The sequence below is a fragment of the Cavia porcellus genome, unplaced genomic scaffold, assembly GCF_034190915.1.
Source record: "Cavia porcellus strain 051 isolate PalLab524CR breed Dunkin Hartley unplaced genomic scaffold, mCavPor4.1 scaffold_11, whole genome shotgun sequence".
In the NCBI taxonomy this organism is placed as follows: domain Eukaryota; kingdom Metazoa; phylum Chordata; class Mammalia; order Rodentia; family Caviidae; genus Cavia; species Cavia porcellus.
Genome location: NW_026947494.1, coordinates 66452372 through 66665691, shown reverse-complemented (window position 1 = coordinate 66665691; position 213320 = coordinate 66452372). Strand labels below are relative to the sequence as shown.

At 40.8% G+C, this 213320-nt stretch overlaps 1 protein-coding gene across 1 annotated transcript; it reads left to right on the top strand.

Annotated features, from left to right (window-relative positions):
- The first annotated feature begins 2664 nt into the window (after positions 1–2664).
- On the top strand, positions 2665–202099 carry Arsb (arylsulfatase B). The gene is made up of 8 exons (XM_003464404.5): positions 2665–3103; positions 17965–18151; positions 24723–24913; positions 30288–30495; positions 108444–108687; positions 136016–136086; positions 197933–198055; positions 199189–202099. Exons 1-8 carry the CDS (start codon positions 2831–2833, stop codon positions 199452–199454), a joined length of 1563 nt encoding a protein of 520 aa, XP_003464452.1. The 5' UTR covers positions 2665–2830; the 3' UTR covers positions 199455–202099.
- The last annotated feature ends 11221 nt before the right edge of the window (positions 202100–213320 follow it).

Below are 213320 nucleotides of genomic sequence, written 5' to 3'. Positions count from 1 at the left end.
CAAATAAAATTCTGTTCCTTCTAAATTATCCAGTTTGTGATATTGTTATGGCCACACAAAATGGACCAAGATAATAGATAGCCCATAATAGTCTTCAGGACTCATTCTTTATGGTGTACATCATTGGTATGTTTGGACAAATGTATCCACCATTACAGTATTATGAAGAATAGTTTCATTGCCCTGAAATCCTCTGAGCTCCATTTATTTATCCTCCCATCCCTAATCTTTTTTACTCTCTCTATAGTTTTGTCATTTCCAGAATGCCATATAGTTGGAATCAACAGTATGCAAACTTTTCAGACTGGCTTCTTTCACTTTCACTTAGCAATATGTATTTAAGATTCTTCCACATATTTTCATGTCTTGATAGCTTCTTTCTTTCTTTAGCACCAAATAATGTTCCACCATCTGGACGTATCACAGTTTATTCACCTAAATGAAGATTATCTTGGTTGCTTCCAGAGTACTCAGTTTTGCAACTGAGTACAGCTGCTGTAAACATGTCTGTGCAGGTTTTTTAGGTAGATAACAACATACGCAGTTGCTAGGTCACAGTAAAAGTTTGGTTAGTTTTCTAAGGAATGTCCAAATGTCTTTAATATAGCAACTTTTAATAGCTGGAAGATAATGAAAACTGTTGAAATCCACACACATGTGGAAAGAGGGAGAAAGGAGAATTGGAGATACTGTGAGCTTATGGTTTACTACACACATAGATAGAGGTGTATATATGAACACTTACGAATGAGTGTACGGATACATAATCCAGTTCCTATGATTATCCGATGAACACAGTGGCAATAAACACATCTAAATCAAGTACATATCTTGGTTTCTAAATGCCATCTTACACTAAAATGAATCCGTTTTCCTTGAAGAAAATACATGATGAACCTAGAAAATCTCACTTTTTGTCCCAAAAAAGAAATATTTCAAGATCAAAAAAGGACGTGCCAAAATGACACAAAAGCCAAACTGACAGTGCTCCCACAGCCCAATCTGAAAATTCAAACACTGAAATAATGAAAGGAATGTAGCATATCAGAATATTACCATTTGACAGCCATTCTGATTAAAGCAAGAAGCAAACTAGTAAGCCAAAGTTTGAGGAATAACAAGATATTTACATATTCTTAAAGTATCTCTCCATAAATGCTAGTTACAAGGGGGAAATAGTCACATTTCTGTGGGGAAATGACTCCTTTAGGGAAGTATCCCATTAGGGAACAAGTCAACATCACACGCCCATGAGTCTGAAGTGAGAAGTGCAACACACTGGCCCAGGAGGCTCCACACACAGGTGACTTTAACCATGAGACAGTAGAAAAGTCCCTCTGAGAGATTTTACAGAATGATTGTCCTGAATCACACAGCATGAACGTCTAAACACATAGCTGAAAACTAAAATTAATCTTCCATTTGGACTATTCCAGAGAACCAATAGTATAAACTCATATTTGAAAATGTAAGACATGAGCTGATTGGCACACATTTCATTTCAGGATCAGTTGGCCGAAGGAGGAAGTGCATGTGCAGCTAGGCAGCAATTATTTGAGCAATCTGATTTCATAAAGGATACACAAGAACAGTTAGGAAAGGAAAGGACCACAGTGGAAATTCTGTCTCCTCCAAGATCTTTAAATAAAAATCGAAACCTTGATACAGTCACAAACATTTTCAAAATTATTTTTTTAATTTAGCTGACGCTAACATAAACTTTTTCCTGTTGAATTTAATCAAAGATGAAAGGCAGATGTAACATAAACCAATGTACAAATTTAAAAGTCTTAGGAAACAAATTTAAGTATATAAGGGAAACATTTCATGTATTAAACCATAATTTCCATTTTAAAAAAAGGTAAAATCATGTCTCTCACACAGATGTGGAAATGAATATGTAAGATTTTAATTCAATAAGGGTCCTTGTCACCTGCTAAAACCAGTGGAAAGCACAGAACTGGATTAAATGTGCCAGTGGAGGTCAAATTTTTTCCCTTTTAATGGTGCTGAAGGGGGAGGGTTGTCACTCTACTTCAGAGCTCATCTGTATATAGTAACAAGATTTATTTTTGTGACTACCATCATCTGCATTTTACAAAGATGTGAAATATCTCCTCTGAAATCAGCATCAGTCTCAAGCCTATGTTCCTTAAGTGATGTAAACATTTTCCCTAGGCCTGGAGCTGCAATTTGTCTTTAGACATGGAGTAAGCAAAGTCTGCTGGTAATGGGAACGTGCTGGTCACCAGGCTAACTTCTCCAAGCATGTGGACAAAGAATCCACATAAACATTTCAGGCAAATTTCATACCGCACTTTTTTGGTTTACTGCTGGGGGAGAAGCCAGCCCTCAATGGGCCCGTGCAGGGACATGATGACCAGCTTCCCATTGACGATTCACCTCTCTGGAACTTCCCCCGCCCCCAAGTAAAACTGCACCCTCAAGATGGTTTCGAGGCCGCCTATAGGTACAGCAGCGGGCCTTGTTTCTACTAAACAAGAGGCATTAGGGACCAGGCGAGCAACAGGGCTGCTATCAGAACTTGGAAGATGGTGATGACTGTGAATATGTGGTGTAAACTGTGAGGGGTATCAAAGTGAACCATCTCTTTTAGAATGCCGGGGTGTGCGACTCGCCGCCAGGACAGCGGCCTTGAGGGGAACTATTGGGGTTCCAGGGAGCCGAGTCCGTTCCGCTCAGAGGCGCTGGGGGCGGGCTGCGGCCAGGCTGGGGGTGGAGCCGAGGCGGGGTGGGGATACTCCCACCCTGTTCCCGTTCTCTCCGCGACAGAGGCTGTGGCGGCGCATACCCGAGACTGGCGCGCGACATGGGGCGGCCCCGAGGCGCCGGCCCGCTGCTCCAGCCGCTTCTCTTGCTGCTGCTCGCGCCGCCGAGCTCAGGCGCCGGGCAGGACCAGCCACCGCACTTGGTCCTCGTGCTGGCTGACGACTTGGGCTGGAACGACGTGGGCTTCCATGGGTCGCGCCTCCGCACGCCGCACCTAGATGCGCTGGCGGCCGGCGGGGTGCGGCTGGACAATTACTACACGCAGCCGCTCTGCACGCCGTCGCGGAGCCAGCTGCTCACCGGCCGCTACCAGGTGCGCTACCCGCCGGCCTCTGCACACGCGCGGCCCAGGCTTTGCGCTTGCGCAGCTGTGCGGGTTACAGAGTGCGCAGGCGCGGAAGGGGAGGCGGTGGGTGCGCTGTGCGCGAAGATACCCGGCGGCGACTCTGCGGCGAGGGCCGGGGTTAGACACCGGCCTAATTGCCTGTGGAGGCGGAGCTCGTGCGGAACACCAGTGGCATCTTCATGGGCGTTTTAAAGGGTCCCCTTTACAGACCTCGCTGTCTTTGGGAGAGGAAATGCACAGTAGAGAGCGCATATGTATAAATGGCTAGAAATGAATGAAAAGGCGGTCTAGGTTTTCGTTTTTTTTTTTTTTTTTTAACTAAGAGTTGGCGGGGCATGGTGGTGCATTTCTGTAATCCCAGCACTCAGAGAGCCTGAGGCAGGAGCGTCGCCGCTGAGTTCGAGACCCATTCTCAAACCATTCACGACTGGGGCTTGAACCCAAACGTTCTCTACCACTGAGTTACTCCACCAGGATCCCAAACCGCCTTTAAATTTTTATTTATTTTTTTAAAATTTGAGACAGTGGCTTGTTAAATTGCCCAAGTTTTCCTCGAATTTGCGATCCTTAATTCTTAGCCTCCACATCGCGGGAATTACAGACATGCTCCTACTGAAGTAGTTATCTTTAACCTCGTTGGAGGTAAGGTAATAGCTTGGGTATGCAGGAGGACGTGAAGAATCACGCGGCTAGAAAGTGGTGATGTTGATCCTTGTGTTTTTCCCTGATCCACTAATTATGTCAGGCTTATAAAATTGAACTTTCCCCCCCTTCAACCCGAGTAAGATTGACCTGTTTATTAAGGTGCTGCACTATCTTATTAAATACAGTCGTGCATGCTGCCACTGTTGATATTGTGTGTTGAGGAGAGAGAGAGAGAGAGAGAGAGAGTGTTAGTTAGTTGTCTGTTCTGTAAACATTTCAAGATTACTGTGCCCGTTGGGGCTACCCTTGAAGCCTGTCCTTCCTGCCATGTGTTTATATGGCCTTTCAAATCAAGCTTATTCTCGTGTCTGAAGACTTCATAAAGAGAAAGCATTTGCACTCCCTGGCTTCCTACCGCGTCCAGCTCCTTACATCCCACACTGGACTCTAGGAGTAGAGGCTGTGGAGCAGCACAGTGACTGAAGAGGGGGCGGTCTGTTGGGGTCCGTGTGTGTGCTGTGGTGGTCAAGAGAGCTGAACTCACACAGCGAAAGAATGGAAGGGCAATTCATTCACTCTCCAGCTTCCTTCAGACCCGGACAGGCACATACCTCACACTTGAGCAACGAGTTCACAGACCTGGCACCAGTCACCAATAGTCAGGCTTGGAGTGGTCCTTGAGTATTTTGAGTAGCTTGTGGATAAGAACTAAAGAAGGCTTCATGCTAGGTGCTCCAGAACCGTAGAGACCTCTCAGTGCGGCCTACTCGGCCAGGCTGGCCCATCCATTCTCCTTGTCGTGTTTTCACCCATGTTATTATGTCCACTGTCCTGGGCCATTTGTAAACTTTAGCTCAGCTAATGCTTCCCACAATCTTGTGAAGTAGGTACTACTATTAGCATCATTATTACATAACAAGGAAACCATGGCCAGAAAATGTTAAGAAACTTGCCCAAGGTCAAAGGGCAAGTGACCCCAGTAGTGGGCAGTGAACTCCAAAGTTGGTACCTAGAACTATTATGCCATTATGGCCTACACAGAATCACTAAAAATACTGCAAAACTAGCTTTGCATTTACTACAAAGTCCCCTTATCTTTAGACATTTAGGTCATTCCTAAACATCTCAATTAAAAAAAATGAAGCTATCAAAAGTTAGAAATTTTCTACCTTAAATGTAAAATAGAAACACATCTTATTTTTAGTCATTTGTTGTGCATAATTCGATGTTGTCAAATGAAATATATTGGTTATTTCAGAGCTCAAAATAATTGCTTCAAAGTTGTGTCTGTGGACTTGGTGATCATATTCCAGATTAATCTTTAGAGGAGCCTTTTCCATAACTGTCTCCTTAGAAAAGTGGCAAACCTATATGAAATGCTCCCATGAAATCCTGAATTTTAGTTGTTTTACTTAGAAAAGTCTGGAGTAAAGAGTGCAGGTTAAGAATGATGAGATGTAGGTATTAGTCTTGATTGCATTGATCTCTTACGGCTCTGGACATCATTTCCACATAAGCAAAAGTTGGGCTCTTATATAGGACATATAATAACACATATAACAATAATATGTAATAAATTTGGAAATTGGATTAACCTCTAGGTTCTTTCCAGGTCTACATTTCTTTGATTCTGAGACTCTTGTTTCCTTAGAGCAACTTTGTACGCAATTTAGCAGATGCCAGATAGCACACCCACAAACCCATCTGATAGTAGAGTTGCCCCATTTTATGTGCCTTTCCAGTTGTGTGAACTGCTTGTTTTGCTGCTAGGAATTTACTGAAACAGGAAGGTGAATTCAGGTTTAAGATATTTAATTATTAATGCTCACAAATGAAAAGGTTTTCAACCTTAGTACTTTGATGAAAAGTGCACAAAGCCTGAGTTTGGTAGAGGGCAATGAGAGACTGATCAAACAGATGAGGGAAGCAATTCTAACTGGTGGAACTAGATCACAGATCCTTCCACCCTTGGACTAGTGTTCTTCTGAAAGACCTGGGACTCATTTAATACTTATTTTACAAATTTATGCTGTTTTTAAAGTAGAAAATACACACATACTGTGTTACCTAGGCATCCAGTTCTCATCTTTGGTAGGCACACAATGCTCTCTGAATTGTGTATCTCCCTCCAAAATTACTTTATGCTTATACATACATATGTAGGTATTCTCTTTTCTTTTTATATGAATGTTAACAGTCTCTTCACATAGTTTGCATCTGTGTTTTTTGTTTTGTTGTGTAGCATTTGAGGTCCTTCTATATTATTTTTTATTGTAGCATTTAAGTGACTAAATCATGATTTCTTTAGTCACATAATAATGGACATATAAGGTTGTTTACAGTCTTTTGACAAAGTGAGGCCCATGCATTGTGAATATGCATTTTGCACATATTTGAACACATTTGTAGGACTCATTCTTGGAAAAGGAATTTTCTGGGTTTAAGAGAAGGTGGTATTTGCAATTTTGATAAATACTGTAAAATTCAACTTCATGAGATTGCATCAGTGTACAGTCCTATCAGCAATATGTGACAGTCATTTAAAAGTTAATGATCCATATGCTATGAAATTCTTTATTTTCAAAGTATAAGAGCCTGTGGTTGCCATATACTCACAAGGTGGTGCAAACAATTTCATCATCCCCAAAAGAAACAGTAATCGTTAGCAGTTACTACCCCATTTCCCCATTCTGCTGAGCCTTGGGAATCACTAACCTCTTTTCTGTCTTTCAGATTTGCCTATATTGGACATTCCCTATAAAAGCAATCATACAGTAGATGTCCTTTCATATATGTATCATGAAATGTTCTTCCCCCATACATGACTTATTGTAGGGATATACTATGTTTATACATTCATGGTTGATAGACATTAGGTTGCTTTTAGCTATTATGAATGATGCTCATGGTTCCATATACAAATTTTTGTCTGAAAGTGTTTATTTTTTAGTTTTCTTAGGTTACTATATAGGGATGGAATGTTGGATCATATAGCAACTCTAATGTTTAGCTTTTTGAGACACAGCCACACTTTTCTAGCAGCTACATCAGTTTACATTTCCACTGGCAATGTAATATGAGTTTCAGTTTCTCTGCATTTTGCCATTACTTGCTATTTTCTGGTTTTTGTTATAGCCTTCTGGTCGTCTTAGTGAAAATGAAGTGTTACCTCATTGTAATTTTGACATACATTTCCTAATGACATGATGTTGCACTTCTTGCGTATTATATGGGCCACTTTTATATCTTTGGAGAAATATCCAGTTGGGATCTGAACCTGTTGTTAAATTTTATTGTCTTTTATTCTTGAATTGTAAGAGTTCTTTACGTACTTTGGATGCTCATCCTTAAAGATATATATGATTTATAAATAATTGCTCCCATTTTATGGGTTGATTTCTTGATAGTGTCCTTTGATACACAATTTAAGTTTTATATATTGATGTAGTATAATGTATCTGGTTTTTTTTCTGCTTTTAGTTGTTTGTGCTTTTGGTGTCATCTAAGAAATGTTTAATCTAAAAGTAGAGATTTGTCTCTGTTTTCGTCTAGGAGTTTTAGTTTTAGCTCTTATACTTAAGTCTTTGATCCATTTTGAGCTTATTTTTGTATATGATTTAAGGCATGTAGATGTGTCTGGCTGTCTGGTTGCCCCAGTACCACTTGTTGAAAAGACTGTCCTTTCCTTGTTGAATGTTCTTTGCATCTTTGTGAGGAATCAATTGACCAGAGATATATGGGTCTATTTCTGGACTCAGAATTCTGTTCCGCTTATCTGTATATGCTCTCTGTCTATCATTATGTCAGACCACACTATCTTCACTGCTGTAACTTTATACTGGGTCTCAAAATCAGAAAGTGTAAATATTCTTAACTTGTTCTTTTTCAAGATTGGTTTGGTTGTCCTCTTGCTTTTCCACGTGAAGTTTTATGAGTGGCCTTTCCATTTCTACAAAAAAAAAAAAAAAAAGCAAGTGGACTTTTGGTAGGAAATATACTGATCTGTTGATCCATTTGAAAGTATTACAACCTTAAACATGTCTTTCAACCCTTGAACATGTGGTATCTTTCTGTTTATTTAGGTCTTTAATTTTTCAGCAATAGTTTATAGATTTAGGCATATAAATTTTGCACTTCATTGGTTAAATTTATTTCTAAGTATTATTCTTATTATTGTACTCAGGGGTCCTCTATCCCTGAGCTACATCTACAGCCCTTTGTACTTTTGTTTTGAGCCAGTCTCCCTAAGTTGCTAGTGCTGCCAGGAGTACTCCTTCTTCAGTCTCCTGAGTAGCTAGCAGTACAGGCCTGAGCCACCGAGCCAGAGGCATTTTAATATTTTTTTATGCTATTGTAAATGGAAGTTTTTCTAAATTTTGTTTTCTGTTACTTAGTGCTATGGTATAGAAATGCAAGTGCTATCTGTATGTTAATCATTCTGCAACCATGCTGAATTTAGTAGGTCTGATTGTATGCATGTGTGTGTGCCGTGTGCATGTGTATTTTGTAATCTTTAGGGTTTCCTATATTTGCAGATCATGTTATCTGTAATGAGAAATAGTTTTCTTTCTTGCTTTCAAATGTGAATGTCTTTTATTTCATTTTTTTTAAGTGCTCAGGCTAGAACCTGCCATTTAATATGGGAGGGGCAATAGCGGACAGACATGTCTTGTTCAGACTTTCTGTTTGTCACCATTAAGTATGATATGTTGCTCACTCATTTTTTTAAGAAACACATTGGGAACAGTTAGCTGTTAACACATTGGGAACAAGTTGTGCCACGGAGCTTGTAGTCTGCCTCTGGTAGAAGTGCCTGCGAGGGGAGTGAAAGAAATCTGTAGAGGTCTTGACTGAATTAGGTGATTTAAGTGCCATGACGGGCAACCTGGGGAGAAAGGGAAGAAGGTAAAGTGAGAGTGGAAGGAGTGATAGAATGACTGCAGTCAGCTTGTGCTGAGAATAGGAGAGGGAATTGGGGCTGGAGTCCAGTGAGGTGAGTGAGAGAAGCATGCTGGGAGATTAGAAGGGAGGCTGAGTCTCCCTGGCCCTAAGACTGCCATTCTGCCTTCCACGTTCCTTGTTCCTCCTTTCATAGTAGGCACCAGAGCAGTGTCTAATCTAGCAAGTTCTAAATTAGTGTATTTTGTAAAACCACAGTAAAATGCATTGGCCTCCTTACTTTGCAGGTGGCCTTAAGAAAATGCTTCAAACACTTCAAATATAAAGATCTTTCCACCCTGAGTCCCATAGACGTTCCATTTGTTAGTTTCTTGGTGAGCCTTAGAGACTTTTTTAGGCACGGATGGAAATAGATTTTATATTCATTTCTGCCTTGCTCAAAAATCTCAACGTGAAAAATACTGACTTAAAAATACTATGGCTTTTTAAATAGAATATGTATACTGCTTTTTGTTTAATAGGGAACTTGAACATATTAATTTTTCATAGTGTAACAAATTGGCTTTATTCAGCACAAAAGATTCATTGTTTGCCTGCGTTCCAGTAAGCACTGTAATAGAACTGTTTTTTCTGCTGCCTGGCTTTGCCTAGAGGAGGAGGTGTGGGGTCTGTGCTTTGAGCATGTGGCCCATCCCGAAGGAGCGTTTCCTGCAAGAGCACAGCATCCTGATTAAATCTCTGGAGTTGGCCTCCCTTGCTTGCTTTTTAAGAAATCAGGAAGGGGACTGGGGTTTTTCTCAGCAGCTAAGTAAGTTGTGAGTTTGATCCCTGGTACAAAAAAAAAAAAAAAAAGTCAGGAAGGTTAAAAAGTAACTAAAGTGGTGGCCTGAGGGAGCTGGGAAAGGTAGGTGATTCCAGGCCGCTCTCCACCAAGCCAGAGCTCCATAACCTTGACTGGCTGCAGTTAGAGGTGTCTCCAAGGCCTCACCCCTCAGTAGCCCAAGTCACATTTTTCTCAATCACACTGATAAGGGGGTGAGACCTGACTTTTCATTCATTGGTCAGTCACTGAAGAGTAGGAATGGGAGGAAGGGGGGGGGGCAGGGTGTGGGGGAGTGACCCCAGGACAAGGCACTGCCAGTCTGTTCCAGTAGGGGGAGAAATAGCTGCATGGGTTCCATCAGCTCCGGAGTGACCTCCTTGAAAACTAGAGGTCTGGGGTGAGTGGCTCTGATGCATCCTTTGTTTGCTAAAGCCGGTCTGCCTCAGGCTCCCCACAGCCAAGTCACATTTTCTCAGAAGAAAAGGGGAGTCTGGAGAGCTTACTCATCAATACTGAAGATATTGTAAAGAAATAGCACTAAGTTTTGTACGGTTTTACCTCCTAGTGATATAGGGGAAACTCCAGACCTACTGTATGTTCGGTAAGAGTTTGTGTTCTCTAAAATCAAAGAATGAATTCAAGCAACAGTGGAGGTTAAGAGCACAACATATTTATTGAGAGAAAGAAATGTGTCTGAGAGAGAGAGACAGAAGGGGTCCCGAGTGGGTTGCCAAGGACCCTGCCTTTTCTAGGGATTTTTGTAGGGCAAAACCATAGGATGAGGCAAGTACAAGGTGGGGAAAAATGGGAACTCGCAAGGCACAAGGTGGGACAGAACTGTGATTAACTAACAAGATTGTGAGTGTAATTACTCAGGTAAAATTGATTACATTGGGATCAAATGGGAAGCGAGTCATGTAGCAAGGGAGCATGCTTAAAGAGCAGTGACTTTTTGTAGAGGATTGGGATGATGACTCCTGGCTGCCTCAAGGTGATTCATACCTATTTAGAATATCAATTCCTGGGGTTTATACTTAGGGTGTGGTTGTATGTCTAGCTAGAGGTGTCTGCCTCCTCTAAGGTTACAAGATACCTGGTCTTCTGCACTGGCTCCTTTGAGGGCCTACCCCTGTCTGACTGCCTATAATATTTCTAACTCAGCTGCCTGTGACAATAGAACATTGGAAATGAAGAATTAAGAAAATACATTTGGGCTAGGGGGAATATGACTAGTTGACTTACAGAATATTTTTGTTGATTAATTTAATAGATTTTCTATTTCAGGAATTATTTTGATGTAAAAGTTGTTACCCTCTGGCCATGTTTTATTTGTGTGTGTATGTGTGTGTGTATTGGGGGTAGTGCTACTGAAGATTGAACTAGGGCCTGTGTACTAAGCTACCTCCCCAGCTCTTTTATTTTATTTTACATTTTGTAACAGAGTCTTGTTAAATCATAGTTGCCCGTGTTGAGCCCATACTTGCAATCCTCCTGCCTCAGCCTTGCAGAATACTGAGATTACAGGCCTGCACCATCACACCTGGCAATTTCTGTTTCCTTGTTCATATACCTTACCAAAAATTCTTTGTCTTCAGCTTTCTTCCTGTTTTTTTCTTTTTCATTTTTCCTGTTAATTGTGTTGGCATTATAATAGAAGCAGTCACTTCAGTCATTTCTGCCTTGTTTATTCTTTTTACAAACAACATCCCTTTGTAGAATTAGTCAGAGATCTGTACTCTTTACAACTAATCAACACCAAAATAAATAGACCCTAAAGCTGTCAGTGATGCAGGCCAGTTCTGCGATCCAAGTACCAAGGCCCAGGCCAGATGGCCAAGCTGGGCTCCTAACACACATAATGTGTGTTCTGTAGCTCTTGGCCTTGGTGGCACGGGCAGCTGACCATTTGTTTGAAGGTTTCAGGGAGAGGTAGCAATTTTCCAGGACTCATTTATTCTGTGGGGCATCTCCAGGGTAGACCCTAATGTGACATAAGTGGCACTTGGCTGTGGTTACAATTCAGAGTGGACTTGCAGGGGACAACCTAGAAATTCTCAACTTAGGAATGGCCCCCACCAAGTCTGCAGTTGTGCTCCAGACATGCAGCCTCTGTGTATGTGAGGCAGAGGGGCAGCACTGCCCATTTTTTTGAATTTTCAAGTACTCTAATGTCCAGGCCCAGTGAGGGCCTGAGCTCATCTGCATGGGTCAGGTAGATTGGATGGACCCTTCCTTTCCTCAGCTGGTTGTTAGCGCATTCCTGCTGAGACAAAGAGAAATGGCGTTGAATTCCGTATACATAGTACACACAACCCCTGCAATTTCTTATGAGGGTGACTGAAGTATTGTGCTCTGAGACTATTACATAGATAACCAGAGGACCCCCCCTGGAACTCAGGAACGGAACTGGAGGAGGTTCATGTGGGAGCTGTCACACTCCTCTTCTGCAGATGCTGAATTCCTCTTCAGGATCACAAGACTCTACAGCAAGGATGTCTTAGATCACAGAGGACAGAAAAAGTGTTGGGACCAAATAAATCAACTGTCCCAGAAATTTTCATCAGTTATCTCATGGAGACAGCTCAGAAACAGGGCAGGTCCTCTCTGGGTTTGTACATCCTTGCCTGTGAGGTGAATCCTTGGTGGGCAAGGAGATGTTTGTGAAAGAGGACTTAGTTAATGAAGGAGGGGAGAGGCAGCCACACAGGATGGACGTACCCGTGTGGAGTCTCATGCATAGGACCACTCCATTCACAGCTGTGCTCTGCTTACAGAAACAGGAATTAATGAAAATTACTAGATTCTCCTGGTTTTATAGAGCCCTTTTCTTTTTCCCTTTTGATGCCTCCGGTGACCTGTTACCATGCTGTCCACAAGGGCGATATGACTCTGTAGTTTGTGCTAAGCTGAAGTGCTGGATCGGAACCAGCTTGTCATTTGCCTTTTTACTACTTCCCAACACAATACAGCCTCCTGACTTTGGGTAGCATTTGAGTAGACCAAAACATGTTTTTGGCTGTCATCCAGAGTTTGGCTTCTGCTTCCCAATAATGCCATAAAAATGCTCTGTCAAATAAATTCTTAGAAACTAAAAATAAATTCCCTGCTCCATATGATTGTAGCTAATGAAGGCAGCTTCAGCTGACCACCTGGAGGGGTGCCCACGTCCTAGGAAAACTGAACTGTGGAGCATCTATTTCTTGGCAGTGCTTTCTAGCGGTCAGAGTTAATTCTCTGCATGTGATGGATGCGCGTTCCACTTAAGAAAATCTGCAACTAGCATTTGTCTCACTGGGCCTTTTGGATTCCATAAAATACTATCATTACATAGCCTTCTCACTTACCAGTTAGTATATATGAAGAAGTTTTGAGCCTAGCATCAACTTTCTTTTTGATTAAACTTACAGTACTAATGATGGAAAGAATCCTCTGTGTGTGTGTGAGCAATATTTCCTTTCCCTTGTATATTATAATCTGTTTTATTGCTTAGGGTCCCAGGAAAGAGACAGTGTATTCAAGTTAAGACAATTTAGAGAGGATTTATTTATAGAAAACCAATCCAGGAGTTAACCTCATTACTGTCCAGAGGAGTTTACATTTGTAAACCTAGGGAAAAGTTATAGGAATTCTAGTGAGTAAATTCCAGTCTACCACTTTCAGTGCAACCCATGGCAAGAATAAAAAGACAAAGTCATATCTGCAATTGTGGAGAGCTAAGGGACTCCTAAGTCCAGTTGGAACAATGACAAACCAGAACAAAGATCCCAACCCATGGCCGACCCTAGGTTTTATTAATTTGTGAAGGGGGGAGTGGCTTGGGATTGAATGACTGAGAATGGCAAGAACTCTGAGTACTGTGAGCTGGGTTAGGTCGGAGACATAATGGCACCTCTGCAATGTGCAGAGAGAGGTACGCAGAAAAAGTATTGGGTTAGGTTGACAACAGGTAGCCTATGAGTTTTGGAGTAATCTGCATACACAGTCTGAGGGAGTAGCTTGTGTTCTGGGTCAACTGCGTCAGCTCTGATATCTAACTTTTCTTGGCCTGGGATATCAACCACCCCTTTCTCAAGGCTCAATCCTAGGGAGATACAGACAGGGCAATGCTTCAAAAACTGCACATGAGCTCCTCTAGACCCATTTGCATTGCTTAGAGCCAGTGGAGGAGGTAGAGTACTTTCCTAGTCAGCTCTGTGTATACCAATACAAGAAAGTAGGGCAGAGGTGAGCCAAAATGGAGACAAATTGTCTCTTTCAAGAGAAGCTGCCCAGCTGTCCTATGCATTTATTTATAAAGGATTTATTTTAAAGGTGTGCAGGTGTGGGGAAACAAACGAGCTCTGTGTAAGCCAGTGGGGCTGTTACCATCGTTATACCAAAAGAGAGGAAGAAAGGGGAAGGCGGTTACCAGAATCTAGAAGGGGTAACAGGAAAGGTTGCCTTCAGAGTGGCCTTCCATAGAGAGATGAGTGGCCAGGCCGAGGCAACAGAGGCAACCTGGCAGCCCAGTGCCCCTCACTTTCTTGGGTCCCCTCTGCTCCAGCCAGGGCTCCTGCTGGTTCTGTCATCTTGAGAATCCAGAAGCGCAGGGCAGGCCTGACAGAGTGGAGCATGCATGCAGACATAGGTGCCCAGTCATTGTTGCTCAGAGAAGCATACAATCTCAGTAGAAAAGCTGCAACCCGTGTTCACTTTTAGACAGCCATATTGATTGATGTGTGATTGACTTACAATAAATGACACACGCTTCAAGTGCAGTATACAACTTGGTAAGTTTGGATGTATATTTGTACCTGTGAAACCATCATCATCAAGATAGTGGTGGATTTATCACTCTCAAAATAAACCCGGTTTATTAACATTTAAGGTATTCCTTAAGGTTCTCTAGGACAGTGTGGAAAGATGAAATCAAGCCACAGTGAGAGTGATTCCAAAAGTTTTTGACTCTGGAAAGATACAAAAAAAGATACAAAAAATAAAATCCAAAACTATGTCAGAAAGTTAATTGTGGCTTTTAATAAACATAAAAAAGAACATGAATTTGAAATTCTTTTGGAGGGGCTTCGTTTATATCTGGTTATTGTCAAATATTTAAAGCAAAAGCAAAGCAAAATTCTGTGGGTCTTCTGATCTCAATATCTGAATCTGAGAAAATCAGTGATAAGTATTTAGTACTGACAGAATTATAGGTTAGCAGGATAGGTGTGCATTTTATGAGGTGGTATAGTACATTCCAAGGGGCCTATCGGTAAAAGGGAGAGGCTTGTTAGTAACACTGCTTACAGCTGCTATGTGATACTGTTGTTTACTGTATACCTTGCATTTTATGTTGTTAGCCTTTTTACCTGCCTGGGGAGGGAGCTGATGCCTTCTTTTACAGATGAGGAGCTGGAGCCTAATTATGGTACTAATTTACTGAAGTAAGTCACTGAAGTTACTGCCAAATGTTTTAAAGCCAACAAGTAACAGAGTCAGGATCAGATTTAACTCCCCAAGCTCTGTATTATTCTACTTCAAATTACAAAATAAGTGAGTCACTCACAAACACATTTTTAATCATGTCTATGTGACAAATTGCTTGCTGTCCATGGGCAGCAGCTGTGGACACTAGAGCACCTGACCTTGTGTGTCCTGAAAGTCAGGCGCTCCTGGGGTGGGGAGCTGGTATCTGGATCAGAACAAGGAACCTGGCACAAGTCTTAAGGGAAGACAAGCCGGCCCCCCAGGAAGTCTCCCCCCCCCGGGGGGGGGGGCACCTGGTTGGAGTGAAGAGGCATCTGTTATCTGAGAGTGGTTCCTCTGTTGAGCTTCAAAGGACTTCACATGAGTTCAGGTCTTGCAGTCCCTTATGCCTGGATTGCTCTTAGCCCAGTATCTCAGGCTCATGCCCTCCTTTGCTCATCTTGATACAGGGGAACGAAACTTTCAACCTGCTATATATCTGGTGTGAGTTCATGTTCTCTAAAATCAAAGAATGAATTTTAGGAACAACGGAGGTTAAAAGCAGAATATATTTATGAGAGAAAGAAAGCTTCTGTCTGAGTGAGAGGTCCTGAGTGGGTTGCCAAAGACTTTGTCTTTTCTAGGAACTTTTGTAGAACAAGACCACAAATTGAAGCAGGTCTAAGGTGGGGAAAACATGAGAACTCACAAGATGGGCATGAGATGGGACAGAACTATGGTCAACCAGTAGGGTTAATTGTTCAGGTAAAATTGATTAGACCAGGGACAAATGGCAAAATGAGTCATGTCATGCAAGTGGGCATGTCTAGAGAGCAATGGACTCTCTTTGTAGGGGCTTGGGATGGTGACTCCTGGCTTCCTCAGGATGTTGGAGACATTTAGAATATCGATTCCTGATGCTTATCCTTAGGAAGTATGTGGGTGCATTTGATTTATCTTTTATCTTGAGGTCTGGTCCATAAGGAGGTAGGTGTCTGTTTCTTCCATAGTTGTAAGATATCTGGCTTTCTGTACTGGCTCCTTCAAGGACCCAGCCCTGTCTTACTGCCTATAATATTTTTATTTAACTCAGTTGCCTGTAACAATCCAACTACTTAGGCATCTTGTCCTCAAGATTATCTCAAGTAACACTGCCACTGCAGAACAGGAGCTGCTGTCCAGTTTTGCAGTCTAGGATGTCTGCACTTGCTTAAGAAGCGTGAGGACCTAAGCAGTATACATTGAATTATACCATTCAGAATCCATCTTATCAGAAATTAAATTTTATTCCATGAAAAATAACAATAATAAAGTCACTACATGTTACCACACATAGTGAAAAATAGCTATACTTTCCAAAGCAAAATAAGTGAGAAGGGCAGCATTGTTTTGTACTTTTTGATCATCTTTTCTGTTAATAAAAAGAATGTTATCCTCCTCCTGCTATTCATTCTTGCACTATATTTTAGTATATTTTTGGTAAAAACTGATGAAAAAAATCTGGGCTCACACAGATTTGTAGTTTCCCTTTTAATGGAAAAGGGAGGAATATGTTAATAGCTATTTTATGTACAGTTTGAAATTTGCAATGATTCAGTTTAAGAATTTTTATCTTTACAAAACAAAATCACGCCCATATAAATCATACGCACTGTTTTAACTTTCAGTACAGTATTCAATAGGTTACAAGTTCAGTATTTTATTGTAAATAAGTTTTGTTGCTAGACATGCTTGTAATGCTACCACTGTGGGAAGCTAAGAAGGAAGAATGGAAAGTTTGAGCCCATCCTGGGTAACTGCGCAAGAGCCTGTCTTGAAAAAAAAAAAAATGCTGAGGTTGTAGCTCTGGTTGAGTGCTTGCCTAGCCCTGTAAAAGATCCCGAGTTTAATCCCTGGTACCAGAAAAATGGAAAAAAATCAAAAACAAAAAACTAGTATTTGTGTTTAGGTGGTTTTGTGTTAGGTGGTTTTGCCCCAAGGCAGGCTAATGTGTTCTGACTACGGCGAGGTCGTGGGGAGCTGTGATGTTTGGTAGATTAGGTGTGTTAGCTTTTTTTTTTTTTTTAGACCCAGTCTTGCTATATAGTTCGAGCTGACTTTAAACTCACTATATAGCCCCAAGCTGGACTAGAATTCATGGTGATTCTCCTGTCTCAGCCTCCCAAGTGCTGGGATTACAGGTGTGTGCCACCAAGTGCAATTTAGGTGTATTAAATGCCTGTTTTACTTATGAAATTTTCAGCTCGTGATGAGTTTATCGGACACATAACCCCAGTGGAAGTTGAGGAATTCAATTGTTGTACACATTCCATTTTAATGTTACTCTAAAATCCAACAGGTGGTTATTTCTTAAAGGTTAGCAGCAGTGTGGACCTGTTCAACTGTGTGTGAGGCTCCCCAAGCAGAGGGCTGGGCCACTTTTTTAAAGGAAAAGTTGATCACTGTCTTTTGAGATTTCGGTTTATGCAAAGTAGAATAAGAAACATGACATAGGTTTCATTATACTGTTCAATAACACTTAAAAATGGCTTCTTCAAAGAGTGCCATTCTAATCAAACACTCATAGAGGGGACATATCTCAGTGACATAAGCACCTTCCTGCCAAGTGTAAGGTCCTGAGTTCAATTTATAGTACCAGGAAAACAAAAAAACAAAACAGCACAAAACAAAAAGATCAACTCGTGCAAAGGAATTGGAACACTTTTTCCTTGGAAGATCCAAAATTTATGTTATTGCTACTTTTTTTGTTTTAGGTAGGGAAAAGTTAATGGTTTCTGACATGGTGCTTTGATAAACATTGGTTGAAAATATCTCATGTTTATTGGGATATTTCATCTTTTCAAATCCTGTTTGTGTTAACTACTGAGTTAGTGAGGAAATATACTTAAACCAGTAGAGGAGCACAGTTAAACATCCAAATCAACAGATGTGTCCAGTAAGTCAGACAACTACTAGGTGTGCTAGTCTTACTTACAGTGTCTCAATGTCATTCATCCATAGTTTGTTTTTCTCTTTAAAGATCCACACAGGTTTACAGCATCAGATAATCTGGCCCTGTCAGCCCAGCTGTGTTCCTCTGGATGAAAAGCTCCTGCCCCAGCTCCTCAAGGAAGCAGGCTATGCTACCCACATGGTTGGAAAGTGGCACCTGGGAATGTATCGGAAAGAATGCCTTCCCACCCGACGGGGATTTGACACCTACTTTGGTAATGGACGTGCATGTGTTTCTCATAGCTCAGATTCACTGTGCCTTCTCTAAAACACACCCAGTGTAATCAGATGAAATAATGGGAAACTTGAACGTGTAACAAATTGCTGAGCTCAGCCGAGAGGCCACGTTCTAATGCTGCTTCTTGACATTGCTGAGTTGAGCTGGATGGACGTGAGCCTGTATAGCAGCTTGGTCTCTTTGCCACAGTCCTGGACTCCCATGGACTTTAAGGGTCTTCCATGTGCCTCTCCTGGGGGCTTTTTACCTGGAGAGGATATGGCCTCCGGTTTGTACTTAATTACAGGTAAAATCTAATACAAGCACACAATATTTCCTTCATGAAAGTCTCCAGGATTCCCCCGGGGCTATATTCAAAGTTTTGCTTTACTCCCCTCCGGGGAGGGTGGTGGAAGGTTGTTTTTTGTTGATACCCTTCTCCCATCTGTGAGGTATATTTTTGAAATCACTGTATCAGGATCAATTATAATAATTGGATCAAAACCAATACTAACAAAATGAGGATAACAAATAACAAATGTTAATAGGAAAATAAGAATATAATAAATATTTTATGAACTTGATAGCCCTATAAAAATAAATGCAAAACCTAAAGTTTGTTTTAAAATAATGCCCTTTAAGCTTGTTACAAACTGCCTTATTTAGTAACCTATTTATCTTGCCAGTAGCTCTATATTTTTCTGTCAAATCCTTTTTATATTGAGCTATCTTTCTAACTAGCTATTTAGCTACCCTCCTACCTTCCCATCTGCTGCCTGGTTTATTTACAGCCTGTCATAGCCAAAGGGGAACACATATTGAGTATAAAAATTTTAACTACAATAACAAGATCAGGGAGAATAGAACACTTAGATTAACGGCATCAAATTATTAAAAATATTTGTGGCCCTAGGTAGGCTTCATAGTCAAGTCCAAGATATAAGATTTCTAAAGTCTATCGTGAGCTGGAGAAAAAAAAACCAAACCAAGAGTCACGTTATTTACAGGAAGATGGGAACCAGATGTTCAGGAAGAGTAAGTAAGGCATTTGCTGGCTCTTAGGCCTAAGAGAAAGTTCTCTGGGAGAACATAGACAACATCCTTCAAAACATCATTTTAGTAAGAAAGTGGTAGTTTTCTTATAGAAGTTTCTTCAGGTATTCTTTTCTATTCACACAAAGGCCAGTGCATGTAAGTGAAATTCAGTGAGAGAGACGTAGATGGAGGCCACACCCACGCAAGCAGAACAACTGGCAGTGCGAGGCCATCTTGGATCCATGTACAATCAAAATCCAAGGACCTCAGACAGGAGAACATGTGTGCCGGTACCATCAGGTTCTCTGACCGGCATTGCTAATCAACCCTGGCATTCCAGATGAACCCAGATGTGTCCTCAGTCTCCTCAAGTAGCTGCTAAAAATCAGACTTAAGTGTAGATCACGTTGTCATCTGGAAATTCTAATGGAACAACTTGTTCTTCCTTTGAGGTTTTTCGACCAGGCCTTTGCTAAAGTAAGTTGATGTTTTAATTGCTATTAAAAACTAAGTTATGTACTTTAAAATGCAGTTGAAAAAAGATAAACATGATAGATAACTTTTGATGGGAAGTAAGTCTGACTAGACTAGATGAACAAGCACCCACATATCCTATGAGAGGTGACAAGCTTCCTGGAGTATGGTGACACATAGCATGTGTCATCATCACAACTGATGTTCTGCTAAAAACAGTAAGAAAATAGGGGCAGTGTTGTTTGTACAACCCAGTGAATGCCCTAAGTAATCAAGGAATTATATACTTTAGACTTGTGTGGTATATGAACTGTGTCTCAATACAGCGATTAAAACAGTCAGGGATTGATTATTATTTTTTAAAAATTTTATTTAGGGAGAAAAAAAAACAGAAAAAGGGTACAAGTTATACAGAATTTAAAAAAAAATGAACAGTAGGAAATCACCAGTTAATAGATTACATATTGTCATCTTAGAAATAGTTGTTCAAGTTACAAAATTAAAGCATATAAAGTGGACATTCAAACAGTGAGACTGCAAACAGTTCTGTTCAATGATCCAACAAAAACTCAGTAATATGGTTATCTATCTTATACACTTAAATATACATGCAGTTATATCCTTTTGAGCACTTTGTTTTCCTCTATTTTTTACAATGACAATTACACATTTTGGGTTTTATTACTCCCATAGTTCCTACTACTTTTTTTTTTGTAGAGAATAAAACCAAATGTGACATAACAAAACAGTCAGTCAAATCAAAAGGATGGTACATAATGTAATAACGTAGTACATAATGTAAAAACAGTATACAAGGTGATCAACAATGGTTACCATAATGCCTCTTGCTATCTTAAAAAGAATTGCCTATATCATCAGTTATAATAAAATTGAACAAAACCATAAAGAACAAAACCAATAAAACCAAAACATTGGAGACCTTACAGGACTTCAAAAGAAGATAATAGTCAAACCAGAATGGGCATCATAGTGAACCTTAGTGTCTTCATAGTTGTTGCCTATACTCTCAAACTTGGTACCATCAAGCAAAACAGAATAGAGTAAAACCAGTCAAAACAAGATGGTGAGAGCAATACAGGGTTTCAAATCAAGTTAATAGGAAATCAAAGTAGGTTACTATAATATATCCTGCTATTTTTTATTTTTTCCCTTAATTAAAAAGATAAAAAAGTAAATAATAAAAAAGGAGATTGAGATAAAAGAGGACATAACAACAAAACAGCACAGGTCAGAACATAACCATTTAAGCAAAATAGTGTTTCATCACAAGATATCCCGACTTATGTGGTTACCATAGTGTCTCTTTCCTTGAAATCTTTGAGTATAACTTCATATACTGTAGCATCAAACATATCAAGACAATGTAAAACTATTCAAGAGAATGACAGTATTACAGGGTATTTAGAACCAACTAACAGAAAATGAACAATGGTTTCTGTATAATCTCCTTGTCTATAAAAGTTTTTGTTTATATTATCACATATAATAAAATCCAGTAAGATACAATCTGTTAAGACCGATGGAGACAATCAAAGCTTGATGGGACTTCAAAACAAGATGATATAAATCAGCACTAGCTATTATGATGTCTTGTTTTCTCCAAAATAGCTGTTCCTACCATCCTACCTTCTCTGCCTCGTTTCTGTTGAGCTCTTTTTCTGTCATTAGTTGTCAGTTTGTCTCCTTCATTTTGCTTTCTGCTCCATTCATTGTGGCCTCTCTGCCGCTGTCTCTGGTATTTCTGGAAAATCTTGGTATTTTTCTCTTTTAGAATATCCTGCAGTGTTCCCTGTAGAGTTGAATTGGTGGTTGCAAATTCCCCTAGTTCCTCTTCATCCTGGAAGCACCTTGTTTTTCTATCAATTTCTAGGGACAGTTGTGCAGCATACATCAATCTTGGCTGGAGGTTATTGTCTTTCAAAGCTTGAATTATTTCCCCCCATGCTCTTCGTGATTTGATGGTTTGTGCTGAGAAGTCTGCTGTAATTCTGATGGGTGTTCCCTTGTAAGTGATCTGTTTCTTGTCTCTGACGGCTTTTAATATTCTGTTCTTATATTGGATTTCTGGAATTTTAATTATTATATGCCTGGGTATAGCTCTGTTTGGGTTATAGGTGGCTGGGGTCCTGTATGCCTCATAGATTTGAGTATCTTTACCTTTTCCCATATTAGGGAAGTTCTCTTTGACTATTTCTGTGAATAGCCTTTGCAGTTCATTTGTTTGTATCCCTGCTTCTTCCTTTACATTCTTAATTCTTAAGCTGTAGATCCTCTTATCATCTTCTAGCCTTTGTATTGTTACTGCTTGTTTCCTCATTTTTAAGAAGTTTTTCCTTTCATGCTCCCACATAAATCTGTCCTCCAGTTCAGATAATCTATCCTTTGTTTCTTTCAAGCTATTATGCCAGCTTTTCAATAGATCTTCCTGCTAATCTCTTTGAGCCTTCTTCATGTATTCTACATTTTCTCTTATTTTCTCCATCAAACAACTTTCCCCTTTTTTTCTGTTCTTCCATTCCACCATCTGTTTTTTCTTGGGAGGTGCTTAGCGTTTCTTTAACTATTCTACTTATATCTTGCTTTACTTGGTTAAATACTTCACTTTTGAACTCATCTATGAGGTCCCGGAGATACTGCTTTATGTGTATTGGTGGTATTGCATGTTTTCTGTCCTCATTCTCCTTTGCATTTACCTTTCCTGGATCAGTGTTCTCAGGATTGGGGACTGAGGATCCTTTCTTGTTGCTCCCTCTTCCCATAATTTTTGTTCCTTTCATACAATCATATATAGGAGGCTCAGGTTCTTTCTTGGTGGGTTACAGTTTGTTTGAATCGTGCAGACTAGGTGTTCCTATCCACTGCAGTATACTAGGGAGACACAGACCTGGGCAACCTATGCTGGGCCCACCCCTCCAAGTCAGTCAACCTGCTGAAGGCTTCACTGCATTAGGGTGCACTGCCAGGCGCAGGGACCTGGTTTGGGCTAGCCTACTGGGTCTTAGTCCATGGCGTCACCCAAGTCAAGCGCTTTCCACCAAGGGATTGAATTATTTTTTAAAAAGTATTTTCTAATTTTTCTCCAAAGTGCATAGGCTGTTCTCATCTGTAGGCTCAGCTTCAGAGTTCAAATTTGTGAATAACTGTTAGGATGAAAGCTTTATAGGATCATCAGAGAGTTGCTTTAGGATCTGTTTGGCCAAATACAAATAATTCTTGTCATGGTCACTTTCTCATTGCTAGGACAAAATACCCAATACCCACACCTCAAAAAAGGAGATATTTACATTGGCTTCCAGTTTTAGCTCATAGTTGGCCAGCACAAGGCAGTAAGACTGGGAGGGTAGGGACCAGGGAGGCAGAGGCACCCTTCTGGCTGCGTGCCCGGTGATTGCCTCTTCTGACCAGAGTCACCTCCTGACAGTGAGTGAGCAGTGATTCCCTGTGATTCAAGGACTTTCTGGAAGCCCACCAGAATGCACAAGGCTCTTCGGGACATCTAGATAGAAACCATAATAGCTTTACTTCTGGAATTCTTCTTGTGATGGTTCAATTCTAATAGTTCTCATATTATCTAATAAAGTATATCCTACACATAAATTCTCCCAAAAGATAGAAGACATGTACATTTGTAGGTAAGGAACTTGAGGTTGTTTCCTCAAGCTCTTAATACTTAGTAGTTGTTAAAAGCCCAAACTGGACTTATGGTGTTCTAGTAAGGGTAAAAGATGTCATTCTTCAACCCTTTTCTGAAGCGGTAAGTTGAGAGAGAGAGAGTGATAGGCTGGAAGAGCTGTGTTGGTTTCAAGTTGTAAGGTAAGGATTTTTGCTCTGCAAACTTGTGCAGGGGCTCAGGTGCAAAGCTTGTGTAGGAATCTGGGGAGGTACAGTTTAGTTCCAGACAAGGGTGTGGGGTCCTGGGTGGTCTGCTTGTCTGATGCACCTGCTGCAGTTAGTTGCAGTTCAGTAATGCTCTGGCCTCTGTAACTCTAAAGAAAAGTTAGTGATTTGCAAGGTCCTGTTTTTAGAAATCACTAAACGTGTAGATAGTCATGATAATACTGGGGGTGGAGGAAAGCAAAAGATATCTTTTGCCAGAGAACAGTTTTAACCCATTAGCCAGCTTCAGTCAGAAGTGTCATCTATGGGAAAGCTTGTGGAAGCTGCACGATCTGTAAAACTGTCTCAAACCAAACAAATGAGACAGAAACAAAATCTCATTAGCACTCACTTTCCATTTCCCTGTACCCCTTCCAGCCTTCAGCAATCTCAGCTCTTTCTGTTTCTGTACATTTACCTGTTTCGGACATTTATGTCAATGGAATGATAATACCCAGCATGGTCTATTTTAATATTTTAGGAAAATATAGAACATGTTTATGTCTCAATTGTGGACCAGGTTAATTGAGGCCTTTTAAACTGGGAGCAAAATCAGGATCCCTACCAGTAGATTCAGCACTATGGTTTAGTTTGGTCTTATAGCTGCCTAGCTCTATCCAGAGCTCCTCTGGAATGGTTTGTATCTTCCACCAGTGGGTGTCAGCATCTGACCAGAGACGACTCCTCCACTCCCTTAGCTGTAAATAACGTGGCAGCCACTCCCATGCTCAGTACCAACAAGCAATATTATTTGAATCTTGTGAACATTTACAGTACCACCTCGCTGTATAAGCCTGCAGCTAATCACATTAACCATATATTATTTTTACCATTTAGATAGCTTTAAAGGATTTTGATGTTCTTTACTGAATTTGAACTTTTTTTTCAACATATTTAAGTGGACTCGCCCATTTTAAGAGTTACATGATAGAGCCTACATTCTTAAAGATTCTCAATAGGAGTGCATTTGAATTCGTATGCTATAACATTTTAATGACTTCTCTACCACTTATAGAGATGTTAAGAATGTTGCTCTGATGAGTCTTGTTGCTTGATTAGCCTTGTCAGGGGTAATCAATTACATTAGGCAATTAAACAAACATTAGTTTGTTTAACAAGTTTTGTGCCATGCTGACAATTTTTGCCTTTAATTCTTGTTGTAGGATATCTCCTAGGTAGTGAAGATTACTTCTCCCATGAGCACTGTGTGTTCATTAAGGCTTTGAACGTCACACGATGTGCTCTTGATTTTCGAGATGGTGAAGAAGTTGCAACAGAATATAAAAACATGTATTCAGCAAACATATTCGCCAACAGGGCTATATCCCTCATAGCTAACCATCCTCCAGAGAAGGTAAGTCTTGCTTCCTTAATGACACCAAAATTTTGTTTAGATAGAAAAGACCACTGATATTTAGGGGAAAGTCTAATAAATTCTGAGGGGGCATTCATTTTTCACATTTTATTAGAGTGCATGAGAATCAGCCTGAGATGCTTGTTAGAAATGAAAATTCCTGGAGCCCACCTCTGAGAGCATGACTTGTTAGGACTGGGAGAAATCATGTGTTAGCATTTTAAAGGAAGTCTTAAAAGGTGATTCTGGTGAGTGGTTCAGGTCACACTCTGTAGAATCCCACATCTATAATGTTTCAGTAGAAATAGACTTGCATTATTTTGATGTGTTATGTGCACATGCATTAAGTAATTAGTAAAATGATCTTTTCCTTTTAACAATTGATTTATGTCAAAGATAAGGCTTTATTATGGTAAACTTCCTGTTAAGGGATGCTTAGTTTTGGATTCAGGGCAACTCCTCTGTCTTTCACCCCCTCCCTTAAGATTACTTTGAATATGCTAGCTCTTTTATATTCCCATATTAATTTTACAATCAGCTAGTTAGTTTCTGCAAAGGAATAAAATAAAAAGGTGCCCGTTTCCATCTGGGGTTCATGGAAGCTGTGTGTCAGCTTGTGGAGAATGGTCATCTTGATGGTCTGGTCTGCCAGTGTTAGTGAGCCTGTTTTCCACTCTCTGATTCCAGAGTTTATGCCCTTAATCAGCCTTTCTACTTCTCAGCTGATATCTAGGACCAAGGAGTCTTTTTTTTTTTTGTACTGGAAATTAAACTCAGGATCTTGTTCTTTCCAAGCAGTGCTTGCACTGTTGAGTTACATCTCTGGCCCCTGGGATCAGGGATTCTGAGTCCCATCTTGTGGTTGAATTGAATGCCTCTATTCCTGATCATGTATTAGAATTATTTGAGAAACTTGTAAGAAATGCTGATACCAAATATTGAGGTCCATTGGTCTAAGGTGGGATCCAGTCATTAGTATTTTAACCTCCCTCACCCCTACCTCCAATGAGTGATTCTGATGTTGGTCCACTATGGGTACCTTGGCAGGTAAGGGCATTCTGTGATGTATTGTCCTGGGCACTGCCCCAAACACAGAGATAAGCACATGCCAGTGATGATTTGGTAAAGTTTCACAATCTAACAGTACTTTAATGAGGCCACATATACTCTGTCTACAGTAAAAATTCATTCTAAGAAGGAATGGTGGAGTACTCACCTGGAACTGAGTACTCCATAAGATTAAGTGAATAAGACGAGGCAGCTGGGGTGAACCAGTTCTTTGTGAGTGAGCTGTCTTAATGGAGTGATAGGGAAAGCACTGATACCAGAGTAAACAGGGCGCCCTAGAAATTTGCAGAGCACAGAAGGAGTATGGTTAGTATAGTGCCTCTTGCAGGTAGCATTACAGAAATCACCAGATGAGAGCATGGACACTTTCCTAGCATCTGAAAGAATCTGAGGTAGGGTCCGTTATTCCTGATAACCTTGGGCTCTTGGCTGGGAATTGCTTGTGTGCCAGTGGGAATTGGTAGTGCCCCTGGCTGTCTTTCTTCTGACCTTTTAAAATTAACGATATGATATTCATCTCCCAGTGCAGTAGCAGCTTATAATGCTGCCTATAAGTCAATGTTTGATATAAGATTAACATTATATCTTTCCAGCCTAGCTTATAGGTCTGAATAAGTCCTCTAAAGACATTGATGTACTTATTAGGGTTATCTGAAAATTTTCCTAACTCTAGTTTAATTTGCTTTAAGTCATTGAAAGAAAGAGACCATGAATGGGGGTGATCTCATAAGGATTATAATTCTACCTGAAGCATAAATAAGAATTATCTCTTGTAAAGAAAGTTTCAACATAAAGCAGTTCTGACTACTTTTCCTCTTTCTTACAGTATAATTTTAGTTGTAAAAGAACATCATAATACTTTTTTCTGTATTCCATTTTGGTTTTAGGGTGTAAGTAGACCACACACATGTGCAAAGAAATATCAGATGGCTCTTTTTTTTTTTTTTTAACATGGAAGGGTCAAACATCTTCCAGTGCTTAAGAAAGCATTCCAAAGATGTAAGAGGCTTTGGCATTGAGTCGCCCATGTTTGTAACGTAAAAGGCAAGGCATAGGGGTATGAGACATTAACATTGAGCTGTCTGTGTACAAAGGAAATAATTAGGTGTCCCTTTCTTATTCCTATTTGATAAATCTCCTCAAGGCATCCCTCAGGTTGATTCCACTCCAGGGCAAGTGGATGACCTCTGGAAAGAATAGAAGATAAATTTGGCCAGCCTATCCACCTTTGAACTGGCATGCAATCTTATCTTCCCAGGTAGCATGTGAACTTTGTTTCCATAGCCTAGTTGTAAAGAAGGAAGCATAACTTTATAATAAACTATTGCTTTTGTTTATTGTGAAGAAGTGAGTTAGAGCACTTCTCTGGCTGTTTTGTGAAGGAGATTCCCTGGAAATAGTTAAGGATAACAAATAAATTTGAGGAGCTCTGCCCTGGGGCCTCAGGCAAAGTCTCCAAGGCATTTGTGTCTGCTATCTAATTGCTTAGGCAATCTTTCCTAGCAGTGGGATATGCCTAGGCTTTACTTGAAGCTCATAAGTTAAACATATTTATCATGTATAAATTACATTTGATCTGATAATAAAAGCACATCAGTCTTTATTGCACATGGAAAAGATTGATGGATATCTCTTTTTCTCTTAGTTAACATACGTGAGGCACAAATACAAATCATTCCCTACTAGTTTCTTTCTCAGCCTAATTTCTGAGAGAGGTGGTCTAACTGCCTGAAAAGTTTAGGGAACATCTTTAGTTGACTAGCAAAGAAATATAAGTAGATAGACAACTGGAGATTTTCTGTTGTCAGAGCCAATTTCCACTGAGGAAATTTCGGATGTCCACCAGAGAGTCCCTCTGGCCATGAACCCTGAGTTGTTCTCATTTTCTGTTGGCCCATATAACTAGAGGTCAGTCTCCAGAAAGGAATCCACCTGTCTATCTGGTCAACATTCCACTGGCCACTGGCTTCACTGGGGATTCACCAAACAGATGCTGGGGAAACTTGTGCTCTGCTTTTAAGCGTGGCAGCTGCTATTAGGGCATTTAGTTAGCTGGCAGAGTAACCATGTTTGTCAAAGTTCTACAAGTGATAGTTAAGAGCTGGAGCAAGATCATTTTCTAAGAGTGCTCTATGAATTTACAATAAAGGTTTTGAAGTCCACAACTTGAAAGATTGGAAAGCCTCCTTAGTCTAAATGTGTTTAAGTCCAAGTCCCATAAGTGCGCTGTTTTGGGGGATAGCTCCTGGTTTCACCCAGAAGTCATTCTTTCCACTGTGTCTCAGGTTCAGTCTCTAGAGGAGACCATTGTCCAAAACAGTAAGCTGGACATGGTTTTTATGTGTGTTCTCCTGGACGAGCAAAATTCCAGTGTCTCATTGACCCAGAGATGGGGTATGTGTCCCTCATTTAAGATGACGTTCCTGTCTTCTGCATTAGCAAGCACTCATTTTCTATGAATTTAACTTGGTAGAAGAAACAGGTTGGAGCAGTCTAGAGTTCTTTCTAATTTTACATGCCTCTAAAAAGGAAAGTACAAAGTGGGACAAATTGGTAGAAGTAAAGACAAAGAAAGAAACTGAAGCAGAACAGGCTTGACATTTCCTCTCGAGTGTACAGGAGGATCAGAGCCATTCTGTCCCAGTGAAACCTGTCCCTTAAGTCATTTTTTTGGTACCAGGGATTGAACTCATTACCTCACGCTTGCCAAGTAGGCACTTATGCCACTGAGCTAAATCCCTGGCCCCTCTAAGTCTTAAAGAACAGCCACCAGCTTAGTGCTATTTAAATGGTGAAAGGAGTTCTGTGTTTTATTATAGGCATGTATATTTTCTAAGTCTGAGCTAGATATTAAAGACCCATTTTATAGAAGTTTATATTAAAAGTCTATCACAAGTATTCTAACATTATTTTCTCTAGTACTGTTGTCTAAATAAAGTCAAGAAAGGAGTACCAATAATTTAGTAACTAGTTTAACTGTAGCATATATGAATAAAATCTTACAAATATCCCATTTTAACTTAGATTTATCATTATTTTAACAAAACTATATAGAGACAAAGCAATTATAAACAGTGGGAAAAGAGGAAAAGACAAATCATCAGCAATTACAAGCAAAGAAAAAGCAAAATTTGAAACATAAAAATTTGTTACCTAAACGAGTCCCAGTCCAGAATCTATGAAACAAAAGCACTCTCACCTCCATCCAATGACCTCAGTGGAAGACCTCCAAATGATATAGGAGAGTGAAACTCCCAACCTACTCTATGTCCAGTACAACTTTCTCTAAAATCAAAGAATTAATTTTAGGAACAATTATAATTAAGAGCAGAATATGTTTATTGAGAGAAAGAAAGCTTCTATCTGAGAGAGGGGCAGAAGGGGTCCTGAGTGGGTTGCCCCAGATCCATTTGTATTGTAATTCTCCATTTCTTTTACTGTCATATATGGCTGCAAATCTACCAAGTTTGACTAACCCATTCAATTGATGGCCATTTGGTTGCTCCACCTTTGGCTGTTAGGAAAAACATTGCGGTAAACACTCATGCAAGCTTCCATGTGGGTGTGCTTTCATTTCTGTAGGAATGGAAATGCTGGGTCATATACTAACTACATTAAACCATTTGTCGAACTGCCACATTATTTTTTTAGTGGCTATATCATTTTACATTCTTACTCAAAATGTTTGAGGGTTCCAATTTCTCCATATCTTCATCAACTTTATTGGTATTTTCCATTTTAGAAATTGTAACCACCAGGGCTGGGGATTTAGCTCAGCGGCATAAGCACCTGCCTTGCAAGCAGGCGGTTATGAGTTCGATTCCCGGTACTGATAAAAAAAGAAAAAGACCAAAAAAAAAAAAAAAAAAAAAAAAAAAAAAGAAATTGTAACCATCTTGGTAGGTATGCAGCTATATGTCAGTGTAGTTTTTATTTATTTATTTTTAGCATTTTTCAAAGCATTTTTGGATATTCTTTCCGTGTGGTTATAGCCATTTGTATATGTTCTTTGGAGAACTAGCTACTCAAATCCTCTGCCCACTTTGTAGTTAATTGCCTTTGATTATTAAGTTATAAGAGTTATTATGTCATCTGAATGAATCCTGTATCATATACATGATGCACAGATATTTCCAATGCACTCTGTAGGTTGTCTTGATGCTATTTTTATTAATTAATACTGGAGTATCTCATTCTTCTATGTTTATTGTTTTCACTTAAATACCTTAAACACCTCAATGGAATTACATATGTGTTCCTGGGTTGAGTTTGTCTCGTAACTGATGTGGGTTAACTCTCTTTTCAGCCTTTGTTTCTCTACCTGGCTCTCCAGTCTGTCCACGAGCCCCTTCAGGTCCCGGAGGAATACTTGAAACCCTATGACTTCATTCGTGATAAGAACAGGCGTCTTTATGCAGGGATGGTGTCCCTCATGGATGAAGCAGTAGGAAATGTCACTGCAGCCTTAGAAAGTCACGGGCTGTGGAACAACACGGTGTTCATTTTCTCCACAGGTGAGTCCGTCAATAGGCAGCTCACCTCTTGGCAAAGCCGAAGATGTGGTTCGATAAGTAGAATGAAGACAAATTGCAGCAGTTAGCGTTTCCTTATTAAAATAAATGCCAACTGCAGTAGCAGAGACGTGATCATAATGGATAGAAAATGTGTCTCAGGAAAAATAATAGAGGACTTTTCCTCTTTTCCTTCAGATAGTGAAATATTCTTGGAGCGCCCTCAAAGTGTATGCTTGCTAGCCGAGTGAGTGACAGTGGACGGGCTCATGGGGTGGCAGCGGCTGGGGTGTCCCTGGGTGCGGTGGCTGGCTTGTCCCCTGTGCTCTCTGCAATCCAGCATCTTTCCTGGCTGTGATTTTGCGACCTGAAGGGGACAGAGTGTGGCCTATGAAGACAGATAAGAAACAGAGCCAGTTAAACCTAGGTTTGGTTTTGGTGTATTAAAATAGTCTTCTGACCATAAAAATCATATATGTTGATTACATGAAAGACAGAACAGAAGAGAAAAAAGAAAAATCCTAATGTCAGCACCCAGAGATGACCTGAAAACCATTTTCACTCTAGCAATACCTTTCTGATTCCTAACCGGTTGTATATATAATTTTACTCCCTTCCTTAGACGTAGATTTGTTTTGCCTTTTTTTTTTTTTTAGTTTTAAAGAAAGAAAAGAAAAAGATAAACATAACAGTGAAACTGAGTTTCAAAACAGGTTACTAGGACAGATACAATAATTGATACATTGTATATTGTTCTTTGTAGTTGTTCATAGTACAAGACATAGGCATGATATCTTGTCCAAGAATATCAGCAAAAACTTTATTTTTAAGAAACTAAGTTACCTATATAACTATCTTAATTATCTTGTGTATACATGTATTTTTTCCATTTTGCTTTCTTGCTATCCTCTTTCCCCCATCACAGTTTGTCTTTCTTTTGAGCAGTGTCTTCCCAATTTACAATATCTGTTGTACATTTTGTGTCTTATTTACTTGTTCAGTTTCTCACACTAGTGAGACAATATGATGTGTAGATACATGGATCTGATTTATTTCACTTATGAGTATGATCTTGAGTTGCATCCATTTACCTATAAAAGTCTCCATTTTATCCTTCTTTATGGCTGAGTAATACTCCATTATGTTAAAAAAAAACCCTACATCTTTTTATCCATTCTTTGGTTTATGGGCATCTGCATTGTTTCCAAGATTTAGTTATTACAAACAGTGCTGCTGTGAACATGAGTGCACATATATCACTGTGGTATTTTCATTCTTCTGGGAAGATACCCAGAAGGGGAATTGTTGGGTCGAATAGAACCTCCAATCATAGTTTTTTGAGAATCTCCACACTGATTTCCATAATGGTTTCAGCAGTCTATACTCCCACCAACAATGGAGAAGGGTTCCTTATTCCCCACAGCCCTGCCAGCATTTGTTATTGGTTGATTTCTTGATAATCACCATTCTTTGTGGGGTGAGGTGAAATATCGGTGTTGTTTTAATTTGTATCTCTTGAATAACCAATGATATTGAACATTTTTTCATATATTTATTTGCCATTTGTATTTTTTCATCTGAGAAGTGCATATTCAACTGAGATGCCCATTTTTGGACTGGGTCTTTGAATTTGAGGAGTCTAAGTTTTTTTAGTTCTTTATATATTCTAGATGTAATTCCTTTGTCTGTGGGACAACTGGATATAATTTTTTCCCACTCTGTGGATCATCTTTTCACTCTGTCGGTAATTTCTTTTGTTGTGCAGAAGCTTTTTAATAAGGTGAGGTCCCATTTGTTGATTCTTTGGACTATTTCCCTAGCAGTCTGCGTTTTGTTCATTAACTCTCTACCTATACCTCTGTCTTTGATATTTCTGCCTGTTTTCTCTACCAGTAAATTTAGTTTTTCTGTCTTAATATGTACATCTTTGATCCATTTTGACATCAGTTTAGTGCTTAATGATAGACATGGGCCTAGGTTTAGTCTTTAGTATGTGCAGAATCAGATTTTCCTGTACTAGTGAACGTGTTTGGCTCCTCTGTCAAACATAAAGTGGCTGAATGTATTGGGAGATGTGACTGTATCTTCTGTTCTGTTCCAGTGATCCTCAGATCTGTTTTTTTTGTTTGTTTGTTTTGTTTTGTTTTTTTACCAATATCATGCTGATTTTATCACAATAGGTTTCTAAAATTTCATCCTGAAGTGCCATGAGTGTGGACCTTTGTTTATTCCTCATGCTGCATACTCAGTAAACACTTTCTATTCGAAAATGCAGAATCCTTTTAAATGGGAAATTTTCTTGTGTTTCAGAATCATTTGCTTCTCTGTTCTTTCTCCTGCCCTCTCTTTACAGGACTCCTGCTGATGGAATGTGAGATTAATCCTCTAATATTCTTAGTTTTTTCTTCCTCTTTTTTTTCTACTGTTTCAGTAGTTCTTTTACTGTTTGGAAATTGTCCTTATTAGTATTTTGAAAACTTTCTATTGAATTTGTTTCAACCACCATGTTGTTTAGTTATCAAGAATTCATTTTTTGACAGTTCCTTTTTTTATAAAGTTTGATTTTTGTGTGTATTTTTCTAAAACCTATGCTTTAACAATTTCAGGTGTGTGTATATATATGTTTACGTATATATACATATTTATACGCAGTCATGTGTATACATATTCAAGTTTGCTTGTATTCCCAATATCATCTTTCTCTTCAGAGTTTTTTTCTCAGTGTATTTGTATCTTTGCTTTAGTTTGTCTTCCATAGGGATGAATTTCTGAAATCTCTAGTGATTCTTGGCTCTGACCTGAAAATTTGATTGGACGCTTTGAGCGTCTGTCAGGTATTATCATCAGGTGAGTTTTATTGTGAAAGGGCTGTAAGAGTGAGAGGACTTGGAGGCATTAATCTTGGTTTCTAATCACGGTTTTTGGGTGTCTGTGTTTTGAGGGTTATTTTGCTTTGCTTTGTTTTTGAAATCAGGCAGGATTATTGAATCTAGCATTTACCAAGTGCCTACTATGTACAGGATATGTTTCTAAGTTGGTTCCTTCAGCCAGGTCTCATCCTGTGTCACTTTGTGAGGGCAGCTATGAACACTAAAGCACAGAGAGGTCATGTCACTTTATTGACATCACACAGTTAGTGTTGGCATCTCTGACCATACCGCCGTGTGTCCTGCCTCAGAGAAGAGGTCCTGATGTTCCTGTTGGCCTCTCGGGAGAGCAGAGCTTTCCCCACCGTGGGATGCAGGATTGGGCTTGCTTGGACCCAGCAGGCAGGGGTAGTTTCAACCTGAGCAGTCTTGTGCACTTGCTTTAGTGCCAGCCACACATTATAATTTTCTCTGCTGTGAAAATGGTCAACTAGAAGATAAAGACTGGGTCCCCCCACCAATGTATTCTTCAGACAAGTGAGAGACATCTTACACTTAAATTCTTGTAAGATCTTCCTTGTGATAATTTTTCTCAACTTCTTTTTCTTTTCTTTTTTTATTTTCTGCTGATGAGACTTGAATCAGGTCCTTGCATTGAACTACATCCTAGCCAATTTTTATTTTTGAGACAAAGTTTTACTAAAGTTATCCAGGTTGGCCTCCAGGTTGTAGCCCTCTTGCCTCAGCCTCCTGAGTAGCTGAAATTACAGGCAGGCACCACCATGCCTGACTCAATTTATCTTACTTGAGAATCCTGGTATAGTACTTTGTTCATGCTGGTATTGAATCCATTTTTACTTTAATTAGAAAATTCTAATTAAAGAATTCTCTAAAAAAAGAATCAGTAAGAAAGGAGACAAGACATTTAGTGCTGACTTAGTAGTTGTTCCTGGGAAATAACTCTACAGATGTAAGAACTGGAAGGCATAAGTTTATAAAACAAGTCTTTGTTGCAGAGCTCTCAGTTATATAATTTCAGGACAAAGGATTTCCTGAAATGAATGTACATGTGGATTAATAAAGTACCTTCACGTCCTCAGAAATGGAGATGGTAGCAGTGGAAGACTGCTAAATATCTCAAAGTAGCTCTTATAACAACAGAGATATTATCAAGAATGCATGGGAGAAGTAGAATAAAATATTTTCATGATACATGAGTTTAAAAAATACTGGAAGATCAATATTTCTTTTGTTATATAATTTCAAATATGTATGCACAACTATTTTAAAACAAGGAGTTGACTATTTCATAAATATCTGAGGCCTTTATTCAGGTTGGCAGAAATAATATTTGAAGCTTCTTATTGAAAAATGTTTTTTAAAATTTTATTTAAAGAAAGAAAGAATATTTTAAAAAACAAATACAAAACGGAGAAAAAAGTAGAATACAAGATTCAAAAAGAGTAACATTGTAAAATCGCTAGTTGATATATTACATATTGTCATCTTAACAATAGTTGTTAAAGTTACAAAATCAAAGGATAAACAGTGGCTAAGCCCTCAAACATTGACAGTGAAATCTCTTCTGTTCAATGATCTGATCAAAATTTAGTAATATGGTCATCTATCTTATACAATATACATACTGTTATATGTTTTAGAGCACTTTCCTTCCCTTTCACTTTTACAATATCTATTATAGTTTTTGGGTCCCATTATTCTGTCAGTTCTTATTATCTTTTACACTAGAGAGACAATGTGATATTTACTAATGTGAGTCTTGTTTATTTGACTAATGAGGATATTCTCAAATTGCCTCCATTTACCTATAAAGGCCTCAAGATCATCCTTTTTATTAGCTGAATAGTATTCCATTGTATAAAATACCACATTTTTTCATCCACTTTGCAGTTGATGGACATTTTGGTTGTTTCCAAGATTTAGCTATCACAAATTGTGCTGCTGTGAACATGGGTGCACATATATCACTGTGACATGACCTTTTCAGTTTTTCTGGAGAAATACCCAGGAGGGGAGTAGCTGGATTGAATGGAACTTCCGATCCTGGTTTCTTGAGGAATCTCCATACTGATTTCCACAGTGTTTGTACCAGTCTGCACTCTCACCAACAGTGGAGAGGTGTCCTTTTTCCCCGCATCCTAGCCAATATTTGCTATCAGTTGTTTTCTTGATGGCAGCCATTCTTTCCGGGATGAGATGAAATCCCAATGCTGTTGTAATTTGCATTTCTCGAATGACCAGTGATGGTGAACATTTCTTCTTGTATTTACTTGCCATTTGTATATCTTGATCTGAGAACTGTGTGTCCATCTCTGATACCCATTTTTGGAAGGGGTCTTTGAATTTGGGGGCCTTGGTGTCTTTCAATTTTTATATGTCCTGGATAGAAGTCCTTTGTCTGAGGGATTGTTGGCTAAAGGTCTTTCCCATTCTGTGGGTTTTCTTTCCATTTTGTTGGTGATTTCTTTTGAAGTGCAAAAAACTTTTTAGTAAAATGAAATCCCAGTTGTTGATTCTTTGAAGTATTTCTCATGCGGTTTGTATTTTATTCATGAGTATTCTCCTTACCCCTAGGTCTCTATTTTTACCTACCTTGTCCTCCAGTAGATTTAGTGTTTCTGTTTTAATATTTAGGTCCTTGATCCATTTTTACTTTAATTAGTGTATGGTGATATAGGCATGGGTCTATTTTTAGTCTTTGGCATGTGGAAAGCCATTTTTCCAACACTGTATTTATTAAGGAGTCTTTTTTCCAGTGAACTTGTTTAGCCCCTTTGTCAAATATCAGGTGGCTGAGTGTCTTTCTTGTTGTGTTTGCATCTTCTAATCTGTTCCATTGATCCTCAGGTCTGTTTCTTTGTCAGTACCATGCTGATTTTATCACTGTAGCTTTGTAGTATAATTTCAAGTCAGGAATTGAGACGCCTCCTGTCTTGCCTTTGTTGCCTAGAATTGTCTTTACTATTCTAGATTTCTTCTCTTTCCAGATGAATTTTAGGAATATTTTCTCTAGATCTGTAAGGTATGCTAATGGTATTTTGATGGGGATGGCATTGAATCTGTCTAACAGTTTTGGGAGTATGGCCATTTTCACAATGTTGGTTCTTCCTAACCAAAAGCAAGGAATATCCTTCCATTTTCTAATATCCTCTTCAATCTCCTTTTTTAGAGTAGTATAGTTTTCAGCATATAGGTCTTTTACATTCTTGGTTAGGTTGATTCCTAGGTATTTCATTTTTTAAGATGCTATTGTGAAAGGCGATATTTCCATAATTTCTCTCTCATGGAGTTTTTTTGATTGTGTATAGAAGTGCTATTGATTTTTGAGTGTTGACTTTGTATCCAGCCATGCTACTGAATTTATTACCTCTAGCAATCTTTTAATGGAGTTTTTGGGGTCTTCTATGTAGAGTATCATGTCATCTGCAAATAAGGATAATTTTACTTCTTGATTTCCTGTGTTTATTCCTTTTATTTCGCCGACTCTGATTGCTCTGCATAATATTTCCAGAACTATATTGAATAGGAGTGATGACAGTGGACATCCTTGTCTTGTTCCTGATTTTAGAGTGAAGTCTTGTAGTTTTTGTCCATTTAGTATAATGTTGGCTGTTGGTTTGTCATAAATGGCCTTTATAAGATTGCAGTACATACTGTCTATTCTGAGTTTCTGTAGGGTTTTTATCATGAAAAGGTGTTGGACTTTATCAAAGCTTTTCTGCGTCTATTGAGATGATCATGTTGATTTTTATTTTTGGCTCTGTTGATGTGGTGTATTACATTTATTGATTTCCATATGTTGAAGCATCCCTGCATTCCTGGAATAATTCCCACTTGGTCATGATGTATAATCTTGATGATTTGCTGCATTTTATTTGCTGATATTTTATTGAGAATCTTTGCATCAATGTTCATTAGTGAGACTGGTTTATAGTTCTCCCTTTTGGTTGGGTCTTTCTCTGGTTTTGGTATCAGAGTGATACTTGCCTCCAAGAATGAGTTAGGGAGAACTGCTTCTCCTTCAGTTTCATTGAAGAGTTTAAAGAGTACTGGTGTTAAATCTTCTCTAAATTTCTTATAGAATTCAGCCGTGAATCCATCAGGACCTGGGCTTTTCTTTGTTAATAAGTTTTTGATCATGTTTTCAATTTCAGTAGTTGACATTGGGTTATTTGAAATTGCTATATCTTTTTGATTGAGCTTTGGTAGTTCATATGTTCTTAAAAATCTGTCCATTTCCTCTGTGTTTTCCACCCTATGTGAATAGGGATTTTCAAAGTAGGTGTTCATGATCTTTTGAGTTTCCATGGGATCTGTAGTAATTGAAAAAATGTTTTAACAACATTGTTTATGGTATATTAGCAGATGTATTAATTGCAGGCCATTTTTGACTTGCGGGGCTAAAGCTCACTTGCTTATGTGTATCAGTTTTGTAATACTGCTGAGTTAAGTTGGCTAGGCTTTTATGTAGTTTTGTTGTTGTTGTTTTTCGGAAGTGAAATAGGGTTAGTGGCTTCCTTTTCTGTTCAGGTTTTGTTGTCTTAGTTCACTTGGTATAATACTTGGGATGGCTTTTCTATCTTTTTCTGTGCTCTGAAATAGTTTATAGAATGTCTGAATGATCTCTCTAAGAGAGGGAAACTTATTTGGAGGAGTTTTAAAGATTATCTCCAAAGTTAAAATTTTTTGCTTATTTATATCTGATTAGAGATCATTAAACTTTTAAAAACTTACTTTTGTTTGAAATGCAGCAAGCCCTTTGATCTGCATGATAATATTCTTCTTCACCCCAGGAAGTTTTCTATATTCATATTTTAGCTTATTACTTTTGTTCTGCTTGATTTGTTTCTCAAAAAAAATCTTTAATAGGCTGAATCACTAATTCATCCTTTTCTATATCCTTTCAAAATCTTCTGCCCTTCTCAGCCTTCAGACACTCCTGTGCAGGACCAGTTAGACATTTGTGCAACTTTAATTCTCTTCAAGGTCTCCAATATACAGTGATACCTCAGTTCATGGATTAAATTCTTTCTATGATTCTGGTTGCAAATCTAATGGTTGGGAACCGGATCAAATTTCCATATTAGGTCAACATTGAACCTAACTATTGAATTTGATATGGTTCATGACCAGTTTGGTTTTCGAGCAGAATTGTGAGGAAAATTGAGTTATGAGCTGAGGTGCCACTATACGTAGATCATTGTGATTTTTTTTCAGTTTCTTGGTAGGTCCTCATTTCTTTCTTTGCCTCAGCCAGGTCCTTTTTCCTATGGCTTCCCAGTATTAGTAATGAGCATTGGTCATTAAATCCTGACTACACACCCAAATCTTACACCCTCGTTTACCTTATGCATTCTCACTATAACCCATGGTGTGAGCATTAAAACACAAAGTAACCTTCTGAGATGGTTCCTGATCCCCATTTCATCAAAACCTGAAAAAATGAAGTGGCTCGCCACACAGGTCATGCATGGCAGTGTTGGGATTCAAATCTAGGTCTGTCTGAGGTCTCTATCTGATGACTCTCACCCCGTCCTTTTGCACCTCCTTTCCCTTTTTATCTCATCCCATTGTCCATTGTCTTTTTCTGTTCCCAGATCCAGCCTTTTCCTATCAGAACTTTTCTAAAATCTTTATTCTCATGCTGTACCATTACCAGTTATATGCTTTCTCCTTGAGAATCAATCAAAAGAGATGAAGAATAGATCTACATGAAGTTCATAGGCCTCTCCAGGCTGCAGGTTGCTGCTGCCTGGTTGATTCCTCTTTGGATCTGAAGCTTGAGCTGGGGCTGACGGGCAAACTTGGCAGATTCCCCGTGGTTTCAGGCTTCAAGCAGTGTGCATCCCAGCTAAGTGTGCTTGGCCTGATTCCATTGTCTGTTCTTGTAGCTGTCTGACTCTTTGATGGGCTAATGGAACCCAGTATGCAATGACCTGACTTCCTACATCCCTTCAGGGCTTGATCTTTGGAGATATCCTCAAACCACCATGCACCCCGCTGCTGGCCTTATCTCTGCCCATTATTCTCTAGTACTGAGCTCTGCTTCTCCAGGCAGGATGGAAGTTAGCACCATCCTCTCCTAAGCTGATACCTGTCCCTGTTCTGCTGGCTGGGTGCTTTCTGTCCCAGGGCCAGCCAGCACCAGACAGCTCCCTGCTTCCTCTGCCTGGTTTCTTAGGGCTCATGATGCTGGCATTGATGAATTGTCTGTCATAGTTTCTTACGTTTGATGGGTTTCCTTCTTGTTCTGGTTGTTCTTGCAGCAGAATATTGGTTCAGCAAAAGCAGTATTCATGGCAACTTGGAAGATACTATTTTAATCTGTACTCCTAGTGCCAGGATGTATCTTTCTAGTTGCTAAATTCTAGAAATCTGTACCAAAATCTGTTCCTGAATGAAATGAGTTAAAATAAGAGCCAGTTCTTGAGCAACTAGGTCAAGAGTTAAGCCTAGGAAATCTAGTGCTGAAACCCTAAAGAGAAAAAACAGTGTTTGATCTCAACATCTTATGTCCTGTTACACATTGATATTAACTCACCTGAATAACTATTTTTGTTATGGGGTTGTGGGGTGCTGTGGACCCCTGTAGGCCTTCTTCCTAGGTTCTTCCTGTGCTGAACAAAGAATTGGTCAAGACACATTCAGGAGGCAATGAGGGCTTACATTGACTAAAGATGGAGAAGGAAACGTGCTCAGAAGAATGAATGTGGGCCAATTAAAGCAGGAAAAGAAGTATAATCTGGGAGTGAGAGCGTGTGGGGCGGGGGAGGAGGGAAAAGGAGCAGCATCCAGGAGGTTAATGGCTGATGTCTTTCCCATCTGCCACTCCTAACATCATGTGCAGGCTGTCCTAACAAAAGCTTGCTTGATATCACTCCAGAAGACTTGAAGGTGGCATTTTCCTGGTCTCAGTTGCAGGGCTTGGACGTGTATGTCCTGTATCTCTGTGATTCCTAGGTCACGCTCACTTGCCCAGATGTCTGGCCACACTTATCTCCTGCTTCTCTTTCACTTATGTTTATTTATTTTATTTAAAGAAAGACTAAACAAAACAGTAAACGGGTAGATATAATACTTTCAAAGAAAAAAATAAACAGTAATAAGTCACTAGTTGATGTTTGCGTATTGTCCTCTTACAAATAATTGTTCAAGATACAAAAGTGGAACATAAAAGTGGGAATTCAAACAGCGAGATTGCAAATAGTTCTATTCAACTATCCAACAAAAACTTAGTAATAGGGTTATCAATCCTATACACTTAAACATACATGAAGTTATCCATATCTTCATTTATGTTGAGATTAAACAAACCAAAGAAGACTAAAATCACTCTGGACAAAGAATAATAGTATTGCTAGATTTCATATCATGACACTCCGGGATCAGCACTGGGTACTGTAGTGCTTTTTTCCTTCAGAGTATTTGTTCATTTCATCATGTGTCATAAGATCAGTTCTCATAAACTGTTTATAGATTCTACACATGGATGAGTCTTAACATGTAGTTTTATCCTTTATATATTAGATGGAGAAACAAAACAAAGTAAGGACAGAACAAAACATATTCCTGTAGATACATAAAATGAAAAAGGCATATAAAACCACTGTACAAGGAGTTCTGCCATGGTTACTGTGTTGTCTCTTGTTATCTTCAATAGAATTGGCTGTATCATCAGGTATAGTATAATTGAATATATCAGTACATAACAGTATTGATAGAAACACAACTTTGTAGATAGTGTAAAACTACAAAAACAGATAGTAATCAAACCAGAAGGGGTATTGAAACTTGTCATTCATACCCATTGATTCACAACGTAGTGAATCTTGTCATTTTCAGTACTCTCTGACGTGATACTATCAATTATAACAGTTTTGAATAAAGTCTGTCGATAACAAACAACAATCAAACAAACCAGATTTAACTAAGGTCAGTATAACAGTATAATTTATGCAGGGCTCCCTCCAGACTAAGTTAATAGGAAATTAAAGATGATTACTGTGCTATATCCTGATATTTTGGGGATAGCTGTCTGTGCCCTCAGATCTAGTGCATGTAGACAGACTGGGGCAGAGTAAGTTCTATCTAAGCAGAGTCGTGTGAGTAATATGGGTTTTGATTCCCGATACACTATTAACAATATCTTCTGCTGTCTTTTTTAAGACTATTCCTCCCCTTTCACTCCCCTAGGGAATACTGTGCATTTTTGGGTCTCACAAACACTCTTGGTTTCAAATTGAAGGGGCAACCTGTTATTTACTTACGTGGTTCTGAACCTTCTCCCTCCTGAATGTGATCTCTAGTTATATTCCTTTACCTATTAAAGCCTGTCTTTTCCACCTATCTTCAAATACTAGTCTAGTTGCCCCTATTACTCTCTGGTTCTCTGTCACACAGAGCATTGTTTTCTCATATTTGATTTTCAGTCCATATACTCTTTTTCAGGATAATTATATTTCCTATAAAGAGCATCTTGATGGACCCTACCTCCTGATCTACTCTTCCTGTGATTCTCTCTTTTTTTTTAATTTAGTGTATCAAGGCCATCTGTATTAGAGATTATAGCCAATCTTCTCTGCTTCATTTCTGTTGTGCTCTTTTTTCGTCATTAGTTGTCTGTTTGTCTTTTTCATTTCACTTTCTGCTCCATTCATTGGGGCTCTCAGCCACTGTTCCTGGAATCCTGGTACTTTTCTCTCTCTTTAGAATGTCCCGCAGTATTCTCTGTAGAGTTGGATTGGTGGTTGTGAATTCCCCCAGTTCCTCTTTGTCTTGGAAGCATCTTGTTTCTCTATTAATTTCTAGAGATAGTTTTTCAGGGTACATCAATCTGGGCTGGAGGTTACTTTCTTTCAGGGCTTGGAATACTTCACTCCAGGCTCTTCTCGATTTGATGGTTTGTGTCGAGAAGTCTGCTGTAATTCTGATGGGCTTTCCCTGTAAGTAATCTGTTTCTTGTCTCTGACAGCTTTTAATATTCTGTTCTTATATTGGATTTCTGGGATCTTGATTATTATATGCTTGGGTGTAGTTCTGTTTTGGTTGTAGGTGGCTGGAGTTCTGTATGCCTCATACATCTGAATATCATTTCCTTTTCCTATGTTTGGGAAGTTTTCCTTAATTTTTCTGTGAAAAGTGTTTGTAGTTCCTTTGTTTGTATCCCTGCTTCTTCATTCACATTCTTTATTCTCATGTTATAGATCCTCTTGTCATTTTCTAGCCTTTGTATTGTTATTGCTTGTTTCCTTGTCATTTTTAAGAAATTTTTCCTTTCATAATCCCACCTTGCAAACCTGTCCTCCAGTTTGGATAATCTATCCTTAGTTTCTTTCAAGCAGTTTTGCCAGCTTTCAATGGAGTTTTTAATTTCCTGATAATCTCTTTGAACCTGCTTCATGTATTCTATGTTTTCTTTATATTCTTTATCAAACGATTCTGCCTTTTTTTGTGTTCCTCTATTCTTCCATCTGTGTCTTCTTGAGAGGTGCTTAGCATTTCTTTTACTTATATAGTTTTTATTTGAGGAGAAAAAACAGAAAAATGTTACAAGTTATACAGAATTTCAGAAAAAATAAACAGTAGGAAATCACTAGTTAATAGATTACATATTGTCATCTTAGAAATAGTTGTTCACGTTACAAAATTAAAGCATATAAAGTGAACATTCAAAATAGTGAGACTGCAAACAGTTCTGTTCAATGATCCAACAAAACTCAGTAATATGGTTATCTATCTTATATACTTAAATATATAGTTATATCCTTTAGAGCACTTTGTTTTCCTCTGTTTTTTAAAATGACAATTACGCATTTTCGGGTTTATTACTCCCACAGTTCTTATTACTTTTTTTTTGAAGACAATAAAACTAAATGTGACATAACAAAACAGAGTCAGTCAAATCAAAAGGATGGACATAATATATAATGTAAAAGCAGAATACAAGGTGATCAACAATGGTTACCATAATGCCTCTTGCTATCTTAAAAAGAATTGCCTATCTCATCAGTTATAATAAAATTGAACAAAACCAATAAAACCAAAATACTGGAGACATTATAAGACTTCAAAAGAAGATAATAGTCAAACCAGAATGGGCATCATAGTGAACCTTATTGTCTTCACAGTTGTTGCCTATACTCTCAAACTTGGTACCATCAAGCAAAACAGAATAGAGTAAAATCAGTCCAAACAAGATGGTGAGAGCAATACAGGGTTTCAAATCACGTTAATAGGAAATCAAAGTGGGTTACTATAATATATCCTGTTATTTTTTATTTATTTTTTCCCTTAATTAAAAAGATAAAAATAAAAAAAGTAAATAAAAATAAGGAGATTGAGATAAAAGAGGACATAACAACAAAACATCACAGGTCAGAACATAACCATTTAAGCAAAATAGTGTTTCATCACAAGATATCTCGACATAAAAGTAGTTACCATAGTGTCTCTTTCCTTGAAATCTTTGAGTATAAGCTGTAGCATCAAACATATCAAGACAATATAAAACCATTCAAGAGAATGACAGTATTACAGGGTATTTAGATAACAGAAAATGAACAATGGTTTCTGTATAATCTCCTTGTCTGTAAAACTTTTTGTTTATATTATCACATATAATAAAATCCAGTAAGATACAATCTGCTAAGACCGATGAAGACAGAAGAACCAAAGCTTGATGGGACTTCAAAACAAGATAATATAAATCAGCACTAGCTATTATGATGTCTTGTTTTCTCCAAAATGGCTGTTCCTACCATCCAACCTTCTCTGCCTCATTTCTGTTGAGCTCTTTTTCTGTCATTAGTTGTTAGTTTGTCTCCTTCATTTTGCTTTGTGCTCCATTCATTGTGGCCTCTCTGCCGCTGTTTCTGGAATCTTGGTATTTTTCCTTTTTTAGAATGTCCTGCAGTATTCTCTGTAGAGTTGAATTGGTGGTTGCAAATTCCCCTAATTCCTCTTCATCCTGGAAGCACCTTGTTTTTCTATCAATTTCTAGGGAGAGTTGTGCAGGATATATCAATCTTGGCTGGAGGTTATTGTCTTTCAAAGCTTGAATTATTTCTCCCCACACTCTTCGTGATTTGATGGTTTGTGCTGAGAAGTCTGCTGTAATTCTGATGGGTGTTCCCTTGTAAGTGATCTGTTTCTTGTCTCTGACGGCTTTTAATATTCTGTTCTTATATTGGATTTCTGGAATTTTGATTATTATATACCTGGATGTAGCTCTGTTTGGGTTATAGGTGGCTGGGGTCCTGTATGCCTCATACATCTGAGTATCTTTACCTTTTGCTAAATTAAGGAAATTCTCCTTGATTATTTCTGTGAATAGCCTTTGCAGTTCATTTGTTTGTGTCCCTACTTCTTCCTTAAATTCTTAATTCTTAAGTTATACATCCTCTTAAAGCATTTCTTTTATTAATCTATTTGTATCTTGCTTTACTTGGTTAACTGTTTCTCTTTTGAACTCGTCTATGAGGTCCCAAAGATAGCTCTTTATGTCCACTGGTTCCATGCCTGATATTGTATGTTTGCTGTCCTCAATCTCCTTTGTATTTACCTTTCCTGGATCAATGTTCTCAGGGCCGGGGTCTGGGTACTTTTTCTTATTGCTTCTTCTCATATTTTTTGTTTCTTCCATACAGGTATATATAGAAGGCCCCAGTTTCTTTGTTGGTTATAATTCTTCTGAAGCGCACTGGCTAAATGGTCCTGCCCACTGCAGGGTGCTATTGAGGTGCATATAGGGGCAGTGTCTGCTGGCCCCTCTCCTCCAGGGCATTCAACCTGCTGAGGCCTTCACTACATTAGTGTACACCGGGCACAGAGAACTGATTTGGGATAACCTATTGGATGTCAGCCAAGGGTGTGACCCAGGCCAAGCACACCCCACCAATCCCATTTGGGAAGGGAGCAACTGACTGAAGTCACTGCTTATTGTTCTTGCCAGTCTGCCTAGTCCCAGAATGTTGTCTGTTGGAGCCCTTTTTGCTGTACGGTGGTTTTATTCGCGGCACTCACTGCAGGTTGATGCAGGTTCACTGCCAGCACATCTCTCTGTTTGGCTCGCCTACCCCTAACCTCAGTGTGACTGTGTTTCCAGTGATTCGAAGCGGTGGGATTTCAGATGGCTCCGTAAGTCGCACCCACCTGAGTATGGGCACTGCAGGGGGGGCACCGAGCCTTTCGCTGTTCCAATAGTAGCACCGGGATTGTATGTTTGATTGGTTCTTCTCATCTTAGTTTCTTTCTGGATTGAGAATATTCATCTCCCTCTGTGCGGGACTCCCCACGCTGTATTATTTTGAAATATAAGTTGACTATCTCGGGGCGCCTCTGTAGCCTGCTATCTATCTACCATCTTTACCTGTTCACTTATGTTTAGCTTAGAGTTTGACTCTAAGGAGAAACTTACTTTGCATGTCTTTCCCCAGAAACTTTCATGTTTATTGACAGTTCATTGCCTGAGGTTGGCCTTTTTTGGAAAAAGTTCTTTTTCTAATCTGAGTGTGGGCAGTATCTCCTTCCTTGCTTGCTGTTTCCATTGTGTGAACGCAGCAGCTAGCCACCACTGTATGCCACCTGAGACTGTTAAGGCTGGGAGGAGTGCCCAACTGCAGTCCCCCGGCCAGCGTGTGCGCCCCGTATGGTGGAACTGCACACTGCAGAATGCTGAACTTCATACTGGGAATTCACCCAGTTATAAAACCCAGTTTCTCAGACTGTCACAAGCCAGCTGAATCAGAATGCCCGTGGTCAGGACACAGGGCCCTTGCCATCTACCTCATGTAGTCACCCTGGAATGATGGAGTTTTCAGTGTTCTTTCTGCTCATCCCATCTCTCCACTTGTTCTGTTCCTGCAACAAGTATTTCCAGAATGCAGATCCTCTTGAGGACTCTTGTGATGGCCTGTGGATTCCTCTTGCTCTCCCCCCCCCGGGGGGGGGAGGTACAACAGTGTAGAGAGGGGAGCCATGCTGAGTTATGGAAAGGTAGTGCCGGCTAGGGTGAGAGACAGTCCTGCGCAGTCATAGTTTAGAAATGAAGAGTCAGAGCTGCACAGGCTGAGTCACAGACTGAGGCTGGCCTGGAGCCTAGGCCTCCTTGTCTCACTCCTGACCAGGCACCCTCTCCTGCCCACAGTGTTGAGTCTTGATGGTGATCAGAAGGTCAGTACTGGTCTGTTGGCACCAGAGTACAGCGGTGGGCTGCCTGACAGGCAGAAAGCCGACTCTCTGTAGCACTCTTGGAATTATTTCCCACCTGGGAGAATGTGGCTGCTGAATTCTGACTGAAATGAGCTGTCTGAGTGAGCATGGGTTTTAGCACAAGTATGTCTTTTTGATCCATATGCAGCCATCTTTCAGAACTTGGTGAGGAGTAGCATACAAGAAAGCTGTTTTCCTCAATTAAAAATGGAGATATACTATACAGTAGATTTTTTTTTTTTTTGAGACAAGGGCCATTATGTAGCCCAGGGTGACCTCAAATTCACAGCAATCCTCCTCTTTCGGCCTCTCAAATGGTGAGATTACAGGCATAAGCCAGCATGCCCAACCCTATAGGAGATTTTCTTTTAAGGAAAAAAAATGAGAGGGTTAAATTTTAGCTATTTTAGCTACTTTGTAATAAAAATAGTTGTATTCTTCCCCATTTTACTCTCTACATGTAGGGCTCTTTTCGAGGGAAGGTAAGTGCTGTGGAATACGTGTGTCACAAGGCATGTGCCCTACAAAATGAGAGTGCTCCAAGGCTGGCTTTGGTCGGGTTCTGTTGCTCATGCCTCTCCACTTTAGGTCTGTACAGAGACTGCTGTGACTTTGGGGCTGCATTTGAGGCCCTATTTTAGGTGTCTGGGGAGACTGTCTCTGTCCTGGGCCTGAGAATGTATAGCTCTGGTAAGAGACCACCCTACTGTGCTTGGCCACAGATAGGTTGCTGTCATCTGCTTTCAGGAGCCTGAGATTCCCCCCACTAGGGCTGAAAACAATAATAAAAATGCATTTGGAAAAATCCCCAGTCGCTTTTCTTGCTGACTTTGGCAGTGAGGTACAAAGCATCTGTGAAACGTTGTGTACAGAAATTCTGCCTTCCAGGCACGTTCCCATGTCACAGGACCATCCTTAACCTTTTAGAGCTCTTCTTTCATGTTTTCTTAATGAGAAAATATTTCAGAGATATTGGTACCACGGTTTATTCCTTTCTGATGTTTTTCACTCTTAATTAACTGTAATCTCTGTGATCTCTTATATTTTTCTTTCACAGTATCGGCTACATCGAATCAACCTCTCCTTGTATGACTTTAGAGTACAGTACAGTGTCATTTCTTTATTAACTTTATCATTTCTTTCTGAGAGTAAATTTTTGTGTAGATTTTTTTAAACAATTGTTTTTAAAAAGGCTAACAAACCTTAAAAATGATAACTACTGGTGTGGAGACCACCAAAAAGTGTTCTGATCTGGTAAGTTATTCAGACACACACATTAGTTGAAGTATAAAGAAGTGTGAGGTCAGAGAGCAGTGCTGAGTCTGGACTGAGGACACTGACCGCATGGTGCCACTTTAATATCTGGCTGGTGTGTTAGAGTGTCCATCTCAAGTCCCTCCAAAAGGCAGTAGGATGGATGACAAAGTCCAGTGAAGACTCAGTCCCCCAAATGCTTTGTACACCATCTATCCAGGTCCACCCGGCATCCTGAAACCTGGAGGGAGTGGCCTGCCTGGTGTCCATGGAGGGTCATGATTATCAAGCTGTCACCAAGGTGTTATCCTGACCCCTCAGCATTTTCTTATGTGTAACAAGAACTTGTCCTTAACAAGCATGACAATAGGCACTCAACAAGACTAGTTCTGGGAGAGCTGATGCTTCTAAGAAGTGGTCTTTCTTAGGAAGCACCTACTCGTGAGGTGTGGTGGTACTCAGTGTGAGGTGAAAGTCTCAGACTCCCCAGGTTGGGAGAAGGGCGCAGCTCCCCCTTCAGAGGCTCTGTGACCCATCACCTGCATGGACTGGTGTTTAGTCCCTGAACCTCCAGCTGACGGAGAGAAACGTTACTGGTGGGAGTGTGGGTTGAAGCAGGAAAGCAGAGGACACTTCGAGCATATTTGCTGGCACAGTGGCTAGCAGAGCACTTGGAGACTGTGTAGGAGGAGGAGCGTGTGTGCAGCGAAGACCCAAGGCGAGTCTGAAGAGTTTGATTCTAGCTCGCTTAGGTGAGGACAGTGGGCAGAGGCTTCAGAGAGCAGGTAGTTATGAGTTAAGCCTGCTTAGCTGAATGCCACAATGTTGGGAGGCCAGTGGACAAAGAGAAAGGGACATTTGGGGCATGAATAGTGGCTTGAGCAGAGACCCAGGCAAAGGAAAGCCCTGGCTGATCTGGGCATGGTGATGAGGCCTGACCCACCTTTTCTGGTTGTTCAGCTGTTCATGTTGCCTAGATATATGGGGTGGGGTAAGTAAATTAACTGGCTAATAACCTCATGTTTCTATTCTTGATCTTTTGAAAAAGGAATTTAAAATTCTTAAAAGATCATTTCTATTCTTTTAAACACAAATGGCAAAGGCCAATAGAATTGCTCAAGGGACCTTACTTAGAGCTTGAGGCATATTGAGGTTCCGTTAGCTCATTAGGTAGGTCGGGCCTATGTTGATGCTGTGCACATCCTGGCTGGCAGATCTTAGCAGAGCTGAGCATTGTTCCCCTGAGGGATGTAGGGTGCACAAGCAGCAGTGTACTGATCTGGGTCTGAATTCTGTATTTCTGTCAAGAAAGCTGAGGGAACCAGCAGCTTTGGACTCCTGAATAATGGCACAGCACATAGGGTCTGCTTGTACATCCAGAGCCTTCATTTTCCTTTCTGTCCTGCTGGGCCTAAGCAGGACATTATCTCAGCTTCCTTGTGCCTTCTGGCTCCCTGAGCTCTCCAGAGCCTTGCCCTAGGCAGCCTCTTCATTGTCAGCAAGTTTGGGGCTGAAATCCTTAGGCAGTTTAAGTAGCAGGTTCTGCTTTTCCTAGGCACAGGCAGAACCCTCCCTTCACAGCTGTCTCTGGGCTGTCTGCTGCCCTCGGGAAGGCCCTGTGAGACCTTTCAGAGCTAGAGTAGCATCAGAGGCAGGATGGTGAATAAGAACCTCTTTCTTTAGCGTTGCGTTAACTTCTGTGTTTGCTGACATGTGTCAGAGTGACCTTGTGAGATTCTCATTTAGAATCCCAAATCTGTCGAGTGTCATAAAAGCATCCCATTGTCACCTACTCAGCAGAATGGAGATGGCGATGCACAGGACTGAGTCAGCCTGACCCTAACAGGACCCTGGCTTTCCTTATTCCAGCGGTGGCTGCTGAGCCCTGGAAATGTAGCTAAACTGAGTTGTGATTTACTGTATGTGTAAAACTTCAAAGATATGGTTTTAAAATTTCAAAGATGTGGTTTAAGGAAGAATAGAAACTACTATTTCAATATTTTTATATAAATTACATATTGATATACTTTTTTCATCTTTTTTATTTAAAGGGGAAAAAACAGTATAAGGGTACAAGTAATACAGAATTACAAAAAAAATGGTAAGAAATCACTAGTTAATAGATTACATATTGTCATCTTAGAAATAGTTGTTCAAGTTACATGATTAAAGCATACAAAGTGGACATTCAAACAGTGAGACTGCAAACAGTTGTGTTCAATGATCCAACAAAACTCAGTAATATGGTCTCTATCTTAACACCCCTAAACACACTTGCTGTTGTATCCTTTAGAGCACTTTTTTTCCCTCTCTTTTTTACAACAAAGTTTACACAATTTGGGTTTATTACTCCCTTAGTTCTTATTCCTTTTTTTTTTTTTTGGGAAGAGAATAAAACCAAATATGACAAACCAAAGCAGTCAGTCAAAACAAAGGGTATACATAGCACTTGATGTAAAAACAGAATACAAGGTTATCAACAATGGATACCATAATGCCTCTTGCTTCCTTAAAATGAATTGTCTATATCATTAGGTATAATAAAATTGAACAAAACAGTACAGAGCAAGACCAATAAAACCTAAACATTGGAAACATTATAGGATTTCAAAAGAAGATAATAGTCAAACCAGAATGGACATGATAGTGAATCTTATTGCCTTCAAAGTAGTTGCCTATACCCTCAAAATTGATACTATCGAACAGAATGGAACAGAGTCTAATCAGCCAAAACAAGATAGTAGGAGTAATACAGAGCTTCAAATAAAGTTAATAGGAAATCAAAAAAGTTACTATAATATATCCTGCTAATTTTTTTGATTTTTTTCCCTTAATTAAAAAAATAATAAAAAATAATTTTTTTTTATGAATAAGGAGAAGATTGAGATAAAAGAGGACATAACAATACAGGTCAAAGCATGACAATTTCAGCAACCTAGTGCTTCACCACAAGATAACCTGACTTAATAGTAGTTACCATAGTGTCTCTTTCTCTGAAATATTTGAATATAACTTCGTATACTATAGCATTAAACATATCAAGACAGTGTGAAGCCATTCAAGTGGATGAAAGTAGTACAGGGTATTTAGAACCAGCTAATGGAAAAGGAAGAATGGTTTCTATATTATCTCTTTGCCTATAAAAATTTTTATTTATACTATCACATAAAATAAAATCCAGTAAGATACAACATGATAAAACCAATGGAGACAGAAGAGCAACAGTTTGGTGGGATTTCAAAACACGATGATATTAAATCAGCACTAGCTATTATGATAGAAAACAATAGTTTTCTTTACAATAGCTGTTCATATCACCACAGGCAATAATATCAAACAGCCCAGAATAAAGCCATTCCAATTAATGAGTGAAAACTTTATAAGGTTTCAAAGCCACATAATGTAATGTGGAATCATGATTACCACATACTTTTATATAGTTGAATCATTTCTTACAATTGGGAAACTATTCAGTATTCATACATGTGAGTTTGATTTATTTGACTTATGAATATGGTCTCAAGCTGCATCCATTTATTTATAAATATCTCAATGTGATCCTTCTTTATAGCTGAGTAGTACTCCATTGTATAAAAATACCACAACTTTTTTATACATTCTTCAGTTGATAGATACTTGGGTTGTTTCCAAGATCTGGCTGTTACAAATTGTGCTGCTATAAACATAGGTGCACATACATCACTGTGGCATGATGCTTTCAGCTCTTCTGGGAATATGCCTAGAAGTGGAATAAATGGGACTTCCAATCCCAGCTTTTTGAGAAATCTCCAGACTGACCTCCACAATGGTTGCACCAGTCTACACTCCCACCAACAGTGCAGGAGAGTTCCTTTTTCCCAGCAGCCTCTCCAGCATTTGTTGTTGGTAGTTTTCTTGACCCTGGCCATTCTTTCAGGATGAGATGGAATCTCAGTGTGGTTTTAATTTGCATTTCTCTAATCACTAATGATGGTGAACATTTTTTTATGTATTTATTTGCCATTTGTATTTCTTCATCTGAGAAGTGTGTATTAATCTCAAATGCCCATTTTTGGGTTGGATCTTTGAATTTTGGGGGTCTGATTTTTTTAAATTCTTTATATGTTTTAGACAAGAAGTCCTTTGTCTGAGCGACAGTTGACTTTTTCCCAGTTTGTGGGTTTTCTTTTCACTATGCTGGAAGTTTCTTTTGACATGCAGAAACTTTTTAATAAGACGTGATCCCAGCTATTGATTCTGGGAAGTATTTCCCATGCGGTTTGATTCCTATGCATGAGTTCTCTACCTACCCCTATGTCTTCAAGATTTTTACCCAATTTGTTTTCCAACAGATTTAGTGTTTCTGTTTTAATATTCAGATTTTTGATCCATTTAGATTTTAATTTAGTACATGGTAACAGGCATGGCTCCAGTTTTAGTTTTTGGCATATGGAGAGCCAGTTTTTCCAGCACCATTTATTAAAAAGACTGTCATTCTTCCAGTGAACCTGTTTGACCCCTTTATCAAAGATAAGGTGGTTGAGTGTGTTTGTAGTTGTGGTTGTATCTTCTAATCTATTCCACTAATCTTGATCTGTTTTTATTCCAGTACTATGGTGATTTTACTACAGTTGCTTTGTAGTATAACTTCAAGTCAGGGACTGTGATGCCTCCTGCCTTGCCTTTGTTGCTTAGAACTGTCTTTGCTATTCTAGGTCTCTTCTCGCTCCAGATGAATTTTAGGAGTGGTTTCTCTAGATTTATGAGGTATGCTGATGGTATTTTTTATTGAGATTGCATTGAATCTGTATAAGAGTTTTGGGAGAATGGCCATTTTCACAATATTTATTCTTCCTATCCATGAGCAAGGGATGTGTTTCCATTTTCTGAGAGCATCTTCAATTTCTTTTTTCCATGTATTATAATTTTTCCTGTATAGGTCTTTCACTTCTTTTGTAAGAATAATTCCTAAATATTTCATTTTTTTGGTTGCTAGTGTGAAGGGTGTGGCTTCTCTTATTTCTCTCTCTGTGATTTTGTTAGTGTATAAGAATGCTATTTATTTTTGAGTATTGATTTTGTATCCAGCTACATTACTAAATTTATTTATTATATCTAAGAGTCTTTCAATGGAGTTTAGGGGGTCTTCTATGTAGAGCATCATGTCATCTGCAAACTGGTAATTTAACTTCTTCTTTTCGTATCTTTACCCCCTTTTTTTTCTCTCTCTTGTCTAATAGCTCTGGCTAGTATTTCCAGTACTATATTAAATAGGAGTGGTGATAAAGGCCATCTTTGTCTTATGCCTGATTTTAAAGTGAAGGCCTTCAATTTTTGCTATTTAGTATGATACTTGCTGTTGGTTTGTTGTAGATGGCCTTTATTATATTGAGGTAAAGATCATCTATTCCAATTTTCTGTAAAGTTCTTATCATGAGTGAATGTTGGACCTTATCAAAAGCTTTTTCTGCATCTATATAAATGATCATGTGATTCTTACTTTTGGCTTTATTGATATGTTGGATTACATTTATTGATTTATGTATGTTGAACCATCCCTGCATGCCTGGGATGAATCCGCCTTGGTCATGGTATATAATCTTCTTGATGATTTGCTACATCTTATTTGCCAGTATTTTATTGATTATTTTTACATCTCTGTTCATTAGGGAGATTGGTCTATAGTTCTCTTTTTTAGTTGGGCCTTTCTCAGATTTTGGTACTAGAGTAATATTTGCTTCAGGAATGACTTAGGAAGGATTGCTTCCCTTTCAATTTCATTGAAGAGTTTTAGGAATGTCGGCATTAGGTCTTCTTTGTATTTCTTGTAGAATTCTGCATTGAATCCGTCTGGGCCTGGGCTCTTCTTTGTAGGTAAGGGCTTAAGTACATTTTCAATTTCATTAATAGAAATTGGGTTATTCAGCAGTTTTATATCCTCTTGACCTAGCTTTGGTACTTCATATGTTTCTAGGAATCTGTCGACTTCTTCTGTGTTATCAAATCTCTAAGAATAGAGGTTTTCAAAATGGGTGTTGATGATCTTCTGTATTTCTATAGAGTCTGTAGTGATTTCACCTTTTTCATTTCTTATTGCATGAATTTGAGCTTTTTCTTTTCTTTTTTTAATAAGGTTGGCTAGGGGCTTATCATTTTTATTTATTCTTTCAAAGAACCAACTCTTTGATTCATTGATTCTTTGATTCATTTCCTTTCATTGACTCTTTGGATTGTTTTCTTAGTCTCTGTTGCATTGATTTCTGCTCTGATTTTTATAATTTCTTCTCTTCTTTTAGCTTTGGGCTTGACTTGCTCTTTTCTAGCTGCTTGAGGTGTAGTATCAGGTTATTTATTCGTATTCGTTCTGTTTTCCTGATGTAGGTACTCAGTGCAATAAATTTTCCTCTGAGGACGGCTTTCATTGCATCCCATAGATTCCAGTAAGTTGTATCTGTATCTTCATTTTCTTGTAGGTATTGTTTAATTCCTTCTTTAATTTCCCACTGATTACTCAAGAGTGTGTTATTCAGTTTCCATGTGTTTGTGGGATTTTTTGCAGTATCTTTTATCATTAATTTCTAATTTCAAAGCACTATGATCCAATAACATGCAAGGGATCATTTCAACTATTTTGCATTTATTTAAATATGTTCTATGAGCTAATATATGGGCTGTTTTAGAGAATGACGCATGCACTGCTGAGAAGAATGTGTATTCTCATGTTGTTGGATGGAATACACTGTATATGTCTATCAAGTCCATTTGTTCACATGTGTGATTCAGTTCTGTTATTTCTTTGCTGATTTTCTGTCTGGTTGATCTGTCTCTTGGTGTCAATGATGTGTTAAGTTCTCCTGTTACAATTGTGTTACTGATAATTTGATTTTTCATTTCTGTTAATACTTGTTTTATATAACTGGGTGCTCTGGAATTTGGTGCATGTATATTTAAGATAGTTATCTCTTCTTCTTGAAGTTTTCCTCTAACGAGTATGTAGTGACCTTCTTTGTCTCTTCTGATCATTATTGTTTTAAAGTTTACATTGTCTGCAAACAGAATGGCTATTCCTGCTTTTTTGGGGGTTCCTGTTGCGTGAAGTATTGTTTTCCATCCTTTGAGTTTCAGTCTGTGAGTATCCTTCTGGGTTAGATGGGTTTCTTGTAGATAGCATATGGTTGGATTTTGTTTCTTGATCCACTCTGCCAGTCTGTTTCTTTTAATTGGTACATTGAGACCATTTACATTAATGGTTATAACTGTTATATGTTGATTTATTGTTGACATGTTATCTTTCTGCTGTTGCATCTTTATCTTCTGTTCTGTTATTATCTGCTTTGCTTAGTGGTTTTTTCCTAAGTGTATCTAAACTGTCTTTCAATATTTTTTGCAGGGTTGGCTTCGTGATCATGAAATTCTTCAGCTGTTCTTTGTCATGGAAGTATTTTATTTCACCATTGATTTTGAAGGACAGTTTTGCAGGGTACAGCAGTCTAGGTTGGAAATCATTTTCCTTTAGGATCTGGAATACTTCACTCCATGCTGTTCTTGACTTTATTGTTTGTGCTGAGAAGTCTGCTGTGATTCTGATAGGTTTTCTGTTATAAGTAATCTGTCTTTTTCTTTCTGACAGCTTTTAATAATCTATTCTTGTGTTGGATTTCTGGGATGTTGATTATTATATACCTGGTTGTAGTTTTTTTTTTTTTTTGGTTATGTCTATTTGGAGTTCTATATGCTTCACTGAACCTGAAGTGGGTTTCCGATCTCATGCTTGGGAAACTTTCAGCTATTACTTCTCTAAATATCCTCTTGACATCCTTTATGTCATCCTCTTCTTTTTCATTAATCCCTATCAATCTTATGTTGTTTTTCTTTGCGTCATCTTGCAGTTGTTGAATTGTTATTTCCTGATTCTTTGTTATTTTTAAAAGATCTTTCCTTTCCTGTTCACTAGCTGCAATCTTGTCTTCAAGGTCTGAAATTCTATCTTCACTTTCATTAAGGCAGCTTTTACAGCTTTCAGTGGAATTTTTGATTTCCTGTGTATCTCTGTGCATCTGCTTTATGTATTGTTTGTTTCTTATGTTGTTCATCTAGGGATTGTATCATTTTGTTTACTTCATCCAGTTTTTTAACTCTGTTTTCTGTAGATATGTTCAGCATCTCTTTCATTTCTTTTTTTACCTGGGAGATTATTTCTAGTTTGAATTCCTTTAAAGCTTCCCGGAGTTGCTTGTTTATTTCAGTTGCTATTATGTCCGATATTTGAGGTGTATGGTGTATATTTTCTTCTATATACTGATACAGTATTTATATGAGTTACATATTGATATACTGTTTTTTAGATTATATATTGACATACTACATTGAAGAAAATATCTTAATAAAATTAATCTTAATGGTTTCTTCTTACCTTTTTAAAGTAAAGATGTTTTTTTGTTGTTGGTACCAGGAATCAAACTCACAACCTCGTGCTTGCCAAGCAGGCTCTGTGCCCCTGAGCTAAATCCCTGGTCCAAGAAAAAAATTGAAATTTTAAGTTACATATGTTATTCACATTGTCTTTCTATTGCATAGGGCTGCTTTAGATTGTAGACTTGTAGTTGCAATAATTTATACTTTTTAGTTGTTCTCTGGGGCCTCTTGGACTGTTCAGTGGAACTTTCCCTTGCAAGGAGCAAGCTGCAGTGGGACTCCCACAGGCAAGGCTGTGACTGCCGGGACATCTCCTTGGAGGCAGACATGGAGACTGGCTTAGCAGGCTCATCAGCTGGCTGAGGTGCAGTGCTGAGAAGGGATACCTTCATAGAAATGAGGGTTTTGCCTGCTGTTGACCCCAGTAAGAGATCCAGTTCAGTTGCATGAAGCTGGAGTTGGAATGTTTAAAGCAATTCCTTTCTCCTCCAAGAGCACACCACTAGGGGCCCTCAGCCTGTAGGACAGCCTTGGAGCCAGAGCCTTTTATGATTATTTTATCAGCTGGGGAGGGTTTTTTTTTTTTTGACTGCTCCAAAGAACACCCAAACTATTTCACTTGTTTGCTGTGATCACTTTTCTCCGTCTGTCCCAGAAGAAAAAATATTGAAACACATAATAAATAGGAATATGGCACTCTGTGCCAGTATAATACGCAGTGCCCATGTTGTGTAGCATGTTCTTTCTGATATTTTAATCATTATTATCTGTATAGTTTGAACACACTATGACAGTTAATGCATCCAAGTGAAACCAATCATTTATTCATTCATTTATTTTTCTTTTTGTGACATGACCTCACTAAATTGTCCAGGCTGGGTTCAAGTAACTCTCCTGCCTCTACGTTCTTGTAGCTGGGCTGCAAGACACATGCCACCTGCCTGGCTTTCTTTTCTTAGATTATAATATAAAAATCTTTTGAACAGGCCCACTATTAGTATTGTATTTCTCCATAAAATGGAAACAATCTTCATTCTTTCTCTCTTTCCTTACTCTTACTTCTTCCTTTTTCTGATAGAGGAAAAAATATATGCCAAAAAAAGAGAGAAAAGACTGCTTTTTTAAAAAGGTCTTTTAAAAAATACCTTTTAAACCATGTAGACATGTTTTTACTTTCTCTGTTGAAATGATTATCCCCTTTTTATAAAATAGAGAAATAGTTATGGTGGGGTTGTTTGCTGAAAAGCCTAAAGGAGGAGTCAGCGAATGGTTTGGGGATTCAGCCCCTTGCGCTCTGGGTGTGGTTTGCAGCCCCACCCTCCTCCACAAACACTGAAGTGTCTTTTGTTCTCCACAGGACAGCTGTTCTGAAAATGAGGAGTGTGTTCCTTTTTAGGTATATTTTTTTTTTCTTAAATTCTTTACTGTGTTTGTTTAGTAACAGAGTTATTTTAAAATACATAAAAGTAAATAGAAAAAAGAGATGAAGAAAAATTGATTGGTCCTAGAGCTTTTGTTTCCTCCCAACAGTAATAGAAAAGATTGAGGTATCACACTTGCTTCTCAAGGCTGTTGCTATGAGTGGAAAGATTTTTCGTCCTCACATCTGCAAAGCTTTGCCAGCTGTATTCTTGAGGAATTAAATCAGTTTTATTGTCATATGTGACCAAGTAGCACTGGCATTTATTTTGTCTGCAGGAATTTATTTACGTTTTTCTTGGATGGCTGTTCCTCTGTGGATAATATTTTCCAAGTCTTGAAGCACTGGTTGATTGTGGAGCTCAAGTGACATCGCTCATGGCACTGTGTGCAGAAACCATGGTTCTATAGGGGAGTGTGCAGGCTGGGTAACCAGCTGGCAGAGACCCTGCTGAGAACTGGAAATGAGGAAGAAGTTATGGGTCATGATAATAACCTGCTCAAAGTCTGAAGTTTCAGAGAGGAGCAGACATAAACAGCCTCTTCCTTCTTTGCAGACGTTCAGCCTGTGAGCCAAAGAGTGTTTCCGTAGCATTCAGGACTTGAGAAATGTAGAGGACTTTGAGAGTGTATTTTTACCAGATGTAAAAATAATATTCAGTCTATCTTTCTCCCTGGTGGATATGTATGTAATACGTGAACAGAAAGTGAGAAACACATTTGGAAATGACAGATGATTTTAAATTTTGGGGACAGCACTTTGCTTTTAGGGCTATAGGGCATTATGTCAACCCCAGCACCTCATATTTCCCTAAGCAAGGCGTACTCCACCCCTTGCTTTCCTGGACTTTTCTTGGCTTTGGACATACATTGCTCCTCGGGAGGACTTAGTGCTGACATAGATTTTATGTTAACACAAAAAACACATGAGGAATTTAGCTGCATTTTAAGTTTATGAGGCTGCCCAGGTCAGATGACTGAGAGAACAGTGTAATGTGCCAAAATGAGATTCCAGATGCAGTCAATATAGAATTCCCTGGGAGATCTTGTGAGTAGCAGGCACAACAATTAGGCATGCTGGGAATGGGGAGGAGGTGGAAGCCAGGTGAGGGCAAATGAGAAATTTGCCACAAATGAGAAATTGACCTGTTATAGGACTGGCTCCAGGAACATTATTTATAATGCCACCCCAGAAATGCAGAGTGTTTGGGATCTGTTTGGAGAGACCTTGAAGCACAACAGTTCCAGTGGAGTGGGGCAGGTCCTTGTGTCACCCACCACATGCTAACTGGTGACTGGGGGTACATTTATTTTCTAAATGTCAGCTCTTTTATTTAGAAACTATGAATAAAGCTTAATCACAAGACTATTGTGAAGATCAAATAAGAGACCTCATATAAAGGCCCCAACACTAAGCCTGGCGTAAGTGAGAATTTCATAAATTCAACTGTTATTATCATCACTTTGGCTTTTGCTGTTTTGCATGCATGGCTAGGACGCCATGACTGTAATCTCAGGGCAGAGTGTTATAGTATGGACACTGAATGAGTGTGTGTGTATGTTCCCAAGATCCCAGTTATCCAGTGCTTGGACTCTAGGTGAGAGCTGCATGTTTGTGTGGTTTGAAAGTTTGATTTCTAGGCTCCATCCACTGCCTATATAATAACTCAAGAACTGTGATCCTTTCAGGGGTAAGTGAAGGTTTCATTTTTTCAGCTGTGTAGTAAATCTTCTCTCGATGTTTCTTCTGCAAGGCTCCAGCCTAAGCACCCAGAAGCAAATCTAGTGAGGCCTGGTGCCCTTGGGCATTTGGACTGGACTGGAGCGCCACTGGGAGCTTGATCCTGGCTGGCTGCTGGATTGCCAGCATCTCCATATCCAGGAGCTACCAGCATATCACAGATTCACTGGCATTTGTGGTAAGCAGACATCTGATAGAATAAGGACTGCATTGTCTCTGCAGTGTGCCCTATATGACTGCCCTGCAGTGTCAGCTGTTCCAGGTCACCGACATGGGAGACCAACACTGACTATATAGAATCGCAGCAGCCCTTCCCCTGGACATAGTGAGCTCCATCCGCTCAGCTCTGCTCTTGTTCCCAGATTGGACCATGGGGTTCCTGGAGATAATGGTTTATATCTAGATGCCCTCCACTCAAAGCCTTAGGTAGTCATCAGTAGGGCCTTTGGGAGGTCATGGGAGTCTAAAACTTTAGCTTTAGGTGCTATTAGGCTGTAGCCTGATGGGCAGAGGTAGTTGCTGGAAATGCGACATGGAAGGGTGCATTTCCTTCTCAGGATCCCCCCGAGTCTCTGCTTCCTTTTCTCCATGCTGTGAGCAGCTCTCCTGTGCCATACCCCTCAGCCATACCATCCTGCCTTGGAGCCAGCACACAGGTCCAGGGCTGGCAGGGAGCCCGGCAAAATAAACCTCTCCTTTCCCAAGTTCCTGGGGTGGAGTGTTTTGTCCCAACAAAGAGAAAAGGAGCAAGATACTAGCTTCCTGCATTGAAACTGTCTTATCTTTAGGAAATGACACAGGAAAAACCACAAAGCTTACTTGATTCTATTCTTCCCCTCTGAGTGCCTCTGTAGAATGGCAGCATTTTATGTTGGTGTCAAGCAAAAGAGAAGGAATTAATTAGGGTAACCTCCATCAGCAGGGGAGGGAAACACAAACAGAATGCTTAGGCACTTTATGCTTCTGTGAAATCCCAATTAGTCCCCTCTTATGGTTATAGTTTTTAATCACATTTTGAACTGAGGGAAATGTTTTTTGCTAATTAGATAATTATTTAGTCATGACCTTTTAATAATTTCTTTGAATCTAAAAATGTCTGGAGAAGAATTACTAATTTAATAAATCCCTGCTGTTCAGTAACTTTTTAAGAAAATCTGACATTAAGACAATGCTTGTGGCATGGTGACGCACACATGTAATCCCAGCTACTGGGGAAGCTGAAGCAGGAGGTTTGGAGTCTGACACCAGCCCATGCCATTTAGTGAGACCAAGTCTCAAAACAAAGAGGCTTGGGTTTAGCTCAGTGGCCCAACTTTTGTCTAGCATGAGCAAGGCCCTGCGTTCAATCCCAGTTGCAGGGGAAAAACAGAAAAGAGGGCCAGGAAAAGAGGGCTCAGCGGTGTAAGCACTTGCCTGATAAACATGAGTTCGTGAGTTTGATCCCCAGTACAAAAAACAAAACAAAACAAAGCCAGAAAAGAGAAAGAAAAACTCTTTTTTTAAAAAAAATTTTTTGTTTAAAAGGAAAAAGAGAAAAAACAAAACAAAACAAAGTGGTGTAAGGGTACAATTAATACAGACTACAAAAAAAAAAAAAAAAGTAAGAAATCACCAGTTAATAGATTACACATTATCATCTTAGAGATAGTTGCTCAAGTCACAGTATCAAAGCATACAAAGTGGACATTCAAACAGTGAGACTGCAAACAGTTGTGTTCAATGATCCAACCAAAAACATTAATGTGGTCATCTATTTAACACCCCTAAACACACTTGCAGTTGTATCCTTTAGAGCACTTTTTTTCCCCTCTCTTTTTTACAACAAAATTTTGGGTTTTATCACTCCTTAGTTCTTATTACTTGAAAGAAAAACTCTTAAAATTTTATAATTTCATAGTAAACCATATAAGAGATGCCATGATTGTTGAAAGTTCTAATATTTAAGTTTGCTTAAATGTGTTTGCATGTGTGTGTATGCTCATAAAACTGAGATTTTTGACATTTGAAAAATGGATGGCACTAATTATTGTAAGGTGTTAATAATGGAAGAAAAAGGTTGTGGGATATGTAGATATTCTATGTACTGTCTTTGTGAGTTTTGCTACATGTAAAACTATTCTAAAATGATGAGTTTATTTTTTAAGGTGCATGAGAGGCACTAAAAGTAAAATTAAGTATATTCCTCTAAAAATCAAATTAGGTGTATTCCCCTAAAAATCAAATTAGGTATATTCTTAAACCAGCTGAGTGGCAGCAGCCTCATTTCCATGAAGTGAAATTACTTCATAACAACACTGATATACTTTCTAAGGCTTTTGCCTACATCTAACAGAAGTACGTATTACAAATGGTAGTTCTTTTTACTTCGTTACTAGGAATTGAACCCATTCCCTTCACTGTGAGTTACATCCTCAGCCCTTTTTAATTAATGAGTGAATTTTAAAATATGTCTCCCAATTATTAAGTTGCCCAGGCTGGGTTTGAACTCACTGTCCCCCTCGGCTTTGCAGAGTGCTGGGATTACATGTCCAGCAGAGCTGTAGTTTTGATATCTAATTATACTATCTGTCAGAAGTCCCTGCTGTGCTAATGTGAGAATGATTGCATGTGTAATGGTTAGTTGAGGTACAGAAGATACCATTCCTAAAAGAAACAAGAAGTCTGTTTCCTAATGAAGGTATTCTCTTCAGCTGAGTCACATTTGGAGCTGAAAAATCTGACTCATGCTGCTGATGGGCCAACAAGGGACAGTATGGTAGCAGTTTGAGTTGTCTTTCTTGTAGTTCCTTATTACTAATTCGGGTCAAATAGGCTTGAAGAGCATCCATTTTCTTTCAATTTTCTTTGAAACTGTGGTTTAATTTGCCATCTTAAACACAATTCAGAAGAAGAGTATTTCAGGTGGCCACATAAACTATCATGAGTTCTGGGGGAACAAAGTAGGTGGACAGTGTAGATGATGGAGGAGCGCTGAGGGTGATTACAGATGTGGCTCAGAGTTTCTTTGTGCTTCTCTGCTAAGCACTGTTCAGCTTACGTTCGGCTTTTCCTGACAACAATAGTGTGATGGTCAGAAAAGTGACAGACTCCAAAAATTAAAAGGAAGTGCTTTATTAACTGAGCTGAGCGGTGATACTGTCTCAGAAAGCAGCCAGGGAAGTGTGCCCTGAGCAAGGGGCTGCAGGGAGTTATAAAGTAGCAAACTATAAGGGGAGAGCCCAGGGTCTTAGGATCAGTTTGTCTCCATAAAAGGTAATTTGGTTTAGTTTTACAGGAACCAGGGAGGCAGAACAAGCAGTTACAAGAACCAGGGAGGCAGGGAGGGGGTTACATGGTGGGTGAGCTGCCAGATTGCAACTTAAATGGCTATTACACAAGTTTTACAGAAAGAGAACAAGTTATAAAAGTACATTAAGTGAGAAGTACAGTATATTCTGAGTTCTCAAGCTTATAACCTTCCCCACTGCTTTTGGTCATTGAGTCAAATCTTTGACTTTGTTGCAGAATCATATATAGGTAACGGGTTATATCCTTCTTATTTAAGTATAAACATTTTAACAGCTTGGTGGTCCTGGATGTGATTCAAGAGGTCAACTTTATAATACATGGCCCAATGGTTAAGGCAAGTAGGAAGAGAACAATTGGTCTTATCAGAGGAGAGAGCAGGGGTGGTCAGCTAGCATTGAAACCAATTCTGGTCAGTGTGTCTTTGTTGCTCTCACTCATGGTTCGTTTTCTAAGCTTTTTCATGCTATCTCGTATGACTCCAGTGTGATTGGTGTAGAAACAGCGGGCCTCTCCTAAGGCTATGCAGAGACCACCTTCTTTCATAAATAACAAATCTAGGCCTCTGTGATTTTGGAGAACCATTTCAGCTAAAGAGCCTAGTGACTCTTCTAGGATAGACACTGACTATTCTAAGCCGCCAGGTCTTTATGTATGAGTGCGCTCAACTTGACGTAATTTTTGTCATTAATTATTAAACTTTCAGTCCCTAAAGCTGTAGCCCCAGAGAGACCCAACCCCATAAGGATTGGGATCAAAATAGGAGCTGCTCAAAGCGACTGAGAGAGGTCTGATCCTAGATTTCAATGTTCTCGTCCACTTGTGCCCGAATACCAATAAACCTGGGGAAACACATGGACTAGAATGCACAAGTCAGTTTTCATAGTGAAGATGTCTAACATAACACATTGGGCCAAACCTAAAGTACAGGTGAACCATGATCCTTTTGGGGCCTTTAAGTGTTGACCTGGTGAATATGAAACAGTAGGTTATTACAATTGGATTGAGGCACAGATCACTTTAGGAGCTAGAGTTAAGGTCATAGGCAGCAGATTGAATATAAGTTTCATTTCCTTGAACATTTCCTAGAGTTAGGATAGGTTTTTGTCCCTACCATCAAGCGGAGTTAGAATCCAAGGTGGTAGAGTTCCGGATCCGGTAAGAGGTGTTTGAGCTCATGGAGGACTGTAAAGCCATCCCTATGTAAAAGGGAGGTTGCAGACCTAAACATAGCCAGCGTCCTGGGTAAGATTGGGATTGCTGTGATTGAGGTATTGAAACATTATGTCTAAGGGGCAATATAGGTCAGAGATGGGCTGATGAGGTCATGGTGAGAGAAAGTTTGGGTTGGTTGTAGGCGGATTAGAATTCTTTCTAGTTGGGGGAGCAAGAGGGGCCAGTGGTCTGACAGCTAGCCTGGTAGGGTGATCGGTGACCCGATTTGGTTAATATGGAAGATTGTCCCAGGGTCATATCTGGACACATATAGTCGAATGCCCCAAGTTTTTCCTCTGACTCAGGAGTAGTGATGAACCTGCTTGCAATTAACTGTGAGGGGGTTACACTTTGAGGAACATTCTGGCTTTGAGGACCTTTCAAGGCTTATAAAAGGATCATTATCATTCCGAGGGGAAATGAACTCACATCCCCAGGGACTAAGGTAAAATTGATTGTGTCCCTCCCAGATTCTGTTGTTTTGGGGATTCTCTAGGGCAAACATGAAATTCTATACTTTGCATATGTTGTCTCCCTCCTTGGGTATGACAGTTAAAAAAGGATACCAGAGTAGTCTTTATCTGAGCCCATAACCTCACACAGGTCTGTAACAAGAATAGCATGGGGAGTGTTTATTTTTAGTTATAAATTCACCTGTTAAGGCATTTGTCAATACCCAGGTGTAAAGGGATGGGTTATGTTGAAGGGACAGCATAACCATTGTTCAATAAGTAAGAGAAACTAACATTATCAGGAACATTTTGACAGTTTGAGTTTCAGGGGATGTTCAGTCTGAGTGACAGTTCACTTATCTGTATCCTGGATATCTGGAGGAAGGACCTTGATGTGCGAGAGATGTATCCAGGTAGGTTTCCCGGCCACCTGGACACCCATGGGAGTGCTGAGATCAACAGTGTAGGGTCCAGTCCAATGTGGCTGAAGGGAAGGGTTGCAAGAATGGCATTTAAGTAGCACTTGATCTCCTGGGCTTGCAGCCAGAGGGGTCTCTGGTGCATGTGGCTTGGCTTGGTGGTCTCGAAAGGGTTGATGGATGGAAGTCAGCACAGGTTGAAGAGTCTGTAGGGACTTAATTAAACTGTGGTTAGCAGTCTCTGCCACATGAGTACTATCAAGGCGGGGAACAAGGAGTGGCCGTCTCCCATAGACTGCCTCAAAAGGGGTTAGTCCATTTATATATGGAGTACAATGCACGTGCAGGAGGGCAAAAGGAAGGAAACTTACCCAGTTTTCGCCAGACTCTAAAATCAGTTTGCTAAGTGTTTCTTTTAGAGTTCAGTCAATTCTTTCAACTTGACCTGAACTTTGGGGATGGTAGGCACAGTGAAATTTCCAATCAATCTGTAATAATGTAACAACTTTATTAGTGATGGAAGCTATGAAAGCTGGGCTGTTGTCAGACTCCATAGATAAGGGAAGGCCAAATCTAGGAATTATTTCATATAAAAGCTTTTTGACACCAATTGAGGACAATTTGGTTTTTGTTGGGTATCCCTCAGTCCATCTGGTGAAAGTGTCCACCAAAGCCAGCAAGTACTTATGTCCATGTAATCTTGGTTTTCTCATGTCTGTGAAATCAGTCTCCCAGTGTTCTCCTGGAAAGATCCCTCGGTATCAGATTCCTTCTGAGATAGTGACGGTTTTTGTATTTACTTGTAGACATTATGGACACCTTTGGCTGACTTCTTTTGCCAATTGAGTGAGCTTAGAAATGAAGTACCTGTTCCGAAGCAACTCACCTAGTTTAGAACCCCCTAAGTGTGAGGCTTGATGGATTTGAAGAATCAAGTCTCTTCCTAAAGCAGTGGATATTAAAATTCATCTGTCTGGCAACTGAAACCAATTTTCATGGGGTGTTTGTTTTGCTTTTAGTTGTCTTGCTAGTTCTTGGTCCAATTTTCAATAGATCAATTGAGGCAGGCAAGGGGGTTGCAGAACTAGCAGCAAAAGTGTTGCAGGCTGCATAGGTGATCTTAGAGCTGCTTCTCGAGTGCTCTTATCGCCCAACACATTTCCTGTAGCTATTAGATCCTTTCCTGTTTGGTGGCCCTTGTAATGCACCACTGCAATAGATTTGGGGAGCCAGATGGTAGCTAACAAGTCCAGGATAAAAGGAGCGTTTTTAAATTTTTGAGCCAGCAGAGGTCAGGAGCCCTCTCTTTTTTGGTAGATGGCCCCATGTACATGAATGGTAGCAAAAGTGTAACGCTATCTGTGTAGATAGTTGCCCTAGGATCCTTAGCCAATTTTAGGGTCTTTGTGAGGGCAATAAGTTCAGCTCTCTGGGCAGAGGTGCCTTGATCCAAGGGTTGGGCACAGATAACCTGTGTCTGTATGGTTATGGCTGCCCCTGCCACCCATTTACCTTTAGAGAGAATGCCATGGCTGTCGGTAAAGTACTCAACATCTGGATTTTCTAATGGAAGATCAGTAAGGTCCTGACAAAGGCTGGCAGTTGCAGAGAACAGGTCCTGGCAATCATGAATAGGCACCTGTAGATCATCATCTGGCAGTAGGGTTGCTGGATTTAAGACAGCTGAATTCAGTGAGGTCAGAGTTAAGCAAGAGGGCCTGGTATTGTATGATCCTTGTACTTGAGAGCCATCTGTCGGGTTGGGTCCTGAGGAAGGTTTCAGTTGCATGAGGGGCCACAATTTGGAGTTTCTGTCCAAAGGTTAATTTATTGGCTCTTTTACTATCAAGGCAGGGCCCAAGATAGCTTGAAGGCAATTTGGCCAGCCTGAGGAGACTGAGTCCAGCTTTTTTGGGAGATAGGTGACTGGGCAGCACCATGGCCCCAACATCTGAGTCAGTACTGCCTTTGCTATCCTGTGCCGTTCTACAATGAACAGTAGGAAGGATTTGGTCAAGTCTGGTAAGGCCAACACTGGAGCTTGGGCAAGGGCCAATTTTAGTTTTTGGAATGCTTGGCTTTCCTTCTCAGTCCAAACAGGTGGACCAGAACCAGAAAGGGTTCCCCCTGTTGCAGCATGGAGGGGTTGTGCCAGCTCAGCAAAGTCCAGAATCCAGAGGTGGCAATAGCTTATGGATCCCAAAAACTCCTGAATTTGCCTTTTAGTTTGGGGTTCAGGAATTTGGAGGATGGCCTGAATTCTTTTGTTTGAAAGTGAGTGATTTCTCTCAACAAACATATAGCCTAGGTAAGTCACCTCTCCTGTGCATAGTTGGGCCTTTTTAGCTGAAACATGGTAACCTAGGCATCTGAGCGTGTGTAGCAAACGCCTGTAGGCAACCTTCATAGTTAGGGGCTTCCAGTAGCACGTCATCAACATATTACAACACTGTGACTCAAGGGTGTTCACCATGATATTCTTGGAGGTCCTTGCTTAAGGGCTTGTCAAACAAGGTAGGAGCATTTTTGAACCCTTGTGGGAGCCTAGTCCAGGTCAGTTGGCAAAAACCCCCAGTGTCTGCGTCTGTCCATTTAAAGGCAAAAATAGGTTGACTTACTGGTGCAATTGGAAGAGTGAAGAAGACATCCTTGAGGTCTAGAACCAAGTACTAAGTCTGATTGGAGGCAAAAGACTTAGAAGCATATAAGGATTTGGGACAGTGGGGTGAAGAGTAATGACACATTTGTCCACATGTCTTAGATCTTGTACTGGACCATAGTCTGTAGTCCAGGTTTTTGACAGGGAGCAGTGGGGTATTCCAGGCTGAAGTACCAGTTATTAGAATATTTGCTTTTTTTAACCTCTGTATGTTTTGAGATTCCCAGTTGAGCTTGGAGACTGAGTGGGTATTGGTGCACCCTGATCGGAGCCACATAAGGTAAAATTTCTATGACTAAGGGGGCATGGTTAATAGCCAGTCCAGGAGGGTTGGTCTCAGCCCAAAGAACAGGGATCTCATGCATGAAGCGATCCAGCAATTGGGTCTGAAGTTCTGAGGGTACCTTTGGTGGCTCAGCTGTCATTAGGTATCCTTCAGTAATGGAGCAGGTTATCAGGAGACATATGGGTGAGTCTTCAGTAGTTGATGTGCCCTTCAGATGAACAAAGGAATTACCCCCAGAAAAGCTAATGTTCACCTGGAGCTTATGGAGTAAGTCCTGGTCAAGCAGGGGCTCAGGGCATTCAGGCACCACAAGGAAAGACTGAGTTAAAGTCTGATTTCCCAAGTGGGTGATCTTAGTTCATGTCCATGGGTAATGCTGGATATTACTCGTGGCCCCTTGAATGGCTAGAGTATTCTTGGATATCTCTCCAAGAGGGCACTGCAATACTGAGTAACTGGCTCCAGTATCAACCAGGATATCTATGGATGGCTCCCCCACAGTTAAGATTATCTGGGACTGGGGTGGATGAACCCTGAAATTGTCAGTCTTTTTCCAATAAGACCTGAGAGGTGGTTCCCCCTTTCTCCAATTTGACCTTTAACTTTGGACAATCCTTTTTCCAGTGGCTCAATTCTTTGAAATATGCACATTGATTGTTGTCTATCAGGGCCTTTGTTTGTTGGTCTTTTCCTTTTTTGCCTTGAGTATGTCCTTCCACTAGTATGGCCAAGATCTTGGTTAATTTCTTTTCTTGTGGGTCTTATCTGTCATCAAAAACTTTTTGGGCTATTTCTGTCAACTGACCTGTCATTATTCCTTCATAACCCTCTAATTTTTGCAATTTTCACTTAATATCAGGGGCTGACTGAGAGACGAATGCTATATTAATAGATTGTCTATTTTCTGGTGCCTCTGGGTCTATAGGTGTATATATACGATAGGCCTCTAGGAAGTGCTCAAGGAAAGCCAACAGAGAATCAGAAGCCAGTTGTCTTACCTCAGTTACTTTTGATGGATTAGTCGGCTTCTGGGTAGCAGTGTGGAGTGCCATAAGAAGAGTCTGGTGATACTGATTGAGAGCCTTCTTACCTCCATCAGTTTTGGGGTGGGTCAAAAGGAAAACAGCATTGAGCTTCATTAGGTCCGAAGTGGGTTCCCTGTTAGTGTTGAGGACAGATTGGTGTGCCAAGGTGTGGATTCGCTCACATTCCTTGGATGTGAAAACAGTCTGCAAAAGCTTTTGGCAGTCATCCCAGGTCGGTCACTGAGTGAAACAAATGGTCTCAAGAAGAGACATTAGAGCCTGAGGATCCTTAGAGGAAGGCAGACTCTGTAATTTCCAGTTGTACAAATCACTGGTAGAGAAGGGGACATAGGATAAGAAACAATCCCTCAGAGGACTCCAGTGGAGGAATTTCTCAAAGGGGTAGAATGGAGGGTAGCTTCATAGAGTCAGGGCTTGGTGCAGAAGAGGTTGGTGGGGGACAACGGCTGCAAGTACAGGGTGGGCTGGGAGGGGTAGGAGCCCTTGGAGAGGGTTCTGATTAGCTTGGGGTACCAGGGCAGTAAGGAGGGGGCCAGGAAAGAAGAAGGGAATCATTGGGAGGAGGCAGAACAGCAGGAGGAGGTGACACTTTAGTTTCACGAGAGGGGGTTGGGCCCCCCATCCCCCGGGTCCCTCCCATAGTAGTTTTCTTATCTATGAGGGTGGATGCTGGATCAAGTCAATCCAAACATTGGTATAGACCACTTGTTCAGGGTGCATGGCCGACTTATGAGAGGGTCAGAAAATGAGTTGACAGACCTGTTGAGAGACTTGTAAGTTAAAAGTTACTTGTGAAGGCCACCCAACACAAAGGAAGGCCATTTGAGTTAGAATGTTCTTAGTTTCTTAAGGTAGACAGGATTTCCATATCTGGCAGCTCGGTTCCTAAAATCCTTAAAAAGATTAAGAACAAGTTGCAGAGGTGACAAAGGGGAGGACATCTAACCCATAATGGTGGGCACATGAGACAGGGGTATAGATAAGTAAACAAAAACAAAATGGTGGAAGCCTGCCCAAATGGGAATAAAATATTCTCCAAAGTTGGTGACATCTCGCCACAAATGGGATCAGTCTTAACACTCTGATTTCCCCAAAGTATGGTGCACCATAAGAACAAAAACATGAACAGAAGACATGGAACAAAATGAAAGTAACAAATACCTGTCTGTGAAAAGAAGCCATGTTCAAAAGATCTTTGTGTCTGGTTCCTTGGAAGTGTCTGATTCATCTGAGGAATAAGAGTCCAGGGGGTGAACCCTGAAAAAGGTGGGATCCCGGATGAGCCCCCAAATGTGATGGTAAGAAAAATGATGGAGTCCAAAAATTAAAAAGGAAGTGCTGTATTAGCTGAGCTCAGTGGAAACACTGTCCCAAAAAGCAGCCAGAGAAGTATGCCCCGAGCAAGGGGCTGCACGGAGTTATAAAGCAGCAAACTATAAGGGGAGAGCTCAGGGTCTTAGGATCAGTTTGTCCTCATAAAAGGTAATTTGGTCTAGTTTTACAGGAACCAGGGAGGCAGGGAGGGGGTTACATGGTGGGTGAGCTGCAAGATTGCAACAATGACTGTTACACAAGTTTTATAGAAAGAGAACAAGTTATAAAAGCACATTAAGAAGTACAGTACATTCTGAGTTCTCAAGCTTAGAACAAGTAGATTATCTGAATTATTGCAGTTTTCAATTTAAAAAAGACATTGATACAATATATCCCACCACCTAATATTATCTTAGAAGAGAGAGTTTTGGTTTTTTTTAAAGCAGGGTCTCACTCTATAATTCAGGCTGGCCTTGACTTCATCCAGGCTAGCCTGAAACTTACACAGGGATTTTCCTGCCTCAGCTTCTGAATTGCTTGGTTTACAGGGATGCTCCACCACCATACCAGTTTAAAGAGGGCTTTTAAACTTGAGTTCCCTTTGGAACTGTCCATATCTTTCTCCCAGTCCTGACACCTGGTCATTGTAAGTCTCAGCTCAGAATCATCCTCCTTTGAAGCTTCTGTCCTTTGTGATCTGTCCTGTCTGTCTGACTGTCATTACTGTGCTTTCATAGTGGCATTTTTTTCTACTCTCTATTTTTTACTTCTTTGTCATTTGTTTCTCTCACTTGAATTAAGGTCCTTGAAGGCAAGGTCCTTGTCTGCCTGGGTCCTTGTGCCTGGATCAGTGGCTGGTGGGATGGCCATGCAATGTTTACCATTGAAATATGTGTGTTGCCAGTATGTATTTCAAATCACTAGTAAAAAAACAGGCCAGAAGATCCTCTAATTTTTTTCTCATCTCTTTCTCTGCTTTTGTTGGAGACTTGTATAGCTTTTAGGACATGGTAAGTGATACAACTTTATAAGAAAATGATAAATCTCAAGGAGAAAATTTGGCATTAAAGTAACATTTTAATCTGCAGAACACACTGATGTGTTAGCTCCCTTCTTATCTTTTGTTTTCTTGTGAGTGACAGAAAGATGACTTTTGGCTTGGAAAGGATCAGGCATCTTGGGGAAGGAGTTTTGAGTGATTAGCTCAGTGACCTCTACCTGCACTTCCCTAGAAGACAGGCCAGGTCAGTGAGGTATTCTATTAACCAGAGAGGCCATGCAGTTGGCTCCTGGCTTTAAACCACAGAGACTTCATCCATGCACCCCGCCTTGCCTTTGTTGGTGTTGAGTGGACCAAGATGGGGTACTCCCTGGGCCTCCACCTCCATCTTTTGCCTGCAATTGGACTACTTCCTTGGAGCACAATCAAAACTCATCACAGAGCCCTGGTAGCACTTCAGGAATTTTATAGTGAATCATTCACCTTCGAGGAGACTCGTAACAACTGTGATTTCAGAGTGTCAGCAAAGTCACAAACTAAGGTAACATGAGGGCTGCAGCAAGCAGGTAGACATCCACTTAGATCTGATGTCAGCTTCCATTTATTTTTGTATTTGCATCTTCTTTCTCCTTCTGCCACTTCATCCTCCAAGATAACACAGTCTTTACAATTACTGGGAAACCTATCTGATCATTGCTGTTAGGGCATCTTTAATGTAGAGATAGCTTGCTTCATCTTTCCTTGGGCAAAATGTTTCAATAATTATAATCTTTAATGGAAGAGTCTTTCCTGAAATCACTGGTTTCCTTCTGGTTACAGCAGTATCAGTGTAATTCAGAAAAATCCATAATGATTGATGAAACTAACAAGACAAGACCAGACCAGACAAAACTTGAAGTGTTTAGAAGTATCAACTAGATGGATTGTCAATTTTCATTTCCTGAAGTGGCAAGAGTTAGATGCCCACACAGTCATCAGATAATTCAAAAAGCTATTCAGGAAATGAATAAGAACCAGAAACCACACTGATAGCACATTAATGGTGGAGATCAGATTTCACAAAAGGCAAAGTTTCTGCCAGAATTGAATTAAGTCTGTGGTAGGCAAAAAATAAACAAGAAGGAACAAGAAAAGAGCTGAACAACTGGAGAAATACTAGAGAGCTAACACATTTTAATAACCATACAAAGACTTTCATGAAGAAAACGAATGATGAGGCAGCTTTGATGTGGACATATGGCTCTGAGCATTTGTGTCACTGTGTTCCAGGGTGTGAGCCACCCCATTCCAGGACACGTGGCCCAGAAGGTGTTGCTGGGGACATGGAGGGCCTGTTTCATTTTACTCCTGTTCAATGAGATGACTCTGGAATGTCCTTTTTTCTTCTTTTTAAAATATATTTTACTGTTTTATTAGTATGTGTTTACAGTTCGTAATGACCATGTTCATCATGGGAATGTGTAGATATGTATAAACTATCTAAATTCTTTTTTTCCTTCCCTTCCTCTCTCCTCTCTTAAACTTCTCCCCACTTACAAAAGCTATAGTTTCATTTTTGCTTTCAATTCTTTTTTTCTCTTTAAATCTCTTTTCTCTTCCTTCCATCCTCCTCCCATTTCTTATTCCCCTTCTCATTTGAAGTTCTTCCTGCTTCCTAGTGTGGTGTTTGTCCACCATTTTGCTCTTTATTTACAGTTCGAGAGTCTCACAAAAGTGAAGCAATGTGACATTTTAACTTGTATGCTTGATTTATTTCACTTAAGATTTTAGTCTTGTGGTGCAACCACTTACTTAAAAATGCCTTAAGTTTATCCTTCTTTATGGCAGAATAGTACTCTATTTTACTTAGTTCGTGAATATTGTGCTGATATTTCTTTTTCTGAAGAAAAGTGCTCACTCAGTAATTTCTGACTTATTTTTAAATTAATACATAATATTTTCTGATCTTTGAATTACCAGGTTAGATATTATCATGCAGTAAGCCACACTTGGAATGTCAGCTTTGAAAGAAATTTTTCATTGAATTTATTTAAAAATGAATTTAATCATGTTTTGATTTGAAAATTAATACATAATCATGGTAGGAAGTAAATTTACTAAAAGGTATAAAAATAAAATATAACTTATCTATATCTTACTCCTAAAGTAAATACTTATCCTTTTGTGGTGAAAATTTTTCTGATATTCAAAGTTCTCTACAAACATGTATTTTAGGCTGGGTGATAGAAGGGAATCAGTCCCTAACAATGCAAAATAAAGTTTTACCAATAGTGTTCATTTTAAGAAACCACAATTTGAGTGACTACAGCTGGCAAAGAGAGCTCTTGTTTGTTCTTATTGAGCCTTTAGCATGGACACACATAGTGGCAGAAAATAATTGTATGAGACAGCAGGTCCAGGGAGTTTGGCTCTGACACACATACGCAAAACAGGACCTGTACTGAGATGGGACCAAACAACCCCTATTCATGTTTGTCAGATAAACTGATAGGAGCTGTGCATTTGAGTTTAATTACAGTGTAGAAAATTTGAGAATCAAATGAGGTGAATAGTTAGTTTCCATCCTGCCACAGGGTAAGGAAGCTACTAAGTCCAACCCAAACAATGCATTTTCTGTGGCTTATCCTGCTTGTGAAATTGTGTTAATTAATGCTGTACTTTAAAACCTAATTCTCCTCTCAGTCATTGACTGGCAGGTGGAGAAACAGTGAAGACTGCGTGGCTCCAGCTGGTGAGAGACCTGCTGTGCAGAGCCTGCGAGGTCAGAGTCTAGGCCTTTAGCTCAGAGCTAGTTTTCAGTAACCATGAGAAAAGCTTTTAAGTGGTCAAGATCATATGTTTACTCTTCTTCCTATTATTCTTGATGGTTCTTTCAACAAAGTGACTTTAAAAATAATTTCTGATCCCGTGAGTGTGCACCCACGTGCATGTGTGGTACTGGTGTTTGAACTAGAACTTTGTGCCTTGTAAGTAAGCCATGTTCTACTGAGCTACATTCCCAGCCTACATACCGATTTATCAAGAAACTGAAATGGACAATGGTATTATGAATTCATCCCAAGTGGATAAACTACCTATAAAATGTAGGTATGATGGTGGATAGATAACAGTTGGCTACAGAGGCTCCCTGAGATAGTCAACTTAGAATTCAACATAATACAGTGTGGGGAGCCCCAAACAGAGGGAGATGAATTCTCTCGTCCCAAGAAGAAACTAAAGTGAGAAGAACCAATCAAACATACAGTCCTGGTGCTATTATTGGAACAGCTAAAGGTTCAGTGCTTCTGCTGCAACGGGTGACTTGCCGAGCCATCCCAGGTCCCGCCACTCTGACTCACTTGAGGCCCAGTCACACTGAGGTCGGGGGTTGGCCAGCCAAACAGAGAGTTGAGCTGGCAGGGATCCTGCATCAACCTGTGGTGAGTGACCAGAGTGGAGCCATTCCACCGAAAGGGGGGCTCCGCTGGACTACATTCTGGGACCAGGCAGGACCGGCAAGTACAAGGGGCAGCAGTGACTTCAGTCAGTTGTCCCCTTCCCGAATGGGATTGGTAGAGTGGGCTAGGCCTGGGTCGCGTGACCTGGCTGAGACCCAATAGGTTATCCGAGGTCAAATCCCTGCAGCAGTGGCGCACACTAACCACACTGGCCCCGTGGGGCCTCAGAGATTTGGCTGATCCACAGGGAGGCAGTGCAAAGTAATACGGTAGCGCAGGCCACAGCAGCTTGACTGATCTGGAGGGGAGGGGCCAGCATACGCTGTCCCTGTCTGCAACTCACCTACACACTGCAGTTTGAAGGGTCATCTAGCCAGCGTGCTTCAGAAGAATTGTAACCAACAAAGAAGGAAACTGGGACCTCCTGGAAGAAGCAAAAAAGATGGGAAGAGGAAGCAACAACAAAAAGTCCTCAGACCCCAACCCTGAGAACATTGACCCAGGACAGGTAAATGCAAAGGAGAATGAGAACAGCAAACATGCAATATCAGACACAGCGCCACTTGACTTAAAGAGATATATTTGGGACCTCATAGAGGAGTTCAAAAGTGAGATATTTAGCCAAATAAAGCAAGATATAAGAAGATTAATAAAAGAGATACTAAGCACCCCTCAAGCAGACACAGATGGAAGAAGGGAGGAACTCAAACACAGGAGAGAACCATTTGGTGAAGAATATAAAAAAATATAGCCTACATGAAGCAGATTCAAAGAGATCACCAGGAAATTAAAAACTCTATGGAAAGATGGCAAATCAGCTTGAAAGAGACTAAGGATAGTTTATCCAAACTAGAGGACACTTTGCAGTGTGGGAGTATGAAAGAGAAAACTTTTTAAAAATAACAAGGAAATAAGCAGTAACAATACAAAGGCTAGAAGATGACAAAAGGATCTGTAACTTGAGAATAAAGAGTGCAAATGAAGAAGCTGGGATACAAACAAAGGAACTACAAAGGTTATTCACAGAAATCATTAAGGAAAACTTCCGAAACATAGGAAAAGGAAATGATATTCTGATATATGAGGAATACAGAACCCCCGCCACCTACAACCAAAACAGAACTACACCCAGGCTTATAATAATCAAGATCCCAGAAATTCAATATAACAACAGAATATTAAAAGCTGTTAGAGACAAGAAACAGATAACCTACAGAGGAAGGCCCATCAGAACAGCATCAGACTTCTCGATACAAACCATCAAGTGAAGAAGAGCCTGGAGCAAAATATTCCAACCCCTGAAAGAAAATAACCTGCATCCCAGATTGATATACCCTGCTAAACTGACTCTAGAAATTAATGGAGAAACAAGACAAAGAGGAACTTGGGAAATTTGCAACCACCAATCCAACTCTACAGAGAATACTCCAGGGCATTCTAGAGAGAGAGAAAAGTACTAGGATTCCAGGAACAGTGGCTGAGAGGCCTCAATGAATGGAGCAGAAAACAGAATGAAGAAGATAAGCAGACAACTGATGGCAAAAAAAGAACATAACAGAAATGAGGCAGAGAAGGTTGGTTATAATCTCTAATATAGATGCCCTTGATATACTAAATTTAAAAAAAAAAGAACCACATGCGGAGTACATCAGGAGGCAGGGTCCACCAAGATGCTACTTTTAGGAAATATAATTAACATGAAAAAGAGTACATGGACTAAAAATCAAATATGAGAAAACAATGCTCTATGTGACAGAGAACCAGAGAATAATAGGACAACTAGACGAGTATTTGTGGATAGGTTGGAAAGCCAGGCTTTAATAGGTAAAGGAATACAATTAGAGATCAAGTCCAGGAGAGAGAAGGTTTGGACCCACTTGTAAATAACAGGTTGCACCCCCCCCCCACTACCACCAATTTAAAACCAAGGGTGTTGGTCAGACCCAAAAATGTACAGTGTACCCTGGGGAAGTGAAAGGGGAGGAAGAGTCTTAAAAAAGATGGCAGAACATATTGTTAATAGTGTATCAGGATTTAAAACCCACATTACTCGCACCATTCTTCTTAGATAAATTTTATTCTTTTTTTTTTTTTGATAGATTTTATTCTGTCCCAGTTGTCTACTTGCATTAGATTTGAGGGCACAGACAGCTATCCCCAAAACATCAGGATATAGCACAGTAATCATCTTTAATTTCCTATTATCTTAATCTGGAGCCCTGTATTAGTTATACTGTTTTATTATGACTGATCTTAGTTAAATCTGGTTTGTTTGATTGCTGTTTGGTATGGAAAAATTTTATTCAAAACTAATGTGATTGATAGTATCAAGTCTGAGAGTATAGGCAACTACACTGAAGATGGCAAGACTCTACAATACACATTCTGGTATGATAACTGCCTGCTTTTGAAGTTTTATACTATATACAAAGTTGTGTTTTTATTAATACTGTTATGTACTGATATAGTCAATTATACTGTATCTGATGATATAGCCAATTCTATTGAAGATAACAAGACACAACACAGGAACTATGGTAGAACTCCTTGTACAACGGTCTTATATGTGTTTTTCGTTTCATGTGTTTATAGGAATATGGTTTTTTTTGTCCTGCTTTGTTTTTCTCCCTCTAATATAGAAAGGATAGAAATACATGTTAAGACTCATGCATGTATAGAATCTATAGAGTTTATGAGAACTGATCGTGTGACACATGATGAAATGAACAGATACTTTGAAGAAAAAGAGACACTAAAATACCCAGTGCTGATCCTGGAGTGTCATAATGTGAAACCCAGCAATAGTATTATTCTTTGTTCAGAGTGATATTAGACTGCTTGAGTTTGTTCAATCTCAGCATAATTGAAGATATGGATAACAGCATGTATGTTTAAGTGTATAGGATCGATAACCATATTTCTAAGTTTTTGTTGGATAGTTGAACAGAACTGGTTGTAGTCTCACTGTTTGAATCCCCGCTTAATACGTTCCACTGTAGTATCTTGAATGACTATTTGTAAGAGGACAATCTGTAATCATCAACTAGTGATTTCTTACTGTTTATTTTTTTCTTTGAAAGTATATATTGTTTCTGTCCATTCTCTGTTTTGTTTAGTCTTTCTTTAAATAAAACTTTTTAAAAATGTAGGTACCTTCATGGCACTGCGGGAGGTGCTCTTCTGTGACCACTGCATTCTGTGATGCTGAGCTCATCCTATGATGTCCCACCTGGCCCAGTGTGTGATGTCTTCAGTCCCATGCAATGTCACCATGGAAATGATTCAGGTCCTTGCTGTGCTTTCTGACCCAACATGCTTTGCTGGTGATCTTGAAATCATTTGCGCAAATATTTTTATTTGCTTTTCCCTGAAATTTGCTATCCCTTTTTACCACCCATAAATAAAGCTGACCAGTCCTCTTCCTGTTCACCAGAAACAGTGATAAGAACCAACTTTTACAGTGTTGTTTGGATTTGCTTTGATTCTCATAGAGTAGGCTGGGCCTAGATAAGTTTGGGCCTCTTTGGGTCACTCTGCACCCTCCCTGTCCTCCTGGCAAAGCTCTCTCCCTGTAGTGTGGGGATACTGTGGGCTGAATGTCAGAGAAGCCTGGTAGAGGACAGCCAGTTACCAGGCAGCATTGCACAGTATCTCCTCTTTTCCTTTTTCTCGAAATTCCCACGGTCTTTGTGTACCGTAGATATGTGGCCAAGCAGCTTCAGTGGTGCACTTGTGTTCTGTGTGGTGACAGTCTAGGTGTGGTTTTGGAACTGAGGAAGGCCTGAGTTGATGGTTTAGTTTCTTAAAATGGATTCTTTGGATGAATGAAGGCAGTGAAATCTCCAAGATGCTAATTGGTCTTACTGTTGTGTACTGAGGTCTCTATTTAAATGCTTCCCAAACACCTTATTTTTAATATTTTTGCAGTGGTAGTCAGATATTATCCTAGCGAATTGACCAGGTTTTGGGAAAAGTGGTTTGTTTGTGGCTTTGCTTCTTAGCAGCTATGTGGCTTCTCTCCTGCCATAATGCTTGTTGGCCTTGTTATCCTTGGGTTAGTCTCTTAGGAACCTTTGGAAATTTTGTGGTCCAGTTGTGTGACTTCGAAGCTCTGCCCCCAAAACCTGTCTCTCTGTGGTTCAACACTTTCTCTTTTCCACAGGGCAGAACTCCTTCTAGGCAAAGTCATAGTCATCTGTGGCTTCAGGCTCCTATGGAAAGGCCTCACCCAAGATTCTGTTTGCCTGAGTGATTCATAATGCAGTTGAGAGGAGAGCTGTGGTGTAGCATCTCAGGGACTTATCACCGTAAAATCACCCCCCACCGCACATATTTTTTCATCATGAATTCAGGACAGTTTTACCCTATATAAAATAACTCCTTTTATCATTTAATCCTCACAGAAGTTAAGATCTAGCCATTTTTTTCTTTCTGTGACTGTTCTGCATTGATTCAGTATACATTTGTTTCTTGCTTATTTTTCTACTCTTACTGTTCAGCCACACTTGACCAGCACATCAGAGGAACAAGAAAAAATATATATATACAGAGCAAAAGTAACTGACTTCATTGTGTAAGTCCTGGCATCTCTTTCAGGAGCAGTGATTCTCTAAGTATGGTCCAAGGAACAACAGTATTGCCATCCCTCAGGGGCTTCTCTGCAGAGGGTGAGGAACTCTGAAGGTGGAACCCAGCCTGCTAGGCAACTGTGTACCACATGCTACTGTTCAGAGCTGTCCTAGAAAGACTTCAGATTTCCACATTTGGGATTTTTTTTTTAAGTGTGTTCAGATATTTTTAAACTAAGCATCGTTTGAAAGTAGAAGGGATGTTGCATTTCTGAAGGAGATATCCAGTCCTGTCTTTATGCCCTTTAGAAATTTTCACATTATTTTCTGTACATAGCAGACACATCTTTATCTCTGTTTGTACACTGAGTTTTTAATCCTGGATTGTATTATTATATTATTGTGAAAACTTTGATAACCAATGCTATTTCAGTGATCTTTATGATATACAATACAAAATAGATGGAACAATGATTGCTAAAATCTTGATTTCTCTTCTACATTCTCATTCGTCTACTTTATTGAACTTTCCAGATGGTATTTTTCTTGCTGAAGTACCTGGATACAGATTATTTTTTAAAGTTTTTCTCAAACAAATAGAATTGTTTTATAACAGACTCAAAGGTTGCTGTTGTCAGAGAGAAGTTTTAACTAAGCTGAGTACTCTCTGGGAAAAATTAAGTGATTAATCAAAATGAAATGAAGAAGAGGATAAGGGCATCTATTCAGGTGAGGCAAGTTTAACCTAGGAACTCTGGCCGAGTGGCGAGAGTGGATGAAGATCCAGGTCTCTATGCTTCTAATTCATTATTCTCTGCATGAACTATCATGTTGTGTTATAAGACTATTCTGTGAACCTAATTGGTTGGATCTTTGTCAAGAACTGGATCTAGGGCTTTTTAAAAAAATGTAATATATAAAGCATTCACAGGTTCTTTCCAGAGCAGTGTATAGCTTTATTTAACTCCCTCAAGCCCTCTCATTCCTGTCAAGTTGCACCAGGACATTCAAGTTAGCTAGAGGCCCCCAAAGAGTTAACAGTGCAACTGGCCTACTGAGTAGAAGAAATTGATGTCAAAAACAGATGTTCCTCTGTGAGCCTTGGTGGATTCATAAGTCAAGATAAACCAGCATGCATGCATGCATGCATGCATGTCAAAAAAATTCTTGGCTCACACTGCAGAGAAGTGAAGTGTTGTCTCCTCATCTCTAGCTCAGCTCTGCTAGTTGGGGACTACAGGTGACTCCCAGGAGACAGATGACCCATACACCTGAGCACCCTCTCATCCCTGTCTTCATTGCTGGTGTTCAGCGGCAGCTGCTCACACAGAGATGCCCATTTCCATTGGCCCCAGGTCTGTTGTTGGAGTGGCTGACAGCTGTCTGCCTGGCTGTCTGAGGCTGCCTTCCTGTGCTCACTGCCTGTCCCACTTCACAGCACTATTGTTCTGTCAAGCTTTTTCCCTAAAATCTTTTCCAGCTGTATCCTGATATGGTAAACCACTTAAATTAGCTCCAGATTGTTCTGTTTATTTCAAGTTAGATAAGCGACAAAATACAGTCCCAGCAGCAGTCCAAGAGAAGGATAAAAGAGGGGGTTGGGCTGAGGACATTAGATCTTTTGCAACATAAGATGGGGTTCCCAGACAAAACTGCACAGACACAGTGTGATACAGCCCCCCAGGCTGCCATTTCGACATGACCTTGATGGGCTGGCTGAGCAGGAACTTCCTCTCAGTTTAGAAAAGCAATTCAGGAGCCCAGTGTGAAGCTATGCAGCAGAAACTGAATTTCTCTGATGGGAAATACACACGGCATCTCCATCAGGTTGGCAGCTGCACTGCATGCCCTGTACAAGACTTGCTTCTCTGATTTCTGCAGAATCCTGGCCCCTTTTTAAATTGTCCTTTGGTATTGCTACACATTATAAACCTTGGGCTCCAGTGGCCCCAAGTTCTCCAGTCTCCCTGTACACTCATATTTGAAAATTCTCTCTCTCCTCCCATAATTGAAAGCTAGTGATCCAAAGATGTTGAGTCACCAGCACAGATATTTTCCACACAGCTGCAAGTGAAAATTCCCAGTGGACTTGGCCCTCACTGCCTGCATATGGGTGCCCACTGTAACCACGGCCCTGGGGTTGGATCTTGGTGGGGCTCTCCATGCAGAGACTCTGTGAGTACTTAACAAAAATATTTTCAGATATAATAGATACCATCCTAGAACAAAGATGCTGCCTTCATGATTTTTAGGAATAAATCCAAATAAAATACAAAAAAACAAACTTCCCAGTGCTTGAACTCAGCTAAAACACACAAGCAGGGCCAGCAACTAGCTGGGTTGAAGATGATTATTGAATTTTGTCTCTGGTAACTCAAGACTCCCCAGGAAATATCTCCTGACCCACTCCATTGAGGCCCTGCCTCCACCCCCATGCTCCAAAGCCCTGGAGCTCTGTCAGCCACGTTGTGTGATGTAGGGGCAAGAAGAGGGTCAGAAGTAATGAAGTCCCCTTAGCAACAGCCTTAATTTCTTTTTGAAGAAATAAACTCACTATGTCTTAAAAGACAGTAAAACAATTAACCCACCAAGGCTTCCAGTGGGACAGGCTGTCTTCTCAGATGGGACCTGGACAGGCTCAGTGACTTCTGCATCCTCTGTATTTTTCTCTCTCTTCTGTCTCTGCATCTGATGTGGCCCCATGGCCAGGTCTTGTGTTTTTCCCAAGTTATCAGGCTGTTCATGGAGCTCATGTAACTAGAAAGCCAGACATGTATTAAACCTATATTTTGTCATCTGTCCCCCTCCATACTGATCAGAGACATTAGTGGGCCATAAAAGTTCTTCAATTAAGGCCTCTCAAGTAATTGTTTTCTTTTTCATTCTTACCTAACATCAGTTATCATTTATTATTCGCTTGTGTGAACTCAGACAAAGGCTTAAAAATATCAGTAAATATCACAAGACCCATGTGCCCGTTCTCATTAAAATCACAGGTGCAACCTTCCCACACTAGTTAATACTGGCTTGCAGAAAGCGACTACCTGAGATAATTTTTCCACCTCAACCCTGGAGATCAAACCTTGTGCCTTTGCACTAAGTTTTGTCCGCAGTAATTTTTGTATTCTTTATTTCAAGACAGGCTTTCACCAAGTTGTTCAGGCTAGGCTCAAAATTGTGCTCTTCCTGCCTTAGCTTCCCAGAGTAGTGGGATTATAGGTGCATACCACCATACCTGGTAAAATCACCTGTTTCTAAGCAGAAGTTGAAGAAAGTAGCAGGGAATTCCTACTTTATTTAAATTTTCTTTTCTTTTTCTTTTTTTCATCTTTTTTTCTTCTACCTATCCTACCCTAATAACAAACTTCAGTTGAGGATCTGAATTGCTCTTATGGTAGGCTTTGGGAGCCTGAAACTAAAAAAAAGAGCCACATTTCTTATCCGAGTATGAAAAAATTCTCAGTTTCTTTCTTTTCTTTTGCTGCTTTGCTCTTGAAGAAGCATCAGTTATGAAAAAGTACATGATAAAATGGGAGACTAAAATCTTCCAGAAACCTGTCCTTTTGACCAGAGAAGCCACAGAAAGGACTCCAAAGGTGCAGAGAGGAGTGGAGAGGAAGATTCCTCATTCCATGTGAACTGAGCTGGGCTCACTGCCACACATGCGTTAGCCATAGTCCAGAGAGACCTGGCTAAAGGCCCTGAGAACTCAGCCGCCTGTAACCGCTGCCCTCCATCCCAGACTAAGCCAAGGGCCCATGTGCTGGTGACCCCAGACGTGAGTGCACAGCTTGAACATTCAGCAGTATCAGAACCACTGTCCATGGGAGGAGAGATGAGACTGGTAGTCTAATTGGGTCAAGTTCCTGAACAAACAAACAAGCAACACAGACACCGACATCCTGGAGAGGATTTTAACAAGACATGAAAGTCTCAGGACAAAATACTCAAAATGTCTAGGATATAATACAAACCCAGAACCAATACTCAGAGGAAAAGACTAAAAATAATTGGCCAGCTCTGAAATGACCCAAATATTAAAGTTGTCAGACAAAAACTTTAATGCAGCCATTACTACTCTCCATGAGAAAGTGGAACATTTGAGTGGAAAAAGAGAAGTGCTCAGCAGAAAAATAGAAACTAAAACCAAACACGTGAATAAAGAAACAAAAACAAATGGGAGTTTTAGAAATGAAAAATATATCAGAAATTTAAAAACTCACTCCAGAGGCCTAATAACTAATTGAAGGTAGTAACAGAAAGGATCAGTGAACTTAATATAGATCAATGCAAAAAAATTAGGACGACTTGCAATTACCTGTAATTATTACACAACCTGAAAGATACAGAGAAAAACACTTAAAGCCAACCAAGCAGAGGTTCAGAAACCTATACTAATATCAAAAGGACTAACATTTATGACATTAGAATTTCAGGGGAAAAAAAACAAGTATTGATGCAGAAAAAATAAGGAATAGTACTGAAAATTTCTCAAATTTGATAAAATTCATGTTTAGACTCAAGAAACTCAGAAAAACCAAACAGGATAATTTCAAAACTATAGCAACAACGTAAACTGTGGAAAACCAAAGATAAAAAAAAAAAGACTATCTTGAGGGCAGAAATCCTTGTTGGAGGATTTATAAAGGAAATAAAAATCTTTCTATATAAAAACCTCTGCCCTTAAGTGTACAGCAACTTTATTGATAATTGATAAAAACTGGGAGAAAAATACCCAAATGCCCTTCAGCTAGGGAACAGATAAGGAAACCTGGCGCTTCTCTCTGGTGGGGGCTTCTCCCCAGTAGGGTGGGTGGGTACTGTGCACACGGACATGGTGGGTCGCAAAAGCATTATGCTGGGTGAAAGAGACATGACAGAGAAGATGACTCACTGTGTGATTTAAAAACCAACAAACAAAATACCACATTCTGGAAAAAGCAAAATTTTGAAAAATGGAGTGGCCCCTAGGGAGTAAGGCTAGAGGAACAGTTTGACTATAAAGAGGCATTTGGGGAGTCATCCTGGGGTGGTGTCCTTGCTTATGGACATAGTTATATGACTGTTTGTCAAAATCCATCAAAAATATATGCAAGTGGATTTTACTGCATGCAAATTAATATAAAGGTAAAGGAAATCATCACACCATTTTGTATCCAGTAGAGTTCATATATTTTCATGACTCCACAAAGCATGGAAAAGATTTATGTAATCTCTTATCTATTTTAAAGTCATTTCCCACTTGATTCTATATTTAACCTTTCAGGAAGCCAAGACATGGAATAAACAATGAGGCAATTTCTTTGGGTTTGTACAGAAAAGCTTAGAAAAGAAAGTTGTGTTTCACATGGCAGGCAGGTATTTGGTAGAGTCAGCCAACCACCAAGCTGAGAAGTGGAGGGCTCAGAGCAGGAGTCTGCATGCGAAGGAAAGATGTGTTGACTCCACAGAGACCTGCTGTTTCTTCAAATAGGGGCCCACGCACTGCTGAGAACAAGAAACTGCCCAGTGTCCCAGGAAGCTCTGGGTTTTGGTACTCAGGTGTGTTCAGAATGCCCCGTCTAGGAGTCCCCTCTGTTGTCCTAACATATACCTTTGCCTGTGGTCTGATGTACACATGGAGCAGGCACCCATATTTCCACGAAGCAGGCTATGTATACCCCATTAACACCAGGAAGAGTTTTCCTGAATATAAATTTTCTTCTTTAACCTGCTTCTTACCCAAAGGGCAGAATGTGCAGAGAGGTATCTACTTGCACTGAGATCTTACTGACTGACCAAAACTGCTTTCTCTCCTTTTTTTTCCTGTCTCTTTGAAGTTATGTCATAGCTGTTTCCTCTTCCACCATTATGAATCGGATCTGTTCTTATATACAGATGTACATACTAAGGAAAAAAACCTTTGTTTTAAGAAAACTTGACCTACTGCCAAGGCATGAAGACATTTGCTTATGTTTTTCTGAAAAAGTTTCATGGTTTTAGCTTTTATATTTAGGACTTTGAGCCATTTTTCTTTTTTATTTTCTCACTTAATATTGTTTTATTGAAATAAAATTTGTGCTTTTAAAATGTGCAGCTCCTTGGTATATTTACAAAGTTGCACAACCATTACCATTACGTGATTCCAGAATATTTTTATCTTCCCAAAAGGAATCCCGTACCCAGGATTGCTGGTCACTCCAGTTTCTCTCCGCTTCCAGCCTCTGCCACCACTATTTCTACTTTCTGTCTATATAGATTTTCTTATTGTGCACATTTAATATCAGTGGAATCATATAATGTATGGTCTTTTGTTTCTGACTTATTTCACTTAGCAGAATGATTTCAAGGTCCACCACTTTGTAGCATAATTTCATTTCCTTTTACTGTTGAGTGTTACTTTTATCAGTGTTGGGCTGAAACTATATCTCATTTTCTTTATTCACTCATCAATTAATAGACATTTAGGTTGTTTCCACTTTTTGCATTAGGAAGAAAGCTATTGTGGACATTTATGTACAAGTCTTTGTGTGAACTTGTATTTTTATTTCTCTGAAGTGTGTATGTAGGAGTGGAAATCACATGATACCTCTGGGCTTCACTTTTTGAGGAAACATTGAACTGCTTTGCAAAGCAGCCAGATAATGTTGCATCCCTCCAGTGTAATATGCAAAGGTATTCATTCATACGCCTCTCTATATCTCTTGCTATTCTCTTTCTGATTATTGTCACCCTAGAGTGTAGCGCAGCTCTCACGGTTTTCATTACTGTCTCCTTGATAACTCACGATAAGTACCTTTTTGTGTCCTGTTGGCCATTTCTGCATTCTTTTTAGAGAAATGTCTGTTTAAATTCTTTGGTTATATTTTATTGTGTTCTTTGTCTTTTTGTTACCAAATTGTAATATGACCCATTTTAAGTTAATTGTATGCATGTTACGAAATAGAGATGGGTCAAGGGTATTTTTGTTTTGTTTTTTAGGTAGACATCCAATCTCTCTACTATTATGTGTCACCTCCACCCTATTAGTTTGCTTGGCACCTTTGCTAGAAATCAAAATGACTATTTAAATGTGGTTCTTATTATGGCTCCTTTTTCCAGCACCATGATGTCTTGATTACTGTCACTTTGTAGTACTTCTGGAAGTTGGTTAGTAGAATTCTTATAGCTTGGATTTTTGATTTGAAAATTGATTGCAGTCCTGGGAGAAACCCGAGATGTTCATATCCGGAAGCCTACAAAATCTGAATTGGTTGTTCCATGGCACAGGAGATTTAAGGTTACAGTCCAAATGAAGGTTTCCAGTAAACTGACCTTTCCATTGGAAGATTGTCCAGTGTGACCTCGCATGTGATCAGAGCAGGAGACAGGGCAGAATAAAGGGAGGTGAGCAGACATTGCTGCTACTGCTGGCTTTGCAGTGCAGAGGGCAGCTGTGATCCAGAGTGTGGGTAGCTCTTGAAGCGTGGCTGGAGGCAGATGATTCCCTAGTTCTTCCAGAGGGAAGTTAAGTCCAGCAAGGCCTGCATTAGACTTCTAACCTGCAGAAACTGTATGAGCATAAATATGTGTTTTTTAAACTGTAAAGTGTGAGATAATGCAAAAGAAAACTAATATAATGACGTCCTTTTTTACATATAGGTGAATTCAGTTTGCTAAAATTGGTAATGATTTTTGCATCTGTGTTCCTTGTAGTTTTCTCTTTGTTTTCATTTTATTTTGTAATATCTGTTTGGCTTTGGTGTCAGAATAATGCTGACTTCATAGAGTAAGTTAGAAACTATAGGCTTTCCTTCTGATTTTTAAGAGTTTAAATAGAATTAGTCTTTCAGCTTTCTTAAATATTTGGTGGAATATACAGTGAAGCCATTCAGGCCTGACATGTTCTTTGTTGGAAGGTTTTTGTTTTTAACTAGTAATTTTAATTTCTTTAACAGATATAGAACTATTTAGATTAGCTATTTCTTTTTGGACACATATACAGGGAAAAGAGTGTTTAAAACTTGGTTAGTTTCCCTTTTAAAGAAATTTTTCTTTAGGTACATTTTAAAATAACACATACTACATTTAATGTAATATATTAAATATGTTTAATAGAATATAAATCTAAAAAGTAGTTGCTTTAGTTACAAGACTGCCTATATTACAGAAATACAAATATTTATTGAATATAAAACATACTTTGAATTTTTGTTCCTCAGGAACCAGATTATGACATGCTTGCCATGGATATGAGCCCCTCACATAGGCAGAAACATGTGACGCTTATAGAAACATTTGTCCTGTAAGTCAGTTAACAATGGCTCTGCTCCTGAGAGGCTGAGTCTCTCTCCTTGTGCTGATAGAGTTATTTATAAGTGTGTGGAGCTTCAAGTCAGACTCCACATTGTGCTGAATCTACCAGGTGATGACACTGACCTCATAAATCCCTAGAGGAGAGGCCACTGCCTGTTCTTGTCTGTGTGTCCCAAACCTGCCACCATTTTGGGCAGTCACTTTGAATACACTTGTCCATCATTCTTGCCAATTTTTGGAGCAGTTCTGGAAGTCTTCCTTATCAGAGTCTTTTTGAGCTGTGATAAAAAAGTACAATGAAGTCTGCTGCTGAGAGTCATCCAAAGGAAGGTCAAGTTTGTAAAAACATCGTGGTGTGTCCTCATCCACCTTACTCCTCAGATCTGGCACCTGCAGCTTCTGGCTCCCCAAAGTCAGAGTGATTGTGAAAGGTGATTGAATTGATTTCAGGACATTGAAGTTGCCCTGACATTGCAACTGCAGCCACTTACAAAGGGTGAGTTCTGAGAAGGATTCATGACAGTGTGTCTTTTACTGTAATAAGTTTGTGAAAATGTAAGTGTTTACCATAGTTGTCTGTCACACCTCACACAGGGCATCCTGACAATTGTACTCACATAGTTTTCCCAAAGAGTAGTCACCAATTTCAGTGCAGAGACTTACAAATGCAGGACATATGGATTGCTTCTTTTTGCTCCTGTCACCTAAAGCAGAACTGCTGATGTCCCTGACCTGCAGGTGGAGGAAACCCCACATTGTGACTGAAATGCCCTTTCTGGAACTGTGCTGAACGTTAATGACTTTGTGACAGTATCAAGAACTGAGGCCCAGCAACCTGCATAGATGGAGTATGGCTGCTGCAGTGTCCGACTTTATTACAGGAGTTCTCTTGCCATGTCCTTTGTCCACTTGCCTCTGCTGGGATTATGCAGCACAGTCTGTCCCTTTTACTGGGTGGTCCTGGACTTCACAGCCTCTAGAATTATAAACCAGGGAAGCTTCATGTGTTGTAAGCTCCCCGGTCTCTGAGGTTGTTTTAGCAGTATGAGATGGTTTCTGTCAGTGCAGATCATCTCAGTTAATTTGTGAGCTCTGTGGTATCCTGACCTTGTTCCAGGGAGCCAGAGAGTGGAGCAGAGGGCAGCATGTGGTCCGGAGCTATCCTCCCACCTGTGAGTTCCTGTTTCCGTCTGGATCCCATGTCAGCCCCCCTGTGCACAGAGACTCTGGGCCATCTTTGTGCTACATCTGTGCTTTCTCAGCTGCAGACAGGGAGCATCTGCCAGTGGGGCTGGCCTTGTCAATGCTCTGCTGGGAGGGTCTCTGAGTCATTTCTATCTGCAAGATGGTCACTGCTGCTGCTACACCACACTTGTCCCTCCTCTGCCCCCAGATCTTCCAGGGATGGGGCTCGTTTCTCTCTACTCTTGAATCCCTACAGCCATCCTGCTTTCTACATGGGGTTGTAGTCTTGGGGCTATAACCCAGTGGTATCTTCTTAGGGACATAGCTGTGTCCTCTTGATTTTCTTCTCATCTCCTCTTTCTGCTGACCAACTCAGAATGATTGTCTAAGCCAAACCTAACTCTCCTCCATCTGCTGACTCTGTCTTTGGTGCCTACATGGTACCAATAGCCTGCCTGCTTCCTGCGTGGCACAACTGATTGCCATTCCAGTGGACACAGAAGGCACATGTGGCATCTTATTCAATGTGATCATTTTTTCTCTTGGCCTCTAAGCCTAGCTATCAGCAGAGTTAAAGTTTTCATGTGTTTATGAGCATTGCCTCTGTTGGAAGATGACAGGTGAAAGTAGTCACATTATATTGATGGAGATAGGATTGGTGACATGAATATGGAATATCAATATTTTTCTAGGTCTAAGCTATCCTTAATAACCTCAGCCTCTTTCCTATCTTTGTAATGTAGGGGTCATTATCTTAATTTTCTATTAGAATATGCTTCATACAGTTGTATCCTCGGTATATATCAGAATAGAAAGCTTAATTTTGGAAAGAGGTATAGTTTACAGTTTAGTTTTAAAATTCACGTTTTTATTTTTCTTCTCTCCTTCTACTAGGGCTCATCTTTAGCAGTATGCATCTTCTTAATTCACAGAGTCTAGCCTGCTAAGAAATTAGGAAGCCAGACACTGCACATTATTAGAATCGTGTCTGAGACTAAATAGGCATCAAGTGAGTCTGTGATCACTTGAACTTACTCTCAGGGATACTAGTATTGATTTGTTCATTGTTTTGTTTTGCTTTTATCCTGATTCATGGCTGTTTACCTTCTCTGTTTCCTCCTGCATTTTGCTGCTTGTCTCCTCTTAGGCATTGGGACCCTGGCTGCTTCCTAGTTTCTTTTCTCTGGGACCATCAGTACACTGGCTGTTTTCACCTGCTTGGGTGTCCAGTGTCACCAGATATCCCTTGTTCTTCTCCTATGCACTCTGGTCAGAAGGCTGATGCTGTTGGTTGGTGTGGCTGTGAGTCCAGGACGCCAAGGATGCAGAGTTGTTTTCCTCTGGCCCCAGGGCAGGTGTCATCAATGAATCTGGAGTGAACCTTCTTCTTATACTTTACCACGTGTGCATTCAGTATTTGAAGTTTTTTTATCAAAGCATTTCATATTTGAACATATTAAGTTTTTTTTGGAGGGGGGAGTGTCTGTGGTTATTTCCTTCTCCCACTGTTTTTCAGAGAGAATAGTCCATGTAGTGTCTTAACATGTTTATCCACCTTTCCTAATATTAACTAAACACTTGAACACCACAAGATTCTTTAGCATTTGTCAAAACTTCAGAGAAGTACTCAATTAGGTTCATTGATTTTTCTGTGACTAAAAACATACTTTACTACAGTACTTATGAAGTACAGATTCCATAAAATGTTGAATATTTAAGTTGTATTATTAACAATAAGTGGATCAAGGTAGCATATTTAAATAGTATCATTTATTTGGAAACATAAAGACAAATTAAAGGAATTGATACTTGCCCGAATAGAATATATTAGCATTCTCTGGTTTCACATCTCTGAAAATCACTTACCTCTACTTTGATCTTTTATGTCATGTTGTGAAACCACTATTTTTTTAACCTGTTGATAATATTTCCACCTTTCTTCTGCTGTCCTTTAATTTGCTAGACTGTCTTATGTGAGTAATTTTCTCATCTATTGCTTCTTGATTTGGTATTACTGAAGGATAAGTGGCTGTGTAGTTAAAAAAAATTAGCTTCCTTAAATGGGTTTTAGTTCTGGAAGTAGAAGTGAATAATTTGTGAGTAAACTATAATACTCTCTCACGGTGCCAAAATTTTTGGTTTTTTCTCAAACTAGAAAAAAGTATCGAGTGTTCTTTCAAGATCAAACTACAGGAACAGCAAAGAGGATCGTAACTGACACTTGGCACTTTCATGTGCCCAAACATGGTTGAACTGCACTACTTATTAGGGAAACAGAGAATGTGAAGAGTAAACCTGGTTGTATCTATGCTCTCTAAGTGAGAGCACCTCAGAAGTTTTTGTTCTTAACCAAGCATCTCTGTGACTACCTGTATTGCAGAAAAGTTATTTGCCTACCAGTGTGTAATAAATTAGAATACTTTTCTAGTTCCCAGTTCTGTTTTAGAGAACAAATGTTTTCCATCTTTCAACAGACTTTTGAGTCTTTGTACCCTTAGTACATTTTAAAGGAGAGATAAAAATCTCACTAGACTCTCATAAGCAATGACATGGGCCCCCTTAAAATGAAGAAATCTTTTACTACAACCCTTTGTAATCTCTTTAAATCATCACCATTTCCAATGGTGGACTTTGCCTGCATACATCTTCTCTTATCTTTTGCTCTTGGTAACTTCATCAGTATTTTGGCATGTGACTTCCAGCTCCACCCTGCTGGCCTCCTCCCTGTGCTGGCCCAGGAGAACCTTCCCCTTGCTGGGCTACTCATCAAAAAAAGAGTCAGACTCATGTCTCACTATGAAATGAAGATCAGAGTGCTTATCTGCCTTGAATGCTGCAAGGCATTTTCAACTTCTACCCATATTCAGATGAATATTTGAACAAATACTCAGTTTCTGATACTTGACTTGAATACTAGGCTATTACCATTGTCCTGATGACAACAGCTAGCACATCCTAGTGCTTCTCCAAGGCCAGGCGCTATTAAGATGCATGTTGTTGTTTTCATTTTTCAAATGAAGAAATTTAGGCTCAGATTTTGAATAACTTGTCTGAACCCAGTGCTTCACTCCCATCACCTAAACACATTTCAGTAAAATGAGCAATGAAGCAGTAGGTGTGGTGAAGAGTGATAACTGTCAGAAATCAACAGATATCTTATATCATTTAGTGATCATTCCTTAACTCCTGGCCGTAAGCATGATTTTTTAAAATTTTATTTAAGGAGAAAAAAAAAAAAACAAAGAGGGTACAAGTTATACAGAATTTTTTAAAAAATGAACAGTAGGAAATCACCAGTTAATAGATTACATATTGTCATCTTAGAAATAGTTGTTCAAGTTACAAAATTAAAGCATATAAAGTGGACATTCAAACAGTGAGACTGCAAACAGTTCCGTTCAATGATCCAACAAAAACTCAGTAATATGATTATCTTATACAATTAAATATACATGCAGTTATATCCTTTAGAGCACTTTCTTTTCCTCTCTTTTTTACAATGACAATTACACATTTTGGGTTTTATTACTCCCACAGTTCTTATTACTTTTTTTTTGAAGAGAATAAAACCAAATGTGACATAACAAAACAGAGTCAGTCAAATCAAAAGGATGGACATAGTGCATAATGTAAAAACAGAATACAAGGTGATTAACAATGGTTACCATAATGTCTCTTGCTATCTTAAAAAGAATTGCCTATATCATCAGTTATAATAAAATTGAACAAAACCGTAAAGAATAAAACCAAAACATTGGAGACCTTACAGGACTTCATTAGAAGATAATAGTCAAACCAGAATGGGCATCATAGTGAATCTTATTGTCTCCACAGTTGTTGACTGTACTCTCAAAACAGAACAGAGGAAAATCAGTCAAAACAAGATGGTGAGAGCAATACAGGGTTTCAAATCAAGTTAATAGGAAATCAAAGTAGGTTACTATAATATATCCTGCTATTTTTTATTTATTTTTCCCTTAATTAAAAAAATAAATAACGAAAAAGGAGATTGAGATAAAAGAGGACATAACAACAAAACAGCACAGGTCAGAATATAACCAATTAAGGAAAATAGTGTTTCACCACAAGATATCCCGACATAAAAGTAGTTACCATAGTGTCTCTTTCTTTGAAATCTTTGAGTATAACTTTGTATACTGTAGCATCAAACATATCAAGACAATATAAAACCATTCAAGAGAATGACAGTATTACAGGGTATTTAGAACCAACTAACAGAAAATGAACAATGGTTTCTGTATAATCTCCTTGTCTATAAAAGTTTTTGTTTATATTATCACATATAATAAAATCCAGTAAGATACAACCTGTTAAGACCAATGGAGACAGAAGAACCAAAGCTTGATGGGACTTCATAACAAGATGATATAAATCAGCACTAGCTATTATGATGTCTTGTCTTCTCCAAAATAGCTGTTCCTACCATCCTACCTTCTCTGCCTCATTTCTGTTGAGCTCTTTTTCTGTCATTAGTTGTCAGTTTGTCTTCTTGATTTTGCTTTCTGCTCCATTCATTGTGGCCTCTCTGCCGCTGTTTCTGGAATCTTGGTATTTTTCTATTTTAGAATGTCCTGCAGTATTCTCTGTAGAGTTGAACTGGTGGTTGCAAATCCCCCTAGTTCCTCTTTATCCTGGAAGCACCTTGCTTCTCCATTAATTTCTAGGGACAGTTGTGCAGGATATATCAATCTTGGCTGGAGGTTATTGTCTTTCAAAGATTGACTTATTTCTCCCCACGCTCTTTGTGACTTGATGGTTTGTGCTGAGAAGTCTGCTGTAATTCTGATGGGTGTTCCCTTGTAAGTGATCTGTTTCTTGTCTCTGACAGCTTTTGATATTCTGTTCTTATATTGGATTTCTGGAATTTTGATTATTATATGCCTAAGTGTAGTTATGTTTGGGTTGTAGGTGGCTGGGGTCCTGTATGCCTCATAGATCTGAGTATCTTTACCTTTTCCCATATTAGGGAAGTTCTCCTTGATTATTTCAGTGAATAGCCTTTGCAGTTCATTTATTTGTATCCCTGCTTCTTCCTTTACATTCTTAATTCTTAAGTTATAGATCCTCTTATCATCTTCTAGCCTTTGTATTGTTACTGCTAGTTTCCTTGTTATTTTTAAGAAGTTTTTCCTTTCATGCTCCCACATTACAAATCTGTCCTCCAGTTCAGATCTATCCTTTGTTTCTTTCAAGCTGTTATGCCAGCTTTTCAATAGAGTTTTTAGTTTTCTGGTAATCTCTTTGAACTTGCTTCATGAATTCTACATTTTCTCTATTTTCTCCATCAAACAATTCTCCCCCTTTTTTCCTGTTCTTCCATTCCACCATCTGTTTTTTTCTTGGGAGGTGCTTAGCATTTCTTTAACTATTCTACTTTATATCTTGCTTTACTTGGTTAAATACTTCACTTTTGAACTCGTCTATGAGGTCCCGGAGATATTGCTTTATGTGTATTGGTGGTATTGCATGTTTTCTGTCCTCATTCTCCTTTGCATTTACCTTTCCTGGATCAGCGTTCTCAGGATTGGGGACTGAGGACTCTTTTTTGTTGCTCCCTCTCCCCATACTTTTTGCTCCTTCCATACAAGAGTATATAGGAGGCTCAGTTTCTTTCTTTGTCGGTTACAGATTGTTTGAATCGTTCTGGCTAAGTGTTCCCGCCCACTACAGTGTACTAGGGAGACACAGACCTGGGCAGCCTATGCTGGGCCCACCCTTCCAGGTCAGTCAACCTGCTGAAGGCTTCACTGCATTAGGGTGCACTGCCAGGCGCAGGGACCTGGTTTGGGCTACTGGGTCTTAGTCCATAGTGTCACCCAGGTCAAGCACTCCCCACCAATCCTTTTTGAGAGGGGAATATGTGACTAAAGTCACTGCAGTGTCCTGTTCCGGCTAGTGGTCCCAGAATGTCCTCTGTTGGAGCCTCCAAGCTATGGAAGAGTCCCTGTTCCTCTCACTCACTGCAGGTCAATGCAGGGTTCCCCACCAACTCTCCCCTAAATTCCATTTGCCAATTTCCACTCTCAGAGCCTTTGCATCTCTATCCCTGCTGTGCTGAATCAGGTGCAGCAGCAGGAAATTCAAGCCGTGATTTCCAGAGGCACGGGTTCCAGCTTCGGCACTGAAACTTTAGCTGTTCCAGTTGTAGCACCGGGATTGCATTTCCAGTTGGTTTCTCTCAGCTTACTTCATTGTTTGGTCAGCAGGGTATATCTCCCCCTGCTTAGGACTCTCCACACCGCACCATTCCTGGAATCTAAACTAGCTATCTCAGAGAGCCTCCGTAGCTGCTATTATCTATCTGCCATGTTCTCCCAGAAGTCCATAAGCATGTTTTTAAGAATAGAGTTGGGAAATGTGACCATAGTGGTAAACATTTTGAGCTGATTCAGCACATCAAGGCAGCCATGAGGGTGCAATTGTAGACTTAAAAAGAACTTCAGGACTGCTTCAGAAAATGACAAGAATGATGGGATAGGAAGAATCATTCAGAAGATCATGGAATATAGCAACCTGAAGAAAACAAGAAAGAGGGAGTTGGGTACCCTGAATATGAAGCAAGAAATGAAGCCCATGAGGAGAGTGAAGAGAGAAACTTCAACAGAGAAGGAGGCATTTGACAGTGCCTTCTCTGAGACAGGACTCACTGCGTGAGAGGAGCAGTTCAACCTGTGGACACATAGTGACCCTGGAGGCCTAACACAGAGACAGGACAGTGGAAGGGAACAGCAGACACTGAGGACTGTACTGGCTGATGATGAATGCTGGGGATTCAGTCTCCTGCACCACAGGGCAATTGGCCAGGAGGCATCTAGGAAAGGGCCAGCAGAGCTCGGAACTTAGAAGAATAAGTCAGTACATATCAATTATAACCATCAATGTTAATGATCTCAATTCCCTAATCAAAAGACACAGACCAACAGAATGGATAAGGAAGCAAGATCCAACAATATACTATATACCAGAAACACATTTAATTCAAAAGCAAATTCACTGACTGAAAGTCAGAGGATGCAAAACCATGCTCTATGGAATAGGAACCCGGACAAAAGCAGGGTTAGCTATTCTATTTGCAGACAAAGTGAATTTCAAGCTGAGACTGATTAAAGGAGATAAAGAAGGTCACTACATTTTTGTAAAGGGAACAATCCAAAGGAAGAGATAACAATCACAAATACCACTGCACCCAAATATGTGAAAAAAAAATGAGAAATCAGATAAAAACTAATACTGTTGTATTGGGGGATCTCAATAGCCCACTGTCACAAAAATACAGATAAACTAGACAAAAAATGAAATATTAGAACTGTATCAAACTTTTGAACAAGTGAACTTAATGCAAGTCTACAGAGTGTTTCACTCCATAACATCAGGATACATATTCTTCTTAGCTGCACATGGGACATTCTCCAAAATAGATCACATACCAGCTTGTAGGACATGCCTAAGTAAACACAAAGGAGTTGAAATTATCCCGTGCATATTATCAGACCATTGTACAATGAAATTGGAAATCAATAGCAAAAGAAACCACAAGAACTTCATAAACACATGGACATTAAATGGCATCCTCCTGAACAACCAATGGGTTACAGATGAAATTAAAGAAGAAATTTGACAGTTTCTACAAATAAATGATGCTGACAATACAACATATGAGAACTTATGGGACTCAGTGAAAGCAGTCCTAAGAAGGAAATGTATAGCCATGAATACCCATATCAGGAAAACAGAGCAAGCACAAAGAACTTAATGGTGAACCTCAAATTTCTAGAAAAAGAGCAGGCTATGCCAAACGCTCATATGAGGGAGGAAATTATAAATATCAGAGCAGAAATTAATGCACTAGAGAATAAAAAAAATATACAAAGAATAAATTGAAGAGTTGGTTCTTTGACAGATTAAATAAAATTGACAAGCCCTTAACCAACTTTATGCAAATAAGGAAAGAAAAGACTCAAATCTATGCAATTAGGGATGAAAAGGGTGAATTACAACAGACCCTGCAGAAATCCAGAAGATCATTTATACCTACTTTGTATTCTAGAAATTGTATTCTAGTAAGATGAAAAATACAGAAGAAGAAATGGACAGATTCCTAGATACATATGAATTACCAAAGCTGAATCAAGAAGATATAAAAATTATAAATATACCAATATCAATCAGTAAAATCAAAGACATAATAAAAAACGTACCAACAAAGAAAAGTCCAGGCTCTGACAGATTCACTGCTGAATTCTACAAGAAATTTAGAGAAGACCTACTGCCACTACTTCACAAACTCTTTAATGAAATTGAAAGGGAAGCAATACTTCCAAATTCATTCCTGAAAGCAAACATTAATCTGATACCAAAACCAGAGAAGGATCCAAATAAGGAAGAATTACAGGGTAATCTTCCTAATGAACATAGATACAAATTCCTCAGTGAGATACTGGAAAACAGAGTGCAGCAAATCATCAAGAAGATTATATACTATCACCAAGTGGGATTCATTCCAGGGCTGCGTGGATGGTTAAACATATGTAAATCAACAAATGTAGTATGCCATAGTAACAGAACCAAGAACAAAAATCATATGATCATCTCAATAGATGCAGAGAAAACCTTTGACAAAGTCTAGCAGCCAGTTATGATGACCCTACAGACAATTGGAATAGATGGTCTTTGTTTCGTTCTGACAAAAGCCATCTATGACAAATCAACAACCAACAACATACTAAATGGACACAAACTGAAAATATGCCTAAATAAATATGGAACAAGACAAGGATGTCCACTGTCCACCCTTATTCTACATAGTCTTGGAAACTTTAGCTGTGTCCTTAGAGAAGAGATAGAAATGAACATGGATAAGAAAGGAAGAATTTAAGACTTGCCGAGAAGTCCCGCTGCAACTGGCTGAGGTCCTGCTGCGACTTGCTGAGCCATCCGAGGTCTTGCTGCTTCGACTCACTGAAGGCACAATTACCTTGAGTTCGGGGGTCAGTGACCCAAATGGAAAGCTGAGTTGAAGGGGAGCCTACATTGACCTGTGGTGAGTCACAGGAGTGGAGCCATTACATAAATAGGGGGGCCCTGGTGGACAACATTCTGGGATCGGGCAGAACTGGCAAGTACAAGGGGCAGCAGTGGTTTTAGTCAGTTGTTCCCTTCCTGAACTGGATTGGTAGAGTGAGCTAGGCCTGGGTCATGTGACCTGGCTGAGAACCAATAGGTTATCCGAGGTCAAGTCCCTGAAGCTGTGGCGCATACTAACCACACTGGCCCAGTGGGGCCTCAGAGGCTTGGCTGGTCCGGAGGAAGGGGACGCAAAGTAATACAGTAGTGCAGGCCACAGCAGCTTTACTGATCTTCAGAGGAAGGGCCAGCATATGCTGTCCCTGTCTGCAACTCACTAACACACTGCAGTTTGAAGGGTCATCTAGCCAGCATGCGTCAGAAGAATTATAACCAACAAAGAAAGAAACTGGGGCCTCCTGGAAGAAGCAAAAAAGATGGGAAGAGGAAGCAACAACAAAAAGTCCCCAGACCCCAACCCTGAGGACATTTACCTGGACAGGTAAATGCAAAGGAGAATGAGAACAGCAAACATGCAATATCAGACACAGCGCCAGTTAACTTAAAGAGATATATTTGGGACCTCATAGACGAGTTCAAAAGTGAGATATTTAGCCACATAAAGCACGATATAAGAAGATTAATGAGAGAGATACTAAGCACCCCTCAAGCAGACACAGATGGAAGAAGGGAGGAACTCAAACATAGGAGGGAACCATTTGGTGAAGAATATAAAAAAAATGTAGACTACATGAAGCAGATTTCACCAGGAAATTAAAAACTCTATGGAAAGATGGCAAATCAGCTTGAAAGAGACTAAGGATAGCTTATCCAAACTGGAGGACACTTTTGCAATGTGGGAGTATGAAAGGGAAAACTTTTTAAAAATAACAAGGAAATAAGCAGTAACCATACAAAGGCTAGAAGATGACAAAAGGATCTGTAACTTGAGAATAAAGAGTGCAAATGAAGAAGCTGGGATACAAACAAAGGAACTACAAAGGTTATTCACAAAAATCATTAAGGAAAACTTCCCAAACATAGGAAAAGGAAATGATATTCTGATGTATGAGGAATACAGAACTCCAGCCACCTACAACCAAAACAGAGCTACACCCAGGCATATAATAATCAAGATCCCAGAAATTCAATATAACAACAGAATATTAAAGCTGTTAGAGATAAGAAACAGATAACCTATAGAGGAAGGTCCATCAGAATAACGTCAGACTTGTCGACACAAACCATCAAGTCAAGAAGAGCCTGGAGCGAAATATTCCAAGCCCTGAAAGAAAATAACCTGCATCCCAGATTGATATACCCTGCTAAACTCTCTCTAGAAATTAATGGAGAAACAAGACAAAGAGGAACTTGGGAAATTTGCAACCACCAATCCAACTCTACAGAGAATACTCCAGGGCATTCTAGAGAGAGAGAAAAGTACTAGGATTCCAGGAACAGTGGCTGAGAGGCCTCAATGAATGGAGCAGAAAACAGAATGAAGAAGATAAGCAGACAACTGATGCCAAAAAAGAGCATAACAGAAATGAAGCAGAGAAAATTTTATTCAAAACTGATATGATTGATAGTATGAAGTCTGAGAGTATAGGCAACTACACTGAAGATGACAAGACTCTACGATACATATTCTGGTTTGATAACTGTTTTTGAAGTTCTATACTATAAACAAAGTTGTGTTTTTATTAATACTGTTATGTACTGACATTCAGTTACACTGTGTCTGATGATATAGCGAATTCTATTGGCGATAACAAGAGGCAACACAGGAACTATGGTAGAACGATTTGTACAACGGTCTTATGTTTATTTCGTTTCATGTGTTTATAGGAATATGTTTTGTTTTGCCTTGCTTTGTTCTGTTTCTCCTCTAATATAGAAAGGGTAGAAACACATGTTAAGACTCATGCATGTGTAGAATCTATAAACAGTTTATGAGAACTGATCATATGACACATGATGAAATGAATAGATACTTTGAAGAAAAAGAGACACTAAAATACCCAATGCTGATACTGGAGTATCCTAATGTGAAACCCAGCAATAGCATTATTCTTTGTTCAGAATGATATTAGCCTGCTCGGATTTATTCTATCTCATCATAATTGAAGAGGTGGATAACTGCATGTATGTTTAAGTGTATAGGATTGATAACCATATTTGTAAGTTTTTGTTGGAGAGTTAAAGAAAACTGATTGCAATCTCACTGTTTGAATCCCCACTTTATATGCTCTACTTTAGTATCTTGAATAACTATTTGTAAGAGGACAGTCTGTAATCATCAACTAGTGATTTCTTACTGTTTATTTTTTTCTTTGAAATTATGTATTATTTCTACACATTTTCTGTTTTGTTTAATCTTTCTTTAAATTAAATTTAAAAAACAAAGACACTACAGTACCCAGTACTGATCATGGAGTGTCATGATATGAAATCCAGCAATACTATTATTCTTTGTTCAGAATGATTTTAATCTGCTTTAGTTTGTTTAATCTAAACATAAATAAAGCTATGGATAACTGCATGTATGTTTAAGTGTATAGGATTGACAACCATGTTACTAAGTTTTTGTTGGACAGTTAAACAGAACTGTTTGCAGTCTCGCTGTTTGAATTCCCACTTTACATGTTCCATTTTTGTATCTTGAACAACTATTTGTTAAACGACAATATGTAAACATCAATTAGTGATTTCTTACTGTTTATTTTCTTCTCTGTACATATGTATTATTTCTACCTATTTTCTGTTTTGTTTAGTTTTTCTTTAAATTAAAAAAAAAAAAAACAAAAACTGTTACTCTCCACCATATGCCGCTTTGCCTTGGAACCAGCTGATATGGCCTGAAATCTCCACAAACTGTGAGCTAAATAAACCCTTCCCTCCTTCACTTTGGGTATCAGGTATTTTGTCTCAGCAATGAGACAAAGTAACCAAGAAATCCCAGAAGATGTAATACCTAGGAATCAACCTAACACAGTATATAAAGGACCTCTACATTGAAAACGACATTATTCCGAAAAAGGAGATTGAAGAGTGTATCAGAAAATGGAAAGATATTTTTTGCTCTTGGGTAGGAAGAACCAATATAGTGAAAATGGCCTTACTTCCAAAACTGTTTTTTAAATTTAATGCAGTTCTGATCAAAAGCCAATAGCATATTCCAGAATGTGAGAAAAGAATCCTAAAGTTCATTTGCAACCAGAGGACACCTAAAATAACAAAGGCAATTCTGAGCAACAAAGGCAAGGCAGGAGCATCACAGTCCCTGACTGGAAATTATACTTTAAAATTACCATGATATAATAGCATGGTACTGGCAAAAATCATACGTGAACATCAATGGAACAAATTAGAAGATGTAGTAACAACTCCTGACATACTCATCTACCTTGTCTTTCACAAAGATACCAAACATATTCACTGGAAGAAAGATAGCCTCTTTAATAAATGGTGCTGGAAAAACTGGCTCTGCATATGCTGAAGATTAAAATTGGACCCATATCTTTCATCATTCACTAAACTAAATTCAGAATGGACCAAAAATCTAAAGATTAACACAGAAACACTAAATTTGTTGAAAGTTTGAATAGGTAAAACTCTTGAAGACATTGGTGTGTACAGAGACTTTATGAATAATACCCTGATCACACAGGAACTGTTACAAAGAACCAACAACTGTGATCTCATTTTATTAAAATCTTTGGCACAGCAAGAGAGACTATCAACAGAGTGAAGAGACAATCCACAATGTGGAAAAAAATGTTTGCCAACTGTTCGTCAGACAAAGGATTACTATCAATAGCATATAAAGAACTTAAAAAAATTAGTTCTTCCAAATTTAAAGACCAAATCCAAAAACGTGCATCTGAGATGAACACACTCTTCTCTGATAAAGAAATACAAACAGCGAATAAATACATGAAAAAATGTTCAACATCACTGGTCATTCAAGAGATATAATTTAAAACAATACTGCGATTCTACCTCTCTCCGGAAAGAATGGCTACTATCAAGAAATCAAGCAATAACAATGCTAGAATGACTATGGGGAGAAAGGAACCCTCCCCCAAAGTTGGTGGGAGTGCAGACTGGTGCAACCATTGTGGGAATCAGTGTGGAGATTCCTGAAAAAACTAGAATTGGAGGTCCCATTTGACTTAGCTGTTCCCCTTCTGGATATCTTTCCAGAAGAATTTAAAACATCATACCACAGTGATATATGTGCACTCATGTTTATAGCAGCACAATTTGTAATAGCCAGATCTTGGAAACAACCCAGATGCCCATCAACTGAGGAATAGATAGAAAAGATGTGATATTTTTAATACAATGGAGTACTTCTCAGTCGTAATGAAGGATAAATTTGAGACTTTTATAGATAAAATGGGTGCAGCTAGAGACCATACTCATAAATAAACCAGATGCACATGTGTAAACGTCATATTGTCTCCCTAGTGTGAGAAGTTAAAAGAGTAAATAAGATTCGGTGTACAACAGACATTATAAAATGGAATGAAGCTTCAGAGGAAAGTGGAAATTGGAATAGGGCAATAGAGAAAAGAAGGAAGGGAAAAGAAAAAAAAATTAAAAGATAATTAAGATGCTGGTACTACTAACTTCTCTAAGTTCTCTAAGAAAGATTTATGCTAGTATTGTTTGGACAATTAAATGCTGATATCTTGTGCTCTGAGTAACTAATTTAATAACAATATATAATGTATTAACCATTGTTACCCTCCTATTATCTTGTTTTGAAATTTAAAAAATAGAAAAGAACTGAGTTGTTCAGGCCTGGTGGCACATACCTGTAATCCAACAGTCTCGGAGACTGGGTCAGATGACTGCCCGACCAATGTGGTGACTTAGCAAAATCCTGTCTCAAAAAAAGTTACAAAGTGTGAAGGCCATGGGTTCAAATCTCAGTGCCCTGGGTAGGGTTAGTCTTTAACTAAGAAAAGAGCTTGACTCGGGCCCTTGATCTAGTGTGCACTACACTAGGCTCTAGGGCCTCCTGCACCCAATGCCTTGGCTTTCTGCTTTCTGCTGATCCCTTGACTGGCTGTGCTCTGTCATTCCTGCTTCAGCTCTGTCACAGGCCTAGTCCCTGTATCCAGAAACCATATCCTTCTCTCTGACTCATCCCTCAGAGAAGCAGGCCTTCCTGTCCTGTATGCACCATCTCTCCAGGGTGAGAGTGGTCCTGGCATCCAGCAGGCTCAGAACAGAATTGTGAGTGGGTTGTGAGCTCTCTTCTGGCCAGGCTCAGTACCTTCTCGCCAGCTCCTGAGCCAGCCCCTTTGACTTAGCAGGACTGACCAAGCCTGCTAAGTCAGGCTTTTGTGGGTTCAGTATTTGCTTAAATCCTCACCAGGGTCCTGTAGTCCCCTCGCCAATGACCTGTAAATTGTTAACCTCCTGAAAGTCAAGATCATAGAATGGTAAAAGACTCAGAGCTACCAAAGGAACTGTTGAGTATCTTCGACCTTTATTTTAGTGAGGGGCTTTTTCTCTACTGCCCTCTCCCACATCATTGAGCCCTCCTCTTTGGCAGGTCCTGTGCTAGGTCAAACAAACACAAAAAGTGAGGGTTATTCATGCCCTTGAGGAGCTGAGTTATGGGGGAGACAAAACTACAAACAACTCCTTAGCAACAGACAGAAATAAGTGCTGGAGGAGTTCTGTGGGCCACTAATCAACAGTTTCACAGATGAGTGAGGTCAGGAAGGAGGAAGAGAAAGGGCATTTTTAGGCAAGGGAGCCAACATGCACAGTATGACATTAGTGTGAAAGGACATGACATATTCTAAACACACAAAGTTCAGTTCTACATGACTGAGCACAGGGAACTCATAGGGGAGGAAGGGTGAGTGTTAATGCCCCATAATAGCCGGAAGTGAAGGATTCTAGTTGTTGGAATACAATCAGGTTCGAACATGGATGTGGTTGGCTTGGTTTGGGGCTCACAGAGCACATCCTGGTGGCAGCATGGGGCAGAAGAACTGTGCCCAGGAGCCATGTGTAAGACTTCTGCCCTAAGGCCTGCAGCTGGAGAGAGTGGAGTGTCATTCACTGCCTAGGTGGCACTTACTCAGGTGAGCAAATATAGAGCCCTAAGATAAAGAAGACCTGAAGAGAGCGTCACCATAAAAGTCCAGATGTGGGGAAAAAAAAAAAAAAAAGTCCAGGGTCTGGGTGGACAGATATTTTCTCCAGTATGTTTTAACAGGAGAGAATGGAATTTACCTGTTCCTTTAGATGACTAGGCATAGATCACTTGTCCAGTTTTCATTTTAGTGATTAATCAGTTGAAACCAAGACATCAGCAGACAGGTGCAGCTTGGGGTCAAAGCAACTTCTCCACCTTGGAAGCAATGTTACCTGTTCAGACCTGTTCATCTGTCCATCCAGAGCGTGAGGCCAGGCCTTGTTGTCCTGAGGCCTCCAAGCCTGCCTCACTTTCCTTCCCTCAGCCCGTGGCAGAAGCAGAGGAGGATTTTGAGGCTCAAACGCCTGGGGCGCAGAGGGAGAAATCCATGCTGATAGTTCAGGATCAGCCAAGCACCAGTGCAGAATTGTTTGGGGGAGTGGTCCTAGGAATTAATGCTGTTGTCATGCTTTCATTTTAAGTTTTATCAGCTAGATACAGCTGAAGCTACATTATCATAAACTTAATGTGTTTTGTTCAGATTTTTGGCTAGCCAGTGTTTTTCCATGACTTTTTGTCAGTTATTTTTGCTCAGTAATGAATAATAAAGTGAGATTTATAAGCTTCCTAAGGCAACATTTGTTTTATTTTGACATTTCTAGACGGCAAAGGTTTTACAATTAGATTTGCTCCCTCTACCAAACCATTAATTGAAAAAACCATACCCCTGATAAAAGGCTTCATCATTTTCCCAACTAGCTAGAATCATCTTATTTTTATTTCAGAAGTTTATTTTGTAAGTCAGAAAATGAAATTAAAATTTCTCTTGAAACTAAATTCTTTTTTTTTGAAACTAAATTCTTAATGAGACAAAATATCTCTCCGTAATAGAAAGTCAAGAGAGCAAAGGGAAGCATGTTGAAATTCATGGTGGTTCCGTTGTCTTTTTAAATTTGAGTTTATATCAGACTTAAGTAAGGAATAGAGGACATCCCCTTTTCTACCTTGTTTCAAGTGAATGTACTGTTTTGTTGCTGTTTTATGATAATGAGGATTAAACTTGGGGCCTTGCACATGCTAAGATAAGCACTGTACCACTGAACTATATTCCTAGCACTTTCCAAAAATTTTATTGTGGTCCTCTTGCCTAAGCCTCCAAAGAAGCTCAGATTATGAGTGTGTTCCACCATGCACAGCTGCACTTACTATATTCTTACTGTGAGTTTTGTCTTGGACACTTTAAAATACCCAGGAGAATGTCCTAGAACTGATGGACAACACCTTATTTCTGATGTATTTGGCCAAGTCAGACCAGACATGGTGGATTCTGCCCCTTTGCTGATGAGTACCAGACTGGCCCCTATGGGGCAAGCTGAAGCTGTCCTCTTCCTACAACCTGCTGAGGGAGTCAGAAAAATTTCTGATGTGTCCCGGGACAGTGTTTTCTCTCCAAGTACCTGCAAAAATGACAGAGGCAGCTGTGTGTACAGCTGATGACAGAATTGCTTGTCATTGCTAATGGTGAAAATATCACTGAGTACTAACTGGAAAAGCACCCCTGCCCTTGCTGTGTGAAGTCACCTTCCAGAGCCTGTGGTAGCAGCAGTGGGCAGATCCTTACAGCGTGGAGCATTTCCCCTTCTGAGTCATACCCGAGGGGCCACTCCTCCCCTAGCCCAGTCTTCTCCTCCCTTATTTCCATCATCATCTAGTACTTTTTATCGAGCACAGAGACATACATAGAGCCAAAGGAGACATTATGTAATCGACAAGGAGGCATGTCTGTTCTGGACAGTGATGGCAGGTACCTTCTCAGGCCAGGAGCTGGTGTCACAGCATCCAGGCAGCAGAGGGACAGGAATGCACTATCTCAGTCTCTGTGGCATCATACATGGAGTGGGAACATTTCCATCCCATTAGGCTTTGAGTCTCACATAGGGCGTCTTTTAAATTTTGATGTGTTGTTTGGGGCCCCCGAGACACTGAGGAGTATTGAATGTGAAATAAAATGTGTATTTCATAAACCCAGTGATTGAAGAAAATATGCAGTGATACTTGAGACAGGCTTGCAAAAGTGTGTGATACTAAATGCTGAGCTCAGTCACTGAAGAAACATGACCTTCTAGCTGGGCTTACTAGCACACACCTGTAATCCCAGCACCAGGAGGCCGAGGCAGGAGGATCACCATGAGTTCAAGGCCAGCCTGGGCTACAAAGTGGGTTCAAGTCCAGCTTGAACTAATGGTGAGATCCTGTCTCAGAAAACTAACAAACGAAGCATGACCTTCATCTCATCCAGCAATAGCTAACTCTTCACCAACCCCTTCATGAAGCACACTGCAACTGAGGGGCTATGTGTTCAGGGCCTGACCAGAGCCTCTTGCAGCACAGCCTCTGCTGTCTTCCCTGCCAGCCATAAAAGGAATCATCCTCACCCGAAATAGGAAGAGCTTGCTCATGGCTGGGCTCAGCAGCAGCTCTGGCGTTCTCAGGGAAGGGGCCGTGTGACCCTATGTGTGAGTCCAATCCACACTGGGACCTGGGGCATGGCACTGCAGCAACAGAGGGCTGGGCAGTCACCAGACCCAGTTAGAATCCACTCAGCTCTGTGGACTTTGCAAATTCATTTCTTTAACTATAGACTGGTTCTGAGATTACATGACGTGGATTGCTGTAAACTTGAGAAACAACAGTCCCTACTGCCAGTGGAGTGTATAGGGTACCCAATTGCCCTGCCAGAACTGATTGCAAATGGTGTCAATTTGTTCCTCACTGTCATACATGGACAGGGGATTATTATCTCCACATTCATGAGGAGGAAGCTGGAGTAGCATCTTTGCCCTGACCACACAAAGGGTGGCCAGCATCAGGTTTTAGTTCCAGCTCTGTGGGATCCCAGCCCCTAGGAGAGATCCAAGCAGTCCAGGTGGTGGCCACTGTGCAGGTGGTATTCACCAATGTCACTTCTCTCTCATCCCAGGTTCACAACCTTCTGTGCAGAAGTCTTTCCAGAGTGGCAGTGTTGCTTTGCCTGGTTTCAGTTACCTGCCATCAACCATGGTCCAAAAACATTAAATGGAAAATTCCAAAACTAAACGATTCATAAGATTCCAATTGCATGAGGTGATGATATCTTGTGCCCTCCTGCTCAGTCATGCCCAAGATGTGAATCATCTCTTTGGCCAACATATCATACTGTAAGATATTTTGAGAGAAACACACATTTATATAGCCTTTATTTTCCTTTTTCTGCCTATTTTCTTGGGGGAGGGAGATTACTAGCCTTAAACTCCTTGGGTTGAAGCTTTTTTTCTCCTTAGCCTCTAGAGTAGCTGTGACCACTGGCACCTAGCACTGTGCCAGCAGCCACGTAACTGGTTGTAATATAGTTGTTCTGTTGTATTATTAAGGTCTTACTGCACCTAACGTACACATTTAACTTTACCGTAGGTGTGAGTGTATAGAAGGAACACAGTACTTATGGACGTTTCAGACTATGTAAGGTTCAGGTATCCCCTGGAGTCTTGGAACGCATGCTCTAAGGATTAGAGGGGACCACAGTGTGGTGCAGGTCTGCTGAATGGCATCAAGTGGTTCGATGTGGACAACTGTGGGTATTTTTTTAAAAGTTTAATACACTCACAATTAAGAGTTGTTTACAATGTGCTCCAAAAGTCACCTAGGTGATGTGATTTTACATGCTCAGCACATAAGAACCACAGTTCACGTTCCACAGTCCAAACCTAGCATTGGGCTCCATGCTGTCACCTGGCAAGGGAGATGCCCACCTGTGACCACTCTCCCTGTTCCTGCCCAGCTTCACCAGGTCCCTGTCCACTTTGGATCTTGAAAGAGAAACCTCCTTCTCTTCCCTGCCTCTGCTCTCCGTGGAGTTTGTGGAGATAGTCATAAACCCTGGAGAAGTCTTTACATTTTGTACTTAGGAAAGAGCTCAGATCACCAGAGAGTACCAGGTTAATTCAGCCACCAGTTTCAATGCTAGAAAGCCTCTCAGGAAGAGCCCTAAAAGGTCCACTGCCCTGACTCGGGAGCTGTAAGTTCTTGGGTGCAGCTCGCTTGGAGTTTTATTCTCTGTGCTATGCTGAATCGCTCAGTACATGAGCCCTGGATCGTGTTGTGGCCCACACACCAAGCAGGGATTCTTTGTTCAATGGCCCCACAGGGGCAGAGCTCAAGGTCCTATGTCATGCGGTCCCGTGCTGGACCCTGGTTCTGTCTCTACCGTGGCAGGCTGTGTTCAGGGGCAAGAGTAGAAGTTCTCATGTTATTTTTCAAGCACAGTTTAGTAAGAACATGTGTGGAACCCTTCTGTCCTTAGATGAATTCACATGTCATCGCAAACTGAACATCTCTAAAGATGTTTTTAGAGGAAAACCAAGAAGAATTACTTAAATAATTTTGAAGCAATAATCCTTGATTTACGGGATCAGTGATAAGGGTGGCAGGAGGTTGTGGTGGCCCATGGAGGCTGTGGCTCTGACTGGGTCTTTACGATAGTGCTTACCATTGGGTTTTAGGCACGAGGTCTTCTTTGGAACCTGAGCTTTATTATTCTGGTTGGTCGGAGCTTGAGGCACTGGCTCTGCTATGATTCTGACAGTGTTCACGCGCTGATGTCTTGGCCCAATTGTGTTTCAGACAATGGAGGGCAGACCCTAGCTGGAGGTAACAACTGGCCCCTTCGAGGAAGAAAGTGGACCCTTTGGGAAGGCGGCATCCGAGGCGTAGGCTTTGTTGCAAGCCCCTTGCTGAAGCAGAAGGGTGTAAGAACCCGTGAGCTCATCCACATCTCCGACTGGCTGCCCACATTGGTGAAGCTGGCTGGTGGCAGCACCCAAGGTACCAAGGCCCTGGACGGCTTCAACGTATGGGAAACCATCAGGTACTGCACGCCTTACCCTGCTCAGAATGCAGCTCTGAGAGCAGCTTGACAGGAAGTGGGAAGAACGTTTGTGTCGAAATGACTTCCATTTACAAAAATGATCTCTTCTGATATATGAAACACTTGCGGAAATACTGTGATGATATATTTTTTAAGTTTGAAATTTGGGATTGTAGGCCTGTGTTTCAAATGAAGAGTAAGATTGCTCTCTGTGTAGGAACTCTTGAGAGCCGAGACACACTGCTAAGAAGTAGGCATGTGCTAAGAAGTTGGCTTCCTGTGGGAACAGGGGACTCAACTTATTGTGTACTGGGAGGATGGAGGACTGAGTGGGGGTTTGGGCAGGGCTCAGAGTCCAGAGCAGCTGTGCAAGCTCAGGGAATGAGTTTAGTTCTATTCATTAATAAGTAACGGATACCCACAGTGCTAGTCCCTGTCCTAAGTGCTGAGAATGAGGGGTGAATAAGATAGGCAAGGACCTGGCTTTCAAGAAGCATGTTTTCTAGTAGGCAGAGCAAAATAGTAACCAGGTAGCACACAAACACACAGGATGACTTGAGGTGGGCATGCAAGTTACAAAGGCAACGAGATGTGCATTGTGGAAGAGTGCTGCTAGGTGTCAGGGAAACGTGGTCTGGGAAGTAGGGTCTAGCTTTGGATCTGCTACCCATAACCTGGTTAGAGCAGTGGCCTCCCAGGTTGGGTAGCACATCCCTTGAAAGGTGCAGCTGCTCTCTGAGTACAGGGAGGAAACTCTGCACCTTGTATTTGTATTTAATTTTATGTAGCCTCTCAGTGTTTCAGAAGGTGTGTAGTGCAGGAGTGGATTAGTATCTCTAACTTATTTACTGGAGGGGTTGTTTTTACCAAGGGCCTGAGATACCCAGGGTAATGGTTTCTACCTCTTTGGTGTCACCAGCCCTGTTTGTGGCAGTGGCTGATGAATAGGTCCCATGGTGGTCCAGAAGAGAGGACACCTGCATGCTCTTCTTTTGTCATTCCACTCTGTTGTTCCAGCTGAAAGCAGCAAAGTTCTAGGTTTCTGTTCCTAGGAAAAACAGCAGAGTATTCAGAAGAGCTGTGATGTAGGTAACATACTCTCCAACAGCTGAGAGAAAGAATGCAGGTGGATTCTAGTACTTTATTTTATTTTTTTGACACTGAGGATTGAACTCACGACCTTGCACTTGCCAAGTAGGCACTGATGCCGCTGGCACTTAAACCCCTGGCCCCGTGGAGTCTAGTATTATTGATAAAAGAATGTGGGTAAAAGCCCTAAGTATTCTTTCACCATGTCTTTATTTTTGTAATGTTTTGCAAATTTAAAATTATTCCAAATAAGATCTTTTTTTAAAAAAGATGTTCTGGCTAGACAGGGTCTGTATTTCCACAAGGCCAGCAGCTGAATGGAGTCACAGTTGCTTTAGATGATGCTTTGGGCCTTGTGCAGGCCCCCTGCACTTTCTGTTGTTCACCTGGTCCCTTTATACACTGAAATTAGTGACCCATTCAGATCACTGCATAGTCACAATCCTCAGTACTCTGGACATATCATGATAGAACTAGCCCCAATTGCTGGACACACAGAGTTTCCTTATATTTTTATATTGGCAATTTTCTGTAACAAATAATCTTCAATGTTAACAAGTCAGGGTTTGGCAGGAGGTTATTTTATACAAAGGAAGCTTGACAGCTGTTGTTATGACTTGTATTTAGATGTCCCCAAAAGCCTCATGTGCTCACAGGTGGGGCTTTCCTGAGCTGCTGGTTCATAGAGTAGTTGTTCTCCTGCGTCCTGCCTGCTGGCTCCTTCCATTACTTCTTCCTGCCCAGGAGGACACATGCTGTGTTGGTCACCAATGGGCTCTGTGTGGAGCTGGGAAGAGACTGTCAGCCATGGCAGGCTGGCCATCTCTGGACTCCGCAGGTGGTGCCGTACAGGCTCTCTGGCCTTCCCCTGTATGCACTTGTCTTCTGGCTGTGCTGAAGTTGGTGCAGAGGAACCTACAGCCAGGCAAGTATCAGTGCAGTTGCTGCCTCTATGTAGCACACCTTGGCTCACGTTCTTCCTTCCTGGTACCAGCTCCACAGCCTCCCCAATGTGCCTGGGGTCCCCTGGGATTGTTCCTCATGGCAACAGGGGTGCAGAATACCTTCTTTGCTGTCATTCCTGTCAGTGAAACCACACTGAGCCATTTGACTGTTCCCCAAACCTCTGCTGTGACTCTCCCATCCACATTGGTGGGTGTCACCTATTTGAGGCCACTGGCCACCAGTTCCTGCACCCTGCCCCTGGTGTCCACAGCACCTGGCAGCTTCTCAGTCTGTTCACTGCTCATGGCTGTGGAGAGGTGCCTGGGTCCCAATGCAGCTGCTGCTCTTCTGGGGTGTGGTGGCTCCAAGACTCATGGAAGTGGCACCCGGGAGCTTGGGGCTCTGGAGTCTGCTTTTTTCCCACTGCAGTAGAAGTCTGCGAATTATTTGACTCCCTGAAATGTTATCACTGAAGGCTTGCTGTGGACCAGAAGCATACCTATGATAGCACTGCGGGTCATGTTGTATTTAGAGTGTTACGTGTATTGTATTACTGTTGAAAATGTGTCGAGAACCATAGGAGAGCACTTTTACTGCAGTGAGCAACTTACTGCAGATGATTTGGATCATAGGGAATTGGTGGCGGGTGCTTACAACATTGAGCAGAGCTCAGGAAATGACTGACTGTGGTACCACAGCGGGGTAGCACGCAGGACACTGTATGCCTGCAGGCATAGTGCACCCATCCTTACATCCTCACCTCATCCTGTGACAGATTGGGCAGTATGTGGTCTATGTTAGTGAACAGAGGTTTTGGTATATTTTATGCTAGAAAATGATAAAGTAGACTAAGGTTATCTATATATACTTTATGCATTCATGATATACTTTTTAATTTTTTCAATGTTTCTAGGCTATGCATTTTGCTTGCAATTTTTTCAAATTGTCACAGTTTTTCAAAAAATTCACCTGTGAGTGGACCCACACCATTCGAATTGCAGCTGTACTGTATGACTTCAGTTCTTATAAATGTTTCATGGGGGGGGGGGTAATCCACACCAGTCCAAAACTGTTTTCTCATTTTCTTGCCAGAAAAGTTGATTTTTCAGCTCAGAGACAATGACCAATTTATGATTTGTCATTTGAGATCACTCAGTAACATCTGAGTCACAGAAAAGGCAGCTAAACAAACGAAATCTTTGCTCTGACCAGGTACCAGCTTTGTCCTCATTATTTGCTCATTCATGAGATGATCTTTTCATTTACCTTAAAATATTCTGCCTCTTGCCAGGTATGGTGGCACATTCCTGTAATGGCAGTACTCGGGAGGCTGAGGCAGGAAGATCACTCTGAGTTCAACAGCCTGAGCTACATAGTGAGTTCAAGGCCCGCCTGAACTACATACTGAGATCTTATCTCAGAAAACCAAAAAAAATTGTAAATACGTACCAATTCCTCATGATAATTGTAATCATTCTGTGCTGCAAACATGTACTAATTAAAAAAAAACACTAAAAGAAATCTGCCTCTCTTTATAACCTAAACTCGATGTTTAATTTAAATTTAATTTTCATGTGTCAGTAATATACACTCATTGTAGCTAATTTTCAAGCTACAGAAAATAACTACCCAAAACCCATCCTGAAACATTACTATAGGGATTTTTGTATATTTCCTTAAAATTTTTCTTTTCAGTATTTTTACATGGTTTTTTCCTCATTCAGTGGATAACCGTTTTGATCATGTTATCTAAGGAATTCATTGCAGATACTGTTTTAATAATATAGCTGTAACTTGATATACTTAACTATTCCCTTGACTTTGTTTCAGATATTTTTAAATCGATAATATTGAAATCAACTATAACGGCATAAAATCTATATTTTAGAATATTTTCCTTAGATGTAAGTGATTTGAAATTGTCATTAAGCTAGGACAAGTGACCACTTTATAAATATTTGGTACAGTTTACAAAATTGCTCACCAATCTTCTGCTATGATATATGGAATTGCTCATCCCTTCATAGCTTTTCCTTATGTAGTTTAAAAAATTTCTCCCATTATTATAGGTGAATGATCTTGTATTAACTTTATTTTTTATTATAAAAGCAATTAAGTTTAAATCTTTTCCATTTTTGTTTTCTCTTTTGAAAGTGTTTGTTTGCTTGCTATGTTTTCACATTTGTTTAATTAATAGTTTGTGTTTTCTTGCTAATTTTTTACCCTTTTAAATTTTTGACTTTTTTTTTTTTTTTTTTTTTTTTTTTTGGTGCCAGAGATTTTTTTTACTGTTCCTGCAAATATTTTGCTTATTTTCATTTTGTGGATTTTTTGGACATGAATATCTTTCTTATGTTTGTCGCTGAAATCAATTTCTCTTTTTTTCATAAAACCTTTTCTTACCTTCAAATGTGCTGAATATTTATCTGTATTTTCTTCTAAGTGTTGTGGTGAATAATACTTCTTCCACATTATTTTTCAATTTTTGTGAAATGATGTGAACCTTATGTGAGATACCAAAATTAGAGGAATAGGTTTTTTGTAGTTTTTTTTTTTTTACATTGTAGACTTTCTTGAGACCAATGAAAATTGTGAACTTATAGAAGAAAAGAAGCTAAATGTATGAAAATTTAGATAGAACTTATGATATCAGAAATAGATTAAACATTAATTTCTATATGATTACACATGGAAACGTGAAAGCCATTCTTCACAAACTTATACTTCTCTTACTCAATTTAACATGAAATTTGTAGCCAATGATGAGTAGTTGTTTAAAAATAACTAATAATGACCAATAGCAAATAAAAAAGGAAATAAAAATGTCCCTGCAAATCAGAACTTGCACATCATTTCAGGTTGTCACCGACTCTCAGTGTAAAAACTGTTGAGGTTTCACTTAAAGAAGTAGAAAAAACTCTGAGTGGTTTTTGATACAGCAACATTTGTCGCATGCATACCACTCCTCAGTTTTTGTTTTTGTACCATTTTGGTAACAAAAGCATTAAGAGCCCTGGCTCCTGAGAGCACGCAGTGGCACCCAGGATGGCATCGCCTGTGCTGGAGTCGAGCTCAGTATAGAAACACGTGAATTCATTTTGTCTTTATTTTACTGAGGTTATATATTTATTTATTTGCCTTTTTGAGACAGGGTTTTGCATCCCAGGCTGGCCTTGAATTTGTGGCAATCCTCCTGCCTCAGCCGAGTGCTGGGAGTGCAGGTGTGTACCACCACACCTGGTTTACTAAGGTTATCATTTTTGGCAAAATCCACATCATTGATGTTCACTCATACTGCAACTTTTGGATTATAAATTTGTATTTCAGTCTTAAGGTTGTCTTGGTCAGAAGTGAGCTGTGTGAGCATGGCGCATGTGTGCTTCCGCCTGGTGATGAGCTGGTGAGACTCATCCGGCCGCCCACAGGTCACCTCTCCTCAGCTGTGGAGTGCTGTCCTCCAGAGCAGGCTCACAGGGCGGCACAAGTCATGTTGACTGCATGGCTGTGAATCTGACCAAAAAGATTTTGCCTAAGTGTGCTGAATCATGAGAAAGTTAGCCTTCCTTTTCTTTTCTTTTTTTTTTTTAAATGCACATTGTGTTATCCAGAAGACTTCCCCATTGATGAGAAACACCATTCTGGTCATATCATTAAGTGCCTCCACTTTTGTTTGGTATTAAGTTTAACTACAGATAACATGAGTGAAAAACAGTCTATGGAAATGAGTCTTTTGGTTTTCCTTTCTGGTAACTAAGCCTATGAAATGTCTTGCAGCAAACCTGAAAGTTCATATGAATTTGAAAAGTACAAAAACAACACAGAACTGGAAAGTGCTTGGAGAAGCTACCTCCCCTAGAAATGACAAAGAAGAAAAACAGAAGCAGTTGAAAAGCTCCCACTGCAAATAATGTCACTCACCTCAGAAATACTAATATTTCTCCTAACAATTTAATAGTCTGAAGCAAGTCAAACAAGAATTGGTAACTATATCACCAGTGAATCTCTGATATTCCTAGCACAACCAACTCTGCTTTTCCTCCATGACCAGAATGGTGTTTCTCATCAATGGGGAAGTCTTCTGGATGTCATAACACAATAGTGGCAACAAATGAGTATTAATTGATAATATGAAATATGCTAACAACTTGACATGACATTATAGATACTTTTTTACCCTATAAATTCTGGTTCAAGAAGAAAGTTAAAAATCACTTTTCATCCAACAGTCACAGATAACATGAAACCAGTGAAGCATATGGTCCCTGCACCAGAGGTTAAGAACCCTTGATCTTTATTCTTGATTCCAGATATGAACCAAATGACCCTGGAGGATTGTTGAATAATATTTCGTTTTAAGTGACTTACAGTGCCACTTTAACTATGTGTTGGGCTGTTGTGGGTGCTGCAGTTTTAGCCTGCAAACCCTTCTGTCCCATGTTGGTCCCTTCCTGTTGCCATCGTTGTCAGATGTTTAAACCCTTATAGAAATTTATTAGCCATGCCTGCATTACATTTTCTTTATACTATTTTTTTAACAAGTCCCATTTTAAAATTTTTTCCTGATGAACTGTAGAATTATTTTGCTAAGTTACAAGAAAAGCTTCTTATAAATTCAGTTGGAGAAGGTTGGACCTATAAATTAATTTTAAAAGAATAGACATCTTACCATCTGGCTACTGTTGTCACCCATCTGATGTGCTCTTCATGTTAAAAAATATTTTCTCTTCTTATTTCATTTTGAACATTCCCTTGCTAAGCTTTCAAGTTTTGTCTCAGTATCTAATCATTCATTTATTATATCTAGTATATTTTACATCACAACACTGTAGATTCCACTTCTACAAACTCCATGCTCTAGTAATTTCTTGAATAGTCAGAGTACAGTTATAATAACTATAATAGCTGTCCATGTCCCTGCCCACTCTGACACGTGTGTGGTGGCTATTGTGAGGGCCTGATTGTTCTCCTGACTGTGGCTCATGTCTCTGTGCCTTTTAAATGTTTGATTCAAGGCATTGTGTATTTGCTTTGGTAGTGCATCTTTATGTGTTCTTATGAATCTTCTCACTTTGTTCTGAAAGGCCATTGTCACTACATTCATTTGAGTAATGCTTTTTGATTTATTAGGCAGGTCAAAAGCAGCGCCCATCTTAAGGCTAGTTATTCCCCACCACTGGGTGAAAACCCTGCCTAGAAATCCTCCAGTGCCTGGTAATTACGAGTGTTCCTGTCTGACTGTTGGGCATGGGTACTGTTGCCCACCAGTGTAAAAACTGAGCTCGGTCCTCTGGAGTGCTCTCAGGTGGTCTTTCTAGGGACAAAGCACATCCCCTGTGGATCTCCAGAATGGTCAGTGTTCAGCTTTCTCTTCTCTGGCATTTTCCTTTTATATTCATGCCATGGTCTTTCTGGGTGCTCAGTTCTGTCTTAGCTAGGAAAACACTGGGCTACCTCACCTGCCCTTTGCCTCCCCAGTAACCTGGAGCAAACATAGGGTTCATTTCCTTCTTTTCCCACCTTTCATCCTTTCAAAGGTCATCCTCCACGACTGATAACGGGAGCTTTGAAGCTGTCATTTCATGTATTCTGTCTTTCTTTGAGTTGGTTTAGGCAAGAAGTTAAGAAAATCTGTTGTACCTCTTTCCCTGTCTTAGTTGGACCTGAAACTTCCCAGAGAAAGTTTTTGTTTTGTTTTGGTTTGATTTGTTGCTGGTGGGAAGGTAAGGGGGTTGAGACAGAGGCTTACTGTATAGCCCAGGCTGGCCTTGAACTCACAGAGAGCCTTCTGCCTCAGCCTCCTGAGTGCTGGGGTCATGTGTGTGCACTACCACCTGTGGCTTTGTGCCTGTGATTCCTCGACCAGTATTTCCTCACTTATTGCTCACTTTCAAGTGTTTCTAAATCAGTCTAGGATCTACCTTTCTGAAATAGAATGTTACATAATGCCATTCTCTCCTTATCCACATTTTTGTTTTAGCTTTAGATCCCTAATAATATAGTTAATGCTAAGTACTTTTTCATTTCCAAAGAGTTTATGATTATCTCTTAGTGGAAAGAATTCATCTTTGAATACAGTTCTCAGGATTCTTTGAATTCTTGCATGTCTCTTAAAACATTTCTTATAATGTCAGTAATTTAAAAACAGCTCAACTGATTTAAAAAATTTTGTCTCATACTTTCTTTCAATTTCTTCAAAATATTATCTCAGTCTCTGTTATCTGTGTTGCTACTAAGCCTAATGTCAGCCTGATTTTATTTCTTTTGCAAATCCATGGGTCTTTTTATCTGGAGAGCCAGGAGATGTTTATTATTACTCATGTTATTATTTAAAGTCTAAGACTTGCTAACTGTGTCGCAACGTTGACTGGACTGGTGCAATTTTCCCAGTCACAGCGTGGATTCACTGAGTTGGTACATTTTCGTTTATTTCAAAATTTTTTAAATTATAGTTTTAGATATTGTATTCCATTGTTTCAGTTTCTATTCTCAGGGTCTCCAGCTGTAGGCACTATTGAGTTTTCTTTATGTAGCTTTTGTTTTGCTCACTTACTCCCTGAAGTTTTTTTGCCTTTTTACTTTCATTTATTTTGAATTACCTTCTTGCTTTTCATTTCTATTCTTGATAAGCCTTCACATAGTTTCATTTATGTAGATAATGTCCCTTCGTTTTCTGAGGGTTTTTTTTTTTTCAGTTTCTTCCCTTTGCTCGGTATTTGGGTTTTTAATTTTCTGATTCATAGAGCTTTTACATATTGGCAGTTGCTGTTGAACTGCTGTTGAAATTCATAGTGAAATGTTGTATAAGTTATTCTCTCCTTTGTGACATTTTTCCATAGTAGGAAAGTAGTTTAAAGTAGTTTTCATTTGCCAAAGCTTTGGATTCTCATTTGCTAATTTTTTAAACCTCTATGGTAGCTCTGTATAGTTGCTGGATTCTTTATATTGTTGTTCATGTTTATTTCTTTCTGTTTATTCTTGTGAGGGTAGTAGGATTTGGTGAGTTTATTTCTTTGTTCAAAAGTACTTTATATTGCTAGAAAAAAGTGAAATTTCTTTCATAAATTCTGCCCATTTCTTTGTGCTCTGCTCTCTTGTGATTTTTATGTTTCTCTGCTGTTGTAGGAAGACCCCACTCTTCAGCCAATTGCTCCTTCCCTTTCGCTCCCGTTTCCCTCCAAAGAAGCCTGTTTCTATGCCTCTTCTCTCCATTCTGGGTACCTACCAAGCCACAGGGCATCACCCTGGGCAGCATTTGGGAGCCTCTTTCTGGAGTTGCCCTGCAGGTGACCCAGTCCCTTTCCCTCCGGCTGCTACCTCCCACACAGGCAGCTACCCCAGCTGTTGCTGGCCTCACATCCCAGATCTTAGGGGTGTCTCCTCATCCGCTTCTGGGGCTTGCGTGTGCCCCACCTCTTACTTGTGTCATACACTTGAACATGGGGTGTTTTTACTTTCTTTATGAATATAGTTTGTAGAGGATTGCAGGAACAGATCTAAGTTAGGGTACCACTGTCATTCTGGACATACAGACACTCACACATTCTTAGGTTCTTGCTCCAGTTATTTTTTTTTTTTTAAACTGACCCTCTATGTCAGCATCACAGAGTTGCTTGTTTATTTTATTTTATTTTTTTGAGAGAAGCTCTCACTATTTAGTTTAAGCTGAACTTGAACTTACTGTGTAGCCAAGGCTATCTGAAAGTCATGGTAATCCTCCTGCCTCAGCCTCCCCCAGTGCACCAACGGGACAGCACTGGGAACTATAAATAAGCACTTGTATCTGCAACACAGAGAACCAAGTGGTTGTCTGTGCTTTTTTAAGTTGAATGTTCAAGAAATAATGTATTTTTTTTTTATTCTCCATCACCCTTTTTGGAAGAGAGCTCCTCCCCTGTGGTAGGACTTGGTGGCTCTGAGGGGCTCCAAGGGGACCTTTGTGGGGGCCTTAGCATTCTAGGAGGCTGGCGCCCTGTCGTTTCTCCCTGTGAACCTGCAGTCTGCTGCCTCTCCCTGTGAGCCTGCAGTCTGCTGCCGGAGGCCCAGGAGAGGAAGGGGCGGTTTGGGCAGGCGACGCAGGGCCACCCCAAGGACACAGAGATCCTGTGCACTCTTTGGGGTGGCGCCAAGTTATGTGGGCAGAGGTAGACAAAATGAATCTTTTTCTGTTTTCCTTGGGATCAGGTTTTGAGTCCTGTGGTACAATCCAAGAATATGTTGTTAATCTCTTAGGGTTGGCACTAACGAAATCCCCTGAGGACCTTGGCATTTGTCTCTTCTTCAGTTTCCAACACCGTTGCCAGTTTTCATCGTTTTGTGATTCTCCATGGGTATTAAATTGGAAATTGGAAAAAGAGAATTTTAGCCCCTCCAGTTTGTCTTTATACTAACCCGGAAGGCCTACCAATTATTTTCAGTAATCAATGGGAAAAAATTATAGAAACAGTGTGAAGCAGTGACTTTTTTCTTGAGAAATCTACTTTAGAAAGCCTCCTTCATAAGAATGAATAATAATGAAAATTATTCCCTACTCTATATCAGATGAATTCAACTTAAGTATTTCTTCACCAAATTTAATCAAAATTTTATAATTTCCATGCCTAAACTCTTTACTCATGGTGAGGTTTGCATGTTAAAGGGCTTTTTAAGGAGCGTGGGATTTATGCAAATCCAGCATTTTATACTCTCTCTCTCTCTCTCTCTCTCTCTCACACACACACACACACACACACACACACACACACACACAGAAGAAAATGAATCCTACAAGGAATTTCACTACTGTCGCATGATGCTCTTGTCCTGTCCCTTGTGCCATTGGATAAGTTCCTTAACATTTTCCAGTGTTGATTGCCCGGTGTAGCATGAACAGCAATGTTCTTATCTTGTAAATGCTTGAGGGTTTAGCGGAAGAATGTGCACTAAGCACCGGGCATGCAGTGTGGTGAGAGCTCAGTGGTGGGAAGGAAAGGCCATATGGATGACACCAACACAGTGTTAGGCAGAAATGCCCGAGTGTCCCCTGAGTGTTTTAATCAGTAACTGCTTTCTGCCCCACCCCTCCTTCAAAACTCTCATCAGAAAATACTGCACTGGCTGTTTTGTTTTTCTAAAAATTTGATACTAGCTTCCAGGGTGTGTCTGTTAGGACGATCAGCAGTGGTAAAGGAAGGATGGAATAGCACTTCATTTATTTATAGGAAGAATTTTACTGTCCCACCCTTCATTGAGTAGGGAAATGAGAGTCACAAACTGGAAACTATTTATAAGTGGACAACGGTGTGATCTCAGTGTCTGAAACTGTAGACTTTCAGAAAATATTTATGGTACATTGGAAACTAGACCCTGATCAGTGTGTCCTTGTCCTGTTTTTAAAAAATAGAACTAATCTAGGAAACGTGAAATTTGGGGTGAATTTAAATTGAATGCTGAAATGTCATCAAACACAGAATATCACTTTATAGCATCTTTAAGAGAGGAAGATGGAGAAAGCACACTAACGTGTTAATCGCTATTTGCTTACGGAGCCTTAAAAGTCAGACATGCATGGAGACACTGCACATTTTACTGAAGAGTCAGCTTGGCACCATGTTGGGAGTGAGCTGTAGAGGTCAACTGAGCTCCAAGCCCAAGCTGGTCACCTGTGCGCTGGGGATCTTGGAAGTCACTTGACCACCTTAGCCCAGTTGTGTCTGTTGCACAGTGCTGAGGATTAAATGAGATAATACATGCAAGGCATGCAAGCAAAAACATAAAACCTGCTCTTTCAGTGCTAACTATTATTCACACCACACTGACCCGAATAATCAAAAGCTAAAACTAGTTCTAATTTAGTTGTCAAGAGTTAGGTGAAACTCATTTCGTAAGTTAGAGGCATCTTGAAGTGATGAGGTAAACAGTGTGCTGCTGTTCTCTGTCTCGTGATTCAGTAGTGTCTGCTTACTGTTGCTGTGCACGTTAGAATATGCCGGCAGGGTCTGGCTCACAAGTCAGTCCTTACTCTCCCCTGGGTTCCTGACTTAAAGGAAGTTGAGTGGAGAACTTGGCCTCGTTTCTGTCAGTCTGGAGCCCAAATTTGCTGTCATAAAAATACCCATTGCCCTGGCTCACCCAAAAGCAAGGCATTTCATGAACTTGTGCAACTGTTGAAGAATCATTTTTCATCAGCATCAGCAGCTGTTATTTAGAGTTACATTTCACAAATGGAACCAGTAGTCTATTAAAGATGGTGTTGCTTGTACAGCTAAACTGTACCATCTGCCTATACCAAAGGAAAATTCATAAGTAACTGCACTATTTCTGTTTTTTTTTTTTGTTTGTTTGTTTTTATCAGTACCAGGGATCAAACTCACGACTGCCTGCTTGCAAGGCAAGCGCTTATGCCGCTGAGCTAAATCCCCAGCCCCATGCACTATTTCTTTTAATATGCAGTTTGTAATGAGTAGACTGTGTGACTTAGCTATGGTGCAACTTCTAAAAAGTGTATACGTGGGAAAGAATGTCTCTTCATGATGTCTTAGAAATTAAAGTTAAAGTTACCTCAGTGTGATTCATAAAGGGAACGCTTTCTAGCTAGAAAAGTGGATAAGAGAATGAATGCTCCACTGCTATCTTCATATTTTTCTCATGTGTATGTCTCAGGGCAAAGTCAGTGCCTATGATCATGTTCTTTCTATGTCTGCAGAGTCAGGATCTGTGTTTTGTAATAAAAATGTCTCTTTTGGGGAGGGATTCAATTTAATTCTCTTAACAACCTTACTGTAAAAGTACTTTTATCCACATTCTGCTGGTTAGGAAAACAATGCTTATATTTATTTTAGCCAGTAGTTTGTCCCTGAGAGGCTGTGCTGCTGGGCAGCAGGGTACTGTGCATGAGAGAATGGAGCCTTCAGGACGGGTCAGGAGGAATCCACTTTTTGGTGCCTTGATTCTGTTGAAATGAAACTTGGGGTCAGTTAATGTTTGAAAGAATCATGGAAAACTATAATAATTGTAGCATTACCTGTAAGTGAATACATACCAATAAGTATATAGAGAGATACACATAGAAGATGGAAGCCAGCAGTCTCTAATATAGTAAAACTCCTCTAACCATTTTTGTGGACTTATTTATCTATTGTATAGGTTGCTGTTTATTGTGTAGAATGATTGTGATTGCAAAGAAATGGTTATGAACAAATGTATCACACAGTCTTTCTTCAAGCTGCTTTGATATATAGAAAGCAATAAAAGAAAAAATAGATAAGTTGAACTAACTCAAAGTTTAAAACAAAAGATACCATCAAAAAAGCAAAAGGACAACCCATGGAATGGGAGAAAATATTAGCAAATCAGGGACTTGCATTCAGAATGTGTAATTCTTACAGCTCAATTATAAATAGATTCATAGCCCAACTGACAAAGAGCAAAGGATCTGAATCAACATAATGCATGAGTCATTGGTGCATACATTAAAGATGCCAGCATCATTAGTCATTAGCAGAATGCAATGCCAGCCCCAGTGAGGTACCACCTCACACCGTCCAGGATGGCTGTAATAAGAAAGGAGAGCAGTTACTAAGGGTTGGACAGAAAGCAGAGAAATCAGAGTGCTCATGCATTGCTGATAAGAGAAGCAGTTTGGAAGATCTTCAAAAAGTTAAATATGGAGTTCCACTCCTAGTTACACATTCAAGAGAAACAAAAATAAATGCCCACACAGAAACTTGTACATGAGTGTTCATAACAGTATTATTCATAATAGGCCAAAGTGGATACGACCCAGATGTCTACCAGCTAAATAAAGGAAATGTGGTATATCCCTGCCACGGAACACTATTTAGTCATATAAGGGAAGGGAGTTTGTAACATACTGTACAGCATGGATAAACTCCAAAAATATGCTATAAAGTGAAAGAAGCCATCAAAAAGGCCACACATCATCTGATTCCATTTATATGAAATGTTCAGAATAGGCAAATCTACAGAGACAGCTAGGCAGGGAAGAAAGTGAAGAAGATGCCAACGTTTTCAGGGAGTTAAACATGTTCTGAAAATTAGACCATGCTGACTGTGAATATACCAAAAACATTTAATAATACACTGTCAATGGGCAGCTGTGCTTTGTACATTATATTTGGATAAAAATTAATTATAAAAAATCAGCTTGAATACGCCTACAAATCTTTATGCGTTGGCTGAAACTCAAAGCAGGGAAATAGATACCAGGGTATGGCAGCATCTCTGGCTCCCGGGGGAGAAGCCTTGCTCTGGATCGGTCCTACCCTAAGTGGTTTCTAACCCCAGAGAAACAGCTCAGGGCTGGTGATTGCTGTGCATTGAAGTGTAGGGCCTGGCCAGCAGCCATGTTATCACCTGGGGGCCAGGGAGAAATAGATTCCTGGGTCCTTCACAGCCCAGGAGTCCACTAAGTCAGAGCTGCATTACAAGGTTGAGAAGCAGAGCCTGAGGATGGTCATCGCATTGTGCTGTTCCTTGGACACATCTGGGAATTCAGAAGCCATGACCCAGTTCCACCCAGTGATCTCACCAGGGCACAGGCAGAATGTGCAGCTGGGATTTGGACTGGCCACAGAGCTTACAAATCAATAATGTGAAACACTCCTTAATTTGGCACTCCTTAATATTAAAGGTAAGATGGCTAATAAATAACATTTAGTATTTTGTTCTTAACTTAAAGATAGAGGAACACACATGGAGAAAGTGTTTAATGATGACAAAAACTGTCAGAGGAAGCTTGGCATAGTGGCACACTCCTGTAATCCCAGTACTGGAAAGGCTCAGGTAGGAGGATCACTGTGGAGTCTGAAGTCAGCCTGAACTATGTAGAAAGATGCTGTTTCAAAAAACAAAGACAAAAAATTCCCAGAGGAATGGGAAGAGATAGAATAATACAACAGTGGAAAATGTTTCTTCTAAAAATGTACACATTACATTGCTTTGAAGCCTTATAAGGTTTTCATTCATTAGTTGGAATGGTTTTATTGTTTTGTTTGATTTTATTATCTGTGATAGTATGAACAGCTATTTTGAAGAAAACAAGACATTATGGCAGCCATTGCTGATTTAATATAACCTTGCTTTGAAGTCCTACCATGCTTTTGTTCTTCTGTTTCCATTGGTTCTATCATGTTGTGTCTTACTGGATCTTAATGTGTATGATAGTATAAACAAATTTTCTATGGAAAATGAGATAATATAGTAGCCATTGTTCATTTTCTGTTATTTGGTTCTGAATGCCCTGTAAGACTTTCATTTTCTTGAATGGTTTTATACTATTTTGTTATGTTTGATACTATTGTATGTGAAGGTATGCTCAACTATTTCAAAGAAAGAGACATGGTAGCTACTGTTAATATCCGGTTGCCTTGTGATGAAGTGCTGTGTTGCTTACATTGTTCTGTTCTGATTTGCTTTGTTCTGTCGTCTTTTGTGTTAATCACTTTAAAATAAAATTTAAAAAAAAATTTTTTAAAAGATCATACACACACCAAAAAGACCAAGTGAATTCCTGCCTGTTGGAGGAATGAGTTTTTGTTGTTTTTTTTTTTTAACTCTCTAATTGCTGGAGATTGCTAACATTTAATTGGCCAAGGATTTGTGAGTTCTTAAGACAAGAAGAATTTGTAAACCATACTGAGAGAGTGTGGGTATTTGAACTCCTCTTTCTATTTATGTTAAGAGGAAGTTGATTTATGAGTATGGTGGTAGATGTTGCTTTCCAGGTCTCAGAGTCCAGCTTCCCAGGCCTGAGGAAATCCAGTTGTCACCTGGGCATGGGGACCCAAGCAGAGTGCAGGGCGCATCCTTCCTTTGTGTCAGAAGGGTCCCCTGCCACACACCCACCAATCCGCCCCATGACCCACTTGTGTCTCTCTACTCTGTTGGTCTTTTCAATGCCATGGCTCAATTATTTCCCACATGAGATCATGCAGCTTGCAGAGTGTATTTTAAGAGCTGTCCCTTGGCTCTCCCAACTCCCTGCTCCGGGACCATGTTCTCCAAGTGATGGGAGTTTCCCTTTTGGCCTTGACTAAGATAAAGCAATGGGCCTGCACCTGCTGTATTTGTGATTCCCCACTTTGGGGGTCCTCCTTCCTTTTCCCTCTCTAAGATTTTGTCCCATCCTGTCTTGTCCCCCCCCCCCCACACACACAAACACAGTCCCTGCACCCTTTACAGAAACTGAAAGAAGAGAATTCAGGGGTAGAACTTGGGACTCTAATGACCCAAACCCATGACTGTGTCTTCTTTATATGAAAACAGTCTCTTAAAGATGCCAGGAAATTTCTAGATGCCTGAGAGGCAGATCACCTGGTCTTGGGATGGCTTGTGAATGGGTAGAATGCAATTAAGTTCCCCGGATAAACTAACACATTCAAATACTTCTGTACCTTGCAACTGTAGTCAGAGTTCCTTATCTAGCTTCCTGGATCTCTGTAAGTATCTGTATCCTCTTGCTACACTTGTAAATGTGTGCTTTTGGCAACTTGGAAATATCCATGAATCACCTGTACACCACTTTAGAAAACTTACCGATTCTTGATCATGCTGAAAACGTGGATGTTATGATTTGAGAACTAGTGGTCAACTTAACGCCAGCTGGATTACATCAGCATGCATTGAGAGAAAATGCTCCATCTGAGGAGGGTTGCCAGGATAAATAGGTGGAGAAGGAGAAAGAGGGATTGAGGCTTTAAGGAGGCATTGTGGATTCTCCTACAAGTTGCTGTTTGAGCTGTTGATTCTCCTGGAGAAGCTTTGGTCTTCACATCGAGCATTGCTTCCTGGCTCTGGAGGGGAAGACATGTGCTGCTTGGTCTCCAGGATGAACTCGTCACGCTGCTTCCTGGCATGTACCCGACTGTGCTTGTCGTCGGAGGAGCTCGGGGCCTCCGTGTCACTGAGGACGGCTGTGGTGTCTTTCAGGCTAGCCCTGCTCTTTGTTGTGAGTGTGACTTCTCGGCTCCAGCGTAGAACCCTCATCCCACTAGCACAGCTCCTTCATCCTGCTGGCATAGACTTTCTGGCTTCCACCGTTGACCCTTGGGTCTTCCCGGCATGGATCCGTAAAAGAGACTGACGTGAGTCCTCCTTGTGGGCTCTGGACCTCCAGTGGGACTCGTGGAGGCATTGTCCTGAGCTCTGGGTTTTTATCTGGACTCATGTGGGACATTGCCGTGGGGTTTAGGCTCTTGACTAAATAATCTATGTCTTTGGTGTTGTGGATAGATTTCCTGCATTTTCTTGTGTTAACTGATGGTGACCATTATAAAACTATTATAAACTCCATGTCCTAATCCTAGTTGTTCTCTGTGTACAACCCCTGACTACAACAGTGGACCAATTGTATAAAGTCTCGCCCCACCCACTTGCCACCTCATTAACACTTTGGTGCAATCTTTCCACTTTCCCATCTTCCCCTTCCATGTATCTATACAGTTTCTTAAAAAAAAAAATGTGTTTCGCTGGTGGGGGTGTCTGGAGCGGGCCTAGGCATCCTCTGTAATGACTCTCTGCCTCTCTGGTCTTTGTCTTACTCCAGTAATTATGAAGAAGTAGGACCATCAAGACTGGTGTAGCACAAAAGAAAAGATTATTTAAAGTGTGGCAAGTGCAGAGAAGGCAGAAGAGAAGCTGCCTTAGCAGCAGAGCAGTGCTGCAAGATAGGAGACCCCTCACTTGGGATGCTGGTGACTGGGAGATTTGTCCTGCCTTCCAGCCCTTCTTCTTTCCCTCTCACTTTTTTCGTTCTATTCTCCTTTTTTATTTTCCCCTCCTTTTCTTATCCCTCCTCCCTCCCTTGTTCCCCTTCCCATTTGAACATGTTCTTATTTCCCCTTACTCCATTCTGCTCCTTATTTACCCTTTGGCTTTCTCACACAAGATAAACAATGTGATATTGAAACTTGTATGTCTAATTTATTTCAGTTGAAACTGTGGTGGTTTTTTTTGTTGTTGTTGTTGTTGTTTTTTTAAGAGCGTAAAACCAAGGAAAATAAAACAGAATAAAACCAGTCAAAACAAACCAGTATAAGTGATATAGGGCTTCAAAACTTTACAAAATCAACATTAGTTACCATAACGCCTTTTGTTTTCTTCAAAATAACTGCAGATAACTTTGGACATAGTAAAAATTGAACAGAACAATGGCTGGGGATTTAGCAAAGAGGCCTAAGTGCCCCCCTGGCAAGCATGAGGTCGTGAGTTCGAACCCCAGTACCAAAAAGAAAAGAAAAGAAAATACATGGCAGGCCCCTTCCCAAGCCCCCTTTTCAGCTATTTGTGAGGCCTATTCCATAGACCAAAATTGAATAGAACAGAATAGAATAGAAACAATAAAAACAAAACAATGAGTGCAATAAAAGACTTCAAAACAAGCCAAAAATAAATCCAAAATTGGTACCATAATATATCTTGCTATCTTTGAAATAGCTGCTCCTCCCATCAGATTTAACATAATCAAACAAAACAAAAGACACTAACACCCAACCCAACAAAACAATGAAAATCGTATAGGACTTCAAAACAAGACCATAGGGTGTCAACAATGGCTACAACCCTCAGAAGGAGATCTCCCTAGATAACACACTGTGTACGGTGATCCTCTGAACCCATGATCAGACAACGGCCCTAGACCTTCGAGGTCAATGAAACACCAAAGCACCAAGACATCCAATTGTAATTCATCTTGATAGCTATCATCATAGCCTGTGTTTCTTAGGATCAGCTGATCACTTAGAGTGGGGGGAGTATACTTCTTGTTTGCCAGCCCGTGTGCTGAAAAGGGCTGGGGTCTGGCTGTCCCCAGTCTGGCAGCGGCCTACACATGGTGCTGGTTCCCAGACAGGGCTTGCTTCCTGATGTGGTCTTGTTCTCTCTCCCCACAATCTGCAAATGGCACTAACTTTGGGGAAAGGCTTGGGTCTGGCTGTCCCCAATTCGCTGGAGGCTGGCCCATGGTGCAGGTTCCCAAACGGAACTTGCTTCTGGAGACTGTGGTCTTAAGGTGTACCTATTTTCCTAAAGATGACTCAAGTATATCCTTATGTATGGATGCATAGTATCCCATTGTATAAAAAACATACATCTTTTTTATCCATCCATTGGTTTCTGGGCATTTGAGTTGTTTCCAAGATTTACCTATTAAAAATCCATACATTATGAACATGGGTATACACATGTCTCTGTGGTGTGATGCTTTTAATTCTTTGGGAAAGATATCAAGAAAAGGAGTAGCTGGGTTGAATGGGACCTCTAGTCCTAGTTTTTTGAGGAATCTCCACACTGATTTCCACAGTGTTGCACTAGTCTACACTCCAGCAATGGAGAAGGGTTCCTTTTTCCCCACAGCTTTCCCCCAGCATTTGTTATTGGTTGATTTCTTGATGATAATCATTCTTTCTGGAGTAAGGTGGAATCACAGTGTTGTTTTAATTTGACCAGTGATGTTGAGCATTTTTTCATGTATTTATTTCCTGTTTGTATTTTTTCATCTAAGAAATGTCTGTTCATTTTAGATGCCCATTTTTGGACTGAGTCTTTAAATTTGAAGGAGGGTTTGATTTTTTGAGACCTTTATAGATTTTATATATTGCTAAAATTTTCCCTACTCTGTGGATTTTCTTTTCACTTTGTTGGTGCTTTTTCTGGCGGTGCAAAAGCTTTTTAATGTGATATGATCCCAGTTGTTGATTATTTGTAATATTTCCTGTGCAATCAGGGATTGTTTTTAGAAAGTCTTTGCCTATATCTGTATCTTCAAGAATTTTACCTATTCTCTTTTCCAGAAGATTAAGTCTATTTTTGTATTTACATCTTTGATCCATTTCCATTTTAGTTTAGTACATAATGAGAAACATGAGTATAGTCTTAATCTTTGGCATGTGAAAAGTCAGTTTTCGAAGCATCATTCTTCCAATGAAGGCTTTTGGCCCCTCTGTCAAAAATAAGGTGGCTGAAGGGGCTGGGGATTTAGCTCAGTGGCATAAGCACCTGCCTTGCAAGCAGGCAGTTGTGAGTTCGATCCCCGGTACCGATAAAAAGGAAAAAGACCAAAAAAAAAAAAAAAAAAAAGGTGGCTGAGTATGTCTGGAGTTGTTTCTCCATCTGTTATTGTATTCCATTGATCTTTGGGTCTGTTTTGTCTTATTTTGCCAATACCATGCTGTTTTTATCATGATAACTTTGTAGTCTATCTTCAAGTCAGAGATTGTGATACCCTCGCCTTGCCCTTTTGCTCAGCATTTTTTTTTGCTATTCTAGGTCTCTTCTGGTTCCAAATGAATTTTAGGACTGTTTTTTTCTAGTTCTGAGATATGCTATTGGTATTTTGACCAGGATTTCATTAAATATGTATAACAATTTTGTAAGTATGGCCATTTTGGTTCTGCCTAATCAAGAATAAGGGACATCTTTTCATTTTTTGATACCCTCTTCAATTTCCTTTTTAAAAAAACACTACTGTAGTTTTCAATGTATAGGCCTTTAACTTTCTGTGTTAGGCTGATTCCTAAGTATTTCATTTTTCTTGGTACTATTGTGAAAGGTATGATTTCCCTAATTTCTCTCTCAGTATTTGTTATTTGTGTACAGGAATGTAATTGATTTTTGAGTATTAACTTTGTATCTACTATGTTGCTGAATTTGATTTTTCTAGGAGTCTTTTGGTGGAGTTTTTGGGGTCTTCTATTAAAGTATCATGTCATCTGCAAATAATGATAATTTAACTTTTTCATTTCCTGTTCTTATTCCTTTTCTCTCTCTGGTCTAGTTGCTCTGGCTAATGTTTCCAGAACTATATTGATCAGGAGTGGTGACAGTGGACATCGTTGTCTTATTCCTGATTTTAGAGTGCAAGCTTTCAACTTGTGTCTGCTTAGTATGATTTTGGATGTTTGTTCATCATAGATGACTTTTATCAGATTAAGATAAAGGCCTTTTATTCCCATTTTCTGTAAGATTTTTATCAAAAGATAACTTTGAATTTTGTCAAGTGCTTTTTCTGCATCTGCTGAAATAATCATTTGGTTTTTGTCTTTGGCTCTGTTAATATTACACTTATTGATTTGCATATGTTGAACCATCTTTGCATTCCTGAGATGAATCACAATTGGTTATGATGTATAATCATCTTGATGATTTGTTGCATTCTGTTTGGCAGTATTTTATTGAGGCTTTTTGCATCTATGTTCATTAAAGAGATTGACCTATAGGTCTCTTTTTTGGTTCAATCTTTCTCTGGTTTTAGTATTCTTGTAGTCAGAGGTTGTGAGGAGAACAATTAGAACCAGGACACAGAATTTATAATATTTTATGATGGTCAACCAGAGTTTAACACACAAAAGTGCAGGAAATAAATCTGTCCACAGCACTAAAGACATAGAATATTCAGCCAAGGGCCTGGATCCCACAGCAATGTCCTGCGTGAGTCCAGATGAAGATCCAGAGCTCATGACAGTGCCTCCCACAAGCCCAATTGGGGGTCTAGAGCCCACAAGAAGGACTCACCAGCCTCTTACGTATCTGCACTGGGAAGGCCCAAAGGTCAGCAGTGGAAGCTTCTAGTCTATGCCAGTAGGCTGAAGGAGCTGTGCTAATAAGTTGACGGTTCTACGCTAGAACTGAGAAGTCACGCTCAAGACAAAGACCCAAGGATAGCCTGAAAAGCACCACAGCCATCCTCAGCAACACAGAGGCCCTGAGCTCCTCTGACAAGAGTCGAGTACATGCCAGAAAGCCAGCATGACAAGTTGCTCCTGGAGGTTAAACAGTTACACATCTTCCCCTCTGAAGTCAGGAAGCAATGCTCGATGTAAGGACCAGAGCTGCCCCAAAGTAAGCCACAGCCACGCTAACCAACAAGGTCCCAAGCTCCTCTGATGACAGTGGTCAAAGTTACACTGGGGAAGCTAGTCATGACGAGCTCCTCCATGAGAACCGATGGCTCAAAGCAGTAACACTTAGAGAAATCCACAATGCCTCATCTCTTCTCCATGTCTCTATGCTGGCAACTTTCTTCAGGTAGAACATCTATGCTCAGCACCATACTGATTTAATTCAGATGTCATTAAGTTGACCGCCAGTTTTTAATCTATAACAAGTATCAAGTTGACCACTTGTATCTAATACTAGAATAACCAAATTCAGCAACATAGTGGATACAGTATCAAATCCATAACAAGTATTAAGTTGACCACCAGTTTTTAATCCATAACACGTATGTATGCTTTCAGGAATGACTTTAGGAGTATTGCTTCTCTTTCAATTTCATTAAAGTGTTAGAGGAGTAGTGACATTAGATCATCTCTGAATTTCTGTTAGAATTCAGCAACCAATCCGTCAATACTTGAGCATTTCTTTGTTGGTAGTTTTTTTTAAATTACTCCTTCAATTTCATTGACTGATATCAGGAAATTTAGAATTTTATACCTTCTTGATTCAGCTTTCATAATTCATGTGCATGTAGGAATCTGTCTATAACTTCTGAATTTTTCATCTTAGAGTATAGGTTCTCACAGTAAGTATTGATGAACTACTAGATTTCTGCAAGATCTATTGTGATTTTACCTTTTTCATTCCTAATTGCATGTATTTGAGTCTTTTCTTTCCTTTTTGGGATAAAGTTTGCTATTTTATTTAATCTTTCAAAGAACCAATTCAATTCATTGATTCCCTGTATTGTTTTCTGAGTCTCAGTTGCATTGATTTCTGCTCTAATCTTTATAATTTTTCTTCTCATACATGCTTTGGATTTAACTTGCTCTTCTTTTTCTAGAATGCTGAGCTTCAACATTAGAGTAGCCATTTGAACTTGCTCTGTTTCTCTATTGTGGGAATTCAGTGCTATAAATTTCTCATAGAACTCCTTTCATTGCATCCCATAAGTCTGATGTCATATTGTCTCGCTGTTTTTTGAATTAAGTGAATTTTGTTTTGACTTTATGTAGAAAAATTTATTGTTTTAGATTATTATCCTCAAAACCTAACATAAATTTTATTTAGCTAAATTGAAATCAATAACTTTGCTCTTTTCCCAAATAATACAAAGACTTAATCATGTTTTCATTCTGATGTCCCCTCCTGACTTTCTTGCTATTATTATCGAGGATTTTAATTCTTTGCTTGTTTTTAAGCTACCAGATTAGGCATGTTAACAACTGCTTATCTGGCAGTTATTAAGCTGCAAATCACAACTCAAAAGATTTCAAAATTTTACTGGTCCTTGAAATCCCAAACCATTGCTATGAACAGTTAGTAGTGTTTGGGGATGTGGATATCAGGCAACTTGAAAGCATATCTTCTTGGTTATATAAAGAGCCTTGCTGGTTGTTCAGGTTGCATATAATTCTGTGGTGTAAACAGTGCTTTGCTACCTTAGCTGAACAGCATTGGATGATCAAGAAGTTTGTAGTACTCTCACAACTGTGTTTAACAATTTGCCTAAGATTGAGTCTATAGTAGCAAAATGACCCATGTACTTCATACACTCCCTGGGTTCATCTGGTGGCACTTGTATGTCCAGTTTTTAAAGGACTCTGCTTGGAAAGCCACATAGCCCAGTATTCTGCCAATGATTTATCGGACGGGATAGAACCACGTGATCTCCAAGTTTGTTTTTAGCGCTAATGTAGGCTATGACTGTAGCTTCCTGGACCCGTTTTTTTAAAAATATTCAGATTAGATCCTGGGAGAACATGGCGGACAGACAACAGCAACTACCAGAGGCTCTCTGAAAGATTCGGCTCAGAGGCCAGAAACGATGCGGACTAGGGAGACACGAATCAGCAGCGATATGCTCTGCTGACTCAGGAACGAACTCGGCTGAGAGAATCCAATTTGGAATGCAGTCCTGGCACTAAAATAGGAACAGAAAAATCTCGGTGTAGAGGCTCGACCTCGCGCCATTGGAAACCGCGATCTGGGTTTCCCGACGTCCGGCGACTGGCTGCCTCCACAGTGGCTCGGCAAGGAGAGACGCGCCGAGCTCTAGGAGCGCCGAGCTCTGGGAACGGGAGAACGGAGTCGAAAAAAAAGGACGGACAGAGGCGTACACGAAAACTGACTGCTGGCGAGGTGAGTGAGAATCTGACCCCCCACCACAGTTCGACTCTAGCGGAAGTCTCTCTGGGCGCCATTCCCCTCTCGGACGGGATTGGAGAAAAGTGCCTGGCCTGAGTGACGCTGCTGGCGGACTCTCTAGGCTAGTCTAGCCTAACCCAGATCCCAGAGCCGGATGATGGCCCGGAGGAGCGACTGACTTCCGCGTAGGTTGCCTCCTCCGACTCCCTGGTGCGCAGCGGTGGGCGGGAACAACTAGCCAGCGCAATTTGATCAGGCTGTGGCTGACAGGCAGGGAAGCCGGGCCTCCTTTGTAAGATTGCATTTTATAAGGAACAAAAAATATGGGGAAGGGAAGCAACAAAAAAGGCTCCTCGGCCCCCAATCCTGAGAAACAGGCAATAATGGACACCGCACCAACATACATTAAACACCATATTGAGAGCCTCATAGACCAATTCAGGAATGAAGTTATCAATGATCTGAAGCTAGAAGTATGCAGAATAGTTAGAGAAATGCTAAACACCACCCAGGAAAAAACAGATGGTGGAATGGAAGAACAGAAAAAGAGGGGAGAATTGCTTGATGGAGAAAACAGAGAAAGCATTGAGTATGTGAAGCAGGTTCAAAGGGACTATCAAGAAATTAAGAAGTCTATACAAGACTGGCATAACAGCTTGAAAGAAACTAAGGACAGACTATCTGAACTGGAGGGCAGACTTGAAATATGGGAGAATGAAAGGAAAAACTTCTTAAAAATAGCAAAGAAACAAACAACAATAATACAAAGACAAGAAGATGATAAGAGGAGCCACAACGTAAGGATTAAGAACATAAAAGAAGAAATAGGGACACAAACAAGTGAATTACAAAAGCTACTCACAGAAATAATCCAGGAGAATTTTCCTAATTTAGCAAAAGGTAAAGATACTCAGATGTATGAGGCATACAGGACCCCAGCTACCTACAACCCTAACAGAGAAACACCCAGGCATATAATAATAAAAATCCCAGAAATTCAATACAAGAACAGAATATTAAAGGCTGTAAGAGACAAGAAACAGATCACTTACAAAGGAACACCCATCAGAATTACAGCAGATTTCTCTTCACAAACCATCAAATCACGAAGAGCATGGGGGGAAATAATTCAAGCTTTGAAGGATAATAATCTCCAGCCAAGATTGAGATATCCTGCACAACTGTCCCTGGAAATTGATGGAAAAACGAGGTGCTTCCAGGATAAAGAGGAACTGGGGGAATTTGCAACCACCAATTCAACTCTACAGAAAGTATTGCAGGATATTCTAAAAAAAGAAAAATACAAAGAACCCAGAAATAGTGGCAGGGAGGCCACAACGTATGGAGCAGAGAACAAAATGAAGAAGACAAACTGACAGCTACTGACAGAAAAAGAGCTCAACAGAAATGAGACAGAGAAGATTGGATGATAGGAACAGCTATTTTTGAGAAAATGACATCTTAATAGGTAATGCTGATTTAGTACCATCTTGTTTTGAAGTCTCATCTAGCTTTTGTTCTTCTGTCTCCAATGGTCTAACCAGGTTGTATCTTATTGGATTTTGTTTTGTACGTTAGTATAAGCAAAAACCTTTTAAAGACAAGGAGATTATACAGAGACCATTGTTCATTTTCTGTTAGTCAATTCCAAATACTCTATAATGCTGTCATTCTCTTAAATGGTTTTACATTGTTTTGATATACTTAATGCTACGGTATATGAAGTTGTACTCAAGGACTTCAGGGAGGGAGTCAATATGGTAACTATTTTTAAGTCGGAAATATCTGGTGGTGAAACACTATTCTGCTTAAAAGGTTATGTTTTGATCTGCCCTGTTTCGCTGTTATGCCCTTTTTTTTTCTTTTTCTCAATCTCCACTCCATTATATACTTTTTTATTGTTATCCATTTAATTAAAGGGAAAAATATAGCAGGATATAATATAGTAACCCACTTTGACTTTCTATTATCTCGATTTGAAGCCCTGTATTACTCTCACCATCTTGTTTTTGACTGAGGTTCCTCTATTCTGTTTTGCTGGATAGTATCAGGTTCGAAAGTTTAGGCATCAGCTGAGAAGATAATGAGATACATTATAACGCCCATTCTCGTTGACTTCTATCAACTTTTGAAGACCTACAATATCTCCAATGTTTTGGTTTTGTCGGTTTTATCCTTTACGGTTTTGTTCAATAGTATTACAACTAATGATATAGGCAATTCTATTAGAAATAGCGGGAGGCATTAGGGTAACCATTGTTGATCACCTTGTATTATATTTTTATATTATCTATTATATCCACCCTTTTGACTTGACCGACTCTGTTCTGTTATGTCACATTTGGTTTTACTCTCTTCCAAAAAAGCAATAAGAACAGTGGGAGCAATGAAACCCAAAATGTGTAATAGTCACTGTACAAAAGAGAGGAAAAGAAAATGCTCTAAACTATATAACTGCATGTTTATTTAAATGTATAAGACAGAAAATGATATCACAGAGTTCTATTGGATCATTGAACAGAACTGTTTGCAGTATCATTGTTGGAATGTCCACTCTACAAACTTTGATTCTGTGACTTGAACAATTATTTCTAAGATAGCAATATGTAATCTATTAACTAGTGATTTCCTACTGCGCATTTTTTTTCTTCTGTAAATCGGTAAAACTTGTACCCTTCACTGTTTTTTTTTTCTTTCTTTTCTTTTCTCGTTAAATAAAAATAAAAAAAAAAAAATATTCAGATTATTTCACAGGTATTTGCTTAAATCTGCAATCCATGTGGACATGAGAGGCATTAGGGTTTCTGATGTAGCTTGTCTTTGTGATACACACTGCATCTGTAGGAGGAGCGCTGCAATTTTGGCAGATGCCCTTTTTCAGTTTCCTGGTATGAAGCTGCCAGAATCCTCATTTCTCGGGTGGAAGAAGAGTGGCATTTAAATATGGCCACAGTGCTATTGCAAAGGTCCCGGGGCCCTTTCATAGATTTAGGTTTATGTCGTCATATGCTTGATGATGACATTTTTATCTAGAGCGTTCAGACATGACTTCTAAGATATACCAAGCACAGATTTTGGAGACCTCTGATTTCATGATAAAATTGTTAACTGGCACCATTGGGTTTGTTATTTTCAATAAATACAAGGAAAGGAAGTATTAAAATAACTTGCCCATGTGAGGGAGGAAATTAACATTTCCTAAAAAATTCTTTTCTAGTGAAGGAAGCCCGTCGCCCAGAGTGGAGCTACTGCATAACATCGACCCGTACTTTGTGGACCCCTCACCATGTAAGTCCCCTGGTCTCTGCTGTTTTGTCAAACTCCTGGCTGATGTAGTGTTACTGTCTACTGTCATTCTAGTCTGGCTTTGTCATTATCCATTTCGATTTTGGTAAAGGCAAACAGTTTTTCTAGACATACGTCCCACTGCTCTTGTTACAGCTTTGGTACCACTAGGACACCATGCCATGAAACGGTCTCTGGTTGACAAATCAAAGCCAGATTTTATGCTGGTTTCTACCACTTACAAGCTGTCCATCCCTTTTCACCTTAGGAATCATGTTATTGCCCGTCTGAGTGTGTGTGTGTGTGTGTGTGTGTGTGTGTGTGTGTGTATTACTGAGGGTTGAATCTAGGGCTTTCATACTGAACTGTATTCTTACCTGGGTATTTCAGAACCATCCTGCAGAAAATTTAGTGTCAAATAAGCCATGCTAGTTTCTAGGGTGCCGTGAGCGCCATCATCTGGTTGGTAGCTGGGTGCTACCCAGCTGCAGGGTCTCTCAGGTGTGATTTTCCTGGCCATCTTCGAAGTTGTTTAGCTTGAACTTGCTTGATGCCTGCATTAACCTGCAAAGAGCCCTATTCATTCCTTCAGGGCAAGAGGACATTCAATGTTCTCGGGTGGCGATGGGCCATAATGGTCCTATGTCAGTACCGTGCTGGCAGCCTTAGAGCCCAGCATGGGGAGTTTGCACCAGACCCTTTGTTCAGATCTCATGGTGATGCTTGTCTTGAGACTGATCATCTTTAGAAACCAGCACTCCTGCATGCCATGTGTCACATAATTCCCACATTCCCTCCTTCCTAGGCATGCTGCCATCCACAGCTCGGTTCTATTTACCTTGCCTTCCTCTCAGTCTGTGCTATACAGGTCACCAGAGTTGTCCCCTGATCTGAGTCCTACTCAGAGTTTCCCTCATGGAATTCTCAATGTGTTGCTGGACACTCAAGGCCAGCAGTGTTAAGTTCTTACCCAGCTGAACACTGTTTGTTATATTTACCATTTCCAAGCATGCAGATCATTATACTTTAAAGTTTTTATTAGTACTCTACATGTCTTTGGTGTATGATTATATTCAGCATAAGGAGCTGGCAAGTGTATGTAACACATCCTTCCCTTTCCTCTTCCCTTCCTCCTCCCTCCATCCCACGATCCTCTTTCTGTGTGTAAGAGATCAGTCTCCCTGTTTCTTGAGCATGCTTTGCCCAGGTTTAAAGTACCTTTTCCCTGTCTCACCACAATGTCTATCAAAACCTAGCCCAGAGTCCCTATCTGAATGGTTTCTAGAAGCCCCAGGAGAAGCAGCTGACCCCTCCTCTTTGCTTCACTTTGTCTGTGTCTCTGAAATACATCCAGCACATTTTTGGGTTTGTGTCTGCATTTCTCTGCTAAGCTAAGAGCTACTGCAAGTCAGGGTCTACAATGTCCTTATCTTTTTTATCCTCATAGTTCATACGAATACTCAGCACTTGGTGGACATTCAGTAGCGATGATGATGATGCAGTGGATAATTGGAGAGGGGCTGGAATGCAACAGAGATGAAAGTAGACATACTAAACCTGGAAAGAAAATGGCCTATTTGAATCGAAGTAAACTTACAGCAATGGGTCGTGTAAGAGTAGGATTTGAGGACTATAGAAGCAGCTTGTATGTTATTGCCTGGTGTGGTAGCTGCTAGCCATGTGTGCCTACTGCTCATGGAATGTGGCTCATTAAGGATTAAGATTTTCTCTAGGTCTGAGATATACATCCAGTTGGGTGTGATGTTGCATTCCTGTTATCCCAGCCATTTGAGAGGCCAAGCCAGAGGATCACAAGTTGAAACCCAACCTGGGCAATTTAGCAAGACCCTGTCTCACAATTAGAAAATTAACAGGTGGGGCCCCAGGAATGTAGCTCAGTGGTAAGGCCCCAGGTCCAATCCTTAGAACCACAAAAAGCCCCACCAACATGGAAAGTGTAACATCTACTTTATTATTTCTTTCCCAAGAGTTGGTTTTCTTCAGTTAATATGTGCACTGCCAAAGCTGGCTCTCTTCAGTCCATTAAGATCCAGTTCCTTCCAGGGGCTTTGGTGGATGTTGTGGTCTAAATTAGGGTGGAGATGTTTGGTTCTACCAGGTTCATGAGATTGATTCCTGACCACTTTGCTGTGAATGGTACAACACACACGGTAATGCCGCTTCACATAGAGGCATGGAAGCACGTAACTATCAAGGACACTCACTTCAGAAATGTCCCTGAATGGCAGCAGCCTCTACTGTGTTTCAGATGACGAACTTCTTAACAGCCTTTTCCTTGAGTATGTGCTGGATACTGTTCCTGCTGCAAATAGGCTGCCCACGACTGCAGCCCTTTTCAGTGCAACCACTGTCCCTTCTGTTTTTCATAATCTTGGAAAAGAGGACCCAAAAGAAGGGCAGCTAATTTTTAAGACTTTATTTTCATATATGATATATATCATAATATACTTTGGTATCAGAATATGTTTCATATAAGTTTTATATAATTTACATGAAACTTGTTGAAATGACAATAATTTTTAAGTTGCATGTATTATTAACAATTTATCTGTTTCTTTTTTATGTAGCTAGGAAAATTATGCAATTTAACATCACATTTCTATTGCTCTAGGTGAAAAGGAATTGTGTAAGAGGATCACAGATCTCTTGGTTACTATAAGGCTACATTAGTGATTCTTAAACTTCCCCTGTCTTTGCACGTCTGAGAGATGTGACAGATTCCGGATGTCTTAGAACCTCTGAGGACAGCTGGAAGACTGTAGTGGTTAGGTGGGGATGCTTGTTACAACTTCCAAGTAATTTAAAGCACAGCAGACCCAGCATACCAGTGCCCTCAAAGCATGCAGACTGTGCTGGACAGAGTGTGATGTCGACTGCCGTCACTTGCTGAGTTACACCTGCACACAGAAGCCTTGCGTTCCCTCACTCATTCAGCTGTACTTGGGCTTGGTATTAGGAGTGGAGCAGGGGGGAACCTTGTCCTTTTTGGCCATGGTGACCTGTTCACAGCAGATTCTCAGCATAACCTACTAGCATCATTGCTCTCTTCCCTAGAGTACTCCTAGCAAGAATAGCAAAGGTGAAAGATTCTTGAAGAATAAACAGGAGTAAGGGTGTGGAGCCCAAAACTGAGAACTCTCCTAGCTGTGCTCTGTGAATGTTAAGGACGTTTGCTTTTCTTAGATGCAGCATCCGCATGTTACTTGCTGTCATGAACTCAGGTATGCATCTGGCCTTCTTCTCACACTGCCATCTATGAACTCTTCCTCTTAGTGACCTTCCCCACCAGCTTAGGACCCTTGCTGATTCCTGTGTGTAATGAGAGATGCAGAACCACATTGCCTGTTCGTTCACACATGGAGTTGTCTCTGCTGTCAGTGCCTGTGGAGAGCAGGGTACTATCCATCCTCCTTTTGTCACAGCAGACACCGTGGGCCTCTTCTGTCCAGTCTTTGTGGTCATGTCAGTGTACTATAGTGGACAGAAAGAGGGCTGTCACTGAGCAAGGGTTCAGTGTTCCAAAACTCCAAAGCATGAAGCTTGGGGAGACATAATATGTAGATATATAACTCATTCCCATTTCTCTGCAATGAATATGTGTGTTTGGGAGAGGTTAAATCAAGCTCTAAGATATATACTGACAGATTTGAAATCATATTTATAGCTACATTTTACAAACATGTTCTAGAAGTCTAGGATTGGGACTCCCATGTGCTCAGCTTCTGCCCAGGACTTGATGGCCAATGGCACCATGGTGGGAGTCCATGTGGAGAGATGAGTAGCAATGCAGGAAAGCAGAGAGCAGGAGGGGCTGAGCCCATGGTTCAACTAACTCAGGGTTTTATGGGAGCTATAGCCTCTCATCCTAGCACAGGGTCCTGGTCAGCCTCGATTTCTAGGTTAGGCAGAGAGTACGCTAATGGACTGCCAGGTGCTCCAGCTTCTGCTGTCAGGTGCCAAGAGTGGTCATGCATAGCAGAATGGCCTTGTACATCCTGCAGAACTCCTTCCATTCTACCCATTCATGTTTCAGGAAGTTGCCTTTCTCTTGCTAAATCCCAAATAGGCCTAGAAGAAATCAAAGAAGCTTGAATATAGTCTATGCTATGGTCACTGCTCTGCAGGTCTGTTCCAGTCGGAGGAGCTGATGTGGACCTGGGTACTCATTAGCTTGCTTTCTCCAGTGCATACCAACTCCAACAGGGAGCGCTGAGATAGCCAACCAGGAGAAGCCGTGGCTGTTAAGTGTTGGAGCTAGAATTTAGAGCTTCCCAAAGCTGGACCTCACAGATAAATCATTTGTGACTGAGTCCAAGAGCCTCTTCAATTTTTTTTTTGTTTGTTTGTTTCGATTTGGTTTGGTTGGGTTTGGTTTTGTTTGTTAAGATAGGGTCTTGCTATGAGGGTCAACGGGCCTGAAACTGAGTATGTAGCCCAGGCTGTCCTTGAACTCATAGTGATCTTCTTGCCTCAGCCACTTGAGTACTGTAATTAGAGGCACGCACTGCCATGCCCAGCTCCTTCACTTTCTGTCCCATACTTGATTGATAGGAAAAGGAGACACAGACCTTAGTGATGGCAGGTTGAAGGGGACACCACTTTGCAGTGAGACTGAAAATGGGCACAGTAGTGACTCCTGCCTTGCTGGCCCCATCTGACCCTGGATGGTGGCCGCTTGCTTGTTGGGTCACAGTGACAGTGGCAGTAAGAGGAGCAGGCAGAATGTGGGGATAGGTGGTATCACCTCATGCAACATACAGAATTTGGGGTGTCAAATATGGATTTGACTGCAGCTTTGACTTATTTCCAAAGAGTCTGAGATAATTTCTTTTAGTTATCTGTTGTCACCTAAAAATGGGGACAGTTACAGGAATCTCCTGTCCAATCATCCACCTGTCACGAACAGCCAGCACTTATATTCGGGCTCCTGGGTTGTGGAGTGGCAAGGAAGCTTTTCTTTTCACTGCTTGTTTTCTCTAGTTTCAACATTTCGCAGTGAGCACATATCACTCCATGGTCAGAAGTTACAGCCCCAGTCTGAGCTGCAGAAGCAGCTGCGGGGCACTGAGGTGTCTGCTGCTGGAGGGTGGAGCCGTGCTGAGTGCCAGCCCGGCTGTTTTGCCTGCGCCCTGCGTCAGAGGCCAGTGTGTGACCACACTTCAGCTCTCAGACTCTGACTGTGGGTCGAGATTCTTTCTCTCTTTAAAGTAGAAGTTCGCTGGTCATAACATTAGTGGCATTTTGTATCTTTTCTCACCTCCCAACTGTTCTTGCTGGAGTCGCTCCCAGTCTACAAGCACAGAACATGAGCATGGCCAGAGCGTAAGCACGGCCAGAGTTCTTTCCGTCACTGTCAGGCTGATATGCCTGTCTGCCCTGGGCTGGGGGTCATGATCTGTTTGATGGTGAGGGCAGGCCCATTACCTCCCAGCCCATCCACAACACAGATCTCAGGTCCCAAGCAGAAGCTGCACTGTCCACCTTGGCTGTCATCCTGAGAAAATAAACCAACCCACTGCACCTTACAGACTTCTTTGCCATAGGCTAGGTCAGAGCTGGCAAACCTTTTAGACACCGAGTATCCAGACTACAACCCCAAACCCACTTATTTATTGCAAAGTGCCAACACCACAAGTTTACTTTTAATTTTTATTTTAAAGAGAACAAAACAAAGCAGATCAGAACAGAACAATGCAAACAACACAGGACTTCAAAACAAGACAACAGAAAATTGACAATGGTTGTTGAACACTGTAGTTAAATCTGAATCCTGAGGTTTTAGTTTAGAAAACAACTGATATCTGATGCTCAGCAGCTGAGGTGACCTGGCTCATGTGTAGAAAGAAGTTCCTCTGTGTGTCACCACCACCGGCCTGGGTTATACAGAAATGGCAAGCCCCACAGTGCTGATTTTATGCTGGGAAAAATTAGGATCAGCAGGGCCAGATAACAGAAGCTGGCTTGGAGGGCTGGGCTGTCCCCGTACCTGGAGTCAGGCCATCTTCCCCAGGGCCCCTCATTTTACCACTTCTCTTCTTAGGACACCGAGTGGCCACTTGTCCATGTCTCTGTTGTATTAGCCCATTTTCTGTTCCTGTGACAAAATATATGGGGCCGTGTAATTTGTAAGGGAGTGGGTTCCTTTAGCACACAGTTCCAGGGCTCCAGGAGCACGGAACCATCTTCTGTGCAGGTCTGGTGTCAGTGTCATGTGGTCACAGTGGACAACATTATGACAGATGTGCACAGAGAGTGAGCAACTGTGCATGAGCTGGGGAGCCGGAGCACAATGTGGCCAGTCTTGCTGGCAGGAGCATGTTGGGTTCCCAGAGAAGTGTGTGAGCTCCTTCCCAGGGGCAGCATCTACAAACTCAACAATTATGCACTAAGCCCCACCTCTGCACAGCCATATCTCCTCCTGCATAGCCTTATGGAGGAACCAGCTTCTGAAGCAGGCTCCAGGGAATCCACCCAGACTCTGTCCACCCACTGTGCTCCCTGACTCATGGGCTTCTGCTTCCTGCTGCCACACCTCCTCCTTTCCAACCCACCACATACTCATCTGCTTGTCTTTAATTCTGGCAGACCCTAGAAAGTTTAACCATGGCTTCCCCAGGTAGCTTGGTTCATAGGATTTTAAAAATTGTGAATAGCTATATGATTTCTTTTTTTCAAATGTTTTCGGATTGTGGTGTTGGGGAAAATATAACTCCCAGCCTACTAGATGTCAGATACACTTGGTTTGTGTCCCCTGAAATTAAAGAATGAATTCCAAAGGACAAAGGAGCTATTAAGAATAGGAAAGGTTTATTGTGAAATAGGAATAACTCATGAGTGGGCTGCCACAGAGGCCCTTTGTTAAGGGTATTTATATAGCAAAGTCACAGTGGGTATAACATGGGTCAAACTACAGCCAACCACAGGGTTACAAATATAGCCACTTAGCTAATATTGGTCCAGTAGGGAAGCAGATCACATAGCAAGGGCACATAGAAAGAACAAAGGCATTTTGGGGAGATGATGGATCTGATGTTCTGGTTACCCATCTGGGTGACTGATGTCTACCTGGACTTCCTGGCCAACAAGGCTAATTACAGTATAATCTCAAGTTACTGCTGACCCCTTAGAGAGACATGTAGGCCTGGCCATCAAATCTCTGTCTCAAGACCTAGCCTCTTCAGAGACGCCTCCAGCCACAAATCTGATCTCTTTGTTCTTCCTGCTGACTTCTTGGAGAGCCCAGTCCCTCTCTGATTATATGTTAATTTCTGTCTAACTTAGCTGCCTATAATAATTGTGATTTGATAGTTTTCTGATGTTAAATTTGCACTTTGGAGACATACTCTATTTATACATTAGTGGATCTAATTTATTCATGTTTGACTTGGCACTTTTGTATGTGTATGCATAACAGCATCTTGTAATTGTGACTTCTTTTGGTAGTGGTAGTGGTTATACTAGTGACTTAATGTAATTAGGAAAGGGTTTCCTCTCTTTGTACCTGTAAAGAGTTCCTGATCTGCAGAGGTGTATGTGTGCTGTTTAAATGTTGGTTGAACTAGAGCATAAAAGTTTTCTAGCCTTAGTGTTGTCTTGTGACCCTAAACTATTAAGTCAATTACTTTTGAGCAGAGGGTTATTAAAATTTTCTGTTTACTAAAACCAAATTTACTAAAGCCAAATTGTATGTATGTATTGAATTTACTTTCTGTCCAGGTTTTCAAATTTATTAGCAGCCATTTTATTTGAAATAAATTTTTATTAGATTAAGGCATAGGAAGTTGACAACATTTGACATTTTTAAAAATCTACGAACACGGCAGTTTCATGTGGTTTATGCTAATACCATCTCTACAGTCTCTTCTCTTCCTAATATTATCTACAGTATTAGTGCTTTCTCTTTCTCCATGAATGATATTTTAAGGCATTTACATTTGTATTTATTTTTTTCAAGAATCTTCTTTAAACTTGCTTTTCCTCCCTGTTGTCTACATTTCCTATTTTACTTAACTTCTGCTTACTATGTTTCTCTTTTAAGTTATAGTACGAGCTCAGTACAATGTGTCCTCTTCTGCAGAGTGCGGAGCAAACACTGCAGCTGTCAACCCCAGGCAGTGCACCATGCAGCTGCCCTCTGAGCTTCTCCCTGTGCACAGCAGAACTCTGGTGCCTGCGCAGCGACCACTCTCTCTCCTTCCTCAGCCTCTGGCAACCACTCTTCTTTGGAAAGATATTTTATTTGAGTTCTTTTTTACATTGAGTTTTTGCTGTGGAGTTGTAGGAGTTTCTTAATCACAGTTGTATTTAGCCATTTATTGGTTACATGATTTGCAAATATTTTATCCCATTCCATAAATTGTTGTTTCTTTGTTTTCGTCATGAATACTTGTCATTTACACATGTGCACACATATCACACTATATTTTCTCTTTTTCACTGTGTCAAAACCAAGGCAAATTAGCGTTGCAGGACTTTGAATGACGTTGCTTTCCTGTGAATACCAGTTTGTGAGAACTTGGTGGGCCAAAGGTGACAGGTGCTTCCATTGTCCCTCCACTGTGGCACAATGAGTGTTCCTCTCCACTGGCAGCAGCATTGCTTCAGAATCTCTGACTTGAGTGTTTAGGTCTAGGCAGTGGGACCTAGCCAGGTACCTATTGCCAGGGCAGTTGACCCGTGTGTCAGTCCCCTGCAGACAGAGCACAGGCCCATCTGGCTAGAAATCAAGTGCTGCCACCCCAAGGACCTTAGCCCAAAGACAATATCATGTATCCAGAGTTACCCCTGAAAGGAAGTTTGGTGTGAACACTGAGGACAGTACCAGCAGGGGCCTTATAAAGGTGCAGTGGCTATTGTCCACGAAGAAGACCCTTAACACCTCAATTGTTTTGGTTGTAGAATGAAGAGAAATCTGCTAATTGCACAGTTAGTTATAAAGTGGCTGAAGTTTCAGTACTTCCTGTTTGACTGGCAACTTGGTGAAGTAGGACACAAGAGACTCACAAGCTCTTGTTCTGCCGTTGATGCAGTGATGCCAGAGTCTCTCTGAATCTTGGTCCTCACTGAATCTGGATGTACCCTCACCTAGGCTGCCAGTCAGATGCTCGTTCAGGTGTTGCTCATCACACTCCTCAGTTTGCAGCAGGAAGGTGTAGGTTGTGCCTGATCTCCTCAAAGAAAGATAACAGCACTCTGAGAGAGCAAATAATGGGGCTAAGATCACAGAGCACAGGAAGCACTGAAACCCAGTCTCATGTCCTTTCATTAAGAGCCAAGGCCCAGAGAAGGACCCTGTTCTAGAAGCAGTGGACAGCCTGGGCATCCTCCCATCGGGCAGGTCCACAACAGCCACAGGAAGGTGACAGCACCAGAAGAGGATGCTCTGCACACAGGCCACATGCAGCTACTTCTGAGGGGTACAAGACGGGTGTCCCACAAACAAGGTTTTGCTGCTAATCCTCTGACCACTGTGGCCTCTACTCCCTACCCCACCCCGACCCTGTGACTAAGAATCATCCCTTGGCCTAAGAAGTAAGAGCAGGAAACAGTAGGGAAGCCTGGTAAACCCTGAGACTGAGTGCCTTGTGAAAATGTTTTCAACCAAGATCCCCAAACACAGGCATCTCCAGAGACCAGTATATGCTGTGATTCAGTTATGATCATTGTTGAAATTTATTAAATTTTATTACAGTAAAAGACACAGTGCCACTAATCCCCCTCAAGATCTTCCCCTCCACTTCAGACACACTTACCTCATCATTCTTGCCACTTTCTGAAGCAGTTCTGGAAATCATGAGTGGCTTTTGCCATGCAATCATGGTTGCCTTCATGTCCTGCACAAGTGCAGACATTTCTTTTTCATGGTCATTTAGAAGAAGAGCCAGAGATGCCGGATCTGATGAATGAGGAGGAGGAGGACAGGACACACCATCATGTTTTTATTTGACAGAAAATATTGAAGTTATTGTTCAGTGAGGGGTGATCATAAGGTGAAGTTTAGAATTTATTACAGTAAAAGACACGTTGCTCTTAATCAGTCACTTTGAACACATTTCTCTCATCGCTCTTGGATCACAGTGCTAGCGCATGTTTTCACAGACTGGCTAGCCATGGGTGTCTTCTTTGGAGAAATATTTATTCAAGTACTTTACCACCCTGGAGTGTACATATTCAAAGAAAATTAAATCAGCATGTCAAAAGACATGCTCGCGTCACAGCATTCTTGTGTTTGTCACACCATTTTTCACAATAGCCACGTTCTAAATCAACCTAAGTGTCCATCAGCAGCTAACAGGTAAAGAAAACGTGGCATGCACACAGTGGAATACTATTCATCCATAAACACGAAGGTAATCCCCTCATTTGGGACAGCGGGGATGGACTTGGAAGATACTGTGTTAGGAAAAAGAGCCAAGCACAGAAAGACAAATAAACACCTAAATGTAGAATCCAGACAGTTGAGATTACAGAGGCAGAGAGTAGAATGGCGGCTAGCACACACCCTGGCGCAGGAGAAAAGGGAGCTGGAGAATTTCTGCTGCCTTTTTGCTTTTGGTTTCCTCCACTGCTGTGGAGAAGCATTTTAATTTGGTGTAGTTTTGCCTGTTTGGCTTTTGCTGCTTGAGCTTTTGGTGTCATAGTCAGGAAATCATTGCCAACATCACCATCATGAGGCCTTGGCCATATGTTTTCTTCTAGGAGTTTTACAGGTTAAATCTTTAATTCACTATGGGTTGATTTTTATGAATGGTGAAAAGTAAAGGTTTCATTTCTCTCTTCTGCATGTGGACACCTAGCTTTCTCCCAATACCTACCATATACCCCTTTGCCCACAGAGCATTCTTGGCACCATGTGATGATGGCAACCTTTCCTGTGCAAGTTTGCTTTCCATCTCTGCTGTCCTGTTGTCTTTATGCCAGTAATGTATGTATTTCCCCCTATTTTCTGACATGAGTTGAAAATTCAACTAATACATATTCAGTTTCAACTCTTTTTTTTAAAAAACTATGTGTTTAAGCTTTCACGCTGAGCTATCTCCCAGCCCGTTTTAAATTTTGAGAGAGTCTTGCTAAATTGTTCAATTGCCCAGGCTGGGCTTAAATTTGTGATCCTTTTCCCTCAGCCTCCCAGAGTGTGAGGATTACAGGAATGCCATGTTACTATGCTTTTATCATTTTATTTTCAAGTTATTATCATTATAAATAAATGTTCTTTGAGACCTGTGAATTATTTCAAAATATATTAGATACACAGTCTTTTATCCTTTTCATTTTTAACTGTTATCTTAGTGGCATAGTTATCTGAGAATAGAATCTGTTTTCAAGTTTTCTTCTATACTCTTTTATGAACGTTACCATAGCTAAGTGATCTTTTCCCCCCTAAAGTTTTATCTATTTATTTATGTTGGTCTGAAAGTCCATTTTGGCTGATTTGGATCAAAGTGCAACAGTGCTGTTTTTCTTCTGGTTAGTATTCTCACGGGATGATGTGTCAACCTTTTCCCTTCCAACTTCTCCACCTTCTCACGCTTATAAGTGTGTCTCCTATAAGAAGCTGGTACCCATTCTCCTTAATCCAGTTAGCAGACTTTAGTTTTGTATAAGTTCAAATTATTCTACTTCCCTACTAACATTAGTATTGGCAGTTTCTAATTTTAGCCATGCTAGTGGATATATAATATCATTGTGATTGTATTTTGCATATTTTTGAGTGCCTAAAAATAGTTGCTTCTGAAATTTTGTCCAGTTTTCTAGGCATTTGCAGCAGAACGGTAGCTTCATGTTGTTGGGAAATAGTGTAATTTTCAAACTTACATTTTTACCATCTAAGCAATGCATTTAAAATTTCTTTCTTTTTAAAATAAACTTATGTAGCATGTTTTACTGCTTTTAGAGGGAGGGCTCTCTGAGATTTGTCATTTGCCCTTACATTCTGGAATGAGTTTCACTTCATTGCATTTATTTTGTTTATGTATTTATTTTACAGATCTCTGCTTCAGAGATTCTCTGACTCAGCTTCTCTGCTTTCAAGGCCTTTTCAAACTGTTGTATAGAAAATATTTCTTTACTGTTTTTTTTTTTTAATGGTCTTTTCCTGGTCCAAAAAAAGTTTTGCTCTGTTTTTAACATCTTCTTTTATGGATTAATATTTTATTTGATTGCACCAAGAGGACCAAGCTGTTATTCTTTTTGGTGAACATGTCTCATACTTCCTCAGGAGTTTTCAGTTGTAGTGGACCTCTGTCTCTGCACAGATACATTCATCTCCTTTTGGGTTATGAAATATTTTTATATTTTTTGCATATTTTGTTGGAATCATTTTGTTACTAAGTGTAAATTGGCTAGGTTTTTAAAAGAAAAAATGGTGTAGATGGTTTATCTCTGGGTTACATCAATCCCAACTGTTAAAATAATCTTGGATAAAAAAGTAGGAGGCCTAGTTTACATCAGATGCAGGAAATTCATCCAGTAATTTAATAGCCCATGGGTGAGGAGAAGTGGTCTTTTTCAGTCAGCTGTCCTAGTAAGAGCTGGTCTCAAGGTGTTCTGTGTATTCAATGAAGCCAGGACTCTGGAGCGAGCTTTCTAGTCTCTTCTCCTCAGCCTGAACTCGTTTCAGAGATGCAGGTATTTCTGTGTCCTCCACTAGGACCTAGGCAGGCCAGCCTTCAGTCTCGTGTGTGAGACATGCTTGGGCTTCTTGCTATAGACAGATCTTTTGACCCATTGTCATGAGAGAGCCTCTATTTCAGGGATTCCTTTTCTGCCCTGTAACCTCCCTTATTTCTCAGTTGAATATCTCTTTCCATGCTTACTTCTCAAAACACCATACTATTTTCTCAGGAAAGGAGCTTTTGCTCAGTGTTTGTGTCTGTTACTACAATTATTATTTACCCATGTTGGTTGCCCTCTTTCCTTTCCACAAGTAAGGGAGTGGAGAGAATAAAGAAACTAATAGTTGCTGACAGTGCGTGACATTCCAGGTACTCTGAGGGCTCCTGTCTCCCATACCTGCCTTCTCTTTATAGCACATAGTGCAGTCTGGCATAGCTGTTTTAGAATACTTGCCTGTCACCTTCTCCCACATAACATATAAGTTCCATGAGTACAGACATTTTGCCCTTGGTGCTCCTATCTGTATCGAAGCATCTAGAACAGTGGCACAGTAGAAAGTAGCTGTGGAATCAATGTCTTCTTCATACAGAGAAAAAAGAAAGGGTAAAGACTTGGTAAAACCTTAACAAACCTTTAAAAAAGAACTCATAAAAAGAAACTGGAGAAATATCAAAGGTACTTGGTCATAATAGTGAATGCTTGTTTGTAAAATAAGACCTAGGAGGTGCTGGAGATTTAGCTCAGCGGCATAAGCGCCTGCCTTGCAAGCAGGCAGTCGTGAGTTTGATCCCTGGTACCGATAAAAATGAAAAAGACAAAAAAAAAAAAAAAAAATAAGACATAGGAAAGTTTAGATTCAGCCTAATTGATGGCAGGTTTGAGAGACTCACATTCACCTGCTGCTGCTGACACTGGTATAAATTTGTAGTGACTGAAACAGGAAATCATCATTATTTGGAGTACTTATATTCATTTCAGATTCTTTCCTTTAAATCATTTTATAAAAACTCCTTCCAAAAAACAATTGAATGCTTATCTGCCAGGGCTTCTTAATCAAAAGAGAAGTAAATAATAAAATAAAATAGGAAATTCAGATCATGTACTGTACCTCTTTCCTAGTCTTTCAACTGAAATGCACAATTACAATTAATTGTGATAGATACATTTCATCTTTAAATACCGAATATCGCACCTAGGTTATTTTTTTAGACAAGTTAAAGTATTTGGTTTCTGTTAGCAACTAACATTTTAAAATGTTAGAGATACTAAAAAAGAGAGTCTGGATCCTCTCTCAATCTGGGGAAGGGGCGGGGGGGGGGGGAGGTCAAGGAACCGCCCAGCTTCCAGCCACACTCAACCAGCTCCACAAGTTTCGGGTGTGCCTGAGCCACCCCCAGTGATCCTCTCTCTGTTCAGGGAACTGGGCAGCCGGAGGTGAGTGTCCCGAGCCCTGGCAGAATTTAAGATAATTGCCTCCAGTGATCAAGGATCCACCCAGCTTCCATCCACCTAGACTAGACTAGGTTTTGTGGCCTGACTAGATTACACCCAACAACCTCCTTCAATCAGGGGAGTTGAGGGCACGTGAAGTCAGTTCTAGAGAATTTTTGGTCCTTTCCTGAGGAGGGTTTTGGGCAATCACCCACAGTGGTTAGGTGCCCACCCAGCTTCCTGGAAGGTCCTGTGTGCCTGATTGGACCACACTCAGCAAGCTCCATTCAGTCGCAGGAGCCAAGGGCATATGAGGTAAAAATTTTTTTTTTTTTTTTTTTTGTCTTTTTCCTTTTTATCAGTACCAGGGATTGAACTCACGACTGCCTGCTTTTAAGGCAGGCGCTTATGCCGCTGAGCTAAATCCCCAGCCCCTAGTTTTTTTGTTTTGTTTTTTTGTCTTTATATGAGGCAATTTCCAACAGGCCCAGGGAAGGCCTTGGAAGAACACTTGAAACATGGAAATATTGGAAAATGACAAAACGAAAGACCAAAATGCAATGTCAAACCTCCAGCCCATCCTAAGAAAGCTTAGTACCTATGTACATAGAAGAAAATATATGCCATATCCCTGAAACACATGAAATAATAGCAACTGAAATAAAGACGCCACTCTGGGAAGCTTTAAAGGAGGTCAAACTAGAAATAATCTCCCATTTAAAAGAAGAAATGATAAAAGTAATGAAAGAGATGCTGAACACATCTAAAGAAGACACAATTAAAAAATTAGAGGAACAAAGCAAAAAGATAGAATCCCTGGATGAACAATATAAGAAACAAACAATATATGAAGCAGATTCAAAGAGATATACAGGAAATCAAAAATTCCATGGAAAGTTGTCAAAACCACCTCAATGAAAGTGAAAATAGAATTTCACACCTTGAAGACAAGATGGCAGCTAGTGAACAGGAAAGGAAAGATCTTTTTAAAATAACAAGGAATGAGGAAATAACAATTCAATAGCTGCAAGATGATGCAAAGAAAAACAACATAAGAGATAAATGAAAAAGAAGGGGACAACACAAATGATATCAAGAGGATATTTACAGAAGTAACAGCTGAAAATTTCCCAAAAATGAGAATGGAAACCAACATTAGAATTAGTGAAGCATAAGGAACTCGAAATAGCCATAACCAAAATAAAACTACACCCAGACAATACCTACAAGCAAACAAAAATACAAATACAACTTAGCAGAGTCTGTGGGATGCAGTGATAGTGGTCCTCAGAGGAAAATTTATTGCACTGAGTTCCCATATTAGGAATGCAGAACAAATACAAATAAACAACGGTACTATACCTCAATCATCTAGAAAAAGAAGAGCAAGTCAAGCCCAAAGCCAAAAGAAGGGAGGAAATTATAAAAGTCATGAGAAATTAATGCAATAAACAGTAAGAAAGCAATCCAAAGAATCAGTGAATCAAAGAGTTGGTTCTTTGAAAGAATAAATAAAATTCATAAGCTCCTAGACAACCTTAGTTTAAAAAGCTAAAAAAAAGCTCAAATTCATGCAATAAGGAACGAAAAAGGTGAAATCACTGCAGTGTCTGTAGAAATACAGATCATCAACACCTATTTTGAAAACCTCTACTCTCAAAGGTTCGATAACACAGAGGAAATAGACAGATTCCTAGAAACATGAAGAACCAAAGCGGGGTCAAGAAGATGTAAAACTGCTGAATAACCCAATTTCTATTAAATTGAAAATGTAATTAAGTCCTTACCTACAAAGAAAAGGCCAGGCCCAGACAGATTCACTCTGGAATTCTACAAGAAATACAAAGAATATTTAATGTTAACACTCCTCTAACTCTTCAGTGAAATCAAAAGGGAAGCAATCCTTCCTAAGTCATTCCTGGAAGCAAATATTACTCTAGTACCAAAAACCTGAGAAAGACCCAACTAAAAAAGAGAACTACAGGCCAATCTCCCTAATGAACACAGATGCAAAAATCCTCAATAAAATATTGGCAAACAGGATGCAGCAAATCATCAAGAAGATTATACACCATGACCAAGTGGGACTCATCCCAGGCATGCAGGGATAATTCAACATATGTAAATCAATAAATGTAATCCACCATATCAATAAAGCCAAAAGTAAGAATCACATGATCATTTCTATAGATGCAAAAAAATGCTTTTCATAAGGTCCAACATTCATTCATGGTAAGACCCTTACAGAAAATTTTGATAGATGATCTTTACCTCAAAATAACAAAGGCCATCTATGACAAACGAACAGCCAGCATCATATTAAATAGCCAAAAACTGAATGCCTTTACCTTAAAATCAGGTACAAAACAAGGATGTCCCTTATCACTGCTCCTATCCGACATAGTACTGGAAATACTAGCCAGATCAATTAGACAAGAGATAGAAATAAAAGGGGTAAAGATAGGAAAAGAAGAAGTTAAATTATCATTATATGCAGATGACATGATACTCTACATAGAAGACCCCCAAAACTTCATTGAAAGAGTCCTAGATATAATAAATAAATTTAGCAATGTATACAAAATCAATACTCAAAAATCAATAGCCTTTCTATACACTAACCACAAAATCATCAAAAGAGAAATAAGAGAAGCCAGACCCTTCACACTAGCATCCAAAACAATAAAATACTTAGAAATTAATCTCATGAAAGACATAAAAAATATATACAGGGACAATTACAGTACCCTGCAAAAAGGAATCGAAGAGGACCTCAGGAAATGGGAAGACATCCCTTGCTCATGGATAGAAAGAATAAATATTGTGAAAATGGTCATTTTCCCAAAACTGTTATACAGATTCAATGCAATCCCAATAAAAATACCATCAACATACCTCATAGATCTAGAGAAATCACTCCTAAAATTTATCTGGAACCAGAAGAGACCTAGAATCGCAAAGACAATTCTAAGCAGCAAAGGCAAGGCAGGAGGCATCACAGTTCCTGACTTGAAGTTATACTACAAAGCAACTGTAGTAAAATCACCATAGTACTGGAATAAAAACAGATCTGAAGATTAGTGGAATAGATTAGAAGATACAACCACAACTACAAACACACTGAACCACCTTATCTTTGATAAAGGGGTCAAACAGGTTCACTGGAAGAATGACAGTCTTTTTAATAAATGGTGCTGGAAAAACTGGCTCTCCATATGCCAAAAACTAAAACTGGAGCCATGCCTGTTACCATGTACTAAATTAAAATCTAAATGGATCAAAAATCTGAATATTAAAACAGAAACACTAAATCTGTTGGAAAACAAATTGGGTAAAAATCTTGAAGACATAGGGGTAGGTAGAGAATTCATGCATAGGAATCAAACCGCATGGGAAATACTTCCCAGAATCAATAGCTGGGATCACGTCTTATTAAAAAGTTTCTGCATGTCAAAAGAAACCTCCAGCATAGTGAAAAGAAAACCCACAAACTGGGAAAAAGTCAACTGTCGCTCAGACAAAGGACTTCTTGTCTAAAACATATAAAGAATTAAAAAAAATCAGACCCCCAAAATTCAAAGACCCAATCCAAAAATGGGCATCGGAGATGAATACACAGTACTCAGAAGAAGAAATACAAATGGCAAATAAATACATGAAAACATGTTCATCATCATTATTCATTAGAGGAATGCAAATTGAAACCACACTGAGATTCCATCTCACTCCTGAAAGAATGGCCAGGATCAAGTGCCAGGATCAAATGCTACCAGCAGCAAATGCTGGAGAGGCTGTGGGGAAAAAGGAACTCTCCTGCACTTCTGATGGGAGTGTAGACTGGTGCAACCATTATAGCTCCCTAATTCCGGCTGAGGCTTTTTCTGGAGATTGAAGTCAGTCTGGATATTTCTCAAAAAGCTGGAATTGAAAGTCCCACTTTATCCAGCTATTCCACTTCTAGGCATATTCCCAGAAGAACTGAATACATCATACCACAGTGATATATGTGCACCCATGTTTATAGTAGCACAATTTGTAATAGCCAGATCTTGGAAACAACCTAAGTGTCCATTAATTGAGGAATGGATAAAAAGATGTGGTACTTTATACAATGGAGTACTCCTCAGCTATAAAGAATGATCACATTGAGATATTTATAAATAAATGGGCACAGCTTGAGACCATACTGATAAACAAAATAAATCAAACTCACATGTATAAATACCGAATAGTTTCCCTAGTATAAGAAATGGTAAGAATACATAATAGTATGTGGTAATCATGATTACCCATTGCATTGCTTTGAAGCCTTATAATGTTTTCATTCATTAGTTGGAATGGTTTTATCCTGGGTTGTTTGATTTTATTGTCTGTGATGGTATGAACAGCTATTTTGAAGAAAACAAGACATTATAATTGATAGAACTGTGGAGGGGAGGAAGAGGAGGAGGATGACTGTTGGCGGCTGAAAAGATAAGAAGTATAAAATATAAGTAACCTTTATTTTGGGAATGCGGGGAGAGACACCCCCGACCCCCTGGAGCGTGGCATCTCCACCCTGGGACCCATGATCTCTCCTGAGGACACGTGGCGTGGGGGAATATAAGTAGCCTAAGCTTAGGGCAGTGCCCTAAAGCCATTAGAGATGCACAGGTATTTCATTGGCACACGTTTGGCGCCAGGGGCAGGTTTCGAAGGGTGGGGGGTATAGGGTTACAGGTAAATCTCTAGGGGCAGGGGAGGCAGGAGCTCCCTAATTCCGGCTGAGGCTTTTTCTGGCTACAGTGTCTGGTCTGGGCCAGCAACCCTTTCAATAAAAGCTAGTGATGATTTAATATCATCTTGTTTTGAAGTCCTACCATGTTTTTGTTTTTCTGTCTCCATCGGTTCTATCATGTTGTATTTTACTGGATTTTATTATGTGTGATAGTATAAACAAAATTTTTTATGGACAAGGAGATAATAATAGTAACCATTGTTCGTTTTCTGTTATTTGGTTCTGAATGCCCTGTAATACTTTCATTCTCCTCAATGGTTTTATACTATTTTGTTATTTTTGATACTACAGTGTATGAAGATATACTCAAATATTTCAAGAAAGAGACATTATGGTAGCTACTGTTACGTTGCGTAGTCTTGTGGTGAAATACTGTTACTTAAATTGTTCTGTTTTGATCTGTTTTGTTATGTCTTTTATCTTTTTTTAAAAAAAAAAAAGAGATTTGAAAAGAATCTCTGAATCTTTCCCTTTATCTAATTTCAGCCATACTTTCTCAAGTTTATGAAGTTATTTTTTTCTTAAATTATTCTTCAAATTATAAAGAGCATTTACTCTGTACTGAGCTGAAATGAATACACATTCTTTTAAAATGCAAATACTTACAGTAGAAGCCAGAGAAAAGAAGGAAAAAGAGAGGCATATAAATCACCAGGCTCTTGGAAGAATATGTGAGCAAATCTGAGATCTATAATTTTTCATAATTTTACATTTTGCCTTTCAAGGATGCACCCTCCACAAAGCTGATGGCTCTGCAGTTTCAGGAATGGCATCAGCTCTTCCATTATATGGTATCTGCTTTCTTTTTGACAACTTGATAGCACTTCATCAAGTTTCAGTGATTAAATGAATTAATTTGAGTTTAAATTCCCCTAAATATTAAATTGAACATATTCCTGACCTTTGACCTCCTTTTAAACACTCCTTAGTGAAAGAGTTTTGGCCCAGACAGGACTCTGTAGCCAGAAAAGCCTCATCTAGAACCACGGAGCTCCTATCTCCCCCACCCCCAGGAATTTACATGTGACTCTATCTCCCCCACCCCTTAGGAATTTGCCCCTGGCGCCAAATGAGTGCCAATGAGATACCTGTGCATCTCTAATGGCCCTAGGAAACTACCTTAAGTTTGACTACTTACATACCCCACCCCCACCCCCACCATGCCACTTGTCCGCCAGAGAGAAAGCCAGACTCCAGCACTCGGGATGTTTTTGTTTTCTCTCTCCGCGTTCTCAGAATAAAGGCCTCTTTTGTTTTATACTTCTCATCTTTTGTACTCACTATATAATCTTATCACTTAGAATGTGTATTACCCCATAGGGTGCTTTATTTCTAGAAACTGAATTAAGTGTCTGGAAAATGCACTTCTTAGCACTGCTGGTCATATCTGTCAAAGGGTACAGAATTATCAGAGTCACATGGCAGCCATCCAGATGCCCTCACCCATCCTGCTCTACCTGACCCAAAACCCAGAGGATAACAACCTTGGCTTTGTTTTCCCCTCTTCAAAAAGTCACATAGAGTTATCTGAACTCTAATCTTTCTCAGCAGCTGTGCCAGATGCGGATGATCAATAATGCAATACTGGTGAAAAGATAATACTAGAAATTAGGCTGTTGTTGGGAAAGAAAAGGGCAGACTGTGAAGGACTATGTTTCCTACATCTCAAAGGAACTCATGTGTGACCACTGACAAATGCTTGCATTCCAGACATCTGATCTCCCACCCTTCTCTTAGACCAGGACCTTTCAAATTCGAATGTGCATATAAATCACCTGATTCCTGGGCTGGTGGGACTGGAATTTAGCATTTCTAAAGTACTGCCAAGTAGTATGGACTAGCCCTACAGGTTCTGGGATCACAATTTGAGTAGCAGAGTCCCTAAGTAAGACGACTTTCTATCCAATTTGCAACTCAAGATCTATAATTTAAAATATTTCCATAAATACTCTATTTAAGACTATTTAAATCTTTTTGTGAGGTACATATTTATAGCCAGAGATACAAACCTTGAAATTTCATGCCTGGGCATGTGGGTTAGTGGGAGCGCACATGCTTAGAGCCCTAGGATGTGCAAGGCCCTGGGTTCAACCCCCAGTCTGGGGTAGAGTGGTTATTTTGAAAGTGTTTAGAGTTCTTTCCACAAGCTCCTATTTAGGCTGCCTGTATAGCAGTTTACATTATCTTTCTGATTATCCAAACACAAAAATTTTCTTATCCTAAAGTAATCTGATGTGTTTGATAGAAAAAATAAAAATATATTCAAACCAACAAAGCATGAGACCTTAGAGCCTATCTCAGAAGCTTGATTGCTTATCCTTTTTTGTCTGATGTTCTGTTATGTAAACACTCAGAAAGAAAATACACACTTCTACCAAATCACAGCAAGCTAAACATCCACAATCCTTCAAGTGGTTCACAAATCAAGAGTGAAATAAACTTCTCCAGCCCAGCTTCTTTCTGACCTGACTGGGGGTTCTGACTTTCCTCCAGGACTTCTGACCTGCAAGAGCACTGGAGGTGATTATAGACAAACTTCCACAAAGCCCTCAGGGGGAGACCCTGTTAGAGAGTGTAGGTGACTAACGCCACAGCTTCTGTGTGATTGGTAGGGTGATCCCCATGCTTGTGCTTCTGTGAACAGCAGAGGGTTACTCTGGCCTGGGTTTGACATTTGTCCATTTGTCTGGCTGGTCAGAGTATAGCTGGGCACCTACTAATCCTTCCCTCTGTCTCTGAGGAACCACAGTGCCCTCAGCCTCCACCATCAGTATATGAGCTCCTCCTGCTCTCTAGACTCATTCCCTTTTTAGTAATGTTTGCAGTACATCATACTTAAACTGATCGTGGGGAGCTAGTATGTGTAAAGAACACATCTTAACTGTTATTACATCCCCTTCCCTTTTCTTCCCTTCCAGATGCATCTTGCCTTTTTTTCCCCTCACTTCTTTCCGACCTTCCTCTGTTTATTCCACTGCCGTTTGAGGAAGATCTATTTCCCCTTTCTATTATCTTTTGATTCTTTCTTTATATTTTGGGTTTCTTGTGTAAAGGAAGCATGCAGTATTTAAGCTTGTGTGCCTTATTTATTTCATATAGTTAACAAAAAGTGGACAGCTGAAATGAATCAACACTTCTCAAAAGAAGAAATATAAATGACCATTAATTCCAGCAGGATGGTCAACTTTGCTGGCCATAGGAGAACAGGAAATTAAAACAATACTTAGATTTTGTTTACCCTAGAAAGAGTAGCCATCATCAGAAAATCAAATAATAACAAGAGCTGACAAAGCTTTGGCATGGCTGGAGGACTTATACATTCTTTTTGGAACTATAAGCTAGTATAACCACGATGGAAATCAGAATGGAGCTTCCTCAGAAAAACTGAAATAAGAAATTCCATTCAACCCAGCTATTTTCCTTCTAAGTATCTCCCCCAAAGAGTTAAAGACATCATATTACAATGATATGTGCATACCCATGCTTATGGCAGCACAGTCCTTATTATCTAAATCTTGAGCCGGTTTCCATACCCTTCAAAAATGACAAAAAACACATCTACAGTTATGGAGAATGTAAGAAAAAGATCTAATAACATAACCAAAATTCAGAGGGAAAATGGTAGAAAACATTCCTGTAGTTGTCCTTCAAAATATTCAGAGATTTGGAAATAACCATTATACACAATATTTAAGAGTGAAAAATACAGAACATCATGAGAATTGTATAAAAAATAACATAAGTAACAAAAATGATATTGGAATATATAGAAATGCTATGATGATCCATTAATTTGGGGAAGTGATTATGGATAATTTTATCCTTTTAATTCATTCAGTATATATATATATATCACTTTATAGTGAAAAATTTTTAAAAAGACAAAGAAAAACAGAGCAGCACTGTGATCAAGCTGAAGTCCTAGAGCCAGCACCCCCTCCCACCAGTGGTATGCAGCTCTCTGCAGGGGGGGCCTTGGGCCTGTAGTTTATCATTTATGTGTTTGTGTGGTATAGAGCTGGATAATGCCTCAATCCCTGTAATAAATTAGAGTGTTTCTGTTAAGACCAACCTCATCAATTTTTCCAAAAACTATATTTGATTAATCTTACGAAGGTCCAGGTCAAAGTTATTCTTCAAACCTTTTTATTTTTAACAAAGAAGCTGAGGTTTCTAGGTTTGTCAGAAAATTCATTACCATTGTAAAGCTGCAAAGGTCACAAAATATCTCCTTCCACAATGAAGTATCATGTAAGAAAAATCTCTTTTTCTCAACGATTTATTACCCTAACAGCCAAGGGAAACCTCTGACATTTCAGTTCCTTTTGCTTCAGGGGAAATAAATGTTCCATAGATCATGGAGAAAAATGACAAACAAATTATTGAAAAGCAAATACACTCCTGCAGCAGAGCAAGCCTTGCTAGACCAAACACAGTCATTGTCACCTGTGAGTTTCCAGTCTGTTGAACTCGGAAGACTGACAGTTTCCATAAGGGCCTCAGTGCCACGGTCACAGAAAGCTGAGCACACACCAAAGAAACGCAAATGAAGGAGGCATGCAGTGGAGACACGGAGAAAGAAATTTTATTAGCATTTCATGCACACTTAGCTGTATGGGAAGTCACTGCTGGTTTATCATCACTGAAATCTTGAGCCATTAAGTGATCATATTTTAGAAGTTATTCATTCACTTCCCCTGATGCTTTGTATGAAACTGTAACTTGACTGAGCTTAGCAGTGCTCAGTTTTCCCGTAGCCTAAAAATTCTTTCCTTAATTTTGCCTCACTAGCACACATGCATTCTCTTTATCTTCGATTTTCATTCATTGACAGCTGACTCTTAACACCAAGATACATTTCTATTTCCATTATTTTTTAGACACAAGCAGTACACAGAAAGTTCACTATGACTCCAGATCCCTACAGTAAAAGAAATAATATCTAGAATCAACATATGGGCTCATATCAAATTAAAAAGTTTCTTCACAGCAAAGGAAACAGTGAACAAGACAGAACCTGCAGAATGGGAAAAGAAAACCTACAGAGTGGGAAAAAATTTTTCCAAGCATTCTTTGCACAAGGGACAAATATAAAGAATACATAAAATACTCAAGAAAATTTGACTCCTCCAAATAAAAGACCCAATTAAAAAATGAGAAACCAAAATGAATAGTTTTCAGAAGAAATATTAATGGCCAGTAAAATACACCAAAAAATGATCAGTATTTCATACCATCAAAAAAATGCAAATTAAAACTACACTGAAATATTACTTTATCCCAGAAAGAATGGCAGTCATCAAAAAAAAAAAAAATCTAGAGCTTATTCTTCCACCCGTGTGGTAAGCGCCCCTGGCATGGGCCAGAAGGAGAACCAGCACTCCTGAGATCTGGCCATAGTGAGACTTAGGCAATTTATTCTTCCGCCCTCTTGGTAAGCACCGCCAGTGTGGGCCAGGCGGAGAACCAGCAGCTCCTGTGAGTCTACCAGCGCAAGAGCTGAGAATCAAACACACCCTCCTCCACATAGCTACTGGGGATAGATGTCTCAGCATCTCTTGCGAGGATGACCATATACAATACAGCAGATATGAAGGATTTCCTTCTACCTTCTGTTTAAAGGCAAAGATTGTTTTCACTTTTTTTGTTATGTTTCTTTTGCTCTATTCAGTACTCTCAATTGGTTTTATTATGTTCTATTTTTGGTTTGGTTTCACTATACTAATTGACTGGACAACTATTATGAAGATAATGAGATATGCCATAGTACCTATTACTACCATCCCAGTATCCTACTGTGAAGTTCTGTATCGATATCACTGCATTGCCTCGATTGGCTTTGTTCTGTCTTGTTCTGTTGTATTTTTACTACTTTCAAAATAAAATTAAAAATAAATAAATAAAAATCTAATAATAATGAATTCTGGCAAGGATGCTGAGAAAAAGGAAGCCTTCTATGTTGTTAGGAATGTAAACTAGTACAGCCTCTATGGAAATCAGTGTGAAGATTCTTCAAAAAACTAAATCTAGAAATGCCATTCAACTCAACTCTTCCTTTTCTAGGTATCTTCCCAAAAGAGTTAAAAACAATTATATTACAGGGATACAGATATACCCATGTTTATGGCAGCATGATTTATAATAACTAGATTTTGAAAACAGCATATATGTCCAACAGCAAATAAACAGGTAAGGGAAATGTTTTTATACACAGTGCAGTCCTACACTGCCACTAAAGAAATAAACTTGAAACATTCATAGGTAAATGGATAAAACTTGAGAACATAATGTTAAATGAAATAAATCAAACACACAAACTTAAATATCTCATGGTTTCTCTTATATGAGAAACACCATACATGAGTGTGCACACACACACACATACACACACACAGAATAAAATAAATTAGAGGTAAATAGCAAGTAAGGAAAAGTTTAAATGCTTCCTCAAATTATATATTCCATTATTTCAAAAATATGTTAACATAAATGTGAATTTGTTTCATTTATACTACTAGTTTACCTTAGATTGTCCAAAAGAAAATTTTACATTATTATCTATTTGTTTCTTTGTAAGAATCTTTTTGCTGGGTCTTATACTCTGAATAACTATTTTAAAGAATAATGATACCCAGTGTATTAACTATTGTTACTCTTTATTATTCTGTTTTGAAATTTGGTTTTATTTTTCTATAAAAATGGTGCTTCTTACATAATAGGGATGTTTGACATAATACTTTTTCATATACCTAGATCTGTCATATAATTTTTTTTCTTCATGTGTTCTTTTCTCTCAGTGTTCTGTTTTGGAAGTCTTTCCAGGTGAGTAAGCATAGATCAGCACTTCTAAATGGGGCTATTTTGGTGATTTCAGGAGACCTTTTTGGAGGTTTCAACATGGAGTTAATGTCTGGCAGGGTGGTGGCCATGATACTATCAAACATCCTACAAAGCACATAACAGGCCCACAGCAAACAGTTTCCCAGCCAAAATATCCATACTGCCAAAGATGAGAAACTCTGATATGTATCTCTGTGTTCCTCAGCTGCCAGGTAGCAGTCTGTCACAAATTTAACTAGTCAATGTAATGGTAAATAATAGGTTAAGAAAATTTTAAAGGGAATGAGGAATTCTTAATGGAGATAGTTTCACTTTTGCAAAGTAAAAGAGTTCTAGAGATTAACTGCATTAATATGTCCATTTACATACCATGAACTGTCTGGTTAAAGTGGTCAGTGGTAGATTTTTTTTCAGCATTAAATCTGTAGTGTTTAATGAAGCAGTACTTAAAGAATTCCCCACATTTCCAGAACACACAGTCCTTTCTTCACTGCTGGTTTTCCAGTTCTGCACCACATGGGACTTGAAGGCCTTCCAGCAACCACCACATCCACAGGACTTCTCTTCAGAATGGACTTTCTGGTGCTCAAGAAATATGTTTCGTGGCTAAGGCTTTCCACACTCACTGTGTTCATGCCACCTTTCGCCAATATGGTTTCTCTGATGTTTGGTGAGATTGGAGTTGTATTGAATGAATTCCCCATTTTGATTGCATGTATGAGGGCTTTCTCCAGTGTGAATGCTCTGATATTTAATGAGTGTCCAGTGATGCCTAAAGGGTTTCTCATATTCACTGCATGTTAGGTTCAGATCTAAAATATTCCCCAAATGTCTCATATGTTCAGAGGTGGAACTTTCAGAAGGTGACTGAATCATGGGGATGCTAAACTGATCAGTGGATTTGTCCATTGGTGGGTTCACAGCTGACGATGCTGTTTGGAGATGGGGCCAGGTGCCAGAGGTGTCAGTAAGTGTGTGCCTTTGGAGAGTGCATCTCTCTCCCTGGCTCTTATCACTGTCTCTGATTCCTGGCTTCCATGGGTTTAGCAGCTTTAAACCATGCTATTTCTGCCTCGCAGTCAGCTGACCATGGACTGAACCCTCGGAAACTGTGAGCCATGTAAATCTCTCCTTTTGTTTTTGTTTTTTAACTTTTTATCGGTACCGGGGATCGAACTCATGACCACCTGCTTGCAAGGCAGGTGCTTATGCCGCTGAGCTAAATCCCCAATCCCTCTCCTTTTGTTTTTCAACTGAGAGTGTTGGGTGTTGTGTCCCAGCAACAGGAAAGTGACTAATACACTGCCCTTGTAAGGCCCTTTTCCAGTGAAATTCCCAGTGTTCAGTGGCTGTGGAGTTGAGCCTAAAGAATTCCACACACATGCTGTACTCACTTGGAAGATCTTCTTTGGTGTGTAGTCTCTGATGCTAAGCAAGTATAGATTAGACCTGAAGAATTTTCCACATTCACTGCATTTAAATTACCTTTCTCCAGCATGAGTTCTGATGTTTAATGAGTGTGGAGCTCATTAAATAACTTCCACAAATGTAAATCCTTTCTCCACTGTGAATCCCTGATGTTTTGTGAAGTTGGCATTGTGTGTGAAGAACTTCCCCATATTTTCTGTATTCATAAAGCTTTTCTTCTGTTTGGATTTCCTGGAGTTCAGCAAGTCAGCATTTCTCTATGAAGACTTTCCCACACTGACTGGGTGTGTAATCACTGTGTGCAGTCTGAAGGGCTCCATACCCTCCGTCTCCTTCTATGCCCTGTCTGGCTACCATCCAGTGAGGAACCACTTGTTGGAGAAGGTCAGAGGTGGCTAGCAGTTCCTTCCAGCCCTCCCTGCATGTGAAGGTCCCCTCTCATGTGTACTCTGTGATTCTTCAAAATTAAAATCTCCCACTGTCCCTTCTGGAGAAATTCTCTCCAATTTGTGTTTTGGAAGCTGTAAAGCTCTGCCTCACAAATATGTATCTTTCATTCAGTTTGAGTTCTCTTGTGCTCAGCTGGATACAGAATGTCTTTCAAACAGCAGCAGAGGAGGATGGCTAAGCAGGGAAGGCAGCTGAATGGAGGGGAAAGTAGGGGGCCAATGGCAGGAGATAGCACAGTAGATATGAGCCAGTGCATATTGATCACAACCATTAATGTAGATGGCCTCAACTCACTAACTTTGCAGCCACCCAGCCCTGGTGTTGCGTCTAGCTTCCTGCCTCTGCTGCCCCACTAGTGTCTATGGCTGCCCAGCAGCACCATCCTGAGCTTCTGCTGTCTTCCAGGCACTGGAAGGTGGCCATGAAGGGTTCCTGTCCAGAGACCCTCATGTCAGGGTTTGCTGAGTGATTGAGTGCATGTGTAGATGTAGAATAAAGACTAATAGGAAATGCTTCCCTCTCATGGTTCAGCGTTTACTGCATATTTTATCTTTATACTACTTCTCTCCTACAACATGCATTTCAAAAAATAAATTAAGGAAAGGCTTTTCTTAAGCTTTACCACCACCATTGTTTTTTTCTGCTTTGAAACAGCAGCTGTATTGTTTCAGCTTCACTCTGCAGGACTGCCCTTGACCTCGTCAGGCAGGGAGAGGTTGAATCAAAGAAGCAGTCCTGCTTGCTGCTAGCTGAGGATGGGAAGGGAGGTTGCCCTCAGGCAGAATTCTTTCTTTCAGGCTCCTAGGGCGGTGGGACCATCACTGCCATAGTCCCTGGTCCCTGTGAGTCACCATGAGAGTAGCCTGAGCTGTGGTTCCCTGGACCAAGGGACCTTAAGCACCTATGTAAAACCTGGCAGCAAAGGACATCTCAGCAATAAATCCAACCTGATGCTGAGGTCACACTCCTGCAGGGGCACTGAGCCAGGAGCTGGTGAGGATAGGGGCAGGTTGGGGATATGTGTGAGGAGCACTTACAGTGTGAAGCAGGGTAAAGTCCACCCTAAACGGGACTGAGCAAGTAGAGTGGCCCAAGGACTAAAGGAGGATTAATTAAGAGAGGGAATCAAGCAAGGCACTTGAAAATCATGTCCTCTCTCTCAGAAATAAAAGGACTTTCCTTTGGTGGATTCTTTCAATTTAAACACAAGGAAAAAGGGATGTGTAAAAAGAAAAATGAAACCAAGAGAGCATCTGTTTGCCAGATGCCATGTGGTTGTTTGAAGCCAGGCTTGAACCTTAGAAAGAGGAGTTTGCATCTCAAATCTCACACAAAGCATCCAGCATTGCAACTGTCCAGGCCCAAATACTCAAATCTGAGCGTCCTTGAGATGTCAAGGATCTTAATTTGACTCATTACTTGTTTTGTTTTGTGTCTTGAGATAAATTTTTACTGTGTTGCCTAGGCTAGCCTTCTATTTACAGCAATCTTCCTGCCTCAGCCTCCCAAGTGCTGGAATTATAGACACCACCATACTCAGCCATTTTTATTACATTTTTAAAATTTTTTTTATTTTAAAGAGAATAAAACAGAATAAAGCAAATCAGAACAGAACAATACAAGTGATACAGGACTTTGAAACAAGACAATAGGAAATCAACAATGGCTACCATAATGTTTCTCGTTTTCTTCAAAATAGCTGCCCATACCATCACACACAATAAAATCAAGCAAAACAAAGCAGAACAAGACCAATTGAAACAAAAGAATGAAAGCATTACAGGACTTCAAAACAAAATAATAGGAAATTAACAATGGCTAGTGTATTTGATCACATTCTTAAGAATATACCTATCAGTTGCTTCAAATCTGACCAGAAAGTGCTACAGGATCTCCATATTGATGTTTGTTGATACCTATATTTCTGTTGTTTATACTGAAGCCCAGTGGGGTTCTGGGAGCATAAAGGATGGAGGGGGAACATAGACTTTTATCATGAAGTACCAGCACCTCTGCCAAATAAGAAAAGATTTGGAATGTGTAGGATTGGATGGGGAAACACGGAGAAGGAGGGAAGCAGCAACTGGCTGGGTGAGTGAAGCAGGAGGACCACCGTCTTCCTCACAGTCCCTCCTTCTCCTCCCGCCTAACGACTGTTCTTCATCTCACCAAGCAGAGACCCGACTGAGTCTGAGAGACAAGGAGAACAGAGCTATTAAAGTTCTCAGTGGGTTGCTGGAATCCACATGACATTCTGTGGAAAGCATCAGCTTCTAGTAACTTCCTTTGCTACCTCACAGCTCCTAGCTCATAAGGCAAGCCGGGCAAGCTCAGCTGGGGTCTCCTGAGGCAGAAGTCAAGGTGCTTGCCAGCTGAATGGCTACCTGCAGGGTCTGATAAGAGCTCATGGTACTCAGGTGCATCACTGGGTGGGCTGGTGGCTGGACCATAGGATGGAAGTCCCTGCTTCTCCACATGGAGGCCTTCAGCCTCTTAATTCCAGCCTCAGTACCCCTCCAGCCCAAAGGCAACAACCAAGAACTGGCCTCTTATCGCATCCCTCATGTGGAATTTCTCTGCCTTCTCTTCTGCTATAAGGCAGGAAAGGCATTTGGCTTTTACAAGGTTCAAGTGACAGGCTTAGGCCACTCAGATTTTCTGCCTGTCTTCAGATCACTGGTTAATAAGCATAACTATGAACTCCTTTTGCAGTAAGTGTAACTACATCACAGTAGTGTCACCGGAAGACAAGATTCTGGGCCACCCACAGCTGCCCAGGGTGGGTCCTTTTGACCTTGGCAATCCAGGGAGAATACAACTGTGCCTGTGGCAGGGCAGCAGTGACACAGTAGGGAGCCTCGTTCAAGAGCCGAATAGAATGGGATGCCCGGGCTGGGAGCTCAGGCCCTTGGACTGGCAGCACTTGTGCAGAGCAATGCCTTCCCGGGGCTCCAGAGGCAGTAGAAGAAAGAGAGAAGTACTAGAAATGAGGGAGACAGAGCCCTGTCCTTCAGGGCACGGTGCAGTGAGAGCCCAAGAATCTCCTAGACTGAGACTCTGTCTTGACAGCCTTTTACCCTGAGAAATCCTCGCCTCTGCTCTGGACAATTTTCTACATTTCACAGCCCAGCTGAGTGCCTGTGACTGTTGAAGTTACCTCCAGCTTTCTCCTCAAGCAAGTACCTACGGACATTAGAAGCAAGAATCTTAGACCCAGCTGGTGACGCTAAAAGGAGCCACCAGGCCCAGCAACTGTAGACAAAGGTAGGGACCTCCAGCCTCATGCCTGAAGGGGGACTTGTGGAGAAGGAAACCAGGAGGTCGTCTGGCTCAGATCACCCCAACCCCCAAAGATGACTCATCATCTGTGTGGTTTCCAAAGGCCTCTCAGAGTGAGAATTCCTCAGTCTCCCTTTTGTATCCAAAGTTCTGTGTTTTATCTTTCCCAGAGCGTCTCTTCTTTATCTGTTTCTCTGTGGAAATAAAACATGAGTCCTTTACTCTTGTTTTGCAATAATACGTCACAGGCAGCTTGTTCCTGAGCATTTAAATGAGTAATGTTTAGAACTCTCCTTGTCGTTCAGTTGCATCTGGATCTGAGGGGGAGAAGTCAGATAAAAACAGAGATCCAGAAGAGCATCTTGATGAGATGTGGGCACAAGTGTGGTGGCTCAGACTCTGTCCTGCACCTTCTGTGACAGGCCGCCAGGCAGTCCTGCCCCCTGTCCTGCCTCCGTCCTGCTATAAGGCTGCCTCACAGCCTCTGGCACACAGACAAGTGTCTCTTCCTAATCTGAGAAAGGCACTCTGAAACTGTGGGTCCCTGCTCTTCGTGGCCTGCTCTCTTTATCTTGAACCAATGAATCAGAATGTGCTGAGTGGAAAACCATCAACCTTTAGACAGCAATCAGGGACATCCCTAAAGTCACCAATGTAGCCAGAAAGAAGGCTGAAGAAGTTCCTGAGAAAACTCAGGAGGGAAGGATAGAGTAGGAAATGAGGGACCAAGTCATCCCTATGTAGGAGTTTACCTTATTCAGCAATCCAGAGATTAGGAAATAAGCATGCCTTTAAAATGACACTCATGTACCGTCAGCCTCATGAAAAGATAACTGGGTTGTGATTAAACTATAGACATACGACTAAATCTTTTTATAGCATTTATTTTTAAATTTTACTAGTTTACACATTTGCAGTACATAATGTTTGCATTCCTGTGTGGCATTAGTACATGCACGTAACATGTCTTAATTCCTTTTTTAATCCCTTCTCCCCTCTCCCTCTATCTCTTGATCCCTTCTTCTTTGAAAAGACCTATCTTCTTACTTCCTATTATCTTTTATTGTGCTCTTTATTTATATTGTGGTTTTGCATTTAAGAGAAGCCGAACAATGTTTAAGTTTGTATGTCTGACTTATTTCACTTAATATTGTGGTGCCAAGGTGGGCCCATTTCCCCACAAATGACTGAAGTTTATCTTTCTTTATAGCAGAGCAGTACTCCACAGTGTATAAATAACCACATTTTGTTCCTTTATCTATTGATGGCTCCTTTCAAGATTTAACTATTATGAATTGTGCTGCTATAACGTGGGTACACATGTATCACTGTAATCTGATGTCTTTAACTTTTTCTAGAAGACGAAGAGTTTTAGTTTTTTGAAGAGTCACCATACTGATTTCTTCTCCCACTAACAATATATAATAAAGAGTTCCTTTTCCTTATAGCCTCAGCAGCGTTTGTTATTGTTTGATTTCTTCATCATGGCCTTTCTTTCTGGGATAAGGTGGAATCTCATTGTTGATTTTATTTGCATTTCTCTAATGGCCAGTGATGCTAAACATTTCTTCTTGTATGTATAGGCCAAGGCTACATAATATTAACTCATTAATTTTGCACATTGTTTTTGTGTGGTTGGTTGTTGAGTGATTGATTGTTTCAGTGCTCTTTAGTCCTACTGCATGCTCTTGGAGTATGGTAGTCCTGAATTTTTAGCATCCCTAGCAGTCACCAAGATAGCATGTCCAAAGAGCAGCTTCCTAGGGCTTCCCTCTCTATAGCCTCCCCTGATCAAGCACCAGGAAATTCTGATGATTCAAGGATCACAGCCTTTGAGGAAGTGTGCTATAGAGATGGGAATGACTCATCATTTCTTGTCCTCAAAGAAAATTTAATTGAGTTAGAGAATGCAGCATAGGCATATGTCAAGATAACTAGTGATATACAACAGCAAATGCCAAAGTGCCAAGAGAGTAGGTGGGATAGGAGGTAGGAAGAGGAAGAATATTTCCAAATGGAATTCTCAGAGGATTTCAAAAATGTGGCTGTATGCTAACCAGGCCTTAAAGAGAGGAGAGGGCATTGCAGGTGTCCTCATCTGGTGACAGACAGCCGGGAGCAGCTTGGAGGGGACTGGACTGGTAAAATGGTGATCCTTTATGTACCACAGCCTTGTTCTTCCTATGAGGTTGCTTTTAAGAATTTTCTCTTACATACATACATACTACGTATGTATGTGTAAGAAGAGAATGATCACTATTGAAATGTGTGCACTTGATTTGTTTGTGTCTACACTATTGAAAACTAGACTCCAAATGACACCTGATTATTAAATTCAGATCCCAGAGCCTTTCATTGGCAGAATTTTTTTCTCTGCACATTTTCCATCAGAAGTGGCATGTCTGCAGATGTCTCAGGCTCACTGCCTGTTAGTGAAGTAGAAGAGGTGGACAGAAATTAAAGCTGAGGACATCCTGTCAATCCAGTGCAATGTGGAGTCTCATTTCTGCAAAAATTTATATTTGGGCTCGTTCTTTTACAATGCATCATTATCTAAGTGGTTTTATTAGGTAGCATTCAATATTTGTGTTTTCTAATTCTTTTATTTCACTCAAGCAGTTTTAAATATTGGAATACTGTACAATTTTAGCAAATATTTTGTTTAGTAAAATTGGAAGAAAATGAACAGAACATTCTATTTTGTTTATGCTCATAATAAATACAAAATGAAAAAAGTTATTTTTTATAATACTGCATGACTGTTAATATGATTACCAATCACTGCTATGTGTTTTTAGGTGATAAATTCTGTATAGTTTAAGTGAAGCCTGAATCTAAAGTCTGATTTGTGTAAGAGTAGAAAAATTATTAGTTAAAATGTGTACTTACCCAGAGTACAGTATATTCATAATATATAATGCTTTTGTCATCATTATCAAATATTATTATATGCATGTATTCCCAGGACAGTACTTAGCTCTCTTATTGTAGTCCCTTTTCCGTCCTCCTTACAGTCCAGGAAGTTTATATTTATAAGCCCACAGAAACATTGTTGGAGTCCCAATAAATTAATTCCAATCTACCACCTCCAGTACAACCCATCTGACAGTAAAGACACAAAGACCTGTTTACAGTTATGGGCATCCAAGGGGTCCTGAGTTCACTCTAGATGAGGATTCACAGAATGAAGGCCTCCACCCAGGGCCTCACCCAGAATTTCCTAATTCGTGAAGAAGAGCGTGGCTTGAGAATGAATGATGGTGAGAATGGTGGAAATTATGTGAGTACTATGAGCTGGTCTAGCGAGGAGGCCAGAAAGTACCTCTGCAATATGCAGAGAGAAGGGTATGCAGAAAGACCAATCTGCATAACTCAATTGGGGTGGTATTTAAATGTTAGAGACTGTTGTTTCAGTTTTTGATATGTAAACGTTTGTGTGCTGGAAAGTCATAGCTTCTCATCTTAAGCCTCAAACCCAAATATCATTACTGGAGCTATGTGGCTCTGCCGTCCCACTGAGCTCACCCTTTTATAGGGAGACATGAGGTCAGAAAACAGGAAACTGTTGGCTTCTTCTCAGTGCTTCAGCTAGCCCTATTTACACTGCTTAGAGCCAACTGAAAGGAGAAACAAATAGCTAGTTCTGTACACATCAGTACATGAACATAAGGCCAGCTTTAAATAATGCAGAGGTAATTGTTCTGTACTCAAGGAGAACTGTCCGAGTGGTTTTCTACACTCTCTGAGCTACATCTGAGAATACGTGTAATGCCTGTATGCAAGTGCTTGAACAAAATGTTTCTGTGACGTCGTTTCTGTAATTTGACCATCCAGTGTGTGGGATGGTTTTAATCATCTTAGTGTTCTCATCTACCAAATTGATCTTGACTGCTGTGTAGCTATTTGTAGTTTATTATGTGTATACATTTTATATTTCAATCACACTCAAACTTTTCTGGAGCATCTTTCCCAGCCCTGCCGAGTTGCTGCAAAGGGAGGAGCTCCCCCACACTCTTCCCCGCCTTCCCCTGCGAGTCCTCTTCTCACCGCCCCCAACACACAGCATTCCCCTTGCCCTCAGTGCCTGTGCTCTGGCTTGTGTTTCTCTGTCCTTCCGGGATCTCACAGAAGCTGATCACCTGTGTGCTGCTCTTTGAATTCCACCCCACACCTCACGGAGAACAGTCGGCGTGCTTTCATATTCCCAAGTGCATTTGCCTCAGCTCCCATGCATGGCCACATCCAGTTGACCCTGGCATGCTCTTGCCTGCGTGGAAGCCCTTGCAAGGGGTAGTGACCTTTATAATCACTTCACAGTCAAGTGGATCCGAATCCATATCCATAGGGCAGCCCTCAGCTAAAACTTGTGGATAGTTAAACCTCTGGTGCAGGATTAGTTCAGTTGGCAGATATCCATCCAGCTTAAAAATATATAAATATATATGGATGAATATGAATATATTTTGAAGTTTTTCATCTTCAGTGATAATTGGCATTTTTTCTAGATACTAACTTTTTAGGAACAAAGGGTGGTCGGGATTCTGTAGTCGTCACTTCAGTGCACAGTTCCTGAAATAGCTATATAATTCTGAATATTGCTGCACCCCTAAGAAACTTTGTTTTGTCCCTCTCACATCTGTTTTAGTTTAGGCAGGAGAACTTTCTCATGCTGGAATAGCTTTCTGTGGGTAAGGGCAATCTGCTTTACATTGGGCCTCTGCAAGTCACACATGCAAATGGTAAGCAGTGGTGAGGCTAATGCAGTTATTTCTTCATCTGAAACGTCCCTACTCAGTACTTTAGTCCTTAAAACAAAACAAAACATGGAATCTTACTTGTTGAAAGGCCAATTTTTGTTATCCTTGCCTGCTTGTCTGAACTGCATAAACTGTTGAGTATGCTCTGATGAATTTCAGTGTTCTATTAGTTTATGTTGCTAGTTTGATTGCATCCTCTGGATGGAATTTAGGTTCTTAGGGAGAGAATGAAGGAAGCAGACTAAAGAATACCTATACCCAGACAGAAGAACAGTTTCCTTGGAGAAGTATTTACTGACCAAAGAAGCCTTCCCAGGAAACTACTAGCCTGTCCCTGTCACCTTCAGTATTAAACCACGCTAATAGGGAATAAGACAAAGACAATGTGAGGATGTTAACTTTGGAAGTGGTGTACATTATCCAGGGCTGGTGACTCATGCCTGCGATTGTAGCTCCTCAGGAGGCTGAGGCAAGAAGATCGTCAAGTTTGAGCCCATTCTGGGCAACTTAATGAGATCCTGCCTCAAATTAAAAGAAAAAGGGCTAGGGATGTGGCTCAGTGGTAGAGTGTTTGCCTGGCATCTATGAGGCCTTGGATTCAGTCCCAAGTACTGCAAAACAATACAACTTTGCACTCTAGTTGAAGAGAGAAAACCTAAAACAACACCTGATGGAAATGTATGGTAAGTGTCAAATGTGCTTTGTCCTGGATTCTTGGCTGCCCCCAAAAGCAAAGAAAGTCCTTGTAGAAAGCTTGTCACATCCATAGCTCTAGGCATTTTTTCAAAATTTTGAACTCAATCCATATATTAGAACCTGAAGTTTCTATAGAAAACGATCTAGTTTTTTCTAGTATTCCTGATTCTCTATACTGGGTAAAAACTAGTGTGTAAGAAAAAGTTTAACAGCACTAGGTCAAAGACTCAAGGCCTTGGAGAACTTGGGGGAAACCCAGACAGTGGTTTCTGATCCAGCTGAGCACACAGCTGGCCTCGTCACTGAAAGTTCCTGACCCTCTGGACACTTAGGAGGCTGACTGCAGCTACTGCTGAAAACGTTTAACCACCGTGGTTCCTGGGTGCTGACATTTGCAGAGGGAAGACCTTGGATTTTCTTAAAATGCACACTAAATAAGAACTCAGAAGCTGCTCAGTGCTAATTACAGTCTTATGCTGAAGGTACAGCGCTGCAGGCATCAGGATCATAACTGTAATATGTGCTGAAGAACATGAGCTCACCCGCAAAAAGAGTCTACCCCCTGCCCAACAGACTGTCAGCACAAATCAGCTCAGTGTTCTGCACTGGAATGCAGATTTCCAGATTCCCTGGGCAGTCTTCTCCCAAAGCAGATGAGAAACAAATAACCCGCGCCATCAATGTGTTTGTTCTTCCTTCAGTGCAGGAAGAGTCCTTGCTGAGCTGTTTCTACCTGTCTCTTCCCAGCTGAGTGCTCTCTGGAGCACTTAGGCCAGCAGTGCTAGACATTCACAGGGACAGACAACTGCAGATGGGTACACATTCACATTTACTTCTGCTCTGTGTCCATCCACAAAAGAGAAAAGACTTGGTCTTTGAGCACTGACAGAAGATGCCTAACCTGGGAGGAGGTCTGGAGAGAGGTGAGCGGAAGGCACAAGAGCAGGGACAGCTGAATCTAGGCCAGTCACATGGATGTGTAGCTTATGGAGCACATCCCTAAACTGCGGTGAGCCGGCAGGCCCCACACATGCTAGGCTGGTAGCCAGGACTCTGATCAGAGGGGAGCAGGGTGAAGGGTGACGGTGGTGGCTGGTGCCAAAACTGACCACAGTGGGCCTGACCACAGAATGATTCTTCCACCACCAGTGCTGGAAGCACTGCCAACTTGGGGACCAGCCAGGCTGACAGGCCCTCCTTCCTGAACACACTCCCCAGCAATCTACCTCCTTGCAGTAGTCATTCCTTCTGGGACCTCTGCGGCCCAGCCCCTGGTGTGGACAGTTGAGAGAGCCTCCTACAGTTGATGCCAGAAGGCTTGTCTCCTCCTGCTGCCTGCGGGCGCTGGGCCTGGCATCCGCACCCTGAGAGGCATTGCTGCTCAGAGCCCTCCCTTTGGTGCAACCCCTGTGCCTGCTCCTGAGCACAGCTGGGGGCGAGACCACAAGGCTCAGCCCCCCGGGGGGGGTGCCCAGCGCCCCCTCCTTGTAGACCGAGTCTCCTGCCCTCTGCTCAGCAGTGCCAGGGCCTCCTCTGTCCTAGTGTGTCGCCTGTCCTTCTGCCCCTCTAGTTTTCCTCACACTACTGCTTTTACTCCTGTGGCCCTTTCCAGCTTTTCTGCCTCATAAAGCCAGGCTCAAATACCACCTCCTTTATAAATAAGGCCTTTCCAGCTACAGCCACCACCTTTCCAGGTAGAACCAGTACTAACTGTACCCCCATCTTTTCTGTCTCTGTGCCCACTATGATAGGACTAATTTGTTTACACACGTTCTTCATTAGATTATCAGTATCTCATGAGACAGGGACCTGGATGTCTGACCATTCGTCTTGGGATCTGCTTCACAGTACTTGGAGCAATCTGTTTTGCAAATGCCTTAAATTCTCATTAATATTTTAATGACTGGTTAAGAAAAAGGAAGTAGGGCAAGTGGCAGAGCTCAGATTTATTGGTGTCTTTCTGAGTGCTGCCCCACTCACCCCTGTCCAGCAGAGAAATCTACCAAGAAGTCTCAGGGGCTCACAAGGTGTGCAGAGGCACTAGCTGAGGCAGGAGCTGTGCGTCTTGAGGGCTGGGACTGGGATTGATCTTTTGTGGCTCTCAAAATGACCTGGCTTTCTGCAGAGCCTGTGGCTCTGGAAGTCTGAGAAGTGCTTTCCTGGGAGCTTCTCAGTGTAGGAGGAATAAATGCCACAGGAAATGACCCCCACCCCACCTAGCATAGGACGGGCCCTACCGGCAAGCTAGGCCACCTAAGCCTGCTGTGGGCTGTCATCCATGTCCATCCAGCCACCAGAAGGTCACCGACCTCATGTGAAAAACGCCTGAAAACTACGGGAGTCAGATATACAAACAGCACATGGGTGTGAGAAGCCACTAGGGAGTTATCCTAACCTAGGAACCACTGCTCATCTTTGAGCACTAGACGCCTTTATAGAATAGTGTTGTGACTATAGATGTTTAAGAATCCTTGTCTTTTAGAGATTCGTACTGAGACTTTTCAGATGGAAAGATGGCTGAGAGTTACTTCAATAATATAAGGAGGGTGGAGAGTAAAGATACTATTATAGAAGATTCGCCACAAGTTGTTGGCAGCATGGAATATTGTATTGGTGTTTATTATATTATCCAGTCAATCTTGGATTTTTCATAATAAATTGCCCCCCCTCCCGCCAGGCATCCCAGCACTTGGGAGGCTGAGGCAGGAGGATTGCTTCGAGTTTGAGGCCAATTTGAGCTGCATAATGAGATTTTGTCTCCAAAAAAAAGTTTGGTTTTTCTCTTTTTTTTTTCTTAATATATAGAAAAAAAGTAGAAAAGTTATTTTATTCTCAGTCCCCCTTTTCTTAGGTTCATTTGACTGTGTCTTTGCCTCTTAGGTCATTTGACTGTGACCTATGTCTTTGTCTTTGTCCTGAGGTCACCTCTGAGTCTATCCTCATTAAGGAAGAGGGTGCATATTATTGCCATATTCAACAATCCTTTGGCACCTTGTTAAAAGGCCTTTGTTAAAGTTTCCTAAAGTAGGTTTGAAAAGCTTTGAAATTAGATCTGTTTCCTGCCTCATTCAGGTGGGGGTGAAGGACAAGAAGTGCCAGATACAGATCTGACTGATTCCTGGACTGGGCTGTTTTTGAGATTAGTCCACTAAGGAGGATCCTGGCCTCCCCAGAGGTAGAGAGGAATGTGCCACTTGCTGTGTGCCTGGCCTGGGCAGTGGGCGCCGAGCACTTCAGGAAGGAAGTGTTTGTCACTCTAGAGAAGAGTGCAGTGGAAGCTGTGTTCTGATGGAGCTTGGGGCCTCCTGGCCAGTTGGAAACGTGAATTGTGGAGGGCAGGCCCCATACTGAGCTGTTGACTGTTCTGCTGTTTCTGTGTCTCCCTCCGGCCAGAAGCTCTCAAGTCCATCAGCTTAACATCCTCAGAGTAGATTTGTCACTACCTCATTTCTACCCGCTCTTGTTTCCAGTTCCCACCACCACACCCCAGCATGGAGTTCTCTGTGCTCATTCTGTTGTCCTCAGACCCTGCCCACCTTCACCACCCAGCGTCTTGCCCCTATACACCATAAACCCAGCTGGGGAAGTGGAGACGGGCTCATTACGGGTGACAGGGAGTAGGAGAGCTCACTGGAATTAGCCATCTTGTCTACTTCCTCGCCTCATGCCACTTCCTAGTGGTGTGATATAGAGGAAGCAACCAAAGGCCATGAATGCCATGTTCCAGACACCATAGGGCTATGGGCCAATGACTTGGTCAGGACCAGGAGAAGATGCCAACTGAGTCACTGATGAATCTAATGGGTTGAAACCACCCAGGTCAGTGCAGACACTTTGCTTGGGACCATCTGCAGTGAGCAAAGGAAGAGGGTGGCCACTGGGAGCTTAATTTGGGACACTTTAGGACACTTCTGTGAATAGTTTAAGATCTAGGTTGAAAGTGTCAGTACAGTATCACGTCCAGAAGTTCAGCGGCATAAGCACCTGCCTTGCAAGCAGGCAGTTGTGAGTTCGATCCCCGGTACCAGTAAAAAGAAAAAAAGAAGAAGAAAAAAAATCAGAAACAGAAAAGCAAGGGCAGCCCCAAACTACAGTCTGTTTCTTGTGAGCTTCTAAAGGGAGCTGCCTCAGGCAGTGTTGGTGCAGATGATCTGTAAATAGTATAGATGCTCTGTAAAGATTTTTGTTTGCTAATAGCCTGGCAGCATCCTTGGGGGAAGGGGAATGGACCCAGAAACTCAATGTGTCTTTTACTTCCTCTGAGTAGCAAGTAGTCTTGTCTTATTGTTCTTATCTCCTTAATGCCCTTGAGTTACACAGTAGGGTGGCAAAAGGAGGAGAATCCAGAGTAGATGTCATAACCATGATAAGAAAGACCTCATATTTTCCATTGTATCACAGCCACTGACTCAGCACTCACCATCTGTTACCTCCTGTAATCCTCACAGATTCCACATGCCGTTTGGTGGTAGCATTATCCCTTTCATGCTGAGAAGGGAAGACAGTCCTAGAAAAGTTAAGTCATTCGTCCTCAAGTCTACACAGCTAGGAAATGGCACGATGGGATTCTGGTTGCTTTGCAGAGGCAAGCGTGTGACCTCAGCCCAGTGCCTGGATTTGATTATGGGATTAAGCCTTGGCAGCACTGAGGAGCTGCTCTGGAGACCTCCTGGCCTGGGTGGCTGCGACCCTCCAAGGCCTTCCTCCAATCCCCCGTGTGAGCCCTTGGAGCCCGCAGAGCTCGGGATGCACAGTTCCCAGCAGTCACTAGGGTCAAACTCCTGGCCCCTCATGGACCTCCAGCTCCCAGCCATGGTCCTTCTCAGAGGACAAAGGCATGCTGACCACGTGTGACTCCTTGTGTATCATTTCCCCTGCTGCTGCTTAGCTTTCTAGGCAATGTCAAATGGAACCAGAAACAATCTAGTGCTGAGGGAGGAGCTGGGTTTTTTCAGCAGTGGTTCTTAGTGCTGTGGGAGCGATGGAGCAGTTTGTATCACGCTCTTTAAGATGGATAGGAAGAAAATAATTAGAAGTGAAAGTAACAAATAGAAACGGAAAAATGCTTTCCTTCCTAACAACCTCACTTGGCCCATCTTTATCACATGCCCAGTGGAAGCCACTGACAGAAAAGCAGGTTCTGTTCCCAGAGTACTAGCTGCCCATCACCTCCGTGGATTAATGCTGCCCTGGGAGGTCCAGGTCTCACCACAGAGATGGTAGATACAGAAAGCAACCTGGGATCAGATAAACCTGATGTGATTATAGGATTAAGCCTCATGCTTGTTGGGTGGCTCAGCAGTTAGTGCAAAAGGCTTTGGTGTTTTCAGCAGCTCCCATGAGACAATATTTATGATATTGCACCACTAGTCTCTCTATCATGCAGGCCCTGGAATCTCCCTATGAGGAGCTGCCTGCGTGAAGCAGCACTGTGGGGAGACTCTGGGAAGCCAGCTTAAGGCCCATGTAGGGCTCTGGGAGCTAAATACTAGAAGAAGAAAGCTTAAAGGAAAGCACTGCCCTCAGGCAGACTGTATTGCATAGGAGCCTAATCAGTGAAACAGATGCCCAGCAGCATTTTCATTCCCAAGGAGGACACAGCTGGAGGGGGCGCTCCAGTAGCCAGGGAGACTAGGGGTAACTGGAAGATGGAGCAGACAGCCCACCCTGAGTTTGTAGGCTCAGCCCCTGCAGCATCAGCTCTACTTAAGTAGAAACTGCCTACTTTGTCTCCTTTCCAGGACATAACCTTTGAAGGTGTTTGGGTAATTGCAGCTTGCATTGCTACCTTTGGCTGTTACTTTAGTGGATTAATTACCTGCCATGTCAAGAGACTTCTCTTGGTCCCTCTGAGCACCTCTTTTCCTCTGACTGGCTGTTTTCACCTGACTTAACAAGTCTAAATAGCTCAGTAGTGTCTAGTTCTTCTCTGTTGCTTGAGGATGAGTTCTGTCCCTGGCCTCTCTGTCCTTTCTAGTGGACTCTGCACTTTTCCTTTAGAGCAGTGTGCATGATGACACTAAGTCCTCTAGCCTCAGTGATGGGCCAGTGTGGAAAAGTGGCAAGGAAGGAATTAGTTTTGATTTTTAAACGAGTTTCACTTTGAACTGGAAGCAATTTTTTTCATTCCACACATTTTGGTTACAGCTGCAGTAAGCAGTTACTAATCCTGCAAAATAATCTCTACTCCCTGATATTCCTTCTACCATGCAGGAGTCTGATTCTGTATATGCAATACCTGCCTATGCTCCTTGAGTAAATAGCTTCAGTGACTGAAGACTCTAAGCTGCTCAGGCACTACTTACACTGCCTTGGACCTTCCTGTACTGCCTAGAGCCTTGTCTAGTTCTCCCAGGTTCCTCGAGTGGGAGAATAGGGTGCAGAAACATCCACAGCCCTCCTGATCCACTAGCTCCTGGCCTGCAGGGCTGGGAAGGCAGCACCATTCCCAGGGTACCATGGATTCTCAGTGATAGCAGTTGTATGTATTAAACCCACTTCCTGTCCCAGCAGCATGCACAGCATAGATGTTCAGTAAATACTTGTTAATGTGAGTAATAAATTCCTGAATTCCATGGGGGAAGGATTCCCATCTTTATAGAGCTTGCATCATCTGAACTTCTCACAGGAGTTGAGTAAAGTGGAGAAGCAGAGGCGCATCCACGCCCTGTAGCTGGGAGATAGCACCTTGTTTGTAGAAACTTGAGGCCATGGACCTCACTCTTGGAGGTGTGCAGGAGCATGGCCTCTGGGCAGTGTACCCCAGGGCTCCCTCTGTTCCCTTGGCACTCACAGCAGCACACACTTGCTTTACCAGGCCTCAGCTTCTGTATCTTTAACACCCCAGTAATTATCTCCTGATCAAGGGAGGCAAGAATGTGTGTAGAAATCACTTTGAGTAGCAAATATTTCTCTTGGAAAAGCCCCCGTACACTGTCAGCTTTGTCTCAAGTGTTTAGAGGATACCATAGAACTATGGCAGATTTAACCGTGTTGATCCCAGAGGAGTCCATCCTCAGTACAGAGAGTAGCATCACATGGGGAACAGCCATGAGGGCCAGAGCTTGACTGCATGAGTGGAAAAGTTTTTCTGTGAGAGCAGATGAGTCACTTGGGTGAGAAGGAATGGGCTTCAGCCTAGGCCCCTTGGTGCCGCTGCTGTTTCTCCAGGGATACCTCACTGTCTTATCTCTCAGGAGAGAAAGCATGACCAAAGAAGGACCTGGGTGTCCTGTCCTCCAACTTGGAAACAATCCCCTTTCTCTTTACTCCATTCGTGAGAAAAGATCCTGGAGTTTAGCCCTTGGAAGACACTATTCCTTTAAGTCCATTGTAAGAACTCAAGGGAACCCTTGGATCTACCAGGAGGCCTGTGAACTCACCCAGCTACACATGAGAGCCCACTGGTGTTCCCTCTCACTATCCAGGCAAATAGGGCAGGCCAGACTGTCTGGCCTACTACAGAGCTGGATGCCACCTCAAACACGGTGTCACTGAGTTCCAGAATCTATTTGCTCCTATTTCTCATGGGTACAAAGAGGAACTCTGGCCAGCTGCCCTCAATAGTTTGAATGTTGCTTGTTCTGTAATAACTGTCTTCCTAAACACCCTAGTTTCGTTTTTTTAAGATCTTACTCTTCACTGTTTGAGGCTGTGAAACTGAGAGGTTACACAGTACTGAAGCATGTGTTTCCCAAGGCCATGTCTGCCCTGTGTATCTTCACCCCAGCCCCAGCTTCAGTGGTCCCACACATACCTTCACTCAGTCGTGTTTACCGAGCATTGCAGAGGGCTGAGTACGGAATGTGCAGCACACTGCTGAACAAAGTGGTCACAATCATTACTTGATTGAGGTCTTATGTATTTAGAGGAGATGCATGTCAAATAAATGTATATGATTATGGATTATTGTATGTGTTAAAAATGAACAGGGTTCATTCTACCCAGGCCAAGGCCACTTCAGCACTTGCTGCCTCAGGTCTTCGGTGAGTTTCTTCTGCCCTGATGCAGAATGCTACTTTATACCCTCTAGTCACAGTTATTCTTGGCTTAGAGGACCAACACTGCAGGTTTAAGTCATCTGAGAAACTTATTTAATATAATCTTAGTGACACAGAGTTGAGTCTTTCTCAAATGTGCCTTTCATCCCTGTTAAAATAGTTTACTGGTTTCTAGTTATCTGCTGAAAAGTTTCAAATTCAATAGTGAGGGAAAACCGATTCAAGCCACCTGCTCAGCCAGGTGCCCCACCACCCTCTACAGCCCAGATAGACTTGGGTACCTCCTGCCTCACCTGGCCCCCAACCTGGCCCTTGTCCCTGCCTGTCCTCCTCTGCAGGTCCCGCTGACCTTCAGAATGAACCCTCACCCCAGAGCTCACCTTTTCAGAGAAGTCTTTTCTTTCCTCACCAACCAGAAATAACATCCCTGAGGTTCTGCAGCACTTAACCCTCAGACTACTTTTCACACCCGTGTGCCAATAGCAGGTACTCACTGATGTTTACATTATTTAAATTACACATCTGTGCACCCTTGGAGTTGCCATGTAAAGTAGTGCCTTTTGTTGACATTTCTCTTTCCAATTCAGTCTAAGCTTTTCAAGTAGAAAAAGGTACTCTACTGCAAACAACTCTCTGGTATCTAAAATAGTGCATGGCACATCCTCAAAAAAGGAGGAGAGGAAAAAAGAAGAGAAAAAAGGAAAATTAATGAATGCTTTTCTGTAATTCCTATGATACCTTGCCAAGCTTCTTAAAGAAAGATATTCAAAAAACTCTTATGGTCTTGTTGCTATTGTTTTCATGTGATCCTCTCTCAGACTTCCAGTCTTGCTGGGCGTAGTGATACATACCTGTAATGCTGGGTACTTGAAAAGCTGAGGTAAGAGGTGACAAGATCCTGAGTTTGAAGTCAACCTGGGAAGCTTATCAAGATCTTGTCTCAAAGTAAAATAAAAAGGTCTGGGAAGGTAGCTCAGCACTTCCTAGATTCAATACCCAGTACTACAAAGGGAAATAAAAAGTGCACAGCCTTGGTCAATTAAGGGAGAAAGTCTTTCCTGCGAGTTCAGCCTGAGAGGGAGGCTTTGGGTTAGATATTTTGTTGGAGAGAGACCATGAGTAACCTCTGGCCCCTTAGAGCAACTTCCAACTCTGCTTCTTCCATCCATGCAGGAAGCTGACCCCAGGAAATGTATGGAGTGGTCAGTTATAAATATTCTCACTTTCCTGTTCATAACTCCCTTCCCCGAGAGAGGCCATCAGGTATAGGAATGTTGCTCTGGGCTCTTTTAATTTTCCACACTATCAAGATTTTTTGACATATAACATTTATACAAAGTTATGGGGCAACTTACAATTCAACATTTGTATACCAGGTAATGGTCATATCAGGGCAACTAGCATTTCTGTCCCCTCAAGTGTTATCATCTCTCTATGTCAGGAGTGCTCAAACTGCTCCTGTCCTTTCAAGTGTAGAATTAGTTGCTGAAGATTGAGGTTGTCCTAATGAGCCACCCAGCTCCAGAATTTCTTTCTTCTTTAACTGTGTTCTGGTACTCCAGCCTCCCAGCATTCTCATATGACAGCCTGTCCTAAGGCCAGGACTAGGTATTGGACCACTCGCTATTTATTCAGACCTTATATTCCCTCTGTGGTTTCTGTTCATTTGAATCTCTATAGGGTACCTTCCTCTAGCAAAACAGCCCCTAATATGATAGCAGGCCTTCCATTCTACTTCTAAATCTTCCTGATTCTAAACACCCTCACTGAAGTCAGATGGAAAATTTAATTTTCTCTTTTGGTCCCCATTGTAATTGGTTTTTTATATGCAGGCCAGGAGTAGGGCTCCTGAAAGTGTGTAACTAGCACTGGTATTGGGGATGGCAAAGTGAGAGGGGTGTGTTAAGTCTCCCACTGACTTTGGCAGAATGAGTGCTGGAGAGTTCAGTTCCCCCAGACTGAATGGCCAGGGCAGACTCAGACTAGACCCCAGCAGGAGCAGGAGTCAGTTCATGACCATGTGAGATGCCCAGTGCTTAGGAAGTGCTTAGGATTATGGCGTGAACTCGAGTTGCAGGGAAAGGACCCAGGCTTCAGGAATCTCAGAATGGCTGTCTTTCAGACTCCACAGTCCAACTGCCCAGTTCAAATCTACAGCTGCAAATGCAGGACATTTAAGATGGGTCCTGCATGAAACAGAACCTTTTCAAAACTAATCCAGAAGAATTGGTGGCGCTACTGTACTATTTTGTTTTCTCTGAATCAGTTTAGCGGGAAAGGCAGGTTTCTAGCTTTCTTCAGAAAGGGTGATTATGCGCTGAGTCTCCATTTATTTGAGACCCTGATAGCTTTTCATGCTGCCAAGACCAGGGTAAGCTAGAAAGAATTGTCCTGCACATTAGCTTCTCCACCTTTGACAGGCAATGCCCTGGAGTCCTTACTGCAGTGATTACAGGATGAAGGATCTGGGGGTGGACAGTGACACTGCGGAGGCCTGTGGTTGGATGGATGCCAGCCAGCTTCAGTTTTCTGCATAATTGTCACTGCTGCTATTGCAGCATGGGCCAATAGGCCTTGGCTAGATGACGTTCACCAGGCTGCCCAGAAAGGTCAGACTCGTCTGACAGCCACTGTGGGCTAAATTGTGGGCAAGGCCCTCATTCACATGACGTACTGTATTAAATTAATAGTATTTCATCATTTTACAAAAATGCACACAGAACCTACACACATCTTTCCTGTACACTGGAGTACAGAACAGTCACCAGGAAGCAGTTGGCCTCCACGAGGCATTTTGGACCATGAGACTTTCTTCTTTTATCCTGAGCCAGAGAACAGACAACTCAGCTGCTTCATGCTCATCATGTTAATCATAGGCTCAAGATGGATATTTTGGTTTGTTTCCCCTTTTATTTTAAACACACAATGCCTATTTATAGCCATTTGTTGATGGACTCTACCAATTACTTTAAAAACATGTATTTAGAGAGAGACAGACTAAAAATGTGTGTCCAATGGGTGGCCACCTTCCCAGGCTAGCGGGGCCTGTTGTGCAGAGCTAAGAAGGGGTTGACACATGAATACTGTGCCAGTGCTGGCCATTTGTTACCACTGAAGGATGATTAGAGAGAACGCACACTTGGCTTCCTGTCTGCCTTGTCTTCATTGCTCTAAGCTTTTGGACCTCAAGTTCATGGTTCTGTGAGCATTAAAAAGCCCAGGGTCACTGCTGTCTCCGTGTCATCTGTCAGCCAAATCCAGTCCTATTGCCTGGTTTCTCATGCTTCCCCTGTTTCGACCATCTTTGTGGACTCTCTGGCTGCCATTGAGCTCTCCCAATCTTGGAAGGACTCCTTCCTTGCTTTGTCTTTTGCATCCAGACCTTACCTTTCTCTCTTCCCAGCCCAGGTTCCTAGTACTTTATCTGTAGCGAGGACAAGTGGACATAAAACACCCAGTTTGAGAATCTAAGACAGCAGTGCATAAGGGACATTGGAGAGGAGTTGTCTTGGAAGCTACCTTATGAACTGTCAGATGGAGGAGATTTTATGACACTGTGCCTCTGCTACACCCCAGGCAGAGGACTGTAAAAAGGGCAGAGTGGCTCTTGGGTTGACGTGAAGACTAAAGAGGTTGAGCCTGTTTTCATGGCAGAGGTCAAAAACAGGAGCTGACGGATAGATTCCCTCCCTATAGAGGCAGGGTTGGCACATGACTGAAGAGGCAACGTGTGATTGAACCAAGACTAGACACTGGCCACTTAGTTCCTGGATGAGTAGTTCCTGGCTTCATTAGACAGAAAAAATTTGGGTAGGTGAGATAGGATCTCCAGGGGAATGCTGAACAGAAACCTGGGGAAATGAAAACTCTTAAGAAATGAACAGAAAGAAAAAAGCACAAAGGAATCTGAAAAAGAATGTCAGGTAGAGCCTGTAGCTCAGCCTGAGGGAGCACTTTTTGTCCCCATACCTGGCACCGGGGTGAGCATTCTGTGTTTATATTCTCACTTGGAGACTGAAAAGAAGAACAATTAAGGAGAACAAGCTGAGAAGGGTGGCCATCTTTCTGCTCGGGGCATCTTTGTTGCACTGTCCTTACTTCTCACATCCATCCTGTCCTTTGAGTCCAGCTCGGCAAGCCTCAGCCTTCCATGAGCTCACATCTCCCCTGGCATTGGCCACACATATTTACCCCACTAATGTCCTAACAAAATTAATTTCCTGTTACCTGCTGAATTCTAGTTTATTCATCTTGAGGACTTGATATGTAGGACCGATAGTGATCAACAAATGCAGATATTTGTTTAATAGATAAATGAACATGTTATTTATCCAAGATTGGATTTAGACCAAAGCATCATGCTCATTTCAGATATATATGGCATGATTTACCAGGATGGTCATGGATTGAGGATTTGCCAGGGATTGGTTTTTCTTTGTTGGTATACATTTCTCAGTTTATCATAATCCCAATATTGAATATTATAATTCCTTATAATATTATAATCCTTTATCTTGTGCTCCTTATGGTCCAAAAAGTTTATATTTGTAATCCCTTTAAAACATTATTGAAATCCCAATGTGTTAATTCCAATCTACCACCTCCAATGCAACCCATGGTGAGAATAAAGACACTAAGACATACTTAGTTATGGGCAACCTAGAGGTCTTGAGTGTGGTCCAGGTGAGGATATATAGAACCAAGGCCTTGATCCAAAGACTCCTCCCGAATTTATCTTGTGAAAGAGTGGCTTGAGGATGAGTACCAGTGAGAATGGCGGGAATTATGTGAGCAAGATGAGCTAAGGTGGCCAGGTGGAAAACTAGCACCTCAGCAATGTGCTGGAGGAAAGAAACACAGAAAGACCAGCCTGCATAACTCAATCGGCATAGCATTTGAATGGTTTTAGGAGGCTGTTACTTCAGTTTCTGATATGTAAACTTTTGTGCCCTGGGAATTCATAGCCTCTTATCTTGTGGCTGGAACCCAGTTGATATTCCTGGAACTATTTGGCTCTGTCATCTTGCTATGCTCTGCCATTTATAGGGAAAACTGTGTGAAGAAATAGGAAGCTGTCAGCTGGCTTCAAAGAATACATATCAGTACCTTAGCAAGCCTTATTTGCATTGCTTAGAGCTAATTGAAGGGAGAAGAAAATAGCACAGCCAGCTCTGTACATACCAGTACATGGAGACAGGGTTCTGTTTAATGCTGAAGCAGTTGTTCTGCATTCAAGGGGAGCCATCTAGGTCATCTCCTACATCAGTTGACACTCCTGTTAGCATCAGACATTAACCATCTGTTAAAGCTGCCTGTAGAAAAGGCACATTCTCTGGACACTTACTATGCACAGTTCAAGAATGATTAACATTTGAATACCATCTAGGCTGAGCAAGCCACATCAAAGCTCTTTTCACTAAGATTCTTAAAATATTATATAGGCACTGAGCAAGTAGGTGTCTGAGAAGTTGACTTTGAAAACTGAAAATCATATTTGAAATGCATTGTGTGTAGTAAATATATATAAAAAATATATAAAAATTATAAGAATTCTGATTTCCCCCTTGTAGACAATAAATAACACCTGCCCTATTGCTCCTTACCCTTTTCTGGTTAGCTTCATGTCCAGCACATTTTTCCTGATGCTCCTGTTGCATGTCATAAGAATCTTACTAAGAACCAACAGAGCCTATATAAGGAGCGTGAGCGGAACAGAAAGCCTGAACTGATCAAGTGTAAGGCCATAAAGGAGTGGAGTTTGTTTGCTGGCCAGGCCTCCCTGTCCACACTGGCAGAGTTACATTGGCGCTCAGGGGTGAGCAGGCTTGGCAAGGCAAGACCTCGTGGCTTCAGCTTCTCCAGAGCTGGTTTGGCCTTGACCCCTCGCTCCCTGCACTGTGCCCACGTGGGTGCACGGAGTGCAGTACCCAGCCATGGGCTTCCCCCTGGGGTGCATGGAGCCCCAGGTGACCTCCGGGTACTGCCAAAGGTGACCTAGGGTGGAAGATGGGCAGCCTCTGCTTTTAGCTGTCTTGTGTTAAGTGTGCAGCACGGAGATTGTTCAAAGGGAAGATTTTGCCATGCAAAAAGTCCAAAACCGTTGCCTTCACTAAATCATGTAATTTTAATAACTACTGTATATTTAATAAAAAATAATATCAGTTAACATTTATTGAAAGCTTGCTATGTGCCAGGACCCCTCCTAAAGATTTGCATGATGTTTTTTTTTTTTTTTTAAATTTTTTTTTGTCTTTTTCTTTTTTTATCGGTACCAGGGATCGAACTCACGACTGCCTGCTTGCAAGGCAGGTGCTTATGCCGCTGAGCTAAATCCCCAGCCCCTATTTTATTTTTTTAAGCGTAAAACATGAGGTAATTACTTATTTAATCATGAGAAAGCAGGGGCTGAGTAGAACACCCATGGGCTCTACGGCTGTTGAGCAGAGGAGCTGCCCTAGGGATCTGGCTCCAAAGCCAGAGACCCCAGTCCAAACAGCTCTGTTTAAAATGGCAGGTCAGCTTGGATAACTGAAGAACAAACAACACAGCGGCATTTATTAGGTGCCCTTAGCGTCAGGTACTGAACATGCCTGAGCGGCAGTTGCTCTGACTTCAGTCAACTCCTGTAACCTCTTGGCCTCAACTAATTTTAGAAAAGTGTGACAATACAATGGAATATTACTCAGCTATAAAAAGGAGGCCTTTATCAGTAAATGGAGGTAACTTGAGACTATCCTCATAAGTGAAATAAATAAGACTCACATTTGTAAACACCACATTGCTCTCTAGTGTAAAAAATAATAAAAAATGAGAGTAATAAGATCCAAAATGTATAAATAGATATTGTAAAAACAAAAGGGAAGCAAAGTGCTCTAAAGGATGTGACTGTATGTATGTTTAAGAGTGTAAGATAGATGACCATATTACTAAGTTTTTGTTGGATGATTGAACAGAATGGTTTGCACTGTCAATGTTTGAGTGTCTATCCACTTTTTATGCTTTGATTTTGTAAGTTGAACAACTACTTCTAAGAGAACAGTATGTAATTTATCAACTAGTGATTTCTTAGTGTTAATATTTTTTTAAATTCTGTATTAGAAGAAAAATGTGACAAGCAGAGGGCAGGTAAGTATAACTGACAGGAAAAACCTTCGGAACCCTCCCCAGACGCTGGCATCCCTCCCTCACTCTGTGCCTCTGCTCTCTTTCATGCTTTCCTTTTGCTGTCCTTTTTCCTCTCTTTATTTCCTTGGGTCTGATTCTTCTGGCTCTTGCTCCTAGCATATCCAGGACTGCCTGCTCTTCCCTGTATCTTGACACACTCTATCCTCAGCATGGGTTATGTGGTCTCAGCAAACTCTTCATATTTTATTTTATTTCAGGTATGTGCTGTTGGGGTCATTGTATTATTTCCTAATTATAAACGAATTTGAATCTCCCTTTTGAGACACACCGCCTGGTGGTATGGCCACCTCCCTGGAAACACAGTGCTGACACAGTAGCTCTCAGGGAAGCACAGCCGAGACCACCGTGGGGTGGGTCCTGGGGCAGCAGGGCTCTCCTGCGGGACCATCCCAGGGTAGATGCTATGCAGAGACCAACACAGCACAGCGTGTCATTTTGGGTCCATTAAGGGGGCAAAAGACCACGAGTCTATGCTGAGCCAAGCTGGGCCTAGTCAGGCCAGGCCAGAGGCCAGGACTGAGCTGGACTGGGCTCTTGGGAGCCAGAGTTAGATGTGAAACCGACTACAGGACTCAGGTGATCCCAGGGTAGAGCAAGAATCTAGACTCTCTGTCTTGGTTCACTCTGTTTTCACACTTTGGGCCAGACCTGTGGTTTAATGTCATCGTGCAGACCTTAGCATCTAGATGTTGCCACATCTCACCTCGCTGGGAAGACCTTGGGTTTTACAGGGTTGGGCAGTCAGTGGCACCTTGACTTCCATGGCTATCAGTTGTAGCCTTAGGTCCTGCCCGACTGGAGCACATCCTTTTAGTTAGTAAATCCATCGGGTTTTCTCTCTGTTCTCAGTCCAATGGCAACTGCAGGAGGAATTTGGAACTGGGATCTTTACCACCAGGCAGAGTGCTCACCACACCCAGGATTCATTTCCTCTTTGCAGTCCCCTGGGGATAGGCAGCATTTTTATCCCCGTTTTACATAGAAGGAAACAGACACAGAGTGTCTGGATGATTTAATAAAGCAACAGAGAGATCATTCCAGAGGCTTCTAACACACACACGCTTTCTCAGCATTCCTTTTCAGAACTAGAGAGGAATAGCTTAGGGGTGCTGCTGCTAAATTCCTAGGATCCCTGTACCCCAGTGTTCCAGCTAGGAGGGTCACGCTGGTGGGCTGAACTTTGTCCATCTTTGGAAATTAAGCGGCATTGGCCCAGAGTGTGTGGGTGTGTGGGGGACTGGTTCCAGCAAGTGTAAAAGGAAATTATTTTTAGAGAAAAGCTTTTGGTTTTTAGATCTGTAATGATTTTTAAAGTAAGAAATAAAATAACAGCGTACACCCTTGCATTTAGATATGAGTCTCCTTGCCACACAGCAGGGAAAACTTAGTCTTGGCCTCAGTGTGCAGCATTTGGGACCAGTGAAGTGATGAGCAAGCTGGAGAGGAGAACTGTGCACACAGAAGCCAACCTAGCATCCAGCTGCCTCGAGTGGAGCCACCACCTGGCCAGCAGAGGGACTTTAGCAACCTGAACTTCACTTCACTGTCATTAGACTGTCCAGGAAAAATTGCTCAACCAAACCAATGTTTAACGTAAATTTAACTTTTAAGTACATTTTGGGAGAAAGACACTTGATTCACATAATAAGCAAACAAGATACTCTTAAAAAGTTTTAAGCACAAAAGTTGAAGGTAGTTGCTGTTAATGAAGCCTAAATTTTGCCTATGTACTAAAAACATATCAAAAAGGATTCTGCAGTTAAAAAAAAATCAAATTATCTATGTTATCTAAATCCTTCCCCACCCAGCCCCCATGCAAAATAAAAGCCTCACACACTCATAGGTGAGACTTGGAAGGCAAGAGTCCTGGAGCTGAGAGCTGACTCTAGTCAGGGGTGGTCACAGGAGCGTGGCCTGGGGGGCTCATTTCTCCACTTCTCTCTGCTTCTGCTCCACCCTGGCCCTCTGGCTGCAGTCTTTTCTTCTGGACTGAACTGTGCACCAAAATAAACCTTTCCTCTTTACGTTGAGAGTACTGGGTATTGTATCTTGGTGTTGCTGATAACTAAGTCTGTGGAAAAACTGGGCATTTTCCTCCATTGAATCCAAGTGGATACATTTAACTATAAGAAAATATGGATACATCATTAAATAAAAAGACAGCACTGCCTGGCTGCAGAAAGCGCATGGGTCAGTTGCAGGAGAATAAATGTTTAACCTGGCCTTTATAAATTACAAAAATGATTAAAAACACAGAGAGCTGGTGGAAACGACAAGCGAAACATCAGAGGATAGAAAAGGGACAGAATTCTCAGAGTGCCAAATTATAGCTTCCATCCATAAATAATTTTTCCCCAAATCTTTTCTGATTCTGGAACATGAATGAGGGGGCAAATACAGGTCCTTCCTAAACCCAGACCAGAGTAGTGAGTTTGTATTTTGTTTTTTTAAGGTTTTTTTTTATGTGTGTGTGTGGTTTTGCTGGTTTTGTTTTTCTAGTATAATAACGACTTCTGCCTACTTTTCTCTTCTTTTTCTACTTTTCTATGGCTTGGGTATAAGAAGTAAAAGAAAAAAACCTGTATCAGACTGATGATAATTAGCATTCAGCAGTTGTAATTGTCAGGCATTATTACCCATCTCATAAAGCTTTTACAGGAACGAAGTAAGTTAACTAACATAAACAATTAAAGCAGTGTTTTATGTTTGTAAGCCCATAGGAAGTATTTTAAGCCTTGGTAACTACAGTGTAATCTTTAATGTTGACAGCACTGACAATAGTCTTCTGATATACCAGATACTGTATTAAAGCACCACTGTGTGCCTTATCTTGCTTTGCATTGTCAAACTAATTTTACAGATAGTAAACTGAGGCATGGGAAGTCCAAGATGGCTACTGGTAATAATAGCAATTGTTACACACTTCCCATATTCTAGACTCAGTACTGAACATTTTTCAGTGTGTGGTCACATTTAGGCGATATGGTCCAATGAGGGTGACACCATTATCCTCATTGTACACACAAGGAAAGTGACACCCAGGACCGGCTTACACCAAGACTACACGGCTAGTGAGAGGAGGAGCTGAGATTGGACTCTGCTCTGTGCTGCTGAGCACGGTGGCCTTCCTAGCCAGTGGGTGTCAAGACTTCACTTCAAGCACACACCCTTTTTAGCATCCTTGTTACCATACTAGCCCTGCTGTTCTCCAGAGTCACAGCAGAGGTCTTCCTGTACCCTACCCTCCTACTCTGTCCAGCTCATTCTACTTTAGCAGCATTTCGGAGAGGAGGAGATAGGACCACCTGGTTTACCCTGCACTGATATGTGGGAGACTGCCCAAGCCCTCGTCTTGGAAGTCTGTCCTTCTAGACTTAGGAAAGCTCCGACTGTCAGGACATTCCATATATTGATCCTGAATGATACCATACACCTTGATCTCCCTGTGACTTGGTTTCCTCACACAGCAGATGCTTAAAATAATACCTAGTCTATGCTATATTTTAAAAATAGTACCTTTCCTCACCATTATTTTCATATAACTTCTTATTCCTTCCACCCCTGAAAGCTTTACAAGACAAACCTAGTTCTTAAATTCACCCTTCTCACCATTTGATCACTCTTGCTCGGCCTCATATTCTTGAAGACAAGAAACCCTCCCAGTGGCTGCACAGGCTGCTTTCTGTAGCACCTCATTCTCCATACGTGCGTGCTAAAGCAGCACCCTTCTCCGCTAGCACTGAGAGTCAACTTCTCCTCTTCAGAAGCCAACCTAGTTCTTATTTATTTTTATATTTGGATAGATATAAGGTTCTCTATCAGTTTCTTGCTATTTTCTTTGGGCATGAAAACTTCCTGTCTTCCCAGAACTTTCTCTTCATATTTGCAGGTCAGCTAATTTTATGATGTTATACACCATGTTAACAGCAACTAATAAAATTACAGGTAATTTTTATTTTCCTGTACCTAGTTTTCTGTCTTTTTCAACAGTGCATAATATACAAATTGTATAGTTCTAAAAATGTATTTTATAAGAATGCAGTTGTGAACTGTATTAGGTAATAGTTTCCAAAGAGTCAGGGGCATGTTCTGTCTAGCCTGCTCAAGAGAGCAGGGCTGCTGTTCGTGAAGTTTGGAGTGTCCCTAGGCATCCCTTAACCCCTTCCCCACTGTGTGGAATGTACGTAGGTTGGGTTACTTTATTTGCCCTGATGTTTTCTGCTCATTTCCTTTTTCACCTCCAAAATCAATACCTGCGGTTAATCCATCTTATACCTGAGTATTTGTGCCTGGCAAGAAAGTTTTTATCATTTTAAAGGTAGCTTTCAGCTCAGAAGGAAAAGAAAGCTATTCTGTGTTGTGTGTGCTTGTCTGTTGCTGCTGAGTTTTTACCTGAAGATTAACAACGGCAGTGTCTTCTCCTTACCCATTGCTGACTGATGGTATATTTGGCCTTTCTGACTCAAGGTCTGAACCCGATCCTCCCTTTGCTTCTTGTTTGCCATTTTCCTCTCCATATTATTTTCTCGTTTGCTGGCAGTTTTCTTTTGGCCCTTGGTGCTTTGTTCATGGGCTTTTGCTTTGCTCTTACTTCACTCTCCAGGCAATGAATCCATTCCCAGTATGCAGGAATCACTGCCTGGCAGGAAGCATTCAAATCAGTAGTGCTCCATTTGTTAATCTTAGTAGATGCAGAAAAGCCTTTTGACAAAATTGAGCACCACTTCATGATAAAAACCCTTAACTTAGAATGAAAGGAGTCTTATTCAACTCAAAGAGCAACTAGGCAAACAAGAAAGAAAACACCTACCAACATGCTTCATGGTTAAAGACTGAATGCTTTCCTTTCCTTTGTGTCAGGAAGACCAGGATGTCTACTCACACCATTCATATCAGCATTGTATGCCAGTTAGGCAAAAAAACAGGAAAATAATACCCAGCTTAGTAAGAAAGTAAAAGTACCATGCTCTTGTATAATTAAAACCCTTAAGGAGTTAAATAAAAAACTACTAGAATGAAGAAACAAGTTTAGTAATGTTGCACGATAAAAGAAGAATATAATAATCATTTGTATTTCTATACAGCAACAGTGAACAAAATGTGAAATTATTAAAATACATTTGTAATAACATCAAAAAAGAATAGACTACTTAAATAAGTTTCTATGGTTGGAGATATGTCTCAGTATTAGAGTATATGCTTATCATGTGCAAGAGCCCAGCTCCCCCAACCCTGAAAAAAGAAAAATTTTATGAAAAGGAATATAAAAACATAAAAGCTGTCTTCTAAAAACTACAAAACATGCTTCGAAGAACCTAAAGAAAACTTAAGTCCATGAAAAGCATCCAGTGTTCATGCATCAGAAGACAGTTTTGTTAAATGGCTGTACTTGTCAAATTGATCTACAATCCCTAACAGGATTTGGGCTAGTCTGTTTGCATACATTGATCTGAAAATTCATACAGTAATCCAGAGGACCCAGAGTAACCAAAGCAATGGTTACTTGTGGAAAAAGTAAAGTTGGAGGACTCAGATTCCTTGATTTCAAAACTCACTCCAGTAGTTAGAATACTGTGGTGCTGGCATAAGAATAGGCACATAGATTAATAAACTAGAAATGAGAGTCCTGAAATAAAAACTCCCATTATGGTCAGTTAGTTTTTGACAAGGACACTTGTCAAATACCTATCAAATACCTAATCAAATAGGGAAAGAACAGTCTCTTCAACAAGTAATACTGGGACAGGGCTGGGGATGTAGCTCAGCAGCACAAGTGTCTGCCTGGCAAGCCTGAAGTCATGAGTTCAATCCCCATTACCCCCTGCCCAAAAAAAGACTCAACAAATAATACTGACATAACTGGAAGTCTATACAAAAAGAATGAAGTTGAAATCCTATCTCACAAATACATAAAAATAATTCAAAATGAATCAAAAAACAATGTGAACTCTTAAAAGAGAAAACATAAATGTGAATCTTTGTAACCTTGGATTGAGCAATTTTTCTAAGATGTAGCACCAAAGACAAAAGCAACCATAGAATACATTTAGAGTTTAATTCTTAAAAATTTTTATAACAATATTTTCTCTTGAAAGATCCTGTCACAGCAGGTTACGCAGTTGGGAAAAAGACAATTGATAAACTGTCCAAAACAAAGTTCCAGTTCATATCTATTACTGGTTTACCCTATACATTTATAGCCCAAATAAACTTTTTGATCTAAAACCTCAAATAGATCCACCTGCATATTTTAAGTGTATTTAAAAGGAAGTTAACTAGACCCTTTCTATTTGTCTGTTTTATACAAAAAGGCTATACAATGTCACTTCGAAACAAGGGATCTGTACCATCACAGATTTAAAATGTTTTTGCACAAGCAAGGATAGGGTTTGATAAATTCCGTGTTTGGTCTGTTCTTGTGATTTGTCACTTTTTTAAGTCACTCCAACAACAAGAGCAGAAAAATTGGAATTCATCAAAACTTTTGGGTTTCAGAGAACAGCATCAAGAAAGCAAAGAGATAGTGCATACGAGAAAAAATATTTTCATCTGATGAACTTGTATCTAAAATATATAAAGAACTAAAATATATAAATATTTTATATATTTTAAATATTTAGAACTCGTATCTAAAATATATAAATAACTAAAGAACAAAATGACAATTCAGTTAAAATGGGCTAGGATTTGTGACAACATGGGTGATCCCAGATGACATTATACAAAGAGAAATAAACCAAATACAGAAAGACAAGTACTGCACGATCTCTCTCATAGGTGGATCTAAGGAAGCAGCGCTCATAGAAGCAGTAAAACAGTGATTGCTAGGAACTGTGGAGTAAGGATTGGTCAGAAGGCAGAGACTTTTATTTATAATAAGCAAGTTCTGGGGCTCTGAAGTACAGCATGGTTACTGCAGTCAATGCGTTGTGTTCTTGAAATTTGCTTAAAGAGTAGATTTTAAGTGGTCTCACAAAAAAGTAATTATATGAAGTGGTACATAGATTAATTAGCTTGACTGGAGGAGTTATTTTATAATGTTCATGGATATCAAAGCATCATATTTTACACCTCTAGTATACACGGCCTTGTCAATAAAAAGCATTTGGTCAGTTAACACTAGGGGGAGAAAAGAAGCTTGATGCCTATTTCACACTGTAGACAAAGATCAATGCGGAGTGAGCGTTAAGTCCAGATGTAAGAGGAGAATGGAATTTTCATGCAGCATAATACTATTCAGCAATGCAAATGAGTGAGGTACTAGAACTAAGCTGAACCCCAACAATGTAGATGAATCTCAGAAACATTATGTGGACCCAACTGGACGAGGAGTCAGAGCAACATACTATACAGGTTCCATTTACATTAAGTTCAGAAGCAGGCAGATGTGCCTCTGCTGCTCAGAACTAGGGCAGCAGGTCCTGGGGGAGAAAACGGTGAAGGCCAGAGACATGGATCTTGAAGTTTCTTGACCAGAGTGTTAACTGGGGACCCTCGCTGCTCAGCAAGCTGCTACCTGGTGATTTGTGTGCTTTTCTCCATGGACATCACTAAAATGTGACTTTACAGCAGCCCCTGGATTGGCACAGAAAACAATGCCTGTTGTTGATTACATGAAAAAAAAGATGATGAAGTTTCTTTCTAAAATCTTTAGATCTACAGCTTTTTAAGTCAGAATATCTCAGGCATAAGATGAGATGTAGAGAAATGAGACATTACCTAGTAAGGAAGGCCAAAGGTATATTTATAAAGTTGAAAATGTGTTTCCCTTGCAGATGGGTGGTTTTGCCTCCTGACTCACCCTAGAGAAATTCAAGCATGTGTGCACAAGCAGATGTGGGCAGTGGTATTCACTGAATAATAATAATAATAATAATAATAATAATAATAATAAAGCAATCTGGATACCCTACAGGAGACTAGGTAAATAAAATGTGGTATTTCTATATGGCGGAATATGGAGTTAAGAGGAATATATACATGTAACCACAGAGCTCTAAATCCACAAGAGTAAATGATAAAGCAGGTTATGGGACATGTTTAACATCACAGACACCTGTGCGCTTTTAGGGTATAAAGCAACACTATGTCTCGTCTCTTGGCACAGCTGCCACTGCAGTTTACTGTGGCAGAAGTGGCCCATGGAGGACAATGTAGAGGGATGAGGATCGAGGAGGCAGTAAAGGAGACTTCAGCGTCATCTTTGTTGTCCGATTTCTTTTTTTAAAAAAAGCAAATATAGCAAAATGTTAACTTGTTTTCATTTTGGGTGACATCTCAGAGTGTTGATTGTATCAGCCTTTGTTATTTTCTCTTTGCTTAATGTCTTAAAATAAAAAAAGTAAAGTTGAGATGATAGTATACTTCATTGTTTAGTCTTGGATTTATTTACTGTTTAGGTATCTTATATTCTTGTTTATTTTAAGAAAAAAATGTATATAAATGTAAGTGTGGCTGAGATAGCTATTTCCGTTGTATGTGTCCAAGTGTGCTTGTTTGGTGGGCAGTCTTTGGTATGAAAACATGACCTTCACACAGCTTGAGCGGGTGAGACATGGGGCTTACAGCTTGACCAGCATGTGCAGGAGATGCCCTTTCCACGGCACCTTCCACCACGAGATGCATCCGATTGTGTTGGTGCCAAAATACCCACAAACAGAGAAGCGAGAAGTTGAAAAGATGTTCCTCCTCAGGGCTGAAGATTTATTAGTGTGTTTATTGAGACTGAAGCTCAGAAACTGCAACTGTTCACTGCATCAGCCTCTATGTATATCTACAGGATCTGTTCCACACCGCAGAGGACCCTGCCTTCCCACTGCCAGCAGCGCTCCCTGCTAAGAGGATGCTGGAGTCCTGCTCAGGGAGAGGGTGCTCTCAAAGACAGGGTCTCTTTTTGTCCCCCAGGCTGACCTTGAACTCTGGACTTTGAACTCAATCCTCCTGCCATATCCTCCCAGGCATCCAGGACTACAGGCATCAGCCACTGTTCATTCCACCCCGGGCAGAGAACAGACACCCAGGCATTGTTAGTGACTAAGCCAGCAGTCTTTTCAAGAGCTCCCAAGAGGATTGCTGCAACTATTTGAAAAGCTAACAGAGAAATGTGAACTTAAAACAGACTGGAAATTATACAGCAAGGCCCAGAGTTGAGGTTTTTAAATTGGGACACGAAAGAGTGAGGTCAGAGAGCCTCTACTCTTTCCTCCGAGTGCATCCAGGGCTTCCACTGGAGCCTCACTCTCTACTCCCCTCCACTGGGCCCGGTGAGCCCAAAGGAGGAATTCAGAGTACTCGCTGCCCTACCTTTGTGCTGCGTTTCTGAGCCTCCAGTCTACTGATGCAGAGGCCATCTGGCATGATGTGTGCTGTGGGGTTACCTGGCAAGGGCACCAATGGCGGCCAAGTCTTATTAAATCAATGATCAGTTATTAGCAAAGCCTCTGTCACAAATCTGAAGCCATGTACCCTCTGCTGACTTTATTAGTAACAAAAGCACTATCACAAGTGGATAGATATTAGCAAGCAGTCCCCTTAAAATCCCAATCAATTACTGTAAGATCTCAAAAAGATAAATTAATGTAATCCATGATAACACATTTGTATACCAAAACTTATAGTTATATACCAAACTTACAGTTTGGTATACTTATATTTGTATACCAAACTTACAGTTATTCCGACAACCTGAATAAGCCTTGTTATTTAATTTTAGACATCATACCTGTGGTTGAAAAATAAATGTAGATAGCCAGACACAGTGGTGCACATGTATAATCCCAGATAATTAGGAAACTCGGGCAGGAGGATCACAATTAAGCAAGACTGTGTCTAAACATCAAAAAAAAAGTTGGACATCTCTCTTCATGGTGGAGCCCTTACCCAGCATGTGTGAGGCCCTGGTTTCCATCCCCATTGCTGCAAATGAATGAATGAATGAATGAATGAACTTTCCTAGTACCATTAAATGTGCATTTTATAATTAATTATAAGTATACCCATAAAATATAATTTATGCATTGACGAGCAAAATAAGCTGAAAACAAACACCAAAAAACAACCCATTATGCTTTAACAGAACACTATTTTGCACATGGCCAGCTGCACATTGGCAGAGCACAGTGATTTTTAAGGATGAATTAGTATTCTAAGCTCTTTGGGATTTCCTTTATAGTTGTGGTGGTTTATGATTGACATTTAATGTAACTGTAGCTTTCTGTTTATGTTTAATAAACGTTTCTGTGGCAGGACATGCATTTGCACTCCAGTGTTGAATATGAGCTACTGTTCTACAGGAAGGATACAAAAATGCTGATTTATAACTCCACGTTCCAACAACAGCAGTCTAACTCTTACAAACTGTTTCTTCCCAGGTCCCAACAATGGCACAGCTCCAGCAAAAGATGATTATTCTCTTCTAGAATATTCAACCTTTAACACATCTGTCCATGCTGCAATCAGACACAGAAACTGGAAACTCCTGACCGGGTTCCCAGGTAGTGTGCTTAGCTTAACTGATGTCCTTTCCTTCAGTGACCTGGGTCGCCCTGTGTCCTAGGGCAGTTCTCCAAGCTGCGCATGCTCTTGGTGTTTTATTCCTGTGGCCATTTCTCTGGAAAGGAAGGACATTATCACTTGTGTTTAATCACCACCCACCTCCTCAAGACTCCAGAGGCCCCCCACCCTTTGTTCAGCACCATGAAATGTTACATGACCTTTAAATCTTGCTTGATCCTTCTTGATGTGTACCATAAAAAGATATTTATTCAGATGTCTCTAGTCCTACTTTTAAGACTCAGCATGTTCCCAAATCCAGAGCTTTCACTGTTGTTATGTCTCATGGTGAGCAAAAATGGTTTCATCTCCTGATCGTGCCAAAAAGAGAGGCAAGCAAACAAACCAAAATTGGAAATTAGCTGCTGAGGGTGTGAAAGGAAGAAATACCACTGGAAATGCTTCACAGCGAGTATGGGTTTCAGGTGTGTGTGGCAGACAAACAGCACATCAAGTTAGCAGAGAATCCCTGAGGCCACACCCTCACCCAGTGGTGGAACTGGCAAAGAGGCAGCTTCCTTGAGGATGCTCTCTGACATGATGTCTCTGGACTCACTGTAAATACAGAGTGAGCCGCAGAAGGCTGCAGTGCAGTCAGGCAGTGCCAGTAATGGAGATGGGCTAGGAATGCTGTTCAGTACACCAGACCCTCGATTCTATCCCCAGGATAGAAAAAAAAAAAGAAAATAGACATTTATCATGGCATATTCTCGATGCTTTTAGCATTTTCAATAAGGTGATTCATCATTCAGGACTGTCCTATCGATTGCAAGATATTTTGGCATCCTTGGTTCATGCCTACTAAATAGCAAGAGCAACCTAACTCCCATTCATTGTGACAACGAACCGTCCCCTTGCACACGCAGAGACGCACATTTATGGATGTCCCCAGTTGTACAGCAGCAAAGTGTGTCTCCTCAACACCCTGAAGCCAGATTCAGAGACCAATCTGGAGACAGCACAGAGGGCTGCCTATTGTCCATACCTCAAGCCACCCAACCCCCTCCCAGACTACCCTGGAAATCACCCTGCCCACGGTGCTGCTCCCCAGTAAACAGTCTCCTTTCTTCTTCAGGTTGTGGATCCTGGTTCCCCCCACCCTCTGAACACAGTGTTTCTGAGTTGCATTCATCGGACCACCCCACCAAGTCCCTGTGGCTCTTTGATATTGACCAGGACCCAGAAGAAAGGCACGACCTGTCGGGAGAACACCCTCACCTTGTCAGGCAGCTACTCCGCAGGCTGCAGTTCTACCAGAAGCACTCCGTGCCCGTGCACTATCCGGCCCAGGACCCACGCTGCGACCCCAAGGCCACTGGTGCCTGGGGCCCCTGGATGTAGGATTTCAGGGAGGCAGGAATGTCTTCGTGTTGCACGCTAGCCTTCAGGCTTTGACTACCGTGTCATTTGTTCTCTCCCTATCCCACCCCGGCCCACTTGGCTCTTTTCTTGCACCCATAATACACAAGGGAGTCCACTTTCAACCCCTGATGCGGCTCAGACCTTGACAGTGTAGAGGTCTTGTGCTGCTGGCCCAAGCTATGGCAAGTGGGTGGCTGGCTCAGCCCCTCTTCCCAGCTATGGGGCAGCCGGGGACTTGATGCTGGACTTCTCATTCAGTCTCAGAGGCTAGAGCAGCTAGCTATTTTTGCCTCACAAGTCAGACATTAGAGTTCCTGCTGCCAACAGTGGGTTTCATTGGAGTGACTCACATTTCTTGCAATAAGTGAAGGGAACAGGCAGACAGTTGCTGGGTTCTGTTGGCCAGGGGCTCCCCCATCCACAGGTGGTGATGACCTCCTCAGCTCACGGCTCACCCACACATCTCATCATGGAGTGGAAGGCCCGTTTCTCAAAGGCCAGCAATGCAGTGTGCCAACATCTTAGTTTGGGTGCTTAAAATAAAGAAATGTGTTTTTATCCTAAAATTTCCCCCCAGCCATTGCTCATTCTGTCTAGACTTGCTGCCACCCCCAGCTCCTCTCTGGCTCTCATTTTGCCTTTCCTCTTGACTTCAGTGTCTGGTGCCTGGGAACCTGCCTCACTGCTCCACTCTTAGCTGAGCCCTGACTTCCCTTAGCTCCTAATGTTGAAGCCACAGTCCTCTCCAGAGAATGTGGCCGGGGTCATGCTGTGATCATGGCCCTGGAGGACCCAGGGGGACTGGGGGTTCAGGGGGCCTATGTGTCTGAGGCTTCAACATCAATTTCCTAAATTGCATGAAAGCTCTCCATCATGTCTGTGGCTCTTTCTCCTTACTCAAGACCAGGTACGCTTCTGTTCCTAGTGTTGAAGGGAAACCCCAGGGAAGGGTCATTACGTTCTGAAATGGGTACTTGGCCTGAGTTGAGCAGAGGTTTGCCTCTGTGTTTCATTCTCTGCCTGCTTGAATTGGAGACCTGCAGTTAAAGAAAGCAGGTGTACAGTTTGACCTGCAGCCCTTTCTCAGACTCAACAACATCCTGCTAAGGTGGGGCATTCAGATCAGCTACAAAGTATCACGGGGCAGATGCTATGCTTTCTCCACTATCTCCGCTGCTCAGTTCACTGCTTATCCCCAGTGCCTGGGACAGCACATAGGACAAAGAAGACAGCACATGTTTTAAAATGAATGAGCAAATGAGAAAAGGAAAAAGCCTCATACCTTGAGAGGTGCTCACCCAGTGCGCTGAACACAGGGGTAACATCAGTATCTTTCAACCACTGCTGTCCTCTTTGCTGTTGCATAACGAGGCAGTCGTAGGGTATACAAAAGCATGGCTGTGGTGTCCTCTCCAGGGGACAGAAAGGAACTGGCCCTGTTGAGACTATCTCTTGCCAACAATCCTCATTTCCATTCTTCAGAGGACCTTAGAAACTAAAACCATAAAATAATGTGATTTAGGTCTTGATTGTGTAGCCATCTTTTGATTCAGTAGCAGTGTTTCCAGGTCACAATTTCCTTGTATTGTATTGAAACAAGATTATTGGGAGGAAATGGTGCTAAAACTGGTAACATCTGTTTCCAGCCTTAGCCCAGTTGCCGAGTCAGCAAACAGCTGGGCAAATGCCATCTCGCACTCCAAAGCTTGGGGCAGATAGTAAGGACTGAGCCTGGTTGTCCTGTTTTCTTTCCACTTGTGTTCCCATTATTAATGTTCTAAGATTGGAGGTCACCACTACAGGACACCTGTTGGTGCTCCCTGCTGTGGTGACCCTCAACAGCTGTCGCCAGTTCCTTGGTTGTCCTTGACTGTCGTGTAAGCTATGTTCCACATTCAGTGGATTTAAAGAATTCTAGGGCTGGGGATTTAGCTCAGCGGCATAAGTGCCTGCCTTGCAAGCAGGTAGTCATGAGTTCAATCCCCGGCACTGATAAAAAAGAAAAAGACAAAAAAATAAAATAAAATAAAAAATTAAAGAAAAAGAATTCTAGTGATTTTGTTTTTAGAAAAGCATATTGAGGTTGTATTTTATCTATAGTAGAATAGAACTCATTAGATTTTCTTATTCACGTAAGATGAGAAGATTCACATTGTCATTAGAAGTATTAACGTTATTCCTTTCCAAACTTGTTTACCTTTAAATAAAGTTTTATTTAATTATTAACTAGTTTATCTCTGTTACTACATGACTGTTCTAGATTAGAGGGACAAAATAAAGTTAATATTTTCAAAACGATATCAGCCATAGATTTGGGCCTTCCACTGGGACAATGACAAAATTCTGGAGCTAACGAGAGCTGCACAACACTGTGAATGCACTTCATGTCACTGTCTTGTACATTTAACAATGGTGAAAATGGGACTTTTTATTGTAATTTTTAAATTTGCCAGTGTTACAGTTTATGACATCAATAAATCTTAAAATATAGCAATATCAGCTAAAATAATGTGTTTATAATGTGCATTATAAAATAAGGTATTTGCGGGAGGTCAAGAAAAGGTAGGAGAGAAAACAAATTGTGTTTTCTTTTGCTGCCCATAATAAACTTATCTCCAAATCTAGCAGCTTAAAACGTTTATCATTTCACCTACGTGACCCTCAGTGAGGGCCAGGACTGGGGAGTAGGGGCTTCTGCCTCAGGGTCTCAAGGGCCATGTGTTCCTTGCCAGCAGGATGGGCATCAGTGTGGGCTGCTTGAGGTCCTCACATAAGACGGGTAACGCCACCAGACCAGCGATCTGGAGAGAGAGTGAGTCGGGTGCTATGGTGCCTTTTGTGACCTGGTCTCCATCACACACTTACACAACAACCTGTTTTCCACTCATTATAAACAGTTCTCTAAGTGTACCCCATAGTCTAGGGGAGGAGAACCCCATATTTTGAAGGGACCGTTATATTTGTGGACACACTTTACGACAATGGGTGCAGTTCACCTCCTGCCCAGTAGATTGTCCAGTCAAGTCTCGTGCATCTGTCAAGTGCTGAAGTGCTGCTAGTTCAAGAGAAATGGTAGAAATAGAATCTGGCCTGTCTAAAGGTAGAATGACCATAGCCCTCTCTGCACCTCGATTTTTTCCTTGCCAAATGGATGGCTGGAATTGGATAATCCCTAAACCTTAGTTTCTGTAATAGTTCCCAGCATACAGTAAACATCCTGTAAACATTGGTCAGGTGACTCTGAAATTCCTGAATTCTGTTGCAAGGGTGTGAAATAATACTGTGCTAAAAATTTGCTTGAGATTATGCTCAATTTTGAAAACAATTTATTTTAAAAAGTAATATGCTTTTCAATATGGTTGCCATATTGAATGTCCCCAAAGACCCAAGTACTGAAGACTTGGTCCCTTTCCTATAACATATTGGGATGTGTTGGGACCTCTGGCAGGCAGGGCCTGGCTGAAGGAAGTAGGGCTTTCTGTATCCTTCTACGTTCTCCCGCCAGGAATGCCGCTTCTTCTACCATACACCCACTGTGCACCATGCCCCCACTTGAAAGCAACTGGCCAGCTGACCACACTGGGACCACCAACTGCGCTCCAAACCTTTCCTCTTGCGTTCATTATAGTAACAGAAAGCTAACAGATCATTTTAAAGCTAGCAGACTGTTTTAGAGCTGCTAAATTTTTTGAATGCTTGCTATAAGCTAGACCCTGTATTATGTAATTTATTTTTTTACTTTATTTTTAAAAAACAAAACAAAAAAAGAATAGAAATGATATAGACTTTTTAAAAAGTAAGAAATTAACACTAATGTATCACATATTGTTATCTTAAAAGTAATTTTTCAGGTTACAAGATTTAGGCATACAAAAAATTATCAAACAAAGCACAAACTATTCTTTTTGATGAGCTAACAGAGATTAGTAGTATAGCTATTTGTCTTATATATACCTATATACATGCACACACATACACTCATATATACATTTATATGTATACCTATATACATATAATCGTTTTCCTTCGTCCTCTCTTTTCCCCATTCCAATTGTTTTTTACTTTTGAGTACTTTACTTTCTTTCCCTTTCTTTATCACATCTATTTATTGGTACTATGTAATTTAGAAGGATGGTCTTTTTAAATACAATTTAAAAATAATCAGAGATAATATTTGTAAACCCCATTCAAATTTAATTGTATAACTATAAATTACTATAATTTATTAATATAAATTTCATTTTTTCAATATCCAGTCTTTGTTTAAGAATAAAGTTACTTAAATCCAAAAAATAAATGGAATTATTTTGTCATTTTCTGAGGCACATTAGAAAACTCAAGTGTCTATCAACTGACAAAAGAATAAACAAAATTGTGGATAAAAGAATAAGCAAAATTACTTAGTAAAAGGAATGGTGTTCTAATATATTCTGCAATGTTTGAAAACATTGTGCTAAGTGAAAGAAGCCAGACACAAGAGGATACATATTGATGATTCCACTACTTTACATTCCCACCAACAGGACAGAAGGGTTCCTTTTTCCCAGCAGCGTCACCAGCATTTGTTATTGTTTGTTTTCTTGATGACAGCCATTCTTTCTGCAATAAGACAAAAATCTTGTGTTATTTTAGTTTGCATTTCTCTAATGGCCAGAGATGTTGAATATATTTTCAATATTTATTAGCCATTTCTACTTCTTCCTAAAAGTGTCTATTTATTTCAGTTGCCATTTTTTGATTCATTTGGGGGGAGGTTCAAAATGTTTTGAGTTCTTTTATGTATTCCATGTTTTAGTTCTCTGGAAAAGCTGGCAATTTTTCCCCCACTGTATAGGTTATTTCTTCACTCTGTTGGTTGTTTTCTTTGCTGTGCAGAAACTATTTAATTTGGTTTTATATTTTACTATGCTACTGAACTTGATTATTGTGGGAGTCTTTGGTGAGATTTTTTTGGGTCATCCATAGAAGATCATAGCATCTATAAACAATAGTAATTTGACTTCTTCCTTTCCTGTACACATACCTTTTAATTTTTCTCTTACCCGATTGTTATGGTTAATGTTTCAAGTGCTATATTGAATAGGAGCAATGATAATGAATATCCTTATTTTGTTTCTGATTTTAGAGGGAAACTTTTAAGTTTCTACTCATATAATGTTGGCAGTAGATTTTTTAATTAACTTGTATCAGATTGAGATAAAGTCTATACTTATTTTCTTCAGAGATTTTTTTTTAATCATGGATGGATGTTAGATTTTGTCAAAGGCTTTTCTGCATCTATTGAAATGATTGTGGGATTTTTGTCCTTGCGTCTGTTTATGTGATGTTACATTTATTGAGTTGCATATATTGAAGGATAGCTAATGATGCTTGTTTTAGGGTTCCTGTTTCTCTTTCTTTGATTTTTAGTCTATGAGATTCTTTTTGGCTTAAATCTGTTTCTTGCATACAGCTTATCTTTAGATTTTGTTTATTGATCCATTCTACCAATCTGTCTCAATTGGTGAATTGAGATCATTTTTATTGAGAGTTAATACAGAAAGGGTTGACTTTTCATTATCTTATTTTCTTCTTGCTGATTCCCGTTTTTTCTGCTTCTACTTAACTTCTTCCCCTACCTGGAGAATTCATTGTATCAGACTTTTGTTATTGTTAGCTTCATTATCTCTATGATATTTGAAAGTTTTTTGGAGTGCTAGTTTGATGATCATGAATTTATTTAGGTGCTCTTTGTCATGGAAATGCCTGATTTTTCCATCAATTTTAAAAGATAGTTTTCCAAGATGTATCAGTCTTTTGGAAGTTGTTTTCCTTTAGGGTTTGATTTTTGTATTTGCAAAGCACAAATACATTGATTTAAACTTGCTGAGTTGAGATTTTACTGCCCAGATTTTCTTAAAGAGTTCATACCCATGTATGAAGGGCTAAAAAAGGAGATACAGAGACCAGGAAATGATGAAAGTATATCTGAAGGCATGGCCCAGGCCCTAGCAGGTTTACAACCTGAGGCAGTGCATTGATGTTCTTTCCAATTTAACTGATTGAAGAACATTCCAGCAAGGTCACTGTGTCATCAGTCAAGCCAGTGAGCCAGGCTCTGGCTTTTAGTGCAGTCCGGCAGAGCCAGGCAGAAGAGGTAAGCAGACGCCTCCTGTCCTCCAGCAAATAGGTGAATAAAGACTTACAGGACTTTTATTTACAGTGAATGAATCAAAGTTTGGGTTTGCTGTTGGAGGTGAGGTTCTGCAAGGCCACATTCTTGCTGGCATTCAGGGTGAAAGTAGGATACAGATGTAAGAAGAGGGAAGAGGATGCACAGAGGAAGACCCCACTCCTGGAAGCAAGTACACAGATAAGGGGTCAGGCTGGAAGAGGAGATCCCAGGGCAGGGCTTGAGCACTGGGAGACGTGAAGGGCTTGAGTGCTGCTTACACAGGGGAACATGTTTCACCTTAATTTTTGCTTTTTAAAAAATTATTTGCATCCCTGAAAAGTGAGTTCTTTCTGCAGGAATTATTTCTAAAGTGGGAGCCTTTGATTTTAGCAGGCTTTGGTTCTGGGAGCGCAGCAGCTGACTGGGCTTGAAAAGCTTATTCATTGGGATTCACAGTGAAGTATCCAGTTTTTCTTGATCCTTGGGCCAGGGATCGAATGAAAGTGTTTGGGTTGATACCCAAGTCTGATGAACACTTGTTCCCACACACATATCCAGGACTGCAGGACAAGGATAAGGCCTTTCTCAGGGGGGCCTGCAGTCCTCTGTCATTGAGGCCCCTGGGGACTTCTGATCCCCACCAGGGGCGTAATCCAGCTCTACAACCTTAACTGAGGTGGCCTCAGCAACCTTGTAGGTCTGCAGGGCACCATGCCCCACACCCCAGCTTAGTCAGCAAGGACTCTTTTGCTGCTGAAAGTGTGAGCATGGGCTGCTCCTTATTTACATTCTTACTAGAGTAAGTGAATCTCCATAAGGGGAAATCCATACCACCGGAAGTCATAAAAACAGACAATGAACATAAGCTGCCTTTATACTCAAGCTAGAATCATTTAGAGAACAGAAAGAAAATGGGGGAGTTGAGTAACCTTTTCACTAGGCAAGTTGGTCACTATCGCCAGTGGTGAATGGCAGGACTGATGGAGCCAAGGAGACTCCACAACAGCAGGGACGGCAGTCTTGGGGTTGTGTTTAGCAAGCAGCCCATGGTAACAGTGATGTCACTTCCGAGTGCTGCTGTCTCCTTCACCTGTTACTTCCTTTAGGAAGAGTCCCACATGACACATGCCTGTAATCCCAGCACCCCGGGAGGCTGAGGTGGGAGGGTGGAAAGTTCAAGCCCATTCTGGGCAATTTAACAACCTTGTCTCAAAAACGACAGCTGCATTTTTTTTTTTCTAACAGTTTGTTTGGCTTGTGTGCTTGGAAACCCCAAAACAAGAGAACAGCTCTCAATTGGTTAAGTATGTAAGCACAGTAAGAAACCAACATACACATTCTCTGCAGCACAGCAGTCAGAGCGTCCAACCAAAGGATGAAGATGGGAAAGTCAATAAACAAGTTAGTGGAGTTGCATTACACAGGAATGAAATGTGTGGAAGAAACACTCCTGAGAAGAGCAAAAAAGAAACCTGGAATTTCCCTGGCAAAAGGACTTCCCTGATCCAGATTCTAGCCCCTTTCTACACCCTTATTTCTAGGATTTTAATCTACAGTCCCCTGTGTGATAAACCACCCTCCCAGGAGACTGGGTGTCAGTTACACCAAAAAACCCTGCTGTCTGCCCTGCTGGGTGACCTCTCTGGGTGACCACATGGGCCCCACTGGGCCAACTTGACTGCAGCCTCTGGATTCTTCAATTTAGTACCTCATGGATGCTATGGAAAATGAAGGACTAACTTTTGGAGAACATATTACACATCAAACACCAACTTCTCCAGAAACCACTAAACACAATAATTCTTGCCATCTGAGACATCACTTTGCAGGAAGTCACTCAAGCTGAGTTGGGACTGTAGCAAGATGGCTCTTAACCTGAAGCCTGCTCTGCTATACTGCCCGCATGTGAGGATCCCCCTCCTGACCTTCTTCCTTGTGCCTTCGTCCTGTACCTTAAAGCTCAGGGTGAAGGTTGTATGAAGCCCTGTTCTCGCTCTGGGGAGCCTAATACAAATGAAACTCAGAGGCATATTTTAAGAAAATCAGCATGGCAGAGGTTTGGGAGGAGTTAGGGCTGGTGCCACAAATTAGTTGGCTCTCAGTCATGTGCTTCAGAGGTGCCAAGAGCCTCCAAAAAAGAGAAACCATTTGAAAATGAAATATAGTGGTTTTTTACAAGTTTCCCCTCATAGGTCCCACACACACAACACATAGTTTCATCCCAGAATATGTAAGCCCATGGCTCATGCTGATCCAAAGAACAGGTTAGATCCCAGGTGATCCTTGCAGCTTTAGATGACAGTGCCAGTTTCCAAATGGAACTCTCTGTGGCAGCTACTTTATGGCCTCCGGCATTTGCCAATCTTTAATCTTCAGTTGCAAAGTTACTACCTTGCTGGTTCTGGAGGAGGATCAGGAGTTCTTATTTGTCACTCTAATCAAGTTATAGGAATGCTTTGATTTCTACAGTTAATTAAAATTGTTGCAAAGCTGAGCCATAGAAATTTTACCCACAGCTCCTAACATGGGCAGAGTAAACATCAGCAAGTGACCCCAGCACTTGTCTAGAGCTGCAGTGGGGACTTCTGGTGGTTTTAGGAGAAGTCATCCCAGGGACGACCCCAGTGCAGACCACCTCATTACCAAGCAGGGGCATGTCTATCGAATCCCCAGTTTGGGGGAAATCACCTGTCTTGGGCCAGCATGGTGGCTGGAGAGTGAGCAGCCTTTCTCTTTGGTCACTAAGGTTTTTCTTGAAGCACCATCAGTGACTAGAACATGACCTTAGTTTACCAGTACTTCTGATTTTAAAATTTGAAAATTCTTACTGGTTTGGCAGACTTAAAAGTATTGCATTATTTTAATTGTGTTTCACTGCCAGTAAGTTAGACATTTGCACTATTTGTTGGTTCCTATGTCTTTTTTCAAGTAGTTGAATAGGTCCACTATCAGACCCCCAAATCTCACCGGCCTTGTAGTAGAAGGAGGGAGGGTGGGGTGGACAGATGCCTTGGCTGAGAGAACAGTACCTGTGTTTGGGCCTGATCCACCTCTAGGCAGGGGTGGTGGGGTCCCGGACCAGGCAGTGCATTTCAGTGTCACCGGCCCCTCTTTCTATTCAGGCTGTGGAGTGCGGCAGGCATGACGACCAGCAAGGAGGGGTCAGGGAATGGGCAAGTTCCTTCTCCTTCCTCTTGAACCTACCAAACAAGCCAGTGACCCCCTCTGGGAAGCTAATAACGTGGCATTCCTCCAAGGTGATGTGCTTTCAATACTGGACACTCACTTCAAGGTAGGGATGGGGAGCTGGAGAGATGGGGCCACTGGCCACCACCCAGTTCCTCCTCCTGTGGTACTGCCACAGATCAATCTATGGATTGATCTGTGGATCAATCCTACCTGGTGCATGCATGCGCACGCGCACACACACTGCACCAAATCCTGCAGGAGCCTGAGCACCCCCAGAAGGCATATGTCAGCTGCTTGTTTCTTACAAAGCTTTAACCTTCACCTCCAAGGACCATTCTGCACAAAACCCTGAGGAAAACTCTGGTGACAACACATGTCTCTCTCTGGTGACAGTGTGCTGCTGTCTTGGTATTGTCACATGGGCTGGCCCAGCCGCAGGCCTGTTGAGCAAACCTCTGAAGAGACACCTTATTAAAAACAAAGCTTTTTGTCCCATATTCCCTTTCCTTCCTAGATGAATTCTCCCCATTTCCCCATCTGGCCCCAGAGTGTGTCTCAGGCCCTTCAATGCCAGCTCCTTTATATCTCTGGGCCTGCCACATACTGGTCCTGTGTCGCAAGCCACTCTTCTCTTTCCTCCTTGCTTGACGACTTCAGGTCTAAAGTCAAGGTCTCCTCCTAGGCTGGCATAGGTGTTTGTCTTGCACATCTCTTAAGAGGATGTCACCTTATCTTGTTATTCCTGTGGCTCTTAACCTGAAGCCTGTGGAAGTGTCTCATAACTGGAGCATTTAAAGGAATACCTGTTCCATACTCCAGTGTAGGGCACTTATTATCATGCAAAGTGAATATCTGTTTGAATTCATAGGCTCTCACCACCTTCTGACTTAAGGGTGGCATTTTAGTCTGGATTTCAAAGTCTAGCCCTTCATTCCTGCCTGTGTAGAGGTCTCCATGCTGATGCCTGCTCCGCCACAGCCTGGAGCTGGGACTGTGACAGTCTTCAAAGCCCCTGAATGCCTTGGCTGGAAAGGACTTCAGCACCTTCGTCAAGCAGGAGGAACTGTGACACTCTCCAGACTCCTCTAGCTAGTTTTTGTTTATTCTGGGAAATCCTCCAAGATAGCAGTTCATGGCTTCAAACACTTTATGGTCTCCAGATTTGTACAGCTCAAATTTTCCCCTGCATCTTCCAATCATTCCCTAAGATTCTCCCTTCATTTTTGTTCATATTTTATTACAAATGTTTTTCCATGTGTGGCTTTCACTGTAGAAAACAGCCTTCCTGGCTTCAGCCTTGTGAATGTGAGGATGATCTGCACGGGTGGCTGGACGGTGTTTCCTGGCGCACCAGTTACCTGTCCACATCTATTTGCTGAGTGCCTGTCGTATAAGCCTGTGTCTGGTACAGTGGAGAATGAAGATAAAATGTGATCCTTACCCTCAAGGAAACTCACAGTCTGTTGGATAATGACAGTGCAAGATGCTGAGTGTCATGTGCAGACAATAGGCATGTAGGACACAGCAGAACCAATTTGGTGGCACTCATGTCTCCTGACCTGGTAAGATGGCACTAGAACATAGAAACCTATTTTAATTTTTTTTTCTATTTTCTAAAAAGAAAAAAACAAAACAAATTGTAAAACCTGAAGCACTCAGATGTCTTCTGTGATCATCAAAATGGATTGGGTTCTCTTGGCTTCCTCAGAAGCAGGAAAATGGATCCCACAGGATACCTCCTTGTCTATCTGATGCTGTGTAACAGAGTGCTACAAAATAACAAAAAAGTGGTGTATTATCACCTCAATTTCTGAGGGTCAGGCATCAGGCAAGCCTAGCCAGGGGCTCTTGGGGCAGCATCTGAGCCCAAGGTGGAGGCAGAACAATGAGAGCCACCCAACAGAAGCCACCAGCATGCAGCACTCTTCGCTCAGGAATGGTAGCCCTTATTCTGTTGCATTTGTTTGTCAGAAGGCAGAGACTAGTCCTGCCCATATGTAGGGGACAGGGCTCTTTGAGGCTGTGAATGGCAGGGCACAGGATTCCTGGGGACACCCCAGAGTTGCTCACTGCTCTCCTCTGCCCTGTCTCATCCCTAGCATGTTTTCTTCCCAATTCAGGTTGTGCCTGTGACAGGACAGGTCATTATCTCCCTCCTTCCCCTGTGTCACTGAAAGGGGGAATGGCCTTACATCACAATGGGCCATGCCCTGAGGCTGGCTGGATTGCTCTCAGTGGAGTGTGTGCCAGGCCTCTGCTAAAGGAGCCATATACTCAAATAATCCACTGGATAAATAAATGGGTAGGTTAATCGAACAAACACTGCTCAAAAGGAGTACAGAGGGCCAAGAAGTAGAGGAAAACATGCTCAGCATTTTGATTCACTAGGGAAATGCAAATTAGACACACTGAGATTCCATCTTACACACTCAGAATGGCTATGGTCAAAAAACAGTCAGTGCTGGTGAAGATGCAGGAGAAGGTTCACTTTACACAATTGGTGAGAAGGTAAATTAGTGCAGCCTCTATGGAAATCAGTATGAAGATTCCTCAACAAAAAATAAGAGCTACCATTTGATCCAGCTGTATCACTCCACGGTGTATAACTAACGGAACTTAAATCAGCATAATGTATTGGGCCACCTGCAGACCCACATTTACCACAGTGCAATTCACTATAGCCGTGCTAAGGAATCAGCCTAGATGTCCACTGACAGATACATGGATGAAGAAAGTACAGAGTACATACACCTGATGGAGTACTATTCAGGCACAAAGAAAAACCAGTGTTACTTTGCAGGATAGTGAATGGATCTGGAGATCATCATGCTGAGTAAAATAAACCAGACTCAGAAAGTCAAACATCTGTGCTCTCCTAAAACATGGAATTTAAAAAGATGACAAGAAAGTAACAGGGAGACCGTTATTAGCCAAGAGGAAGGAAAGAAGGGGAAAGGGAAAAGGGTGGAAATGGTAGGGAATGGGCAATGGGTGTGACCAAAATATACTATACATATTGAAACCCCCTCTCCCAAAAAATGTGAAACAAGGGAGGAGGGCAGCAAGAGGGTGATGGAGGTGAAGATGATCAAAGTATGTTATGTGCAAGTACAAATCTGCCAAAATGAACCCCATTCATCTGTGTAATTAGTATGCATTAATAAATCAAGGATGGTGGGAAAAGGCCACACCCATAGTCTTGGGTGAGAGGAGGTTGGTTTCAGAAGAGGTCACTGGGGAAAAGGAAGACTACTCAAGGGTTTGGCCAGAGGGAAGCTTTTTTGCATAGTAGGACTTCATTATGGCTTAGATCTAAAGCAGCCCCAGAGCTAGTGTGTTTGGAAAGTGAGTAAGTTACAGGACCATACTGCTGGCTTGCTGCTGGGACAAGGGTCTGACGGAAAAGACAGGTCAGTAGTGGCCTGGCCTAGGGATTTAACTTCTCTCCCCTGTTTCTCCTTTCTCTCTGTTTCCTGAGTGCCTTGAGATGAGTAACTCTCTTCCAGCCAGGACTTTCTACCATGTTACTTCTTTCCTGGAGCCAGCTGACCATGGACTGAACACTACAAACTGTAAGTCAAGATAAAAGTATCCTCCCTTAAACTGTGATTACTAGGTATTGTGGTCTAGCAAGGAAGACAATGACTAAGACAGACTTGAAGGCTGTTTCTGGATGCTACCAAGTGGTCTGGGTTGGGACTCAGAAGATAATACCCCTGAGTATACACCTAGCATGCTGAATATTTCAAGCTGATTGATATGAAGAGGCTTCAATGCAAGTTCTTTCTGCCATCCTCTTGTTAGAGGCAACTAAGTTAGATAAAAATAGTAGAGGCAGTAGGATAGGGCTAGGCTCTCAAATGAGCCAGTGCAGAAAACCAGACAGATACCTTGCAACTGTGGGGGAAACAGGCACCTCCAACTGTGGGCCAGACCTCAAGACAAAAGATAAAAACATGCACCCACATCCTAGAGATAAGCATCAGGGATGGATATTCTAAATAGATATCAATCACCTTGAGGGAGCCAGGAAGAGGCACTGACCCAACCCACTACAGAAAAAGCCCCTGTTCTGGTTCATGCCTGCTTGCTACATGACTCAGTTCCCCATTTGATCCTGACTTAATCAATTTTATCTGAGCAATTATAATTGTAATCTCATTGGTTGACGACAGTTCTGTCCCACCTCAGGCCCACCTGTGATTTCCCATTTTTCCCCATCTTGGACCTGCCTCACATCATGGATTTGCTCTATAAAAATCCTTAACAAAGGGAAGGTCGTTAGCCACCCACTTGGGATCCCTTCTGTCTCTCTCTCTCAGACAGAAACTTTCTTTCCCCCAATAAATATATTCTGCCCTTAATATTCCTAAAATTCATTGTTTGATTTTAAAGAACATAAACTCATACTATATGTCTAGCAGTTTGGAAGTTTCTTTCACCTGTATCATTCTCACTCCTTCCACTTGCTCTCCCACCTCAAGGCAGGCCATGGACCCTGT

Bases quoted from the DNA above. Each gene is read 5' to 3' on its own strand.
- Arsb (XM_003464404.5), top strand. From the start codon at position 2,831: ATGGGGCGGCCCCGAGGCGCCGGCCCGCTGCTCCAGCCGCTTCTCTTG. The intron at 18,152-24,722 runs GTAATGGACGTG...TTCTTGTTGTAG, and splicing joins GGGATTTGACACCTACTTTG to GATATCTCCTAGGTAGTGAA. The intron at 24,914-30,287 runs GTAAGTCTTGCT...CTCTCTTTTCAG, and splicing joins CTAACCATCCTCCAGAGAAG to CCTTTGTTTCTCTACCTGGC.